The sequence below is a fragment of the Puma concolor genome, chromosome B2 (genome assembly GCF_028749965.1).
Source record: "Puma concolor isolate L17-30 chromosome B2, mPumCon1.1.hap2, whole genome shotgun sequence".
Lineage (NCBI taxonomy): Eukaryota > Metazoa > Chordata > Mammalia > Carnivora > Felidae > Puma > Puma concolor.
This window is the reverse complement of record NC_141671.1, coordinates 152,746,425-153,034,782: the sequence shown is the minus strand read 5'-3', so window position 1 is coordinate 153,034,782 and position 288,358 is coordinate 152,746,425. Positions and strand designations below refer to the sequence as shown.

Below are 288,358 nucleotides of genomic sequence, written 5' to 3'. Positions count from 1 at the left end.
GGGGCCTCCCGCCACCCCCGCCATCTTCCAGTTTGCTCAGCTGCTGTTATCCTGAGCATTTCCAGTTTGCTGCTTCTTTGGAGTTGAACTTGATCTCTATTCCCGGTTTATTTTCAAGATGTTGTTGATTTTTAATTTCAGTCCATTGTAGTCATAAACATATAAAATATAAGACCTAAATTATTTTAAATGTACTGAAACATCCTATTGACCAGAATACCTCCATTTTGGTAAGTGTTCATGTGCACCCAAACAGCTCTGTATGCCAGTGTGTTTGGTTGAGATGATCTCCATGTTTTAATTCTATCAGCTTAAAGAATTACTTGTCTTCTGTGACCTTACTGATTTTCTATGTACCTATGGCTTTGTGGTAAGGATCTAGCCTCCAACTGTGGTCGTGACTTGTCTGTATCTGTTCTGCTCAATGCAGTGGATGAACCTCTGTGATGTGGTTGATAAATGTTTAGGATTATGTCCTTTTGATTAATTAAATCACTTATGATTATGAAAGGAGCTTCTTTATCCCTACAACATCCTTTATTCTGTAATGTCCCCTCTGGTATTAATAGAGCCCTCTCATTTTTATTTGTGTTACATGATATATCTTGCCTCTTTTCCTTTCTTTTTAACCCATATGTCTTTGCTTTCAAAATGAGTATTTCACACGGCAAATATCTGAATCTTTAATCCCTTTGGTTTTAAACCTGATTTGATAATGTCAACCTTTTAATTGAAGGTGTCTGGATCATCTCATTATAACGCGATTTGATATGTCTGAGTTTTGGATCAGCACCTTGTGTGTTTTCTATTTGTCTTGTTTGCTCGTTCTCCCCCTCTCCTCTTTTATTAGCTTCTTTAGGTTTGAAAGGTTTTCTAGCATTGTGTTAGCATTTATGGGACAACTGACCTCATCACAGCCTCCCTGCAGTAAACATCGGCCTCCTGTGTTGTGTGCGAGTCCTACAAAACATAGTCTGCGTCCTGTCCTCTGGGTTTGTGCTATTGTTACCATAGTTTTTACTTCTATGTGTCTTATAACCTGTGTTATGCATTGTTAGGATTTGTACTTTAAAAAGTCAATTATTTTTTAACTATTTGATATCAAAAAAGTGTTTTATTTTTCTCACATATAACATTTTCTTTCTGCCTAAAGGACTTTGAGTGTTTCTTGCAGGACAAGAGTGTTGCTGATAGATTTCTTCAGCTTTTTTTTTAAAGTCTGAGGATGTCTTTATGCCTCCCTGTGTTTGTTGGATTTTTGTCAGACGTAGGGCATGAAGTGGATAGTTTATTTTAATTTCAATACCCTAAGCATTTTTTAGGTCTTCCAATGTGTATATTTCCCACAAAAACTCTATCATACTTATTTTTGTCCCCTGGTGTATCTGTTTTTATTTTAGGTGCTTTAATATTTTCTCCTTTTTTTAAAAAAATTTTCATTTATTTACTTTTTGGGAGAGGGAAAGAGAGAGCGGGGAAGGGCAGAAAGAGAGCGAGAGAATCCTAAGCAGGATCCACACCATCGGTGCAGAGCCTGACATGAGACTGGAATTCACAAATCATGAGATCATGACCTGAGCCAAAACCAAGAGTCAGACACTTAACTGACTGAGCCATCCACCCAGGTGCCCCAAAATATTCCATATATATATATGTCTGTATATATTTTTTAACCCACTGTATTTTTAGCTCTCAGACTGTAAATGTTTTACTGCTCGATGTTTGTCACAGCCCCGTGTGTGTCTTTCATTGGCACACCTGTGTCCCGTTCTGTCTCCTGGAGCACAGGCTGGTGATGTTACCTGTACAGGAGTATCTGGGGAATATTCTAAGAGTTTCAGGCCAAAGAGTTTCTTTTGAAATTACCCAGATCTGCCAAGGCAGCGTGAAGGTAGCGGTAGGCACACCCCACCCCGAAAGTGAATAGAGGTCGTACTGTTCCAGTGAACCTTGATTTACAAAACAGCCCACGGCCAGATTTGTCCTGTGGCCATGTTTTTCCAACCCCCATTCAGGGGACCCATGCCGCGTATTGATAATGTAACAGAAACTTTGTGTCTTTGTCCGTTAATCGTATCATCTGTATTTTTGTTGGCTCTGATTTTAAAAAAATGTTTTGGGATCATAATTTCCTAAATATGGATCATATTTTCCTACATCATTACACGACTGCTGAATTTTTAACTAGATGTCAGACATTGTAAATTTACCTTGTTGGGACTTGTATTTTTGTATAATATTAAATGTTTTTGAGGTTGGAACTGAGACACGGTGAACTTACTTAACCCAGCTTGATTTTTGTCAAGGCTTGCTTCTGAGTTTTGTTAGGTGGGACCAAGTTAGACTTGATTCTGGGTGTAATTTGGCCGCACTCCCGAAGCAATGCCCTTCCCCGTGTTTAATCGGATGCCCCACATATTTTGGCGTTTCTTGATTCTGGGCACCGGGATTGTGAGCCTCCCGCCTCCTTGGTGACTTGGAGTGATTGCTGATTGTTCTAAAGCTGGCTCCCTGGCCTCAGGGACTTCAGTTTGCTCACAAAGACCTGTTCATCATTTAGTTGCAAACCAAAAAAAAACCCCAAAACCCTTTGAAGATATCTCCAGAGCTTTATGCTCTGCAGTTGACCTCTGCTGTCCTCTGCTCCGTGTGTCCTCACTGCCCCTGTCCACTGGCGGAGGCTCAAGGTGGCGGTGCCCCCCTCCCCCCACCAAGGTGCTTCCAGAGGTAGACTCTCTGCCCTGGGGCCACGGCCAGCTTCGCTTATTCCTTCCATCTCAGAGATCCCTGCCCGGCCTAGAGGCAAATGCTATTCTTTTTGTGTTTTGTTTTGTTTTTGTTTTTTGTAATCTTAAGGCAAGAGAGCATGTCTGATCTTTGTTAGGGCAGCACAGCCAGAATCACAAGCGCGGTATTAAGTCAATTCTGAATTCACTTATATAACAACGTTAAACAAAATTCTCGGCCTAAGATTTCTGCATCACCCGCTCATGTTTTGGGTGTTTTGGCCACTGCTGTGCAAGGAAAGCTGGCTTCGGGCTGTGAGTGTCTGTCACAATATCTCAATACATATGTTATAGTACCTTGTGTTTACACATGTATGTATGCACGTGTAAATGCATGTATGCGTACGTATGTGTAAAAAGATGTACATGGTGATTGTAAGGGTAGAGTTAACCGGGGCATCTCGTCTACCATATTGCCAGGAAAAAAATTACTGTTTAACGTTTATACATTTACTCTCATGAAACCTGTTTCAGTGAGAGGGTGAGGTGTAGCTCTGAATTTGTCATCATCTCAAACCCTCCGTCTCGCCGACTGGAGATTTCGCTTTCGCTCCTTATGTGATGGGTTGCTACAGACACTTGAACCTGGTTAACTTGTATTTTTTTGCCTCAATGAGACTAAACAAAAGGAAGCTGGAAAAGGCAATGAAAGTCAATTGACGGGAGACTTTCTAAAATAAATAGAGGAACGGTCAAACAGCTGAGAGACATTTTAAATATATAGATAGATACATACACACACAGTTAGGTTCTTAATCCTGGTAACTAACATTAGAGAAAGCCTTCAGGATCAAAGTTATACCCTTAAAAGAGAAAACCTTCTTGCATGAAAATTCAGACTTGAAAGAAATAAGGAATCCAGAGTCTAAGGAAATACCTACAAGGTAGCAAGCCACCCACCATGTCCGTGTGCCCTTGGGGTGTTCACCGCTCAGCTGAGCATGGAGAAAGGGCAGTTTAGAATATTAGAATCAACCGACAATTTCTGATCCATTAAACAAATAAAAGTGAATACAAAACCACATGGCACAGTCACGTAAGCAAAAATAATACGATTGGACATTTTGAACATTTCGTGTTTGTCCAACATTAAAGCGAACCGTGGTGTCACAAGGTTTCCACGTGCAGCCGGGCTGTGAGATGATCGGCAGACCCGGGGGGAGTGGGGGTCCTGACCCCTCCGCCCTGCAGCAGACTGTCCAGCGAGGCGGCCTCCTGGAGAGACGAGTCTGATGGCAGAGGACCGGCCTGTGCCCTTGAGACAGACAACAGACTCTGCGTGTGAGGGCCAGGCAGGGGGGTGGGCAGTTCCCAGTGGGAGGGCCAGGTACAGTGGTGGCTCCTAGATTTGGCCCAGAGCTTGGCTGCAGACTCTCTCGAATCACAGAGATGGAAAAACCACAAAAAGAACGAGGTGAGGTGTTCTTGCTCTGAACAGTTAATGTAATGACAGTGGCTGGAACCGGAAATCTGGGAAAGTAAACAGAAAATGAGAACAGAGCGTGTCTTCCGCCAAAGCGCAAGAATGGGTGTTTACAATTGTGGACGCTTATGAGAAGAGATTTATTATTTTGATCTCTTAAACTAAAAAAGTGTGCAAAGAGTCCATTATACTCTTAATGCTTTTAACCAAACGTACGTAAAGTGTACGTGGGGTTGGGTAGTGAAAATGTGAGCATCGGTTCCCCAGGACGCCCTCTTGGGAATTCCCTGTGCCATTTGTAAAATCCAGGAAACCTTTGATGAAATCACTTACCATAACTTATAGGTAAGCCATTACAGAGAAGTGCACAGTGACTTCAGTATTCGCTCCTATTAGCTGTTTATGAGGTCCGGAGTTAACGCTGGTGACTAAATAGGGGACTGCCATCTCCATGGAAAACGGGCACCTGCCGTCCCCTGACAGTTCGCTGGACGGAACAGAGAGAACACAGTCTTCCTCTCTTGAGGAAAAGCCAACAGATTTGCTCTAGTTTCCAGAGGGGAATCTAACTACTAAGCAGAAAGATCAGAGATGTTTGTATGTTACTTGTCAAAATTCTCTCTCTCCTTTTTTTTAAATGCAGTTTTCAACTTTTGAAAATGGCAAATAAAATACAAAGCCGCCTTAATGCGTTAAAATGTCATGATTGAAGCCGTATTCTGTCTGTGCTTGTGTTATTTCATTACAGTTAATGTCGCAGGAAACATCATTACAAAGAGGAATAAGAAAGCCAGTCAGACTGAGAGACACAAATTAGAGAATGAGAGACAGGCGGCCATCCAAAATTTGGCAATGAAATGATTACATCAAGACATAATATTTGTCAAAGGGCTTAATAAACTTGCAGATGTTTTGTGAATGAAGTTTGCAAGGGAATCATCAAGTTAGAGATCCTGTGCATACAAAAGGATGCTAATTTCATGCATTTACGATTAATTCTAAAACAATTCTTTGATTTAGTTAAAGCTTCGACGTGTCAGTAACAACGTCTCGAGCAATTTATTTCAAGTGTCATTTCCTCCCACGTGAGTATTGCGGAGACCGTTTGCACAACTCACGTTACTTCTCAGACTTTCAAACATCTCACAATATGAGCGTGCTTTGCCCCAAAAAAGGGTGAAGATCTTACAGCCAAGTGGGCGGTGGGTTGGAAGGCAAAAGCCCGAGCTTCCATACTTGAGTAGAATTGGATCCCAGTAAATCATACTCCATAAGGGCATCTAGAATCTTGCTCAAGATTTGTGATATTGTGATTTGTAAACTGTATATATTATAACTTATATATAATATTAAAAATATAATATACAAAATATGTAATATATATTATATAGGTTTTCCTCCCTTTTCTGGTATGGAGCTCCTAAAACCCCTGGAATTGCCTAGATGAAGAGAGGAACAAAGGTGTCTTTTGTTGTGTGAACCAAGTGCCTGTTGGAAAGCCCCAAGGGTGGGGGCAGGTGGCCAGGGGAGCCACAGGTGATGAGAGGCTGGCAGCTTTCGGTCCCGCCCCTGACCTGGAGGTTGTGTTGGGTTCAATCACCAACGGGCAAGGATTTCACCAATCATCCTGGGTAGTAAAGCCTCCATAGAAACCCAGGAGTGGTGGGGTTTGGAGAGCTTCCGTGTGGGTGAACACGTGCAGATTTAGGGAGAGCACGGGGGCTCCACGCTCTGTCCCCTCTGCCCCGTACCACGCCCCGGGTATCTCTTCACCTGGCCATTCCTGAGTTGCATCCTTTTATAACGACCCGTAAGGTAGTTAGTAAAATGTTTCTCTACGTTCCATGAGCCTCTTTGGCAAATGAATCAAACCCAGAAGAGAGGTCGCAGGAACCTCCAATCTGTATGTAGCCAGTTCCTGGACGTGTGACAGGTGTCTTAAGGTGGAGGGGACAGAGTGTGTGGGACCGAGCCCCTCGCCCATGGGTAGACGGTGTCAGGACCGAGCTGGATTGTAGGACTCCTGGCAGGTGTCACAGAAAGGCTTGGTGTGCGGAGAAGCCCCTACACAGGAACTGGGAGCAGATTTATGAAGATTCCGTCTCTAATTAGACTGAAATGGACTCGGTATAACAAGAAAAGGAAATGGGGGGCAGAGTGGTCACTGCCGTCACCCACTGCTCCACGTGGCGGCCACCGCACAGACACCTGCCCCTCCCGTCCGCACGTAGATATGGCTGCTCTGGTTTATGGCCCCACCTGTCCCGTTCAGGGTTTTTAAAAAAGTTGTATTTATTGTGACAGAGAGAGATTGCACGCACAAGCACGAGTGTGGGGAGGCAGAGAGAGGGAGAGAAAATCCCAAGCAGGCTCCACGCTGCCAATGCCGAGCGCGACACGGGGCTCGAACCCACGAACCACAAACCGGGAGACCCTGACCTGAGCCAAAAGCTGAACTGACTGAGCCCCCCAGGGGCCCTTGTGTTTTTCAGTTTTAAATCAACACGACTGAGGTAGAATTTGCATACAGTGAAATGCACTCCCTTTAAGTCTGGAGTTTGCTGTGTTCGGACAAACGGATGCTTCGCCGATCACCATGAAGATAGAGAAGGAAATTCCATCGGGCCTCTGTGTCCCCCCTACTCCCCGCGGATCCACTTTCCATCAGGGGGTGAGACCTGGCCTCCGGGAGGCCGGATGAGCAGAGACATGTTGCACATGCTGTCTTCTGATTTGCTTCCAGTCATCATCAGCAGGATCTGGGAGAGTATCCATATTATCCTGGATCAGTGGGTCTTTACGGAAAATTCTGAGAAGCATTCCACTGTTCGGAGGTACCAACCCCGCCCCTCCCTTCAGCTGCCGACGGCTCCAGCTCTTACAAATTAAGCTTCCATGAACATTTGCGTACAAATCTTTGCTTAAACACTGTTTTTATTTCTGTTGGATAAGAATCTAAGGAAGCAATTACCGGATTATATTTTAGGTGTATTTTTAACTTTGCAGGGAACTGTCAAGCTGATTTCCAAGGAGGTGGCATTAACCTTCATTCCTACCAGGAGTAAGCGAGAATTCCAGTTCCTTGTAACCTCACCAACACCCAGCGCTCATCACTCTACCTGGCAGAGTCTTGTTGGTAATTGGCAGGAGGTAGCACCCCACTGTGCTTCTACATTCGCATTTTTCTCATAAGCAATGATGCTGACATTTCACGTGCTTACTTCCCATTCGTGCGTCTTGTTTGTTTGTTTGTTTTTGAGAGACAGAGCATGAGCAGGGGAGGGGCAGAGACAGAGGGAGACACAGAATCGGAAGCAGGCTCCAGGCTCTGAGCCATGAGCACAGAGCCTGACGCGGGGCTTGAACCCACCAACCTTGAGATCGTGACCTGAGCCAAAGTCAGACGCTCAACCGACTGAGCCCCCCAGGCTCCACCCCCCCTTTTTTTTTTAACTCATGCTGCATCTTTGGAAAACTCAATTGTAGCTAAAACATGTGTCAGGCCTCTGCTGTCCTGTCTAATCCCCCCGACCCACCCCCACATATTCAGACCCAAGGTTGCACAGGGGAGAGACTTCCTGCTTTCCATTGGCTGTGCCTCCTTGTCTCGCTTTGCCGAGCTGGAGCTAACAGGTGGGTAGCCCGGCCCGGTGCCTTTCTCGGCGGCCAGAGCCGGGCCTCCTCGCATCCTGGTGCCGTCCTCTCCCCTCACATGAGCCGTGTGTTCAAACCTTTCCCCTCTTTATCTTGGTCGGTTTGTCTTCTTATTCTTGGGTTGTGTGATTCCTTTACGCTTCTTGGATGTAAGTGTTTCAAATTGCTGCGGTAAAGACAGAGGAAAAGTAGTTGCCGGTGAGGGGCGAGCACCTTAACAATTGTTAAGAGGTGAAGAGAATGAGGATCACTTCGGAGCAGACAGTAGAAACGGCGAAGCAGGGCTCTTCCTCGGGTGGCGGTCATCTGAGACGGCGTGAGCGGGGAACACGGGGGCAGGACAGAGGGCATCTGGAGTCAGACAGAACCCAAGAGGAAGCACAGAGGTGTGATAGCAAGCGCTCGGGACGGGTGAGGAGGAGGAGACGGGGTTCCTGGCAGTGGCCTCTGTGCCACGGGTTTTGTGTGGACAAATAACATCTGTGCATTTCCATGAACTGCTTTCTAAGCCGGGGAGAGCGTCTTTTCGGGTCAGTGCAGGAAGTAGCATGTGCAGAACACCCAGTGCTTCTGTGCATGGCAGCCTCAACTATTCAGAATGTGCCATCAGCCCGCCCGTAGGGGCTGAGCTGACCTACCGTCCAGCCGTGACCCCCCAGCATCTCGCCGTTCCGTGGCTGGGGCTTCTTGAGACGCACGAAGACCGGCCAGTGAAGGATGTGTGGTCACACGAGCGAAAATCTTCCCGAGGCAGCTGACTGCACGCGGGAGACTGACTTGAGAAATCCCGAACTCAAAATACAGTTTTAGTCACATATTCTTAAATTTCTAAGATGCTTAGGTAACATGTTTATACACTCACCTGACTTTTGATGCATGCAAAAAAGGACAGTAAATCTATTGATGTTCTTTCACTGAAAGAATGAATAAAAGGAGAGACTTAAGATGCGCCTCCTCTAAAAATGCCCATCTTGTTGCCATTAAGCCTGTTTTCCCCGGTTTTTCTTTTGCAATGCATTTATGCTCTCGGCTCTTTCTCATTTCTTGTTCTTAATTGAACGACGATCTTGAGGCATGCTCTGTGTTTTGCACGTAAATAATTATGAAACCAGCAAAGTGAAATGGAAACTACAGTTTTCCTCACAGGAAATAATAAACCCCAAACCAAAATAAAACAAAACCCAAAATAACTAGAAAGAAACCCATTTTAGGTGTTACGTCTTAAATATTTTACTGAATCAAAACGTGAAGCATAGAAAGCCGCTGTTTAAGTAAGACAAAAGATTCGTAGCTCAATTTTAGATGCGAATTCACACACATGTCTTCGTGATTTAGGGTCGGCGGACACTGAAATGTGGGGGTGACCAGCTGTGCTCAGGTGTCTGGAGCAAATCCACGCTCGGGACTGTCGGAGCAGATTTTAAGATTACTTCCTTCTGAGATTCACTTTGTTGTATTTAAGAGGATGGTGTCGCTTCGAAAATGGCACAGCCCTTGCTTGATCCAGTCACAAAATGCTGTCGTACTGATTGGAAGGCCAGCGCCGGGCCAGCATGAAGCTCGTCTTTCAAGGGTAAGACTTTTTTGTCCTTAAAGTGCTCACGGCGCCCTTGGGGGAGAGAGCACAGGAACGTGTGTGAGGTTACACAGCAGCGAAGCCTTTGCATCTAAGTTCAAGGCGCCGCGTGATGAAGTATCGGATTACATGGACCGCGGTTCCGTGAAACAGCTGAGCCTGGAAGGCGACCTTCTTAGCATCTGAGACCAACCTGCTGAGCCAGTGGGAGGCCCCCTGGATTCCTGATGGTTGCCTGGACCATCCCACATGGCCTCTCCGGAAGCTGGTGCTTGTGAAAGGCATGGAGAGGGTAGCTATTTCCACCCAAGATGGGAAAGTTCCAGAAATGTGTAAAGCATTCATGTGTAAGCCACATCTGATTCAGAGGTTTCCAGGAAAACAGTCTATGACAGAGACACAGATATTTCCTATGGCTTCATAACCTGTATAGAACTAGCTGGAACGACACCCCAGGACTGTGAGTTCCTGATGTGCTCTACTCAATGTGGCTGAGACCATCTGATTTCTTTTCATCTGCTTTTTATTTCACAGGAAACAACAAACATTTCACTGACAAGAATGAAGAAGACAGCGTTAGGGCTGTAAAGAGCTTACCGCTCTAAGGCTCACTGCTCCATCCCAGAATTTGAAGCCGCGTTCCGAATCCATAGCGTTGGTTCCTTCCTTTGCTTTAACTGTTCTGATTTTCATTAAGTCCTGTAAGTTCTGGGCGTGGAGACATTCACTGCTGTGGCTGAGTACGTCCACGGAGCACTTATGCTGCCTAGGACGCCTGCTTCCCAGTTCATTTAGTTACAACTCAGAATCGTCCTTTTGAAAACAGTGGTAATTAGAGTCAGTTACGATGCTATATTTCATTTGTTACATCCAATGTTCTGATGCATGAGAAATGAAATACGTATGTATTATAATCCTTTCAGGCTACTCAGCTGTGCATACGTTGATAACATACTGTACCCAAATCTATAAAAAATAATTTTTCTTTGAATTTTTCAGCATAATATAAAAGCAAAATTTAAAGAATATAAAATTCCCAGAGGTTTTCCTGTAATGCACTGAGTGGTATTTTACACACACCATGTTTTCTCCTAATGGTTGTGTCTAGATGAGCAAATCACAAAACACGGCTGAGAGAGACTGGCTTCTGGGATGCCAGAGTCGGTGTCTCGGTGACCTTGCCCTCTTTCCAAAACAATAACAAATCCTGGCAAAACAAGTGAGAGAAACCATTTTGGAATTCTGGTGATTAACCAAAGCAGGAGAATGAGCAGAACATTATCTAAGAGAACCTTCCGAACCACGGTCAACCGTTGGGTCTGTTACCCCATCCCTTTCTCCCCATCTCATTGGTGTGGACGCCGAAAGCCAGAGGTCTGCAGACATGGGCAGATTTGACCAGTTTTGAAGTTCCCCTAGAAGGGGATCCCCACAACACAGGACCGTGTGTGGACTTGAGCTCCCTGGGAAGCCTTGGCTGGGCAGGAGGTGCAGAACCGAACCCCATGACGTCACCGGAACAACAGCAAGCTGCTGGCAGGATCCCAGCAGCCTGAGGCTGTGATTTCAGTTGAGGAAACCGAGAGCTTAGAAGACAGTTGAGGGAAATCCTGGAGCGCTAGATGAACAAGGGGGCTTCGACATATCCCTGGCCGTCTGAAGGCTGTGCGTGTGTCCAGGGCCTGCGCAGGAAAGGCTTGGCAAGAGAGGGCATTAGTCACTCTCCTCTAGCTGACCCTGAGGCCCTGTGCACAGAGGAAGTGAAAGCCAAAACACAAAACTCGACAATAAGAACACAAGTGACACAACTGAAAAATGGGCCGAGGACCTTAACAGACACATCAGCAAAGAAGATACACGGGTGGCAAGTTAAGATGCCCACAATATATGTCATCGGGGAAACACAAGTTAATTTATTTTTTTTAATGTTTATTTCTGAGAGAGAGGGAGAGAGGACAGAGCGTGAGTGGGGGACGGGCAGAGAGAGAAGGCAACACAGAATCTGAAGAAGGCTCCACATGGTCAGCACAGAGCCTGGTGAGGGGCTGGGACACGGGTCCGGATGTGGGGCTTGGACATGGGGCTAGAACGCGGGGCTCGAACTCATGAACCACGAGATCATGACCTAAGCCGAAGTCAGACGCCCAACCAACTGAGCCCCCAGGTGTCCCGTGGGGAAACACAAATGAAAACAACAGCGAGATACTCTGCTGCACACCGATGAGGGTGGCCAAAGTCTGGAACACTGACAGCACCACATGCCAGCGAGGACAGGAAGCAACTGAGTTCTGATTCATCCCTGGCGGGAACGCAGAATGCTGCGAACACTCTGGAAGACAGTTTGGTGGTTTCTCACAAAAGTCAACATATTCTTACCATCTGATCCAGCAATTGTCTCCTCGGTATCCACCCAAAGGACTTGGAAGCTTACGTCCACACAAAAACCTGCACACGGATGTTTACGACAACTTTCTTCATACTCGGCAAAACTTGGAAAAAAAAACAAGACGTTCTTCAGTAGGTGAAGAGATAAATAAACGGTGGGATACCTCTCAGTGCTAAAAAGAAATGAGCTCTCCAGCCAAGAAACATCAACGCGTATCACCAAGCGAAAGAAACCAGCCCGAAAAGGCGACATACTGTGTGATGCCAAGTCCATGGCACTCTGGAAAAGGCAGACAGTGGGGACCATGAAAAAAATCAGGGGTTGCCGGAAGCTGGGGGAAGGAGGGGTGCCCAGACAGAGCACAGGGGTTTTTAGGGCAGTGAGGATTCTCTGAATGATGTTGTAACAGTGGATACACATCATGACACATTTGTCTAAACCCACAGAATGTCCGCCACCAAGAGTGAGCCCCGAGGTCAAGTGTGGACTCTGGGTGACGACGACGTGTCAATGCAGGCTCGTAGATTATAAGAAATCTACCATCTGGTGAGGGAGTTGACAGTGGGGGAGGCTGTGGGGCAGAATGTATGCGAGAAATCTTTACACTTGGCTCGTAATTTTGCTGTGCTCCTAACACTGGCGTAAAATCGAAGAGTAGAAAGAAAAATTTTAAAAATTTGATACAAATTCTTCACAAACTCTTTCAAACAAATAGGAAAGGACGGACTGCTCCCAATTCTTTCTGTGAAGCCAGCATTATTATCCTGACAGTAAAACCAGAGAAAAACCTGACAAGTAAAGAAAATGGCAGATCAATTAGCCTTACAAACGTCGTTGTCATTACCCTAACAAGATACTAGCAAACTAATTCCAGAGACATAGGAAGCAGATTGTAAACCATGACCTAACTGGATTTATCTCGGGAGTCTCTCAAGATTTTTCGACATATTTTCTCAAAATTAATCAGTAGTACAGAATACTAACAAAATAAAAGAAAAGCTTCAAATGATCATTTCAATAAACATAGAAAAAGCACCTGTTAAAAGTCAGTGCTCTTGCACGATGAAAACACTCAGCAAACAAAGCATAGAAAAGGACTTTCTCAGACCAATAAAGGTTGTCTAGGAAAAGCCGACCGCTCACATCTTACTCAGAAAACAAGAAATGGAGAGGAGATTCCTTAGTATGATAAAGAGCATTTATGAAAAACCAGGGAATGGCTGAATGAAGGCTTTGCCCTACAGCCAGAAACAGGACACGAGGCTCTGCTCTCACCATCCTGTCCAACGTGGCCTGGAATTTGCAGCCCAGGCAATGAGGCAGGAAAACAAAGTAAAAGGTGTCTGGACTAGAGAGGAAGAAGTACATTTCTGTATATTTGCAGTTGAGACAATCTTATGTAGAGAAAATCCTAAGAAATTCACCAAAAGACTGTTAGAGCTAACCGATGAGTTCAGAATAGCCAAAAATCATCTTTCAAAAGAAAAACGAAGTTGGAGGACTAACATCGGCCAATTTCACAACCTACTGTGATTCTGCCAAGGTGTGTGTGCCGAGCTAAGCACAAAGATGGGTGGAATATAATTGAGAGCCCAGAAAGAAACTCTCCCATTTAAGATAAGTTGATTTTCAACTAGCGTGTCGAAAAAATTCAGTGGACACTGAATAGTCTTTTTCAACATATGGAGTTGGGACAACTGGGTCACCATATGCAGAGGAATGAAGGAGACCCTTCTGCACAATACACAACACTCAAAACAGCCCCTAGACCTAACTGAACCGAGACCCCAAACCCACAGAAAAAACATCTGAGTAAATCGTCAGGACCTCGAGTTTTGTGATGGTTTCTTAGATGCAGCATCAGAATCAGAAGCTGGGAAAGAAGAAAAAAATAGATAAATTGGGCCTTATCAAATCTTCCAAAAAGCCTCATGTCTCAAGGGACGCTATCGAGGAAGTGAAAAGACAATCCCAGTCCACAGAATAGGACAAAATATTTGCTGAAAAGATACTTGTATCCACAAGATGTCTAAGATCTTTTATAACTCAATAAATAAAAGACAAACCAACTTAAATGTGGGTAAATGATTTGAATAGAAATTTCTCCAAGGAAAGTGTAAGTGACTAGTAAGCACCCCAGAAGATGGGCTACGTCATCAGTTGTTACAGAAGTATGAGTCAAAGCCGCGGGAGCCCCCCTTGGCCCCCACGGGGGTGGCTAAAATAGAAACATCAGGCAGTAACCAGTGCGGGGGAGGACTTGGAGAATCCGCGACCCTTATACGTGGCTGATGGGAACGCAAAGTGTCACAGCCACATGGGGGAAACCGTCAAGCAGTCCTGAAAACTCAGACATAACGTTACCATATGATTCGGCAATTCCACTCGTAAGTATATATCCAGGAGAACTGAATCAAAACTTGAACACAAACGTTCACAGCAGCGATAGTGGCGGTAGCCAAAAAGTGAGAGGTACCATGGGATATGACTGATCAATAAGAAGAAGGCACTGACACGTGCCACGACATGGGTTAGCCCTGAAAGTATTATGTTAAATGAAAGAAGCCAGTCACCAAAGCCCGTATGTGGTAGGAGTATCCGGGGTAGACAAATCCGTGCATCGACTACAGCCCCGCAGAGCTGGGCGCGAGTAGAAACAGGGACGCTGCTGATGAGTGTGGGGTCTCCGGTTGGTGGATGGGAAGTGTTATACAGCCAGACTGAGGTGACAGCTTCACAAAGCCGTGGATGAACTAAAAAACACTGAACTGAATACTTGACATGGTTGACTTCCACGGTGTGCAAGATACATCTTGATGAGTTTCTAAAAACTGTGAGGAAAACATTCCATTGGTTCCTTAAGTTGTTCCAAGTGACACACATCATACTTTTATTAACACATGTTGATGTTGCAAAGAATAATGTCACGTAATCCAGCCAACCGAGAGGCATGTTGACCCAAACCGTCAACCAACTGAATGATAAGATACTTTTGTTTACCTGTAGGTAATATAATAGTTAAGGGGCAACAAGATCAGTTAACAGTTAGCTTAGGTACGACCCGTTAAAATTATTAAAGTTGTAAACTGATGAGTAAAGAAATCGTTGCCATATCTTCAAAATATCCCGTGAAAAAAGGGTGTTACAAGAAACGGTTTTATTGACTCTACCCTAACGATGAATATGCCAAGTCTACCGGTGAGACGTGGTTGATCAATCAATTCTGAAAATCGGGTTTAAAGGTGAAAAGCCTCTAGGTGCACCCGCGCTTGGACCATCATCACTGTTCACACCCGTCATCCCTCTCTGGCTTAGAGCCAACCTCACTCTCTGTTTCTCCCGGTTTTCCTACCATACCGTATACATCGTCCATCATGCCGGGAAGCCCTGTCTCCTCCCACTGACTCATTCTTCCTCTTCGTCTGTTCTAGTTCTACTGAACCTGTTTTATTTCAGATTCTTGGGTTGATAATTCGGCAGCTCATCTCCCTGCCTCGCGTCTCTCCCTCCAGAGCACCTGAGGCTCTTCAACCACAGTGATTCTGGGAAGGTGAAGGTCTCTGTGTCCTCACCTGCAGCTCACCCCACAGCAAGCGGGACAGCCGCTTGGACGCACAGCCTGGCATCAGCCCTGTCTCTCCGTGTTTCCACCCCCAGGTCTCTGAGTCACCCCACCTTTCGGAGGCTCTCTCCTTCTTTATGCGACTGGTGTACTGGGGAGAAGATCCAAAGTCTAATGCTGAGTATCGATCAGGAAATTACTAGATCACCTACAATATGAATATGATCATAGCATGGATGGACTCTCACCATGCAACCTGTTCCCGTCCTCGTTCAGGAATCTCACTTCGCGGAGCGCGTGCTTTGCCCCCAGTTGCGTGCCAACGTTTCTTTAGCGGCGCACGTGTTGTGACCGATTAGAGACTACGGCTGGCATTTGGTACCCATCCCAGTCTGCCTGGAAGATTCCTGGTTTAGGCCTGTTGCCCCCAGAGTAACATTCTTTTCTCCATTCTTGAAAGTGCCCCCTTTTGGGCGAAATACACATCCGTTGTTGCTCTGGCGAAGCCGCGGTTGGGAGGGAGAGAAGCGGGCCAGCTGTGGCCGAGGGAGTTGGAAGGAAGCTCTGGGACAAAGGACGGAATTCACAGAGCTGCTTCACCTAAGGGACTACAGCTGGGGCCCATCTGGGGCCATCTGGTTCTCTTCTCGTGTACCCTGGAGTTTCTGAATTCTTCCACAGAAAATGTTCAAGATCAAGGTCAAAAACAGCACAGAGTCTCAGGCGACTGAACATGTGGATTAAAGGATAGGAGAAGCTTTTAAGGATTTTTGGTTTATTTCTATTAACAAAGTTATTACTTCAAGGTGTGTCAACGCAGCTCAAAACTACTTAAAATGTTAAAATATTAACGTTTAAAATAACTGGAAGAAAAATGTCTTTGTTATTGTCTTTCATAAGTTTTCCAAAGCTAGCCTCTTTTATCTCATTGAAACTATTGTTTTGATGAATTAAGGTTTGTCGGAAACTCAGCTAACTTTTTATCGCAGAAAAAAGTTTTCTGCTTTTTCCGCAGAAAACCATGTGTTCGATTCCTTGTTCATTGAAGCAGAATTCTACTAATTATTTTTAGTAGTATATTTTAGTATATTCTACTAATATATTTAGTAGAAAATAATAATTATTTTCCCTAATAATCGAAATCCCAGCCCAGGACGGGTGTCAGGTAACACGTCACACCTGTCAGAATGGCTAAAGTTAACAACTCAGGAGGCAACAGATGTTGGCGATGATGCAGAGAAAGGGGAGCCCTCTTGCAGCCGCTCTGGAAAACAGTGTGGAGGGTCCTCAAAAAATTAAAAATAGAGCTACCCTACGACCCAGCAACTGCATTACCAGGTATTTATCCAAAGGATACAAAAATGCTGATTGGAAGGGGCACATGCACCCCAACGTTTACAGCAGTGCTTTCAACAATAGGCAAATTATGGAAAGAGCCCAAATGTCCATCAACCGACGGTTGGATAAAGAAGATGTGGTTTATATACACGATGGAATACTACTCGGCGATTAAAAAAGGATGAAAATTTGCCTTTTGCAACAACGTGGATAGAACTAGGGTGTATTATGCTAAGTGAAATAAGTCAGTCAGAGAAAGACAAATATATGATTTTACTCATATGTGGAATTTGAGAAACACACCAGATGAACATAGGGGAAGGGAATGAAAAATAAGATAAAAACAGAGAAGCAAGCAAATCGTAAGAGACTCTTAAATACGGAGAACAGACTGAGGGTTGCTGGAGGGGAGGTGGGTGGGGGAGGGATTCGATGGGGGATGGGCATTGAGGAGGGCACCTGTTGGGATGAGCCCCGGGTGTCATGCGTAAGTGATGAATCACCAGGTTCTACTCCTGAAACTAACATTGTATGTATGTTAGCTAAGTTGAATTTAAATAAATAAATAAATAAAAAACATTTAAAACGATCGATGAATTTTAGTTAGCACCTGTTTCAGGACAACAAATCCAAAGATAAAGTCATCAACTGTATGTTTACTGTTTTAAGCCATATTCCTAAATGGACTTAGCTAGAGCAAAGGGGTAATAAAATACTGCCTAAAAAATTAAAGGCGAAGAAGACTTTATAGAATGCTTTCCGAGCAGAGTACAAACACACACACATCCTTGGAGTCGATCTGTGTACCTCTCCATCTGTCACCTTCCGTCTCTATATTCTATGCTCAGAACGTCACCCCCGTTGAAAGAGATCTCAGCCCTTTGGACCTCAGCTCACTTGCATTCACATTAAGTCACTCCTGTCACCACTTCCCAAGGCCAGGTGAGAACTCACCTGTCGGTTGCCAAGGGCGTCCCCGGTATCCCAGGCGGATGCCTTGGACCAGCTCGTCGGTTTCCTGCCAACTTCACGTGGAGGAAAGCCACGATGTCAAGGCAAACCGAAGGGTGGTTTGTGCCAGGACGCTCCAGTGGCGGGCACACGGGTGGGGGCAGCGCCTGGGGAAACCAAGCTGGCCTGGCATCAGTAACCGTCACCGCCGCGAGCCGGGGGCCCTGGGGTTCGCTGTGCCGTTGTGTGCACTGGGGTGTGTGTTCGGGAGCTTTGATGACAATGTGTTTAGGTGACAGTGGCCCCGGGATGGGGGGGAGAGGACAGGCAGGCTGCGCCAGACCCCTGAGCCCAAACGGTGACTTAGACCCTTCGGGGAAGGCTAGCGCCGTGGGGAATTTATTTTCTTGGTTGGATGACAAATCAAGTGTGCTCTGTAACTGAGCAGGGGCAAAGCTGACCAGATCTCCCCCTTCTCTGCGGCTCGTAGGGCGGAGCACTTCGAGGGGCGGCTCTCCCGCAGTCGCCTCGGGGCTCGGAGATTTACGACCGGCGAGGTGACCACCCGCTTCCCGTCCTGCAGGTGTCTGTCCTGCGGGTTTGCTGACTTGTCAGACGCGAAACTCAACCACGGTTACGCCTTTCTCGCCACATGTATGTCTGCAGTTTTCACCTCTTCTCCAGCTTGAAACGGAACACCCCCTCACGGCATTTCAGAGTTTGCGATTTAGCCGACCCGCCCTCCCCTCCTGCCTTACTTCTTCAGCCAAGAATGCTGAGGGCTGAACGCACTGACCATCACGCATACGTGCAAATGTGTGTGGTCGTATGGAAAAGACTAGCCTCTTAAAAGAGCAATGCCTTCCAGACAGCGTACGCGAGTAACACGTCCCCAGGGTGGGTCTCATTGTGACATGATGCAGCTCCCGGCTGCAGAGCCCGGACTCTCCGGGGCCACTCAGACACGGCCACCGCCTCGTTCCGCGTGGGCCACCACGGCAGACGGAGCAGACAGGCCGCCTGACCAGCCGGCATTTAACGTCTCGCGCTCCTGGAATCTGGAATTCTGGGATCCAGGCATGGGCAGGGCTGGTCTCTCCCGAGGCCACTCTTCCGGCTGTGTGGATGCCACCTTATCCCCGTGTCCTCACGTGGCTGGCCCTCTGTGCCTATGTCCTCAGCTCCCTTTCCCCTAGACACACCAGCTTCACTGGGTTAGGGCCGCCCCAAAGATGCCATTTAACTTAATCGCCTCTGTGAAGACCTTCTCTTCAAATATGGTCCCACCGTTATTATTTTTTTTTATGTTTATTTCTTTCTGAGAGAGAGAGAGATACAGCGAGAATCTCAAGAAGGCTCTGAGCTGTCAGCACAGAGCCCGATGTGGGGCTCGAGCTCACGACCTGCGAGATCACGACCTGAGCCGAAGTCAGACGCTTAACCGACTGAGCCACCCAGATGCCCTATCGTGTTTTCTTTAAAAAAATTAAACCAATATTTATCTTACAGTTTCTGCAGTTTATACTTGGGAAGTTCCTCTATCTTGATTTAGGATTATTAATCTCCCACATGTCCATTTCTTAAAAGGTTTTCCTTTGATCTTGGTCTAGGGTTTTTTTTTTTTTTTTTGAAGAATGGCATTAAATACATATTTAATTTTATTTTCCTGCAAATAGCCGTTCTTTCTCAGCATGAGTTGTTGAGTAGTCCTTCCCCGGATGGCCCAAGTGTCATAAAATCACCCCTTGGTATGTGAAAAGCGTCCACTCTTCCGTTTATTCACGTTCCAGATTGTCACCATGGAAACTGCTGTCACTGGTTTGGAACTCAACTGAGGCGTTGACGGTCAGCACTGAGCCTCCGCCGTGTCTCCGTGGCCAGGTCAGTTTTCTGCACCATCATGTTCACGGTCGGTGCGTGTGCCCCTCAAAGTGCAGGCTGTGGTTTGCACCAGATGTTTGACCATGAAGCCCACGTTTTCTTCCCCGTGGAGACATGGATGGGGTCACTGCCCCGGAGCCAGGATCCCCTCACTGGCCATGCACATGTGGAGCACAATGTTGGACGCGGGAGATCCAGCCGTGAACAAAACAGACAGAAATCTGCGCCCCGTGGACCTTATACGAAGTAAGGAAGGAAAATGTGAGAAACGTGGGCGGGGGGGACAAGCCAAGGAGGAGCTGAGCCCAGGGCTCAGGCGAGCTGAGTGTGCGAATCCCTCCAGGGGGCATCAGGGGACATGCCAGCAGTAGTGTGAAATAACCCAGCCTCGGGGACAGTGTTTGCCCCTAGGAAATGCTACAAATCAGGGCTTTTCTCCCTTCTTCCTGAAGGCAGCCTGAGCAGGGAAGGGAGGTGAGGAGTGCGGGGCCAGGGGTCACATTTTCATTTAAAGTAAGGGGCCCCGGAGCCCGCCCGCAGGGGTGGGGCAAGAGGACCCCGTGAAGGCAGGACGCGCAAAGGCCCTGGGTGGGAGAGTGTCCGGAAGGTGTGTGAAGAGAGATGCTGTGGCTGAGGCAGAGACACGGCAGCAAGAGAAGGGGCAAACAAGGAAAACGAGGGCAGAGAATGAATCACCCATGTTGAAGGTCATCGTATGACCCCCAAGGGTCATCATATGACCTTGGCTTCCACGCGGCATGACAGCCAATGGAACCGTGACAGTTGGCACCCACGGTCGCCCCCAGTGGTCCTCAGTCCTCGTCTTCACTCCTGTTGCAGGGATCAGGGCCGGCCTGGGCCACCTGTGCTATAAGCCTAGTCAGAGGCTGTGCTTTCCGGCTGGGCCTTCTGGGTCACCGTCCCTGCAGGAGGCCAGCCCCCGGGTCAGGGGGACTCAAGCAGCCCGGCAGAGAGAGCCAGCGGGACGTGGAGTGGCCACCGTGCAGGACCAGCCTTCCAGGCACGCGGACGCGGAGCCTGGACCCCTGAGCCGACTGTCACCTCCCCCGCCACCTGCAGAAGCGTTTCCTGCACAGTCCGCGTTCTGAGCGTCGTGGAGAGCAGCTGGGCACGCGTGAGTGTGTCACGGGAGCCCGAACGGACCCGGGCAGGCCCCAGGGTGTGAATCTAACGCATTTGTTCTGACTCCTTCTGACCTTTTAAGGCAACATTTCCAGCCAACACTCATAGCTTCGTAAAGGCACAGAGGAGTGTGGGCTTGAGCAGGAGCAGGTTGACTTAGGAATCATGAAGAAATTCGAGAACAGAAAGGGGTTTGGAGTGAAGCATAACTCACACTTTTTGGTTGTTCCATGAAATAAAATAGGGCCAACTCTCTTTCTCATCGGATCAATCACAGAACACACACACGCGTGTTTCTCAGAACGGGACCCCAGGACTAAAGGGCATCTAGTCATTACGACGGGGAGTGACGGGCACCCGTGGACCGTCTCCCGACCGCAGCACTGACACAGAGCCAGACTCAACGACCCCCACCTGCTGCAGCCCTGTCCACACTAAGGACGTGGGTTTTTGAAGACGCGTATCTTGCAGTGAGGTTAACATCACCTCCAGCGTCACTTTTTAAAGATCTTTGAAGAGAAAATAATCTAGGAAGAGACCAAGAAGTGTCAGCCTCTGTGTCGACTCCAGCCATGCACGGGGACACCAGAGCCAGTGCAAGGTCAGCTGTGGCCTCCCCAGCCACCTGGCCCAGGGGCCAAGGGAGCAGCTGACCCGGGGCCGGGCTGCCCGCTTGGACCAGAGGCTCTCAGACCTGGAGACAGAGATGGGCAAAACGATGCTGGGGCCTTCTGTGCAAACACAGCTGCTCAGTTCCTGTCCCCCCGGACGAGTGCACCAGAGCGCCCGGGGGGTGGGACACAGGCTCGTCCAAGCCGAGGGCGCGGGGTCCGGTGGACCCTAGAGGCACTCACTACCCCACGGCATCGCACGGGCGCTACCTTCTCACCTCCGGACGTGGGCGTCCTCGACGTGTCCCCACCCTCCCAACAGCACCATGAGGGGCCACCAAATCCCGGGAAGCCCAGAAACCCGCTCTCCTGTGAGCGGGAAACAGAGGCTCCGGCTTTGCCTGCCTTTCACACACAGTGACAAGCATTTGAAAAACAAATACGCAAACACAGCTGGGGAGAATTTAAACCTTAACAAAATCTGGGGCTGAGTTCTGGGCGCTTTTCTGCCAATTCTTCCTGTCTGGTCTCTAGAAAGATTTACTCTCTGAGGCCACCAGTAGCAGAAAACCGTTCATGAAAATCAGAGACCAAACGCTCTGGGGTGGACGCGTCTGAGATTCATCCCTTCTTGCCCTGGGGCTAGTTATTTTAGCAAAGGTGAAGACAGGGATACTGCCTTTCGTGGCTGTCTAGAGGATTCGGTTAGATGAGACACGCAAGTCTCTGGCACATAGTAGTTGCCCAGTTAATGGAAGTTTTCCTTTCTCTCCAGAGCAATGCTTCTGTCTAGCAAATAGTGAACTGCACCAGCTCACCCGAGACTTGTTTCCAGGTCAAAGCACTGAGAGCGTAAGGTTCCCAGGACTGAGGATTCGGTTCCCTTGTTTAGGCACCCCCGGCGGCCCCCAGCCTGAGGACAGGTGTCCGTGGCAATGCGCCAGTGACTCGTGGGTTTACGGATCTGAACGGGCCTGGTGTCGTTCCATGCTGGCCCCGGGCACGACCCTACGGGTCCCCAGGGCCGCCGCAAACAGTAAGAGATTGTCCAATTACATCACCAAAAGCCTTGAGACTGACCGCAGACCATCCGAGTTTGGGAAACTGGCACGGCACCTGTTAAGCCAGAAACACCTGGGCAGTCGCAGGTTGAAACACCGTCCTTTCCGTCGCTGACAGGACGCACACGGGCACCTCTGGGAGGGAGGCTTGTGCCCAGCATAGAGTGCGGCTCGGGGCCCGTCAGCGGTTTGCTGGGAGGCTCTGGGATTAAGTATACGAAGAGGGACCGGTTTTGAAAGAGGCTTCTGGGGTTGGATACTCACGGTTCCAGCCAGACTACCAGAGGCTGGAGGTCGCCGGAAGCAAAGAATTCCCGAGGTTTCCCAGGCTCTGGCCAAAGACACCGGCTTGTCGGAGGACCACCCGGCCACCGCTGCAGCTCCAGGCTGCTGGCGAGCAGTCAGCGGGCTTCCGTCCGACTTGAGATGCCTGGACGCGGTTAACACGCATGTGGGATGCACATCATCGCATACGATGCCAACTGTTATGAGACTGACATTGTAGCAAATACTCGATATGCTGTCTTCAAATCAATGTACTATTATTAACGTGTCAGCGTAATGTACGTGTTATAAATACATTTTATAATTAGAAGGGTGTATTAGCATAATTAGTGTCACATTAACAATTACCACAACATTAACTTCACACTTTTCATAGGGCAAATCTCTTTATTTGGGACCAGCGAGCCTCTCAGCAACATCTAACTCTTGACCCTGACTATGTGGGAAACAACCACACTTTACCATTTTGACCAGTAATTCAATGATAAATAGTTTGTTGCCAGAGAAATGAAAGTCTTGGCGTATGTTTTGCTGCAAAAGACACCACTTCTGTGATCTAGCTGCCAGAACGATCCATTTAGAGCAACAGAAAACTTCCTAATACGCAACATGCATCGATTTTCCTAACATTCTTACAGTCACTTTGGAAAAACAGCTTCGAACGTACCAAACCAGTAATCACAGTAAAAGAACAATTTTGCAACTCATGTCATCAGGTTTTGGGTGTGGGTTGTAGATGTGTCAGCACCTCACTGTGTCACAAGCACGAGCACTGTGTCCTCTCCTGCTGGCCTCTCCTGCTGACCCCGCTGGCCTCCTGTCGGGTCTTCCCCGGGGGGCCAGACGGTCCGGCCTCAGTTTCCCCAGAAGCCCCCTTTCCACAGCTGCTGACAGAGGCGCTCAAGCTGCCGTAGCCGATGGCCCTGCTAGTGACCCAAGGGGCGGTGACGTCCTTGCAGAGTGAGTGGAGCCCCCTCCCCACCCCAGCCCCCGTGACATGAGCCCCGAAATGGCTGCTCACCTCCAATTAACAGAATAAACGCTTCCCCGAATGTATCCAGTTAAACACGGAATGAAAACACTCAAACTGCAGCAGCAAAGAGAGACCTGGGGCAGCCCTCGGCGGACCCCCGGGTCCCGCTGCGTCGGCCCCTTGTGGCCTAGACGCCTGGACTCGTGGGCACTGACCGTCACAACTGCTCTTCCCTGAGCCCCGAGCCCTGGTGTCCTCGTGAGGAGCCACTGGAACACTGGCCGCCCCTCCAGTCGGGACACGCAGGCTGTGGGAGCAGTGGCTTCTCCTCCCGGACCGTTGAGCAGTGCTGGGGGAGGGGAGGGCTCATCCATCATGGCCTCCCTGGCAGGGCCCGTAGGACGGCGGCCTTGGGAAGGAGGCTCCAGGGAGAAAACACAGCTGGTTTAGCGTCTGACGCATCTGAGTCCTTGAGGAGGGATGAATGAACCACCACCCCCACCCCCCGTTGGAACACTGATTACCGGAAAAGCAGAGAAAACAAAAAACGAAGGAACCGTATTTTCTTCACGGGCTAGGACCTCATGGTCCCATCTTGTCTGTTTTTAGTCATGTGCTCCGTGAAACCTGTCTCCGGAACGATCGCTCTAAAGTAACGTGCTGGATTTGGGTAACACCCGCTTAAATGTAACTCCGTCGTCGTCTTCCCAGAATTCATCTCACGTTCCGCGCTTTCCAACGGCTCCTCTGAAATACCATCAGATTCCTCGTGCATTTCCGTATCACCTGTGGCAGTTCACTTTCCAGAGGATATGGACTGGGTCTGTGTGTGTTTGCCGCATAATAAGTGCTCGGTAAGTGTTTGTTAAATTTAACTTAAATTTGATCATTCTCTCTGCAGGGAGTGCTTGCTGGGGCATGTTTATTTTCGTGCTTCCGGAAGCATTTATGACACCTGCTTTTCCCCGGGGTTTCAACCACCAACTTGTATGTGGGCACCTCTGCTAGATGTCTGAGTGGGCATTGGGGGCACAGAAGGGAGCTCCTTCAGGGCTTTGCCTCGGAAACACAGACCATCCCAGGGGATCACCAGGGTAGCGGGAAGAGACTTTGCAGTGGTGCTAGAATTAAGGAATTAAGTCTGGGAGAATTGGTACAAAGGCCTGTGAGTCATGAAATCTTGGAATTGGAGTAAGAAGGAGCAATCTACCTTTTGGGACCTTTTCTCCTGCGCCCCACCTCTCTTCTCGCAGTGTGCCTTTTCTCCGTGTGGGTTCCTGCCTCCTTCCCGCCTCCTCTCGGGAAACTGTGAGATCGAGGAGGTGACGTGCCCCACCTCTGGGTTTCTGGTGCTTCACACGGCTCCTGGTGCACAGCGACTGCTTCCTTAGAGACCTACTGGAATAGGTGAGCAGATGACGTCATTGCCAACAGTTTGGAATCGCCTTTCCCGAAAGTCCCAATTATTTTTATGAACCGCGTTTTCTCGTGAAGATCTCAAGTGTCAGGAAAAAACAAAACAAAACAAAACTCAGAATTGCCGTGTGGTTGGACTAGAAATAAAAAAGGCTCTTTCCAGCTGCATCTGTTTCCTAAATCAGAAGAGGCCACAAGTCCTCTTCTGGAAGCCTGGCACGAATACCAGACATTCTCACGATCCTCATACTGGCCGTGACCGTGACACCACCGTCCCTTCTCTGCCCGCTCAGGGGACCGCCGGTTCCTGCCAGCACCGGCCTCCTCAACCCGTCTGCGGAATCCGGCGATTGAATCCACTCAGCACAACGAAGGACGCGGAGCTGAATGTGGGCACGAAGCTCGAGTCGATTGGCTCCCTCGTCTTGTGTCATAAACGGGAAGCAAACGTCTTCAATCTCCCCTTGCACATAACTCCATAATTTGCTGACGCCTGATGTAGATAAAGAGTCAACATCGTGTTTCCTCATTAAAAAATACAGGACAAAAATAAGTGGTTTTCTATCTGGCTCCGTATATGAATCCAAGTTACTAGAAACTGACACCGTTCATAAGACGTGCTTCACTTTTTTCTCTTCTCCGAGGAGAATTGGTGTATAAACTCAAAACCTATCTTAAAATTTATCTACAAGTGAAGCTGAAGTGGAAAATTGAGTCGTTTGGTCAATTATATATTCCCAAACACTTCCAAATGACGCTTCAAGGCCAGGCGCAGTACTGTTTGTGTTGGCCTAATTATCTCAATTCGTCACGGTCCAGGAGGGTTCCCACCTCTAACCCTGGTGGCTGAATGGGCCGAATTCTTCCCTGAAACAGTGGGTCTGGACTTGAAGCCTTCGAGAAGCAGAAGGAAATGGTGTATTTGTGGCCCTTCCCAGCATGGTAGGGCTGAACCAGTGCTGTGCTCTTGGTAGGCGGTCTGTATTTTCCGGGTTTCTCGCCTCAGGGCGAAAGAGAGACTTGTGAGCCTCCCAGGCTCTGCTCACACTAATATATTGGATGGCGTTCAGATGCTTCTCCCCGATAGGAATCCACACACACCAGGGAGGGGCACACTCCGATAAATTAATCATGATACGATTATCCCCGATAATTTCTGCCTCCCGTGGCCCGCCTCCACTTACAAGCTGGACAACGAAATGTCCTTTTCTTTTTTAAATTTTTTTTTTTTTCAACGTTTATTTATTTTTGGGACAGAGAGAGACAGAGCATGAACGGGGGAGGGGCAGAGAGAGAGGGAGACACAGAATCCGAAACAGGCTCCAGGCTCCGAGCCATCAGCCCAGAGCCTGACGCGGGGCTCGAACTCACGGACCGCGAGATCGTGACCTGGCTGAAGTCGGTCGCTTAACCGACTGCGCCACCCAGGCGCCCCTCGAAATGTCCTTTTCTTGAAGCAAGGATTATTAAAGCAGCATAATGGCGAATTTGTAAAGCTGAATTCACAAGGCAGGACTTAGAAGAAAACAGGAAACCCAGGCCAGGTTTTTTCTGGACCGCAGAATAGGAAAAGGAGGAAAACCCAGAATAAATAAGAGAATTACAAGCAGACATGGGTCCCTAAGAAGCGAACGGTGCCCATCCAGCCCAGCCTCTCACGTTTGGCCACATTCTGCTGTGGAACCAGAATCCCGGCTGGATTGTAGGGTCTGGAGACAGAACCCAGACCCCCAGCCTCAATTCACGGCCAGGAGCAGAAGCAGGAACACTGCTCATAAGGACCACAGGCCGAGCTGTTCGCTGAGTAGGCAATCTCCCCACCTTGGCACCTCGTGAGTGAGGCCCGGAAATCAGGCAACAGCCCTTGGAGACCACGGGAGCTTGCGATAAACCAAGATTGCATTTCTGATGCCCTGAAATGGATGTTTAGAAATTAATTAAAGTGGGGCACCTGGGTGGCTCAGTCGGATGAGTGTCCGACTCTTGGTTTCGGCTCGGGTCATGACCTTCTGGTTCATGGGATCAAGTCCCACGTCCAACTCTGGGCTGACGGTGTGGCCCCTGCTTGGGATTCTCTCTGTCTCCCTCTCTCTTGAAATGGATGGATGAACATTTTTAAGCAATTAAATTATGAACCTAAATAAAATTAGATTTCTTTCACAACAGATCGTGTCCTCAGATTCACAACCACTAAACGTGTTCCCACCACGACCGTCATGGTCTCGTGTCCGGGACCCTCTTGTGGGCCATGGGCCACACCCATTCCTGTTTGTGATATACTCTGCTTTTTTCATAAATATATATGTATATTTTAAAGTTTCTTTATTTTGAGAGAGAGAGAGAGCAAGCGAGCAGGGGAGGGGCAGAGAGAGGGAGACAGAATTCCAAGTAGGCTCCACACTGACAGCACAGAGCCCCACACAGGGCTCGAACCCACGAACCAAGAGATCATGACTTGAGCGGAAACCAAGAGTCAGACGTTTCACCGACTGAGCCCCCCAGGCGCCCTCATCTGCTTTTTTAAACGCTGTGTGTGGATACGTGCCAATCACAATGTGCTGACTGAACCGAAGACATTTCAGATTTACAGGCCCCAGTGCCTGCCCTGCCCTGAACCCAGAAACTCAGCTTCGACCTGGGACGGAAGCCAGGGAATCCACAGAGACAAGCACGTAAGGAAACCACGGGGAGTGGCCAGCGTCCTCGGCACTGAGGACGCCAGCGTGGACTGGACAGCATCTGGTGCGAATGGTAACACATCACACAAGAGAAGTCAGTTTCGTCCACTGTATCGGGCACAAAACAAGTTTCCTTCTCAGATAATAAACTGTCTTGACCCGACATAACCTCTCCAAGCAGAATTAATTCCGTGGCTCACGCCAGGATGACGGAGGAGGATCCTCTCCCGTGAGCGGCTGCCTCGGCCACGTGCATACCAGGACCCTCCTCTGTCCGTGCGTGCAGGAGAAACAGACCTTCCGGTGCCTTCCGGAAGCACGCCGTGGCCTCCGCAGGCCACTCCTGTGTCTCACAGTTAGTATATATTTTTTTAGAAAGAGTTCCAGCCTGTCATTATTTACATACTTAAGATTGTTTGATTCCTAAACCACAGCCCAAATATTTTCTTTTAAAATCTCTGTAAGTATCAATATGTATTCCACAAAAAGTGCAGTGTGTTCCCTTCACCCTGAAAACAGTTGCGTTGAAAAATACCTTGTTTTTAGAAAAACATTTAAATCATTTCTTGAGATCCAGCCATCGGTGCGTTTAGATAGAAAATGCTTTCTGAAGAAACAGTCCTTGTTAAATTGTTTGTTAAAAAAATACGGGGCCTTGGCCAGGCAGTTAGAAATTCCTCCTGTGGTGAAGGTATATGAGCCCTTCCAAAGCCCATCTTGGGTTAAAATGATTAATTATCCCTAATAGACTCTTTTAGAACAGTGTTTATTCTGCCCTGTGCGCACAGCAGGAGCCCAGAAATCGCTTCCAAATCCCCCCGGCTTCTTCCCAGAAGAAGGACTGGCACCCAGGCCGATCCTCTCTAAGCCCGTCACCATGTCGCGTCTACGCCGGGAGCCCAGAGGGTCAACAGGCCCGAGGTCTCCCGACTTTACATCCTTGTCTCTGGGACAGACCAGGGCGGGAGGCCCCTCGGACAGCAGGCCCCGGCTGTGACCCCAGGGTGGGGGCTGGGGTCCGGGTCTGCAGGGCCCCATCCGCGGCAGGTGCCCCGCCAGAGGGAGGCCCAGGTGGGGGCCACACAGACGTTGGCTTGGCCACCGTCGTCACGGCCTCTGGGACCCTCCGATTTGGCCCCAGCTCCCGTCTGGGACGAAGCCGTCTTTCTCCGGGTAATTGAGGACCTGGAGGTTTGGGGCGGGGGGGGGCTGTTTTGTTTTCTCTCTCCTTCACGCCGTTCAGTTTTCTGCGAAAGGCCCAGAAACTAAGCTTAGAGCCAATCCGCACAGAAACTTTCATTCCGTAAGTTTACATTCCCGAGATCCTGTCATTTATTTCGGCTGAATCCACGGGCCCTGGGGGTCAGAACCCTCGCCACAATAGCGTGTCGAGCATGTGCCCATCCAGTGAGAACCCGTCCCTAACAGCAGAGGCTTCTAGAAGTCTGTCACTGTACCAGTAATTGTTAAAGATCTGGAAAGAGAAAGTTTCTTGGTACAGTATTTTATTTTTAAGAAGGAGAAATATAAATGCAGAAGGAAAGAAAAACAAGTGAAAAAACAGAGTCTGAGCTTAGCTGCCAGTTTGGATCAAAAACGCTACCAGAATTTCATAAACGTACAGTGTTTTACCAATTTTCCAAGTTACTTGATGAAGAATTTAATGCTGATCCTTGCAAAGGGTAGATGTTGGCTGAACGGAGAGCCCTGTCTCCCCAGGGCCACGGCACCAGAAGCTTTCCTGCAATCTGTGCCCCGGGTCCCCGACCCTGTGACCCCTGCTCGCTGGGAAACCCTGCCTTCCCGGGCTGCCGACCGCCTCTGCTCTTTCCAAGTGATTTACATTCCTGACGCGATTCCAAAGTCTTCAGGGCAGAAATGCACAGAAGCCGTCTACACGGCAGCCACAGTCAAAATGGATTAAAGCAGAACACGTGTGCTCAGCCAGGCATTGACATCTTTCAGAGTCTCCCGTGGGATTCCGAGGTGTGACGGGTGTGGGAGAACCAGGAAGGATTCAAGTCCGTGGCCCGTCAGCATGTCTCCGACGCATATGGATGCGTCGACACGGATGTTGCCGTGAAGAAAGAAACAGAGATCAACAATGAGTGACAGCACATCGAAAACCATGCAGTGAAAACAGTAAATGTGGCCGGCAGAGAACGAGGTCGGTGAAGTCCGTCCTCAGGAGCGAGGCGGGGGGACCCGGCTGTGCTGAGGCCCAGCGGTGAAGGCGGAACAGCATCGCCGCGTTAAAACGATCCCTGGGGACGTAGAACGTAGGGACGCAGAACGACTTTTAGGATCTGACAGCTTCTGTAGGTCAGGAGCCTGGCACGGCTGCATCAGGCCGTCCGGTTCGGGGTTTCTCACGGTCTGTAACTGGAGCGCGGGCTGGGGCTCTGGGCGCGGCGGGAGGCGTGACGGGGAAGGTCCGACGCCGAGGTCACCCGCGTGCTGGCTCGCAGGACACGCCTCTTCCAAGACTACCGGCCAGAACCAGCCATCGATCCCTCGCCTGTGGGTCCCTCCCAAGGGCAGGTCCCACAGGCGCAGCTGTTTTCACCGGAGGGGTGGGGAGATGGGCTGTAGACGGCAGGGGGGCAGCCCTGTGAGCCAGGCTCAGAGGTGAAGGTCCCCTCAGTCACCATGTTGTGTTCAGAAGCAGCAGCACACCGGGCGCGACCTGCACTCAGGGGAGGGTTCGCCCAGGGTACCACGTAAAAGCACGTACAAGCCACGGGCACCACAGGAACACGCGTGTAAGCCACGGCCACCATGTGAATGCAGATATGAGCCATGGCACCACGTATGGAGAGCCTGGCAAGGAGGTTGGGCGGGATGAACCTTTCAGACTCCCCGTTAGAGACGGTGACCGGTCAGCTCTGTGGGTTCTCATGGTGAATCCTTGCTGGTGGTCCTTTGAGTGACAACGGATACAGGATGCAGGGGAGGTGGGGGAGAACCTGACTGTGAGAACAAGATCATTAATGGAAACTTTGCTTCCCCTTTACAACCCCACGTTTTCCTATTTGTTTTGGAGGACTGTGTTTCAACACATCAACTCGTGTTTTTTTAAAAACACCTGCTCTAGGGGCGCCTGGGTGGCGCAGTCAGTTAAGCGTCCGACTTCAGCCAGGTCACGATCTCGCGGTCCGTGAGTTCGAGCCCCGCGTCGGGCTCTGGGCTGATGGCTCGGAGCCTGGAGCCTGTTTCGGATTCTGTGTCTCCCTCTCTCTCTGCCCCTCCCCCGTTCATGCTCTGTCTCTCTCTGTCCCACAAATAAATAAACGTTGAAAAAAAGAATTAAAAAAAAAAACAAAAAACACCTGCTCTAAAGGGGCACCTGGGGGGCTCAGTAGGTTGAGTGTCTGACTTCGGCTCAGGCCATGATCTTGCAGCCTATGAATTCAAGCCCCGCGTCAGACTCTGTGCTGACAGCTCGAGGCCTGGAGCCGGCTTCGGATTCTGTGTCTCCCTCTCTCTCTGCCCTTCCCCCACTCACACTCTGTCTCTCTCTCTCTCTCTCAAGAATAAATCAACTTTAAAAATTAGAAACAAAGACACCCACTGTAAAGCGGTAACCCAAAGTGTATTAAATACAGCTGATGTTTATTTAGCACTTTGCAAACTCTTCATCATTTCGCAACTGTTTATCAACTTTGCATTTTTAGAGTTCACAGAATCGCGTCAAAGAAGCATCTTTATTTTCAGGGCCATTAATACTACTCTGCAGATGTTCTGCCCAAACTCCCCTTTTTATGCTGCTTTGCCTTGTGTGGTGCAACCTTCGACACAGGAGGGGCCGCATGGAGCCACGGGGACGTCAGGACACAAGCGCCGACCTCACCTTTCGGGAGCCGCCGCGGTCACAGACCCGCCCAGCTGCTCAGATGTGCGCACCTGTCAAATGTGGTCCCTACAACAGCTTCCACACCAAACACAGCTCGTTCGAGACGAAACAAGAAACGGGACCCACGTGATGGGCGCACGTTACCACATTAGCGTCAGATAACCTGCGACATAACTGTTGAAGGCGCGTTTCTGGTCTCAGACTATCTAGTGAGCTCTGAGTTTTAAAGAAATGGAGTATCGCGGGTAAACGGTGTGACGTGGCTGAACACGAGCTCACGAGCGTCCTCAGTTTTATCGTGCTCTCCCCTTTTACAACGTGGTCCAGAGAGAGAACCACGCGCTCCTATGAATGGGACAGAGACGATCCACAGACCGAAAGCCGCGCGGAGGGTGGGGCTGCGCGTCTGTTCTGTGCGTGGTGAGCGTGGGCACGGACCAGAGTCCCGGGACCCTGCTTCTGAGGCTGGAATCCACCAGGCACTGGCTCGCGGACCTGGAGGAGTCGCCTGGTCTCTGACGTCCTCGTTGACTCATCTGCTGCTGTCATCCCTCCTTCAGAGCTTCGTTGAGGGTAAAGTGTGTTCGCGGAAGTCAAGGACACTGTGACCTAGCACAGAAGGCAGGTTCAGTCTCACAGATGGAGGCGAAAGCTGAGGCCCTCCCGTGGCCTCCAGATGCCACCGCCGTCAGCCGGCCAGCGGTCTCTCCGCTCCCACGTCCCTCCAGCCACGCCGGCCACCTCCTTGCTGTTCCTTTGGCTCCTGCCTCCGGGGCTCTGCACCTGCTGTTTCCTCCACGTGGAGAGCTCCGGCCCCACATTTCTGCCTGGTTTGCCGCCCCTGTCCTTTACATTTCGGACCAAATGTCACCTGTATGGAGAGAATGTCTTCGTGGCACCCCGGTGTCCCCACTGTGCCCTACTGCCCACGTCTTATATCTACTTTCCTCCTGAGGGACCTGGGCTGGGCTCCGTGTAAGTAATATTCTTGTGCGTGGTTTCTAGCACGCCCAGCACTGAGTCGAATGGGAATTCTGTCCAGCCTGTGTTATTCCCACAGTATATTTTCCGTAAACTTGGCCTGAGCTTTAAACCTCTGCGGGCCATTATAATAATTATCTTCATGTTCTTGCCTACAGGATCCCGACAAAGCCCAGACTTGCGTTTGGAAACCTGGGGTCCAGGGGATCCTGCATGATGGGATACCACACACGCTCCAGCTTGTGGTATCAGACCTAATGTGGGAAGCAGAGTCAGGCCATGGTGGGGGGGGGGGTTCATCCAGGTGGGGGTGTGGGGCCAGGCAGGAGGACAGAGTCAGGCCGTGGGGTGGGGGTGGGGTATTCATCCAGGTGGGGGCGTGGGGCCAGGCAGGAGGACAGAGTCAGGCCGTGGGGGGTGTTCATCCAGATGGGGTGTGGGGCCAGGCGGGAGGACAGTCAGGCCGTGGGGGGGTTCATGCGGGTGGGGGTGCGGGGCCAGGCGGGAGGACGGAGTCAGGCCGGGGGGTGGTTCATGCAGGTGGGGGTGCGGGGCCAGGCAGGAGGACAGAGTCAGGCCCTGGGGGTGGTTCATGCCGGTGAGCTGCGGGGCCAGGTGGGAGGACAGGCCCAGGCAGGTGCAGGGAGGCCTCCCTGAATGTCAGCACCTGGAGCAGGTTGGCACCGGACCCAGAATCGGCACACAAAGCAGGCGTGAGGAAAGACGGGCAGGACGGTGCACCCCTTGACGCTTCATCCCAGGCCAGGTCTCTATGTTCCCGTCTGAGCCAGGTGCCAGGGCGGGGGGTCTCATTACTTCTCTTTGTTTGTGCTCTGACAGAAATACTTCATGGGGGGAAATCACGTTTTCCTTCCTCTCAGCTGAATCATACTTGCTGAACACCCAGCTTCTCGGAGCCCTTCAAGCAGTCACGGAGGGTCCGTGGCCTTCAGGATGGGCCGGAGTGGCTGCCACGGGATCCTGTGTGACCATCACAGTACTGACTTCAGAAATCACCCCAGGCCATTATGGGCCAGTATAATCATTACCCACCCAGAAAAAGTCTTCCAGAAACCCAACTTGAGTTCAGAAATATTTCAATTAACATTGTTTATGGATCATTTTTATATTCTCCAAGATGAAGAAATAGTAATTAAATTTTTTTTAATATTTATTTATTTTTGAGACAGAGAGAGAGAGCACGAGCAGGAGAGGGGCAGAGAGAAGGAGACACGGAATCCGAAGCAGGCTCCAGGCTCTGAGCCCACAGCACAGAGCCCAACGTGGGGCTCGAACTCACGAGCCGTGAGGCCATGACCCAAGTCGAAGTCAAACGCTCAACCGACTGAGCCACCCAGGTGCCCCAAGAAACAGCAATTTTGAATATAGGACAAGATTTGTGTTGATGTAGATTTCGATTTTGGCATCGTTCTATTCGGATGCCTTAGTCTTCATGACTTGTCCTGTCGTTCCCCACGCACAGAGCAGGTGGGTCAGATTTGTGTTTGCAGACATCACATAATTTTAAATGCGGCCAGATGCCCCGTCACCCCCTGGAGAGATGGGATGCTGTGGTGCACGCCCTTTCAGCAGGCACTCAGCTCCCAGTCCGAGGTACAGCAGAGGCCGCCCACTGACACTTTCACGATCACTACGGTTTGCTCAGCCCACGTTCTGCCACCCAGTCCGCAAACTGAAGATCATACTGTGCCCATATTTACTAGATAAAGAGCTAAGTTCCTTAAAACGACACCAGAATATGCTTGTGTTGGCCAAGTGCGAGAATGAAAGATGGTGAGTGTTCTACTTCTGGAATGGCACATAAGTGGCTCCATGAGAAGCAGCCATAACTGGTGAAAATTATTTTAAAAACAACTATTTAAAGTCTCTGGAAATGTCCCCCAAAGCCCACAGCAAATGCAAAAACACTTACTTAAGGAGCCTGCAAGATCCCAGTAGAAACAGTGAGATTCCACGAGACTTCAGCCACATCTGGCTCCTGTCTGTTGGTGTGTTGGAAATGCCAAGATGGGTGAGTGTGGCCAGGAGACGGGGCCCTTCTTTGCGGCCCCCAGCCACAGGCTGCAGACCCCAGGGAGGAGCAGGCCATGTACCTCAACACACAGAAGAAGGGGCCAGAGAAGAAATAGAGGAAGAAGTCAGCTGGAAGCCTTCTAATATTTGATGAAAAATACTAAGTTAAACATCTAAGAAGCTTAGAAAGTCCAAGTAGAACAAACGCGGAGATACCTCCACCCGGGCACATGGTGGCGAGACAGCTGAACACCAAAACAAAATCAGAAAGAGAGGGATGACTCGCTCTGTGCGAGGGACGCCAAATAAGGTGAACTGACTTCTCTCCAGAAACTATGGGTCCAGAAGCCAGTCAGATGACATATTCAAAGTGCTGACAGAAGGAAAAAACGCCAACTGAAAATCTTATATCCAGCAAATTTATCTGTGAAACCGAAGGGGAAATAAAGACATTCCTTTGTGGATAAACAAAAACCGAGGATTGTTCCTAGCCGACCCACCTAACAAGTGCTTCTAATCTGAATGCAGGTACCTGTGACAGTCATTTAATACACACACATGCGCACGCGCACACGTGTGCACCAGCAAAGGGAATTATGTAAATATAAAATATAATATAAATGCCTATTTCTTCGTTCTCAGTCTCTTATCCGATTTAAATTTCAATTTTATGAAACAATATATAATAACAGCATTGTTGCTGCTACAGCATATAGGAATGTGATACATTGACGTGGGCACAAGGAGGTGGCAGAGGATAAATAAGCAAATAACAAAGTTAATGCAACCAATCCTGGAAATATATACTTGCTCTGTTCTCTCAGCTTCCGTAAGTGGTATGAAATTACACAAAGTAACAATTATAACAATGTATCATTGGGCTTATAACTTACACACGTGATATATGTGGCAATAACAGACAAGGGAGAGGAAAAGAAAATAGAGCTAGATGCGAATAACATTTTCATTTCTCATTGGCTTTAAGAGAGATCTGAAGTGGATTCTGAGAAGTTAAAATGTATGTCGTCGACTCCAGAGCGCCCACTGAGAACATAGTCAAGAAATGTAGTGAAAAACCGTTAAAGGCCTTAAAATGTTACAAGAGAAAAGTTTCCCCTAATGCGAGCAAAGTAGTAAAGGACTTGAATAACAACCACAGAAAACCAGGGACGGAAAACAGAGGGAAAATGGCAGAGATACATCCAAGTCGATCAATAATAGCATTAAACGCGATTGCACCGAACAACCCAATCCAAAGCAAGGATTGTGGGCCTGGATACGGAGAACAAGATCCGACTATACGCTGTCTACAGGAGGCACACTTTGATTTCAAAGATACAAAAAGGTTGAATTACAAGAACATAAAAAAGATAGGTCATTCAAAAGCGACCTTAACAGAGGAGGGTGGCTTACTAATAGTGGAGAAAACGACTTCAAAACCAACAAATAAAAAGCTGCTGGCGGTAAGAAGGACCCGTCGTAAAGGTACAAGTCTGTTCCACCAGTAGGTTGCGACGATAGTGGACATCCACACCCGCCGACCCGCTCAGGATGTCCGTGCTGACCTCCACCGCTGGGAAACGCTGTAGCTGACACAGCACGGGGACTTTGCAAGAGTGACTTACTTAGGGATCTGAGGACAGAGGACTCTGTGTTATCCAGGTGAGTCCAACGCAGTCACGAAGGTCTTCAGAAGTAAGAGGCAGGACATTCAGAGGCAGGGAGAGAGGGATTGGAGGCGGCATGGCATTTGTCAAGACACGGATGGAGCCAGAGCGTACTCTGATGAGCGGAATGAGTCAGTCGAGAAAGACCAATGTCACAAGGTTTCACTTGTCTGTGGGATTTAAGGCACAAAACAGATGGACACATGGCAAGTGGGGGGAAGGGGGAGACAAACCGTAAGAGACTCTTAATGACAGAGAACAAAGCGAGGGCTGACGGAGGGAGGTGGGTGACGGGTTAAACGGGTGACGGGCATCGAGGAGGGCACTGGCGAGGAACACGGGTGTCACACGTAAGCGATGAATCGTGAATTCTACTCCTGAAACCAATATTACGCTATGTTAACTAACTCGGATTTAAAGAAAAACTTGAAACAAAAAAAAAATTAAAAAAACAAGAAAAAGTCAGGTGTGAAAGTAACACGTAGAAGAATATTTTCTAAAATAAAGAAACCACATCAACCACGTTAACTTTAAGGGTCTGAATGAGTTTTGCAGTTGAGCAGTAAACAAGAAAAGGAAGGGGGCACGTGTCTGGATTTGAAGGGCACACGTGTCTGTGGGTGCCGTGAGGCAAGGAGCAAGGTGGCTTCTAGAAACTGGAAAATTCTACAAAACTGATTGTCTTCCGCAGTTGGCAGAAAACGCGGCCTTGCCTCCGACTTCACTTTAGGGCTTTTGATCTCAGTAACTGTAAGATAGTAAATTTGTGTTGTTTTAAAACACTGCGGTAATTTGTTACAGCAACACCTGAGAACGAGTACAGATCCTGAAACCAGAAGTGAGGAACCACTGTAAGAAATACTGGAAAAAGGTGAAGCTGGGAAGTGGAATTGGAAATTTCAATGGAATATCATAGAAAAAGCCTGGATTGCCTGGAGTAGGCTGTTTGTAGAAGGGTGGAAGTCAAAGGTCCTGCTGGTGAGGGAGCGGAAGTGAGAAGGGAGGTGGGAGAAGCCGTGTTGTCTCACGGTCATTAGCGCACCATGGTGGAGATATGACAGTTACGCCGTGTCTCACGAGGAAACGAGGAGCATATTTGGGAACCTGGAAGAAAGGAAGACCCTGTAGCATGGGGCAGAAATCCGAACCGAATTGTGTCCCGCGGTCCCACGGGAGGTGGGCTTGTGGGTGACAGATTTGGGTATTTGCCTGAGGATATTTCCAAGAAAGTTGCGAAAGTTGGGTACGTCCTGGTTTTCTCTTTCTGCTTATAGGAAAATGGGAAGGGGGGGGGGACACAGATTTCTGTCGTGCAGAAAGGAGTCAGGATGGAGTCAGAAAGGAGTCAGGAGGGCTCAACAGGCACAGCTGGCAACCTCAATGCTTCACTTTCAGTGTGGACAGAACCACAGGACAGAAGATGAAGGAGTGAAGAGAAACCCTGAGTCACAGCATGAACCAACTAGATCTGACTGATGTCTGCACGACACCGGACCCCCCCACAGCACACGCACGTGGTTCCGAGTGCACGTGGGACACTCTCCGTGGCAGACCATCCACTGGCCCAGACAACAGGTGTGATGTTGGGATTAACAAGATATATTGATTTGGTCTTTGTCCCCAGCTTCTGGCACAGAGCTTCTGAAGTCCTTGTGATTTCCTGAGTGATGAGAGGGACCCAGGCATATTTTCCTATATGATATTTGAGTTTTATCCCCGGCGCTTGAATAGCCCCTAAGCAAAAATTGTGAAAGCAGCATCTTTACTTATTTATAAAAGCCCCTTTCAATCACATCTGAGTTTATGTTAACAAGGTGACTTTTGGAAAAACCCTTAAAGGTGGAGCTGGTGACCAGGGGAGCAATCACATGATTACAGGGATGAAACTTTTGGTCCCACCTCCTGACGTCTGGAGAAGGAAAAGGGGCTGGATGCTGAGCTGATCACCAACGACCAATGATTTCATCAATCATGCCTGTGTGATGGACCATCCATAAAAATCCCAAAACAAGGGGCTTCTGAGAACTCACAAGTCCGTGAGCACACGGAGGGGCAGGGAGGTGGCATGCCCAGCATGAAAGGTCCATCCGTGCCCTCACCACACACCTTGCTCTGTGTACCTCCTGTTCTGGCTACTTACCTCTATTTTTAGTACAATCCTTTCTAATCACCTGGTAAATGTAAGTACATAATTCCCTGAGTTCTGTGAGCTGTTCTAGAAAATTGTCACACCCAAAGAGGGCTTGTGGACGCTCAGTTTATAGGCAGTGAATCAGACCTGGAAGTTTAGGTGTCTTAAATCAGGTCAGGTTAGGGACAGAGCCCCTAACCAGTGGGGTCTGTCAACCCCAGGCAGCTATTGTCAGAACTGAGTTAAATAGTAGGACAGCCAGTTGGTGTCCCCCCAGAACTGGGGAATTGCTTAGTGTAAGAAAACCTAATCTGGTGTCTGAAGCATTGGTATGAGTAGAGAGAAACAGAAAATTTTCCTTTTATCAAGACCTTGATAAGTTTAAAAGGAATTGCAACCATACAAAGTATGGTCTCCAACAAAAATGGAATTATACTATTAATTAAACACAAAAGAAAATTGGGAAATTCACAAATATGTGGAAATTAAATAACACACTCCTAACCAAGCCATGGATAAAATAAAAAAATCACAAAGGAAAGCTCAAAATATATCAAAATAACTGAAAATGAAGATACAACAATAATAAAACTTATCAGACTCCACACAGGCAGCACAGAAAGGGAAATTTTTAGTCTCTATTAGAAAAGAAGGGAGATCTCAAGTCAGAAACCTAGTTTTCCCCCATAAGACACTGAACAAAGTAGAGCAAACTAAACTGGAAATATGCAGAAAAGGAAAATAACGAAAATCACAAAGGGGCACCTGGGTGGCTCAGTCAGTTAAGTGTCCGAGTTCGGGTCAGGTCATGATATCATGGTTTGTGGGTTCAAGCCCTGCGTCGAGCTCTGTGCTGACAGCTCCAGAGCCTGGAGCCTGCTTCGGATTCTGTGTCTCCCCCTCTCTCTGCCCCTCCCTTGCTCATGCCACCTCTCTCTCTCTCAAAAACAAATAAACGTGTTTTTTTTTTAATTAAAAAAAAAAGAAAATCATAAAAATTAGGATGGAAATAAATTGAATAGAGATAGAAAAACAATAGAGAAAAATCAACGAAACCAAGTTTGTTCTTTGAAGAAATAGATGAAATAGACAAACCTGTACCTAGACTGACCAAAAAAACAATGACTTAAATGGCTAAAATCAGAACAAAAGAGGAAACTGATCCAGGGAGCCCATATGAATAAAAAGAGTAACAAGGGAGTATCTCTGAACATGTGACACAAGTGATACAATTTAGATGAAATGCCAAACACCTACAAAGATACAAACTGCAGAAACTTACCCAAGAAGAAATAGAAAATTGGCATAATCCTATAACAAGCAGAGAGACTAAATCAGTAACAATAATTTTAAAAATTACCCACAAGAAAAGCTCAGGTCCAGACGGCTTCACTGTTGAATTCTATCAAACATTTAAGCAAGGATTTGGGGCACCTGAGTGGCTCAGCTGATTGAACATCTGGCTCTTGATCTCAGCTCAGGTCATGATCTCATGGTTCGTGGGTTTGAGCCCCATGTCAGGCTCTGTGCTGAGAGCCTGGAGCCTGCTTGGGATTCTCTCTCTCTCTCCCTCCTTCACTTGCATGCTCTCTCTCTCTCTCTCTCTCTCAAAATAAACATTAAAAAAACACACAAAAAAACTTTCAACAGGAATTAATACCAATTCTTCACAAACTTTTTCAAAAAATTAAAGAGGAGAAACACTTCTCAACTTAAAACCAACATTATCCTGATACCAAAGCCAGACAAAGACATCACAGCAAAAGAAGACTGTGAAGACTTATGAATATAGATGCCAACACGGTGGCTGGACAACACATCAGGAAATGTATATAAAGAATTACATACGTATACATATACAATTATATACATATACCCATATCAACGGCGTAGGATTTGTTCCAGGCATGCAAACTTAGTCCAAGATCCGAAAAACAATTAATGCACTACATTATGCCAATAGAATAAGAAACAAAACCCACATGATCATTTCAATAGATGCAGAAAAAGGGTTTGATAAAATCCAATACTCTCATAACTAAAAAAAAAAAAAAAAAAGAAAAAGGAAAAGAAAACAAAACAGACTGAAAAGTCTGGGGATAGACACACCGTGGCCTCACAAGGGACACCGGGGCTAAGAGCACATGTGATCATGAACGTCCGGTGCTTCCCCCCAAGACCAGGGATGAGACACAGATGCCTGTGCCCGCCCTGTGCCAGCACAGTTCGGGGCACCATGCAGGTGTTACTATCCGTGGCTGTGCAGGCGTCGGGGAGCAGAGGACAGAGACAGTAGCTAAATACTGCGGGCCCTCTTTCTGGCGATAGAATGCTCCAAAACTGATGGTGGTGGTGATGGGTACGCAACTCTGAGAATGTTCCAGAAACTGTTACATCGTCCGCTTTATTTTTGGGACAGAGAGAGACAGAGCATGAATGGGGGAGGGGCAGAGAGAGAGGGAGACACAGAATCGGAAACAGGCTCCAGGCTCTGAGCCATCAGCCCAGAGCCTGACGCGGGGCTCGAACTCATGGACCGCGAGATCGTGACCTGGCTGAAGTCGGACGCTTAACCGACTGCGCCACCCAGGCGCCCCCATCGTCCGCTTTAAATGGGCGAACTGCGTGTGTGAATTCTATCTCAGGAAGGCTGTAAAAAGTCCCTTTGACCCTCCTGTTGGATGCTCACCGGCTGAGGTTAGCTCACCTACTAACTGTTCCTGCACACGGATGCAGTCAGGGCACCGGGGGGAGCAGAGTGGGCGGGTCTCAGGACCTCCTTTCCTCGCAGCTTTGGCCGGACGACTGAGGTCCCGTCCCACGTAGGTTACTGCGCCGGTGCTGTCCTGGTGCCGTGTCTTGCCCGTGGTGGCTGATCAATAATGCTTGTCAGACGGAGGGGAGGGCTGAAGCAGGACGGAGCGTAACATGTCCCCGCCTCCCACCCTGCCGATCCCGGCCTCGATCTCATACCGCACCACGCGGTCGCCGCCCCCCGCCCCCCCCCCGACTTGCCGTCTCTACTCACCTGCGCTGATCCACCTTGCCTGTGATTTCTTCCGTGTCCGCCATCGAGTGGTCTCTGCTCGCTGCTTTCCACGTGCCTCTCCCTGTGCCGCCGACTTTCCGTGGCTCGCTCTCAACGGCCCAACACAGTCGGACGGCTTTGCCCTCCCACCTGCACCCGAGCACCTCTGTCATTAGGGCGTTCATTCCGAGGGCCACCGGGTGGACGCTGACCCAGGCAAAGCAGCTGTGGTCAGGCAGGAAGTGCGCTGACGGATGGATCAGAAACGCCTAGGCGAGTGTCTTAGTCCCCTGGCGGTCCTGAGACCGAGCCCTTGCTGCAGCCGGCAGAAAGCGCGTTGAGACATCCGGGATGAAGTGGTGTAGACTCTGGCAGTGGCATCACACTCCACTTGGAAACACCAGCGTCCCCGTGGACTCGTGTACGTCCCCGTGGGCTCGTGTACGTCCCCGTGGGCTCATGTACGTCCCCATGGGCTCGTGTACTCCAGCAGCAAAGCAGACCCCACGTCTGGAAGAAGCTGCCTGTGAACGTTCTGAACGCGCGGATCGGCTCCTGTGCCCACTATTTCCTGCACGGTGGGGCCCCGTCACCGAGCAGACTGGACGCAGACGAGTGTCACGGCCCGGCCTCTTGGTATTCATATCTTTTTTTTTTAATTTTTTAACACTCATTTATTTTTGAGACAGAGAGAGACAGAGAATGAATGGGGGAGGGTCAGAGAGAGGGAGACACAGAATCTGAAACAGGCTCCAGGCTCCAAGCTGTCAGCACAGAGTCCGACTCGGGGCTCAAACCCACGGAACCGTGAGATCATGACCTGAGCCGAAGTTGGACGCTTAACCGACTGAGCCACCCAGGCACCCCTCTTGGTATTCATATCTTAACCAGAAACAGAAACCACTAGAAATCTTGCAAAAAGAGTCTCAGTATTTCTAATTTTCCACATTTTTCAGGCCTAAGAAGTTTAGAGATTTGGATCAGATCCAATATTTGGAATGCTTGCCTGGGCCAAACACTTTTTGATGTTCATCCAAAATTTAATATGAAAAGGACGTACAAGCTAGTATTATGATATCTGAGGTCAAATATCAATGTTTTGAAAGCATAGATATTCATATAAATCGTGTCTTTAGTAATGCTCTATATTTGATTTATAATAATACGGTTCACCCTTGCACAATGTGAGAGTTAGGGGCGCTGACACTCTGCATGGTCAAAAATCTGAGTTTAACGTTTGACTCCCCCAGAACCTAAGTCCTGTCGGTTTACTGCCGACCAGAGGCCTACGCGGTAACATAAACCATTAACATTCGTTGTGTTTACAGATATTACACCTGCACTCCAGCAGAAAAGTAATTTCAGGAGAAGAAAATGGTAGTAAGAAGGTCGTCGGGACTGGAAATCACCCTTACAGCATTCCCTGTGTTTATTGAAAACATCCACACGTAAATGGACCTGTACAGTTCAGACCCGCATTGTTTGAGGGCCAGGTGTATCCCCTCTAATTTAGATATGGTTAATCAACCTACTTGTGTTATTTTTTATTTTTTTTTACATTTGTTTATTTTTGATAGAGAGAGACAGAGCACAAGCGGGGAAGGGGCAGAGAGAGAGGGAGACACAGAATCTGAAGCACAGAGCCCGACACGGGGCTCGAACCCATGAACCGCGAGATCATGACCTGAGCCGAAGTCAGACACTCACCGACTGAGCCACCCAGGCGCCCCTCTATCTACTTGTTAAGAACTATTTTGGAGTGTCACATAATATGTATTTTGTTTTCACATTTGTTCTAACAACAGACCTGGATTTAAAAGTAATGGCCGTAAATTATGATCTGTGTTTAGAATAATGCAACTTTAAGAACCAATTAGAAGAACAGATTGTATGAAATCTTTCTTCACTGTTTTCTCTACACGTGAATACTGAATTTCAGTTTTGCCTTCTTCCCAGGGGTGTGGAGCAAAGCACTTTCCAGAATAAAACACAGGGATTTCCTGCCATCTGCTCACGAGGGATCATCAGCTCTATTCTCTTTTTTTTTTTTTTTAATTTTTTTTTTTTTCCAACGTTTATTTATTTTTGGGACAGAGAGAGACAGAGCATGAACGGGCGAGGAGCAGAGAGAGAGGGAGACACAGAATCGGAAACAGGCTCCAGGCTCTGAGCCATCAGCCCAGAGCCCGACGCGGGGCTCGAACTCACGGACCGCGAGATCGTGACCTGGCTGAAGTCGGACGCTTAACCGACTGCGCCACCCAGGCGCCCCAGCTCTATTCTCTTTGAGGGTCTTCAGGGCTCAGCGAGGTGAAGGATACAGGTGCTTCCTGCACCCCCATGTGCCGGTGAGCGCTCGAACCCAGATTCCCAGGAAGTGATATGGAGCTCGGTCTCTGTATCCAACTTCCAGGAGCCGCTGACGATGCCGAGGCCTTCACGGCACTTCAAGTAGCCAAGATTCTAGATAAAAGGGTGTTTCCAGCCTCGGGCTCGGTCCTAATTCTGCAAAAGGACATCCCCTGAGGTAGTCAGCCTGAGTCTTGCCGTCTTCAAGGAAAGGGGTTTTAGGGCTTTGTCTCATGGGAAAACACACCCACACACAGCAAAACTTGCTCAGATCACAGACCTGCTTCCCACTGTTGGCCAGGCACCTGGAGCTTTCCAGATTATCTAGTCTTTCAGGAGCTTGTGCTCCTAGAAAACTCAAAGTTACTGCCACAAAGAGTGGTTTCTAAGGTGAGTCTCTTCAAGCCGACATGACCGTGTTTCGCGATTCACTCCCCAGAGGTGGGGAAGGATAGCTCCGTGTTGGCAGGTTGACAGTGGCCGAGAAGGATGCACAGAAGCATCAGAACAATAGAGAGCCAAGAGCAGCCTCTTTGCTCGTGACGCGCAGTCTCGATGTTACAAGGTTTCCGGTGTTCTCGTGGTCCCATCTACCTTCGCCGTCTAAGCTGACAATGTTTCTAGCACATCTCTAGTTTTGAGTGCTGTTAAACCACTACTCAGGTTCTATAGATGCTCCTATTTGTCTGACCAAACTGAGCTGCCCGCGTATCGCGTATCACCACACCCAACACACTCTCGGAGCCCACATCATCGACAGACACCGCCCTGAACTGCGCAATTTGTTTCCTGCATGAAGTCAGCTGGTGATATCAGGAGCGTGATCGAAATTCTTTTCAGAATAAGATAAACGTATACACTCACAAAGTCAGAGGTCGGTAGCTTTCAGCATAAAATGCTTTTTTCTACCCACAGTTTGAAGATTTCGTCCCTTTCGGAAACCCAATGGCTGCTATAGTCTTTTAGGACATAATCTGTTTTTGACTATAGAATATCCTTCTTTTTCTTATTTTACATTAAGAATATGATGAGAAGGCAGCACACACACATTCTCTGGGCTTTTGCTACGTAAATAAAAGTGGTTATAATTATAAAAATGTGGTCAGACCAGTGCAAAGAGTGACGTGGAATCCAGTGTTACTGATAGAGCCTCTGGTTCCACCCCAGAATCCCACCCAATGAGGGGCGCCTGGGTGGCGCAGTCAGTTAAGCGACCGACTTCAGCCAGGTCACGATCTCGCGGTCCGTGAGTTCGAGCCCCGCGTCGGGCTCTGGGCTGATGGCTCAGAGCCTGGAGCCTGTTTCCGATTCTGTGTCTCCCTCTCTCTCTGCCCCTCCCCCATTCATGCTCTGTCTCTCTCTGTCCCAAAAATAAATAAACGTTGAAAAAAAAATTTTAAATAAAAAAAAAAAGAATCCCACCCAATGAAGAAACTTTAACCTGCGCAGCCCGTGCAGTGGAAGACATCAACGTTAACCTTAATGCAGCCGGGTGTCAAAAGGTCTTGGTCCCCAAGTACAGGAAGGGTGACGAAGAGGAGAAATTTTCCAAACTGAACACCCACTCTGCCACCGGGGAATCCACCCGAGCCAGCCGTCATCTGAAGCACCTCACAGGTAGGAGGTAAAGTATCTGAAGAAAGAGAAAAGAGCTTCTGGATGCAAGAAAGACCGGTGGAATCTTCTCCGAGACCGGTCCCACCAGCTCCGGCTCCAGCATTTCTGGGAGTCTGCGTGCGTGAAGCGGGTGGCCGCTGTGAGCACGAGGGATGTGTGCGTGGAGAAGGGGTCAAGGAGGCGCGGCCCACTCTGGTGACCTCGCTCCGCCGAGGGTAAGGGAAGGAGAGAACAGCTAGTCATTGCGTCCATGAGCCCCGACACGGGGCGTCCCGGCGTGAGCCTTGTTCTCCTGGTTTGGGTGGTCAATCTGATGCTCACTCGAAATTCTAGGACCTGAAACGGCCCTGGCAGCTGCTAATGACTCGGTGGCCGTGAGAAGAGCCTTGGGGAATGAGGGGCTTCCAGTCGGAAGACCCACATCCTCCGTGTCCCAGGAGCAGCGTTACCACGTTAGAAGATGCCGGAGTGGCTGGGGCTGCCTGTGCCCCGCGGTCAGCTGACCAGAGGCTGGCTTGATGTGAGAATTCTCCGAGGGCCTTCCAGGCTGTGCCTCTGCCTCTGCCTGTGGCAGGGAGTTTGTGGAATTGGACCAAATCTGGTATTTCAAAGCTTTGGTGTCCCACACGTGCACACAGTTAATTTCTAAGAGTCCCTAAAGTCCTACCATCTGTCGTCTTTTTAAAAATTTATTTCACTGTCGGGCTCCCGGGTGGCTCAGTCGGTTAAGCATCTGACTTCGGCTCAGATCATGATCTCGAGGTCCATGAATTCGAGCCCTGCATCAGGCTGTGGCTGACAGCTCAGAGCCTGGAGCCTCCTTCGGATTTTGTGTCTCCCTCTCTCTGTCCCTCCCCTGCTTGCACTCTGTCTCTCTCTCTCTCAAAAACAAATATTTAAAACAATTAAAATTTATTTCACTGTCTTTCTAGATTGTGCACAATTCAACCGCTGTCTTTGTCCTTTTAAAAAGCGTTTAGGGCCCTCTTTTCCTTTGCCTCCTGAAAGGGCTTCTTCTCTTCCTGTTTGCGTGTGGTCACTTACGCTGCTGTGACAGTCTCTACTTTGTGTTTTGTGCTTTATCCAGGCTGCACATGACACGTTCTCCCACAACCCAGCAGTGGGTGGGTTTTCCTGGGAGAACAAGACAAGAGCTCCAGCTGCCCCATTAGAAAGACCCACTCTGCAATGAGCCGAACCCAGCGTGGCCTGGCTTCTCCTCAGCCAAGCCCGCTGTCCACAGACAGAGAAAACCTGAGCCACGCGTCCTATTTGAACTGCCCTAAGAGTCCAGAAGGAGCGTGTCTGGACTTGGAAACAGCCTTTTCTGGTCCACTACTCAGCACAATTCAAATCCTGTGGTGGCTGCCGTGTCCCTGAGGCCTCAGGGACAAGCTCACTTACCCTAAGGGTCCCCCTGATGGTCTGTTTGAACTGGTTTGAACCGGACTCTTATTCTTTGTGTCTGTCCAGATAGGAAACGTACCTTAAAAAAGGGACCGATGAGTTTCGTGTGTTAGGAATTAACAAGAGCCTCCTGGCCACTGCTTCTCCAGGGGCACTTCAGGCCTCTGAACCCCGGTGAGGCTGTGGACGGCTCGGCCCAGGGTCTGCGGGTTGGTCAGAAGGCAGCCGTGCGCATCTCCTGCGAGCAGTGTTTGTATATGGAGAGGTTTATATTTAAGAGGCTATTCCGTAAATAAAAGCATTTCGAAGGGCAAAGGCAGAACGTGGTTGGTGCATTCAATCTGTCCTGCGGAGAAGTTGCGAGTAGGGTTTTGTCGTGCCCGAGCGGCCAGCGGCTGCTTTTGCTCGGAAATCGCGCGGCAAAGCTCGAGGCCGGCGTCCCTCGAACGCAGACCAGTGAACCTGCTCAGGTCGGGGGTCCTGGGTCTGGTCCAGTCTTTCGCAGGTAGACGAAGTCACGTGAACCCCATCTCGTCAGGCACCTGACAAGGAAGAACGAGGCCACAACCTCACCTCGGCGGAGACGGCAGGGAGGGAGCGCCTCAGCCAGTTTCCTCCGCGTGGGTTTGGTTTCCTCTGTTCTCTTGCACGTTAAGCTCTGGCTCCTCCCAAACTTGTTTTCTCGAATGGACTGACTTTCTGTCTGTAAAATAACAGCTTTCCAGCGTGCTGGACGAGAGGGGCTTCCGGGGAGGCGTTACTGCCTCAGCCAGGTGAGCCCAGCCCGTCGTGTCTGCCGACACGTCCGTCGGGTGTGAATGGTCTGTGCTGGGAGCCCGCGCACCTCCACCTGAGCGACCCGGCTTGCACAGGACACGCGGTCCGTGTGCTTCCGAGGCCCCCATGCTTGGCAGTCGCCGCTGCTTTGTTTGGACTGTTTCACATCTAAGAAGCCGTTCCAGACTTTGGGGGCCCCGCCCCCAGGAACGGTGGGAACAGAAGGATCCGAGTCTGATTTCCATCTTGGAAGCCACAGAATCTTCAGTAGATTCAAATCCAAAAGGAAAAAAGATGAAACAGAGCCTTTCTCCTTCAGACCGGTACATCGCGTATCCAGGTTTAGGAAAATGTGTGGAAATCCTGTGTGAAAATGTTGTGTGTGAACGTATTTTGTTTGCTTGAGGACTCCTTCCCGGGGTAGTTTCTTCAAACTAAGCATCAGGTAACATCAAATAATTTTTAGGGTGTAAACACAGAAGGCATGAAAAGCGTTCGGGAACGAAAGAAACATCTTGGTGGAGGTGAAGAGCCGTGAAACCACACAGACACCCAGGAGGACACGGCAGCCCAAGTCACGTCCCCACCACAAGCTCAGAGATACCTCTCTCCAGCCCTGACACGACCTTGGGCGCCCGTGGCTGCTGGGTACACGATGTGCCCTCAAAACTCACAACCCAAGCATCGGCCCAAGCATAGGGCCAAACGTGTGAACACATTCAGGGCAGAGCCTGCTGACACGGATGCGTGGGCAGCTGGTCATCAGAATCAGGGAGCCTTGGCCTGCTCTTTTCAGGACCTGTCTGAGATGGAGCCCAAAGCCGGGGGCACGGGGGCTCCGAGGGAGCCGCCCCGGGAGTCCCAGCACCACTGGCCTGGTCTTTCGGCGAACGAGCCGCTTAACTGTGGACGCGCTTGAATTCCCTGCAGGCCCACCCCAGGGGGAGATGGTCCCGTGTCCCTTTCGTCCCCGAGAAACCAGGACACTTCCCTCCAGCAGAGAGATATTTCCACATAAAATCGCTGGCAGAGGCCGCTGGCCTGGCGTTACTACCTCTCCTTACCGCTGCCCGTTCCCGGACGCGGCTTCCGCCCCAAGCTGACATGGTGACGCCTCGCGGGGCAGGCGAGAACTCAATCCGACCGCTGCCCCGGGTTTTGACCTTTAAGTGTCCGAGGAAAATGCACAAAAGGTTGACAAAAACCGCATGTCAATTTTTTCCTGCCGGGCTGCCCTTGGCCTAAAGGGATTTCCATGTCACCGGTGACAGGCCCTACGGACTCAACAGTTGCAGAGGCCGGAAAGGAGGACAGAATTTTCGCCTCCTCCCATTGCTAATCACTCCCCTAAAATGTGCCTCTCCCGTTGCCACATTTCTTCTGAATTCTGATGATCGAGAGCAATGACCTCTGTCTTGAAAACGTTTTCTCAGCTAACGCATCACACGAAATCGCGCGCGAACTTTGAACCACCTTAAAAGGAGGTCCGAGTAAGAAATGTGCCCCCTTGCTGTTCCTGTAACAGGGAACCTTGCCAAAGCACGCTCTTTGCGTTCAGTCTGATCTGTGTGTTTAGTTGAAGCACCGTGCTTTGCACGGCTTGTTACGCTTAGCGTCTCCCACGTGTGTCTGGCATGTAAGTCGTCTTCTAGTCAAGTCACACCCACCCAGGTCGGGGCCGTTGTCCTCCGAGACTGAGAAGTGTCCCCCACTGTTAGCTCCGGCCGGGCAGAACCTCTCCAGAGGCCTCTCCACCGCCGTGCAGACTCCCCACCCCCTCGTGCGTCCCCACCGGCACCACCGGCCCAGTGGACCTCTCCGTCCCTACACAGGCCACCACACCTGCCGTGACTCCATCGTGCAGTGAGCCAGTCGGCAAAGCGTGGTCTTGAAATCGCTGTTAACACTGTCTCCCCTCATCCATGGGCCTAACTTCCTCTAGGAGCATTTATGTTTTAATAGAGGACATTCATCTTTCTTTTTCTGATTATGAAATAAATCCATAGCCAAATTTGAACAGTGAAGTACGAAAATTTAAATTATGTTTCACCTCAGTCCCTGAGGCGCCCCTGTTCGCGCACCTGCGTGTGTCATATATACAGTGGGATAGTACGTGCATGCCTTGTGAGCAGACCACAGACCACCGTCCCTTTGCTCTGTCGGTTCAAGGTAATATTGGAAAGGGCTTCCGGCCAGGGCCCCGGGTGGGTCAGCCGGTCCTCGCCCCATCACCTGCCTCCGTCCAGTGACAGGGAGGCTGGGGTCAGGAAGAGGAACCTGCCAGAAGTGAAGCCTGGGCCCGTCCCTCCCACGGCAAGCCAGGGAGGTGGCAGGGCGAGTGGGTAAGGAACGACAGGAAAGGAGCCCATAGGGGCCTCCGGGACAAGGAAGCAGCTGACCGCCCTCCTCCGTCAGGCTGGAGAACGCCATCAGGTCACCTCGGGGCATCTGCTGGCCAGAAAGGCCAGGATGCAGTTTTGATGGACTGTCCTCCATCCCAGAAGTTTCCCCAGGGCCCTGGTTCGAAGGGCAGCTCAGCGAAGACGATTTCTGGCCTCCAGTCTGGGACTTGAAGGGCTGTGGGAGCAGGGCTGGGACCGGAGGGCAGGTGAGTGTGCAGCGGGGCCGGGAGCATCTGCCAGCACGACTGAGACCCCAGAACCGTGTCTGTACTAATCCTGGCGGTCAGTGTTCTCGTGTGTCCCGCTGCCCCCCGGGGAAAGGCTCGGGGCCCAACAGAGCAGCCTTAGAACATAAAGAAACCGCATGATCCCCAAACATCTGGATGCAATATGAGTAAAGAATAGATAGAGTTTAATTATAGGTATTTTTATAGACACAGGTCCAGGGAGTCTATGTAATTTGATTTTCCACTTTTTAAATTAATATAACGCGTTCTTGTATACTTGAAGTGTTAAGAATATAAAATACACAGTAATCTATCATGTAAATGCACTGCCATTTAGCCAGTCCCCAGGTGGTTGTTACAAAAGGCGACCATAAACCTTTTGGCCGCTCTTAGATTTGTGGGCCAAAAAATATTCACATTTTAAAGTTCCTTGAGACATAGAACCTTCCAGAAAGATACATGAATTTATATTTCTACCAGTGATGTATAACATTGCCCATGTTACCATATCCTTGTAAATTCCTGGAATACTGGAATATATACATACTTGTGTATTGTGTATGAATATAAATTTAGATAGATAGATGATAGATGGATAGATAGACAGACAGACAGAGGGTGGATAGTCACTCTTGCTTTCTTCCGACTAGTGCAAGCATGGTATATCTTTTCCTTGCGTTACTTCTATCTTATCTGAGTCTTCATATTCAGAGAGTTACCCATGGGCAGTACATATGGGGTTTTTCCTTTTTATCCAACCTTTATCATCTCTGTCTTTTACTGGGGGTGCCGAGACCACTAATTTATATTTAATGTGATTACTGGTATGGTCAGGTCTGAGTCAATTATTTTGCCATTTATTTCTTTATTTGTTCTATCTGATCTTTGCTCTCACTTCTGTCTCTTTATACCTTCTTCTGGAATGTTTCTAACATTCATTTTCATCTCCTTTTTTGACACATTAAGCACAGCCCTTTGTTTTTGTGAGTTTAGTGGTTGTTTTAGGATCTACATGTACATCTTGAACTTCCCACCGTCTACCTTAGGGGATGGCCGCTTCGGGCGTGGCGTGAGGACTTCACGGTAGCAAAGGTAAGCTTCCATTTTTCTTCCCCTTTATTTTATTTTATTGCTAACATACATTTCACTTCAACACATATTTAAAACCCCACAATGCAACTGCACTTTTGTTTCATGACCCGATCGTCTGTTTACATAATAAGGGAAACCTGACTCTTCCCCAACGTGGTCGCCAAGTCCGCTGTGCCTCCTTCCTTCGCTCGCTCACGTTTTCTACTGCCTGAAGGATGAACTTCCATGTTTCTCGTACTGCAGGCCAAGCTCTTCCCCCGGCTAATTCTTGGGCTTTTTGTAGGTATAAAAAGTCAATATTTTGCCCCCATTTTGTAAAGACATTTTGCTTGATGCAGACTTCGGGCTGGCGATAACTTCCTCAGCACCTTAAAATAGCTGCTTCCTGTGTTCCAGCTGCTTTGCTTCATCTTTAAACACTGAGACAGAATTCATCATTTTGAAGTGAGCGACTCAGTGTTTTTAGTGGCTTCATAGAGCTGTAGAGACATTGCCACTATCTAGTTCCAGCATCCTTTCATCGCCTTCCAAAAGAAGCCTGTTCGCGGTCCCTCCCCATTCACCTGGTCCTCCTCCCGGACACTCATCTACTTTCTCAGTCTATAGATTCCTCCATTCTGGACTTTTCATATAAATGGAATCATACAATATGTAGCATTTTGTGATTCCCTCTTTTACTCAGCATAACTTTTCCAAAGTGTACCCATGTTGTAGTGTGTAACTGCACTTGGCTACTTTTCATGGCTGAAAAAGTATGTATCCCATGTAGGGATATAGCATGTGTGCTTGTCCATTCATCAGGTGATGGACGTTTTGTCTACTACGACTAACACTGCCGTGCACAATCCTACACACGTTTCTGTGGAACATACTGCTTCTATGTTCTTGGGAAGGTACCTAGTAGTGGGATTGCTGAGTCATATGGTAACTCTGCCTGATTTTTGAAGACCTGGGAGTTTAAACAGAGACCCCCCCCCCCCAACTTTACATTTCCACCCGCAGCATAGGAATTCCAACTTCTCCACATCCTCTCCAAAACTTTTATTTCCTTTCTTTTCGTAATCACAACCATCTCAGTGGGCAAAGTAGCATCTCATGGTAGTTTTGATTTGCATTCCCCTTTACATTGAATCTTTTTTCATGAATGTTTGTTTTCATTGGCCCCTTTATTTTTATTGTTGAGTTGGAAGAATATATATATATGTATATATATATATTATATACACACATATATATGTATATATACATATATACAATATATATGTGTGTATATAATATATATATGCCCCAAATGCATATATATGCAAGTATGCAAATATATGCCCCAAATGCAATTGTCTCCTTAATTTCACATTGTTCTTGATGCTAGTATGTACAAATACATATTTATCTTGCATCCTAACCTTGCTGACCTCATGTATTAGGTGCACGTATAATGTGTGTGTAGCGTTTACCACATACGAGTTTACGTCATCTGCAAATACAGATAGTTTTACTTTCTGTCTTCCAATCTGGATGCCTTTTTTTTTTCTTGCCTAATTGTCCTGGCTACAATCTCTAGTACATATTGAATTGCAGTGGGAACTATCTTTGATTGTTTTTGATCTTAGAGGGAAAACACACAGTTTTCCATTATCAAGGGTGATGTAAGCTATGGGTTTGTGTAGATGCCCTTTATCAGGTTGAGAAAATTTCTTTCTAGTCAGTTTGCTGAGTGTTTTTATCATGAAAAAGTATAACATTTCATTAAGTACTTTTCTGCATGTGTTGAGATAATTATGTGATTTTATTCCTTCATTCTATTAATTTGGCATATTATATTAATTTGTTTTCATATTTTAAGCCAACCTTGAATTCCTGGGATAAATTCCACTTAGTCATGGCGTTTAACTCTTTTTGCGTAATGCTGGGTTTGGTTTTCTAGTATTTTGTTGAGGGTTTCATAAGCACAAGTTACTGGCCAATAGATTTCTTTTCTTGTGGTATCTTTGTCTCATTTGGGATTTGGGTAATGCTGATCTCATAGAATGAGACCTCTTCTATTTTTTGGTAGTTTATAAAAGATTTTGATGTTTGTTTTTCTAAATAATTTTGTAGATCTCACTGCTAGAGCCATTTAATCCTGGCTTTTCTTTGGGGGAAGTTGTGGGGTTTTCTAACTATTGAATCAATCTCTTTGCTTGTTATAGGTCTATTCAAATTTTCTATTTCTTCTTGAGTGACTGTTGATAATTTGTGTTTGCTCTCATTTTTATTATTTCCTTCTTGTTGCATGCTTTGGGCTTAGTTTGCTCTTTTTCTAGTGTTTTAAAGTGAAATTTTAGATTATTTACTTGGGATCTTTCTTTTTTAATGGAAATTGTTTAGCTTCTTGGATATGTAGGTTAGTGCTTTTAATCAAATTTGGGAGATTTTCAGCTATTACTTTTTTCAAATATTGTTTCTGATGAGAAATCTGTTGCAACCCTTACCTTCATTCTTCTGTACGTATTCATTGGCTGCTCTTATGACTTTCTCTTTTTTTCACTGATGTTGAGAAATTGGATTATGATGTGCATTTGTGGAGTTGTCTTCACTTTTTTTTGTGTTTGGGATTTATTTTGAGCTTCTTGGATCTGTGGTGTATAGTTTTTGTTACAATGGGAAAATTTTCAAACATTATTTACTTAAATATTTTTCTGTCCCAATGCATCTTCTCTTTTAGTGACTTCAGTTACGCTTATGGTCCTGCACCTGAAGTTGTCCTGCAGTTTACTTATGCTCTTTCCATTTTTATGCTTATTTTTTTCTCTCTCTATAGTTTCTTTTGGGTAGTTTCTATTTCTAAGTCTTCAAGTTCAACTTCAAGTTCACTTCGTCTCTTTTTATTTCAATGCCTAATCTGACATTAATTTGGTCTAGTGCCTTTTTCACTTCAGATGTTGTGTTTACCAATTCTTAAAGTTTCAGTCCATTTATGGCTTAAAAAAACCCTCCTCAATGAGATAAAAAGCATCTATAAAAATCCTACACTCTAACATTATTTATTATTGTTGTTCAGAAATAATTTATATACAGCAAAATGGATTCTTTGGTGTACCATTCTGTGTTTTGGCAAATGGCAAACACTCCCTGTGGTATTACCATCATCGCAATCAAGAATTTAACAGTTCCAGCACCCCCTCCAGCACCAAGTTATTCTTAACCAGTAAACTTAATGATACAAATGTGTTATTTATAAATAATAAATGTGAAGACTTATATAACATTGAAGATTTATAAATGTAACGTGCCATAGTAACTGATTAAAAGAATAAGATATATATGACTGTGTGTATCTTAACAAATTTCAACATTCATACATAATTTAAAAAATCACAGCAAACACAAAGTTGAAATATAGGAAAACAATCTTAATCCGAGGTAGAGAATCATTAGAAACCTACAGCTGTCATTACATATCTTTTGTAATTAATACACCATCCCTTATAATTATGAAATGTTGAGTGTTTCCCCTTAAGATCAGGAAGACAATGATATCCTTTCTTGTCATTTTTATTCAACATTATTCTGGAAACTTTCTATTGAAATAAGGCAGCAGAAAAAAAGCACAAAGATAAGAAGAAGAAAAAATTTGTTTATTTGAAGTAGCTGTTTTTGTAGAAAAAAATCAACAAAACAGCTACAAGAATAAAACATCCACCAAGTAGCAAGATAAAATTTTGTTTTTGTATATTACCAGTGAAACTATTGAAACGTGAAGTAAATTAATTCCATATACAACAGCATAAAATATGAATAAATAAGTATAAGTTTTATAAAACTATGCAAATTCTTTATGTGGAGAATTTAAAAATATTAGTGAAGGAAAGGAGAAGAGAACTAAATACATGGTCAGTTATGCCACGACCACAGATTTTAAGACTCAATTTTGGTAAGATCTCAAGTGACTACATATTGATCCATAGACCTAACGCAGCTTCAGTCAAATCCTACTGGAGTCTTTTACAGAAATTATCGACCTGATTCTCAGATTTATTTAGAAATTCAAAGGAGACAAAATAGGCAAGGCAAACTTCAAAAGGAAAAAGTTGAGGGACCACACCATGTGACCTCGGGACCTGCCGCACAGCTGCTACATCTGAGACAATGACCACTGCAGTAGGTCACAGGAGAAAAGAACCTTTTCAACGATTGTGTTCCACCATCTGGATAAACATGGAAAAAATTTAATTGCAACTTCTTTCTAGAACCCTACAAACATGAATTCAAGATGTCATAAAAGCTAAAACCAAGAAGTTTCTGGAAGAAAACATTGAAATACCGTTTCATCATTCAAACTGGGAAGGTGTGTTAGAGTAAACACAAAAAGCAGTACACATAAAAGGAAAAGCTGACAGATTGGTCTCCATCAAAACAAAGAAATAAACACTTCTGTGCATTAAATGACATATTTAAGAAAATGAGAAGGCAAGCCACACACTGGGAGAAATGATTCACAAGGCATATAGCTGACAAGGGTCTTGTATTTAGCACATATAATGAGCTTCCGCAAATAAATAACAAAAAGAAAAAAAACTCTATCATAATGGGCTATAGCCTTGGACGCTTCACGAAATAAGATCTAAAAATTGCTGATAAATTGCCGGGAAAACCGGCAGAAATCTTACTCTTATGTTTGGACCCAAGTGAAATCAAGATAGCCGTCCATAGAAGAACTTACATAAAGTATTTTTTATAGTAGCCCGAACCGGCAACAACACAAACTTCAGAGGAATGCGGGAGCAGTTGTGTTACGTTGACACAATGCAACATGACTCAGCAATAATAAGAACGAACTGCTTCATCAACAACCTGTCTGAACCTCTCAAACGCTGGAGTGGAAGAAAGTGAACACGAAAGAGTCCTTGCCGGCCGCTTCCACGTGCATGCACTCGACGAGCAAGAAAATCTAGTCTAAAGCGAGGGAAGACAGAGGGGTGACCAGGGAGGATGAGGGTTGACTTAAACCTGGGAACAGGGATTTTCGGGGGGCACCGGCAGGTTCTAGATCTTCCCTGGGGTGATGGTTACACAGGCATATTGGTTTCTCAAGTCGTCACAACCTTTGTGCCTCATCGTACACACACGTTATCTCCAAATGTAAACCGGGGAAAGACACCTAAGATTGGCAGGGCATTCTTGCTTACGTTGCGGAAGCGGTATCTTCAATGACCTGAGGGAAGATGTAATAGAAGAACACTAGGCAAAGAAATACGTCCTATTAGAAAAGGGAGAAACGAGTCCAAGATTTTTCAGGGTAATTTGGGAAACTTATTTTGTAGGAAAAAATAATACTACAGTGATTCATGGCTTCATTTTTAGAAATTCAGACATTACCACCAGGTTGAAACATTACAAGAAGAATGACGTTTTTGTAGAGACAAAAGTCCATTTCATGCAGGAACAGCCTGGGGTTTGGCTTTTGACTGTCTTGTTGAAATGAAGTGCGTGTCACATTTTACGAGCAAACCCTTAAGTGTAACGTTTTCCGTCACTATGTCATGTAATATTATTACCCTATATAATCATAGCAGCCACTTTATACACTCCACAATGGGGTTTATGGTGTCTGCCGTCTGATATCTGAGCCTTCCTAGTTTCTGAGTCTTTTCTACCTAAAACAAGAGTCCCACCAACTGCATGGGATAATTTAATCTTGCTGTGCATTTATTGCTAAATCGTGCCCACACTGCACAGCATTTTGTTATGACTTATTTCCATCCAGCTCTATGCTGGCTCAGCCCCTCCAGATTCTGGCACCCAACGTTAAGCCTTGGCCCAAAGGATGGGGTTTGACTTGCTGTTTTGTCCCCTCTCTGTTTTTATCTTATTTTTCCTTCCCCCACGTTCATCTGTTGTGTCTCTTCAATTCCGCATACGAGCGGAACAGCCTGTAGAGACAGGTAGGTAAGAGAGGTTTGGGTTTTGGTTTTTGTTTTTGTTTTCCCATTTCCTAGTGATGGGCCTCGATCCTTCAGTGGATGCGTTCAGTCCTCAGCCCCAACCATGACCTGACCTATCACCCGCATCCTCCCGTTTGGGTTGTCTTTGATTCTAACCCCTGACTTAACTGGGCCTCGGCTGTTTCCTTCCGGACGGTGGACAGGGGTCCCGTCATTTCCTCACTTTACTCCCACACTTGGATTACGACCAACTGAAACTTCCGCCTCTGGTTTCTCCCAGGTGTGATTTCCCCAGCTTTCTCATAAGCCCGGAAAACCGAATCCCGGAATCTGAGGCATACCTGCATGGCACCCACATCACCCAAGTCCCCACAGGTGGCCAGAGGAGACGGTAGGAGAGGGCGGAGCAGGGAGAGGGGGCTGGTCTCCCAGCCACTGTCCCAACTATTCTCAGGCTCGCGTGCGCACCGTGAGCCCAGAAAGACGAGGATTTGGGAAGACAAATGCGACTACCTCCTCCATTTCACTGTCTGCCCGTGTGTGAGTCTTGCGTTTGACTTTTAAGTATCACTCGAACTTTCTTGGAAGACGAGAGAAGAAGGAAACAAGAATGGCTGCTCTGCAAACCTTCACAACAGAAGATCCTGAAGAATTCTTCAAACTCGTGAGGTGCCGTGTGGCTAGCTGCGGTTTCGTTTGTTTGCGTATTAGACCCCACCCGGCGGCATCACTCTGCGATCATTGACACAATACTTACTTTCCCAGTAAAGGAAGATTTATTAAGATAGCTATGTGTTCCTAGGTCGCTTCAAAGGTCCAGCTATTAACAAAGAAGCTTTCAAGAAAACAATAAGACAAGGAAAAATTAGGGTTACCTAAAGGTACATTTTGGCTAATAAATGGGCCTCATTTAACCAAGGTCATTATTAGTATGTGATGCAGGAGATCTATCTCTTCATTTTATGCATCAACAACTAACATGTAATGAAACTCTGTAGTGCGGCCACGCCGTTTGAGGCTCTGTGGGGTCACAGTTGTGTGGCTCCTTGCAGTTGGTCCCCGGAGACACATCGTGTTATTATGCAAGACCTACCTGAGTTTCTATGGAGGACAAAGCCCCGGCTGCATCGCCATTGCTGTGGAGCAGAGTCCTTGCCCCTGCTCCAGAGTTTCTGGAAGATTCTGCCATGAAAATTAGAACTGCTTGCACATTCTTTCAAGTCTTGTATGTTGGATATTAAATAACATGAATGCATGCTTTTATTCGCATGTGTGTATGCCGCTGTCTCCAAAAGCTCACCCCTCAATTTCCCTTCAGAGCATTTCCCACCTGCCACAGTGGGACGCCCCAGACGCCTCCATTGTTTCCACCGAATCGGTCAGGGCTCTGCCCTCATCTCACGCGACGGTTCTGCAGGATTTGACGCAGCTGATTCAGTCCCTTTGTTTCCGGCCTCCCCGGTTCTCTCCCTCCCCCTCAGTCTCCGTCATCCCTTCTTCCTGACGTGTCCTGTGTGTCTTAGCACCCGACAACGGGGCGGTTCGGGTTCGGCCTGGACACTGCTCTCCCTGCCCTTCGTCCGCACGCGTCCACCCCGCCTGGGCTTTGGAGCCTGCCGGGGGCCGCTGTCTCCCGGCTTGTCCATGGGGACGGCACCCCCCCCCGCCGGTCCCCAGTCTTCCCTGCACCAATACACAATGCCACCATCCTCCCCATAACACCAGCCAAAGCAGAGTTTAGTTCTTTGTTCCCCTGTCTTCTCGATCACCACATGCCTCCTAATCTCTTCTCTGGGTTCTGTTGGCTCAGCTTCCAAACGACACACCACGCTTGACCCTTTCTCACACCTCTGCTGTCCCGCCAAGCCACCCTCGTCTCCGCACTGGCCCTACTGGGACACCACCTGGCGTCCCTGCTGCTGTGACCTCCCGCAGGCAGCTCCTGGACAGCAGCCGCGTGGTGTCAGGAAAGCATAAACCAGCTGACTCTTTCTCTCGTTTACTTTCTAATTTATCTTTAGTCTATTTATTTAAATCCAGCTTCGTTAACATGCATGCAATACTGGGTTCAGGAGTGGCTCCTAGTGATTCACCTCTTCCACACGACACCCAGTGCGCACCCCAGCAAGTGTCCTCCTTAATGCCCAACCCCCATCCAGCCCATCCCCACCCACCTCCACTCCAGCCACCCTCAGTCTGCTCTCTGTATTTAAGAGTCTCTTACGTTTTGTGCCCTCTCTGTATTTATCTTATTTTTCCTTCCCTTCCCTTGTGTTCATCTGTTGTGTTTCTTCACTTCCACATATGAATGCAATCATATGGTATGTTTTGCTCTGACTTGTTTCACTTAGCATAATACACTCTTAATGGGGAAAAGCTGAGGGCTTTCCCCCTGAGACCAGGAACACGACGGGGATGTCCACTCTCACCACCATTGTTCAACATAGTGTTGGGGTCCTAGCCTCAGCAATCAGACAACAGGAAGAAATAAAAGGCATACAGATTGGCAAAGAAGAAGGCAAACTTTCACTCTTCACAGACGACATCACACTCTCGTGGAAGACCCAAAAGACTCCACCCCAGTACTGCTAGAACTGGTACATAAATTCAGCAAAGTCGCAGGATGCAGAATCAAGGTACAGAAATGTGTTGCGTTTGTATACACCAATAATGAAGCAGCAGAAAGAGGAATCATGGAATCAATCCCATTTGCAATTGCCCCAAACCGTAAGATACCTGGGAAGAAACATAACCAAAGAGGTAATAGATCTATACGCTGAAACTATAGAAAGCTTGTGAAAGTTGGGGCGCCTGGGTGGCGCAGTCGGTTAAGCGTCCGACTTCCGCCAGGTCACGATCTCGCGGTCCGTGAGTTCGAGCCCCGCATCGGGCTCTGGGCTGATGGCTCAGAGCCTGGAGCCTGTTTCTGATTCTGTGTCTCCCTCTCTCTCTGCCCCTCCCCCGTTCATGCTCTGTCTCTCTCTGTCCCAAAAAAAATAAATAAACGTTAAAAAAAAAAATTAAAAAAAAAAAAAAAAAAAAGAAAGCTTGTGAAAGAAATTGAAGAAGACACCAAAAAAATGGAAAAAGATTCCATGCTCCTGGGTAGGAAGAACAAATATTGTTGAAAGGTCAATACCACCCAAAGCAACCTACATATCCAGTGCAATCCCTATCAGAATAACGCCAGCATTCTTCACAGAGCTAGAACAAACAATCTCAAAATGTGCACGGAGCCAGAAAAGACCCCAAATAACCCAAACAATCCTGAAAATGAAAATCGAAGCTGGAGGCGTCACAATTCCGGACTTCCAGCTGTATTACCGAGCTGTAATCATCAAGACAGTATGGTAGTGGCAGAAAAACAGACACATAGATCAACGGAACAGAATAGAGAACCCAGAAATGGGCCCACAAATATATGGCCAACTGATCTTAGACAAAACAGGAAATATATGCAATGTGAAAAAAGGCAGTCTCTTCAGCAAACGGTGTTGGGAAAACTGGACGGTGACATGCAGAAGAATGAACTGGATCGTTTATTTTTTTTTTAAGTTTATTTTGAGAGAGAGACAGAGGTCTAGTGGGGGAGGGACAGACAGAGGGAGACACAGAATCGGAAGCAGGCTCCAGGCTCTGAGATGTCAGCACAGAGCCCGATGCGGGGCTCGAACCCACAAACCGTGAGATCATGACCTGAGCCAAAGTCGGACACTCAACCATTCTGTTAAACACAATGAAACTAAGCAGAGCAGAAGAAGGACCAGGCTTCCAGCACGAAGGGGATAGGACATCACCATCCCCTTCGCCATAGTCGTGTCGGTGCTTGGACTGCCCCTTGCAAACGGCTGGTGGCCTCTTGTGTCAGAGCCCAACACCGGCCTAGAGTTGTCTGTAGTACAGAGTTCAGCTGCAGATCAGGACCTGTCCGGGTCCCCCAACCTCCCCCTGGGATCAGCCCAGCAGGCAGCTGATGTGCAGACAAGGGAATTTTACAAGAAGACCAGGGAGTGAATCCAGCATCCTTCACCTCAGCCCTACTGCTAAAAATGAGAAGAGCAGGAGGTTCCCAAAGGAAAGCCAGGAACAATGGCCACGTCTGGGGGCCAGGGTGCGGCCGACTGCCTAGAAGTCTCCACGGGAGCTGCCACGAGCTAGCCCAGACCTTCTTCCGCATTGTCCAGTATGGTGGCCACTTGTCACATATGGCTATTTAACTGCAGGAAACTTCAATGCAAGAGAAGATTCAGGCCCTGCATCGCACCAGACATTTCGCTCAATATGTCTCGTGGAGAACATCTCCATCACCCCCGACGGCCTGTGGACAGGCCACAGAATCAGAGGCAACGCTTTTCCAGGATGTGTGGCTAACTTCTGGCCAAGGCGGGCAGACTCAGGACTGACTGTCTGTTGGGATTTCTGGGGGGGGGGGGGGGGGGGCACTCGGGGTTTCCTGCTTCTCCCAACAGGAGTCTCTTTGAGAACCCCCAGTCCCTCTCTGGTTGAGCCCACGCTAAATGCTCGCTGTGGGGACGGCCACAGAGAGCCAAATGTGGCTGATTCCCAAGAGCTACGACCTCAGGTTTGTGTTACAAAACAGGAAACTTATTTTCTTTTAAATCTGAGTTTGATTTCCAGTTGAGTCACAATACCTCCTGTGGCAGATTTCACCTCCTCACGTCCAAGTAAAAACTGGCCAGTCATCGAAGCGTGAGTCATTTCCATTGGAACTTCACTGATTCAGAGGCTGGCTTCTGTTTTCTTCCCAGGGTGGCGTCTAAGTGCCAAAGGGGCTTGCGCGTCTCCTGTGTGTCTTCGGCGGAGGAGATGTCTGGTCTGCTGCTCTCCTAGACAACCGTTGGGGCTGCTCAGAGGACGTCATGCCGTCTGGCCTGTGGTCATCAACCTCCACTTCGGCCAAAGCTGCAGAATGTCCGTGGCGGCCCTGCCGGCCCAGACGTCGGGTCCCCTAGGTCACAGGATGCCGTGGCTGTCCAGAGACCATCTCTCTCTCCCCCACAGCCCACCCCTTTCTGAGAGCTCTGGGTCCCTGAAGCAGAATGCGATTGCTTGAGTCCAACACGCAAGGTTCTTGCAAATGAAAATTGTTCCTACGCCACCTGCACGAGCCTGTGTCGGGGCCAACACATCACATCCTGCCTCCACCTGATGCTTCCCGAGACCCGGCAGGCCAGGGACCGGCTGGGAGGACAGGCGTGGGTGGGTGGCGGGCCCAGGAAGGGGAGGGGGCCGGTGTGGGGCCGTGACAGGCCCCGTCCCGTGAGCCCGATGCTGTCTTTTTTGCCGACCTCCCTGGAAGCATATTTGTAAGATAGTTCTATTCTTACAATCACATAGAATGCTTCTGGCCTATGGAAGAACCTGTGATTTTTGTAACTCTCTTCCCCAGGAGGGGTTCTGATGGCCTCTATCCCTTCCTGGAAATTCTAACAGCTGGGTGATCTGCTCTGCTTTGCTTTGGGTACTTCCCCAATTCAGACGGAATAAATATTTCAAATGGGATTCGAGACACAAGGCAATTATGGTTTGAAGAGATTTAACAAAGAAAATTATTATGAACACCTCAACATGGGTTTCGAGTTCATACATAACTTTATTTTACGTTCTACGTATTCTCTATGATTTTACCCATAGTTCTCTCGACTGAGAATCAGGTAAGTATTGGGTGTGAGGACAAAAAAATAAAGATTCATATATATCTGTAACTACAAAGATAAAAATGTGATTTATTTCATAAAAAACCCATCAAAATCACAATCAGTGTCTATCAAGATAGATCAGGCTAGTTCTCTTGCCATATACTCTTACAGGGTTTGGAAGAGTAGGATGCTAACATATAAAAAAAATCGATCATTTGATTTAACGTGGACTCAGTCGACTTCTCAGAATTTTAAAACTTGACTAACGCAAGTAAGATGTGTGAAATGTACCTACCCAGAGTTAGAGAACCAAGCACAGAGTCACGCGTGCTGGTCCCGCACTCCCCCGTGTCCCGGGAGTGGCAGCGGGAGGGGGGCGTTGTACACGTATTGGTTCTGGGCTATGGGGAAAGAGGAAAACAAGTGACGGCAGTGATCTTTAATAAGTAACTGGCATAAATCTCACAGTTTCCAAAAGTAACATGACAATGCATAAACATGTCAAAACCAGGCTTTTCGTGTTTATTTTCAGCGGAGGGATGCGAAACACTGAGCAGGGACCACATCATCCTTTCTCCTCCATAGGAGAGAGAAGCCAAGCCACATTGAAGATCAGACTCAACAGTAATGCTCGCCCTTCTCAAAATAAAATCCTTAATTTTTCCTATTAAGTGGTAATCTTTCAGCCCTTATTCAGATGCTCTCATGAGTAAGAATTAAAAAGGAAAAAACATAACGATAAAAACACTTAAAATACCATTAAAATAGCATAATGCTCTCACTCTCCATAGCTATGAACAAATATTTTTCAGGCTGATGTAATTAGGACATTCATGAATTGCATTCTGGTGACAAAAATAGTTTTCTTTCTGTTCTCGGTCCATATTTAGCAGATCACAAATTACCTGTTCTTTCTTCTTCAGGTGAGAGTAGACGTTGGTTATAACTTGCTTCATTTCTTTTGGATTCACATGTGTTAGAAGTCAAACTATGTTGGCAAGGATGCGGAGAAACGGGAACCCTCTTTCACTGTTGGTGGGAATGCACGCTGGTGCAGCCGCTCTGGAAAACGGTGTGGAGGCTCCTCAAAAAACTAAAAAGAAAACTACCCTATGACCCAGCTATTGCACTACTATTTATCCAAGGGATGCAAAAATGCTGATTTGAGGGGGCACATGCACCCCAATGTTTATAGGAGTGCTATCAACAATAGCCTAAGTGTGGAGAGAGCCCAAATGCCCATTGACTGACAAATGGATAAAGAAGAAGAGGTTTGTATACACGCGATGGATTATTACTCAGCGATCAAAAAGAAGGAAATCCTGCCATCTGAGACAACATGGATGAAACTAGAGGGTATTAGGCTGAGTGAAATAAGTCCATCAGAGAAAGACAAGTATCATATGATTTCACTCATATGTGGGATTTGAGAAACACAGCAGATGCACACAGGGGAAGGGAAGGAAAAATAAGAGGGAGGCAAACCATAAGAGACTCTCAAATACACAGAACAGACTGAGGGTTGATGAGGGTAGAGGGGCTAAATGGGTGACAAGCATGAAGGAGGGCACTTTTCAGGATGACACTGGGTGTCCTATGTAGGAGATGAATCACTGGGTTCTACTCTTGAAGCCAAGACCACACTGTATGTTAAACTTGAATTAAAAAAAAAAAGTCAAACCACGCCTTAAATACACACACACACACACACACACACACACACACATATATACACACATATATATACACATATATATATAATAAAAATAAATACAATTAGTAAAATAAGATAAAATAAATAAAATAAAATAAAATAAAATAAATAAAATAAAATAAAATAAAATAAAATAAAATAAAATAAAATAAAAAATAAAATAAGGCATGCCTGAGCAGCTCAGCTGGTTAAGCGACTGACTCTTGATCTCAGCTCAGGTCTTGATCTCAGCGTCCCGGTTCAAGCCCCGAGCTGGGCGTGAGGCCAACTCACCGTTCTCAGATGCCAGCTGGGGTCGCGAGCAGACCTGCCCCAGACAGGCCCGCAGCTGCACCTGCAGCTCAGCGCAGCGACTCTCATACCAGCTGCTATAAATACAGACACAAATAAACTCCATTTTACCCACGCGTCAACAACAGGAGGTTCACATCCAATTTCGCTTTGAATTCCCCTGCTCATTTTATCTTTACAGGGCTTTTCTCTATTGTGAAAGGTTTGAGGAATTTGGAAACCGGAATTTCAAAGGCATAAAGGAGACGCGCTAACAAAGTGCCTCCGATGAAGAGGGATGTGCGTTTCATGCAGTCAGTGGCTCTCTTCTGCTCACGCAGGGCATTCGTACAGATTCACCTGCGGGACAGTGCTTCTAAATCACTTGGAATTTTACCACCGCTACTTGTGGTTCCTAAGACGCGAGGTTGTTTGTAGGTCGGACACCCTGTGCGACAGGAGATTGGGGTGGGGACCACTCAGACCCTGCTCGTGACATACAGATTCCAGGTCACCACCCATCAGGTATGAATTTCATCCCCAGATGCTAACAGAACTCAGTTGAAAAAGGCCATTTTCATCAAGGAAGCTGGAGAAAGAAGCAGTTGATGTTCTAATGCCTTTAACATAAGCTTCCAAGGTCCACTGGCTTTCGGGAGCACAGGAGGCAATTTCTTCAGCCGCCCCTGCTGACACTGAATCACTCACCTTACAGTGTTTCCATCTGTTGGTCACCACAGATGATGAGCCAGAGGGGATAAAAAAAGAAGCAGCCGGCTCGTTTATTTGCCTCAAAATCAAACCAAATATTTGTTTGAGGTTCCAAATATTTAGATAACTTGCCCGCTAATTTTTATTTTACTTCATGTTTTGCACATCCTTTCCCAGAGCCACAGTGCCCTCGCTCCACTTTATTTGTTGGTTTAAATGTCTTTTGCAAAGGGAAACTGTCACAGATGGACTTTTTAAAATGAGGACACTGTTGTTCATCTGTGCCGAGTGAAAACACTTTATTTTTCTCACCTTTTCAAATATTTTCCTTAAGCCTCGTTTTTAGCATTATAAGTGGGATGTGTGTATCCTTTTTTTTTTTTTTCTTAGTTTATCCCGTTGTGGCTCACTGAATTTTTGAATCTGTAAGACGTTGTCTTGCACCATATTTGGGGAGGTTTTACGAGGCCATGGTTTGGCTTCCAGCGTATGTAAATAATCCATTAATTCAAATAATTATTCTCTGAGCATCAGACCCTCTCCCCTCATCCAGGCACACCAGGGATGCGTGTGTTACATTTTGGATACGGTCCCATAGGGTCCTGTGGCTCTGCTATTGTTTCTATTGCTTTCCTCTCTGTGATGCACGTTGGATAATCGTTACTGATGTGGCTTCAAATTCAGCGACTTTCCATCATCTGTATTCCACTCGAAAGCCCATCCAGAAAACTGTCCTATTTTATCCACTTAATTTTCAGTTCCAAAGTTTCTGTTTGATTCTTTTTTTCATAATTTCATACTGAGAAGTTCACTTTCTATTCATTTCAAGAGAAACTACCCTGATCTCAAGAGCGTAGTTGTGGTGAGCAGTTGTCTCAAAGTCCTAGATAATTTCAACATGTGGGTCATCTTGGGATCAGGCTCTGTTGATTGTCTTTTCCCGTGAGTATTGGTTACCATTTCCTGGTTCTTTCCATGTCAAATAATTTTGGGTTGTATTCTCGACAATTTTTCATATTATATTATAAAATTCTGGGTCCTGTTGAAATCCTCTGGAAAATGTTAACTTTCGTGGGTTTTGTTTTAACAGGCAGTTGGACCTGTTAGGCCAAGACTGTGTCACTTTTGTAGGCAGAGTTCCAGTTTCACTGTCTGACCACCTAGCTGTGCTGCGTGGAGATGTCCCCCACACTGGCCTCTCCGGGGTTTGTCCAGGAGGTGGGCCGAGGTCTATGTCACCGTCCGGTGCTCAAAGTTCATCGCTTTCCTGCGGTGTTAGAGTCTTTCCTGCACATGCGTGGTTCAGAGGCAAACCTAGGATTCGTGTCGGTTGAGATGTGGACTTGGGATGTTCTCCGGTCAAGCTGGGTCCTCTGACATTGCTCTCAGCTCTGAAGGCCTTGGGGTGTTCCCTCGGGAGGAGGGGGCCTGTGCATGACCACTTGGTGCAGCAGAGACAAGAGAGGGACTAATAAGTAGAGGGGTTTTCCCCCCATCTTCGACCGCTGGCCCTCTTACCCGATTCATCACCTCTGGCCAGAAAGACAAGAGTCTCATGGGGATTTGGGTTCTCGCTTTGTCACTGTTAGAGGGAGCCTGGGGCTTGAGCTGTCACAAGAACGGGGCCAGGAGAGAAAACAGCCAACAAACAGAAGAAAAGGGAAAACAGGAAAATAAATGAAGATTTCCTCCTAGACTCTCAGCCTCCCGGTCTCTGGAGGACCCCGCTTCTGGTCCTCAGACAGGCAGACGGTAAAAATCTCAAGAGTTTGCTCTCAGTGTCTGCGTGTGGGCTCCCAACTAGGCGGCCTTCACGTCTGTCAAAGCTGAGACGTAAAAAAAAGAAGCGACCAGTACGGCTCCTTAAATTGTGACCTCCCTCCACAATTCGACTGCTGTCATGAACTCTCAGAGTCTCCGGGTGGTTGCTTTTTGGATTTGTTAAAAAAACAAAATTCAGCTGAGTAAAATTTGTACCTCTTGCTGTCTTTATTCGACAACTCGTGAATTAGGCGGCACCCCATCTAGCAAGCAGAGAGGAGCCCTGAAGAACAAAACACAATGAGCATCTTTTATAGGCAGAAGGAGGCAGGAATGGGACATTTGTGGCAAAGAGTGGATTGAGTCAGGCCAAGTCACCCTCCCACGGGGACAGAAGGGGTCTGTCAGGCATATGACCTCACTGGTGCTGACAAGGCAATGCCAGGGTCTGAAACTGCAGTTAGGTTGAGTGTTAGTTAAGTCTTGGTTCGCTGACGTGGGACTTAACACAAGTCACTCCAACTGGGGCCTGTTGTTCCTTTTTTAACAGTTTTAATTAGTGGGGCTTTTTTGTTGGTGTTTTGTTTTATTGATAATTGGTAGGAGAAGCAGGCTGCAGCGTGCTTGCTCCCTGGGCAACACCAGAAGTACTTTTTTCTCACAGTCTAAACTTATCATACTGTATCTATATATTGATTATGAACTACAGTTAGACTGTGGGAAGATGAAAGAAAGAGAAAGAAAGAAAGAAAGAAAGAAAGAAAGAAAGAAAGAAAGAAAGAAAAGAAGAAAGAAATGAAAGAAAGAAAGAAAGAAAGAAAGAAAGAAAGAAAGAAAAAAAGGAAGGAAGGAAGGAAGGAAGGAAGAAAGAAAGAAGTGGGTTTCTTACATCACCAGAAGAAAAGAAAGAAAGAAAGAAAGAAAGAAAGAAAAGAAAGAGAGGAAGAAAGAAAGAAAAAAAAGGAAGAAAGGAAAAGAAAGAAAGAAAAAAAGAAAGAAAGAAAGAAGAGAGAAGAGAAGGAAGGAAGGAAAGAAGGAAGGAAAGAAGGAAGAAAGGAAGGAAGGAAGGAAGGAAGGAAGGAAGGAAGAAGAAGGAAGAAAAGAAGGAAGAAAGAAGGAAGAAAGAAAGAAAGAAGAAAGAAAGAGAAGGAGGGAAGAAGGGAGGAAGGGGAAAGAAGGAGGGAGGGAAGAAAAGCTTGTGGCATTTTGGGGAGAAAAGAAGACGTGACAGGGCGTTCTCTCTCCTGCATGTGGTATAAAAAGGCACAGAGTACCGTCACCCGGATGAGGAAGTAAAACCAAGCAAAATTTGAGTTTCTTCCTCTCCCGTAAAGACGGAGATCAAAAGAAGGGCCGCCCGTGCCTATGAGCTGGGTTCCGTGGCGTGTGGTCCGCACGGGTGGCCCCGTACGGCAAGCCTGCGCCCCGGCAGAGGAGACCCGGGGACCCGGGGACCCGGGGCACAGCATCCCCCAGAATCTCCATTTGCTCCTCCGTGGGAGGCGCTGATAACCTCGAGCCTCCCGCGTGGCTGTGAGAATCCGTGAGACGCCCTGGACCCGCCACACGGGGCATAACGAGGTGCTTTCGTAACATGTACGAATAGACGGCATAAGTTACCATACGTGTGCAACCGTGAGCGTCACCGAGGACACAAAACCGCTTTGTTAAAGAGCCCTCTGCCTGGGCGGGGCCACCGAGTGGGCCCGGGGTGGCCCTGAGAGGAGTTTCCCCTTGTGACAACTCCACACTGACTTGAAGTCAATACGACAAAGGTCTGCGGAGCTTGTCACCTGAGCCACCAGCAGGGGTCCTCGGCACGTGTGCCTTGTCTCTGTCCTCGGCCAAGGACATTTGCTGTCTCTTATTTCCGTGTATGTTGGAAAGGAAGTTACCCGGGGGGTGCTTATGGAGTAGCAGGTTTCTTACGTGACCAGTCAGACTTTGCCTCCCTCTGCGCCCGCTCCGAGTGCAGGCCGCCCACCCAGGGACAGGGTAGATTTAATTTTCACCACTATCCCTCTCCCGAGGTGCTTATTGAACGTAACAGGGTCGTGTTTTCGCTCGGTCCGCCACGTCTGTTCCACATGGCCACGTCCGCATGACAGAAATGACATCGGTCCTTTCTGTGAAAGTAAATTAAAACTGTTTGTAGAACAAATTGTCAGGTTTCCTTATAATTAACCTCCGTAACAAGGTGAACTGGAGTACAGTGAAAAAGTTGAGTTTATTTGGCAAAAATCGATTCGCCTGGGGCAGCACCAAACCAGAAGGGGAGAGTGGGGTTCCACAGACAGGAGCCAGGGGACACTGTTACACAGAACGGCAGAAAACCAAGCAGGAAGTTAGGGATCGGCTGCGGCTCAAAGCCCAGCTGGCTGTTTGCGACGCGTTGTCCTTATGTGTCCGTGTGCTCACGTGGGCCGCCAGGGCGTCAGAGCCACCTCAGGCCCATGTCCTCCTTGTTTGATTATTTGAAGCCATCACTCTTTTTATTTGCCTGCCTTCTGCTTTTGCAAGGCCATGGTCTTGGTCTGTACGAGGGACGATGGCCGTGCCGTGAATGCTCTTTATATGGATGTTGCTCAGAAACTCACAGGGAAGAGTCACCTGTGAGCCCACTGCATTGACTGCTTGGCAGATAACCTTTTACCCAATAAAATGTGCCATCAGCAATGACTCTACGACTATGAAGTAAAACACGATTTTGGAATCTATCACTTAGATTAATTACCATCTTTATGAGAGGCAATGTCTCCGTGTGGTTCACTTAACTTATCACCACGGACCCCAGGTGGGTATACCTTTGCTGGTTTTGATTTTATGTGATGAGTTCTGTTTTTACAAAAGATGTGCTAAAAAAAAAAAAAAAAAAAAAAACTCCTGGCACTGATATTTACTAGCTCATTCATGTTCTTTGCATAATAGAACAAAATATCTGCCCTGCATAAACTTCTTCTCCGGGGGGAAAAAGTGCTGTTTTGTTTCCCTTGATCTTTTGCAGGTAATTTTAAAATATTCTCAATCTCAGAAGATAAAGAGTGTGAAATAAACCCAGGTGAAACACGTTCAATTCTGTTACCAGAATGCACGTTCAATCCTTCCTTTCAATGGGCTGTTCCGATTTGTTGTTAAATAATTGTTTATATTATTTTACTGATTACCATTCTGTGAGTCCTCTTGAGATTGATACGAATCTTAAATAAGGAAATAAATAAATATCCATTCCATTTAATTAATAGTGTTCTAAGCAGCCCATGTAAAGAGTATGAAACTTGAATTTGACCCCGAGTTATAGCTAATAGTGTCTACACTTTTATGAAGCGGCCACTCAAAAATCTGATAGGAAAAGCATATCATTCGATTCAGGGCAGAATAAGAGGCCAGAGGTAAGGGGCGCCTGGGTGGCTCAGTCGCTTAAGCAGCCAACTCTTGATTTTGGCTCAGGTCGTGATCTCACAGTTCGTGAGTTTGAGCCTCACATTGGGCTCTGCGCTCACAACGTGAACTTGCTTGGGATTCTCTGTCTCCCTGTCTCTCTGCCCCTCCCTGCTTCTCTCTCTGTTGCTCTCAAAATGAATAAATCAACTGAAAAAAAAAGGAAGAAGAAGAAGAAGAAGCTGGAGGTAACTATCAAGGGCCCCAAAACTGACAGAAGATGAGAAAATGACAATTCTCTTGAGATCATATAAAAATATGTTTAACATCTATTAAAATTACACTAGCATGTGAACATTTCTCAAAAGTAAAACTATTATATTTTATAACAGAAGAGAAGCATTAACTAGATGAGCATTCAAAAACATAAAATTATAGAGGCGCCTGGGTGGCTCAGTTGGTTAAATGTCCGACTCGTGACCTCAGCTCAGGTCTTGATCTCCGGGTCATGAGTCCAAGCCCCTGCACTGGGCTCCACGCTGGGCATGAAGCCTGCTTAAAAATTCTAATTCTAATTTGATTTACTAACATGGGGGTGTATTTACTGCTCAGAAAGCTTTCCAGTCCAAAGGTTGTCTTGGGAACAGAGAGCGGACTCACGGCGGTGAGTGCCTCGAGGCGGCTGGCAGGAGGGCCTCCAGAGTGGAGGACACGGGGGCTGGCGTTTTCTGGAGACCTGCCACGTGCCGATCACGTTGACACACATTTCTACAATTAATGTTCAAACCCAATCTCTGAGGCAAAACGAAACATCGAGACATTCAGTAGCAAGCCCTATTTCTTGTTAGTTCATAAAGGGACCAAGGACCAAGATTCACAACCAAGATCCCAAATTCAAATTCACTGACTTGAACGCATGCATAATACTTTCATTGTCCTGTGGCAAAGTAAGGCAAAGAAATGCTGAGTTTACTCAGTGTAAAAAAATTATTGTTGCTGCCTAGAATCTACCCTTTCTCCTTCTTGGGTTATTTTTCCCCTTCAAATGAAATAATGATGATAGTCGAGTACATTTCTTTATCATGTTTAATCAGGAAATAAACAAGAAAATGAAATGGGCACTATGTGTTGGCCTCCACATGGATCAACCGATTCCGAGTCCATGAAATCTCATCTTTAAGAAATCACTTTGGGGGCGCCTGGGTGGCGCAGTCGGTTAAGCGTCCGACTTCAGCCAGGTCACGATCTCGCGGTCCGTGAGTTCGAGCCCCGCGTCGGGCTCTGGGCTGATGGCTCGGAGCCTGGAGCCTGTTTCCGATTCTGTGTCTCGCTCTCTCTCTGCCCCTCCCCCGTTCATGCTCTGTCTCTCTCTGTCCCAAAAATAAATAAACGTTGAAAAAAAAATTTAAAAAAAAAAGAAATCACTTTGTCTACCACTCCTTGTATTCGTGATATAAGCCATTTCTCAGATCTATCTCAGTAGACAATATGCTTTTTTAGTTATCAGAATGCAAATGTCATAATTATTATTTCCACTGTATTCCATGAGTTAAAAAAGACCATACATACCTACTTTTATACGATGAGTCAGAGATTTTAAAAAATACCACCCCAAACCTACACTCTTGGAATATGAAATAATCCTCAAAAGCCTCCAGAGAAAGAGCTCAGAAACATGGCATTGGCTTAAAACCACAATCATATTTTGCAGAAAAATATTTTTAGCTACAAAAATAATTGCTACTTTCTTCTACTTTCTTGGTAGGACTATAAAAATGTCAGGCAACCAGTGAAATTCCTAGTCAGGAGATCAGGATATTAAATCCATTTTTTACCATTTTTAACAAGATAACAGATTCATTGGAAAATAGATCTTTTTCCCTAAAAGGCAATTTTGATAAGTTTTTGAATCAGAACAGTATTCGCTTGGTAATCTTGACCTTTCCCCAGATTCCTTTAAAGTGTAAGGAAATCATGGTGTTTCTTGGCAGTGAGGGAGCCCCTTCTGTTCCGTCAGTGGCAGGAGCAGTGGCGGCCTGGACCCGCATCGCAGGTGCGTGCGGTGGCCTGGGGCAGCTGGCGCCACGATTCCCGGGGAGCCCCGTAGCGGCCATGGATCTGTCTGCCACCCCAGCAGAACACCTAGTAAGGGCACAGAGAAAAATCTGGGGCGTCTCGGGTGAGAGAGAATTCTAGAATGATTTACACGAGTCCTTTTTCACTTCAGAACAGAGTCCAGGCCCGTCACCTGCGGGTCCACACGGCCCGGAAGTTGCCCCAGCGGGGGTGAGAGGCTCGGGGGCCCTGAGGGACGCAGGGAGGAGTCTGGGGGATTCTGCTCCGCTCGGGGGTTTGCTTCTGGTGGTTGTTGCTTGTCAAAAATGGACTCTCCCGCCTCTCGCAAAGCCTCTGAGGTTTCCAAGGATGCACTCATGAATCGTTTGGGTTTAAAAATGGAAAAATGAATTTAAATGTTCGTTTTTTTCCAAAACTTACTCACGTCCATTAAGCCACATCAATTTTGCTTTTGGTCTGCGGAATGTAGGTTGAACTGGAAAATCTGTGTGGTTAAGGCGCATATGATGTTATTGGGATCACAAACAAACGGCCCATCAGGAACGCCTCGGGGCCGTAAATGTTCGACAGGCTCGGCCCGGAGGTTCCCTCTCCGGTCCTCACCGCCTTCCGTTCAGAGCCCAGCCTCACCCACATGTTACGATTTCCTCCCCCCACCCCCAAGTTTGCCCGTGTGGGTCACGCAGCTAGACAGACGCCTTCTGTCTCGGGGGCATCGCTCCATCGGTTTCCTGCACACGGTGTCCCCGGCCTGCGCACAACCGCAAGCCCCGCATCCGACGGCAGGGCGGCCGGCGTGGCTGCGTCCGGGGGGGCCACGGGCCTGGGCACACACCCTGGTAGAGGGGAGGCCGCCAGGGCCCGCTGTGTGTGGACATGCTCTGCGAGGGGAGAGGGAGGCTGGCATTGGGGCCGAAGGGAGGGGAAGCAGGTGGGGGGGGAGGAGGAGGAAGAGCCCGCGGAGCCTGGAAGATGCAGGATGCGCGGCTTCTGGAAGCCACTACCTCCCCTCGAAAACTTGCACATCCCAGTCGCGACCCTTGCGAGGCCTGGCAGGGGGGTTTATTACTGGATGCAGAGCAGGGGAGGGGTCGAGCTCTGTGTGGGGACCGGCCTGACCCGGGGGGACTGGACAGAGGAGGCAGAGACCGGGAAGGAGACCGGTGGGGGGTGCTCCGGGCAATCTCTGTGAAACTGGTTGTTGGCGCTAAATTCCCTCCCGTTCTGGATGGCTGGGGAGGGGTTTGGGGATGCTGGTGACCCCGTGACGGGCAGGAGGGAACCCGAAGTCCTGGAGTCCACACAAGCCGGGCCGCGAAGAGCTCTGCCCGGCTCTCGCCGCTTGCGGTGTGACCGGCCCTCGAGGGCAGGCCCTCAGGCCACACCTCACCTTGCCCTTGGGCTCTGACGCACTGGTGGTGGGAGGGCTGGGCGCGTCCTGGGGAGTCGTGTCCCCAGAAGGCTGGAGGGCTAGCCCCCAGGGACTGTGAACGGGATCTTATCTGAAAATAGAGTCTTTGCAGTTGCGGGCCAGGTAAGATGGGGTCATATGGACCCTAATCCAACATGACCCGTGTCCGTCTAGGGAGAGGAGATTGGGACCCGGGCACCGGGCACCGGGCAGGAGCTGCTGACTGCAGCCCCCAGGGGCAGGAGGGAGCCTCCCTAGGGGCTCGGACGGAAGTCTAAACAAGTATTGCCCATTGTTTAGCATTGATTTTAAGTTGCAAAATGTAGATTTCTCTCTTCAGCTTGTACACTTGGTTGACGATCACGGGGATGTGATGTGGGCAGCTTGTCCGGTCTCCCGTTCTGACGGTCGTCGGCGGGCAGAGCGTTCACTTACCTCCTCCTTAAACCTGTAAAAGAGTCACCATGAAATCTGCCTCGTGCGACGCAACAAACGGGAAAAACGGATGCCTCCAGTTTGCGACCTTCCTTAAGCACCTCAAACCCTCCAACGTAAGAGAGGAGTCCGGGTGTCCACAGCACAGACGCGGAGGGGACCCGAGCCGGTCGTTCAGGTGGGGTGGAGACCGCCCGGGGGGATTTATTTTGGAGAGAGAGCGAGCGAGCAAGGCGGGGAGGACAGAGAGAGGGAGAGAGGGGACCCAAATCGGCTGTCTGCCGAGACACACGCGAGGAGAGCCCGGCTGGAGCTGGGGTGTGCGCCTTCCCCTCCCCGGCACCAAGTGCCGGCACCCGGGCCCCACGTCTTCTCCGGGGCGCCTTTAATGTCTTCGGGGAACAGAGATCTGTTAGCTAGCTCTTCATGCTTTTATATGCACGTGGTCTTTCGGGATAATCTCAAATGTCCCTGCGGATCTGGCTGCTCCCAGAGCCACGTCAGCGTGTCCTCGGTGGTGTAGTTCGGCCCTTCCGAGTGTGGCAGGCACTGTGACCCGAGGCCCCGCAGGGCCCCAGGAGGCGCCCGCTCCCACCGAGCTCCAGCCCCCAGTCTGCTGTGCGTGTTTTAGCCTCCCCGACATTTCTGCCTTCTCGGCACATCTTTCTGACAGTTTTCCAAGCGACGCAGTCAATGCGCATTGTCCTAGAAGCCGTGTTCATAAAGGGGCGTCGGGGGACAGCAGGCACGGGGCAGAATTCAAAATTAGCTCCTAATCTTTCAGGCAGAGTCTGAAAACATAAGGTACCTGAGAACCTGCAGGGTCTGCTGAGAGGCGGGCCGTCCAGGCTGCCCGGAGACCATGACGAAGGAGGGACAGAGCCGTGAGATTCTCTGGCCTCCCGGTCCCGTGTCACACGTGGTCGGTGCCACCGGGGACCGTCCCCGGGCCGTGACCACGATGACACGGGCTCCTGGGGGGGACCTGTACCTCCCGGGTGCTGACGGACACATGCGGCCCAGGAGGCCCCCCACCAGCCAGCAGCAGACTTGGCGGTGACCACAGGTGACCGTAAGTTTTAAGTGACATTCATAATTACAGCGTTCGGGAGCAGACAGAGCTGAGGTATAAATAACTGTGTTCAGGGGAGAGCGGTCAGCTCGTGCTGTGGTTCAGCCCATCTGTCCTCCTGGACGTGCGGCCACCGTCACCCTGCTCTCTTCCCACAGCTCCTTCCAGAGCCTCCCGGAAGAACATAATGCCCGCTTTGCTGGAGACACAGAGAGGCAGAGACAGAGAGACACAGAGGGAGGGACAGAGACAGTGGGACAGAGAAAGAGAGGTGGACAGAGAGACAGAGACGGAGAGACACAGAGAGGGACAGAGACAGAGGGACAGAGAGAGACAGAGATAGAGAAAGAGAGACAGAGACAGAGAGGAAGACAGATAGATGGATGGAGAGAGACAGAGAGACAGAAAAAGAGAGGCATGGAGATACAGAGAGGGACAGATAGAGAGACAGAGAGAGAGAGAGAGAGAGACAGAGGGAGAGACAGAGAGTCAGAGAGAGAGACAGAGACAGAGGGACAGAGAAAGAGATAGATGGACAGAGAGAGACAGAGATAATAGAGACAGAGAAACAGAGACAGAGAGGGAGACTGATGGATGGATGGAGAGAGACAGAGAGACAGAAAAAGACAGCATGGAGACACAGAGAGAGACAGATAGAGAGACAGAGGGAGAGACAGAGACAGAGGGACAGAGAAAGAGATAGATGGACAGAGAGAGACAGAAATAATAGAGACAGAGAAACAGAGACAGAGAGGGAGACTGATGGATGGAGAGAGACAGAGAGACAGAAAAAGAGAGACATGGAGACACAGAGAGAGACAGACAGAGACAGAAATACAGAGACACCCAGAGACACAGAGAGACACAGAGAGGCACACACAGAGAGGGGCAGAAGGAGGAAGTCACAGGGACGGGCTCAACCGCCATCTCGTGGACGCACGTCGGCCACCACGGGGTTCAAGCCTGTGCAGAGTGGCCACGTTTCTTGTGGAATCCCGCTGACTGTTCTGGAATGTGGCTCCTCCCCTGTCTCCGCCGGGCAGGCGAACGTGGTCCCCATCCCCTCCCACTTCATCCCTCCCTGTGAAAGGACCACCTCGTGCGCCCTTCCTCACGCTGCACCTTCCCTGCCCGCGCTGTGGCCGTCACCCCCGCAGCAGCCTGCCCCCAGGCGTCCGCGGACCCTCCTCCCCACGTGCTCCAAACCACACCGCCAGACCCCAGGGTCGGTCCCTGTGCACGTGGCCTGTTGCAGCATGGCCGCGGGCTCCCGAGCCCGACCCGCGGCCCAGCATGACTGGTCTGTGTTAAATGAGGAAATACAACCTCTGGGTGTATTTAGCGCTATCTCTGTCACCATTTACCGCTATCCTGGGAAAAGTCAGCCTTGTTCGAGAGGATACTGGGGTGGAAAGACTGTTCTCGTCCCAGGCCTTCGTCTCTCTGCGTCTCTCCGTTAGGAGCCAGCCCTCCTGACCGCCCCAAGGTCACCCCGAGCGCCACTTAGGGTCAGGGTCTGGCTTGGTGAGGAAGGAGGGGCTGGGCACGGAGTCTCCTGCTTGTGTTTCTTTCTCCGCTGAGCCCGGAAAGCCTGACTCGGGAGAGCGATGCTGTCCGGGAGGCAGACACGGTCCCAGCGCACCGCGAAGGGAGACGAGGCGGGAATCGGGCGCCACGTTCGCCACGCACGCGGCCCCTCTGCGGCCCCCCAGCCTCCCGCCAGGACCCCAGGTGCGCGGGCCTGACGACAGTCACCGGCCACAGCTGCCTTTATTGACTATAAACAAAAGGAGAAATATTAAGGGGGAGGAGAACACGGCAACCCAAATGGATGCGTTTGCTTTTTCCATTTCAATCATATCGGGTTGAGAAAGGGCAATTATGGAAAAGAGCAGGGAAATGAGCCTTTCTTGTAACTGTTCCCACGATTCGCTGAATCGCTTCCACCCCACACGCAGGAACCGGCGCTCCCCACGGAGGGACAGAAGCTGCTGGAGGCCGGGTGGTCTGGGCCCTGGCCCCGTGGCCCCCAGCATTCTGGGGGTGGCTGCATGTGTGGCTGGCCAGGACAATTTGGGGTTTATGGAGTGCGGTTTAATCCACAAAAGAAAATTCCTTTAATCAGGCAACAGGAATGCTGTGCCGTGTGCACCCAGGACCCGCTCCGACGAGCCCGGCTTGTCTGTGGGGGGCTGGGGACCCCTCCCCGAGCCCCGACTGCAGACACGGGTCCGCCGCGGCCACCGTCCCTCCGTGCGCCCGCCGCGCTGCCCAGAGGAGCCGCACCTGTGCGGGGTCCCCCGCCCCCACTCAGCCCGTCAGGGGCCACTCCGGGCGGTGCCTCCCCCCCTCCGCGGGCGCACGGATGCAAACGGGGGGTGCGTTGTCGTCCTCGCCTGGCTGGGGGCGTCGTGGGGAGGCGGGAGAGTGGGTGTCTGAACCGCATTCGCGGCGGGCGAAAGGCGCCCGGGATTCCATCCTCACAGGGAAACGTGACGGTCAAGGCCTGACCCGCAGGAAGCGCCTCGTGTGTGCGCACCCGACGCGGGTTCCTCTCTCTGCTCCCAGGAGCTTTACCGAGGTTGCCGCTGCCGAGTTTGCAATACTCAGGGTGGCTGGAAGGGGGTGGCCTGGAGGTCGGCGTTGCCGTGTCGCGGGCACAGGGCACCGGCTTTGCTTTTGTCACTGGCGAGACTGCCCTGGTGTGTCCTGAGAGGAGCCGACCTGGTGGCCTCGGGACGGAGGGCTGCCCGGGGGAGAGTGAGAGGGAACCCCTGGTTTCACGAGGTGGGGAACACACAGTCCCAGAAAACTTCATGTCATTCCTAGGATGAAAATCGCGTCTGCAAAACTCTCTGATTGCCGGAATACAGGCATTGACCCACTGTTCGGGAAGAGCGGGCCACGATGTAGTAAAACGGATGACAATGACAAAACGGAGAGAAGGGAAAGCGACGTCAGACTTCGAAATCGCCTGGTGAGCTGGGGTGCCGCCTGGGTAGATACAGGGGAGGAGGTGGGCGAGGTCCAGCCCCTCGGGCTGCTGTGCACCTTTAAAGAGATACTCGCACCTCCCAATGCGAGGGTGCAGAGGTGCTTGAACAGCTGACCGCCCGCTGCGCCCCGCACGGGACGGATTCCTCGTGCTCAAAGCTGCTTCCATGTTGTCTACCCTCAAAGACGGGGTTGGGAGAAGATACTGGAAATACGCACGAATTTGGTTAAGAGGCAGAACTGGTCATAGAGAAACACCCCAACCTCTCAGATCCTTTTCTTTCCTCCCTCTGACTTGGTGATTAAGTTTATCTGTGGGGCCGCCGGGAGAGAGGAGGGCAGGACGCAGGCTGGGCTCGCGCCCACCTCAGTGCTCACGCAGCCGCCGCAGGACGCACACGTTCCCTCCAGGGGACTGTTGTGTCCGCGCTCCGGACCAGCTCACTGGCTAGAGCAGTGCGGGTCACGGCAGGTGACTAGTAGAGGGGGCACGACGGTCCTTCCGACTCCTGCTTCCCGAGGCCCCAAGGCGCTCCCGGGCTTGGTCAATCCGTGTGGGGCGTCCCCCACCAAGAGCGTGTAAATGTGGGGCCGCTTGCTGTGGCCCTTGTTCCTTCACTGCCTGAGCTCCTGTTGACAGGGTGGAGGCTGGGCACAGGGGACGCGTTGTTTTCAGCCTGTGTGTCTGTCCCGGACCTTTGAGGGCCCGTCACACACCGAGCGGTCTGTGAGGGGGGTTGACTGGGGGAGGTTCTCAAAGGTGTGCAGGGCTGCGTGGTGGGGCCGTGTCCCCGAGGGAGACACAGCCTGGAGCCACGTCGTGGGGTGAGGCGGTACGGGACCCTCCGACCTCAGAGCGTCCTCGCTGAGCCAGGCCGAGGTCAGAGAGCAAGGGTGATCCTGGGTGGGAGCCGCTGGGGCCAGGGGGGAGAGAGCTGGAGCCTGGATGGGAGACAGAGCCCCTGGGACACCTCCTGAGCCCACCGGGCCCCGTGCTGTCCTTACTTTTCAATTTCAGCCAGAGATGAGGGGCGGGAAGTTCTGTTAGCACTTGGTGAGTGCTGTCCTTCGAGGCTTGCGGCTTCCCCCGTCTTTGCCCAACTAAAGCCGGAAAATGCTTTAGCTTTGGGCGTGTTACAGACCTGGGCTATAGCATTCGTACAGGTCACGGCCCTGGAGAATTCTTAAATATTGTTACTTCGTGTTGGTGCTAATCTAAAGCAAATTATTTTTACCAGGTATAAACACAAGACTTTTTTCTACCGTGAAAGTTTGCCGTTAGAAATATTATCACGGGAGTGAAATCCTATGATAATCTGTCTTGCTCTGACTGACTTGGTTCGCTCAGCACGGTTCCCTCCAGTTCCATCCACGTTGTTGCAGACGGCAGGATTTCATCCTGTTTTGTGGCTGAGTGATATCCCATCATATACACGCCACATCTTCTTTGTCCGTCTGTCAGTCAGTGGACCTTTGGGCTCTTTCCATACTTTGGCTATTGTCGATAGTGCTGCTATAATCGTGGAGGTGCATGTGTCCCTTCGAAACAGCACACCTGTATCCCGTGGATAAATGCCTAGCAGTGCCATTGCTGGGTCGTAGGGTAGCTCTATTTTTAGGTTTTTGAGGAACCTCCATACTGTTCTCCAGAGCGGCTGCACCAGCTTGCATTCCCACCAACAGTGCACGAGGGTTCCCGTTTCTCCGCATCCTCGCCAGCATCTAGTCTCCTGATTTGTTCATTTTAGCCACTCTGACCGGCGTGAGGTGGCATCTCCCTGTGGTTTGATCTGTATTTATTTCCCTGACGAGGAGCGACATCCAGCATCCTTCCATGTGTCGCTTGGCCATCTGGACGTCTTGTCCGTTTCCTGACTTTTGAAAGTGCTGTCTGTTGTGTTGTCACAACCCCGTCCTCCTCGTCGCTACTCGGTACCCCGTTGTTCCGGGACGGCGGGGTCAGGGGTGACGGCTGCCCACCGAGGGCCACCCAGCCACCCCCACGCGTGCGCGCCTCTTCCCCTGTGTGGTGTGCACCCCTCGGTGAGTGGATGTGTCACTGCACGTGTGTGACCGCCTCCTCCGGGTGTGCCTCCGGGATCTTCCTCGGTGCAGGTCTGCATCTGTGTCCAAATGTCCCCTTCCTACGAGGACCCACCTCTGCGAAGACCCCGCCTCCAACAAGGTCGCATTCTGAGGGTCTGGGGCTGAGGGCTCCAACTCCCCCATGTGAAGGGGGCGGGGCACAGTGCACCCAACAGCAGCAGGTTGTGCTTTCCCGACGAAGACGCTGAGCTTCAGAGTGTCCAGGTAATTCCCGCAGTTGACGCAGCGGACAAACTCGGAGATCACGCCGGTGTCGTCATCGGGACAGGACGTACTGCCTCTGGAGGCCGCGGGCTGCGTGGGTTTTCCCGTGCGCAAACACCGCCAGGCTCCGAACCCCGTTACCCGACCTGGGTGCCCGCGCTCCCCTCTCGCCCCCACCCGCGGGGGGTCAGGGCCACGGTCGCCCACGGAGGCTGGTGGAAGGTATTTAACGCTCCAAGCCAGAAGGGAATCTCTGAGCACAGGTCTCTGTGGTGCAGGGGGGGCCTTTGTGGCCACTGCGAGGAGACCCCGCGGCGGTGCCGAGAAGAGGCACCGTGTCCCCTGGGGCCACAGCCCAGGGCTGGAGCCACCTGTGCCCGCCCTCCTGAGGGTGCCCGGATGCCCACGAGCCGCAGACACCCACAGCGTCGGGAGGCGGCAACGCCACCCGTTCCCGGCGGGGAACCCGGGAGGGGAGGAGGCTGGGGAAGCCCCCACCCGCACCCCCAGGTGCCCGGCAGCCGGGCTGCTGCCAAAAGGGGGGGAGGAGGAGAAAGAGGAGAGCAGACGCCAGGATCGCTGTTTTCCTGTCTTCAGGAGCCGGTCGCACAGCAAAGAGCCAGCCGGCAAGGTGCCTCGCTGAAACCCTACTGTCCCCCCAGGGGCACAGGTCACAAGCCCGGGGTCGGACCCCCGCCACACAGTGGCTGGGTCACATTTTGCTTTTCGCTGACGTTGAACCGGCACAGGAGGATCAAGGGAGTCTGAATTTCGGGCGCGGAAGCTGGAGGAGGCCTCCCTCGCTGGGGAAGCCCTCGGGGCCGCGAGGCCAGCTGTGCGGACGAGGCGGGTGCACCTGCGGGCGTCGGGGCCCCAGCAGCTCAGGGACGCGGTCACGGCCTCTTTCCAGGAGCGCCCAGCGCCTTGGCGTCACGGGACACACGTTCTCCTCTCCCTCCTGAAGTTAACGGGCGGATGCCCCCCTCTTTGATGGGTCCCCACGGAACGGATGGACCAGGTGAGCCAGTCGCTCTGAGACGGCCAGCATGTTGTCCCGCGTTAAATCGTCCGTCAGCCTGGAATAAGGCATGTGGCTCCCAGTCACGGGACCGCAGACGCCAGCGGGCAGAGGTGAGGCGTTCTGGCCCCAAACAGGCAGGCCTGCTGATCTGCACAACGCCCAGCGCCGTGATCGCGGCACGCGGCTCACTGCCATCCTCCTCCTCGGAAGAGAAATGCGATGACCCCATTTGATCTGCTGACCAACCCCAGCCGTGACTTTTCTCGGGGGTGAAACAGCTTCCCTCACCCTGTGTGTGGGGGCAGGGGGGTTGCAGAAGCTCTGTGTCTCCACCGATCGGAGCCGGACTCGATCAGAACAGACCCCAGGCGATTGCAGGCATGTGGGCTTTCCCGTGGTGGTTACAGACAGACCTTCCCATCCCTGCTCTGGCTGCTGCTTTGGGCCAGCCGGCTGAGGGGCTTCCTCACGGCCCCCGGCACCCGCAGGTGCCGTCGCCCCTGGGACCCGGCTCGGGTGTGGTGCTGCCCGAACACCTCGGGACGTCCTGCCGGGCTCCTTTCTCCCCTGACCTGAGCCCCCGAGGGCAGGCTGCACAGAGGTCTGGTGTCTGGAAGGAATAATCAAAAACGGTTGGATATTTTCTTTTCTGAAGGTTCTCAAGGACGTTTCCTTCTCGGAGAACCACCGTATCTCCCACACCACACCTGTCGGCAGTCTCACGGTTTGTGAAACAGACGTTGGGGGGTGTGTCCCTCCAGGAAGACTCTGGGCTGGGGGTCACCATTACCATCGGCGTGAGTCAGGACGCTCTAAATCCTGTCCAGCGTGCTCTCTCCCAGGGACCGGGGGGCCAAGAACCATGTGGTTAAAACGACAGAAATTTGTTCTCGCACGGGCCTGGAGGCCAGGAGCCTGAGACCGTGGTGTCTGAAACCCAGTGTATCCCCTCCTTGCCTTTCCAGCTCCCGGAGGCTCCGGCGATCGGTTCCGTTCCTGGGCTTGTGAAGCGTCCCGTCACCTCTGCTCGGTCCGCACACAGCTTCTCCCTCTGTGCCAGTCCACGTCCAGACTTCCCGCTTGTAGGGACCACAGTGCTGTTGGACGAGGCCCACCCCAACAGCCTCACATTAACTAGAGCTCATCTGCAAAGACCCTATTTCCAAATAGGCCCCAGACGGGAGGTCTTTCAGAAGACACGGTCCCACACACAGCGATGCCCTGACCGTCTTGCCTTGGGTGACGATTTCTGGCAAGCAGGCTTACGTCTTTCCCATGGTGTCCCGTCCCTGCATCCTCAGAGGCTCCGCAAATCACAACAAAGCAAAGAGAAACACCCCAGAAGGAAGTCCATATTTTTCTATAACTTTTTACCTTACTAAACTAAAGAATCACACAAAGCAGCTAAAATGTCCGTTTTAGCAACAATTCCTAGGAGGTGCCATTGTGAGCCCAGACTTTTGCATAAGAACCTAATATTTGTGAAGTGTGACCCCATGAAATGCAAGGGTTCAAGGGAGTCTCCATCAATCAGGTAAAGGTACGTGAAACTTCGCCACGGCATTCTTTGTACTTTTATGAAAGAATAAATTATTCCCAGGGAGTCAGGGTGGCTCAGTCGGTTAAGCGTCCGACTTCGGCTCAGGTCATGATCTCGCGGTCTGTGAGTTCAAGGCCCGCGTCGGGCTCTGTGCTGACAGCTCAGAGCCTGGAGCCTGCTTCCGATTCTGTGTCTCCCTCTCTCTCTCTCTCTCTCTGCCCCTCCCCTGCTTGCACTCTGTTTCTCTCTCTCTCAAAAATAAATAAACGTTAAAAAATTTTAAAAAGAATAAATGATTCCCAGTTGAACCGGGGGGAAGGGCCCCCTGCGCGGCTTCGGAGCCCCTTGGGCCCTGGGCGCTCGCACAGGGTGCTCGTTCTGGGAGCCGTCGGGAGCAGGAACTGTGCCGACGGTTCCCCGTCTGCTGTGTCTGTCAGAAAGTAACCGGCGTTTGTTTTGAAATACGCTTCCTGCCGTTTTGTTCTCTATAAATACGATTCCTATTTGCCATGGAGAATTAGGAAAACGTAGGCGGATATACGGAAGAAATTTCAGTCACTTATATTTTTGCCACCCAGAGAGAACCGCTGTTACCATTGGGAGGCGCATTGTTTGTGCATGTGTTTATGCAACTGGGATTATCCTGCACCCACGCTTTCAGACTCTGGTTTGCTCCAGGCAGTATCACACCGGGCGCCGTGTAGACCCTCCGGGGGCTGTCCCGTGCCGAAGCGGCCTCCCCCCTCGCGGCTCTCACACCGCCATCCGTAGCCCTGACTACGCCCCGACTGCCCGACTGCCCGCCAGCCGCCGTCTGGCTACCTGCACGTGGACAGCGTGTTTCCCCAGCAAGCGCTGACCCCCCTCCCAACCCCCCTCTCCCAGGCCGCCAGGATTGCTCTGGAGGCACGGAGTGCCGTTCGGGGCGTGGACCTTACGCTGCACCCCCCGCCCCCAAGCTGCATGGACGGGGTCACAGAGGAGCCCCCCCGGCCTCCATGTCCCGATGCTGAGTCGGGATGACGGTGTCCCTGGGCTGTCCTGAGGACGCACTGGGTCAGTCTGCCGATGGGGCAGACTCGTGACGGGGCCTGGTATACAGTAAGTGGCACCTAAGTGGCACCATCACCCAGCCCCTCGGAGCAAAGGACTGACGGTCCACGATGAGATTTCCGGCAGCCCCACGGCCACACGGAGCTCAGCAGCAGAACCCCTCCGACCTCTCCACCCCCACTCGTCCTGGAGCGGCCACCACGCGCTCAGTAGGCAGAGCGAACGCGTCCCCTGCTCCTCTACTGGGCTGAGCACGTCCCCAAGCAGCCTCCTAGCGGCTTCGTCCACACGCTGTGACTGGCGAGCTCCAGCTGCAGGAACCTGAATCTGGTGGGGGCCCCTTGCTCTCCTGCCCCTGTTCCCCCCCCTTCCGAACCCCCCCTCCACAGGGGCTGGGCACCTGCTGTCCCCTCTGCTGGTGCAGCTTCCCCAATCTGCACACGGCTCGTGTCTTCCTAGAATTCAGGTGTCAGCCCGAAAGTCACCTCCTCACAGAGGCCCTTCCTGACCCCCCTGACATATCTGCCCCCCAGACCCCTTGTCCTTGGCCCCACTGTCCCCTTATTTCCCATTACAGCACTGACATTCCCAACGCTGATTCACTGGCGAGTCTGGTCCATCGTTTCCTCTGTGATGTCAACTCCTCGAGCTCGGAGATTTCCGGGGCTCCAGCGCCGAGAGGAGGGCTTGGTCCCCGGTGGGTGGGAGACGCTTGTCTGGGCGCAGGGTGGGGGGGGGCGGTTGTGGATTACTAAACAGGAAGAGCAGGAGCAAATCTGGAAGCTGGGGTTTCTAGCCGCCTCCACGTACCCACTGTCCCCAAGTGCTCTGAAGGCCGCACCCGCCGCTGTCCTGCTCTCGGCAGCTCAGGCCACTCCGTCCGTGTATTTGAACTTTGTGTGTGCTAGTCCGAAAACTCAAGTGCTGTTATTAGGGAAGAACTTTTATAATCAGAACGGACTCCTTCAATCTTGGTTTTGAGAAGCGGTTCATTCTGTTTGAAAATTTACATGATTACAAGCGTGGGCTTTATTCCATAGGCATTAAAACGCTTCGCAGACCCTCTGCTTCGGTGAGAAGCCAGAACTGCCCTGAAAGCCCGCAGCCTGGTGTCGCTTGGGGAATCTGGGCCCAGAAAGCGCGGATCTGCACAGCCCGGGAAGGAAGCGCTATCCACGCCCACAGGCGTCCAGGTGATGTGTCGTCATGATTTCCCCCAGGGACGGACGCCCCTCAGCCTTCCCACCCATTGAAACCCTTAATGACAGAAGAGTGCCAGCTCCTGTCCCCTCACCTCTGCGGGCATGACACATCCCTTCCATTAGCGTGAATAATGAACGGTTCGGGGGTCTGGAGAGAAATGGATCAATGCTTGCAAAGGTCCGTGGCCGCAACACGTCTGTGGGCACCAGGTCAGGTGCTCGTTGGGACGGCTGGTGAGCCTCTGACAGGCGGCCTATTCAGACCCGTGACTGGTGCGGGGAGGAGACGTGGGGTCAGGACGATGGCCCTTACCCATCATCCCGCGACACAGAAACACTCACACTCCGCTCCCTTCGAGCTGGTCCCACGTCACCGTAAAAAGCGCTGTGGATACAAGTACACAGCCCCGTTATTTAAAACTATGAACTGATAAATCTCAGTCACTTTGAATTTCAGACTTGTTATTAGGACTTTGTAAGAGGAAAGTAGTCTTCTGAAATTTTGGGTCCCAGACTTGGGGTCAGATGGCAGGGTCCCTTTCTTCAAGAGAAACGTGGCCCTGATGCTATTCTACCAAAATCTATTTGTCATTTGAAAATTTCTGCTTTGGCCATTATTATTTAGAAGCATCTGCAAACACCTCTAAATCAACAGCGTTGTGGGGCGCCTGAGTGGCTCAGTCGGTTAAGCATCCGACTTCGGCTCAGGTCACGATCTCGCGGTCTGTGAGTTCGAGCCCTGCGTCGGGCTCTGTGCTGACGGCTCAGAGCTTGCAGCCCATTTCAGATTCTGTGTCTCCCTCTCTCTGGGCCCCTCCCCTGTTCATGCTCTGTCTCTCTCTGTCTCCAAAATAAATAAACGTTAAATCAACAGCGTCGTAAAAAGAAACCTCACAGTGAAAAACCACGGTCCTCGATGTGACGAGTAGGACTCCACGTGGCCCCACAACTTTCCACGTGTCCGCCCTCTCCGAGCAGAGCCGCCGGGAGACACATGCCTTTGCAGCCTGCCTTCCTCACCAAATTTACTTTGGAAAAGGGATGTTATGGCGAAGATATTGGAAAAGGATTGGGGCTGATGATTTTTACGGTTGTATTTCATTCTGAGATTTGATCGCTCTGCAGTTGGTTTCTTGGGTATTCAGTACCAAGGGCCAAATGTCCACTCTGTCCCTTTGTCAGGAAGCAGCCGCGAGGGGCAGCCACACTGGCGCTCGGTCTCTGCAGCAAGGAGGGCTCAGCGGGACGGACGCGTGTGGCGGCAGGTGCCCCACGGACACGCCGGGAGGACGGCGATGGAGTGTCCAGTCGCCCAGAATAATCCTCCAGGGGTGAAATACACGTTTCCCGTCAGAGAAGCAACAGACAGGCGTGTAGTGCTTCAGATGGCCTTCGAGGTGGAAAGGCGTACTTTCCGTTAATTAAAGTGAAAGGCGTACTTTTTAATGAAATGAGCTGAGAAATGCAAGTCGCGGGGACACGAGGATTGAGAAGGCGGCCGTGGTCCCTGCGCACCGGGCTCTCCCACTGCTGGGATGCACGGTCGGCCAGAAGCTTCTCTCCCTGCCGCACGTTAGCTGCAGGAGAGGCGGGACACACACACAGCTCCCGGGACCCGCACGTTCCGTCGTGCACAAGGAGCACAAAGTTCTCGTTGTGAGGACGCGGGGTCTGAGAAGGAGGGACCCGAGCTCGGCGCGGGCAGCCGGCAGCAGCAGAGCTGAGAATCAGCACCTCTGAGGGTAATGCTGATTTATTTCCTGAATGTCAAAGGATCCCGTGGACGTGGGTCAAAGCTTGTATTCAGATCTGACCTCTGGGGCGTCTGGAATATTCAGAAGGACACTGCCGTTTTGTGCTAGCCCTCTTTTCCAAGTTTATTTTTATTCAAAATTTAAAATTATTAAAAACAATCTAATTGCTAGATTTAATGTCTCATCTGAGCAAGTTTACTCCATTTCAGAGCAACCTTTTCCAGCTTTCCCCAACGGTTTAGCCTTAAAGCACATTTGGCGCCTCTGGAGAGACATGAATTTTTCCTAGACAAGGTTTTTATGGTTTCATTTTGTAACATTTAACTACATGTTTGATGAAGAAACCACAAAACCCCATGAACCTATATGCAATAATGTCGGATGAAATCCGCTGATTTTGTTCAAGGTTCAGAATTGCCATATGACTTCAGTCAAAACCACGCAAATTAAGACAAAAAAGAAACTGGAGGCCAAATGAACGGTTTGGAGACCACACCAGCCAGTGTGTGGGGGTCGTCCCGCCGTGTCCCGCAGCCGGGGACTGACACGCCACTGTCGCCGATGCCCCTTCTGGAGAGGCGAGCATCCCTGGCTGCCGTGGGGCCCACCGCAGGGTCCCAGGCTGCATTTGGAGATTACGGAAAATTATCTTTAATAAATATTCCGAGAAGTAGGAAAACGCAGCAGCGGAATTTCCAGATGCAGCCAGGGCGCCCGCCGCACCGAAGCTGTTCTCCAGGAGGCTCGGCCCCACGCTCGGCTGGCCCAGCTCCCGAGGGCGGGAGGGCAGACGACAGGAGACACGAGCCCCCGGCCTCGTTCCCAAGATATTTGCGTGTGTGCTTTCCAAATGCAACAGTTTCATTGAAACTCTCACCTCCGATTATTAAAACCGAGTCTGCCCTTTGCTGTGTGCAAATGGAACTTGGACCACAGTCTGGTCTGCAGACACTTCAGCCAGAAAGATTTTCTGTGCACATAGCCTTCCAACACCCAGCTCTGGGCTGTTATGAAAACCGTGATCATCGGGACACACAAGAGCCCGTAAACACCTGGAAATGGCCGCACACCTTTTAGGTCTGTTATCCCAGAGTGAGACAGTGGATTTGGACTCAGATTACCCGGGTCGGTAAGCGAGTAGAAGTCTACACTCGGCAGTACTCAGGACAACGTGCTCTTGCGACAGAAGCAGGGATGTGGCCCAATCACGGAAGGAGAAGCTGAGCTAATCTTCTGTTTAGATTACGAATTTCCACCCTCCGTTCAGCTTCTCTTTCAGGCTCCCCACCCCCCTGCACCCCTGAGCCCCCAAGAAGAGTCCCAGAGATCTCGTGCTCCGGCAGGACCTAAGCTCGAGCTTTCCCCAGTGAGTGTGGGCCTGTCAGTTCCACTCTCTCTCCCTGAGCACAGAAGCGAGTTCTTGGCGCCCAGTAAGTCCTGTTCTCAGGGCTCTCTGGAGAGCCTCCTGCTGGTCCTTCCATCCCATTCCATCCCATGTCTTCAAAAAGTCCATCCGCGAGTGAGGGAGGGGGAGAAAGCAGGAGCATTTCCTTGACACTGAGTAGCAAAGAAGTCACACGGTGTGCCGTTCTCCTTAGCAGGTGGGAGAGTAGACCATCGCTTCAGCTTTCGGGGGAGCTGGGGGCCCCGTGAACTTGCATCACATGCTGGCCCGGCTTCCAGCGCACAATCAGGACATCGCTGTCAAAGTAACCGCAAAATGTAACTCGTGTGTGCACGGCAGCGACCAGAAGGCAGCCTGCAAAGCTAGTCTGCTTTGGGGGGATGAGGAGGCCGGGGCTCAGGGAGCCCCAGAAAGGCACACACAAAGAAAAGCCCCTCGCGGAGACCCAGCCCGATGGCCGTGAGTGGCGCTCTGCAGGGTAGCGGTGTCACGGGTGGGTGTGCACGGACACGTGCCGTGTGACGGGTCAGCCTCCCGCAAGGAGGCTGCTGATGGGCCCGCCTGGTGACAGGACCTGGGAAAGCAGGGCGTTTCCGCGTGACTTTCACGGGCACCACCCAGAACGCCCTTCTCCTCCCGTCACCCGTGTCTGCTCCGGGTTCTGGACCCTCTGTCGTGTGTTTTCAGGCATCCCCTCGAGCATCTGTGTGGCATTTGACAACACTGACAAGTCCTTCTGGAATAACGACTCCTGTGGTTTATGTTTGTTAATACGCTTAACTATTCCGGCACTCTTCTGGGTTCTGCCAGCTGTTTAACTGATTAAATTTGGAATATTAGATTTTAAATTTTATTTATCGACAGCCGAATGTTCACAGCAGCCTACGGAGCAGGCTCGGTTTCGGTTGAAGCTGCTGCAGTTTGCCGGCCCGCGTTCCCTGGCCAAACATTCCCCTTTGCCTCACTACACCCAGACCATTCCAGCATTGGTCCCTGAGTCAAAGCAGTGACAAACAAAAAGGAAATTTCCAGAAGAGTGCATAGCATAACGTCTTTTTATTTAAATTACTTCCTTATTTTGCTAAAATTATCATGCCACTATAAGGATTTTTTGTTTGTTTGTTTGTTTTTTTGTTTTTTTTTTGGGACAGAGAGAGACAGAGCATGAACGGGGGAGGGGCAGAGAGAGGGAGACACAGAATCGGAAACAGGCTCCAGGCTCTGAGCCATCAGCCCAGAGCCCGACGCGGGGCTCGAACTCACGGACCGCGAGATCGTGACCTGGCTGAAGTCGGATGCTTAACCGACTGCGCCACCCAGGCGCCCCTATAAGGATTTTAAATGATACAGGGACATATCCTCCCCCAAATTCATCGCCGAGAGCTAAGCAGAGAACACACATTAGTGTCCAACGTGACTTCATCCAAACCAGAAATCTGTCCTGGAAACAGGCAGGGCCTACGAAATGGCTCGTGAGTTTGTGCCGTGTCCCTTGGAGCTCCTTCCATTGTGTTCTGCAGTGATTTAAGGGCGAGCTTAGAAGAAACAACATTTCACACAGGAAGGGACAATGTCTGAATGTCTTCCCGTACCCGTCTGCTTTACTTCACCTTAAGTCGTTTTGGGGGGACCAGACAGGGGACCAGACAGGACCGCGTCCAGTGAGGAAGCAGACAACAGCCCCCTGGAGGGGGGAAGCCTTAGTGCTCAGCCGCCCTGTCAGAGGTGTAGGCCCGTTTCCACCGCAGTGGCTAAGCAGATTTTGCTTCTGAACTCTTCCCCCCGAGGGTGTGAAGGGGTTAAAGTCTATATCCTGGTTCCAGGAAGGCAGGGTAGAGGGGTTCTCTGCAGCCGGGGAAGGGCAGAGCGAGCGGACGCGCTCCGTGGCACATCTCAGCCCTCTGCCTCCTGCGCTGGGGAGATGATTCGTGCCCGTGCGAGGCCACTGGGAGCTCAGCTGCATTGTGACTAAGGATCACCGATGCCTCCAAAGGAAGCGAACAGACACCCTCGTGAGGGCGAGCACCCACACGTAAATGGCGTCACCCGCTCAGGTCTGCGCTCGGGGTGTCGCTGAAATGACAAACACAGAACTCCCATTATATTTATGAAGTTCCACGTGCACACGCAACGAAGCAGATGTAAAAGTTACGCAGATCTAATAAAAGCCCTCGACGAAACACTGCTTCGCGGCTCAGAAAAGTAAAGCAGCAGCTTCTAATAGAAACACTGTTTTCATAATAATCTGTCAGAAAATTCTCGCCTGCAGCAAACGGCGGAACACAGGAATGTAAGTTCAAAAAGCCTCATAAATCACTTTAGACATGCTCGCTTGGGCCGTGTCTGCGGAGAGTTATTCCAGATTTGGGCTCGAAGGTCCAGGAGGGGGGGGTCAGATGAGGCGAGGAGATGGCAGGGCCCCCTCGGAGGGGGACGCCCAGAGAGCGGTCCGGCCAGATCCCACCAGGGGTGGGTGGGCGGTCCCGGTGCTCAGGGCCATGGCGGGGTGCGTGCTTCCTAACAAGCCGGCTCGGTGCCACGATGAGGACAGCGTGGGTCCCCGGCCTGCCCGCCGCCCACGGAGGCGTGAGGTTCCAAGCACACGAACACCGAGAACCTTCTCAACCGTCCCGCCTGGACGTCTTCACCCTGCACGAACCGGGCAGAATGAAAGGGTGACACGAGTCATTCAAAGGGCCTGGAAGCACATTCTGGAAGGCCTAGGACCAGTTTGTTCAATTTCTCCTTGCCAGGCGTGCCACTCCGCGTCCCCAAGTAACGTCCTGCTGGGTCACAGGGGGTGAGGTCTCCACTGGCCTTGGCCACTGGCGGCCAAAGCAACTGAGAATTCGCAAAACAGCAAGACGCCACTTCAGCTCTTAGCTCGCCGCTTGCCACTGGAGTTCATCTCTGCTGAGGCCCCAGGACACGGGAGGCGAACAGACACCGTCCACCCCGTAATCGAAGGCACACAGAACGTGTCAAGAGGCCCACGGCACCGCAGAGCTGCCAGACTCCGGGCTGTTCGTCACGGAGGAGAGTCTTCCCAGAACAGTAATCTAAAAATGTCACCAGCTCCCGCGCCGTTCCCGGCACCGGGCTCTGCACGTGGCTCTGCGTGTGACACGGCAGGTCACGCTTCTCAGGCGTGACAAGGCAGCGGTGTGAAAGGCGCTCACTCCCGGGCGCTCTCTTCTGCCACGGCGGGGACAAGGCAGGGGTGTGATCCCGCCGGAACGTGAGGCACGCAAAGCAGAGCCAGATTGCTGTACTTGCCATCGTAGGGGACGCCCTTCCTCGTCAGAGCCAGGCAGCCGACATGCATGAGCACACCCACGGAGGCCGACGGAGCCACCCATCGCGTGAGCCACGTTCTCCTCGGCAGACGTCGCCACGTTGTGGTGGGTGTCCCGCTTTCCATCGGGATACACGACTCCCGCGGCAGGTTCCGCAGGGCTCTTCCCTGCCGACCGAACCCTGGTGCACTTGGCCATTTTTAAAGACAATGCTGCCTTTAAAAAAAGTTTTTTAATGTTTTTTTATTTTTGAAGGAGAGAGAGACAGAGTGTGAGTGGGGGAGGGGCAGAGAGAGAGGGAGACACAGAATCCAAAGCAGGCTCCAGGCCCCGAGCTGCCAGCACAGAGCCCGACGCGGGGCTCGAACCCACAAACCGTGAGATCATGACCTGAGCCAAAGTCGTCCGCCCACCCGACTGAGCCACCCAGGTGCCCCAATGCTGCTTTTCTTTTAAATTGCTGCATGGAACAGGGGTTCCCACATGCTCTTGTTTCTTTTACAGGCATCTTCAAACGATCGCTCACCTTCCCACCTGATTTTCTTCTCTCGGCAGCACGAGTTTTCTCACGTTTATCCTGTTGACTTCCATGGAAATTCCTTTTTTTCTTTTTTTTTTTTACTTTTTCCTTTGTCTCCCATGTTGGCTGGTTAGTGCTGTTATTTGTTTCATGTGCCCTTGCCTACTTCCTGGGAGTTCTCACTCTCCGTTGCTTCCTTGCCTGAAGTCTGTGACAGCCTCTGGTTCTCTTTCAGTTGAGCCCTAGAACCTGAACCCGTTCCCTCCGATCTTTATTCTCAGGAAGAAGAAGTAAACAAATCTCACGCCACACCCGAGCCTGCCTCTTCAAGCGAGATAAACAACATTCACACCAAAGTGTACTTTCGCAGCGAACGGCAATTGTAGCAGGAGATCTGAAGAAGGCCTGGAAAAGCCCTCGCTCCCATCTGAACCCTGGGCCACACAGCGTCCCGTGTCCAGTCCTGAGGAATGGGGGGTGACGGAACGAGGTTGCCCCTACCCTGCAAACACCTGAGCGACTCCCTGCCGTCCACGCCGCACATTACAAATGAGTGTGGACAGAAAGCCAGCATCGATCATAAACCACCAGCCGCCCGACAGCCCACTCCAAACTTCAGCCTGGGCTGGTGACTTCGGATGGACAATAAGCTCTATTTACATGTGAGAGCAGAGGCCAAAGCCTGAAAAGTAGGCACCAACCGGTACCCATGCTAATTTTCTACCTCCCCTCTTCATCAAAACCCCTTGGTCCTAACGTAATAAGGAGAGTTTTATTTTTTTAATTTTCTCTCTTTAGAAGAAGTCTCATGTAGGATTCTCTCAATGGTTAGCTATGGTTCCTGCTGACCGATGCTTACTTTGGGTAGGTGATGAATAGTTTAATCAATGCAAAATATATTTCAGAAAGAAAAACTCGTTCAAAAACCCAATAAAAGATCACAAAGCCAGGTAGAGTCAGGGTCACACCCGCTTAGGTTATCAGTGCCACACCCCTTCCAGGTCTCAGATACGTGTGCGTGCACACACACACCTACAGATGTCGGTGGTCTCTCTGGGTAGATTTCGATATTCTTGTAAGTAGAGCAGTAAACATTCACTATTTCTTAGTAGCTCACAACTTGGGGAGTTTCTGATACTTTTGCAAGTCAGTGAAGCTCGTTCATTCAGCATTGACTTAACAACAGTTAGCCACGCCTGGTGCTCCCAGTGAGTGTCTTTAGCAGTTCTGGTAAAGAAGTTTGATCATTCTCCAGGTACCTGGGGGGCTCAGTCGGTTAAGCATCCGACTTCAGCTCAGGTCATGATCTCACCGCTTATGAGTTCGAGCCCTGCATCGGGCTCTGTGCTGATGGCTCGGAGCCTACAGCCTGCTTCGGATTCTGTGTGTGTGTCTCTCTCTCTGCCCTCCCCTGCTCACACTCTGTCTCTTTCTCTCAAAAAATAATAAACATTAAAAAATTTTAAAAAAAGGAAGTATGATCATTCTCAATAAGAAATACCTTGACTTTCGAAGGCACCCTCTCCGCCTTCACTCCCCAGACTCCTCCTGTAGAAGCAAGTAAGGCTGTCATCAGCAGCAGCCAAGATTTAACACAAGAGTAAGTGACTCGACATGGATTTTAGTGAAGGCTCAGGAGCTGCTGTCTGTTTGCACAGGAAGAGAACATCCCGCGATCCAAGTAATCAATCCACCAGGCTGTTAAAAAAATATGACAGCTTTACTGCTTCTCAAAATAGGTTTTAAAAGGAGACACAAGTCACACATGGTGGACCAGACCTTGCCCTACTGTACACGAGAAGGCTGTGTGAAAACACCACCGGCAACCTGCACTGTTTTCATTGGGTCAACAGCAGCACAATTATCGTCAGGGACAGAACCAGTCAGGGAACAGTCAACACTCAGGTTCCAACAAATCGTGCAGGGATCAGACCTGGGCATTCGTGGGTCTTCTTGGGCCACGGGTTCGTCTTCTTCACCGAACCAATGATAAGCCCCTTGATGAGTCACTGTAAACAAGTAATTACATCGAGTAACGGAATTAATCGGCAGTGTAAACCAGCTACGTTATTGAGGTTTATTAATTCCTACAAATATTCCTTCAGAAATCTCTTTTATGCTTGGAAACTTATTTATGGAATTGTATCTTTAAAACAGAGAATCTACAACACACAGTGTTTACCAGTAAGTGAAACATACTATTTTCAGGAAGACCAACTATGCTCAATTCCCCATAATCTGATGGCGCAAATCAGCTACGCATCCTCTAAGGAAACTCGCCAAGATCAAGAAATGAATTTAGAACAGGAGCTGAGACTTCGGGCAAATGGGTCTGCCGAGCTCCAAAATTATGCCTTTGGAATTTGAAGGAAAAGGATTCATTTTTGGTTGCCAGAGAAACGGTGAAAAAGAGAAAGATCATTTTCATGTCCCAAAATAAAACGAAGCGTGTTTTGACTGGGAATTTAGGAGCCTATTGATTCACAGAGCATAGAAAACCTATGGAAAGATGCTGTTAACATAAAATAGAGAAGGAATGTATAAAACCATGGAGCAGAGCTGGGAAAATTTACGTTTCAGGTTCCATTAAGATCAATCAGGTCTCATCGGCAACTTGAATGATTCCCTCTGCCTTTTTGAGGGAATAGTATGTTTCCAGATCACCTCCGGACCAAACACGCCCCTGCTCCCTGATGGACTGAGCCCGGTCTGCTCCGAGTGTGAGGACAGAAGCCACAGGAAGCCTCTGGTAGGACTTGTCTTGTCCAGCCAGGAAAATCTCAGACGCAGAGCAGATCGTCCCCTAGCTACCCGCGACCCTCTGCTTGCTGGTCAAGGGGAAAGCTGTCCCTGGCGGCACTGACTCTCTTCCTTCTTCGAGAAGCTGCCTGGACTACGTTTCCCTGTGCGAGTCGCCGTGTTGAGTGGCTTCCCAACCCCGAAGCCTGTGCCTTTTGTAGCCAGGTCGCACCTGGTACCCCAGCATCTCAGGCCGTTGTGGTTGACACTCCTCTCGATGCCACCTGCCTCTTCCTCGTCCTGTGCTCACGTCTGGGGTACCCGGCGCCTCGCTTCCTTCTTGTGGCTGCTGCAGTCTGCCCTTCCTGTGCCTCGACGTTCAGTGGCCTTTCGCTGAAAACAGACTGCCTGGGCTGCGCCCCCTTTAGTCCGACATCCGTCCTGGGGAATGTGCCCTTGGCGAGAGTGGACAGATATACACATGTAGAGACACTTACGCCGTGTGGAAACAAATCACCCCGTCCTCCTTCTCACCACACGTATCGATAGAATACACCCACAGTGGAAAAAAGTGTGTCGTTTGAGCCAAAACATGAAGCAGACATTTTCATTCAGTCACACGAGTTGAAGTACGAGTTATAACTGAAGGTGTATATTCAAAACACACCAAGTGTGAGCGCAGGGTTAAAACAAACTGATCTTCCCGGCCCAAGCCTGTGGCGGGTTAGGCACCATGGGCGGGGGGGCCACACGGTCTCTGGAAGGACCCGTCCAGGTCAGGCGTGCACCACACACCGGTCCTCCGATGGTGCGCCACGATGCTCACCTGACCCGACCCTGGACACAAGCTTGGATGCGGGTCCAATTTGCCGCACAGCAGAACTCTATCACAGTGTTCGCTGATTTAAAGGAAACGACTTGTTCCTTTGAAACAGAGCTTCAAAGCATCTTAATATTGGAGAACTGAAATGGCAGATATTAGCCCTTCACACGTGGGTCACGTGCTCACACGACCCTGCCGAGAAAAGGTGCCTCCGGAACATTCCAGAATAATGACCACAGGACAGGGCAGGACCCCATGAGCCTCTAGGAAGTTTGTAGGTTGGTTGGACCACTGATTTTGTTGTTGCTGTGGCTGTTGTTTGGGGAAGCTGAGCAGGAAGTGGAGAACGTTAATTAAGCACCGACTGCATGCATAATTTCAGGCAAAGGCCCCAACAACGCTATGGAGCAGGGGTTTGTATCCCCATTTTAGCAAGGGTGCTGAGCAGTGGAAGAGAAGCAGTGGACGTAGCCACCACAGGTGGGCCGGGCTTGGGGTCGGGGGAGGTGAGCCCTCCATCATCCCACTCTGCCCCTGCCTCACCTTGCCACCTGCTGACTGCTGACCGGGCTCGTGGACGAGAAGTATTTTGGAATACTGTAGGAAGTGCTGAGGGAAAGCAGGGAGTTGGAATCCTCCAGAACATGTGAACAGTAGGTCTGTTTTCCATCGATTCTAGCACATTGATGAGCCAGACGTGCGGTGCAGCCACGCCAGGACGTTTCAACACTGAGAACTGGTTCCTGGAGCACCTGGGAGCTCAGTCAGTTGAGTGTCCCACTTCAGCTCAGGGCGTGATCTCGTGGTTTGTGAGCTCGAGCCCCGCGTCGGGCTCTGTGTTGATGGCTCGGAGCCTGGGGCCTGCTTCGATTCTGTGTCTCCTCTCTCTCTGCCCCTGCCCCACTGGTGCTCTCTCTCTCTCTCTCTGTCTCTCTCTCTCTCAAAAATAAATAAACATTGGCGCACCTGGGTGGCGCAGTCGGTTAAGCGTCCGACTTCAGCCAGGTCACGACCTCGCGGTCCGTGAGTTCGAGCCCCGCGTCAGGCTCTGGGCGGATGGCTCAGAGCCTGGAGCCTGTTTCCGATTCTGTGTCTCCCTCTCTCTCTGCCCCTCCCCCGTTCATGCTCTGTCTCTCTCTGTCCCAAAAATAAATAAAAATAAATAAATAAATAAATAAACATTAAAAAAATTTTGATATGAATTTTTAAAATACTGAATTTTTTTTAATAGTAACGAAAAAGAATAAGCAGGACCCTGCCCCCTCTGCGTGCGTCCCGGCCATCTCCCGCACCAGCTCCTGGTGTCGTCTTCGGGACCGGACGCTGCCACTCTGACTCCGTGCCTTCCCCGAGCTCCCCCGGGGGAGCCGGCCGCCAGGCCAGGGCGAGGCCCAGCCCGTGCTGCTCTCCAGGCCTTCGGGCTCCAGCATGAGGTTCCCATTTGGAGCCGAGAAGCAGCCGTGTTCTCGTGCTAGCTCCAGGTGAAAGCCGTCTCCTGAAAGCCAAGGGCTCCAGCGCGAGGTGGCGTCCTCAGGGCCTCCGGCAGCCAAGAGCCACACAGAAGGTGCATTCATCCGAGCTCTGACAGGATGTCCAAGGAGGCCGTCTGCTCCCAGCAGCTTGTGCTGCCTGGACCGCGCTGTCACCCAGGGCCTCCGGAGTCAGACAAATAAACACTGAGCGAAAGTCAAGTGCTTTCAAATTCTTGGGAAGTCGTCAAGCCCTCATCAGGTCTAACATGCCCCAGGCTGCCTCCGTGGAAACACTGGACCAGCGCTCTCCTAGCGGGCACACCCCAACCGCCGTGGAAAATCACACCTAGCAGGTATAGGAATGACCCTACACCCTCCAACGTTAAGGGGTGGCCGGGACTTAGAATGAATTGGCCATCAACTCAATATTTTGCGCCTTTGTTGCTCTTATGAGCTAACTACCTTTGGGGAACAGAAGAGAAGTGTAGGCTTCTTCAAGACATTTGCTTTGTTTTGTTCGTATCGGCCCATCTACTGAGTAAGCACAGGGTCAACCGTGATCCGATCCGGCCACTCTGGTCCCTCTTCTGGAGGGTGAGGGAGACCCTGAAGCGCTAGAGAAACGCCCCGAGAGCCCCTCCAGCGAGCACACTGGGGGGCTTGCCGAGACCCCGTGACCTGCACCCATGTGGCACGAGATGGCTCAGTCACCCAGGTTGGTGGTCCCTCCTCTTTGTGAGCTCGTCTCCAAGGTCCTAGAACTCTCTTTCTTTCTGAAACCTCACCGACCACACTCTAGAGAGACCCCACGCCAGCGTTCACCTGAGAGAGAAGAAAGCATCTCACACGCGATCTTCGCACAGGCACGCGAGTCTGTAATTACGGCATTTGGGGCACAGAGTACATGCGGGAGGCATATTCGTATTTTTCGGAGTGACACCAGATCAGTAGTGTGTCTTGTTGGAGATAAAGCCGTTAGTGGGGGAAATGAGGTGGACGACTTTCTCCGTACTTTCTCTTCCTCCGCAGAATTTTCTGTGGATGGAATTCAGGCAGCTACACAGCGTCAGTGAAAACATGTACGGAAGAACAATGCAGTTCAACGTATTAGTAAGTGTATTAGTAAGTGGAATTGGATTAGTAAGTGGAATTAGTAAGTGGAATCGCCATGGTAGCTCTTGATACGCAGGTAATGAAGTCCATTTTAAATTTTATCCCAAATGCTGCCAATATCACCGCTGGTAATCGGTCTTTTTAGTTCCCTTTTACTCTGCAACATTAAACTCCGTGTCTTTCCCCTTTCCCCGTATGCGTGTGCACGCGTGTGTATGGCCTGTGAGGGATGCCGTCAGGTGGAGGAGAGGGCCTGGGACGGGGACCGCAGGACCACAGAGGGAATCGGAAATGCCAGAGCCCCTCGCTCCGGAGGTAAGAATTCAGCCAGCTGATGCCGCCGAGCGGAGCCGGGCACACACGGAACCCGGAAATGCGATCTGGAGGGAAAGAAGACATTCCCTTGGCCATCAGTTCAGAGCCCTGGTCTCTGGGATGACACCTGCCACAGGCTCCTCGCAGGACAATGGGGGTCTTCCGGGAAGGTTCTTGTCGACAGGTAAGTTCCTAGCAAGACGTGCAAATCCAACGTGCTGACGTAGAGCACATTTCAGCCGTGATTCTCATTAACTGTGTCCACGTTTGACACAGACGAGCACCCAGAAGGATGAGATCTCCGGGACTTATGCCCCTGATCGTTTGAACGGTCAGCATAGAAGAAATTTAGGAAGTCTGCTAACTGCATCTAACTAGCACTATTTCATTCATACTCAATCCATCAATAACTTCCCCTTCTGTTCATTATTTCAAAGTTTCTAGACGTCTGCTCGCTAATTCTATGAATTTACGTGGGGCACAGAAGGTCTCAAGAAATGAAGAAAAAGCAAAATAAAGAAGGAAATGCTTGCATACATTAAAGGCCTTTTGAGACCTGTGAGCTAATGACTAATAAATGAGTTAATAAGTGTTACTGTCTATTCAATCACTTACGTTTTGAAGTAATTTTAAAATACATATCTTTAAAATAAAATTAGGGGCGCCTGGGTGGCTCAGTCGGTTAAGCATCCGACTTCGACTCAGGTCATGATCTCGCGGTCCATGAGTTCGAGCCCCGCATCAGGCTCTGTGGGGACAGCTCAGAGCCTGGAGCCTGTTTCTGATTCTGTGTCTCCCTCTCTCTCTGACCCTCCCCCATTCATGCTGTCTCTCCCTGTCTCAAAAATAAATAAACGTTAAAAAATAAATAAATAATTAAATTAAATTAAATTAAATTAAATTAAAAAATAAAATATCTTCGGGCGCCTGGGTGGCTCAGTCGGTTAAGCATCTGACTCCAGCTCAGGTCACGATCCCACAGTTCGTGGGTTCGAGCCTCATGTCGGGCTCTGTGCTGACAGCTCAGAGCCTGGAGCCCGCTTCGGATTCTGTGTCTCCCTCTCTCTCTGCCCGTCCCCTGCTCGAGTTCTGTTTCTCTCTCTCTCAAAAATAAACATTTAAAAATATGTAATATTAATTATTATTTAATGGTGCAGATAGTTGACATTTTTTCCTTCTCTCCTGCCTTCATGAAAGAGTTTAAAAGAACATTTCTAAACCCAGAGGAGAAAAAGAGTCCATGTTACTTTCAAATCACTATCTACCTTTTTTTTCTTCTGGTTGCAAAGGTGTGTTCATTCTTCTAAAAATTAAAAAAAAAAAAAAAATCCCCTTTTCTCCCCTCAAATCGACTTCTGGGTTCCAGAAATTGTTTTTATTAAAAAAACCGAAGCAAACCCCAACCCTGCATTCCCCGGGGTGAAGTGATAAATGCATCCCGTGGAGGGAAGGCCACGAGCCGTGTGCCCCACGGACAGACGGGGAGGTTACAGGGGCTCTAGGCCCCGGGCTGTGACTTTCAGAGAACCCGCCGGACACACATCTGTTATGCAGTAATTTTAAAGCGTGAACAAATATACTCCAGGACACGGCCTCAGTCACCATGGACCTCACTCCCCCACCGGCCGGGCCCCTCCTCTGAGCCGGGGGTCCAGCGAGGCCAGAGAGCTGGGAGGGGGCTCCGGAAGGGCTGAGGCTGGTGGGACCCCCTGGAACTGTGGCAGAACGTGCGCGGGGCCGTGGCTTGGATGGTGGTCTGACTGGTGTCGGTTGATGGGCACATTCGACCGTGGGGGAGCCACCTGGTTTTAGAAGCATGTTAGGTGGGTGGCATTGGTGGAATGTTTGAAGCGAAAGTTGGCATAAGCCCGTCACGTGCTCGGAAGCTAGAAGACGCTCCGCTGTGTCAGTCGTGGGCTAAAGAGAGTACACCCAGCATCACACGGGACTTGCCCCGAGGGGTCGAGGAAACACCAGTTCTCACGTTGGCGCGAGGCGGGCACGGGGTCCCTCCAGGGCGACCAGTGGCCTTCGGGGCCCGTACCGGACAAGAGGGCAGTTGGAAGGGGATGATCCGAACGTCAGACGGCGGCATGGACCGTCCGCCCTACTCCCCACAGTGTCTCGTTCTCGGTCTGGAGCCAGACACGGGATGGGCAGGACCCAAGTGAGCCAGCGGCCAGATCTGGGTGCTCGCTGCTCCCGACCTTCGGCCTGTGGGCGGGGCCTGGGGCGGGGCTTGTGGGCGGGGCCTGGGGCTGGGGGCGGAGCCTCCCCTCCCGCCTGGCGTGCTTTGCTGGGCTTGGCGGTTCCCCTGTGTCGCCTCCGTCCGCATCGGTCCACCTCGGTCACTGGAAATAGCTTGCGGCCCGTTTTCCTGGCCGCGTTGTTCCCCCAGCTTCACCTTGAGCTTCTGCTGCTCTTAAATCTGTGTTCTATTCGCGCCCTTTTGTGACTTGTTCATCCCGATGCCGCTATTCTGTGTTGTAAGCGGAGGAGCAGTTTTATACCGGGTGGCCACCGACTGGGGAAAAACACATCCCTGCCTTTGACAGGAGGAAGCCCCATCAACAGGCCCTCGATCTCGGTGAGCGGCGCTGGCTTGTCGGGAACGGTGAAGAACCTGCCACGTTGTTTTTTGGCCACGGGCACCTCTGTTTGCTGCTTCTGAGAACCTTCAGGTGACTTCTTTTTTTTCTTCAAAAAAAACCATTTTTTTGAATGTTTACTGATTTCTGAGACAGAGAGAGAGAGACAGAGCACGAGTGGGGGAAGGGCAGAGAGAGAGACACACACAGCATCCGAAGCAGGCCCCAGGCCCCGAGCTGTCAGCACAGAGCCGGATGCGGGGCCCAAACTCACAAACGGGGAGCTCGTGACCTGAGCTGATGTCAGACACCCAACTGGCTGAGCCACCCAGGCGCCCCTCAGGTGACTTTTCTAACCGGAGATGCGGAAAGTCGCGTTAAAGCAGTGACTATGCACCAGCCGCGTTTTCATGGCCTGAGTTAGGTCGCGTCGGCTCAGGGACACGCGGGAGGAGCTCCCCAAACACGGCTTTATTTGCACGGCCTGAACGCAGCTGAGGAAGAATTCACTATTTTTCTGCCTAAATGTCATCACCAAGCTTTAAATAGGTTGGATTCAGTGAGTCCTTGAACACATTTGGTTAATCAGTGTCTCCCTGCCCCTTGGTCTTTAAATGCAAGTGGGTTTTAAAGGAAATTATGACTCATATGTTTCTAATTCTCTTATTCTTGCTGAAACTTATCTAACGTTGCTTTGTAATAGTTATCTGATGTCTGAAAGTTTTTGAACTTTTAACTGTTTTCCCAAAGTCAGGACCTTATGTTCAGAAAAACAATTAGCTCCAAACCCTACATTTTTCAACTCTGAACTCATGAGGTTTGCAATGACTTTTCTACGTGAGCAAATGTTATTCTCTACAAATAGCTGAGGATTAAATCATCGAATTCCCGTTTTCCATGTGGCACCGTCGGTGGGGAACCAGGAGACCGGCCTTCAGCTTCGCATGGGGGCTGTGCATCCGCGTGAGTGGCGCCCCCTCTGGCTGGGGACGGTGACGGGCAAGGTCCAGGCGCTGGGACGGGGGTCGGGGGGGGCCCTGCCCTCTACAGGATTCGGTCCCCACAGATGTCCACGTTGTGTTTGAGGAGAGGCACTGTTTCTCCCAAAGTGAGAGGCGGGGGTAGAGACAAGGGAGGGGGCTCCCCTCCCTGTCCTCCCTGGGAGGGGTCCTCTGTCCTCCTTGGGGGGGGGGGCAGGTCACCCTTCTCCTCCCAAGTGCAAGGGAGAGAAACGCACAGAAATTGAAAGTACTTGAAAGGCTTCCTTCTCAGTCACCCTGAAATTAGAACTCCCTCAGGTTAACTGGGCTCAGAAGCGGAAATTAATGTAGTAAGTCACTCGGATGAAGGTGCCTCACACAGACAAAAGTGCTTGTTCTCTTCCTCTTTATCTCTTTCACAAAAAGGAGATTCTTACTCCAAATAAAGAACCTGGTGAGTTTATGTCTCTGATCTCCACAGGCAGGGAGGGGCGGTCCCGTTAGAGGTCCGCGTTGCTCTCCACTGCAAATTGTGTCCTTGTTGAGGCACACATTGGAGCCGCCGGGGAGCTCCAGAAGCATCTGCGGACACGGGGCACCCAGGGGACACCAGGCTGCTGTCCCCACATTAACCTGGACGCCCCGAGGCAGAGGATGTTAAGAAAGAAGATGGAGGGTTGAGTCCCGGAGGCCCCAACTTTCAACTCCAAGACCTTGGACAGATAGATCAAACTCACAAGCCGTGTGTGTCCCCATTTGAAAACCGCAAATAATACTTAGCCTGCTTCCCCATTGAATTTGGTAACAGTGTCTGGAAAAGGAAGTAATGGACCCCAGCGCTCCGCATGTGCCAAGCCATGGGTTATTTTTGTTGTCTGCACGTGGCCTTCCCGCCTCTTCCCTGCCCTCGCCCACCTGTCCGCCAGGCGTCCCGCCGGCCTGGAGGTGGGAGTTTGTCTCAGGTCACCTGGGGTCCCCTCGTGCCCCGATCAGAGCTGTCGGTGAAGCAGACGGCACGGTGTCTGTGCTCGACAGACGCTCCTCTGGTGATCTCTGCACAGTCACTGTGCTGGCTCTTGCCCTGAAAGAATGTGGAACAGCCGCGGGGTGGCCCCTGAGTCGGCGCAGCTGTGGCCCGAGACCCTGTGGGCGAGAGGTCCCCTGCCCGCAGCCGTGGCCGAGCCAGCTGCCACTCACCCTGCCGGGTCCACAGAGCGGGCGCTTCCCCGGAGGCTTCCCTCGACTCCGCGACGGAGGACAGCTGGGTGCCCCTCCCCTAGCAAGACACGGGACGCACTCTGCACCTCACTGGGAAGCTGTGACCACACAGGACCCGGGTCAGGGAGGTCGCCCCGAAGTTTCCAGCCAGACAGCATCCCGGCCCAGCCACGGTCTCTGAGAAGTAACCCAAACTTCAATAAAACAGTGGAATTTGGTTGAACTTCCAAGTGACCATTAAAATTCTTCTAACGTGACCAGCACAGGGAGGCCGGGTCTCACTTGGCACGGGAGGGACCAGGGCAGAGGCAGCAGGGAGGTTTCTCCTCATGCAACACGACACCTGTTGTGGGCTGCATCCAGTCGCTGGTGTTCATAAAGTATTTGTGAGGGTTTGCTTCCCTTCTCCCAAGGCCCCACCCCAGACACAGCTTTGGGACACCATTCCCTGCTTTTATTTTTTTATTATTTTTTAATATGAAGTGTATTGTCATATTGGTTTGCACACAACACCCAGTGCTCATCCCAACAGGTGCCCTTCTCCCTGCCCATCACCCACCCTCCCCCCCATCAACCCTCAGTTTATTCTCAGTTTTTAAGAGTCTCTCGTGGTTTGCCTCCCTCCCTCTCAAACTTTTTTTTTTTTCTTTCCCTCCCCCATGGTCTTCTGTTAAGTGACTCAGGATCCACATAAGAGTGAAAACATATGGTATCTGTCTTTCTCTGTATGACTTATTCCACTTAGCGTCACACTCTCCAGTTCCATCCACGTTGCTACAAAGGGCCATATTTCATTCTCTCTCATTGCCACGTAGTATTCCATTGTGTATATAAACCACAATTTCTTTATCCATTCATCAGTTGATGGTCATTTATGCTCTTTCCATAATTTAGCTATTGTTGAGAGTGTTGCTACAAACATTGGGGTACAAGTGCCCCTATGCATCAGCACTCCTGGATCCCTTGGGTAAATTCCTAGCAGTGCTATTGCTGGGCCATAGGGTAGATCTATTTTTAATTTTTTGAGGAACCTCCACAATGTTTTCCAGGAGAAGAAGAGAAATAAGAAAGATCAGAGCAGAAATAAACAATATGGAATCTAAAAAAATTGTAGAGCAGATCAATGAAACCAAGAGTTGGTTTTTTGAAAAAATAAACACAGTTGATAAACCTCTAGCCCAGGCTTCTCAAAAAAAAAAAAAAAAAGGGAGATGGCCCAAATAGATAAAATCGTGAATGAACATGGCATTATTACAACCAATCCCTCAGAAATACAAGCAATTATCAGGGAATGCTATGAAAAATCATATGCCAACAAACTGGACAACCTGGAAGAAATGGACAAATTCCCAAGCACCCACACACTTCCAAAACTCAAACAGGAAGAAATGGAAAACTTGAACAGACCCCTAACCAGCGAAGAAATTGAATCAGTTATCAAAAATCTCCCAACACATAAGAGTCCAGGACCAGATGGCTTCCCAGGGGAATTCTACCAGACATTTAAAGCAGAGACAATACCTATCCTTCTCAACTGTTCCAAAAAATAGAAAGGGAAGGAAACGTTCCAGACTCGTTCTATGAAGCCGGCATTACTTTGATTCCCAAACCAGAGACCCAGCAAAAACAAGAGAACTACAGGCCAATATGCATGATGAATATGGATGCAAAAATTCTCAACAAGATACGAGCAAATCGAACTTAACAGCATATAAAAAGAATTATTCACCATGATCAAGTGGGGTTCATTCCTGGACTGCAGGGCAGGTTCAATATTCATTTCCTGCTTTTAAAGAACCTCTGCAGAGGCACTGACTGAATGATGGGAAGGTCGGAGCGAGTGGGTGAGGGGCCTCTGTGTCACTGGCCCTCGTGAGCACTCGCTAAGCTGTCCTGTGCTGGGGGCGCGACGGCACACCGGGCGGTAGGTCTGTCTGTGTTTTGGAACCACACGATGGTCCCAACTAAAACAATCATCTGGAACATGCTGGCCATGGGTCTGCGTGTTTCCACCCGTGAAGCTCCCATGGCGGTCCTGGGACGCATTCGGGACAGACGGGGCACATCAGGGTCATGAGCCTTATCTTCCTGAGCTTCTGTGTTCTGCTGGAAGGACACGGTTGGGGCACCATTCCTCCCGTGTGGACACCGTGCCCACAGCGGCCGTGTGTGATTCTGCGACCTGTTAAACTGCTGTTGCCCTCAGAGCAATTCCTCTAGGGCGCTGGGGGGCTCAGTCATTAACCAGCCAGCTTCAGCTCACGTCATGATCTCACGGCTCCTGAGTTCGAGCCCCACATCGGGCTCGGTGCTGACAGCATGGAGGCTGCTTGGGATTCTCTCTCTCTCCTCTCTCTGCTCCTCCCCTGCTTGCACTCTCTCTCTCCTCTCTCAAAATAAATAAACGAAAAAAAAAAGGGAATTTCTTTTAGCAGCCTTAAACGGAGTCTGGAGGAAGAACCCCCCACTGCCGCCCGCCCAGTTCAGACCCGTTTCCTTTAGGAGCACGTTCCCTTCCTATTTTGCTCCTGTACGTCTTTGCTTCACGGTTGCCGAGACGCCCACCCCCGACCCCAGTGTGGACGACGAGCTTGTCAGAGCCAGAGAAGGCAGTGGAGTGAAAATGCTGGAAGTAATCAGCCCGGAGTGGTCCAGACACTCACCCCTGGGCTCTGAGTGTCCTGTGCATCGGCCGACAGGCACCGACCCCACATTTCGGTGGAGAAGGCCGCAGGCACTCTCCAGCTCCGAGGGCCGCACCTGATTATTCTGAGCCATTTCGGGTCTGACAGGTCAGCAGATGGCCGGCTTGAGTGGCACAACCAGGACCGGGTGCCCGGAGCCCCCAGGACACGGGGAGCCCGTCTCAAGACCACATCCATGCGGCGTTCGGGGACACGGCCACGCGCCAGCCCCTTCCGGCAGCCCCTGCCAGAGCTCCCGTGCCACAGCCTCCAGGACGACTCCCGTATCAGAGGCCCAAAACATTGTGCAAGTGTCAAAGCCTGAAAATGGTCTTCTTCAGACCCCTGGGCGTATGGGTTTCGAGAATGGACCTGCAGGCTGTGGGCAGTGCCACTCGGGCATGCCACGAGGCATCTCTGGGGCTCGGTTCCCTCATGGGATCCACACAAATTCGTTGTCTTCTGCAGCTCTGTGATCCCCGTGGTCCAATCACAAGCACTGATAACCAGCATGGTGGGTGTGTTTAACTGGGAGAAGCTGAATGAGTTAAATATAGAAAACAAGACAATTCCAGTCTTTCTGCTTCTTTATGGAGGCTTTACGTATGATGTCAGTGATGTTGATGGGACCTTTATCTATTTTTTAGATAAAGTTGCATCTGAATCAGTAGACTGTGATAAGTGGATGGTCCTCCGTAAGGTGGATGGGCCTCATCCAATCAGGTGACGGCTGTAGGAGACAAGCCTGAGCTGCCTGGAGGAGGAGGGAAGTGTGCCAGCCTCTCAGCGTCCCCCGGGTCTGCACCTGTATGATGTAAACATACCCCCTCTGGGTTCTGTGTCCCCGGGTGTCCCTCTGACTAACACAACGAGCAGGAACCGGGTGAAAGCCTTCCCTAAAGGGACGATTGCTGGGGCTGTCGCCCCGGAGGTGGCCTTGCCATCATGCTGACTGCCGCCCGCAGGTCTGGGAGGTGCTGGTGTCCGAGCCCATTCGGCTCAGCTGCCTGGGGACAGGGCCGTGCCCATAACTAGACAGCCCCCGCTCTGTTCATCTCTGCTGCCCGCTCTGAGCGTCCTGATGTGTCCTGATGCCACAGCAGAGGCCCTAAGTGACGCTGCTGGAGGGATCAACGCAGGCGGCACATCCCGGCCGCCCTCATCCGACGCCCTCATCCGAAGGAGGAATGAGGACACAGGTGCATGTGGTCGGCCCAAGGAGCGGCCCCAGTGACCCAGTGACAACATGGGGAACATAGCACAGGCAAGGGAGGGAGGCCTCGGAGAATCCTGTGAAACGCTTCTCAGAATCGGCCCACTTCGTGTTGAGGAAACTGGGTGTGTGTTCACCCCACCCCCGTCCTTCATGGCTTTGGGGTCACCCCGGCCCCCAAGCCCTGCTTCTAGTCGGGGACCCTCCCCTGGCAGAGCGCAGAGGCCCGCGCTTGCCGTGTGGAGCTGTGTGTGTCTGCCGGAACCAGACCAGCTCGGCGGCCTCAGCGGGGGGCCGGGGGGGAGTCCCGGGCCCCTGGCATCCTTCCTCGGCCGCTGCCCCGCGGCTCCGTGACAGCCCGTCCCCACCGCTGTGTCGACAGAGACTCCCTTCTTTGAAACCCGGAATAACGTCACACGGAAACATAGGAGCCCCAGGCAGCAGCACAGGGACGGGACCAGAGTTTTGGGGCCAGACACGGACTTTCCCTGCCGTGTACGTGAAGGTCAAGTGGCGGGAGACCCTGGCCAGTGGGCAGCCGTTCTGCACCCTTGAAGGGGCGTGAGGCCCAGGAGCACCAGCCGACAGCGTCCGGGGAGGACACCCATCCCCCTCCTACACACACGCGGACCCTCCGGGTCGTCCTGTCCCCTCAGTTCTCAACACACGCTTGCGATGGATACGTAATCATGACACAGGGCGCTCAGGCACGCACATCGCAAGCCCGGCTTAAAGATGTGGCCGACCCAGGACATTCCATATGGGCGATGCCAGCACAACAGAAGAATGACAAAATTGTAATAAACCCTTCCCGTCGCTGACTCCTTTCATCTTCGTAAAAGAAGCTAATTGTAATCTTGACTCTGGCCGTCTGATGGAGTCCCACGGCCTGAGTGTAGTGTCCTAGAAGGAAGCCGGTGGAAATCTGCAAGTTTTAGCTTAGCTCCGCTTACCGTCAGCCTGGCTGGTGCTGCCCGATGCTTTTACAGTCCTGTGCGGTCCCTCCCGCTGCAATGTTTTGACAAGAATCTCAAGGCGGTAGGGAGGCCACTGTTATTTCACCTCTCGGTCTTCAGCAGGACATGAGGCTTCAGGAGAGCATTTAAACATAAAAACAGACGCAGGAAAAATCCGCATTAACGCTCATGTGATAATTCAGGCCGTATGCCTCACGTTGTACACGCATGATTGATGTTAACCGAAAACAAAGTTACACTGAAAACAATTACAGCTGTCAATGAACACTCGCTCCACATTTGCATGTTTTAGAGAATTCCAGGGCCGAGAAATATGGAACCCATTGTCTTTTAACCATGTTCTCTTGTGGTCCGTAACACCGGGCAGCCTTTGGTACAACCGTCCGGAGTATCGCGCTTTGGAGTGCCTTGTGCCATCAGCCGCGCTCACTGGTTGTGTCTAGTTAGAGATCGGACTGAAACCCACCAAAATGAGGCTGAGGGAGCCTTCTTAGAGCAGTAAGAATGGGAGAGGCTGAGCCTGATCACTGTGTCCAGAGGAAGCGCAGGAACACAGTTAGACATCCACAGTGACGTGGCCTCCTGACGGCCTTCCCGTTTTGTCAGGGACAGACGGAGCCACGGAATTCAGCCGGGCAGTGCTGGACGTCACCATGCTAAATGCGGGGCTACACGCAGCCCACTAAGCTGAGAGCTTCTCCAATGGTGGAGCTCGAGCTGTGCTTGGAGGCTGAGTGGCCGTGGGGCCCGGGCACCGAGGGCACCAGAGAGGGCGTGCACAGGGGCCTCGTGGCTCGTGGATGCACTGTGGGGAGAGGCGCTGCTGTGTCCTCGCATACTGGGAGGACGTTCTCCCTGGGAAACACGTTACCAGTCTCTGCTTCTCCATCCAAACTTCTTCCACGTGGTGGGGCCTCGCGCGTGTAAACACTTGAGGGAGACAGAAACAGGCCGACCGGTAGTATTCCTCAAGTTCAGGACGAGAGTGAAGACGGAGAAGTACCAGGAGCTCGGCAGGAAGCACGTGTCGTGTTATTACAAAATGTGAACGACTGACCCGTTCAAACGTGGCCCAGAGGCTGGAACCGCCGGCAGGGACCCGTCGGGTTCCAGCGCCCTGACAAGGAGCCGGACGGATGAGGCGATGCTGAGTTAGCGACCCATGCAGCGAAGTTCCTTTCTTTCAGAATAGCTTCCTACGGAAACACTAGCTTAACTGTTCCTACTGTCGTCATAAGACGCGTGCTTGAGCGGAACAGAATCAGATGAGTCACCCGGGCCGTCATGCTCCTGGAGCGCGGGGAGCGTGGGCAGGGGACACGGCCGGGGGACCTTCGCCAGCCTGCTCGGGCCGCGGCTGGACCGCTTGCGAGGCGCGGGGTCCCCCGAGACGCAGCGGTGCGCGTCCTCAGCGGGTGGCAGGGTGAGGCGAGGCGCCCGGAGACGGGGAGCGTCCCGCAGGGATGTGCAGGGACGGCTCCTGCGAACTGCAGAGAGGAGGCAGTGCGGCCGGGCGCCCCGGGGCCCCTGGGCAGGAAGGTCCTCAGAGAAGTCAGGCGTGAGGATGTGTTCACACATGACCCCTGCATCTGCGGGAAGTCAAACACCAGAGGGCAGGAGGGGGGACCGAACAGCTGAAAGGTGACAACTCTCGAAAGAGAAACAGAATTGGTGAGAATTCTTTGCCTCTTTTCCCAGTGACTTCCCCTACCTCTCCGCGTTTCCCCAGACTTCTCCCCTGCTCCCCTCCCCCTGCCGGCTGCCTCCTCCTCATCTTTGCGCCTTTTCCTTCCCTGCCTGATTTCTTACTCGGAAGCTGAGATTTTCACGGATGCAGGCCGGGCGCCACCGCCCGGGGTCCGTCCCTCTCCGTGCAGGGCCAGGAGCTGTGAGCCCGGGGGCCTGGGAAGCGGGCTGGCACGTCTCCTCCGCACGGCCTTGCAGCTAGCGTGGCCTCGGGCCCGCGGCGGGGTGCTGGGGAGCCAGTTACCCCTGCCCTGCGCACAGCTAGGAGAGGGTCCCCAGAGACGGGCTCTTCCCCGATGGCAAGGCTTTCCCCCCGACGCGGCTGCTGCCACGTACACGTCACGGACTTTTCCGCCGGACAGACCGGATCGGAATTCAAGTTCTGCCCCTCGGCCAAGCGTGTGAGCCACGGAAGCACACACGGTTTGTGCTCGGCGATCTCGTGCTTGTGACACACGTCCGTGTAAGCGTTTCAGCGAGCGATCTGAGAGTATCTGAACAACGGTCAGGGCCGGCGGGCGTCAACATTCACAGCTGTTATTCGTTTCGTAGTTATGAGGTGCCGTTTATCTTTCCAAGCGCTGTCTGGGGCCATCGAGGCCCCCCCGGGGGCTGGGGGACACTGATCTAGGCGCAGTTTACAGACGCAGAAAGTTCAGACTCTTAGAGCAAACGGGCTCCAGAAAGGGACGGGGCTTCTCGGGAGCCAAAGGTGCCTGTGGGGTTGGTGTCGGCAGAGACAACGTGATTCGGGAAAAACCATTTACACGGATCACGTCTTGCTCACGGAGGCTCTGAGCCTCGGTGCTGAGAGTTTCTAGCGGAGCAAGGCCGTCACGGGGGGGCCTCCAGCTGCCAGAAGCGCTCAGTCAAGTCCGCCAATGGCACCTCTGTGATACAAGTGACTTCTGCAGAAACTTCTGCTTTTAAGAAATACTTATTTGTATTTTTTAGCTACTACACAATCAAAAATCTCAGCACCACCCACCCCACACACAATGGAACACTTGCCATTTCCTTCACCGTCAATGTGTTTGCTAAATAAATAAGTAAACAAACAAGATGTACTCGGTCAGCCAAACCTTCAAAGGGTCTATTGTTAGAGGAAATAAAATGTTTAAAAATGTTATGGAATTAAGTTTTGTTTAAAGTCTTAATATTTAAATTTACAAAGAGAACTTCATGTCTGTTGTGGTTCAGATTTCCTCATTCTGCTGAAACCTGCTGTTAATTTGGAAATGTATATTGGTTTCTCCTTTAAATTTTCATTAAATGTTACCTAGCCCACATGTGCATCACATGGGAACTAGGAGCTGGGCTTTAATATAAATGGCATGTCCATACACAGGCAAGTTAGAGTCAGACGCACAAGTGGAGGGGAGGGTAAGTTTCCAGGAATGCCTGAGGGGCTCCCTCCACACATTCAACCCCACGTTGTCTGTGCTCGAGCCTCTTTACTTGCCTGTCCCCTCTCCAGCATTCCCGCCTGTCCCTACTGTCCATCGGTACCACCAAGTGCGTCACCTCCTCCTTCAGCTGTAGTCACTTGTCTATAGTGTTTACCCAAGGTCTCACCCGACCCTCCCAAGTTTACTTCTAACTCCTCACTTCCTAATGAGCTTACTCCAAATGGTCCATATGGAGAAGTTATGGACTGAACTCTGTCCCCTCAAAATCCATAAGTGGAAGCCCTAAGTGCTTAATGCAAGTGACAGAGGACGCCAGGCGCAGAGGAGAAAGGAAACTGAGAGTCACCAGTGTCAGTGGAGGGAAGGGACCTTGCATGCACAGAGGGCATCATCCATTAAAGGAAAAGGAAGAGGCACGTCCTCTCCACTGAACCACGGGAACGGGGGGGAGGGGGGATGGACCGGGTCCCACATATTTGTGTGATGGGGATAGGGGGGACTCTGCCTGCAGTCCTGAGGTGACAGGGTGAGAAGCTGAAGGGGTGCAGGGTGGATGTGGGGAGCCAGGGGAGGAGCAGGGACAGTGAGGGAGTGGCGGGGGATGTGGAGAAGGATGTGGCATCATCTTGGAGTGAATGGGAGACAGAGTCGAGACAGAGCAGCCCAGGATTTTCAAACGGTGACAGGAGTCGGCATAATTTTGTATTTTCCCTGCAGCAATGGTCCACTGCGTGGGCATGAAAGCAGAGGTCCTGTCACTAGGTTGACTCAGTGCTGGAGTTTTCCCCACGAAGGTCCCAGAGAATGCGGTCAAAGAGTTGAGGACTTTTGCAAAAGGGTAATTCTAAGGACAAGCCATGGACGGTCACCCGTGCAGGGCGGGAAGTTAAGGTAGCAAGTGGCTGATGACTGGAATGGATCCGGGGGAGTAGGTTCCGGGGACTGAAGGGGCATTTCCAGGAAATGTGGGCATCGGGTGCATGCATCTAGGCGGGAGCACTGTCCGGATGGAGTCTCCACGGTGTCTCAGGGAGGACGGGTACCGTGGGGGAGGGAGGGCTCACTGCAGAAACAACCAGGGATCTGGCGTTGGGTGGAGATCAAAACTGTGAGCCAGGCGCTAAATAGTCAAGGGAAGTGCGCGGGAGCCCAGGATGACATGGGCACCATGCTGTGGGAGACAGCGTGGGACCAGCCAGGAGACCCTCAGGAGTGTCCCTGCAAGGAGGAAGGCCTGGGGTGCCGGAGGCTGCACGAAGTCGGGAAAACCTTGACCTTCCCGCTGGGACCTGGTTATCGGCAATCCCATGAGACAGACGTTAATGTTCTCATGTTCCAGGGGGGCCCTGAAGGCCGGACTAAAGATCCTGCCCAGGGTCACGGACTAATAGAGCATCCGGCAGGGTCACACTTGCCCTCCCCAAATCACCGTCGCCCTGCAGGAAAGACCGCACACATCTTCCACTACCTTCTCTCTGAAAATGGCATCGATGGTTCATTAGCACTCCGCGAATGTGAACGGAGCCCTGGGCTGTGCACGTGCTGTGCTAGAACGGGACTAGGAGAGCACCCGGTGTCCTCAGTACCGCCTCGGGAATGCTGGCGGGGAGCCCTTGGATTGGCACTGGAAGAGATGCCCAGAGGTCGTATGATTGGTGCCCACCTCCCGGTCAGCCCCTGTGAGTCTGTCTCAGAAGAGAAAACCTGCTTTAATTGATTGAATGCGTGCAGTTTATAATCAAATAAGAATACTTTGGGCTCGCTGCCAGAGCATATCAATCTATGGGGCTTTTCAGCACCCTAAAGGTAGCCATCTGGCACGGTTAAACGCTCCTCCTTTCCAAGTTTTATTTACATGAATGGTTTTGCTTTTAACACTCAATGTGCATTTCATCAGCAAGATGGGACACAGCCCTGTGCCCCATTCTCCGAAGAAGCAGGCTCTGCAAAACATAGGCGTGTTTAGCATTTAATGGCAAGATAAGTTCTCCCCCAGTTTTTTCAAGCATTTGAAAGACCAAAGAGCATGAAAAATAGCGTGCGGGCTGCAAATTCATCAGATGACATTTCTGTGTCACAGTAAACGTACAAAAAAATAGAAAAATCAGAAGAAAAAGTTTCTGATAACTAAGAGACATACCCGAAGAGAGTGGAAATAAACTTGTTGAGAAGGAAATACGTGGATTTAATCACAGAGGAGGTACTGATTTGATGTGAGTGCTAAAATACAGACAATTCTTCGGGAAAGCGAAGTTTTTCTTAATTGGTGAGTAAACCGTGAGCGAATTTCATGACACGAGTGGTGTTTGCTGCAAATATGATCTACGGTTTTGGACGTATGTCCTTTAGAGACATACTTGGCATGTGGATTCTCAGAATTCAAGGAAGAAATCACGGACGGGTGGATTTATGCCATAACTTACATGTAAGGAATTCTCAGCGGCCCCCATGGGTGTCTAGTGAATGACAGTGAGCCTCACCAACACGTTGCAAGCACTCGGGAAAACAAACACAGAAACAGCAAGTTCTGGAAATGAGAAAAGGGTGAGATTGCTCAAATTTGGCCAAAGAATAATTATAGTGACTGACACTGTGGAGAGCCGATGTGAGGCCAGAATGGCATTACCGGACGGGAGTCTGGGACAGTGTGACAGCGCGGTGTGGGCTGACCCACGAGTGGGGGCTGTGACTGCAGCAGGAAGCTCCCACGCCCCTCCCACTGGACTTCAACATCAGCTGGTCGCTTCCTGGGCAGCGTTTTCAATCCTGTTTTTATTTTCCTTTCTCAGGAACACGTCTTGAGACTTGTAATTAATGACAGGCTATCATTTATTTCTTTTTTAAAAAACTTATTTATTTTGAGAGACAGGGAGAGAGAGAGCACATGCACACACGTGAGTGCGGGGAGGGGGGACAGAGAGCGAGGGAGAGAGAGAATCCCAAGCAGGCTCTGTGCTGTCAGCGCAGAGCCAGATGTGGGGCTTGAACCCAGGAACCCTGGGATCGTGACCTGAGCCAAAGTCAAGAGACGGATGCTCAGCCAACCGAGCCACCCGGGTGCTCCAAGGATGCAACTCATTTCTAAATATTTCATTCAATAGACATTTTTTCCAGGCAAATATAGTTGGAAAACTCTAGAGAGCCAGGGATGCAGTAGAGGACGTGATCTCACATTTATTCCCTACAGTGTTCATGGAGCAAAGGGACCGTCTTCGTCCGCCCAGACAGCAATTTTTGAGCGCGTGTCCATGTGACTTCCCCGTGCCTCGGGGAAGGGGATGTCTGAGTGACAGGCTCTGCCTCGAGGACCTGGCAGAAGGGAAGTTCAGGAAGGGCTCCCTCACCGGGCTGCGGCGTTTCTGGTATGTGAGCGGGGGCCCCAGAAGGAACCGCCTTCCAGCGCCGGTCTGAATGTCAGAACCGGAACGTTCTGCGTCTACTTCGTTCCTCTTTCCCAGCCGGAGAAGGAGCTTCCCGTGAGGCGCAGAGGGTGCAGAGTCCGGCGTCAGAGCGTCCGGAAGCTGCCGGCTGCGGAGACCGCTTAGGTCAAGGTCGGAGGGAAGTCAGTCCGCTGTTGAGATGCCACCCCGGCTCACACCGGCCCGGCCCCAGGGACAGCGGGACTAACGGGTCAGAAAGGCCGTTTCCTTTTAAATTCTCGCTCGAGTGTAATGGACACGCAGTGGCACATTAGTTCCAGGTGTACAAAACAGGGGCTCCCGAATTCTGTACATTCCTCAGCGCTCGTCACCCTATGTGTCCCCCGTGTCCCTGAGCTATTTCTTTCGACATCAGAAATAAATGGACGGCCAGACCCAATCCCAACCCCATCTTAAAACACATTGAAATTATTTATTTTATCTCGCTTTTAGAGATATGTGTCTTTTATCATAACAGGAGCCAGTTAATAAAATTACTAACCAAATTAGAAAGACCATTTTCGTTGATGAAAAAGTAACAGACTCGCCCTGTTTTAAGCCATAAAACTCAGTCCTTCTGTTCTAATGCTCAGAGAATCATGAATATGAACCTCGAAACTAAAGCATTCGGAGTCTCACCCCGAGGCACCCTTACAAGATCTCAGAAGCAATAAAAAGGCATGTCTCTTAACTACCGTAGCCACAGTTAATTGAAAAGGCCATGTAAGCACAGGTTGGTAGGGAATATAAAAAATTCCATTTTTTTCAGCAAAGAAACAACACATCGACTCAGCATAATTTCAACTGGAAGGTAAGGAAACAAAATATTTGTTCTGAAGGTAAAAAAATTAATAACAAGATGTATAAAACCCCGCTGCTGGGAAACACCCACGAATGGAATTAAGTTGTCCACCTGACCAGTAGTTAACCTCCAGGCTTCCAGAGAAAGTGGGCACGAAAGAAGGTATTTGCGTCACATAACGTATATAAGCCGGGACGAAAATCGTTGCGAGTGTTCCAGGAACTGTCGGAGGGCGGCTGTGGCAAACACCTGCCAGCCGCCTGCCAGGAACGCCTTCCCCTCGGCCTTGCCGGCCCATCTCCCGTTTTGTCCCTGGCGGCAAATGTGGTGATAAAATCCGAAGCTAGGGACGCAAGGGAGGGACACCGGGGGCAAGAAGCCCGCTGGATGGGCTCCGGGAAGCCGCGAGGCAGCTGACGTGCCACACTCAGCGGCCACAGGCCTGCTGCCGGCGCCCTCCACCCTCTGCCCTCCGCCGTGTCCGCTGGCACACAGGGAGATGCTGGGGCCTCCAGGAAAGCCTCGCTCCCAGACCCCAAGGGGTCTGGCTGCGTCGGCCAGGCCTGCCTGCGGCCTGCCTGCTCGTACAGCAGGAAAACGGCCCTTACATCACCGCGACCTGGCTTCCTAGCCTCCGTTTCTTACCAATGAAGTCAATTCCCAACGAGAAGATTCCCACGTTTCCACCTCTAGGGAGTTTCCTTCTGTAGGAACCACCTGCCATCTGTACCCTGGTGTGTGCTATTGGGCTTTGGATCCGGGCCTCCCCGTTGGGCTTCGGATCCGGGCCTCCCCGTTGGGCTTCGGATCCGGGCCTCCCCCTTGGGCTTCGGATCCGGGCCTCCCCGTTGGACTTCGGATCCGGGCCTCCCCGTTGGGCTTCGGACCCGGGCCTCCCCGTTGGGCTTCGGACCCGGGCCTCCCCCTTGGGCTTCGGACCCGGGCCTCCCCCTTGGGCTTCGGACCCGGGCCTCCCCCTTGGGCTTCGGACCCGGGCCTCCCCGTTGGGCTTCGGATCCGGGCCTCCCCGTTGGGCTTCGGATCCGGGCCTCCCCGTTGGGCTTCGGATCCGGGCCTCCCCCTTGGGCTTCGGATCCGGGCCTCCCTGTCCTTGATGCTTCTTTCAGGGGGACGCTCAGAACCACTTGATGCAAACCAGCCTGACCCGTAAGTTTGAGTTCAAGATGCTTTCGATTGATGCCCATTTTAGACCAAACAGGTCACACCGTCAATAACCGGGGAAGCCTTCAGCTCTGTGTGGTTGTTCGACAGCATGGTCTGAGCTCTCGCCACGTCCGACGTCGCACCCCGACACGCATCCCCTGTGCACACGTTCTGCTACGCCTCTGAACACCGAGCGTTGCCCATGGGAGATTCAGGGCACACGTGTGTGCTAGAGTGCAGACCAGGTGCTGGGCTCCCTTTCCCCAGTAGGGACCCACCCCCACACGCTGCCGTGACCTCTCGCTGGGAGCCGTACCTTTCCCCGCCCCGCGACTTGTTCCGACCCCGCGATGGTCTCCGGCAGCAGACACGGGCCGACGGGTCACAAACTAAGGCTGGAACGGGTTTGCGCCGCCAGGCCCGCTCCGTCTCACGCACAGCCTTGCGTGGTCCCCACGCCGAGGGGATGGGGTAGACCTGCAACCCACTGTGAGAGGCCCAGAGGCAGGTCGGGCCCGGCCCAGACTAGACTGCCCTGCCCCGGCCAGCGCAAGAGTATGAAAAAGGACGCACAAGGGCTGTTTTAAGCCACGGCGTTCCGGGGCTGCTTGGTCCCAGCATTTTAGTAAAAGATGGCGAATGTCACTTTTTAAGTGAGGAAATACCAACAATGGCTAAGTAGCTAGTCAAAAATGCTTTTGATAGTTTTGGTCTATGTAGTGTTTCAGAAGAAAACCGCCATCGCCACCATCACCACAAGGCCCTGACCTTAGAGCCACGTGCATTCTCACTTTCTGGGGGAGCTCCGCGGTTTGCACGAGGTCTCCGCTTGGTGGTTCGTGATTCTATCAGTCATTTCACTGATTCAAAAAAAGCTTTCACCTCGATAACTGAAAAAAAGTTCCAGGTGGGACACTCATGGGCATGATTTCCGAGTTGGTCAGCACACTTCTGAAAAGTCTCGAACTCGGGAGTTTTTGACAAGGATGCAGGAGACCGTTTTCAAACACGAGCAGGGTTGGGGAGGGAGGCAACTGTCACTAAAAACAGCTGCCCGAGGTATGTAAAGGAAGGAGAGCTCTGTCTTAGATTTGGAGTCTCCGTGCCTGGCGACGAGAACCATCCGCTTCAGGCCACGCACACCAGCTCACTCCCTTCCGGACCCACCTCGACTCTCCTCTCGCTGCTGGCCTTTATTCGAGCTTTTCCAGCTCCCGTGATGGCCTCAGCCCCTCCTCCCCGCTCCAGAAGCCCGCCCAGGCCCCACCCCATCTACCCCAGCTTCCGGATGGCTGGCTGTGCTTCTCCTAGCTCCATTTCTGCACAATTGACTTGCCACTATTAGTTTTCATACTTTTCTGAGTAGAGAAAAAAGTGTGCAAGACGGGATCTACCAGAAGGGAGGAGAGGACTGTGGGAGAAGCATGACTGCGTCAGAAGCCCCTGCAATGGTCCCAGTGAAATACGAGGGCCTGGCCTGGGATGGAACAGGGGACTGGAGAGAAAAGGAGAGTTGTGGGACTTGACCGATCGCTTCGATCAACGTCAGATCCTTCCTTGTTCCCTGCCCTGGCCGCGCGGCATGCGGGGTCCTCAGCGCTCAGTCAGTACTGAGTGCGAGTGACTGCCTCACACGACAGGGTCAAACCCCACATCCTTTGTGCCAGGCCCTGCGCCCTTCACACAAGCCACACCCGGAGGCACGCAAGGCCACCGGCCCCAGCTTACGGAGGAGACAGAAAGTTGGAGTCATGCGTCCCGAGTCACACAGCCAGAGGGGCAGGGCCGGGGTCGCTCACTAGGGCCAAGAACCGTTGCCTCTGCCTCTTGACTGCAGGCAGCTCTGGGACTAAGCAGTGCTAAAGGGCTGTGCTTTGCTGGTAAGAAGACACCACAAGCAGAGTTCTGAAAGCATATTTTATTTGAATCTACGAAAAATGATTAAATCCAAAGTTCAGAAATATAAGATTATCCAATAAATTTAGGATCCTAACTGTTTCTTAAACAACGTGACAGACACCGAAGCTGGTTTTGTGGCTCCAAAGTTTCGGTTTTTACTTTCGTACAGTTTAAATAAGTAAGAAGCCTCATAAAATATCTTCATGCACATGCACAGAGATCGTCTTACAGGACGTGCGTCGGGGGGACTTGGGGCCACGAAGATTATTTTTCCAACCGAAAGCTGGAGCCGAAACAGGATCACAACCCGGCTCCCACAGCTGTCGGCCCGTCCTCCAAACGGCTCGGTCGAGCCAGCGGACGCATGCGGTGTCGGGGCCCAGCTCTGGGTGCCCACGGTCGCACCGCAGGCCGGCCCCGCTGCTCACAGCGTGGGCATTCAGCTCCTGACCTGCTCTCACAAGGGCCACTCGGGTGGATCCCCTATGGGCACGTCCTTGTGCCCTTGAGGCCACAGAGAAGGACGAGGCGGGAGCAGGGGACCGGCCAAGACCAGCATCCCGGCTACGGCGGACGCCGGCTGAGCCGTCTCTATGGAGGGTGCTCCCGAATCGTTCAGGTGACCGGTCACCTCCCAGGACGCCCAGAGCCGGCCAGGGCATGGTGGGCAGCGGCCACGTGTCAGGACAGAAGCGGGGCACTCAGCGCTGGCCGGGGCGCGGGACTAAACCCGCCTCTCTGGACGCCAGGCCTCTCCCGGCTGCCTCGGGACGGCAGGGGTGATCCTTAGTATTTTACCGCGTGGTTACTCTGAGCCCAAGGCAACGCGCAAACCGAAGCTCGAGAAGGAAAAGCAGCCCCCAAAGCCAGGCTGGAAGCAGCCTTTCCTACGGGCACTGCCCAGACTCAGCGCATCGCCGCGGTGCCCGCTTGGCTCATCGGGAGGACGCCATCTCCGGAGGGCACAACAAAACATACCAACACAAAGTCCCAAGAAGCAAATAAACCCATGCGCTCGTTAAGGGCATGATGAGGACAGGACGGCAGAGGACTGCAAACTTCTGCGGAAGCTGCCGACACAGATTCGAAGACGCCGCAGGCACAGCGGACCTCAGAGGACGCCAGCGTGGCCTGTGGGGGGCGGCTGCCCAGGGCGGGGAGGGGTGGGGGGAGGGCAGGGGGTCGGGGCCGCGGCTCACAGCTCTACTACGTCAGCATGTGCAGGATAAAGAAATTAAGCCTAAAGCCACTCAAAATACATCTCTACCAAGTGCAGATTTCCAAGGCCAAAAGAGGGCACATACATTGTATGTGATTAGTTTTCTGAAGCCAGCCCTTCCATTTCACAGATTAAAGCCGTCTGTTTAAATATCTCATTTCTACAAAGTGAATTTACATTTAAAGTACAAAGTGCAAATACTATGTGTTTTTGGGTTTTTTTTTAATTGCTTTTTGGTGAGGGAGTCTCCCACGTGTCCAGGAACCGCCTTGGATGTGTGAGCCGCTACCCTTGCTTTCTTGGCTGAAAAAAAAAAGACAGAAATGGAGACATTGTTAGGAAGTTTCCATCCCTCGTCTGTGAGGAGTAAAGCCTGCCTCCTAGGGCTGGCGTTAATCTACCTGTCAGCAACAGGGGAAAAGCAGTATTTGTTTTGTTTTTTTTTTTTAGGGGTTAGGCTCAGTTTATTTATTTACTTTTAGTTTAGTTTAGTTTAGTCTTCTTCCTAGAACTAATCGTTATTTATTAATAATAGGTTTTGGTATTCTGTTTATTCATTTTTAGTTTAGTTTAGTTTAGTTTTCTTCCTAGTGCTGATCGTTATTTATTAATAACAGGTTTTGGTATTCTGTTTTATTGTATCGCACTGCATTGTATTTTTAAATGCGTGCAACAGGAACCACTGTTGGTTCCATCACTTTGGGCATAAGGATTAACAAAGACACGATGCCAACGTTAACTTCCGACCCTCCTCTCCCTTTCAGTGATCAGGACTATCAGGAGAAACATACTGGCCGAGAAAAATTAGCATTTGCTTTAAGTATTTTAAGTAGATTCAATATATTCAATGTTCTGCAGCCTCCCGTCATTTGATTTGTTATACAAGATAACTATTTTTAGTTTCTTATTTAACGTTTATTTATTTTTTGAGAAAGAGAGAGCATGCACGCTTTGAGAAAGAGAGCGTGCACGCGCGAGTGGCAGAGGGGGCAGAGAGAGGGAGGAGACACAGACTCGGAAGCAGGCTCCAGGCTCCGAGCTGTCAGCACAGAGCCCGACGCGGGGCTCGAACTCACGAACCGTGAGATCATGACCCGAGCCGAAGTCAGACGCTTAACCTACTGAGCCACCCGGGCGCCCCAATACTTTTAAGAATCTAATTCATGCTTCAAATTTGATAAAGGCATCACTGATTTTTGAAATTTCCTTTTCATCCTTTCCATGTACTAACTTACCTCTCGAGAAGAAATGCAACTTGAAAAGTCTGTCTCCTAAACTACTGCCATTCTGCACCCCGACTGCCAGTTAAAAGCCATTTGGAACGAAAAGGAGAAGCGAGATACAGTCTTCGAGATTTGTTTTCCCAAGTGTATCGATTCCTACCAGTGTAAATCGATCCATGCTCCTGTTTGGTTATCTAAAATAATCCACGTAAACACTTAGGAGGCGTCCAGGCTGCCTCTCCTCCCCTGATAAACACACTAGTAGGTGGTCAGAACAAAGAAGAGTGTCTCTCCCGCGTCTGAGCTAATGGGAAGTTTTGTTTTAATTAGTTGTGGGTGAAGATAAACCATCAGTATTTTCACAGTTACGGGAACGCGTCACAACTGTCGGAGCAGACGAGGCTGGCCCACGTCCACGTCGGCATGGGGGCACTGCTCTGATCGTGTCTGAATCCTGCCGGGAAATGCAGAAGAGATCAGGAAAGACGCCTCGCTCTTGGATAACTACGGGCCCCTGAATCCTCCTAGCTCCCCTTTGTTTAACGCTTCTTGTCTGCGGTTACTCGGACGGTGAAAGATCTTGGCGCTCAGAAATATTTTATTCCTCAAAGAAAGATCTACGGCCCTCCATTATTTCATCATGTGCAAGCCACAGCTGGTTTATGCAAGGGACTTAATCCCAGAATCACGGTTTACAGTAACAGCCCTTGTAACCAGGGCATGGAAGTCAGTATAGCCATCCCGACACCATAGAAACAGCAGGAGCGGCTGTTCCAGCTTCTTTTTCTGGGAAATAGCTGAAGAGGGAGGCTCGCGTCTTGAACCAAGTTTACCGCGCGCGTGGCCATCGTCACCGCTGGGTAATGACAACACCCCCCGGGCGTTTCCGCTGGGGTGACTGCTTTCCGACCAGCCCGGCTCTAAAGCGGAGGTGACTTGTGGTAGGATTTAAAAAGTTAAAGCCGTAAACATTCGCTAAACAAAGGAAACCGTATCACACGTCTTTCCTAACAAAATGGTTTTCAATTACATCTAGGGTGTGCCTTCGACGGCTCCGCTTAAAACCCACACCAGATGCAGGACATGACTTGGGAAACGTCCGCCGACGTCCAACCGGTGATTTTATGAACGGGCCAGCGGTCCTAAGGAGGGAGGCTTTTTGTCGTGGCTTTGAGGGAGGGAGAAACGTATCCACTCACGTTTGCCCTCTGGAAAATGTTCTAGACTTTGATGGGTGTGGCTTGGGATGCTGGGGAGAGTCCACACAATTACCTACTTTACCCGCACGTGTGAAGATAACAGGATTCGGAAACACAGGAACACGTGTCTAAACACACACGGGGGGAGGCTGAAAATCCCTTTTGGAGCAGAAGAGTTGTCTCATCAAGATCCCCAGATGAAAAGAAAATGTTCACCTGAATGCCCAGAGGGTCTCCTGTCCCTGTGATCTCCTTAACAAATTGTTAAGATATAAGTTGCAAATCCCAGACAATTATTTTTTTTTAAATTTCCACAAAACAGTAGGACTCCATTTTTTTCTAAAAATAACAAAATGAAATTTCAAAGAGTAAAAAAAAAAAAAAAAAATTAAGACAATTCTTTAAGTTGATGATTTAACGAGTTGGTGATTCTGATGGAATTTTGCAAGGTTCTTTTGGCCACACTGGGGTATGTATATGAAACGTGGCTTCTCCTGTTTTGGGAAGGTACTTCACTTTCCAAATCTTCAGAACCCCGAGTTTTCATTGCCTATAATTAAACAAGTTATTAACGCTAAAATAGAGAGAACGATACTTACCTGTCTATTAGAAGTGCTTTCAGCATTAACTCTGGGGGCTAACAAAGAAAGAAAAAAAAAAGACACTATTAAAAACCAAATACTCTTCATTCAGTGAAAATTTCAATATCACTCTTCAGGAAGGGAACAAATCACTTTAGGACAGTGTCGTCAACTGACACACTTTTCACATGAGAAAATACGTCTAGAGGGAGACAGCACAGATTACAAGCAGTGGCTTCGAAAAGTGACGACGTACAATTTTCTAACAATACACGCTCCAGTCCACCTGGAGAAGAAGGTTTCATTTTACCAAAACTTCCAAAGCAACATCTACTAACCCGAGACCTTTCTGACCCGTGTTTCTTAAACTCTCCCCGGGGAAAGGAGGCCCCAGGCAGGGTGCAACACGGTTCCCTGACACGTTTTGGTTTTATATTTAACTCATAAGAAACTAGCATATTTGGCTCAAAACAATTTTTCCAAATCCTCGAGGGAAATGGAAGGTGGAGGGAGACACATATAAGACGCACAGTGTTTGTCCTGTGGCCTCGCCACGTGGCCCGTGGTGGGAGAGCAGGCGGGAGGCTCAGACCCGGCCCCCAAGGTCACGTCCCCCATCCTGCGGGCACTCCTGGGTCCAGTTCCCGGGCACCTGCCTTCCTCCCCTGCTTCCAAGATGGCCCTCCACCTTCCTGGGTTCCCTCCTCTCTCCCTCCCCTGCCCCTGGACAGCACAGCGCTGTCCCCAGCAACAGGGAGCACGGCAGCCCTACCTCACTAAACCCAGGGGACTACACAGAGAGGGGACTGGTGCCCCGGTGCCCAACGGGCACAGCGTTCAGGAACCACTGGCAACCAGTTTACGTCACTGGTGACAAGTGATGCGGAGGGCTCCAGGTGACCCAGCGGACAGCGGTTTGTGGTCAGGCAGTATGCCTAGAAGGGACGCGGCTAGCACGGCAATTTGGTGGAAAGAGCTAATTTGGTCAAAAATGAATATTTCTTCATTGCTGAGTGTGCAACGGCCATTTTGGAGACTCATGAGGGAATGAGGCAACGTTTTGTGAATGTTTTTCCTGAAACCTTCAGGAAGATTTCCTTTCTTGTTTTTATCGTTTATCGACAGTTTCAGTTATTTTTTTTTTTTTTCTGTTTTCTTTTGGTAATAGTGAAAATCTAGATCACAGCTTCCGCTAATAGGTTTCAGTTAAATAATTCAAAGGTAAACTGTTGTGTAATTTCCTAAACTAAGTGTGATCAGGAAGGAGATGTGTCACGAGCCCATCCTGTAGTGAAACGTCACAGCTGGCACGCGTGTGCGTGTGCACACATACAGACATTCCGGGGGAATGTACGGGTCTCATTACGTCTGAGGGAAAAAGCCACGTTATCTGTTTTTTATTTAATTTCTGATATTTGTTAGGATAAGACATGCATTGTCCAGTTGTGAGCAGAGATGAAGGAAGCAAAAGATAGCGGTAACAGTTGGCCTATTCAGAACGTCCAATCTAACCCTCTCCCGAATGTGCAGGTTTTTCTGGCTTTTCAAAACCTACTGCAAATCACACGTGGCAGGAAGAAGGAGCTGATAATAAAGCTGAAAATGAAAATCACAGTAGGAAAAAAGAGAAATTCTTCAAGGAAGATAAGGGTTGTAGAATCAGATATGAATCTAAATCCCCAATGCTCACTTTTGACCAAACGGCCACTTGGACCACATTTTAGCTTATTTCGAGGGGATTCATCAGCCCTCTTCTTGGTGGCTAACACGGCCCTCAACTCAGGACATTGGCTCACCTGCAGCCACCTGAGGAACGGAACACTCCAGCTTCCACGGTGACAGGGCTTTCTATTAAGGATGAGGCTGTCAAATGCCCCGCCCCTGATCACCCCAGGGCAGGTCCTGACAGCTAGCCCCCCACCTGTCACCCCAGGGCAGGTCCTGACAGCTAGCCCCCCACCTGTCACCCCAGGGCACGTCCTGACAGCTAGCCCCCCACCCTGTCACCCCAGGGCAGGTCCTGACAACTAGCCCCCCACCCTGTCACCCCAGGGCACTCCTGACAGCTAGCCCCCCACCTGTCACCCCAGGGCAGGTCCTGACAGCCGGCCCCCCACCCGGTCACCCCAGGGCAGGTCTTGACAGCTAGCCCCCCACCCTGTCACCCCAGGGCATTCCTGACAGCTAGCCCCCCACCTGTCACCCCAGGGTACGTCCTGACAGCTAGCCCCCCACCCTGTCACCCCAGGGGAGGTCCTGGACAACCTGGGGCAGTCCTGACACCCCAGAGCCCCCTGCAATCACTCAAACCAGTCTGTCCTGAACCTGCTGACCTGCCTCACGTGCCCCTCCCCATGGAAACCTCAGGGAAGTTGTCCACGTCTCCCCCGTTCCCTTTGCCCTGACTGACCGTGGTCCCCGTGTGGCCCTGCGTGTCGTGCTGTGCCCCCTTCTCTTGGGACCGCGTGTCACAGACTGTCTTCCCCATGGCAGCGGTCTCCTGCCCTGTTGGCCCTAATATACCTCAAATCCTCTATCAATATACTATGTTTTGAAACCACAGGATATTTAATCGATTAAGGCACTCAAACCCAACTCCAAAGGCCAGCACTAGCGTTCACAGGGAGGTGGGATTTTGAGACAATTGCTGGTCATCACCAACCAGGCGTAAGACCCCGGAGCGCCAGCTTCCTCAGCGCCCTGACCCCTCCAGGTGAGAGTCTCTGGGGAGGACGACGACGGCGGTCCCTCCTCGGAGCAAAGCAAGGGCCTGACCCCTCCAGGTGAGGGTCTCTGGAGGGGAGGACGACGGCGATCCCTCCTCGGAGCAAAGCAAGGGCCAGTGTTTGCAGGAAGACCACCTTCCCATCCTGTCTCTTCCACAGACGGCAGCCTTGGCTGAACCACTCGGTGGAATCCTCTAGAAGCCGCGGTTTCTCACGGGTTTGCCCAGACGAGGCTGTTCTCTGGGACGCGCACAGGTACCGTTCCTGCCAGGCCGCCCTCCTCTGGCCGAGTCAGGCTGAGACTGCTGGACGCTCAGATGCCCCAGGGCCCTGAGGCACGACGGCAGCACTCCAGAGCTCCATCCCGACACCCCGAGGGCTGCGCTCAACATCACTCCCACCGAGGCGCCCGCCGAGCTCCTCAGCCGGAGCCCGGTGCCGTGTCCCCGGTCCGCCGGCCACGCTTTGCACGCGCCGCCATTCCTGTGGCTCCCCCGGCTGGGTGCTTTTGCTCCTTTCCTGTCAACTGGAACTTCCGAGGCTCAGCTTCTCTGTCCGCCCCTTAGTTGACGGCAGACCCTCGGCCATTTGCTGAGTGAATGAATGCACGAATGAAGGGCGTCACCCCCAGAGAAAGCAGCTCCAGAAGGCGACGGGGACAACATCACCATGAGGTCGCGGCCCCCCGGCTGGCCGCAGGTGATGCTTTCACCTTCCCGGCGCAGGAGCTCACGCCGCTTCGGAAGCCGGGCAAAGAGCGCAGAGACGCGGGGCCTGGCGGGGATCACCTGGAGCCAGACTGCACCGGGTCACGGCCGGACACGAAGCGCGCACGCCCGAGGCCCAGCGCCTCCGCAGACGGCCGGTCACGCGGTGCACCGGGCCGCGCGGGTCAGGGAGCGCGCGGGCTTCTCCGCAGGAAGGCAGAGTTGTGCGGGCGGGAGGGTCGCCGCCTGACCGGAGGAGACCCCGCTCCGCCTCAGAGCCTGGGCGCCCTCACTGCGCTCATTCCCCCCCTTCACGGGGGTGCCCGGAATCTGTGGCCCGCACGGTGCGCCTCAACGGGCGTGCCGCCACCGGACCCTCAGCTCCAGACCCGCGGCACGTATCAGGCCACCAGACAGATGCCGAGGGGAGGGCTCCCTGCGAACAGTGGGCCGGTCTGTGCGATCCGGAAACGGGCGACGCGGAAGATCCTAGAAAGAGCAGGCTGCACACGCGGCTGACCCCGCACTTAGGTCACTCGTGGCAGCCACAGGACCTGGACACGGGTTCCAAAGGGAGGCGGCACCACGCCCATCCGGCCACGGCACACAGGTCACGGGGTGGGTGCCCTGGTCTCTCCCCGCGGGAGCGCCACGGAGCGGAGGCCGACGGCGCCATGGTGCCACAGCTGCGGGGTCGGGTGGCCCCTGCTGCCCACCGGCTCCCGTGACGACCCCCGAAGGCCTCCGAGGGGCCCCGGCTCTGGCATTTCTGGCTAGAACCGCACGGGGTCCCTAGTTTCCGGGGGCCCTCGGGGAACCGAAGTCGAAGACAAGGTGAGGGACGCGGCGAGGGCGGCTGTCCCGGTCCAGGAAGTCACAAGCAGCGGCGGAGAAGCACCAGAAAGGACCCCGAGGCCGCAAACAAAGGAGCGGGGGTGGGGGCTGTGCTGGTGCAAAGGCCCGGAGGCGGAGTTTTGGTTTTCACACCAGTGCCGTCCGGAGGTTGCGGGCCGGCCTGCGGTGGGCCAGGGGGCCCGACAGAAAGTGCAGCCCGGGCAGGGGCGGCCGTGAGGGTCTAACGCTCGGTGCTGGGGCCGCTGCGCAGGGAGGACGGGGCGGAAGCCGGTGCCGGCTGCGGAGCCCCGGGAGACCCCCGACTCCGGCTCCGGTGACGGTGACAGTCGGGACACTGTGGCCTGCACGCCACCAGTCGGCACAGCCGGGAGAAGAACAGCGCCTGAGCTGGTTGTGACGGGTCATGAGTCCTGTGGGCTCTCGTGCAGCTGGCTCGGGGCCACTGCTGGCCTGGCACGGGTCGCGACCGGGGTGGCGGGGTCACTGTCCCGCTCGCATGGAGGCCTCACTCCTCCCACTGTGCCCTCAGACACGCGGGACACAAACACACGGACCCGGCCTGGAGCCTGGTAGCTGAGTAGTGTTGGGGGACCCTCGTGACAAGGGCTAAGCACACAGGGACAATAAGACAGGAGGGAACCCTGCTTCTGGAAACCCGCACGTGGCCAGCTGCTCGGGGCTCCGTGTTCCACAGCCGGGCTGCAGACACAGGACGGCCGAGCCCAGCACGACGAACTCAACGCTCGTGAGAGAGAGAGAGAGAGAGAGAGAGAGAGAGAGAGAGGGAGGGAGAGAATAAGTGGGGGAGGGGCAGAGAACGAGGGAGACACAGAATCCAAAGCAGCTCCGGGCTCCGAGCTGTCGGCACAGAGCCCGACGTGGGGCTCAAACTCACAGACTGTGGGATCATGACCTGAGCCGAAGTCGGACGCTCAACCGACCGAGCCACCCGGGCGCCCCTCTCTTTCTTGTTTCCACATAAATCCAAGTTAGTTAATATAGAGCGTGATAATGGTTTCAGGGGCAGAACCCAGTGGTTCATCGCTTACGCACGACACCCAGCGCGCATCCCAGCAAGTGCCCTCCTTCATGCCTGTCACCCATCTAGCCCATCCCCCCAGCCACCTCCCCTCCAGCAACCCTCAGTCTGCTCTCTGTTTTTAAGAGCCTCTTATGGTTTGCCTCCCTCTCTGTTTTTATTGTATTTTCCTTCCTTTCCCTTATGTTCGTCTGTTGTGTTTTTCTAAATTCCACACAGGAGTGAAATCATATGCTATCTGTCTTTCTTTGACTGACTGACTTCACTCAGCATGATATTCTCTAGCTCTATCCAACTTGGTTTCCTGCTCAGAGGTGTTACTGAAATTGGTGACCCTCCCTGGCACCCACACTGTACAAATGAGGCCATTAAGTCCCACTTGCCCGTGCAGCCAGCAGGCAGGAGGTCCGTGCATCCTGCCCGCCGAGGGTGCTGGGATCTACCCACCGCGGGGAATCCTCTTTCTCCACAACAGCTGGTTGGTCAGGCCAGCCTCCGACGAAAACATACACTGGACTGGCAAAACAGCTAAAATAACGTTTCCAGCCATCACAATACTGGGTCTGCATAACAGGAACTACCGAACTGCTTACAAGCCGGCCTGAACGTCCGGTGGGAGTCGAGATGCGGTCCCCGGATTTGCACCTCAAACACAGGACGACGGGACAGGTTTGGAAAGCCGGCCACCGCGGTCGGAACAATAAAACACTGGTCTTCACACAACACCCAGCTCCTCCCCTTCCAACCGGCTTCCCTCAGACGCTTGTGGACGATTTGCTGTCATTTCTACGGACAAATGAGCTACACGTAAGAGGCACACGGTGCTTTTCTTTCACCCTCAGACCAAAGGACAATCTACCCTCGTAAGCAGTTGCGGGAGCGGGCGTCGGGACCCGATGCGTGGCAAAGCACAGAACAACGAGAAAGGCTCTTACTGGGGCGCTTCCTGGCACTGGCTTTACCTTCTTCTTTCGTCACCCCCAGGCAGCCCATCAGCTCCGGCACCGAGATGGACTTGTCATTATTCACGTCGCAGTACTCGACAAACTTCTTCACGCACTTTTTGGGTTTTGACTTTTTCCGAAGGAACCTCTTGAAGGGCTTGATCTCCTTTTTGCCAATGTCCCCACTGGAGTTCTTATCAAGTAGTTTGAAATACCAGTGGACCACTCTCTCCTCTAGCGTGTGGCTGGGGTCAGGTTCGGAAAGCCTGCAAGAACACACAAGGGCGTCAGGAGCCGCGGCCACACCGCCGTCACCGCCCTGCCCCTGCCCGTCTACGGAAGGCACGCTGTGCACACCAGCCCCCCCAGAGGGGCGCCCTGCCCATCACTCCCACGGTGCCGGCGCCTAAGCCAGCAAAGATTCAACGTTCCATATAACGAGGTTTAAAAACAATTTAGAGAACGGGCTTTAAAAAATATTTCAAGTTGGTTTCAAAACGGCAAACGACACAATGAATTTATGCGTGTGAATTACACACTTGGTGTCGGCCAAGCGTTTGAAGACAGAAGCCCCGGGTCCCAGGTTTGGGGCTCCGTGGGGTTGGCGGGTCAGCTCGCACATCCATGGCCCTACAGACACTGGGACCCCGAGGCTCCCGACTCCTTTAAGTGTGACGCACAGGCATACATAGCACTTTATACCACAGGGACACTGCCGGATGCAAATAAAAATACATCTTGAAGTGGTAACCAGACATTTACCCTTGGATTTCAAGAAAAGTTTGGTATTTTAAGATCTAGGAGAGGAGATACTCAGGAGGGAGGCCAGCACTCTAAGGAAGTCACCACGGGAAGATTCTCCCTCAGAAAAAGCTCTTCGAAAAAAGAAATAAATTACTGCTAATTCCCAGGGGGACGCAGGGCTTGCCATGCAACGTCCAGGCAGCGCTGGGAGGTCCCCTGGCGCCTGCGGTTAGTTGTGGGGAGCACACGGCGTCAGGACGCTCCCAGGAGGGCTCGGGGAGCACGGCCCGGAGCCCCGGAACCCCGACCCCCTGCACGGCACCAGACCACCCGCGTCCAGTTTCGCAAGTCACCGTGAGCAGTGTCAGTGTGAAAAGTGCCACCGAATTGGACACTTGAGATGGTAAATCTTACGTATTTGGGTTTTTCTACAACAGACACACAGTATTTTGAAAACGTGAAACCAAACATCTTAATTCAAACTATGAAAATCGACTCGATGGCTCTGAAATGCAACTCCAAGGCATTAAGCCGTCGGAACTGGGGCCCCGCTTTCCGTTCCTCTCCCGCCTCCCACCCGCCACGGCCTGGTGCAGCCACTGGAAATCCCAGGTTCTGAGCTCGACCCTACTGTGACATGTGAGCTCCGTGAGCCCCACAGGATCCCCCCTCCATCCCCGTGAGCCCTGTGGGGTCCCCCCTCTGTCACCATGAGCCCCGCAGGTCTCCTCTCTGTCCCCGTGGGCCCCGCAGGGTCCCCCTTCCGTCACCATGAGCCCCACAGGGTCCCCTTTCTGTCCCTGTGAGCCCCGCAGGGTCCCCTCTCCATCACCATGAGCCCCACAGGGTCCCCTCTCTGTCCCCGTGAGCCCCGCAGGGTCCCCTCTCCATCACCATGAGCCCCGCAGTTCCCCTCTCTGGCCCCGTGGGCCCAGCAGGGTCCCCCCCCATCACTATGAGCCCCACAGGGTCCCCTCTCCATCCCCATGGGCCCCGCAGGGTCCCCCCTCCATGACCATGAGCCCCGCAGGGTCCCCTCGCTGTCCCCGTGGGCCCTGCAGGGTCCCCACTCCGTGACCATGAGCCCCACAGGGTCCCCTCTCTGTCCCCATGGGCGCCGCTGGGTCCCCTCTCCATCCCCATGGGCCCTGCAGGGTCCCCTCTCTGTCCCCATGGGCCCCACAGGGTGCCCCCTCCGTCACCATGAGCCCCGCAGGGTCCCCTCTCTGTCCCCATGGGCCCCGCAGGGTCCCCTCTCCGTGACTATGAGCCCCACAGGGTCCCCACTCCGTGACCATCAGCCCCGCAGGGTCCCCCCTCCATCACCATAAGCCCCGCAGGGTCCCCTCTCTGTCCCCATGGGCCCTGCAGGGTCCCCTCTCCATCACCATGAGCCCCGCAGGGTCCCCTCTCCATCACCATGAGCCCTGCAGGGTCCCCTCTCTGTCCTCGTGAGTCCCGCAGGGTCCCCTCTCCGTCACCATGAGCCCCACAGGGTCCCCTGTCTATCCCCGTGGGCCCCACAGGGTCCCCACTCCGTGACCATGAGCCCCGCAGGGTCCTCCTATGCTGACCATGCCTCCGATGCCTCACGGCTGCACCAGCTTCTAGCCGGCGATCACCAAGGCTCCTCGGACCCTCACTGACCCTCTTCGGACCCTGCCACGTACCTGCCGGAGGAGGGGTCGGACACGGCGTGCACCATGTCCGTGGACAGCGCGTCCAGAATGCTCGTCAGAAACTCATTCTTTTTGGCACCCGGACAACCTAAAAAAACAAAGTCAGCATCTTTTTTTTTTGCTCGTATTTCACAGAACCCACAGAATAGAAGAGATCTTTCCCTGTGATGAAAAGAAATGTTTATGTCTTGGAAATCAGTATGTCGGGGTACCTTAGTATCAGTGAGCTCATGTGAACACATGGCAACACATATATTGACGTGGGGTCCTGATTTTCGTGAATGATGGCATCTGACACTTACCAAGTCGCCCACGGGACTCAGAGATCGTAGGCACTGATATCCACAGCGGCAGTCCCGGGAGGCACCCCTACTGGCCAACACTACGTACGAATTCCTGGTGCCTGCAGGCATCGGGAAACGTGCGAGGTCCCTGCTGGAGACGGACGTGGCCGGATGCCTGTCCCGGTGGGCCTGGGGGACCCCACAGGCGCAGAGTGGCTGGCTTACGGGCAGCTCGGCTTCCCTCAATCTATTAACCCGCAAGGCACCGCCTAGCGGCAGCCCCCTTCTCCACCCTCACACCACTTGCAGCTCCCCGGCCCCCGCACCTGCCGCACTCCACCCCATCCTGTTCCGGGACAAGGACAAGAGCCGGGCCAGGTGCGTCCTTTCCGGGCTCTGGAGAGGTCAGAAGACTCGGCCTGGGTCGGACGGTGGTTCAGTGAGACGGCCGGTGAGTCATTCAAAGACCAACATGTTATGCGGTTAAACACACTCTGGTTTTCCTTTTGACACTTGAGTTGTGGTTATTATTATGCAAGTATGTGTTGGCTGCCTACAGCAGGCATCCATTCAGGCCTGTCTGCGCTTCGTTAAGTACACGTATCAGAGAAAAGATGTGAGTCCTCATGGGGGGGAGGGGGGGAGGTTAACAGTGAAAAACAGCGGTGTTATTCCCCTTTGATAGAACCAAAAAACTAGATCCTACTCCATAGGGAAAACACACACCATTGAGAGAATGTTCCTTCTCAAGAAAACATCATGATCTGCTTAGCGCTTCCCTCCGGGGGCTGCCGGTGAGTTGCACGTGGTTCGGAAACCCAGGGAGCCTCCAGCAGCCCCCACGCTCCAGCTGGGAGGACAGGGGCCTCGATGGGGGTGGTTAGGAAGAGAGAGAGACAGAGCATGAGTAGAGGAGGAACAGAGAGAGAGGGAGACACAGAATCCGAAGCGGGCTCCAGGCCCTGAGCTGTCAGCACAGAGCCCGAGACGGGGCTCGAACCCATAAACCGTGAGGTCACGACCTGAGCCGAAGTCGGACGCTCAACCGACCCAGCCATCCAGGCGCCCCTTTGTAAACTTCATTTTAAAAAAATTTTTTTTTTTTTTCAACGTTTATTTATTTTTGGGACAGAGAGAGACAGAGCATGAACGGGGGAGGGGCAGAGAGAGAGAGAGACACAGAATCGGAAACAGGCTCCAGGCTCTGAGCCATCAGCCCAGAGCCTGACGCGGGGCTCGAACTCACGGACCGCGAGATCGTGACCTGGTTGAAGTCGGTCGCTTAACCGACTGCGCCACCCAGGCGCCCCTGTAAACTTCATTTTAAATAAAGAAAATAAGAAATGCATTCATCTCACAAAGACAAAGCCACCAGACCTGCAAAACTGTCCTCAAGCACACTGGGTCCCACGCCGTGCACACGTGCTCTGGGTGAGGCTAGCTGGACCTCTCACACACACACACACACACACACACACACACACGGTCTGCCTGCAGATAGGAGGTCCTGCTCACGCTGCTGCCCTTCCTCCACAGACACTGTTGAGGCCCCGGGAAGGCGCTGGGCCTGGTGGCCACAATCACCTACACGGAGCGAGCGTCCCGAGTCCCCGCCTCAGCCGACAGGACCACAGAGTCCTGATTTACCCCAGACTCTGGGAGCACGCGGCCACCACTCCGAGGGTAACAGCTAATGAGACAGGAATGGGGGTGCCACTCCCCATCAGTGGGGAAGTGGGTTTCACCGCGACGAGGGCTCGGGGAGCACGGTCCCACGATCCCCGCGAGTCGGGGCACGGGCAGGACCGCAGGTCACTTAGACTGAGGGGTGGAGGTGGGGAGGCCCCGGAGAAAGCAGCCGGCCTGGGTTTGTGGTATCTGCGCGGCGTCTATCGCGGTGTTCGGGGGCTGCTTCTGAGAGGACTCCCCCCGGGAGCAGAGCGGAGACCCCCCCCCCCCGTCCTAGTCACCCTGGGATGAGGGTTGCCACTGGGTGATGGGGACTGCTGCTCAAAGCCAGTTCTGAGACAAAGCAAATGAAAACGCAAAATGAGGGGCGCCTGGGTGGCGCAGTCGGTTAAGCGTCCGACTTCAGCCAGGTCACGATCTCGCGGTCCGTGAGTTCGAGCCCCGCGTCGGGCTCTGGGCTGATGGCTCAGAGCCTGGAGCCTGTTTCCGATTCTGTGTCTCCCTCTCTCTCTGCCCCTCCCCCGTTCATGCTCTCTCTCTGTCCCAAAAATAAATAAATAAATAAATAAATAATAAAAAAATAAGTTTAAAAAAAAGAAAACGCAAAATGAGAAGAAATCAGAAAAAATTCAGAACCCACCGAGCAGATTTTCCTTGCGTGGAAGTGACAGAGGTACAGAATGGAAATGTCACCATGAAGTGGACCAGATCTTGGAAATACACGAAAGCAGCAACGGGCCTGACACAGAAGCAAGGCGCCCCCAGACCTCGGGGGCTTCTGCTGGGAAGACGGGTGGTCTTCTCCGGGGACAGGGCGCCGTGACCCGGACAGACACGCACACTCCTCGGGGACAGAGCCACTGGTCGGAAGCAGACAGGCCAGGGTGGCAGTGAGGGCCGAGACCTTCTCAGGGGCCTGCAGACTGCTTGTGGGGCCAGGGCGGCGGGGAGCCCTGGGGGGCCACGTGCTGACAGGACGGCCACTCCTGGCCGGGCCCTTGCTCCTTGGCTCGCCTCCTGCTCACCCTGCACGGTGGCCCCTGGGGCGGCTAGACGGCTGCCCTAGACCTTGTGTTGTTTAAACCACAGCCTGCAGGCTCCGCGACGTGACACAAAGTCACACGGGGACAGCTGTCCGCACGAGTGAGCTCTCCCGCGGAGCGCAGGGGCGGCCCCGCAGGGAGCAGTCAGGGCGAGCGTCCTGCTGTCCGCAGGCACACAGCTAACAGCCACTTAGAGAAACATCGCAGGGAGAGGAAACCAGACTGCCCTTTTCAAAGCTGGAACAGAATGACTACAGCAATTTGTTTATGAGTCTGCAGCCAAACAAAGCCTACAGCTTAGCCTGACGATGCTGTGGATCCTGTGTCTATCTGCAGAATCCAAGTAAAGCCCTTGGGGCTCAGTGCGATTTCCGTGAAGACACTTGAGCACTAATCCTGCTTTGGGGCCACAGGGCCGTGCCCCGGGCTCCAGTGCAGCCGCGGACGGGCCCAGCCAGCCGCCCCGTCTGCCGCACGCACTGGGGGTCTCGGAGCCTGGTTTACACGGGGACACGTGAAAAACCATTTCATTTGCTGACTCTTAAGGTGAACGCATTCTTCGCTTTCCATGAAATGTCCTTCTTTTAAAAAATAGGAGCTTTTCATATAGATAGTGCTGCTATAAGCATGGGGGTGCGTGTGTCCCTTTGAAACAGCACACGTGTATCCCTTGGATACGTGCCTAGTCGTGCCATGGCTGGGTCGCAGGGTAGCTCTATTTTTAGTTTTTTGAGGAACCTCCACGCTGTTTTCCAGAGCGGCTGCACCCGTGTGCATTCCCAGCAACGGTGCACGAGGGTTCCCGTTTCTCCACATCCTCGTCAGCACCTGCTGTTTCCTGAGTTGTTCGTGTTAGCCATTCTGACAAGCACCCCCAAGTTTATAGCAGCACTATCGACAATAGCCAAAGTATGGAAAGAGCCCAAAGGTCCATGGATGGATGAACGGATAAAGAAAATGTGGTGTGTGTGTATATATACATATATACGCACACACACACACACACACATACATATATACATATATACGTACACACACACACACACACACACACACACACACAACGGAGTATTACTCTGCAATCAAAATAATGAAATCTTACCATTTGCAACTACGTGGATGGAACTGGAGGGTATTCTGCTAAGTGAAATTAGTCAGAGAAAGACAAAAATCATTTGACTTCACTCAAATCAGGACTTTAAGACACAGAACAGACGAACACAAGGGAAGGGAAGCAAAAATAATATAAAAACAGGGAGGGGGACAAAACAGAAGAGACTCATAAATATGGAGAACAAACTGAGGGTTGCTGGAGGGGTTGTGGGAGGGGGGGTGGGCTACATGGAGGAGGGGCACTAAGGACTCTACTCCTGGAATCATTGTTGCACTAGATGCTAACTAATTTGGATGTACATTTAAAAAAATAAAATTTGGGGCGCCTGGGTGGCTCAGTCGGTTAAGCGTCCGACTTCGGCTCAGGTCATGTTCTTGCAGTGGGTGTATTCAAGCCCCGCGTCGGGCTCTGTGCTGACAGCTCAGAGCCTGGAGCCTATTTTAGATTCTGTGTCTCCCTCTCTCTCTGCCCCTTCTCTGCTCATGCTCTATCTCTCTCTGTCTCAAAAATAAATAAAAACATTAAAATAAATAAAAAATAAAATAAATAAAAAATAAAAACAAGAAATAAAGTTGCTTTGATATTGTTTAAAACACAGACTCTGGCAAAGCAAAGAAGGAAACATCGCACACGCTGATGCTCGTACAGAGCAGAGACGCTCGGAAAACTGTGGCCCTGGGCTGCTGTGAGGGAAGGAGGGCAGCAAGACAGGGGAGGACCCCCCAAGGCTTGCGGGGCCCCAGGGGCCACTGGAAGAAGCTTGGACTTTACCTGCAGGGAAACCAGCCTTCGGGGGGTTTATAGGATGACACAATCCGACTTATGGTCTTCAAGTGTCCCATGTGCACTGTGGGGGCCCAGGGCGCCGGGCTTTGCCTGTGGTCCAGGGAGGAGCTCAGGGGGCATCAGGGAGGACGCGGTACTCTGGGGGGCCTGGCCTGGGTTAAATGAGCCTCAGTCTACACAGCAAGTATGCAGAGAACGTCCTTTGCAGGACACGGGCTTAGGTTCAGTCCTGAAAGCCCATCCGTCCTACAGAAGGACTCAAGGCTCTGTCCTGCGGCCACAGCAGGAAGTGAGGGTACAACCCGGCCCTGGGTCTGAGCACTGTGCCGAGACAAGGCATGAGGCACAAGTCGCCTGCCACCGAGAAGCACCTCCTCATTAAGACTTTTGCAAGGCCCAGGCCTACTCACCATTGTTCAGTCCACACTGGAGGCCACGAGCAAGGGCCTACCCGCAAACACAGCCTTCGGGGGAGAGCACGAAGCTTTCCAATCTTTTAAATTTTTCTAATTTATAATTTTTTTTACACTTACTTATTTTTTGAGAGATAGAGAGAGACAGAGAACAAGTTGGAGAGGGGCAGAGAGAGCGGGAGACATGGAATCAAAAGCAGGCTCTGGGCTCTGAGCTGTCAGCACAGAGCCCAGTGTGGGGCTTGAGCTCACGAATTGCGAGATCATGACCTAAGCTGAAGTCGGATGATCAACCGACTGAGCCACGTAGGTGCCCCAAGTTTATTTAAATTTAAAGACAGAGAGAGAGAGAGAGAGAGAGAGACAGAGACAGAGAGACAGAGTGTGAGTAGGGGAGGAGCAGAGAGAGAGGGAGACACGGAATCCGAAACAGGCTCCAGGCTCCGGGCTGTCAGCACAGAGCCCGACGCGGGGCTCGAACTCACAAACCATGAGATTGTGACCTGAGCCGAAGTCGGATGCTTAACAGACTGGCCACCCAGCCACCCACGAAGCTTTCCAATCTTAAGATGAAAACAAAATCTTGACTCTTATGTACTGACTCTAGTTTTTCTATCTTCTCTGTACTTATTTTATATATTTATTTTCATATTTCCGTATTCCCAACATTTTCTCATTATTCTAAACAAAGAGTTTCACAGGCTGGCGACTGTGCTCTGATTAGTTACCATGACGTGTGCTGGAAATCGGCACTGGGCCAGCGCCTGTGGGACTCGAGGATCAGAGTCTCTGAGCCCAAGCAGGGCAGAGGCAGAGAGAGAAGGAGACAGAGGATCCGAAGAAGGTTCCCGGCTCTGAGCTGTCAGCACAGAGCCCGACACGGGGCTCGAACCCACGAACCGTGAGATCGTGACCTGAGCCGAAGTCAGAGGCTTAGCCCACTGAGCCCCGCAGCGCCCCTAGAGAAAACTTTCTTAAACCACTAGCTCATTTATTTCTACTTCCAATAGTTTGCTCCTTGTTATTGCCTCTTTCATATCCTGTGTGAGGAAGTGAAGAAAGAACACAAGCCTTAAGCACGAGACAGACCGCCCGTATGTGTAAAAACTGTGAGCCTGTGCAAGTCCATCCTTGACTGTCACAAAAACTAAGCTTCCAATCTATGAAGTGCTTGTAAATCGCATTTTATAGCACCAATGACCTTGATGTGATTGCAAAGAGCCATCACTAAACTCCTCACCGGAAAAGAGCGGGGAAGTGTTTCCTGGCACCGTAAGGTTGGGTGAAGACAACTTCTGTCACCTTCTTCATCGCTAACCAGCACATGGCAGCCGTGTGGAGCGGGTGCCATGAGGGGTGCCGGTACAGGCAGGAGGGGGGCCACCGCGGGGCAGGCTCGCGGCAGGTGCAACCACCCGACTCGGCCCTTCTCGCGGCTTCCTGGCGCGGGACGCAGTCCTGTGAGATAGCAGCAGCAGCAGGGTCAGGGGCTTCCTGACTCGGAAACGAGCAACACAGATGTGCCCAGGTGGCAGCCTTCGCCCTCTGTCCCGAGCCCTTCTGACATGTTGGGAGCGCGTAATCCCTGCATCCCGCTCCGCTTGAAACACCCACGCTGCTCTCCCGACCTTGAGCTACTGTCTGGAACGGCCTGGAGTTTGGAAGCCTCTCCAAAACACGGCCACTGAATCTGTGCTTGGCCAAGAACAGCTAACCCGGACAGCAGGACACACGGCCGATGGAGGTCCCCCCGTCCCGTTGTCCCCATCGTGCACACGGACACAAATACCTGCTTTGTGCCTTGCAGGATCGGGCACGGGGGCCGTGCTTCCTGCACGTTACGTCTCCCAGCGAGACACTCTACGTCGCTGAAAATTCGTCCTGCCCTTTAAGTTCTGCATCACCGGACCACGGACCACAGAGGGAGCCTTGTAAAACTCCAGAGGTCTCTGACCAGCCCCGTGGCACCTGAGGGACGCGGCTCTCACCACTGACATAGAGGGGGCTCAGCGAGCTGTTGCTGAGGGCCGGAGGGGCAGCCCCCACTCTCCAGGGGCCAGGCTGTGTGCTCTGCGGCCGCAGGCATTCACCCTGCACTTGGTGGCATCGGGCCTTCACCGCAAGTCACTGAAGCAGGGCCCGTGCTGCCAGGGGACGTCCGAGACGCGGGAAGCCACGGCTCCCCGCAGTCAAATATCGCAGAGCCCGTTCTGTAAAACCACAATAAAGTCATGCTGAAATCATGCTCGTAAACCGACTAAAAGCCACACGCATTCTTTAAAGAGGCGAGGGAAACCAGAAGTGAGGCCGACCGCGTGCCTGGAACTCAAGCAGAGGCTCCAGACGGCCCAGCCCCGGCCGGCCCGGCTCTGACACGCTGTGCAGGACACTCTCCAAAGCACCCGGGGCGCCCACACCCCTGCCCGGCGCTGCCCCAGAAGCCGAGCCCTCGGGGAAGTGGCCGCAGCGGCCAGAGCGTCGACGCTGGGTCAGCAGCTGCCCTCTCTTCCAGAACGGGGTGTCCCCCGACAGACAGCCGAGGGGTGGGCAAGGGTGGGAGTGCGCCGAGACCCCTGCCCGCCCCTAGGTCCCCGGCACCCTCGGGAGAACGTCCTCGTAGCCGCGGCCGTCGGCGAGCCAATGTCGTCACAGTGCGCTCGGGCCGCGGGTCTCCACTCCGTGCGCGGAGCCTGGGGCTGAGCCGACTTACAGACACGGCGTCAGCCCGTCCCACGAGAACCACGGCCACCTTCCCCCTGCGCCAATGAGCACGGTGCACCACACTGCTGGGCGGGGGCAGCGCCGGGCTCCTGAGTCCCGGGCCCGACCTCAGAGCCCACGGCTGCGACCGCGGAAAAGGCTCCCCCACGGGGACGACACGACGGGGCCTCTGCTCTGGGGACGGGCTCCACGCCTCGGCCGTTGCCGCTTCCCCGCACGGTCCCCGCCCTCCCTGCGCCTCCCGCACGGAGCCCGGCTTCCCGCTCACCTCCACGGTGAGTGCCGTGCACCGTGTCCCGTGTTGTGACAGCCTCGGCACTTTCTCCCGTCCGGCTGATTCTGCAATTACTGTTGAATGGATCCCATCCGGTTGTTCACTTTCATTAACGGAGGTCAAGTCCATGCAGACGAGGGCCACGTGTCTACGTTCTCGCAGCCCAGTCTACACCTCAGAGCGGCTGTGCGCTGGCCACTCAGCCGGGGACCTCCTTCTCTGGCTTCACTTTCCTGCCATTTCTGAGATGTAGGCTTTGTCCCCAGGAACGAAGACGTGGGGGGACCAAACCCTCTGACGCATGTCTAACGTGGTTTCTGAAGTTTTCAAGTGTCAACAGATTCCGTACACATTCTCTCCTCCATGTCCACGTGATGGACAGAACACAGCAAGGGCCCCAAAGTCCATTTCCCATGTCACCTTCTCCCTCTTATTCCCCCAGGAGAGCCGACACACAAGGAAAAACTATCCAAAGGAGACAAATGGCATCACTGTGATTTATGTTCTCTGAAGAGCCCCGACGGGATCAGCCTGGTTGCTCACGAGAATGCTCAGAAGACCGTGCAAACGCCTCACGGTTCGGAGCGGCCTCCGTTCCAAGGGGAAGGTGGCACTCAATGCTTGCCCCCCCCCCCCCCAGGATTCACCTGGAGCCACTTTTTCTCACTTTGAGCAAAGACAAGATGACCTCTCCTCAGGTGACAGAGGTCAGCGACTTGCAGCTTTGGGGTCAAGGTGTTAAGTCAAAGGACTAGGGTCAAGGTCAAGTGAGTTCTGCAGGGGCCATGAGACCTGCCTTCAGCTCTCTCATTTTCAAAAACACCCTTGCGATGGCACGAACGGAGAAGGACACTCATGCTGAGTGAAACTTGGAAATAGCACGAAAGTGCAGATGGGTTGTAATAGGCTACATGGGAGACTTTTAAAAATCATGACTCAAAATTATCATGGGGTCCGGACACTGAGCCAACCCCAAGTAAGGTGGAAGGCTCGCGGTGTGTCTGTGCAGGTACAGGCTGGACGGCACCGTATACAGCCAGGGATCACGGACTCTAAACGCTGAGCTAAAGACCCATGGCCACCCAATCTTATCCACCAGCTGGCATGGAAAAGCCTTCAGTCTGGCAGGGCACGGAGGAAGGGGACAAGACACGAGATGTCACTTCTATACTTGGCTTTTGGTTTTGTACTTAAGTTTTTTTTTTTTCTTTTTAGAAAGAGAGTGAGAGTGTGTGCACGAGCTGGGGAGGGACAGAGAGAGAGGGAGAGAATCCCATGCAGGCTCCACACCGTCAGCACAGAGCCCGATGTGGGGCTCCGTCCCATGACTCTGGGATCATAACCTGAGCCAAAACCGAGAGTCAGACGCTCAACCGACTGAGCCACCCAGGCGCTCCTGGTTTTGGACTTTTAAAAACAGTATTTCACAAATAAATTGACAAGGAGAGAAAAGTTACTGATGTCTGGCACTTACACTGTGAAAAATCTGTTCCGGTTTGTATGGCTAAAAGTTGGCAGAAACTGACCTAATTAAGGAGCTGCTGGCTGTCGGAATGAACTATCAATACGGGATATTACTTCTCGTATGCCTGAGTTAAGTCATTAACTATTAACCAACTCACCCAACCGTTAACCAGCTAGGTGTCACAAAGCCTCCCGTCATTTCAAGAACTCCTATGAAGGTGTCTGAAGATTCTGGAGGGTCTGTTTTAGTTCATATTTAGGAAGTGTCAAGTCTGGAGATGCTAAGAGGGGCACGGTGTTCGTGAATGATTTTTATGATTCACATTGATCTCCTAAGACTGTGTTTGCGAGCCAAGGTCTATTTTGGTAGCTGGAGAGAGGCTCTGTCCTTCTCCTGGTCTGCAGTCCCACCGGCCCTGCCAGCAGTTATGAGCCTGGCTCACGAGGCTGTGGCTCCAGCACAGGATTTCTGGTAAATGGCAGAATCTTTGAAGAAAAGATTACACACACGCTTCTCTCTTGGAGCCACAATCAATGACTGTAACTGGAAATCCTATCTTCCTTAGAAAACAGCATAACAGTACGATGGGATAGGAAAACAAAAGCAAAGAAACCACATCACTTTCTGTCTTCCTTGAATATAAGTTCTTCCCAAACACATGCCTTAGGTGTATTAATTGTGAACCCGTAATTTATACTTGTTCCTGGCTGCTCCCGGAGCTCACCCCCACCCCTGAGCAGGGTCCATTCTCTGCCTATTCAGTCCTGCCCCTTTTTAGTAAAGTAGCTCAGGGGCGCCTGGGTGGCTCAGTAGGTTAAGCATCCAACTCCTGATCTTGGCTCAGGTCAAGATCTCATGAAAGATCTCCTGGGATCCAGCCCCGCGTCGGGCTCTGTGCTGACAGCGCGGAGCCTCCTTAGGATTCTCTCTCCCTCTGTCTCCACCTCTCTCTCAAAATAAATAAATGAACTTTAAAAGAAAGTAGCTCAAAGCTCACCTTCTTCAGGAACACTTACTGCTTAGTTCAGCAAGCATGAACTGCCTTCTCCTCTGTATTCCCAATGCCTGTAGCAGCCATATGCCCACTGGGACTGCTCCGACTGGGACCATGCCCACCGAGACCACGCCCGCCGGGACCATGCCCACCAAGACGACGCCCGCCGGGACCACGCCCACTGGAAACCAGACCCTTCGTGCAGCTCATCCCCGGGGCTTCACGAGTGGGTTTTGCTGTGACAGCTCTGTGTTGAGTTTAGGAAATCAAGCCATGTGTGTTTGGATTCTTTCTACTGTACAACCTGTGACAAGGCGGGGCTCTTGAAGGAAACACCCAAGCTGGAGACGAGAAAGACGCTCCCCCAACAAGTCGTTTATCCATATGCCTGATCCGGAGGTCCTGAGCAGTGAGGTTTCAGGGCAGACCAACCACAGGCGTGGCCTGGTCTCACATGCTTCCCAAAAGTTGACCACACCAAGTCACCTGCCACTTTCAAGCGAATGACTGAGCTTTGACGAGCCGCGTGGGTTAGCTTCATGACCACTGGAAACACCTACACTTCAGCAGGGCTTTAAAAACGGTCATATGGACGAGGTGAGCCCAGCATCCTCCTATGGAAAGAGCCTAAATGTCCCCCAACCGATGAATGGATAAAAAAATTGTGGCTTATGTACACAATGGAATACTACGTGGCAATGAGAGAGAATGAAATCTGGCCTTTTGTAGCCATGTGGATGCAACCGGAGAGTGTTATGCTAAGTGAAATAAGTCATACAGAGAAAGACAGATACCATATGTTTTCACTCTTACGTGGATCCTGAGAAACTTAACAGAAGACCATGGGGGAGGGGAAGGGGAAAAAAAAAGTTAGAGAGGGAGGGAGCCAAACCATAAGAGACTCTTAAAAACTGAGAATAAACTGAGGGTTGATGGGGGGTGGGAGGGAGGGGAGGGTGGGTGATGGGAATTGAGGAAGGCACCTCTTAGGAGGAGCACTGGGTGTTGTATGGGAACCAATCTGACAATAAATTTCGTATTAAAAAGAAAACGACCATATGGAGCCATGGAACAATGACAGGCATTACACGTGGCACGTTAAATACACGGAAACGGCTCCTCCCTGCACCCACCAGCCTGTCCAGCTGCCCACCGAGCAGAGCGTCTGTTTAATAAAAGGTCTGAGCAATCATTTCCACCTCCTGAAGACTCTCGGGGTCCCCAGGGCTGCCGCACAGACAGCGACATGCCCTGCAGGGTCCCTCTTGCAGAAACTCGGGCTGAATGACTTGTGTATCGTAAACCCAGATGGATCGGAATTTCCCAGATGACAAACAGCGATTTAGTTAACGCCTGGGAAATGTGCACTCAGGGAGCCCGTTGACACGTGTGACAACCCCGGGCCCAGAACCCAGAGCCTTCTGGTGAGCAGAGGCCCTGAGAGCCCTGTGTCAGAAGGGACCCGAGGGCTTCTCCAGGCCCCCGTTCCCCCTTGGTTTTTACACGGGAGAATGAAGAGCAGACAGAGGGAGCATGTCAGAGAACAGGGTGCACCCCCCCTGACATCCGGGGCATGCAGCACCAGGCACGTAGGACGGGGACACCTGCTCTCAGCAGGTGCAGACACCGCCGCCCCCTCCCGAGGCTGAGGGCAGTGCCCTCGTGACCCGCACACACCTCGCTGATGGGCCTGCTTCCCACCCGCATCCCAGCCGCCCCGGGTCGGGAAGCTGGCGCTGCCCCTCCGAGCGGTCTCTGCGGGACGGGACGAGTGCCCTGGATGAATGCCCTCCCCACCGGGCACTCCGCATGTGCACGAGGGCGGCTCCAGGGAGCCGCGTGCAGAGCTCGGAAGGCAGTTACGAAGGGCAGGACGAGGCCAGGGTGACCCCGCTGAGGACCCGACCTGTGGCTTGGGGAGCTGACCACGAACCCTCTGGAAACCCTACCAACTTCACAAGCACAGGCGAGGGGGTGAGGACTGACGGACGGGAATGCGGGACAGCATCATTCATTACTGGACCGCACCTCTAGTGTCACGTTTTCAGACGGAGGCCGTTTCTCCAAATCACACGCTCTGCTCCTTTCTTTAAATTTTTTTTTTTCAACGTTTATTTATTTTTGGGACAGAGAGAGACAGAGCATGAACAGGCGAGGGGCAGAGAGAGAGGGAGACACAGAATCGGAAACAGGCTCCAGGCTCTGAGCCATCAGCCCAGAGCCCGACGTGGGGCTCGAACTCACGGACCGCGAGATCGTGACCTGGCTGAAGTCGGACGCTTAACCGACTGCGCCACCCAGGCGCCCCTCTGCTCCTTTCTTAATACTGAAAGCAGCTTCCTGTTTATTATCTCCTACAGATTTTCCGGAGGCTGGGGCCGTAGGCGGCCACATGGAGAAACAAATCGTTTCATTTTGGAATGAAATGCTTTCACTCGAAGTTTCAATGCATATTTTTTGCCGGGTTATGTTAACTTAAGGCAGAAATATCGCCCACAATCCAATATTTTTATTTGAGAGGTAGCCACAGATGGCTAATGGTTCTCCCCGGAGGGTAACTGGATTTTATCGCTCTGTTTCCAAGAACTGTTGCAGGCGCTTTGTTTCCTCAATATGATGGTGACAGAGCTTGAACGGGCCGTGTGCACACTCACCTCATGGCCACGCGGGACGCCCCTCGGGTGGCAGTTAATCACAGCCACACGTCCACCACGGTGGCGCCCGCTGGACACCCACGGCTGCCCTCCCCTCGGGCCAGGACCACGGCCCGAGAGCCAGAGCCTCCCACGAGGCCTCACGGTGACACAGCAACCCATCGGCCTGGGAAATCCTCACCTGACTCCTTGCTTAGATGTGACGCCACTGCACAACGAGCAGAATCGCCCGATCCTACGCTTTGCATTAAGAAACACGTTTCCCTCATCAACATTATGCCCACGATTGTAGTAACACCAAGCACGTTGGGTGAAAGCTGTCTTTCTTAGGACTCCAGGGCCATGTCAGTCTGCACCCTTTGCATCTCTCCTCTTGTAAAATGTAATAAAATCAGGAGATGAAGGCTACAGATTTTACAGGACAGCACAGATGAGAAGTGGTTTGGGAGCTGTGTGTTTACGTAAGCACGGATTTACTACCGAACTCCCCAGGATGCCACAGCTTGCCAGACTACACGCACCGCATCGCGGTAAGATTCAAGTGTAAATGAATGAGAAAGAAGTCAACACAGAGACCAAGAGTCATGGTAAAGAAGGATGGCAGAAAGTAGACTTAGGCCGATACAAGAAGGCACACTTGGGTGGATGGAGCCACGCGTTTGAAGGAAGGTCCCCCCGAAAGGAAACACAGCATAAACCAGACCATAGGGAGATACAAGGCCACTTGCTGAGTCTGAAACGAGAGAAATGCTTCCTGTGCCTCACGTAAGGGCCCCGTGGTGACGACAGCCGGATACTCGCCGAAGTCCTGACGAAGAACACGGCTTCCAAGGACTACTTTCACGAGGCACGCCCGCTGCGGGCTGCAGCAGGGCCAGAAGCTGAGAAGCTCTTCTCACGGCACGGACAATCACCTCACCACTCGCCCGAAGTCCCCGCGCGAGAAGATCAAAATAGTGTGGATTTCTTCCGTGCACATTGTCTGTTTTCTCAGGGTCTGAGAAACTGAGCTCCTCCAGATGCTGGGGGCCTGGATTCCATCTCCTCTCCGAAGTTGGTTAAATGAGGAACTGTTTGCTTTGAGAATCACATCAGTTAGGAGTCTGGCCATAACACACGCTGGCTAGAGGAACGTTCTTTACCTACAGAAGTCGCAAGTCAAGATTCTCCTCACAAAGCAGTCTGGGGCCACTTAAGACCACGGACCTCGGTGATCAAGGTCCCGAGTTTCCGGAGCCAGATTCCCAGCCTGAAAGAGGCTGGGAGCTGGCATAGCCACTACTGTGAGTCCCAGTACAGGTGCTGATTCTGGGGACCCCCTCAGACAGGTAGGTCGTGAAACATGTTTAGGTAACACGATGAGTGTGGTTGTCACCTAAGTTTGCTGACTATACACAAGCAAGTGGTAATGCTTACTTTCAGAATGACTAACCTACAGCCCTTCTTTGTGGGCGGTAATTAGAGAGTAGGGACCATTGCCTTTTATGGCCCCGAACGGTGCAGACTGCAGTAGAATGCCGTAGCCAGCAAAGACGGAACCCAAGTGGCCACAGGCACGTTTGTGGAAATGTTATGGCCAAGTCCTATTAACTGTGTCTATTCTCATTCTTTAATAGAATGTACATAAAAATGCAGCTGTGTCCCAGACGTCCCTGAACCACATCGGGTAATCCGAGCCGTGCCTGCAGAAACCTCTCACACATGGCCAATTATTTCTAAAGAGGGGAAAAGCAGCAGCTACGTAAGAGCTCAGAGGTTCTGAGTCCTTCGCTGGAGCCCGAGCCGCAGTGGCCTCACACCCAGGGCGCACACGGCAAGCCCAGCACCAAGCCCCTGAGCACAGCCGGTTGCCGACGTGGCCGGGCCGCGGCGGGGCCGGGCGGGCTGTGCCAGGCGGACGACGGCTGGCCTCCCCGATGCTGGAGGGGAGTCTTCCCTCTGGAACTTGGACTTCTTCTCCTAACCAGCGTCAGGGACACAGCTCTTTAATGCGACACATACACACACCTCATCTCTGGTAGGCCCGTCGGAGCGATTTCTCCAATTACCAAAGTCACAGCCTCGATTTTTAGCGTTCTCAGCGAGGCAGCTCTTGTCTTAACAACGCCTGCAGGACATGAAAGCCAGATCATGTCTTCACTCCAGCGCCCAAGAAGGTGTGTGACAAGCTGTTAAAAGTGTAAACAAAGAATTCACTTCCTCCTGCAAGGGCTCCTTGCCTTCCGTGCTGACAAAACCCAGGGCTCGTGTGTCTGCGCTCTCTGGGCCCACAAGCTGGCTCCCCTGATGGATTGACGAGGAGCCCCAGGCACCCTGCCCCTCGGAGACGGAGACGCCAGGGGAGCCTGGCGGGCGGGCCACACCCATCTGCCTCAGGGCCAGGGGCCACGGGGGACGCAGATCTCAGCCCACCTTTGCTGTGTCCACCCTCTCACACTCACAAAGGAAAAGGAAGCCTTCCGGGAGGTGGTACATGAAACCAGGTGGCAAACTTACGGCCAGCCAGTCGCTTCCTGTGTTTGACCCTGCGCTCCGCGTCGTCATTCGGCAAAGAAGAAAGAACGTGAAAATTACAGCCACAGAAGCCAATGCCATCGTGTAAGGAAACTAAGAGCCTGATAACACGGACAAAAGCCGGACTTTCAGTCCAAGAGGCACCCCACACTGGCTGTGGGACCTCGTGCAGGCCACACAACCGCTCTGGACCTTAAGGTCCTCACCTCAGAGCAGTGCCCGGACGGGCTGCTGTCCAGGCCAACGTCCTCTCTAGCATCCTAATCTCCGTTGGCTGGAAACCTGAACAGGCAGAAGGGAAGCTGGGTCTCTGGGCCCATCACTTGCCACGACCAGCCTTCCAAGAATGTGTGCGTCACGAGCCAGAGCTAGGGAGGGATCCCAGCTCTCTTGGGGATGCTTAGCATCCTCAGTGGCTGCGAGGCCCGGGGTATCTCGCTACCCCTAGAAGCAAACCCTACGCAAGGGTCCCGGGGAAGAGAGGTGGGAGAACACGCAGAGACACCTGTGTTAACTTTGGTAAGCGGAGCCTCATTCCAACGGGGCACAGGTGGTGTTGGCCGTGGTGGCGGTGACAGCAGTCGGGGGGGCGATGGTGGCGTGTGTGTGTTCCACGGCACGGAGCGATAATTACATTATCATTTATTTTGGTTCCTTTAGTCATAAGCCACAGAAGGCGTTCAACAGGACCCACCTTACAACCAGTGTCATGTTATAAAGAATTCTGTTCCAGTAAAATCCCCCTGAGCGTGCGTGCCCGTGTGTGCAGGCATGCACACGTGGATCCCTGATGGCTTCCGCACGAGCCCAGAGAGGCAGCTCGCTGCACCACCGTGGTGAGGCCTGAACTATACCGACTTGGGACGTTTCAGGTCAACATACGCATCCACAGCGCAAAGCGACCTGTCCTCATGGACGGCTCTAAAGACTGGCCGAGCAGACACACGCAAAGCTTCCGCACTCACACCTTCCGCGTCCCCAGTCAACGCTCACCAGCACGAACGCCAGAGTGGTTCTTGGTGCTATCGTGCTTTTTAGTCTTGGGCACCTCTGACTCACCATCCACAGCCCTGTCAGTGATGCCTTTTAATAAAAAATTCATTGGACAAAACCCGTCCAGGAGACCGTCCAAATTCCTTAATGGGACCTGATTTGAATCCTGCCAAACCTCAGGCTTGTTTTCTCCTTTTAGAGGATCACATGGCAACCTCAGTTTGCTTCACAAATGCAGCTTCTCTGGCTTCACGTATTTAAGGAATTTCTATAGGAATGCCTCAGACGGCACCACCAGCAGATAATGAAAGGGATCACTGGATCCATAGTCCTTTATGTAAAACTTGAGCAAAGTCACTGACCAGACACAGGAGCTATGAAAATTAAACCCTTGTCTGTCGAGAGGGCTCCTGAAAAGATCACTCTTCCCCGTGTTCATGAGGCCGGCTGTCGGGACGGTCATTCTTGCACTCACCCTGAGCGGTTCCTGCTTTCTGGAACTGTCCTGTGCTCAGAGGTGAGGGAAGCACTCTCACGAGTCCTGGCATAACAGCCCTCCCTGACTTCTCTCTCTTTCTTTTTAAATTTACTTATTTTGACAGAGAGAGGGAAAGAGAGCACACATGAGCAGGGGAGGGGCAGACAGAGAGAGAGAGAGAGAGAGAGAGAATCCCAAGCAGGCTCCATGCTGTCAGTGAAGAGCCCAACAAGGGGCTCGATCCCATGAACTGTGAGATCAGACCTGAGCCGAAATCAAGAGTCAGTCACTTAACTGACTGAGCCACCCAGTACCCCTCAGCTGCTCCTTTGTGAAGGAAACTCTGTGTAGACGTGTTGACATCAGAAACAATGCCATAAAGTAGAAAGGACTTTGAATTAATGGTGGGAAAAGAAGGGCTGTTCGACTCTTTGTTGGCTCCCTTGACACAAGGCAATCGCTTCACTTCCGTTGAGTTTAGATGTCAAAGGGCCAATCAGAAATCATGCAGAAGTAGACTCTAGGACTGGTGCATTCTGGGAAGATAGTATGTGCCAGAAGAGTTGGTTCATCTCACAACAAAGAGTGATGTCAACAAATGACACGCTGTGACAAGAAGAAAAAGGGAGGGTCACAAGGAATTGAGACGTGCATAGGTGTCCATTTGTCTTTCTGACACCTGCTGGATTCCTTCCTTTGCTTCAAAAATAATTTCTTCATTACAGAAATTACAAAGACATGACTCCTAGTCCTTTGCATTTGAATAGACAAATTCACCCCATATAAATAAAAAGTGGTGTGTAAAGTGTTAAATAAACTATTGACTTCGACTGGACTTTTCAGAGCATATTAAATGATGCTACCAAAAGTGCTATTTCATAGCAGATGATGCATGTTTCTCAGGAGATTAAAAAAAAATCAGACATCTAGGACTTCTTGAATTTAAGGACTCTACATCGATTGGTCAGATCCCAAGAAGTCGGACTCTGAACACACAGATGCCTCAGATTCCCCTCTGGAAACAGGACATTACGCACTTCCAATAAGGTACCTGATTTAATAAGCAAAAGCACAGAGAAAAGATGGAATGAGAGCACAAAGCTCTAAAGTAGTCTGCAGGAAATCACTCGCGAAAAATCTATCCCAGGCACGTCCGAAAGTTACCTGAAAACCAAGGAACGGCCCACTTATCCTTTTCTGTCAGAGGCAGAAACCACTGACTTTTCTGAAAAACTGTTCTTGATCTGACAAGTCAGGAGAGAGCGAAGAATAAAATTAAATCATCCTGTCAGGTAGAATATTCTAGAAGTTTCCATGGCCTGCTGTTCTTCATTATACAGCAGGTTCTGAACATTTCCTCCCCTCATTGGCCATCTGGGAGCGTCCCAGCAGCCTGACAAGGAGCTTATGAATCTGGGCGCTGCGCTCTCGCTTTGTCCACTGAAATTCCTAAAGAATTAAGTTATCGGGAAGAACCGAAGTCCATTTCTACTGTCAGCTGTGCCGTTTCCATGAGTCGGGCCTGCGTGCTCAAAGTAAAGCCCAGTGCTCTGGCCAATGTCCAGCTGTGATCATTGCATTTTGCCTGTGTGCACTCCCATGGGAATTTCGGGGGGAGCAGTGACGTTTCACCGCGACTCCCCAGCACCACGCGGCGGCCGGGGAGTCCTCACTCCAGCAGCGCCACCTGGGGCGTGGGAGAAATGCTCCTGACACTGGCACAAACCCTGGAGAAGAGCTTTTCTAAAACGTTTATTGGCTTTTGAGAGAGGGCACGTGTGAGCGGGGGAGGGGCAGAGAGAGAGGGAGAGGGTCCGAATCGGGCTCTCCGCGCAGAACCCGGTTCGGGGCTCGGACTCACGAACCGTGAGATTATGACCTGAGCCGAAGCTGGACGCTTAACCGAAGGAGTCACCCAGGCGCCCCTGGAGAAGAGCTTTTAATGATACCGTGACATTTTCAGACATAAAGGTGGGATTTCATCCTGCGTCAACCTCCACTTCCTTAGCCTTTCTAACTTTTTATCGCGTTGCTCTCTTGTTAAAGAGCATCCTTGCTGGGGTCATAAACTGCAACCTTCGCTCCCGCCCCGGAGGACAGAAGCGGGTCTTAAGTGCCTGGCCGTCCCCCAGCCTCCGGCACCAGGCCATCGGCACGAGAGCCACGCAGATATTGGCTCACAAACTGGCCCAGAAAGTACTTCTCAGGGGTAACGAGAGGGCACAACAGTTTCAGCGTTCTGACCCATTCTGGGTTCAGAAACAAGAGGGCCAGGAGGGGAAGTGAGACAGTAGAGAAAGAGTCAGGAAAGGGCTGGGAGCAAGGGCGGGAGGTCCCAGCAGCCCTCGACCCCGGGCCCGCCTGCAGCCCCTCGGGACACGAGGCCGGCAGGTTCAGAGGTCGGGGCGTCTCGGAGGGGGCGCCGGGGCCGGTGCCGGGGGCTGGCATTTACCACAGAAGGCCTAGGGACACAGAACACGCAGGACTGCAATAAAGAGCCCTCCCTCTGCGGCAGATGCCAAGTTCCACAAGGGAAGAAGCGTGAGTCCAGACGCTGGCCGGGAGGCGCACGGACCCCTCAGACCCTTCGCTCCGGGGCGCCACGCCCGTGCCGTTTACTGCGGCAAATTGTTTAAATGAGTCTGCATTACAGCAGCACTTCCATTGGACTCTGGCAGAATGTCACCAAACCCGGCTCAGCTCTGAGGGAAGCCGAAGTTAAGGAAAGCGAGTTGCAGGCCAGTTAAAAGCAAATTTGTTATTTTCGAGCATACGCCATACTTGGAAGGTGTTCCGAGCGGTTATTTTGGACAAAACTGCTTATCACGGAATAACAGTTGTTTAATGACGACTTTAACTTACTGAATGGTGTTTGAGAACAGTCTGTCCTCTTGAGTTCTCTAAACTGTCTCTGAAGCATCGCTTTACCCCCCCAGTCGGTCTGGCACGTGCTTCTTCACGGTCAGTGCGGCTCTAACCCCCACTCCCTCTCTCCCCCGCAGAACCGTGACTTCCAAAGCAACGGAGGCCAAGCCAAGGAGGAGCTAGCACACTAACGCCACGGACAACACTCCCTACTGTCCCAGAGTCTGTTTAATCGGCCCTTTCGATGAAAACCGAGACTTCGCGAATGACTCCGGGTGCCTGACACCCGAGCTGCCCGTGTTGGCCTGAGCCGTGCCCTGAGAGCTCCTGCGGCCTCAGGCGAGGTGCTCAAACACCGGGTTCTCCGCTGTTTCCGCCAATGCCTGGATATTGACGAAGATACTTACCGTGCTGTTACACCGGGAAACAAGAGACCGGCTTAGAAGCTGTGAATTTTAGAAATTAAAAACTTCAAAAAAAAAAAAAAAAAGGAAGCGACCTTTTTAACCATGGGTCACCGTGATTCCAGTTCAGGAACCCTGTTTACCAGCGTCGGTTTTGGGGGGGGGGGGGGCTGTGGGTCATGTGACGCTTCGGGGTTCCTACTGCCTTCTCGGCCACACACGACCCTCGTGTGCCCGCGGTGACAGCCCCACGTCCGGGGTGCGGGGCGCAGACTGTCCCCAGTCCCTTCCGCTGCCCGGTGCGCGTGCCCCGGCCCCAGCCTGCGTTCCCGCGTCCACGTCCCACTGGCTCGTCCACTGCTACCACTCGCGGCCCGGCTCCGGCTCCTCGTGACCGGATGCCAGATGAACCGACGTGTTCCCACACATCACACCCGGCTAACCCGAAAACTGTGGGGCCTCGTATTCAAAACGCACAAGGAAGCCCACGATGGTGCCGGCAGATGGCACCCCCAGGAAGCCGGCCCTGCTGCTGATAAAATCCCTGCCCAGATACTTATGTCCGAGGCAGACAGGGTAGTGAAACCTGTCCGCTCTCTTGGACAAGAAATAGACGGGGGGTTAACGGTACCCAGATCTCAGATCATCGTATCTCTGCTGGACCGCATTCACCGGGCAGCCAGGACGGGGTGGCTGCATCACTTGTAGACTTTGAGACACAGGCGCCTTCTTTTCTGGAGCCAACGACTGAATCCTGGGGTACAGGGTTCTCGGGAAGATGAGGTGTTGGCTTCGATGGGCCTCACCTCCGCGACACGCATGCGGCTTTGAATCCGTCTGGAAGCAGGGGACCCTACACCCAGTGGCAACACAGGGCGGGCCTGTGCTTTCCTAGACCCCGCAGCTGCAGGTGCCGACGAGGGAGGGGGCCACCTGGGGACCTGGCCAGGGAAGAGCTGAGATCAGCTGGTGACAGGTGACAGGATCCGAGGCTGAAATTGGGGAGGTGTCCAAGTAGCTGTGAGGCTCCGGGCAAGAGTGAACATCGCTTCTAACCAATTAGTCACAAATATCCATCTGAGAGGATATGAAAGAAATGGGCTCTCCACTTTCCTGCATTTTTAGTAGCTCTTTTTTAAAATGTTTTATTTATTTTTGAGAGAGACAGAGGGTGAGCTGGGGAGGGGCAGAGAGAGAGGGAGACACAGAATCCGAAGCAGGCTCCGGGCTCCAAGCTGCCAGCATGGAGTCCGACGCGGGGCTCGAACTCACGAACCGTGAGATCATGACTTGAGCGGAAGTCGGACGCTTAACCGACCAAGCCACCCAGGCGCGCCTGCATTTTTAAACTACATTTTCATCCAAATATTATCGCAAACTAGATTTCTCAACTCTCTTTCAGGCACAAGAAGCTCCTCTTTATATTCGGTGACTCAGGCAAGGAACCGCCTTAACACTCTTTCTCAGTGGGTTCAGTACCGAAGCATTAATACTCGGAAACAGCATCCGACTTTCTTGTAAGTAACTGAAAGTTTCCAGTCGACCTTTAGGATTCCTTCCTCTGCGTGTTAAGACCAAAAAACAAAACAAAACAAAAAAAACCTTTGCTTCTTTAACTTGGCCTTAATTTGTTCTTATTTTACTGTGAATGAGTAATTCCCACAATTTTCCAGCAAACCTCCTCCAGTTTATCTTCATTCTCTTAAAAATGGAGAAAAATATCAACTGAACTAAATACATATTCTAATAAAAGTCTCACCAGGAACGAGGCGCCTGGTGGCTCAGTTGGGGGAGCATCTGACTTTGGCTCAGGTCATGATCTCGCGGCTCGTGAGTTCAGGCCCCGCGTCGGGCTCTGTGCTGATGGCTCAGACCCTGGGGCCTGCTTCGGATTCTGTGTCTCCCTCTCTCTCTGCTCCTCACCCACTTGTATTCTGTCTCTGTCTCTCTCAAAAATAAACATTAAAAAAATAAAAAATACAAAATAAAAAATCTCACCAGGAACCCCGCCAAGTGCAGCACAGTTACGACTTTTCAGTCCTGGCTCCGTGTATGTCTTCTGCACCTCCAGGACCCCACCAGCTTGTCTCCTAGGAAACGGGGTGCAGGCACCCCACTTTCTCAAGTTTGCCACACGCCGCCTCGCCTTTAGGAAAGGCCTACCTTAGAAGCCGTGTTCACTGACCAAAGGCGGTCTGAAGACGGTGGGATGAAAACAAGGCGAAAAGTGCCCATAGCCCCGCGTCGGTCCGCAGCGAGCCGGCACACGGGCGGCGGGCACCGGGCACCCCCTCTCCCGGAACCACATCAGCATCGCCACCTCCAGCCCCCAGAGCCCAGGACCGTGTCTGGGCGCATCGGGGCATCGTCTCCATGTATGTTGTGCGTCTGTTAGCAAGCTGTGTCCCGAGGTCCCAGAAAGCCCTGAGGCAGGTAGGTTTTGGGCTCTGGGAATGCTCAAGAACTCTTCTGTATAAATTTACAGTAATGGCCTCTTCACTTTCCCCATTTCGACTTACGGAAGGTTTCACCAGAACGCTCTGCTCTCGCGGAGCACGGGTCCTGCGCTGGATACAAGTCCCACTCACTGTGTGTTCCTTGTGTCCTGCGGGGCTCCCGGGGCCTTGCGTTGAGTCCCTGAAACCCCTCCCCGAGGAGGAGCTGGCGTCTCAGGGTGTCCCTGCAGACGCCGTGTCTTGACTATCAGACGTTCTCAACCAGGGGACCCCAATGCCCTTGGCCCCCCTTGTCCTGGGATTGCTGTCCCCCCAAGTCTTTAGGACGGGAAATACATGTGTGATTTTAACTGGGTTTTTACTCCGCATCTTTCCCCAGTAAACCTGGACTTAATGGCCCATCTCTCTGTCACGCATCCTACAAAATGCAATTTGCGTCTAAAGTCTCGGTAATCTTACTCACTTGCAAGTTTAAGTTGGTATTTAAACCGTCAAGATCATTAGTCAAAACTTAAAATAAAGTAGCTCAGGTCTTTCTCCCAAGCACTGCTACTCAGTCTCCTGTCACATCCAGAAACCCAGACCCAAACCCCGACCCCGAGTTCACAAGCACCCACGGTTACCGTGATGCCATCAGAGAGCTCGGCACAGGACGCACTGTGTCCTCAAAATCCTCTCCCCACTCAGCGCACCTGCTCTCACCTCCACCCCCTCTACCCTGGCCCCCGTTAGCAGGCAGCTGGCGGGAAGCCTCTCGGCGCCGCGGCTGACCGGGGACAGCACCGGGAAGACTGAGCCGCCGAGGGCACAGAGCACGCGTGTCGCGGCCCTGAGCTGGCTGCGTCTGCAGGGACACGGGGCCGCCCATCTCAAATGAAACGCTTTGTTCCGAGCCCAGGTGCAGTTTAGCAGACTCGTGGCTATGAATTGGGTACGTGATCTGACACGAAAGTCAGAGATGTTGACGTTTCCAATGGGTGAGATATTGACATCTGGTATTCTCTTCGAAAGGGCCTTGAAGGCCACACACAGAGCCCCCTTTGGAAGAAAGGTAAATTCTGGAGTTTTCCAGGTGCTGCATTTAGGGTCCAGTGACCCTTTTGTTCAGTGGGAGTTCAACTGCCACACGGCGCCGTGTTCGCGTCGGACCCCATGGTTCCGTGCTCGCCACGGAAGGTCACCAACGCTACCGTCTTACGACCTACCCCTGTGCTGTGCCCAGTGACTTACCGCTTTTGCAACTGTTTCCACCCTCTTAATCCCGTCGTCTGCTTCGCCCATCCCCCCACCCACGTCTGCTCCGGCCAGCACCAGATTGTTCTCTGTGCTCAAGAGGCTGGGTTTTTGTTTGTCTCTTCTTTTCTTTGTTTCACGTCTTAAATTCCACATATGAGTGAAATCATATGGCAATTGTTGTTCTCTGTCTGACTTACTTCACTTAACATCATAAATATATAAAGAACTTCTATGAATCAACACCAGAAAAACAAATAATCTGATTAAAAACAGGCAAAGAACCTGAACAGACATTTTTCCAAAGAAGGCAAACGGCCGACAGACGCATGAAAAGAATCTCGAGTGCTGGTGAGGACGAGGAGAAAAGGGACCCGCGTGCACTGTTGGTGGGAACGCAGACTGGCGCAGCCCCGTGGGAAACAGTACAGAGGCTCCTCAGAGAGGTACAAACAGGGCCACCGTGCGACCCGGCAGCCGCACCAGTAGGTGTTTACCCAAAGAAAATGAAAACACTGAATCGCTAATTTGAAAAGATGTGCCCTTAGGGTTATTACCACATTATTTACAACAGGCAAGACGTGGAAGCAGCCCACGTGTCCGTCCAGACAGGAGCGGAGAGGATGTGGTGTGTGCGCATGCACACACACACGGACACACACATACACACACATATACACACGTAGACACTCAGACACATGTACACACACATACACACACATACACACATATACATACACACACATATACACTCACACATATATACACATACACACATATACACTCAGACACACATACACATACATACACACATATACACACATATACACACACACGGACACACATACACACATATGCATACATACACATATACACTTGCACATATATATACATACACACACATACACACACGTAGATACTCAGACACATGTACACATACATAGACACATACACACACATATACACACATACACATATACACTCACACACACACATACACACATGTATACACTCAGACACACACACGTACACATACATACACACATGTACACACATATATGCACACACAGACACACATACACATACACACATATACATACACACACATATACACTCACACATATATATATACACACACGTATATATTCAGACACACGTACACACACATATACACACGTAGACACTCAGACACATGTACACACACATACACACATATACATACACACATATACACTCACACATATATATACATACACACACATGCACACACGTATACACTCAGACACACATACACATACATACACACATATACACAATATAGACACACATACACACATATACACACACACATATACACTCACACATATATATATATACACACACATACACACGTATACACTCAGACACACGTACACACGTACACATACACACACATACACACATACACATACATACACGTAGACACTCAGACACACGTACACATATATACACACACATACACACATATACACTCACACATATATATACATACACATACACACACATATACACTCAGACACACGTACACATACATACACACATATGCACACATATATACACACACGGACACACATACACACATATACATACATACACATATACACTCACACATATATATATACATACATACACATACACACACGTATATACTCAGACACACGGACACACACATACACACACATATACACACATATATACTCAGACACATGTACATATACATACACACACACAGATACACACACATATACACTCATATATATACATACACACATACACACACGTATACACTCAGACACACACATATACACACATATATACATATATACATGCATACACATACATACACACATACACACATAACTACACAAAAATACACACATATGCATACACACACATATACACAGAGATACACACAGATACACAGATACAAATATACACATATATACACATACATATATGCACGCACATACATATATGAACATACACACTGTACATATGTACACACATACATACACATAATTACACACATATATGCACACACACATACACAAATACACATATACAAATATATACAAACAGACACACATGCACAAACGTATACATACATGAACACACATAATTACATACATATATACATATGCACACATATGCAAACATATACACATACCCACATACACATGTGAACACACATACACGTGCACACACATGTATACACAAATGCACACACACACACACACACACACACATACTTGCTATTCTCAGGACAAAGTAAGGATCATTTTATCTTACCTTAGAAAGTCATAATTAATTTTGCAAAAAATTAGAGCACTGTGAGCATAGTACTTGAGAGATGCAGGGGTGCTTTTAGGGTTCCTAGCTGGGTCAAAGATCCCAGTGCACCTGCAGTCACCAGGGACTCAAGGGCTTTTTGTCTCCGTAGACTTGAAAAGACTGTGTGTTGTGGTTCTACCCCCTTCTCGGGTCTCTGGGGACAGGGGCCCCCGGCTGCCGGCGGCTGCCGCATCTTGTCCCTGCAGTAAGCGTGTGCGCCACGTCGGCGGGGGGGGAGGGGGGTGGCGCAGGGCCGTGGGGTGGGTCTGTCAGTCTCGTCACGATGCCGCAGGCTCTGCCCAGAACGGAGGAGGAGGAGGAGACAGGCCTTCCTCCCCTCAGCCGGCGGCAAGCCCTCGGGGGGGGGGGGGGGGTCTGGCAGGAGCAGCGAGCTCCATCCACCAGGCCATCCTCCCCCCACGTCAGGAGCCCAGGCGTCTAGGACTCGCACTGCACACCTCACAGTCTGCAAACCGCTTGCTACATCAAAGTCCACAATGTCACTCGGCCCGGAACAGCCAACAGGCTTACAGGAGGAGAAACACGGCCTCGTGTCCTTAATTTACAAACCCTGTGCCACGTATGAGCACCTCCTCTGTGCTGGGCGCTGTGCCAGCCGGCGGGCCCCGGGAGGCTCAGTCCCCGCCCCCCGGAAGACATGAGGGCATGCGCCATCTGCAAACAGCCCGCGTGAACACATGTGGTGGCCGTGTCCCGCAGACAGGTGTCCGGGACAGGCGCCCTAAGGAGCCGCATAGACGGCACAGAGCTGCCCCCGGGGAAAGGCTCCGTGCCAGCAGCCCCGGGAGCAGAGCTCTGCAGGGGACGCGGCGGGTGGAGGTCACCGGGTGGATGCGTAAAGAGATGTGACAGACAGATGCCAGGACTGGAGGAACTCAGACCAATTCGTAGATGGAAAAGAGGCGGTTCAATGCCCTTGTTTAAACTGCCGCCACCCTCGGCGTTTACCCCCCGCAGGGTGCTATGACACGTTTGCTATGAGTTTGTAAGGAAACTCATGGAATAAAAGAGCCCCAGTAATGACCCAGTCCTCAACAGGGGACCCGTTAGCGGGATCTTGACCTCCCTCCACACGGTAAAGCGCCAGCCTCCAAAGATGAAATCATCACTGAGCGGCAGCTCATGAGAGCCGGGCACGTGCTCACCGCCCCGCGAACCGTGGGAATAATTACCTGAGAGTCAACAAACCCTCTAAAAACGTGGACCGTGAGTGAGAAAATCACAGCGTGTCTTAGAAAATAAAGGGCCCTTACTGGCCGGGGCTTAGAAAGCCCGTTAAAACGAAAACCGTACCTTTTAAGAAGAAAATGCAACAGCCTCGGTGTGGCTTGAAGCGCCTGCCCACGGGCCTGCCACTGTGCTGTTCTGGAAACGTTTCTCCTCTCGACAAGAATAGCCTCTAACCTGGAGTCATTTCAAGACCTACTTGTTTTTCCCTAATAAGGAAAACTGTCTCCAAAAAATCAAAATGATTAAGTGGTCATGAGCAGTACTAAGCAGAATGTTACACGGTTTGCATACAGTGGCCTGTGTGTCTGGAGGCTGGTTTTTATTTAAGTATGAGCAGGGGGTGGGGGGGGATCTCTGCGTGACAGCCTGATAACCCAGCGGAGGGGACAGGCTGTCCAGCTGCGAGGACGCCTCCTCGCAACGTGTTCCCTGACACTCCCGAAGGTGCTGTGACGGCCGCACCAGCCAGTGACACATCTGCGTGCTTCTCAACTGGACCCTCAGCTGCTTCCACGAGACAAACGACCGTTTCCGTCTTGAATCACGAACCCGGTCGAAACCACACACGCTCTAGTTAGAGGTAGTGCAGTTCCGTATTATCAAATAAGGAAAAGGTAAGCGTCTTGGACCTCAGAGCCAAAGTCAAACAATCTGCTTGACGTTTATGAGACAGCATTGAGACCAGCTGAACACAGCGAGGGCTCTCCGTGCACCGAGCGCCTGCTAGATTCACTGTTTCCTGTGAGGAACAGTCTTGTCCACCACGGAGGGCAAGAGATCGCACCCGACGACGGAGGGAGAGAAGGCCCTCCGGTCCGAGAACATGAGGGCGCGTGCGATTGGGCAATTCACTGAGCTCCTTGTAAGGGTAAGACATCATGTATGCACAAGGCGCTTAACTGGGAATCTGTGTGGGTGTTTGCAGCTGCACCTCTATGCCCTCCCCCTCCCAAGACGCGGGAGCCTGATCCCAGACACAAAGCAGGCAGACCACTCCCAGAGACAGACACCGTGCGATAAAAAACCGTGTCTCCCACAGGCTACTTGGACCTGTGTCAAAAGACACTGGTGGGAGCTGGGGGACAGCCCCCCACACGGACGTCTCAGGAGAAGCGAGGGCGACGGGCAGAGCTGTTCTCACGGAGGAAGCTGCTCCTCTACCCCCTCTGTCTTAGGAACTTTGGTTCCCAGTGTTGGCTGGGTAACAGACGCGTCTCGGTGATGCGCCATTGTTTTCTCTCTTTATTCATAAACAGGAAAACATCTTTACGTGTCAGAGTTTAAAGCCCTCTTCCCTGATACTAGGACAGACAACGCAAGAACCGCATCTTCTAAGCGGAATTTTTACGGACTTTGTGTAAGGCCAACATCAAACATGTGCTCTGAGCTAAAGGACATTCGAGAAGGATTTTCACGGTCTCTGAGGCATTGGTGAAACACAATCTGGAGATACTTAGAAGAAGAAAAGAAGACCCCAATGAAATAAAACAGAACTGGCTTTGAAGCACCACACGATGTCAGAGCTTCGTCTCTGAACTCCTTGATCTCATGACATGCGCCCGGCCGCCAAGACCCCGCCGGCTGGCACGCGGCCCTCTCCCCTAATCCCACGCAAACTCCGGGGGAGACGCGGCCCCCACGAAAGGCTTCAGGTGTACCTGTCGAAGGAATCATTTTTGCTGTATCACCGACACTTACGTGCTCTTTGCTGAAAGACACCGCCTTTTCATGAATGTATTTTCAATAATGATAACGTTTAACTCACCTCCTCTGTTTAATTCGAACCGGTTCTTTGCGACTAAACATACTTGATACAGAGATCGAGCTCATGTTTTACTAAAACCTAAACTTCAGCTCCTTGAACAGTTGATTCCATTCTAAAGGAATGTCAGAACATGGCATTTGACTTAATACTGTCTTTTAGGTAAAACAAAGGATCCTTTTGGTTTAGAAGTTCTGATTTTAGAGACGCCGTTCGCTTTTCGGAAAGGCCGGGTCTGAGGCTCGGCACTTCCGGCCTTGCCGGCCACAGGTGCTGACGCGGGCAGGTGCCCGTGTGACCGTGTGAGCCCGTGTGAGCCCCGCCCCGCAGGTGCCCACTTGGGACAGAGCAGGAGAGATTCCTTCTCGTCCTGAAGTTTCGAGAAAGCTCAGGTGCTGGGGGAGGTGTGCCCACCACGCCTCTGTGGCGCTTACCTTGCAGCGGACGGTCCTTGTACAAGTCCCTTGTTCGGGTCGGGTGAGCCCGGGCCGTGTTGTCACAGTTTGGCTGCTCGTACCTGTGAGGGAACGGAAGGGAAAGCGGGTTCAGACTCAGAAGGCGGTGCTCTCCTCTGTTTCCCAGGCAGCTGTGCGACGGCCCCCGTCCTTGGACCGCAGCGCGCCTGTCGTGTCCACTTCTCAGGGCTGAGGACTTTCCGTGACCTCTGTGACAGGTTACTAAAGTTCAGTTTTCACAGTCGGGAGGAAGGAGCACATTGCACAAGACGACACCTCTCCGTCCGGTTTCTGGGACAAATCTTACACGGCGGCTGCCGAACACCAACCCCGTCTCTTCCAGGATTTGTTACGGTTCAGAGGGGGAGGGGCCGGGGGCAGGTGAGGGCAGTGGCTGTGGCCCCAGGAGAGAATGCAAACTCTCGGAAAGAACCTCCGAATTTTTTATTTTTATCTGAGAGACCAACTAAATCTTAATCCAATTTATGAAGCTACTACAGGTTGTCCCTGTGTTAAGAAAGGAAGGAAAAAGGAAGGAAAGAAGAGAAGGAAAGGGAAGGAAGGAAGGGAGGGAGGAAGGAAGGAAGGGAAGGAGGGAGGGAGGGAGGAAGGAAGGACAAAGAAAACACTACGTCCGGCCCCCATCAAGTGGACAGAAAAGCACGGAGAACGGACAGGTGGGTGGGGGCCGCGTGGAGCAGGCGCTGTGGCTGCCGCTGACGCCCCCCCTCAGGAGAGCAGGTGCAGGGGGGCTCTAGCACTGACTGACGGGCCCCCGGCACCTCTGCTGAGGGCTCTGATGCCAGGCCGGCAGCCGGCACTGGCCCCCCGAGGGCCTCCCGACGGCTCCTCCGGAACGTGTGTGGGAGCACCGGCAGTGGAGACCCAGGCCGCGGGGAGGACGGCCCCCGTGCAGCGGGGCCGCTACCTGCGGGACCTGCCTCCCTGAGCACCCATGCGGTCGGCCGGGTCTGGAAAGGGTCTTGGACAGTGTGAGCCGGGGGAGGGGACGTAGGTGGAATGTTCCGGACTGAACCCTGCTGACTTTCAGGGAAGTGATCGAGGTTCCACCGTCCATTCTGCCGTGGTCTCCTTCCTCGCTCCGGGAGGAAGGGGCGGGGCACCACGTTTCCTTCTTACAGGTCACTTCAGGTTCCTCTTTCTCTTCGCTGTTTTGTTTTCCCGCCACAGGGAACAAGAGAAACTCAAGCGTCTCCCCGGTGCCCAGTCCGGGGCGGGGGGACGACCCGCTGCGGCCGGAAGCGAGCGCCAGGGGGAACCCGAGCCCCCCGCCCCCCACCCCGAAAAGTCTCTTTGATGCCAGAGAAGTTAACACTCACTCACACAAACGAAACAGACTTTTCAAAACGTTGATTTTGAACCTGAAGCGTCCCCCACGCACTCAGGCGCACAGTTAAGCTGTCACGTTCACACTCGCCTGGAACGCAGTGGGGTTCGGCGTCGACGGCAGCGGGCCCACAGTCACGAGACCCTGAGCACAGGCGAGGGGACCCGCCTCAAGCAGGGTGGCCCCCACACTGGAACCGCAGCGGGCACAGGGGAGCCAAAATGCACCCAGAGAGGGCGAGCGGAAGAAGCCAGCGGTCGGAGGGACTGCTGCTAAGCTCCCTTTCTCACGGGTGACGTTTGCAGAACTCGCGGTCTCTATCGCAGGCTCCGGTCCGTGTCCACGGGCTGGAACAGGTTGGAACTGGTGCCCGTGTGAGAACTGACACCATCACAGCTGACGGCCGTGGGAGGAGCCGAGCAAGTGCCCCCGCTGCTGACGGAACAGGTGGGAGCTGGGGACGGAACTCCCGGTGGACAGTCAAGTGCCCAGCCGCTGAGGGCACGTCCTGTTTGCGGGAGTATCAGGGGGTGCCCCTCGGGGACAGCCACGGGCCGCTGTGTGGGGTCAGAGGCTAACCCATGACGTGGACTCTGTGCGGAGCCTCCGCGTGGCAGTCCCCCGCTCCGAGCCTTTGTTTGAAGCGGCCTGGAAGCTGGCCACGTTCGTCCTTCCAGCTTGGTTCCAGGTTTCACTGGAGAGCTCTTAAGAATCCTACACGTGTGGATTCAAAAATGTATACTTACATGACAGCATTCTGCCTCTTTTAAGAGGATGGTGACACGCCGTAACTCGCGGAAATGGCGATCTCAAGGAACAGAATTAACGCCTTTGAAGTCTCCAGTAAAAACAAATCTCAAACTCAGTGTTTACGCCCCTCACATTCTTTTCAATAGCGTTTCGCTCACTTGTGCGAAGTAAAAACGAGCATCTCTCGACTGTCTGCTTGCCCGTCAGATACCAGGCTCTCCGCTGGGGAGAAGGGTGATTTCGCGTGCGCTTGGCCAGTGACAGAGTCTGGCTCTGGGGTTGGGAATGGGGGGGCTGCCCTACTGCGAGGTAAGGACAGCCTGAAGTCTGGGGCCCCTGGGTGGCTCAGTCAGGTAAGCGTCCGACGTTGGCTCAGGTCACGATCCTACGCTTCGTGAGTTTGAGCCCCGCGTCAGGCTCTGTGCTGACGGCCCGGAGCCCGGAGCCTGCTTCGGATTCTGTGTCTCCCTCTCTCTCTGCCCCTCCCCTGCTTGCACTCTGTCTCCCCAAAATAAATAAATATTAAAAAAAAAAAAAAAAAAAAAGAACAGCCTGAAGTCTAATGGCAGATGGGTGAATGCTTCATCGGCCCTCAGGAAAGTGAAAGAGAGCTGGCTCTGCTCTGGGAGCTAACGTAGAAGCTGGCCACCAGCCCGATCCACGCTTAGTGGGATAATCGGATGGCCCACTCGGCTCTCCCCACTATGAAGCAGGGGCCGGCTGGAACCCGCCCCTCTCCTCCCAGATCCCACTGGACCACGCAGGGCGTGGGCTCACGCGGGTGCCTGGGCCCCGGCCCACAGGGAATCACCACCACTCTATAGCCAAGATGCCAGTTCTGACACCGAAAGGCAGGAGAACCAAGAGGCACGTCGGCGCGTGGCCCAACCCGTTTCCGCCCCGATGATCATCCGAACCAGACATTCTGTGCTGGACGGAAGCCACTCTCCACGCTGGCGGGCAAACACGTACTTCTACTGTCCCCGGCCCCAACATCCGGGAGTTTTCATTACCTTGCCTGGTGAGACGAGGAAAAGGAGCTACCTGGCTTATAACGACGGCGCACTTTATTTCTATGCCTTCTCTCTGTCTTGGAGCTTGATTTTTTATTTTTTATTTTTTTAATTTTTTTTTCCAACGTTTTTTATTTATTTTTGGGACAGAGAGAGACAGAGCATGAACGGGGAAGGGGCAGAGAGAGAGGGAGACACAGAATCGGAAACAGGCTCCAGGCTCCGAGCCATCAGCCCAGAGCCCGACGCGGGGCTCGAACTCACGCGAGATCACGCGAGATATCGCGAGATCGTGACCTGGCTGAAGTCGGACGCTCAACCGACTGCGCCACCCAGGCGCCCCTCTGTCTTGGAGCTTTAAATTACTCTTCCTGTCGGCAAATATAGAGGATAACTGAGGGGAAAAACGTGCACCATCTACACAAATATACAGCGAAACTACAAAGTATCTCTCTGGAACTGCTTGTTTCAGAAAATCGTAAGAAAATAGCATCGATGCGACAGGAAGAGGACTTTCTGCAGGCTTCCTGCCCAGTCACAGTACAGCCAGTCGTAGATGTGGGTGAGGCTGGCCTGCAGCTTATCAGATATCCCTTAAGGTGGATAATTTTGATTTCCCAACATCCATGCCTCTCTAGAGATCAGTCTAAACCAGGTCCATTTTTCAGGCCAGTCATGGGTTTGCCCGTGGTCGTGCGATCCAGTTCTGGCCAACAATCCATGAATTAAATTTGCTAGGTAACGTTTAGGGAAGGTTGTTTGGACTCCCGGTAAAGAAACGGGCTGTGTATCCTCTGAGCACTGTGGTGTCTGGATGAGATGCCCGGATGCCTGCAGCCATCTTATGACCATGAGAAGAGTCCATTCAAGGGTAAAGACAACACAGCGAGGATGTCAAAGTAAAGACCTGGGAGATCCTGTGTCATCAGTGACATCACCAAATCATAGCGTCAACTGAAATGCAGCTTTCTTCATCTCGGTGATTCTCACCTGAGGTAAACGTAGCCCCTCACTGTTTATGTCCACGGATGGAGGATAGATGGATGGACAGATGCACGGATGTACGGGTGGGTGGAGGGATGAGACAGAAATGCGGGCATCCAAAGGGTCTTCCTCACTGGGTTTAATTTAATGCTGTTTCTTGAAAGTCAAAGTTCTAAGAGGGAGGTACTCCCTTCTGGAGGCAAATTCTGAGAAAATGAGAACTTGATGCTGTTCTCCCTGAAGTTTTTGAAGCCACGATAAAGTCTGGGCAGAAAGAAATCAGGACAGACAGGAGGGAAGAGGGGTTCCTACATTGCTTGTCCGATTATGATAAAAATGCATACCAGGTCCCCTAGGGATGACACCGTAAACCCTGGTCCGGTCATCTCAGAGCCAATACGAGCAGTTCTGGTTTTGACAGCATAAGGATTTCCGTTGGCCAGTGTGAACAAAGCCTCTCCCGGCGAGCCTGGCCCCCGTTTCTGGAGGTGTGGCCAAGGGGCCATCAGGGCAGCAGCACAAGCCCTGGCCTGGGGAGCAAAGGCCCCAACCTAAATGCACAGTGAACAAGCCTGAGTTCTAAAGGCAGAAACACTGCTTCCTGAGAAAGGTTTTTAGGGAACAGTCCCTACACACACGGGCACGGGAACCAAGACAAAGCACTCACGCCAACACCCTAAACAGATTTACGTTCTTCTCAAGCCGTGCAGGGCACACTTGTGTGGACGCTCTCCTGCGGCAGCCGTGTAGTCGCCGAACCCCACTCGCCGGCCTGCAGGCCTGGTCGGGGGTCTGCTCTGGGCGGGCACAGAAGGCGTGTGGCCAGAACGGGTGACTCGCTGGCCACCAAGAACCGGCTTGAATGCTACTGTGCTCTTCCAATTTGACCCCTGCTTGTCCCGGACGGGGACCAGGTGTGGGCGCACTGCACGTCGACCAGACGTTTGCGAGCTGGTCGCCTGTCCTTCGGCCGCCTTCCTCCCCTAAATGTCTCATGGTCACCCTTCAAAGACTGGGGGAAATCATTCTGGAAGCGTCAAAACGCTCATGCCTAGGTGCTAGATATGAAACCAGAGGCCGAATTGGATGGCTTTTGAAATATTTTTGTACATTGGTGAATTATCTTATCAATCTACGAAAATTCAAACTCAATTCACGTAACAAAGGACTGCAAACACATCTTCACTCGTGTCTATCCCAGTTCCACGAGCAGTTCGTGCGCTTCAGGCGCGATGACGAAACAGCCTGGCTCAAACTCACACACAATACGAGGCAGTAAATGTTTCTGCATCTCAGACCCTTGAACAGCTCTTGCTGAGCTCGCCTTTAGCACACTGTCTTGATTTTATGCTAAAGAAAGCCATTTGGGGGGCGCCTGGGTGGTGCAGTCGGTTAAGCGTCCGACTTCAGCTCAGGTCACGATCTCGCAGTCCGTGAGTTCGAGCCCCGCGTCAGGCTCTGGGCTGATGGCTCAGAGCCTGGAGCCTGTTTCCGATTCTGTGTCTCCCTCTCTCTCTGCCCCTCCCCCGTTCATGCTCTGTCTCTCTCTGTCCCAAAAATAAATAAACGTTGAAAAAAAAAATTAAAAAAAAAAAAAAAAAGAAAGCCATTTGGAAAAAACAAACAGAAAAAAGAAAGCCATTTGGGGCGATCGGTTCTTTCAGCTTAGAAAACGCGGGGCTCCCCGTGCCACAGGCAGAGCAGGGGAAGCCGCCGTGGACAAAAGGCGCATTCTGCCGCCCACCCTGCTGGATACCGAGCCCGCTTCCCCGACTGCAGCCGGCCGGAATCGGGGCCCGGAAGCCTCAGGCGTCACCGCTCCCCGCTGCGTGCTGGCAGCTCCCGGGGGCCGTCGGAGGGGCAGCGTGCTCCAGGTGCCGACGGCCGGAGCCATTCGTGTCCGCGGCGGCCCCACGGCGCTGTCCGGGCAGCAAAGCGAGGTCTGGGGCCGGGCACCCGTGACGGCGGCACCCACGGCAGGCGCGCCTTCCCTGGCCTCCCGCCCGCGCCTCCCGGCCCGCGGGCGCAGCGCTACCTGGTGGACGTGCCGGGGATGGGGCGTCCGGTGTCCACGAGGACGCACCAGCAGTAGCCGGTGGACGGGTGGCACTGCACCGGCTTGTAGAGCCCGCCGTGGGCGCACTCCGGAATCACCACGTTGTCGTTCTTGGGCTGCCTGGCCTCTTCCAGGGCCGACTGCTGCTCCTGGTCGCAGGAGGACACTGGGGACAAAGGACAGAGGCGTGAGTGCAGTGGGTCCCTCGCGGGGCCCACGGGTGTGACCAGAAGGCTGCAGGAAGCCGGGGAGGCAGGGGCAGAGGCTGGCCAGTCAGAGGGGGGCCGGGTCAGCAGGGCTCAGGGAGGCACGGTGGGCCCAGGTGACCGGCAGCCACCTGTTAAAGGAGGGGCGGCTCCGGGTGCACGACAATCCGGACGGCAGCATCGGCCTGTGGTCCCGCACCCAGGTTTCAGTCCAGGTTGTAAAAACTGAGGCCGTTTGTCAGTATTTGCAAACTTACTTTTTTTTTTTTTTTTTGCAAATCAGTGCTGGACCTATAATTATCAATTAGTTTCTATTTCTTTCAATTTTGTCACCAACTTTTATTTAAAGGACGTGAAAGGACACAAGCCCAGCTTATGTCCGAGCACGGAGGAACCCAGTCTCGGCAGACGGCGGGCCTGGGGCCACACGGCTGCGACAGCCACAGGGCGTGTCCACGGCACACGATGGCACCGGTGACTGTGGAAAATGCTTGCTGTTAACGGTGACAGAGGCACAATCTCACGGCATCCACCACTCATGTAACAAGCAGCTGCTCGTAGGGTTTTCCAAGGGCTAGGCCTGCCCTAATTCATTTCATGGGCTTTCTCAGGCAGCCATTTGGCAGATGAGAAAACAGAGGCACGGATAAGCCACTTGGGGAAGGCCACGCGGCTAGGAAGGGGCGGACCCAGAGCTCAGATCCAGACCCGTCAAACTCAGAAGCACAAGGTCTGACCGGTTTGTCAGCCTGCACCCCTCCGACCTCCGGGCCGATGCGGCTCTCGCGCCCCCTGTGTGACACTGACTTCAATATGCCACCTGGGGGCACCAGGGGGGCTCGGTACGTAAAGCGTTCGACTCTGGATTTCGGCTCATGATCTCACAGTTCTTGAGTTTGAGCCCCACATTGGGCTCTGGGCTGCCAGTATGGAGCCTGCTTGGGATTCCCTCTCTCTCCCTCTCTCTCTCTGCCCCTCCCCTGCTCATGCACACTCTCTCTCTCTCTCTCTCAAAATAATTAAATATTTATAAATAAATAAATAATCCATCTGGAAAACAGTATGGAGGTTCCTCAAAAAAGTTAAAAACAGAACCACCCTACAGTCCAGCAACCGCACCACTAGGTATTTATGCAAAGAATACCAAAACACGAGTTCAAAGGGATACATGCCCTTGGATGTTTATAGCAGCGTTACCGACAATCGTCGAAGGATGGAAAGAGCCCGAGGTGTCGATCGATGGATGAACGGATAAGGAATAATGGAATACTACCTGGCCATAAAAAAGAATGGAATCTTTCCGTTCCATTTGTAACAACGTGGATGGAGTTAGAATGTATTATGCTCCATAAGATACGTCAGTCAGAGAAAGACAAATATCAGGTGATTTCCCTCACATGTAGAATTTAAGACACAAAGAGAATGAACACGGGGTGAGAGAGAGACAGGAGAACCAAGAACCAGACTCTCAACTACGGAGAACATACTGACGGCCACCAGAGGGAGGTGGGCAGCAGGAGCGACCTGGGTGCTGAATCACTATATCGCACACCAGGGGTTAACTAACCCGAACTTAAATGAAGATGCGGAGGACAAACAGCTCTGCAAGCAAGCCGACTGCACGGGGCTATCCACACTCCAGCAAGCCCACAAGGTGAGTGCGGTCTACTCCATAATCCTCAGAGGGTAAGGAACTCGAGCCCAACAAAGTAAAACCTGGGGAGCACTTTATCCTTCGCTGTAGAGTCACACACGGTTTGAAATACAATCTAGAAATAGTCAGCACATTCCAAACACTCCTGTTCTGGATAATTCCGGCCTAAACACAAAAGGGTAAAAATTAACACCGGCAAATTAAATCTCCCTCCTCCCCCATTTTAAAGAATTCTAAATGTGTGCGCTTGTCTGCACTTTGTCTTCGCAGTGGGCTTTCTCCGGAAGGGCCTCTGACCACTCAGCCGAGGCCCCTCGAGCAGACATGCGGAGACCCGGCCACTCACCCCCTGACCCCAGGAGGCTCGAGGTCAAGGTCGATCACAGAAGTGTCGGAGGTGGGACCGGTCAGGCTCTCACTCACGGAATCACTGCAGAGAACAGAGCCCTGTGTCCCCGGTCACATACGTGGCTAACGGTAGGGCGGCTCCGGGCCCCCCAGGGCTGTGGGCCCTCTCCCCCTGAGCTGCCCTGAGGGACCCCAGGCCCACAGCCCCGGGAGCACACCTGTCCTCCGCCTGAGCTTCTCTGTGGAATCGAGCAATGGCATTCTTTTGCCTTCGCATTTCTCCAAAGGAAGGAAACGGAGAGAACAATGCCTTGAGTGGATATAAAATCTTTATAGCACTTTCCTGCTTATGAAGCGATTTTCCATAAACCACGCTTTAGTCTGTTCGGAACCAGCTGACTGCAGTTCACAGGGACTTTGCGACTGTCGACGTAACATCGAGCAGGTGGGACCGCCGAGAAGCTGAGAAGAACGTGCCGTGGGGGACCAGCACCCAACTCAGGGGGCCCCACGAGGATGAAAGAGGTTAGATGCACGAGCAGAGCATGGATGGCCTGGCACCTAACAGGCCCTCGAGGACCTGCTTTTTTTTTTTTAATTTTTTTTAACGTTTATTTATTTTTGAGAGAGAGACAGAGCATGAATGGGGGAGGGTCAGAGAGAGGGAGACACAGAATCTGAAGTAGGCTCCAGACTCTGAGCTGTCAGCACAGAGCCTGACGCGGGACTCAAACTCACGGACCGCGAGATCATGACCTGAGCCGAAGTCGGCCGCTTAACCAACTGAGCCACCCAGGCGCCCCTAGGAACCACTCTTTAGATGATAAGCGGTTCTGGTATCGACAGTGATAGAAGGACCCAGGTTGCAGCTCCTCTGGCCACTCCATTTACAACGCGAGGACCCTCATGTGTGGAATTTCGTGACTTGTCCCTTACCGACTGTATCGCCAAATGCTAGACTTGTTAAAAACCATACGAATTTCCGTGTACCCCCTCGAAAAAAACATTAACATGTTGTGTTTCAGACCCTCCTCTGTGTTCCCACTAGAAAGTGCTTTCCCTGCCGTGGCCTCCTGGGCTGGACACAGACTCCTGAAACCGGATGAGCACGACTGCGGCTTCATCAATCAGCGTATCTGTCCAGGTGGACATTTTGTAGGATAATCAGAGAGGCCATAGATCATTCCAATGTCACAGTAGATGCCAAAATCATGGTCATGAGCAAGAGGGAGAAGGAAAACCTTGGTCTCTGGGTGCACAGCACACTTCCTGTTCCCAACAGCCAGTGCTCTGGTCCCGGTACAGAAACCCTGGGACCCAGAAGGTCCTAGCGGCAAGCGCTCCGGGCCAAGTACAGAAGCGGCCCGATCCGCCCCGAGTCCAGGGTGCAGACTCCTGCCCCGGGCACAGCCGTGCCTACTTGGGTGCCGTGTCCCTGGCACGTGAACACAGAGGCCGGTAGAAGGTCTCCGCGGGACTGTCCAGACCACAGGAACCCACTCCCGGACCCTGGGGAACACTTGGCTGTGCAACTCCCACTCTTCGAGGCCTCCAAGTATTTCCAATAAATCCCCTGTGGCTCCAGTTACCCAGAATCAGAGTTTTTTGGCTGTAAATTAAGTCCTTTAAGCAACAATGTTCTGATCCTAAAATAGCCCAACATTAGGATCGGGCATTTGGTTTTCATTTCAACAATAACACTCCAACGATCGGGGTACCCGACGCACCTAGCTGAAGATCCCATCAGGCACTGTTCCAGGTGCCGGCGAGGCGACCCACGCGGTGCGGGTGATTTCTAAAGATGTAATTCATCTCTAATCCACAACAACAACTCACGGCCACTGCATCTCTTAGAACGCCACCACGCAGTTCTGTAAAATTTCAATCTGTTCCCTGTGAGTTCTGTCCTCTTCTGCATATGCTAGAGTTCGCCCAGCAAATACACAGCTCCATAAATAAAATCCATGCGTGCTCACACGGTCATCATAAGGAAGCTTTCGCTCCAACCACAACTTGGAAACTGACAAGAAGAAAAGGGCAGTGATTGGCACTTGTGGCCCGTGAGTCACTTGAGACCATGAGAAGTCACCAGGGAAAGAGCAGCAGAGCCACACCTTCTCAGAGGAAACCCTCAGAGCAGTTAGCCCGTGACTCCAAGGGCTCACACACTTGGGAGAAGAGCTGATTCCCAGCACGCAGCCCTGGAAAACACACTGCTCACTGTGAGCGTCCACTTGGTTCCTTTTCAGAAGTTTTATTAGTGAACAGAATTTATGGTGTGATTATTTGGGCACAAAATACTTCTCAAGCTCCATCCAAGGACATTCTGTATCTATAGAAATGGTTCTGGGAAATTCTCGAAATGTCCCTTTGGAGTATTTTATTTCATATTTGAAGGTTCATCACAAGCAAAGTAAGATTAAGTCAACAATCTCTTATAATTTGCCAAGAACGTTGTAAAATGTAGAAGATATTAAGCTGAGTCAGAAGAAATTTCGTGTTTGTTGCATAAACATCCTGGTCAGTTAGAAATGTTACATTAAGCAATTTTATTTGGTAAATCTGGCTCCATGTGGGGAATTCAAGCTTGTTGGAGAAATGCAGTTCTGTGTTCCATTGCTAAGGGCCATGATGAAGGAAGAAGGCCTTTAGACAAACCGATGACAACCCCTGGGAACAGAGGCTAAACAGAAACTCGATTTCTGCTTTGGAAAGTGGCTCTCCCTCCCTAAGGCAGCACCAGCCCCAGGGGACCTGACCTCGGCTCACGCTGGGGCCACAGGGAGATGACACAGACACCCTTTGTTCATAAAGGGCATGAAGCACTTATAAGTGGAGATAAACACGGAACAAAGCTTATTTTACCACAAATCCAGAAACTTTCAAACATTGGGACACAGAAGCAGGGCTTTAAAAGGGCCCCACAGAAATAGGTTTCAAGGAAGGCCCGGAAACACGTGGAGGGAGGCCCCATAAAGCATTAGGAAAGGAGGTGCCCAGGGAGGGGCGCCTGGGTGGCACAGTGGGTTAAGCATCCAACGTCAGCTCGACTTCGGCTCAGGTTCATGAGTTGGAGCCCTGTGTCGGGCTCTGTGCCGAGGATCCTGTCAGCACAGAGCCTGCTTGGAATTCTCTCTCTCTCTCTGCCTCTCCACTGCTCTCTCTCTCTTCCTCTCAAAATGAATAAAGTTAAGAAAGAAAGAAAGAAAGAAAGAAAGAAAGAAAGAAAGAAAGAAAGAAAGAAAGAAAAGGAATAGAAAACTCCCAGTGCAGCTGTGGGGGCGATGGGACAGGATGGGATGGCTGTTCTGAGCCAGGATGATGTCATTAGGGAAAAGGTCAGGTTCAGGAGTAGGAGTCAGGCCCCCAGCTTTCCTCGGCCCCTCAACCTCTTGTCTGACCAACTTTAGCAAAAATCTAATCCTCATTTAAGCCCATCCTGCCTCCCAGGAGGCCTGTGTGACCGAACGGCACAACACCTACAAAGTGATAGGTTCTACACAAACTTGGGAAAAGGTCAGGTTCAGGAGTAGGAGTCAGGCCCCCAGCTTTCCTCGGCCCCTCAACCTCTTGTCTGACCAACTTTAGCAAAAATCTAATCCTCATTTAAGCCCATCCTGCCTCCCAGGAGGCCTGTGTGACCGAACGGCACAACACCTACAAAGTGATAGGTTCTACACAAACTTGGGAGTATTATTAATGTTGAGCACAAGGTTTACAGAACCCACCGGGCACAGAGACACAAAGATAAGAGGTCCTATAAAGAACTAGACTCGCAGCCCCAAAGAAAATTTAGATACTTTCAATACCATCCACGTAGAGTTTTTCAATCACATATTCAAGCATCAGAATGGGGAAATCCTAGATTTTTCTGTAACTAGTAGTTTCATTAATGCCCACGTTCACCTTACATTAGCCTACTAATTACCTAACCCTCCAAGTAGTGATACATAAAGAAGCCTCAGGTGACTGATAGGAATTGAAAGAGAGAGTGCTATTTCTGCCACGCGTCCATCCAGCACTTTCTGTGTCTGGCCACAGAGACGCCTCTCGACCCTCCAACCTGGCGTATACAACCCGTCATGCCGGCAAAGCTCAACATCCTCCACAAACAAGCAGCCTTCCGTTCAGTTTGTCGAGTCTGTTCTCATCCAGGCCACTGGCTCTCGGTACTCTAGATGGCTCTCCTCTCGCCATGGCTTCGTGGCACGCCATGCTGATACCGTGAGCCACTTGACCCAACATAACTGTGGTGACTGCACCGCTCTCTCTTCCACAATCTGTTCCATCTACGCTTGTGCGGTTCCACGCAGGTGCATTTGTGCCCGACTCCACGTGCTTGCCAATGTGTGTGGCTCAGACACGTGGCCTCCTGGGCCACGCACCCCGTGCTGAGCAGATTCTTCAGAGGTAATTAGCACTTCGGAGGTAATCTGCCTCAGTCCTTTTTCATGAAAATATTAAAGTAGAAACATGAGTGCAATGCCAACTTGTCTCTGTAAATTTTCATTTCTACAGTCGTATAACCACTCTGTGTTTTTAGAAAACTACCTCTGCAAATTTGGTTGGATTAAAAAAAATTAGTTAGCTTTTAAAATTATTTTATCTCCCAAACCATCAATAGATTTCAGTGACTTATAATGTGTCTGAAAGTGTGTTCAAATAATCTGACGACCAGAGGGAAGTCAGATTATAACAAATGGCTGCAGGACATTTTTGAACTTAAAGAAAAAAAAAAAGCACTTAATTAATGATCTCATCAAGTATGCCCCACTTGATTTTAGTATGATGATGCCCCAAATGCATTTAAAGAAATTACATCCATTCCAAAAAACAGACAGACAAGAGACCTTTGGGTTCGGCCATATTTCATGGGTATGCAGGCTGCAGCAGTAAGTTTTGGCTAGCTCACCTTCCAAGAGTTTCACGTTAATATTTAGGGTTTCGCTGCTTACTTTTCGACAGGCACAGAATCCTGGGAAGCTTTCTAAAAAGCAAAATATTTGAAGCTGTTGCCCATTGGGTGCCCACCACCACAGATGCAGAATTGTAACACCAACAGGTCAACAGGCGGTTCCAGTCCTCTTCTTGATTCTGAGTTTCCTCTGTTCTGCCCTTAGCTGTCAGCACAGTTTGCAAGGACGCCACTCCAGGTCCCCAATTCTCCACAACAGGGTTTCCGTTGTTTGTGTCGTGGGGGCGAGTGATGCCCAGATGGTGGGGCGTTGGATGGTTATGGTTGTTCTTTGTAAAGGACCCTGTGTCCCTTTATCCACATGATAATCTGCTCTTGGAACATTCTGTTTTCCCAGACACACCTCATATTAAAGAATCACATAAATTTGCTATTCAACAGCAGCCAACGCCATAAGGGTTCTTCAGAAACGATTTGCAGGTATTGAAAGTGTGCCCATACATTACCCTAATGGCTCTTGCTTATTGTATTTGCATTAATTCGTATTCAGTTTATACTGACAGATTCTATTTTCCATTTACTCTCATTTAGTTCTATAAAGGAAGAGACAATGAGGAAAATTTAATTTTCAAAGTCAGCATCGTTACTGAAATCTCTGGCAATCCTCCCCAAAATATGGCAGGTTGCATGATGTGAAGTAGAGAAGACTGAATAAGATATAAAGAAACACAGAGTCAAGACTGCTTCGTCTGACCTGGCCCATGGCTTTAGGGAAGTCATGTAAATGATGGAATCGCTTGCCACGTAGTATCACACCAGTCTAACTGCCTCCTGAGATGGTCAGAGGAGCTAATGGAATAATATATGAGTGTATGTAGAAAGAAGGATAAGGCGTCTTTCAAAATTGAGGGACTATTTAAAATACTAGAGGGGCGCCTGGGTGGCTCAGTCGGTTGAGCGTCCGACTTCGGCTCAGGTCATGATCTCGCGGTCTGTGAGTTCGAGCCCTGCGTCGGGCTCTGTGCTGACAGCTCGGAGCCTGGAGCCTGCTGCGGATTCTGTGTCTCCCTCTCTTTCCCTCCCCCACTCATGCTCTATCTCTCTCTCTCTCTGCCAAAAATAAATAACATAAAAAAAAATTTTTAAATAAAATAAAATAAAATACTAGAAATAATACTCAGTAACTCCTTTAGATGTCTTAATGACATTATACCTAAATGCAAACGTTTTCAGTTACAGTAAAACTATCCATTTTTATGCAAAGAAAACTTAGGTGTTATTCTTCTTAAGGTGAATTACTTCATTCACTAAATGGCAAAACGCCCAGAAAACTGGTATTAGAAGAAAGCTTTATCTGATAAAAAGTATATATATTTTATTTTCTTAATTTTTTAAAGTTTACTTACTGATTTTGAGAGACAGAGAGAGTGAGCAGGGGAGGAGCAGAGAGAGAGGGAGCAAGAGAATGCCAAGCAGGCTCTGCCCTGTCAGCACAGAGCCTGATGCAGGGCTTGAACTCACGAACCGGGAGATCATGGCCTGAGCTGAAACCAAAAGTTGGACACTTAACCAACTGAGCCACCGGAAAAGCATATGTTTTAAAAATGCACAGCTAACATCAGATTTAATGATAAAAGACTTAATGCATTCACTCTAAGATTGGAAATTGTGTCAACACTCCTACTTGTGATTATACTGGGTGTCCTGGGCAACGTATTAAAGATAAGAAATAGAAACACAGAAAGATTGGGGGGGAATGTAGTAGAACTTTCTCTAATCACACATGACAGAATTATGTACGTAAAAAGAATCTAAAACATCTACCAAGAAAAAACTGCTAGAATTAATAAGTGAATATAGCAAACCCTCAAGATACAATGTCAATATGCAAAAATCACCTGTCTATGTAGTAGCAAGGAATAACTAGAAAATACCATTTTTAAAAGGCATTTCCAATAACATCAAAAACATGAAATAAGTTTATGAAAAGATGTGCAAGACATTGAAAAAGCACTGCTGAGGGAAATGAAAGGAAACAATACAAGTGGAGAGAGATGTACCATGTTCATGGACCAGAAGACTCAGTGATGTTATAATGTTCATTCTTCCCAGACTGTCTGTGGTTTCAACATAATGCCCAACAAATCCCTAAGATGCTCTCTTGTGGAAATTGGCATTTTCATTCTAAAATGTATTTGGAAAATCAAAAGACCGGAAATATCCAAAGCACTCTTTTGAAAGAACAAAGTTGGAGGACTAACATTGCTGCATTTTAAAGGTCATTATAAAGCTGCCTCTCCAGACGGTATGTGACTGGAATCAAGATAGCTAAATAGATAATGGGAAAAAATAAAGACTTCATAAACAGACCCCAGAATACATGTTCAATTGATATTTAACAAGGCACCAAAGCAATTCAAAGAGGGAAAGTCTTTTCAACAAATGATTCTAGAACGACAGGCTATCTACGCTCCAATAAAAAAAAAAAAAAAAACAAAAAAAAAAAACAAAAAAAACCCACAAAGTCTAAAGTACACCACACACAACAATTTATTTGAAAAGACTTCAAAATCTCAACATAAAAGCTAAACACTATAAAGCATCTAAAGAAAATACGTGAGCCTGTGTTTGTGACACTGGGTTAGACACTTTTTAGGTCCAATATAGAAAGCCTTAAGTACAGAAGAAATATGTAGTAAATTAGACTCTACTAAAACTGAAAACATATACTCACCAAAACACACCAAGAAAAAAGTAAAAGGCCAGGCCACGGACTGTGAGAAAATGTCCCTAAGGCATACATCCGACAAAGATTCAGGCTATTATAAAGGACTCCTACAGATTAATAAAGAAAGATGAAGAATTAAATTGGGCAAATATTTGAATAGATACTTCAAAGATATGTGACTGAACAATAAACACTTGAAAAATGGTCTAGGACTATGTGTCACTAGACTGGCTCAAAGTAAAAATCCAAAGCCAAGGGCTGGGACTCTCACACAAATGCAAATGATAGGAACGCTTTGGAAATCTACTCTTGGGTAAATACCCAAGAGTAATGGATAAAACATCCATAAAATAACATATAAGAACATATATGGAACCTTATTTGTAAGAACCCTAACCTGGAAGCAATTAAAATATCCATTAAGTGGAAAAAATAAATAAATAAATAAATAAATAAATAAATAAATAAATAACAAATAAATAAATAAAAAATAAAATATCCATTAAGTGGAAAGGGCACAAATTGTGGAGTATGCATACAATATGCAGTTATGCATACAAAGTATAGAGAATAAATGGGTAATATAGATAATCAATAAGGATGAATCTCAAAACTATTATAATGAGCAAAACAGAAACAAGGGGGCATACAGTGCATTATTCCATTTATATGAAATTCTGGCCCAGGTAAGAGTAACACAGAACCATGGGATAATGGAAATCAGAACAGTAGTTGCCTCTAGGAAGGCGCTGACCCAGAAGGGCCTGAGGGAGCTCACCCGGTGATGGAGACCTTCTCTGTCTTGAAGGATGTGACTTCCATGGGCATTCCTGCTTGCCAGAGCTAAGCTCATCTCACTGAGCACCATGGTCTGTGTATCTCACCATATAAAAATATCCTCAATAAACAGACTGATACCTAAATGAATCTTCAAAAGTTTTCAAAATAAGAATAAAATAGGGGGCGCCCGGTGGCTCAGTCGGTTGGGCGTCCGACTTCAGCTCAGGTCATGATCTCACGGTTCGTGGGTTCGAGTCCCGCGTCGGGCTCTTTGCTGACAGCTCGGAGCCTGGAGGCTGCTTCGGATTGTGTGTCTTCCTCTCTCTCTGCCCCTCCCCTGCTCACGCTGTCTCTCTCTGTCTCTCAAAAATAAATAAATGTAGGGGCGCCTGGGTGGCTCAGTCAGTTGAGCGTCCGACTTCGGCTCAGGTCATGACCTCACGGTCTGTGGGTTTGAACCCTACGTCGGGCTCTGTGCTGACAGCTCAGAGCCTGGAGCCTGCTTCGGATTCGGTGTCTAGCTCTCTCTTTGCCCCTCCCCTGCTCATGCTCTCTCTCTCTCTCTCTCTCTCTCTCTCTCTCTCTCTGTCAAGAATAAACAAACATTAAAAAAAATTTTTTTAAATAAATAAATAAATAAATGTAAAAAGAATTGTTTTAAATAAAAAAAGAATAAAATAGGAACTCTAAGAGACGAGAAAATATTGGTCACAGTTTTATTGGCAACACATTGTTTTTTTAGTGTGTCTTATGAAAGGTGGTACCTCAATTCAATGATGTGCAAACCACGTGTGAAAGCCCACAGTCAGTCCCCAGCAAGTGGCACTTAACGAAAGCTTCGTCTCCTCCTCCTTTTTTCCAAGAGGACTTGGTGTGCACGCTGTCTACGAAACAAAGAACTCTGACCATGAAATGCGGCATAAAGAAAGGACAGAAGCACCTACAGGCCGAGTGACTCTACACGTGCAGCAGTAGCTTTGTCCATAATAGCTCTTGGGCCTCCAAGGACTGACTTAACCGGCTGAAGAAAGTTTCCCTTAAAAGCTGTGCCATAAGACCCGCAGAAAGTCTGTTTGGCCCCGTGTCCAACGGGTCCTGATTAATCTGTAAGAGCCTCCAAGTTATAAGCGGTTTTCCCGTCTGATCGGATGTATCACATGAACAACCCCTGCGTCCACCCCTCCTCTTTGCTTCCTGGTACCGTCCTCACTGTCCTGCTTCAGGGTCCTCTGCTGGCCTGAAATCTCACTACTATTGGCTGGCCCGACTCCCAAGATCTCGTGGGCCTGCCACACGGCTCTGACGTGCGTGGACTAGAGTTTGTTTACTCCTGATGGCCTCTGCCAAGTCCCAGTTACCACTGCAACCGCAGCCCGGAAGGCTCGAAATGCCTGTCTCCTCAGCCGATTCCCACCCTCGTCCCCGACTGTGCCTCACATCCTCCAGGGCCTCCCACTTAGGAGAATTACACACTAACTTCGGGACTCCACAGATGACCTTGCTGGCCCGTCCTTGCTCCCTCCCCGTCGCCAGCACTTCCACACGGGCAGGGCGTCACGTTGGGTCCAAACACGTGAGCTCCCTGGCTCAGAGGACGTCTGCAGGCATCAGACAAGCTGGGGCTGGACAGGTGCACGGAACCGCTTCCCTCACCCCTACTCTTGCTCTGAGAAGAACATTCTCCTTTTCTCACTCGCACGAGGAGGAGGAGACACGTGGGGCAGAGCCCAGCCAAGATCAGCAGGTGCGTGAGAAACAAACACTGATCGCTGATTCCCACGAACATTCTGGGGTTATTTCTTGCGAAGCAGTAGCTCTCTGACACGACAGTCATTCCAGCGTAAGCTTCCAAAACCAGTGTCTTCTACTTTTTTTTTTTTTGCCTCTCCTTACAGTATTTTCAAAAGTCACCCCCCAAATACTCCTAATTAAGATACCAAATATCTTACTTCTCCAAGCATTTGGTCACATTCCCTCATTAGCTTATGACCCCTGCTTTTAACGTGCATACAATTAACCACAGGTTCACTGAACAGACCTGTGCTCAGCAAACATGGTGTGTGGGGCACTGGGCCACACACAAGGATGCATATGGCTATAGAGGGAGGGTCCCCAACAAAAGGTGGATATTCAGGGCAGCAGGGGCCAGACTGAGGGACCCTTGAGCCAGGTTCAGGGGTTCCCACAGCACGGGAAGCCTTGTAAGATTTTCAAGACTGCTACGATCGTATCTGTACTTTAGGAACCCTGGTGGCAGGCTTCTAGAGGACCGACTTGAGGCTATCTTACATTACCTTACCTACTAGGGTACCCAGGCCTTAAAATATGAGACGCATAGGAGATTAAGTGACAGACACTGCAAGCATGAGGAAGCCCGGATAAAAGTACATAGATAATTCAGCGCAAATGCAAGCAACGACTAAGTGCCCAATTAGAGGTGTAGACCGCTGTCCCTTGGAAGGCCAAAGATCTCCCAATTTACCTCCTGAAGCACTCAGCTGTAGGTGCACACCGACCCGGTCCACGCACTGAATCAACAGTGAGCCTAGCACCTTTGTTCTGCTGTTTTTTTATTTTATTTTATTTTATTTTTTTAATTTTTTTTTCAACGTTTTTTATTTATTTTTGGGACAGAGCATGAACGGGGGAGGGGCAGAGAGAGAGGGAGACACAGAATCGGAAACAGGCTCCAGGCTCTGAGCCATCAGCCCAGAGCCCAATGCGGGGCTCGAACCCACGGACTGTGAGATCGTGACCTGGCTGAAGTCGGACGCTTAACCGACTGCGCCACCCAGGCGCCCCTTTGTTCTGCTGTTTTAAAGGGCATGTAAACCACGGGGGCTCACCAAATGTAAGCTACTTTCCGTCATACTGGCCACACCACCACTCTGTGTGATCACCTACCATCTAACCTGTGGACATTGAGTTTCACTGCTACCTGAAGGGAGGTCAGTAAAGTATCTCAAGGTTTAAAAAGGACACCTCACACACACAAGTATTTCAGAGATAAAATAATGAACAGTTTGCTGGGGCACCTGGGTGGCTCAGTCGGTTGAGCGTCCGACTTCGGCTCAGGTCGTGATCTCGCAATTTGTGAGTTGGAGCCCCGCGCCGGGCTCTGTGCCGACAGCTCAGAGCCTGGAGCCTGCTTCGGGTTCTGCGTCTCCTTCTCTCTCTGCCCCTCCCCCCCTTGTGCTCTGTCTCTATCAAAAATGAATAAAATATTTAAAAATTAAAAAAAAAAAACAATAAGTTTGTTCGGTAGAATCCCACTTATAAAACCATATGAATTTTGCAGATGAGCAGAGACTGGAGATTGACTACAGGTTTTTCATGTATTCATTTACTTGGTTGCATGTTAATTCTGTGAAGGGGGATTACCGTCATCGTTTTACAAATTCAGTGACGGAATCAGAGAAGGTAAATTATTTTCCCAATCTGGGTAATGAGCGACAGAGACAGCCGGGAACCAAAGTGCCGGGCGGGGGTGAGCACTTCTGACAAGTTGCCAGATAATGCTAAAGCAGGCATATATTTTCATCTGTCGCACATGTCGACAGAGAGGTTTCCATGTGTTCTTAGCATCGATTCCCTGATTTGTACTCATATTGTCTTCATCAGTCATGGAATGCCTGTGGCTTTCTTTTTAATTACACAACAGATGATCAAAGAAGGCAAAAAAGAAAAAAAAAGAAAAGAAAGAGAAATGCACCCTTACGGTTTGATTTTCTAGAAATGGTGGACTGGGCAGAGGGCAACCTTGAAACTCATAATATAAATGGAATACAATTACCCGCGTGTCCACGTTCAGGAGGCCACCAATCGGGGTTCTCAGTGCTAAGGCTTTGCCCACAAGCAGCACGTATGTGTCACCGGCCACGCAACTTGATTCCAAAGGAAGGTTTTTAAGGTTAACTTTTTAATCCAGAGTCATTGCCTTAATATTTACAGGCATCACAGGCACGGAGCTCGGCTTCCGCATATTGTCCTGCGATCCCGGTAAGCACAGAACGAGGGACATGTATTCCCACCGTGAGTTTTTTCCAGTAAAGAAATGGAGACTCCGGAAAGGCCTACGGCTTACGCGAGACGGCAAAGCTAGGGAAAGCGGAGTGGGAACCCACACCCACGCGGTGGCGCAAAACCCACACTCCAGCCACGGTGCCCCCGCCCCTCGCCGCCCTCTCGAGAGACACACAATATGGGAAACCACAGCCAAACTCGAGTCTCGAAAAAACAGATCTGGACGCGATTCATGGATCCAGTTTCTTTGCAAAGAAAATAGTGACCACGGGTGTCCATTCTGATGATTTTTTCCCATATTTATTTCCCATAGCAACAGACCCAGACTTGAGTAACTGGAGACCTAGAAGTCGTTCCCGTTCTGAAACATGAGCAAAGCCCCCGGGAGAGGAGGAGAACACAGCCAAGACAAGGAAAAGCCACCTCAGGGGGATCTTGGGGCCCCGTGATGCCAAATGATCCCCAATCACACCCCTTCCCATCTGTGCCCCAGTGTTTCCGGAGGGTTCATCCACGTGAAAGTCAACCTCACCCAAGCTTTCTATCAGTCACAATTACACCAACATCACTCCACAGTGACCCCTTACCCACTTCTCTGTTTTTCTTCCATCCTGAGCCGAACTCTCTGAGGTGCTCCCCAGATCCTGTCCCTGTTCTCCAGCACCGCCCCCCGGGGTTTCTGCACCAGGAGCCACCACAGGGCCACACTGTCCCTCCCACATTCATGGGACGGAACTCCACAGCCATCACCAAGCAGCCCTGCCCAGCACCCACCCTCCCAGCCACTGCTAACGAACCCCTTGAAGCCTTCCTCAACGGTGAGTACGGCACCCCTCGCCCGCTGTCTCCTGAACAACGTCTGTTATGCAGAGTACGACACTGATTTTCTTAAAAGGGAGGCAATAAAAGTAGTCAGATTTTATATTTGCATTCCTTATACACAGAATTAGAATATTTTCCATTTTCCAGAAAAGTCCCCCATCAAGACGGGTGGTTTTATCTAACACAGCTGATTACAAACAAAACTGATCCCGCCATCTTATTTAAAACACACTGGGTCCACTCAAGCCAATGTCCAGAGTTGGCCAACTTTCTTCAAACTAGTTTTCTTTGCATTTCGGTAAGGGAAAGAAGAGATGAGAAAAGGAAAAGCCAGAAGCGGCATTTTGACACAAACGACAGATGTTTGAGAACCACGTCCCTGTGCCACACGATGCAACCTGGCGTACCAGACGTGTCCCGTGTGGGAACAGTGCAGACCCTCTAACTGTGCATTCTTGAGCTGACTTTCCAGTCTGTCCCTCAACTGCAAAACGAGAACAGCAGCCCGTACCTCACCATTGTGACAGAGAGATAAAACCTGATAGACACAAATCCTGTCACACAGAGTGTCCTATGCTCACCTATCCCTTTCTCTAACGGGTGCAGAAGAAAGCACATGAGGCCACAGAACTAGGTCAGCAGAACTGCATTTTCCTGCAGGTCGACGAGATTGCTACTTAATGGTGTTTCACCCTTAGATCCAGGGAGAAGTGGTATTCCGACGCCTGAAAATCATGCCCCCAAACACCACTATCTACGGCCAGTTCACTGTAACAGGTGTTTTTGCCGAGACTAACATATAAAATGACGTTAGAAGCAGCTCTTTCAGGAACAGCGATATGGTGTCACCAGCAATAACTCAATCCTAGTAGAATTCTTCTCCCTTCTTCGAAAACACCACGTGGAGCCTTTTTTGTTCTTGGGGAAACTGTCACCTGAAGGCAACCCCGTGGGTGTTTGTCCGGAGCCTGGCTGATCGGGGAGGGTGTGCGCTGTGCCTGCAAGGAGATTATTCAGAGACGAACAACCTATATACAATTAGAGCAGACAGGACCCGAAAACCGTTTAGGTCTTCCGAGGGGTTCTACAGGATTTAAAGAAAATAAAGTCACATTTCTACAGCCCTTTTCATCATAGAAGCACCTCCCATTCATGTATTTTATTCAATTCTAATTGCTGAGGACTGCAGAGGGGTCAACAAACACTGGGCACTATCCTAACCACTTCGGGGGAGCTCATGAATAGTCATGGATACTCACAGATGGTGATGGATACTCATAGAAAGTTATGGATCCTCATAGATGGTCATGGAAACTCATAGATCGTCATGAATACTCATAGATACGGACACTCACGGATACTCACGGACAGTCATGGATACACACAGATACTCATGGATACTCACAGACGGTGATGGGTACTCATAGAAAGTTATGGATACTCATAGATCGTCATGGTTACTCATAGATGGTCATGGAAACTCATAGATGGTCATGAATACTCATAGATACGGACACTCACGGATACTCACGGACAGTCATGGATACACACAGATACTCATGGATACTCACAGATGGTGATGGATACTCATAGAAAGTTATGGATACTCATAGACGGTCATGGAAACTCATAGATGGTCATGAATACTCATAGATACAGATACTCACAGATACTCACAAATGGTGATGGATAGCTTAGAAGCTGCTCTCATTCCATTTTACAGGTGAGGACATGAGACACAGAGTGACTCCACCCCTTGCCCCGGCTCCCTCAGCTCTGCACAGGCACCCAGACCAGGCCGTCCCACCCAGAGCGCCGCCACCAGAAGCACCCGGTAGTTTCCATCCGTCGTAAGCACCCGGACGGCGAGCACTGTATCACCCACGGGTCCCTCGGGTGGGCACGGGTGCAGGGAAGCTCAGCGGCTTCCCGAGACTGCGCAACAATAATGGTTTCAGAAGCAGGACACAAGCCAGGTTGTTAAATCCCTAGTCAAGGCTGCTTCCACTCCTCTCGGGAGCCAGTGGGGTCCACTGTGGTCTCCCAGCAGCTGGTCTCCCAGCCCCGGGCTCAGCTCAGGGGACAGGCAGTGATACACGAAGCACCTCTGTACCGTCCCGTCCACGGCCTCGTCCAGCCCTCCGTCTGGGGCCCTGTCTGCTGGGACGTGCCTGACCCTAGCCTAGACCTGAGCGCCAGTCATGCCGTGACAATGTAGGCGATGGCTTCCGGGTCACTGAGGGCCCTGCCAGGGCCAGATGCGGGACAGCGACGCCTTCCGCTCACCAGAAAGTGCTGGCAGCCAGCCTCAGGGCGGCCGGGACACATTTACAACGTGTTCTCTTAGACTGGCCCCCCTGAGAAATTCTGACATTCTCCAAAGATTTCTAATCCCTGGACCCAAAACAGCCATCATGACCAAAAACAGAACCAGTATCTGTAACCAGGGCAAGAGAGGAAAAAACCAAATGTCATGAAGTGAGTGCCTGCAGGCTCTGCGGGGACGGACGCTGAAGTGTTCAGACAGAAGAGGACATCGTACCTGAACTCGGGCCCCAAGATATTATTGTTTTAAACATGGACAGATTTCAATGGGTAAATGGCCGTTTCAGAACAAGTATCTCCAAGGATACGGTGGCTTGAATCCCCTGTCGAGGGCTGTTTTTCTAGGAAAACCTTCAGGAAGGGCCCTTCACGCTCCGCACACAAAGCGTATACCCATACTTGCTTTCGGAGAAGAAATCTAAAGGCCCTGCCTGTAGATGTTTGGGGTTGAGGAGCCAAGTGGTCTCCCTGGGGATGTAGGCTGTGTGTGTGCGGGTCCCGGGCTCACGAGGCCTCTGTCCCACATTCTCAGGGGATCCCCCCAAGACTCCCCACCAGCAAGGGATTCCCATCGTCTGAATTCCCACTGAGCTACTCCACTTTTTTCTCAACCATCGCGATGGCCGTGCAGGCTTCTCTGCCTGCTCGTGCTATGTCTACATCGTGTCCCTACTCCAGAGCAGCGGTTCTCAAAGTGGGGCTCCAGGACCGCCAGGACAGCCAAGGAGGTCAGAACCGCTTGCATAAAATATTACCGTGTCCTCTGCCTTCTGATTCTCACGAGTGACGTGTGATGATGCCAGACGGAATGTGCCCCGTGGGTTAAACACTTTTCAGCTTGAATACTGCCCGTAAATGTTCACAGATATAACCCGTCCTAAGAAGAGCTGTTTGGGTCCTCAATAAGCTTTAAGAGTAAAAAGGATTTTATACCAAAAAGCTTGGGAACTGCTGAATTAGACCACACACTTCGGTTATTTGAGCAGGGCCTCGGGCCGGGCGTGCGTTTCTGGACTCTCCCGATAACGGCGGATGCGTGCGATGTGCAGTCGGCCCTGTTCCACCCGCCAGTCTGGGTCCTCACCGCGGCTGTGTGCGAGCCACCATCATCGCCCCACTGGACCGTCTGACAGCTTCAGCCTCACGTACACACAGGCCAAGCCACCGCGCCCGCGGCTCCCGCACCTGCTGTGGGCAGGGGTGAATGTGGGGGCTGTGCGGGGCACGGATGCTCCGCCCGCAGGGGTGGATGAGCGGCTGTACGCGGCACGGAGAGCTGAAGTCAGTAAAGTCCAAGTGGTCAGTGCGGCCCCAAGACAGGCCCACGACGTGGCCAAGGGGGCAGGGACCCAGGACGGCAGCGGTCCCGACGGGAGAGGCCGCTTACGGGGGCGGGGCTGCATCGGTGAGCCGTGTCCCCAAACCGGCACCAGGCAGGGGGGCGGCCCGGCACCCGGAAGGCTTCCCTCAGCCGGGGGATGGCCCGCGTTCAGACGAGTTTATGTTTCAGTGTTTACAGCCGTTTCGAACGGTTCTGCTGTGTTTTGCTTTCCTCCCCCCGCTTGGCTCTGCTCCCTTCACAGACACTCAGCCTCTGACGGGCTTCTCCATCCTCCTCCTGCATCCCGCCCTCCTGTCGCCGTCAGGGGCGTCCCCGCGCAGAGGCGCCTCTGGCCAAGGGACGCTCTGAGCGTGTGCACCCCGCCGGGCGTGAACAGGCGTGCAGGCCTTAGAACCGGGGAGGGAAAGACTTTCCTGAAGGCGAATCGGACACACATCTGCGGCTCGTTTCGCGACCTGACGCCCACTGTAATTTTCACAGAGCCACTGTTTGAAGGCGTGGGGCCGTGGACCACCCCCTCCCGCCCTGGTGACAACCAAGCGTGGCCGGGCTGGCCCCTGGGGGACCGCGGCCAGGCCCGCGCCCCGGCCACCTCCGCTCACCTCCTCCAGAGGCCCCGTCCCCCGAGGCCGGACGACGGCGCGCTGGCCGCCCTCCCTCCCTGCCGAGGGGAGAGAACCCAAAAACACGTTTTGGCAGAAGTGTTCAAACAGAACCGAGTCTAAATATTTAACATTTTGCAGATCACAGTGCGCACAGGAAACGGCGGGTCTGGCACGGAGTCACCTAATAAGGCAGCGTCTGCTGTAGTTCATGCAAAGGGCGGCGGCCGGCCTGCCGACCGCCTTTGCACACGCATCACACTCGGGGCGCCTGGTGTGATTTGCAATGCGGAGCCCTCCCGGCATCTCCGGCGACAGACCACGGAGCGTGGCTTCTTGGAGGCCGGGGAGGCCAGGACCCCGGATACGGCAGTCAGAGGCTGAATCTGCCCCTGGTCACCCGGCACCGAGCCATCGGGCCACCACACGGGCTACTTCCCTGAACGGGGTGCACGGTCCGAGACCCTCAGGAGCAAACCTGAGCTCTGGACACTCAGCTGGAACTTTCCAGAAAACAGGCCTCCCCTTCCTCCACCTGTGCCCGGGGCTGCACCTCGGTGGCTTGCTCCCTCCTGGGCGTTTCCACTTTAGTCTTGCAGTTTGAGGGGATCTGGGGGCCCAGGACACATGTCACCTCCTCATGACGCAGTCCTGCGGGCTCCTGTCTCGTGCCCCTCCTCGCACCCAGACCGTCCTGCCGAGACGCAGGCCTGCAGGTCCCTTACCCACCCCACCATGAGCCAGGTGACCCCCCAGCACTGCCGCCCCGGCCCGGGCCGGCCCTCACCTGCACCGTGCGCGGGAGCCCTGGTCACCCCAAACTAGGTTTTCCAGCTGCACGAAGAGCCTGCCTGTGAGAAGGGCCACAGCGACCCCCATAACACCTGTTTCCTTGCGGGCACCCCTTCCTCGCCTTGGAGGATGAGGGAACCATCGCCCCACAGTCAGCCCATGCAGCGGGTTCGAGGCCCACAGCCACCCTCCCCCTGCCTGCAGCAAAGGCCCCCGGCACGGCCAGCGAGACGCCCCATCCCTCTGGCCCGTGACTGGGTCAGGGCTGGGCGACTGGTCCCACACAGTCTGCTGAACACGGCATCTGGGACTTTTATTTTTTAAAACTCCACCGGCCTGTGCGGAGCCGCCAGTGCCCGCAGGTGGAGGAGGGCTAACCTGGTAACGGACCTGGTAACGGACGGGAGGGGGGCAAGGTCGCGAAAACGTGGGCTGGGTCCTGAAGCCCCCCGAGCTGCAAACCGGGACCACGGCCAACAGTCAGACATTCCAATTGTGCCACAGGCACTGGCTGCTGAAGCCGTGGGGACGAGAGCCACACTCCTTGCTGTCTCCCCAGCCCGGCCAGGCCATCTGCGGTCCCAGGGCCGGCGGCCCGGGCGTCCCCTGGGAGCCCGTCAGACACGCAGGTCCCCCCGCTCGGCGAACCGGAACCCGAGCTCCGACGTGACTCCGGGTGCCGTTCACGCACGGCCTCGCTCAGGCAGCTCGCCCAGATCCCCGGAACCCCCGAGCGACAGCCACAGGCCGACATGCTGAGTGAAGGGACAAACGTCCACAGGCTGGGCTGACGGGCATCCGGGGCTTGGAAGACACACGTCTCCGTCAGCCAGAGGATCCAGGATCCCCAGGAAGCCTATCCCAAGGACATAATCACAAAAGTGCAGAAAACTAAGAAATTTGTTCCTTAAAGAATTGTTAATAGTGGCAAAATGCTAACATTCCTACAAGAATCTGCTCTCAAGAAATTGATTCCATAAACTATGCCCCACCACACGTGGTACAATCAAAAGAATACCAAAGAAAGCATTTCACAGATATTACTGTGGAAAACAATCATCCGGAGAACTTTATTTTTTTAATATTTATTTATTTGGTGTGGGGGGGGGGGACACAAGCAGGGCAAGGACAGAGACAGAGGGAGAGAGAGACTCCCACGCAGGCTCGGTGCTGTCAGCGCAGAGCCCAACGTGGGCTCAAACTCACGAGCCGTGAGATCACGACCTGAGCCGAAACCAAGAATCAGATGCTTAACTGACTGAACCCCCCGGGCGCCCCTCATCTGGACAACTGCACAAGGCTTCAAATCCCGGGGCCCACCAGATGCAGATCCGGTGACACAGCAGACCAGCCCAGGGACCTGCATTTTTCCAGTCACCTGGGATGGGCTGTGGGCCGTGCCGTAAGAAATACCGTGGCAGGACGGTGTCTGGAGACACTGAAAATGCTCCCTGCCATCTGCGAAGCACAGAAGGAGGTCATATGTGCAAGGCACATGCACATTCGGATGCTGTCCTCTCCACTTACCTCCGGACTGTGAGTCCACTAGTTACTTTGTTTTATTTTCCTTGTTTGCGAATATTTCCTACAATAAATATTTGAAAACTTTGGACGGGGCGCCCGCGTGGCTCAGTAGGTTGAGCGTCCCACTTCAGCTCAGGTCGTGATCTCGCGGTTCGTGAGTTTGAGCCCCACGTCAGGCTCTGTGCTGACAGCTGGGAGCCTGGAGCCTGCTTCTGATTCTGGGTCTCCTTCTCTCCCTCCCCTCCCCTGCTCATGCTTTGTCTCTCTGTCTCTCTCAAAAATAGACGAACATTAAAAAAAATTTTTTTTAAAGAATAAAACGTTTCTAACTGCTAGTGTAAACCCAGGCCCGCGTGCTCCCGGGCAGAGCTCCCTTGCAGGTGGATGAAGGGCAGCCGTGTGGGTCTAACAAAAAACATGAGGGTTCTGCTTCCTGCCCCTGAATACCCGCACCCCCTCCCCGGGCACCTCAGTGGCGGATGAATGTCCCTCAAGCAAGATGCTCCTGGGGAAGACGAAGCCGTGAAGAGGAAAGGAAGAAAAAAGATCCCAAAAACTCCCTGCCGAAAATAAGTAAATAAAGCAGAAATAAACACAAGGAAGCATTGGGGTGCCTGGGTGGCTCAGTCGGTTAAGCGTCCGACTTCAGCTCAGGTCATGATCTCGCGGTCCGTGAGTTCGAGCCCTGAGTCGGGCTCTGTGCTGACAGCTCAGAGCCTGGAGCCTGCTTTGGATTCTGTGTCTCCCTCTCTCTGACCCTCCCCTGTTCATGCTCTGTCTCTCAAAAATAAACAAGCATTGGGGTGCCTGGGTGGCTCAGTCGGTTAAGCGTCCGACTTCAGCCAGGTCACAATCTTGCGGTCCGGGAGTTCGAGCCCCGCGTCGGGCTCTGGGCTGACAGCTCAGAGCCTGGAGCCTGTTTCGGATTCTGTGTCTCCCTCTCTCTGACCCTCCCCGGTTCATGCTCTGTCTCTCTCTGTCTCAAAAATTAGTAAACGTTAAAAAAAAATTTTTTTTTTAAATGCAAGGAAGCATTAAAAATGTTCCTACCAGAAATAGCAGTGTTAAATTTTCCAACTATGACAGTGTTTAAAACAGTAACGAAAATTATGTTATCTTCAATTGTCTCCTCTCCTCAAATTTTCCTTCCAAATTCCTTCTCGAGTCACGTGGAGCCTTTCTCCCAGGTTTGCAGATGCCCTCCCTACCCCCTACCCCCATCCTGACAGGGACAAGGCCCCCTGTAGGAGCTGCCCCCCCTCGCCCCTCGGACCTCCTCCTGCAGGCTGCCTGCTCTCCCTGCAATGGAGCAGAAGCGGAGCCCCGGACCACGGAGGACGCTGGAGGGACGGCTGTGAGTCGTGGGGAGCGGGGAGCGCCCTGGGACCCACTCGGACTCCTAGGTCAAGTTCCTCGGGTTGCTCAGAAGCAAACGTGGCCAGGAGGGCACATCTCCGCGGCACCTTCCTGTTCAACACGCGTCCGCAATCTCACCTCTGCTCCCCACTAACCCCATTCCCAGCCAGCTACTCGGCCCGTCACCGGGTTTGGAACATTTTTAAGTCTCAGCACTGTTCCGGAGCCCAGGAGTAGATGCCCACACATACACCTGAGGGACGTGTGAAAGAGAAGCTGAGACACACAAAGGAATAAGGACAGTTTTTCCAACAAAAGTTCTGGAACAGCTGGACGTCCACGTGCAAAAAACAAATCTAGACACAGACCTTTACCGTTCACGAAATAACTCAAAACACATCGCAGACCTGAATGTAAACTGTAAAAATGTAACATCTCTGGAGAGAACGCAGAGAAAGTCTAGGGGCCCTTGGGTTTGGTGCAGACTCTTTGGACAAGACACCAGAGGTGTGAGCCAGGGAGGAGACGGCTGATGACTGCGGGTTGTATCAACACTGAAATCGTGTGCTCCGTGAGCGACACCGTCCCCAGAAGGACAGGACGCAGAGAAAGTGCCTGCGAAACACATATCCCATAAAAGACTGTGTCTAAAATAAGCAAAGAAAACAACTTGATGAAAAAATGGGCGAAAGACCTGAACAGACACCCCACGGGAGGAGTCACCCAGTGGAATGAGCACGTGGAAAGAATTTATTCAAAGCAATTTACTGACCCGCTCCCACCGTCTATGCAGCCTCACTGTAACCCGCGGTGATTGCGAAAGGCAAAGCAACGGCTTTAGACACAATATTTCAGGAATCATGAGAACACATCATGATTGAAAAATGCTGAAAATTTAGAAAAAATCTTGAGCTAATAAAAACTCTCTTCCCAGGGCGCCTGGGTGGCTCAGTCGGTTGAGCGTCCGACTTCGGCTCAGGTCATGATCTCGTGGTCCCTGAGTTCGAGCCCCACGTCGGGCTCTGTGCTGACAGCTCGGAGCCCGGAGCCTGCTTCGGATCCTGTGTCTCTCTGTCTCTCTGCCCCTCCCCTGCTCACACGCTGTCTCTCTCTCAAAAATAAATAAAGATTTAAAAAAATTTTTTTTAACTGTCTTCCCAACCAGACATTTTAGAGATTTTTTTTCTTTTCTTTTTTTTTTTTTTTTTTTTAAAGTTTTAAAAACTGACTTCTAAAATGAAGAAAATACCCCCCTTTCTCTTGTGGCAAAGTCACACAAAACATGAAAACAAACTTATTTCCAAGTTTCCAGACAAGAGAGAAAACATGCCAGCTAGCCAGGACGAGTCTTGGACCTTCCTTCCCGAGTCAAGTTCACACAGTTGTGAGCAGCACGAATGCGGGCTGGAGAGTGCTCCCTCTGTGTGCTCTTCATCCAGTCCTCCCGGTGAAGGAACACTCTGACCCCTCCTACTTGCGGGAGTCCCCCCCAGGCCTTCTCCCCACTGTCTCCCCCACACGTGTCCAGCAGGTATGCCTTCCAGAGGACCACGTGTGTCACACCACGCCCCGCACGAGTGCACGGGAATTCTGTACGCCATCAACAACCTCACACGTCAAGGGCAGGCTTGGGGACACAGGAAGCATTGGGGAAAAGTCCCCACAGGCAGAAGCGGCAAAAACATTTTGGTAGCTTAATAAAACAGGTGAATTTTTTCTTAGTTGACGTGAACCGTACCTGGCTCATTTTCACAAACGTGGGGGACGGGGGAATTACCAACCGAAAACAGCTATTGTATACAAGATACCTGCGGCAGCAAAAGCAATAGCTAAATTTGTGTGAAAGTTTCAATCGCCTTCATCCAAAATTTGATGCGCTGCAATCAAGGTGCATCGTGGGTCACAATGAAACTTGTATCAAAGGTGCGTGAGAAATTACCAGAATGACTTTCCTTACTGCCTACAAAACCATTCCTGTGGGAAAGGAACTTTTTAATAGGCAACTTAAGACTCGAGGGTGACCACAGAAAGAGTAGAGGAGGAGGGTGTGTGGTCGAAGACGCCCACCGACAGGAAGACCTTCCCACGGTGAATGTCACCTCCAGGTGAAGCCTTTTTACCAACAGGTTTTGCTTTTAGTGCAATACCTCCAAATTCAAGACACATTAAAATAATTCTGTTCTGTACGTTACGGCCTGAATTGTGCCCCCCCCCCAATTCATATGTGAGAGCCCCGACTGCTCCCCAATGTAACTGCTTTTAGAGACAGGGTTTTGAATATAATCACCTTTTAAGGAGTTGGGCTGAGGTTGGAGGTCAGGAGGGTGGCCCTGCTCTGACCTGACCGGCGTCCTTACCGGAAGAGGAGGGGACGCCGGAGAGGTGCACCTGCAGGGGAGGAGGCAGGAGCAGACTCGGGGAAAGGGCAGCATCCGCAAGCCCAGGAGAGCCTCCCATGGGGCCCACTGCTGCACCCGTGTCCTGGCCTCCCAGCCGCCAGGACCGTGAGGGATAAGTTCCCGTTGTTCGAGCCGCCTGGTCCGTGGCGTTTTGTGAGGACAGGCCTAGCAGGCGAGCACCCTATGTTAACATTTGATTGCTGAAGAGAGTCGGAGGAAACGTTCTCTGTTCAGGTGAGCTAAACAAAGGCTGAGCGCCGGGAATATTCACCCATGGGCAGATTGACAGGGAAAACGTGGAATGCCAGGTTAGATGTGAATTTACGGTAAGTCCATACCACGCAAAATTTGTATTTTTTTCTCTTATCCCATTTCCTCTTAATCCTCCCCCATCCAGAGTTCTTATTGATGTAACTTTTAACTGGATACACTTGCTTTAAAAAAGAAGCTCAAGGTGAAGAGAGGAAATTATCCAGAGGAATTAACCTCAAGGTTCAGATTGATCTCACGGAAGAGGAAGGCGTGAAGGGCAGGCATGTCGGGGGTCAGCGTGAGACCTGCTGCTGGGGGCGACTGTGTGCACCCCCCCCCACGGAGGATGTACCTCGCTCTCCTCTGACTGTGCACCCCCCGCCCCCGCCACGGAGGGTGAACCTCACTCTCCTCCCTGGAAGGGGCTCCAGCCTTACAGTTCCTCACATGTAAGACCAAAGCACAACCAATAGAACGAAAATAGATAAAGTGGGTTTCATCGAACATAAAAGCCCTGGTGATTCCCAGGGCACCATCAGGAACGTGAGCAGACGAGTCACGGAACGGGATAAAATATTTGCCAGCCACGTATCTGATAAGGAACTTGCATCTAGAACACCCAAAGAAGTCTAAGAACTCAATGATAAAATGGCAAGTAACCAGTATCACAACGTCCACAGGATTGAACACACGTTTCTCCCAACAAGACACGCACGTGACCTCGTGAGAGTGCGCGCGACCGGTCATTAAGTCAAACCGCAACAGTGCAAGGCCCCACGCGCATAGGGTGGCTGCAGTTTTTTTAAAAGATGGAAAGTAACGAGCGTTGGAAAGGATGGGAGGAGAAATTAGACACCCGATGCCGGTGAGGACCCAATGCACGCACTTTGGCGGTTCTCAAAGACTCTAAACAGAGTCACCATACGGCCTGGCGATCCTGCCGTCAGGTAGACACTCAGGAAAGAGAAAAGGACGTGTACACAACATCTCTACACAAATGTTCACAGAACCATGGAAACGAGACAACGTCCGTCAGCTGAGGAACGGACACATAAAACGTGGAGCAGGATTCCGGCACCAACGGGGATGAAACGCCAACATCCGCCAGAGCGTGGCCGGTCCTCGTGACCATGGCGCTGAGTGAGAGAAGCCAGTCACGAAAGAGCAAACACAGGAGGCTCCACCCGTGTGAAGGGCCCGGAATGACGAAGTCCACAGGGACAGAGGTAGACTGGCGGCCATCTGGGGCTGGGGGTGGCCGTGGGGAACTGCCAATGGATACGGGGCTTGGGGTTTCGTGGGAAGGATGAAAATGTTCTAGAATTAGAAGCACTGTGATGCTGCACAACACAGGGACGACACTGAAAACTTCTGAGTTGCACCCTTCACACATGGGAGTTTTACCAGACCTCACACAGCTGCTTAAAGAAAGCTGGCGGTGTGGAGCGTGGAGGCGTGTGGATGAATGAGGAGGCAGCAGGAGGGCGGCGGGAGGCCACGGACGGGCCTCGGGCCGTATGAGGTGACGGGGGCACCACGTGAGAGGCCTGAACAGAGGAGGGGCTCGTGTTTTTAAAGGTCAGCATTGGGGCGCCTGGGTGGCGCAGTCGGTTAAGCGTCCGACTTCAGCCAGGTCACGATCTCGCGGTCCGTGAGTTCGAGCCCCGCGTCGGGCTCTGGGCTGATGGCTCGGAGCCTGGAGCCTGTTTCCGATTCTGTGTCTCCCTCTCTCTCTGCCCCTCCCCCGTTCATGCTCTGTCTCTCTCTCTCCCAAAAATAAATAAACGTTGAAAAAAAAAATTAAAAAAAAAAAAAATAAAGGTCAGCATTGAGAAAGCTGCATGTGGACAAGACTCCAGCCGACAGGTGCGCGAAGATGCACAGAGACCCGGGGTCCGCTGCGGTGACCCAGGTGCCATGAGCACACGATTCAGGGAGAGGGGCAGCCACCAACGCGGCACACACAGTTCAAGTGCAGGACGCTCAGGCTGGCCTGCGGAACTGAACACAAGGGGTCGGGGAAACTGCGTCAAGGACGACTCGTGTTGTTCGACCTTACCCCGAGATTCAGATGCCTTTGTGAAATTTAGTGTTTTGTTTTGCATAAATGTGTAAGAAATAAAAGTCAAATGTCCAAAACCTTGTTGATAATAGTTAACATGTTTGTTGTGGTACTTAAATTTTAATGTTAAACAAGTCACCAGATATTAAAGAGCAAACTTATGTTGGGTCGCCTGGGTGGCTCGGTCAGTTGAGCGTCCGACTTCGGCTCAGGTCATGATCTCGCGGTCCGTGAGTTCGAGCCCCGCGTCAGGCTCTGTGCTGACAGCTCAGAGCCTGGAGCCTGTTTCGGATTCTGTGTCTCCCTCTCTCTGACCCTCCCCCGTTCATGCTTTGTCTCTCTCAAAAATAAATAAACGTTGAAAAAAAATTTTTTTAAAGATTTAAAAAAAATAAGTGTGGGAAACAAATAGTTGAAAGTTCTTCCTTGAAAAAAAATCTTATCATTGAAACCAAAGTATCAATTTCTGACATCCCAATCCAAATGGAAGTGTAGAAGCATCGAAAATTCTCTCAAAACTCACTGCTGAGATTGGTGTTTTAAAAGATGGTAATGGGGCGCCTGGGTGGCTCAGTCAGTTAAGCGTCCGACTTCGGCTCAGGTCATGATCTTGTGGTTCACGAGTTCGAGCCCCATTTTGGACTCTGTGCTGACAGCTCGGAGCCTGCAGCCTGCGTCGGATTCTGTGTCTCCCTCTCTCTCTGGCCCTCCCCTGCTTGCTCACTGTCTCTCTCTCTCTCTCCCTCAAAAATAAACATTTTAAAAGAGAGCAAACTTATCTTGATGAGCACTGAGTAGCATATGGAATTGCTGAATCGCTATACTGCCCACCTGAAACTAACACAACGCTGTATGTTGATTATACGGTCATTAAAATTAAACACTTAATGAAAAATGCTCAAGCCCTCAAAAGAAAAATCACCCGAGAAGCTGCTCAGAACGCAGCTTTGGAAATCTCCCACCCGACACTCCAGTATTCCACTCCGGGAAGGACAAACGAGACACAAGTGTGCTAAGGATTCTAGGTCAGATGACACAGGACACACACAGGCACTGCCCCAGGAGGACAGAGGACCGATGAAGAAGGGGGGTGAGCAGCACGCTGGCCTCGCCAAGGGGTACGCCCTGGGCTGGGGAGACGGGGCACGAGTGCACAGAAATTTTTAGCGGAAGCGAACCATTACGCACGTATATGATACAAATACAGCCTCGCACATATCCCCACACAGCCATGTGTATATACATACGTCTGTATGTATGACCACGTGAACTCTCAGAAACGATCAGCACCACCTAATCCAGGACCAGGACCTAATCCATGTGGTGAGGTTATAATCGTATTTCCTTTTCTCCCAAAGACTACATCCCGGGCTCTGCGAGCACCTGCCACGGCAAAGCTCGGTGGAGAGTCGCGGCGGGCCGCGAGTCTACAGGCCCAACTCCTTCTCGGGCAGGAGGCCCTGGGACTCAGGTCCCTGCGGTAGGACCCCAGGGAAGGTGGTGGCCGCGGCCCAGGCTGGGGCTTCAGCAGGGAGCGCTAGCCACCTCCGTAGGCTCCTCCTCTCCCGAAACTGCCCTCACGGAATCGAGGCCTAGAGGACAAAAGGTACCAGGGTCCCGGCGAGACCGCCCGGAAAACCAGTGCTCACCGGGGCTGGTCACCAGAGCAAAAGGCAGACTTCTGACGAGCAGGGGTGTTACTGCCAACACCCCGCCTGGTAAATCCAGGGGTGTCACTGGCGGCACAAGGCCAAGTAAATGGAAGCGTCAGGCCGGTCGCCTGGACCTGCCGTTTCGGTGAACTCTGGGACTTCCCGCACGTGTAAAAAGGGAAAACAAGATCCTCTCATGGGCCTCAAGTGAGGACGGCCTGGAAGTAATTCCCCTGCTCAGAGCTAAGGCTGTTGTCCGGGACGAGTCAGGCAGGTCCCAAATGACACACACTTTACGTCTTCAGTTACTGGAGTACCTCGAGAAGATACTCGTATGACCTTGAAGCCTTACTGGTTGGCCCACAGAACCTTAACAGGACTTAAATATTCTGTGTTTTGATGCCAATAGTTATTTAACATAGAACTTAAACGACATCTTTTTAAATGACTTCCTGGTCTGCTTTTTCATCCAAGATACAATTGCCTGATGTATTCTGGCGTTAGCCACCAGTGGGATTTTCTGGCAAAAAAACACGGGGAAATACTTCCAGACCAGGATTTATCTGGGACACAAATGTAGGACGCAGACATATTAAAGAAAAAAGATAACGGATATAAAGAGGAGCAAAGGTAAGGAAAAAGGTTGCATCCGTGGAAAGCACAAAAGTGTTTCTCAGAGAAAAGTAAATACTTAACACGTTGGCTTGTATACAGATGCTTGCTCACATACATACGCACACGTCGCGTCATTCTTGGGGAGGGACCCAAATGCTTTCGCAAATGGACTGAGGTTTTTTTAACCTTGCCACAAGTCACTGGCCAGGGCCAAAAGTCACGCATCAATCCAGTGTTTGTGGGGGTATTTCCTCAGTGTTACGGACTCTGGCCCGTTTGGAGGGAAGCTGTGCCAGTGGGAACAGTCTGGGCTGGCAAGACCCTATACCGCTCCCCCAACACTGCTGCCCACAGCGAGTGAGCGAGAGCCGCGGGCAGCACAAGATGCACTGCTCTCCCTGGGGGTGAAGGCAGGAAGTCTAACCTCCGTCAACCGTGGGTCATCTCCAAGACCGTTGCTCACGAGCTGAATCGGTTCTGATTTAGTCTTTTTTTTTAAAACTTTTTTTTTTCAACGTTTTTTATTTATTTTTGGGACAGAGAGAGACAGAGCATGAACGGGGGAAGGGCAGAGAGAGAGGGAGACACAGAATCGGAAACAGGCTCCAGGCTCCGAGCCATCAGCCCAGAGCCTGACGCGGGGCTCGAACTCACGGAGCGCGAGATCGTGACCTGGCTGAAGTCGGACGCTCAACCGACTGCGCCACCCAGGCGCCCCTGATTTAGTCTTTAATGTAACTGACGGGAAGACCATGGAAACAACCACAGTGGGGTCTGTCCTGTCAGGTTTCTATTCCTAAGTGTGAAAAGCAAGGAGAGACACCTCATTCAAAGTCAGGCTGCAAACCACATGGGCATTCGCTGCAACCAGCAATCCTTTGCTGGGGCACCCGTCATTTGTCACTGGTCCCATCCTTACGGTTCCCAGCACCTGAACTCTCAGCGTGGGTCTCTAGAACTCCACACGGAACGAACACGCACGCACACGCTCAGGATGCTCGAGGACCGTCCTCTTGTTATTTGCAAAGTCTAAGACTGACCTTCGACCCCAACAATTGATACGAAGCCCGTCCTGCTGAGTGGAGGACACGGACGGCCCCAACGGGCCACGGGGCTTTCACACCCGTGGCCTCACTCGTGCCAGGGAGTTACAGCGCCGCCACTTTGAAGGTGACATGCAGGAAGGAAGATGAGCTGGTGAGGGTCCCGCAGAGCGAACCCCAAACCGGCCCCAGTGACACAGAGGCCGCGGAGGTCCTCAGCAGCAGCTGAGATCCTGCTGAAGAAAGGCCGCGGCTAACTCTCGGCCCCTCAGGGAAGGGACGGTCACAGCCGAAACTGCCCTGTTGGCCGTGTCCCCACACACACCGCGTGGGCGCACGGCATCCCAAAGCACCTTCACGGCACACGGTGCCTCTCTCTCTGGTCACCTCCCCTGGTCCAGTGCGTCCCTTCCCACGGAAACGGTGGGGGGGGGGGCATGACTTTGCTTTCGGGTTCCAGAGTGGGGAGGCTGCCACTTGCCCTGTCCTCAAGCCTGTGGCCTGACCCACACTTAGGCCAGTGCTCCTTCCCATCACGTCACTTCTGCGGCCAGACCCTCCCCGGGGTCCAAGCCCACAGAGGCGCGAAATGCCAGCACCCGTTCAGAGCCCACAGCAGAGGCACAGCGGCCGGGCCTCCTGGTCCACCGTCCAGAGAATCGGGCCAGACACATCTCACGGTGCGCCCACTGGCCGTGGAACTGGCCACATCCGTCTGACCCACAAAGCAGTGGTAGGAAATCCGGAGCTGAAAATCTTGGCTGAATCTAAGACTCTGCCACTTAGAGATTTTGAAAACATACTTCCCTGTGAGTTAAGAATTAGACTATATTATCCACTGAAATACACAGCACTCTGCCTGACACATCACGAGCTTTCTACAAATCGTAGCTACGGTCCTATTTAATATGAGACCTCATCAATTCAACGGCGAGTTAGACGCACGTCTTCACATGCCGAGGGCCCCAAGTCCGGACGTACACCCGGCTGGTGTGTGTTTGCAACCGGCTGGGACGTAATGAGCTTGCTTCTGTTACCTGTGTTCTGTGCTTAAACTGAAATGCTGCATCCCGATTATTCAACCCCACCTTGGACACAGAAATCGAAGAACTGAACGTGACTGAAATGAAAACTCCCCTTTACAATGAGGAAAACTGAATAAATCCAGGTATGCACACTCTTAGGTAGGTTAATTAATATATTTTAAATAATACAATCTCACAGTCCACGTTTAAAAGAAGTTATTGGATTTGGTTTAACGCGCCAATCTCTTCAAATGACTGCAACTTTATCACTTAAGATATCTCCTTGGTATCTTGATGTTTGAAAACTGGAATAAAAAGTAAAACTAATACTTTAAAGCTTAGGGACGAAGAAAGAAAAAATAACGGTATTACTTTTCCCCGGGAGGGAATGCAATTTACCATGATTTAAAGCAGAATCAAAAGATAATTATCTTTTGGCACTAATTTTAATATGTGCAATAAAACAAAAATTATCAGCTCTGAAGAAAGCAGAAGAATGTTTCCACTGCGGGGGTCCCATAAAACCAAGGCGCATCCTGGCATCGGGGACGTCTCCTGGATATAAAACAGAGCTGTCTGGGAGAGTTCGGGGAGGAAGGAACATTTTTCTCCCAAGCGGGAGGGGATGTCAGAGATGACAAAACAGGCCCCGTGTGCCCTCAGCTCACACACACAACTGGAAAATCCCGACCGTGGAAAGGTCGGTGGAACCCGAGGCCTCCAGGGTGGGCCTCGTGGCCCCATTGGGGCTCTCCCCTGGGGTCTCCGAAGGGCCAGCACTGCGGCCCGACCTTGGCTGTCGGAAGGGCCACAGGCAGAGAGAACGACACAGAGCGCCTGCAGCTTGGGATGGGAGACGACCATCCGGCTGGGCCACTGGGGGAGGCTGCCTGCTGCCCCCAGGGCTGCTGCCCGGGCCACACAGACAGGCCCGGCGGGGACGGCGCCCTGGGTCAGCTTGTGGCCTCAACACACAGAAAGGTATTGAGCCCTCACCTTGCCCCAGAGCAGGGCAGCGGGCGTGCCCCTGATGCCGGACCCACACCCTCCGACAGAGGCCCCGAGCGTGACCCACCATGGCCCGAGCCCCACTCGGCCCCACTGGGTGTGGCATGTCACACTGGGGACACGTCATCGGGGTCCATGGGGGAGAAGGACTTGACCGAAACACGAGGCCCCGAGGAGGCGGTGGCCGGGTTCCCAGGTCCTCCCCGACCCAGAGAGCAGACGGGTCACCTGCCCGGCCGTGCAGAGCTCGCCCGCCACCCCCCACGCCCAGGCCCGCACCTGGCACCCCGGCTCCCCCATCCTGCTGAGACGAGCCGACCGAACTTCCGGGGGGAACCCGCTTCCCTCAAGGTCGGCCGATTTAAATGTGCATCTACAAGGCACCTCCTCAGAAACACACGGGCGTTTGGAGCGGCCGCCACCAGGGCCACAGCGCTAGCCGGGCTCCTGCAGACCGCGGGGGACACGGGCCGTCCAGGACTCTGCCCCACCAGAAAGCGACCCCGGCCGGACGGGCTCACCTGCGTTCTCTGCAGACGCTGCCCCACCCCGGGGGCTGGGGGGCTGGGGGCCGGGAGTCGTGCGCGGTGCGAGGCAAACACAGGCCCAGCCCCAGGCGTCGTGAGGCCCCCAGTGAAGCCTGAGAAGCCGGCCCTGCACCTTCCAGAAGCGGAGAGCTGGGGCCTGAGGGTCTGGGGAGCCTCGTCAGGACCCGCTGCACCCAGAGAAGCCCCTACGACCCCTTTCACACGAGGAGTCCACGGGCCCCCGGCCCCCACGCGCGGCCTCACGCACACTCACGGCCCCGGCCCACGGCTGGGCTGTGAAGGCCAGCGCTGTCCTCGTCGTATTCCGCGCGCACGGGGGCTGACACGTCGGGGCCACCAGGGGACCCCAGATGGGTCTGGAGACGCTGGGTTCGCCCCGGGGCTGAACAAGGTTTATCTCTACCCTCGACGAGACCTCACTCCGAGCAGGGAGAGACACGCCAAGAAACACACGTACCTCTGAAGAAAGAGGCGCATCCTGGAGAGGAGGAGCGGGTACCGAGAGCGAGCGGTCAGGGGCTGGCGGACGCAGGGGTCTCTGCACACGAGGAACAGGGTCTGGGGGACGACCCATCACGTGAAGCAGAGGCATAGGCAAGACGTAGCAGGGCTGCTCTGGGCCATCTGGGGACAAGGGGTCAGGGACAAGAGTCTCCTGGAGGACATGGGAGCAGCAAGGGGACAGAGCTGCAAGACGGTGTATGTGTCCGTGCGGGCGTGCGTGCCCACGGCTTTGTGTGTGACGTTTGCGTGTCCACAGGAGCCTCGGCGACTTGCCAGCGGTATGAGAACCCCCCATGACTCTGTGGGGCCCAAGGGCACCTACGGGGGCAGACGGCTGTCTTCACTCCGTGAGAAGCCCGGCGTGAGGAGCATGACTGGGGCCGGTCAGGTGCCATTTCGGTGCCCGCCGTCGAGAGCCTGGGATGTGTCATCTGAGCCTGTGACATGGACACAGGACACGCCCGGCCCCACCGGCCTGTTGCGAGGACCGAGTGGACGTGAGGGACTTCGCAGGCAGCCGCGTGCAGGGACCAGGCTCCCCTGCCACTGTCATTACCGCTTACAGGGGGGAAGAAGCCTCGGGAGGTGGTCAGCAGATAATTGCTTGCTGTCCCCAAACTTCCCGTTCATCATGCTTCCCAGCAGAGCCCTCTCGTGGGCATGGTGACTCCACTTGCGTGTCAAAAGTGGATCGTTCTGGGGCGCCTGGATGGTGCAGTCAGTTGAGTGTCTGAGTCTTGATTTCAGCTCAGGTCATGGTTCTAGGATCGAGCCCCACGTCATTCTCTGTGCTGACAGCTGGAGCCTGCTTGGGATCCTCTCTCTCCCTCTCTCTCTGCCCTTCCCCTACTCTCTCTCTCTCTCTCTCTCTCTCAAAATAAATAAACATTAAACAAAAAAGGAGGTCACTCAGATGTCATGGAGCCTAATATGACATCGAGCAGACAGTCATGACAGTTACTGACAGTCATGACAGTAACATGACAGTTACTGACAGTAACATGACAGTCAATCAGTTACTGATTGTTAACTTAACCAGTCGTTTCCTGAGCTAATAAAGAGATAAAGAGAAACCTTTGATGGCAGGCCATTTCTTCACAGCACGGAATTTTTACTTACTTTGGTAAAAATACTTCCAGAAAAAGATCTGAGGGAAACACGCGAAATTAACATCGACGTGAAAGTCAGAAAAGTCTCTGCAAGTTCAAAGGTGGGGCAGAGTCACCCCCACCCCAGACCACGTCTGTGTTTGGGGGACGCCCTGCACGTGCACACGCTATTACGGGAGCCAGAGTACGAGGCTGCTGGCGGTGTGTAGGCCGCGTCACCTTGGCTGCCGTGCCACGATGCCATTTCGGGAATGACTAGGTCCGTGCATCTGCTCATAAACCGAGAAAGTACCAAACTGTGGTCAAAAGTTATGAGGATCCCAGCCTGTGCCCCACCAGGTACAGGAGTCATAAGGTGTCAGTTATGGGGGCCGCGAGGAGGGCTGGCGCAGCGAGGGCGACCCTCGGCCGGGGCACGGGACACACAAGCGTCCCAGAGCGGGTGAGTGGGGGGTGGTGGTAGCACCCAGGGCGGGCAGCACCGCGTGTTCCCAGAGGAACGCGGACTGAGGGGGACCCGGAGCAGAGGCGCGGTGAGGACCAGGACTGACCAACAACACCACACACCCTCGCGGCCCGGTCCAGGGTCAGTATCCACCGGGGCCACCCCAACCCTGTGGGGCTCACCCTCTCAACGAGGCTCGCGGATTGCTAGAACATTCCGAGTGAGGACGGTTATGTCCATGCAACTTGGCTTCTTACCGAACAGAACATCTGACAAACATTCACATACACCTGTGCTGCCCTGGAGCGAACGACTTGGTCCCTCCTGACGTCCGTTTCTTCCACCGTTCACTTAAATGGGGTGAGTCAGGTGGCCTCCGTGGCTTTGTTTTTAGTTTTAAGGTTCCATAATCCCAGTAACTCTTATCCATTATGGGGCACCCAGGTGGCCCGGTCAGTTAAGCGTCTGACTCTTGATTTCGGCTCAGGTCGCGATGTCACGGTTCACGGATCCGAGCCCCAAGTCGGGCTCTGTGCTGACAGCATGGAGCCTGCTTGGGATTCTCTCTCTCCTTCTCTCTCTGCCCCTCCCCTGCTTGCTCCTCCTCTCAAAATCAGTAAGTAAACTGAAAAAAGAAACTCCTATCTAATACGCAAAGCATTTCCGAAAACGTGGCTTCTTCGTGAAACTTACCCATTAAGTTGAAGCAATCACAGAAATGGCACTAAGTCACCCCCCTGAGCTGCGGTGATGAACAGGTTTCTTCATTTCCCTGAGATTCAGTATTTCGTTTTCCCTTTTCCCTTAATTTATAAAATGAGGGGGCTGGGCTACACGACACTTAGGCTCCCTTCCAGCCATAAAACTGAATGGTCCTCCTCATCTAAGTCTATCCGTTTTCCCCTCTGTTCCCTGAACTCCTTCTCTGTGCTAACTAGTGGCCCACAGCTCAAAGAATACTGACTTCCTGTTTTGTGAAACGAAAGCATTCTTCGAGAAATTCGTGTTCGGAAACCATCTCCTACTTCTTTTACATTCTATAGACTAATTTTGTATAATTCAAAGACAGTAAGTTACAAAACCTCTTACCTGGTAAAATTTGGTGATCGACTTTGATATCCTACTAGATAGAAATAAAACAGTAAGTAAAATGATTCGAGAAAGTAGATGACGCTCAATTTTATATTGAGAGGGAAACTGAGTAATGCTTTTTTATTTTTATGTTTTTTACATTTATATATTTTTGAGAGACAGAGACAGAGCGTGAGCAGGGGAGGGGCAGAGACAGAGGGAGACACAGAATCTGAAACAGGCTCCAGGCCCTGAGCTGTCAGCGCAGAGCCCGACATGGGGCTTGAACTCACTAGCTGTGAGATCGTGACCTGACCCGAAGTCGGACGCTCAACCGACTGAGCCACCCAGACGCCCCCTGAGTAATGCTTTCTTAACTAAAATACAGTTCTAGATTTTACTCACTAATGTGTAATGACTCACATGACAAGAGTGATGCTCCTCCTGCTGGATGAACCACCAGGAGACCGTGTCATTTATATTTATATTGCATTTCAATTAATAAAACTTCAGCCGTCAAACTGCACCTAAATTAATTGTTTTCTGGTTATTTATCTATTTGGGTTTTTTGTTGTTGTTGTTTACTTCCTGTAGTTTGTTTTAGGAAAATAAGTAATGATACCGTCAGAATACCAATGAACATACGAGGGGCAAAACTCTTTACGGATTTAATAAATACTCATGGAGTACCCAGCATGTGTACATTTTCAGACTAGGGTGCTGTATTTTCCTTTGCAGGAATGGTCCCTTCTAATGACTCCTACCACTGAATGCCCCAAAGTGTACTGACCACAACACAGGGAACACACTCATTAGCACGGCAATCGTATTCTACGTACCCAACAGCACGAGTAATATTATGTTACCTCAGCACAAACTCATGAAAAAAAAAAAATAGAGGGAATTTTAACAAATAAAGAAACATCTGAGCAAAAGAGAAATCCGTGCCCAGTCTGGCCTCTTACAGGAAAAGACACAAGAGTTAAAGACAAACAGCTAATTTTCTAAAAATCTGGGAATAACACACAAATCACCACTTGTGCTTTGTTAGCTAAATGTGCCTACTTCTATCGGAGAAGGTCATTAGTAAAAGTATCTGCTAAAAATAAAAGCTAGGGGCGCCTGGGTGGCTCAGTCGGTGAAGCGTCTGACTTCGGCTCAGGTCATGATCTGGCGGTTCACGGGTTCGAGCCCCGCGTCGGACTCTGTGCTGACGGCTGGGAGCCTGGAGCTGCTTCGGATTCTGTGTCTCCCTCTCTCTCTGCCCCTCCCCTGCTCACTCTCTCTCTCTCTCTCTCTCTCAAGAATAAATAAATAAATAAAACAAACATTAAAAATTTTTTTAAATAAAAGCTAAATGCAAGTGAAGCTCGTCTTACATTCGCGATCTCAACAGCAGCGGCTGTCTGCAAACCCCACGGCCGTCTGCCGTTTCCTTGTTACACGTAATTAAATACTATTCTTAATACTGCGAAATACCGATTTGATCTGACTTTCTTCAGACCCTCAGAAAGAACATGCATCCAGACAACTGACAAGAAACAAACAGAATCCAGTAATTTCATGCCCCACGTCCATAAATCAACTGAACGTCGTCTTTTTGTGTCCTGCCCATTTAGGCTGATTTAAATCAAATTACAGCATGGGGTAACTTATGTAAACTGGCATTTCCTGAAACATCATTTTCAGTCCCACGACACGGTGGAAGCCTGCACGGTTACTGTTGGTTAATTATAATCGACGGGTCACTTAAGGCCTGAAACTCTGGTAACGGCCCGTGAGGAGCGAGACACAAAAATGTGCTTCTCCCATGAGCTTGTGTACTTACTGTCAAAACCTGAAACCTCTGACAATTCAGACTGCTTTTATAGAAAAATGCACACGTCCAGGGACATCGTTCAGAATAATTTGATACGTGTTCCTCAGGGAAAGCGTGGGCACAGCCACACCGCCCTTGCATGGGAAGCTTCCAAGATCCAGCGGTCAACCCGAAACATGCCGTGTTTGGTCCAGTTCCCACGCACTCATCGTGTGCTTCCGAAGAAAATCTAATGAGCTAACCTCTGGAAATACAGTGACAAGATTGAACAAAACTAACTCCCCCATTTCGGAAGTTCCTAAGAGAAGTACGCATCTTTATACACAAGGTAGAACGTTTCCCAATAGTTTCTGAGGCAATAATTTTCAAATTTGGTAAACATGCTTTAGATTTCCCTGCCATTTGTGCACGCGTATCTGATGGTCAAACCTTTGGATTCTTCCCTTTCTCACCTCAGCCCCAGGGAAGCCGCAGCCAGGAGGGAGGAGGGCCCCGCCCCGGGCAGTAACACGTGGGGCTGGGGACAGCGATGGGAACATCAGGCACAGAAGCCACACAAGAACGCATCAGACCGACTCCACCCCTAACCCTCCTCTGGAGCCTTCACGGCTCATCCCGCTTGTTGCCTCTCAGGCTGTAAATCGGTGACCGTTCCTGTCACAGAGAGCGTGTCTTGGGGCCTCCAGGGGGCGGGAACGTACCAAGACGCAGGGCCTCCCCTCAAGAGTCCTTCCAGAAGGGGTGGGTAAGGACGGAGGTCGCGGGAGAGATTCAAAGTACTCTTAGTATCCTGAACTTAAAGAAATCTGAGGGGTTTGTTTTGGTTTTGTCGTAAATGGACATTAAAACGCACTCGGGGGGCGCCTGGGTGGCGCAGTCGGTTAAGCGTCCGACTTCAGCCAGGTCACGATCTCCCGGTCCGTGAGTTCGAGCCCCGCGTCGGGCTCTGGGCTGATGGCTCGGAGCCTGGAGCCTGTTTCTGATTCTGTGTCTCCCTCTCTCTCTGCCCCTCCCCCATTCATGCTCTGTCTCTCTCTGTCCCAAAAAAATAAATAAACGTTAAAAAAAAAAAAAAATTAAAAAAAAAAAAAAAAAACACGCACTCGGAAAAAAAAAACACTTCCAAGCACAGGCCACAGAGCTGTGATCTCAGGCTGCCTTTGTGAACGTTTACGATTTTTTCACTGGAGGCTGATCACAGAATATTCGCGTTATTACTGAGTCTGTGGACCCTCAGCAGGTGAATACTTTAAACCCAGAAGGATGGGGCGCCTGGGTGGCGCAGTCGGTTAAGCGTCCGACTTCAACCAGGTCACGATCTCGTGGTCCGGGAGTTCGAGCCCCGCGTCGGGCTCTGGGCTGATGGCTGATGGCTCGGAGCCTGGAGCCTGTTTCCGATTCTGTGTCTCCCTCTCTCTCTCTGCCCCTCCCCCGTTCATGCTCTGTCTCTGTCCCAAAAATAAACGTTGGAAAAAAAAAATTAAAAAAAAAAAAATAAAAATAAACCCAGAAGGACACTTTCAGTAAGTATTTTTTTTTTAAAAAAAAGCAACATCTGAAAAGGCCCGAGGAAGCACACACGCAACCAACTAAGCACGAACGAAGATTACAGACAGAATCTGACTTCGCGAAACCTGTAAACGCCACTAACCAGATGCCAGGCAACCCACCTCCTCCCCACAAATGTCAGAACAGTCGGCTTTAACATGTAAAAGTCGGTCAAACACTCCTTTGTAGCAAATGCAATCTACCCAGCTTTCAGGATTTGGAACTAAACTAGCCAAGGGTTTGGTCATCTCTGAAATTTGGTCAAAAACAAATACTTGTTATCAATTATTGCTATATTTATACCAGAAGCTATAGTTTGTTTGGCATATGCAGAGAAACCGTTTAAAGAACTTAGGAAATTTAATAAAACCACCAAAATCTGAACTACATTTTGGTGGTCAGGTCACAAGAATTATTTGCATGACTCACTGGAAACTGAGGGAAAAGATGGGCTCCACACACTGAACTTCCAGAAAGAGAAACCACTTCCTACGCCTATGAAATCCCTCCTCACAAAGCAACGTCGGGCCCCCTTTTACCTGAATTCTTATTGGTTTTGTTCTGCCGACTTTTAACTTGCTCAGTCCAAAGCGTGGGGTAACGGGACGCGATATCTAATAAAACAAAACAAAACGATGATTATTTTTAATCATCATGAAAACACAGTCGCTCAATTAAAGACCTCAGTGGGGAGCCTAAAAGCTGCAAAGTCAGTGGGCTAAATAAATGCATATTCCACACTTTTAAAGATACTGTTAAACTGATTACATATTCGAGACAAAAGGAAAGAATAATATACGTTTATAACATGTTAGTATATGGTTTTTTTTTCTCTCTTCTTCCAAAAGCAGAAGTAAAATTTCTGTGGATCCAGAGTGGCTCCGCTTGAGAGGAGTGGGGTTCAGGGAAAAGCCCCGATGTATGGAAACATGTCCCCGCGCCCTAAAGATTCACAGTAACACACGAGGTTTCGCTCAGGAAAGATTCATCACAGACTACGCTATGCAAAATGCAACTGTGCGTAAAACACTTCAGGAACACTTCGTTTTCAGCAGTACTGTGTCACAAGCCACCGAGTATTCGCCGAGCGGGTCAGTCACACCGCGGGCCCGAGAACACACGGGAGAGGCTGCCTCGGTCCCGGCCGCCCTTGGCCACGATCAGCCCGGAACCTCAGACGAGTTCTCATCTGCGAAACGGCATCTGAGGACTCGGTGGGCTAACGACACCGTGTAGCCCGTGCCGTGAAGACATTACCGCTGTCGCTGTTACCTGCGCACCCTCACTCCTTTTGGCCTGACACTTTGTGACACTTTGGCAAGTCCCTCAGACGATCTGTTAAAGGCTAAGAATGGGAAAATCTGTCTTTGTCGTGGCTACAAAATTCAAAACACCTTAGAAACATCCTCACGCTCGTGACCTTACACAGCTTGCCTCCCGTGCCGCATCGTGGCCAGCACGAGATGCGAAAGACACAAAGTCTGAGCAGGAAACAAGGCATGTGCTAGCGTATGCTTCTGAAATATACATTTTATATTATCCAAATTATAAAATTTCAACTCCTCGATTTTGATTGGGGGAAAAAAAGAGAGACTTTTGCATTGTGCTGCATGTGTGCCACGGCCACATCCACAAGCCATGCCCCGAAGCCACCGGGAAAGACAGCAGGTGTCATAAACTTGGAAGCGGCCAAATCCAGTCCACTCTGAGAGGACTCCCGGCAGGTAACCAGCCTGCATGTCCCAGGCCCGTCTGTGGCTGCCCCAGCACGTCCGCGGTCCTACCCCATAGGACCCTGTTTCGGGCTGGGCTCACCTCCCCCAGCAGGACCCTGTTTTAGGCCGGGCTCACCTTCTTCGTCTCCTTGAGGCTGAGTCTCCAGCGCTGGGGCCGAGGCATCATCTGAATTCAGAACGGAAAAGATTTGCAAGGAGACTACAATTATGAGAGTAAGTTCAGTAAGTGTGTATACGGGATGGAAGCTGAGGGCTCGCATGCACCCCACACACCAGCCAAACCACCACCCCCACCCCCACCCCCGCCCCGGGGCACACAGGGACACGGGGCCCGGCAGGAGCCCGCCCGAGACGGCACAGGGCGCCTGGGCGAGCAGCCACCTGATGGCTGGTGCAGGCTGCAAACCGGGCCCCAGGGGGAAGTGCTGGGATTCTCGTCCCTCGGAACCAGAGTGGCTCAGGGCCCGTGAGGGAGAGACAATGACCTAAGCAAGGGGCCACGGCAGTGGGAATGGGGGCTCACGTCAACAAAATCGGTGGGTTGGGGTGACCGGAGACAGAAGAGAGCTGGGGGGTGGACTGGGGTGGCTGGGGGAGCCCAATATCCCTGCTCTGCCCCCCCACCCCGTTTTGCCAGGGCAGGTATCTAAGGATCAGGCCCTGACTTGCTGCCCTGTGCACCCCTGCACTACCAGCCCCTCTGTCACCCCTGCAGGAGCTGGGGAGCAAGAGTCAACATCACAGAGCAGGACACGGGTGTGGGTGACGGAGCTGCTCTGACGCCATTTCTCTAGAGGCTGAGGCTGCAGTGGATGATCTTTAATTAGCAGAAAGACCGTGGTTCCCTGGAACGGCGTCAGGTTCTAGAGAGTTCCGAGCCATGGCGGGATGGCATGGAGAATGAGCTACGGGAAGTCTGCCCCCGGTAAGCGGGGCCCCCATCAGGGACACAATCACAAGTCACTTTGTGGGGCTGTTTCTCGCTCGAGCTTGCTCATGTGAGCTCGTTATATAATAATTTGAGGATTAAAATACAATAAACAGTGCGGGAGATAAGGGCCAGCCACGAGGCTTATCTGTGATTCATGACTTTCCCAGATGTCTGGGGAATAAAAATGAAGTTTCTCATAAGTTCTTTTTGGGGGCAAACCAAAAGGCTTTTTCACAAAACTTCAACACTGAACAATCTTTTGAAAAAAGGCTTGCTCTCTGTCAGAACGCTGACAAAATGTAATGTCGCCTGTTCGAGAAACTCAAGTTCTAACACTGGAACAGCAACTGTGAACCGTTGAAGATCGTGTAATCCCTTCCAGAAACTACGATGAAACGGGGAGCATATCTACAGCAACCACACACGTTATGAGTGCTGTACATTTTCACCGAGGCCTGGACACATCACCTCTGTGGGGCCACCGGCCCATTCCCCAAATCACTGGCAGCCTGAAAACTCACGGCGAGCCACTCACGGCTACCCAGTGACCACCCGTAGGCCTTCCCTCACCCCCCACCAACGCCAGGGGCCCTTCCTGTCAGCGTGACCCTGCTCACATCACTGGCCATGCTCTGGTCCTTTGTAGACTTCTGTCCCAACATAACAAACACGTGGGCACCTACTGAACTCGGCCTTGAGAAATTGAAACAAAACCACGGGCAGCTGTGTGCTTTTTATTTTTCCCACTAGAGTCTGTAACGTCTCGTTTTTATCCACAAGCCAGTTCTGTCGCCTAATCTCAGGTATTTTCTCTTGTCGTGTGCATGTCCAGAGATCAAGAGGCTTCAGTAGAAGGAATGTATTCCTGCCCTACATGAACTTCTGTGCCCACGTACCAATTCCCTAGGGATTTTTGTTTCACTTTTACAGGGCATTCAACATGCGTTGCAAGGAACAGGTTTAGGAAACACCTTCTGGAATAGCACTTCCTTTCCTTTCCTCCTCCCCTGAGCACCGGATTGATTTTCGCGATCATAAATACTTCCCCTTCCTGTTCTCTGAAAAATACTGATACGCCCACCTCAGGATCTTACAGACTCAAATCCCAGCCATTCATCTAACATCCTAGGCGACTTTATCCCCTTTTCCAAACGTAAACTCTCGCTCCAGCCAGCGTTCTATGCCTGCCCATCACGTCTCTCCCCTATTTCCCTCAGCTACGAGGTTCTTCTGTTCTATGTTATGCCTGTCCCCTCTCCCACCCCCTCTGTGGCCACCAGCACCTCCCCTTTCATGAGACCACTCGTGTGCCAATCGGTGCCTGTCCCAAGCGTGCACCCGAGGTGCCCCCAGCTCTATCATCCCGCCAGGGCAGCCACGGTGCCCACCGTAGTCTCAGGACACACTGAAGGCAACGTACTTGACTGAAACTCAGCTCTATCCGGCTTTATGCCCCTTTCTTTATCACCGGTTCCTATACTATAACCTACATCATAAAAAAAAAGAGTTGCCTACAATGTTGGTACTAAAACCTTTTCTTTTTTTCAATTTTGTCTTGAAAATGACTTCTGACTTTAAAGGTCGATGTAACACAAAGAGAAAAAAGAAGTGTCACTGGGTCTAAAGGATGATGGCTGCGGGAAGAGCGAAGGTGGGGCTCCTGCAAGGTCACGGTGGGCGCGCTGTAGTTTGCACAAGACGAACCCGGCTGCTACGGAAATGGCTCGCTGCTCTACCTGGCTCTTGTCACTACCGGTCCCCGGGGAGGTGACTGTCACAATGGGGACAAGCATTCCTCTTTCTCGTGAGGAAGAGTTGAGACCTCTTTCTCGGTGGCCCTCAGCATTACACTCCCGAATTACACGGGGAACCCAAACACCACGCATGAGCCTCTCCCCAGGCAGAGACTGCGGCACCGAGCAGCATGGACAGGTGGCCCCGACACAAGCCACGTCGGAAGGGTCCTCCCGGGGGCATATGTGGGTTACGTGCCCCGCACCTACAGGACCCTGGAGGTCCAAAGGCAGGAATAACACAGTGCATTGAGTGAATATGTAATGAACTGTGTCAGCTCTCGTATCGTTTAGTCCATATTTAAATTTTAACCCGAGGAGCTATTTTAGGGCATAGACTGAATTAGCTTTAATACACTATCATCATGAAAATTTATTTTAAGATAGTTACCTGTTTTTCCTGTGCCTTCCCGTTGGGGTAACTTTTCATTTATGGAACCTAAGGGGGGAAAGAAGGAAGAAATTATCGTTGGCTCCCAAGTGCCCATCCACAGCTGTTACACAATGCTTCCTTCCACTTCCAATGGTTCGCAGTGCTTGTCACTTTCTCATTAGACTGCACAAGCCACCCAGTACCCAGAGGTGACCACGTCATCTGCCGTCACAAGCCCTAAGCTAGTAAACCAAAGATTAGTTCCTACTTCTGTTGCTAACTAGTCGGCCACGTACCTGAGACCCGCACTCTTTAATATACAACACGTCAGTCTCTTCACTTGAAAGACGTCATCATCCCCTTCACATACATCACCACGTTGGGGCAGCAGAATGAATTAGAATTAAAAAGGAAACATTTTTAAAGCAATCAAAGTTATGCAACCGAAGATACCTGAAACCCTGGTTTTGGCTGGATTCCGTTCCATAGAAAAGAAAGTTGAGGAGCCATCTTAGATTGTAGAAGAATGCAGGAAAATTCAGAGCTGACCGAGTAATTCCCGGAGTGTTTGTGATGTCTCTGATACACCGAGAGATCCGTGAGATAGACGGGCGGCCCTGTGCTCTCTTCTCGGCAGCTTGAAACAGCACAAGCACTGACTTCCTCCCGCACCATTACAATGCCCTCCCGCAAAGGAATAAAACAAAAAACTGTGCTCAGGACGAATCTGGAGTCTACCTGCTGATGGGGTGAGGACAGTCCGTGCAGGACTCACCGAGGACTGCCAGAGTCACATGCTGGGCTCTGTACCTAGTGCGGACATCACAGACACAGAGGCGAGACCCATCGCTTGTCTTACGATCTTGAATGTGACATTGACGTACAAACCATCACTTATACTAAAGATGTAAACCGTACGGTATTTTGAGACTATTTACCCTGTCTCTTGGGCCATAACGGTAATATAGTAGGAGACGTCCAAGCAGGTCATTGTAGGAAAGGATCTCACGGGACAGGCGTCAACACAACTTCGCAGATACCGTTGGTTCCCTGGAAGCCGGACGGAAGTCAGCAGGTTTACCGCAAGGGACAATGTGCAGTCACGATAAGCACTTCTCGAGCACCGCCAACCTCGGGGAAGCCCACTGGGTCTGCCGCAAGTGCGCCCCGTCGGCCCCCAGCTCCGGAGGAGACACGCTTCTTCCTCCAGCCCTGATTCTGGGAAGTAACTGAGTCGCGTGCATTTGGAAGCTTTGCTCTCCAGGCGACAGAAAGGACCTCGTTCTCCGTACGACGTCAGAACTGCTTACGGACGACCACGCCGGGTTACCGCCCTCCCGCCATTTGGGGAAAAGGTTCATGGTTTCCAGGCTTCAAAACACAGGATTCTGCTTTTGGCGAGACTCCCCGGGATAGAAAAGGGGCCCACGGCGTGGCCTCATCCTCAAGCCTTTGGGGCCTGCCTTTCTTAGATTTCTCAAGGAGCTTAACTGTCTTTCCTCCTCAGCTTACTGTTATCATGTGTTTCTGCAATGAGTCAAAAAACGTTTTCTACTTTTGCCTGAAAATGGTAGTATTCCAGTAATATTTCCGAATATGTAGGCGTTAACATTCTGAGCTACATGTAAATATCCTCCGTGATAATCCGACGCCCCGCACGACAGGGCTTCTCCACAGCATTGAGGACAGTATTTTGTAACGCAACCATCGAGGACCATAAGCTGTGGATTCACGGTCGGCTGAGAGGCCTCGGGAAAGGTCTCCCTCCGCCCGCAGGCCTGCTTTCTCCCAGACCAACCTCTGCCAGGCTTGCTCACCAGCCCCCGCACCAGTCCACGCAAAGATAATTGCATCCCGTTCTCAGTATGTAAGAAATGATTTTAAAGCACAGCCCAGCGTCGCTGCTAGCCTGCTCCATGGTTCAAGGATTCCGCAACAGAATCTGAAGAGGTCCCAATCACCGCACCTTCCGAATGCCTCTGGACAAAAATCTCCCCAAGCTTCACCGCCTTCCCTGACATCCCGTCCCCAAGGGTGTGGAGAACGGCCAAGCACCGCTCTCCACGCAGCAACACCGCTATGCTGAGCCCTATCCATGAAGGCAGAGCCAGAAAGCAGCTCTTATCTGTCATGACAGCTCTCTCCCGAGGGCGTGGGACCCACGAAACTCTAGGACGTGGGCGCAGAAAGGGGTTTTGAAGCGGGGGGCTCGGAGAGAGCGAACAGCTTCCTAAACCACGAGCTGCTCGGCTGAACCTTCGAGGCCCGATCACTGCTCACGGTCACAAAGACTGCCCTCACATTCACGTTCCAGAGGACGCAGTTGAATTCCCTCCGTTTGTGCGATCTCAGCCCCTCTCAATGCTATTTTGCTTTTTCTCTTACTGTTCAGTTTTGTTGGGAGATCCCTGGCATACGGCACCATATCGATCCAAGGCACACATCACAAGGATGGGGCTTACCTGCACTGTGGACTGAACAGCAAGGTAAGTTTGACATCGTCGTCTCCTACAGACAAATCATTTGATGCTATTTGAAAAGAGGTGGCTCTCTCTCTCTCCTCCCTGTGCCCCCCCCCAAAATAAATAGATACACGTAAAAAGATATTTTAAAAGAGGTGGCTTTTTCTGCAATCAGGGCATGCGTCACTGGTGGAGGAAACCACAAAAACGATGCACGGAGCACGATACCTATGGCATAAGGGGAACAATGTGAGGCCCGTCATTCTGGGCGCCCGGTTCCAATGCAGCTGCCCTCGGGAGTACCGACCCGTTGCCAGAGCGGCCCTGATGGAGGGTGCCGTGTTCTGCTGAGAGCGGGTGCCCTCAGCAAACTCCTTCCCCAGCGCCAACCGCTCCTTAGAAACAGCAAAGGAGGCGGGGTCTGGGTGCACGGCTCCGGCGGAAGGGAGAGGTTCCCGAGGTCAGCCCGCGGCGGGCCAGCTCGTGTCCAGCAGGCAGGGCGCGGGGCTCCTTCAGGGCCCAGGTGAACAAGCCATGCTGATTTATCCCTCTCTGGAAACTGCACATCCAGGGACAGATTTACAACATCAGAAACAGAGAGCGAGAGAGAGAATGGGAAAAAGAGAGAGAGAAAAGGAGCAGAGGAAGGGCAGGCTCCGCTCCTCCTGTACTTTGCGGACATGCATCTCGGCTCGGACACCCGCTCACCCGTCTCTGCCGCGAGTCTGAGAATCCAGCCGATGCCGAGCTCTCTCGAAGCAGAGGCCCAGAGGCCCTGCGCCCAGAGACGGGCCCCTGCGTCCCACCAGCCCCTCCTCCGTCCGGCGAAAACCAGCGGGCTTTGCTCAGGGGTGGCCCGTCCGGACCTCGGCTCCCTCATCCGCAACATGGGCAGCATCGGGGGCCCCCCCCCCGCCCCCTCCCGGTTGAGCGAAGACGGGACACCAACAGGCGACAGGCACACGGGGAACGCTCGCTCCTGCCTGCTGGACACTGGGCGGGTGTCTCACGGGCCCGAGTTACGTAGCAGCATCCATGTGTGCGCCGTGAGCCCTGGGGGGGCTGAGTGGAGGCAGGAAAGGGTGAACAGGCCCTGGCAGAGGAGGCGGTGGGGGGTGGGGGGGGGTGAGAGGCGGGCTGGCGGTGAGTGGGGACACGGCGTGTCCAAGGGGACGCCTGGGTCCTCGAGTGCACCCCGCAGGCTCCCGGTCCCCATCACTCTGTGCACGTCCCCCAGGCAGGGACTCTCCTGTCACCTCGGCCTCCACAGAGCCTAGTGGAAGAGCAGCCTGCATGGGACCGGTGAGGGCAGATGAAACCCTGCCCGCTCCAGACCTCCTGCCCTCAGACCCGCTGACCTGGCGCTGAACGGGCGGGGGGTGAAGAGTGGGGGCAGGGAGGCCGTGTGTTAGATGCAGCGGGTGCCAAGGCCCAGAACGGAAACCCACACTGGCATCAGAGCTCAGAAACCCGCCAGCCCCACATCGCGCTTCCGTCAAAGGTCTGCCCTACAGAGGGCGCCAGGTGTAGACACGTGGCTGAGCCAAGGTGCGGGGGGGCCCGCCTGCCCCCAACTGTTAGTAAACCCGTAGAGCAGGGCCCCTGCCCGCGTTCCCACCTCGGGTCGCTGGGACACCCGACCCCATTAACGCCAGCGTCAGGGCTGAGACACTGGACGGTCCAGAGACAATATGACCTTCGCGATCGTCCCATGAGTTTGCAGAGCACTGGCAGGCAGCCCCCAGGCCCGAGTGCTGCCCTCCCTGGCAGGACCCACGTGCCGATCAGTGTGTTCCTGGCTCCCGCCCCACGGGACCTGCTTCGGGGAGCGTGGCTGCTCGTCCTCACGGTAGTGGCTGACCCGCTTTAAAACCGGCCCCACTATGACGCTTCCTGGGTGTTGGCAGATGGTGCAGGAGCCGCTTAGCGAATCCCTCATCTTTCCTGGATGTAAGACTAGATGTTATATACCCACTGCGCACAGAACGAAACAGCGGGAAGGATCGCCTGACACGAGACGGCGATGGTTTTCCATACACGACTTCAACGACCACAGACTTTTGGTACGTGCCTGAGGAACCAGGCTTTAGAGTAATTGCAGAGAGAAACGCAGAGCTTTCTGCATTTTTTTTTTTTTGCTTTTTTTTTTGTTTCCTGCATTTTTAGCCCCTGCCTCAGTTTGCCCTTCCTATGGACTTCCAGGTCCCATGGGGAGTACAGTGTTCACAATCAGGGCTCGCTTCCAACGGGCGAAGGTGACTCGCCCCCCCTGGATTTTCCCGGGTTTCCTTGCAGGTGACACCGCACCACCTGGAATACGACGCGGCCCTGAACCCCACCGGCCCCCGAGAGGGCGGCGAGCGCTAACCTAACGCAGGTTTTCGTGAGGCTGGGCCCCTGGGGAGGCCAGCAAGGGAGCCCCTCTGTCTGCAGCAGCCGCCCCCGGGCCCAGGACGGAGACGCCTGCGGGCCTCGGTCCCAGTGGACAGTGGGGGGGGGGGGGGGGGCTGTGCGGGAGCCGTGACAAGAGTGAGCCCTGTCCCCTCCAGGCTGACGGAGCCACGAGTCTTTTCTGAGCGCCTCAGATTTGGAAAGGGCCTGGTCCGCCACACTCCTCGTCCCCACAACCTTGGGCAAGGACAGGTCGAGCGGCCCCTGACCAGCCCCCACCGCCACCAGGCCATCCTTTAAGGTTGGGCCATGCCCAGCAGGTGGGGGTGGCCCTGGGGACAGTGCTGGGCAGACAGAAAGCAGAAATGAGCTGCATTTGGGGCCCTGCGCCCTGTCCCCCGGCACAACACGACCCCCTGAGCCCTGTCCCCCGGCACAACACAAACCCGATGGCCCAGGAGAGCAGCATCGGTCACCCTGGGCTACGAGGGCCCCTCTGGGCCACAGCCATGCCAGTCGGTGGTCACTGGTGGCCAGAGGGCCAGGTGACAGCTCCGAGCCTCCCCGGGACTCGCAGGGCGGCTCCCCTCATCACCCGTAACCCTGCCCCAGGGAGGTCCTGGGGCCTCCTGCCCAGACTTGGGCCCCACCCGAGAGGGTGGGGCCCAGGTCGGTCCCAGCAGCCACAGCCGAACGCTCGCCACCAGATGCTATCGTTCCCGCCTCAGACACCCCGGGGTCCGGCCACATGCTCTTTCCGTCTCAGGTGGCACAGAGCCGGTGACAGAGACAGGACCCCAGCAGGACGTTCAGGCCGCTTGGAGGAGACGCCGAGGCAGATACCGTGTCCCTTGCCCAGAGACAGCGAGAGGCGGCTGGCCGGGCGAGTGTCACCGCCAGGAGCGTGTCACCTGGAAGCTTCCTCGGAAACCAGACACCCCACCCTCTCTCCTCCGGGCCGCTCCGCGGACAGAAACTTGAGGACCGCGCTCCGCACAGGGAGGCCCGGCCCGTGCCTTCTGCAGGCCTGCTTATTACGTGCCACTGTCCTCGTCACATCCCCGTGTCTGCGTCCAGGCCCGGCCGGGCCACGGCCACCTCCCGTTGCTCGTTTGTGTTTCTGTGGCCAAGAAACGAAGCCAATCGACCCGTCTCCTCTGAGCGAGCCTGCGGCCAGGCCCACGCTCGCCCCGCGGGACGGAGTGCAGGTGGCGCTGGGGTGGCCTTCCTGGGCCTCGTCTCCTGTGCGGCGAGGCCGGTCCGGACTCCCGCGTGCAGGAGCGTCAGAGACCAGGAACGCTCTGAATGTGCCGTCTGCCGGGCTGAGCGCCGACGGTCCCGCAGCTGAGAGCTTCCTTCTCTGCGACGGCAGAGGAGGGGTATGTAAGTCTTTCTTCACACAGCCCGAGAGAATCCTTCTGGATTTATCTTCCGTTGGCGTCCATGTAATGCCTGTGATGTCTGTTTCCTGTGCTTCCGTGTATGCTTTGGAGTCTCAATTTCACGCACGTCAGCGGGTACGTCGCTGGCACAGAGCCCAGCGGCATCGTGGACGGCTTCCGGGCACGGGAGCTCGGCCGCCGCACACACAAATAAGTGCCATAAAAATAAGTTCTACTTGTTCAAAAAAATTCAAAAGAAAACACACATCCTTGTTTGTTTTTGCATAGAATGTCTCTGGAAGGACACAGCCACTGGGGGTGGGACGCAGACCTCGCGACCATCACTCTGACAGGACCTCTTGATTTCTTTCACAGTTTTAGTAAATATTAGAAAACACGACAGAACAGCCATTGAGGCACAGGTGTGGAAAAGGACACCGTAAAGTGCTAAGGTCGTGAAAGCCTCAATTACAAACTAAGCACCGTATCAAATGTACAGTCAAGTACAACAATCGAGCAGACTGTAACACAAAAATAAAAACGCGATGGGGCACCTGGGGGGCTCAGTCGGCTGAGCGTCCATCGACCCTTGATTTTGGCTCAGGTCACGATCTCACGGTTCGTGAGTTCCCGCCCCACCTTGGGCTCCGTGCTGACAGTGCGGGGCCTGCTTGGGATTCTCTCTCCCTCTCTCTCTGTCCCTCCCCCACTGTGTTCTCCCTCTCTCTTTCTCTCTCAACATAAGTACATAAACATGTTTTAAAAAATAAATTAAAAATGCAAGTATCAGATACCTGAAAGCACTCTTTTTTTCCCAAAAGGAAAATTAACAGCAAAAGCATGAAGTATTTTTCCAAGAAGGAAAAGTAACCACAATAAAATACCATCAGCACGTAGTGGAATAATTCAATACCAAGTCCAAATTCACAAGGAACGGGTGAGCAGACCCAAGGCAGGGCCCTGAGAGGCCCCCAGCGGGGACGGGCAGCAGCCAGCCAGGCCCCCGCGGCCACCGGGACTCTGCACGAGGGGCCGGGCCGCGGCCGCTGCTGCCCAGAGCCCACCGACCCACAGGTCCTCAGACTGAGTCTCAGGCAGCCTGCGGAGTCCTGTTCGGTGTAAAAACCACACCACGTGATCCTCTCCTTGAATAGTTGGCTTCGGCTGTATCCCATGACCACTTGCACCTCACCAGGGATGTAAAACAAATTTCCTCAACGCTTCAAAACCAGTCACAGGGGTCCCCGACGATTTATATTTTTCTCTGAAACACATCTTGGTGAGTGGCGTCTACACAGCAGCCCGGCAGCCCAGGGGGGCCGGCTGGTTTTCGCGCCACGGCAGGGCGAGCTCCCTCCGGGTGTACCTTCCCCTCCGTTAAAGCCGTCTGTGCATACGGTCCCTTGCCAGTGTGCACCGAAACATTCTGTTTTGCTATCATTTTTGGGGAAGAGGATTGTTAAGCCTTAAGAAAAGGCCATTTTGAGGGGGGGAAGGGGGCTCCTTCTGATCGGTGACCTTTCCAATTCACACAAAGCAGCTCTGAACTTGCATTTCTGTACTTTTCATAAAGAAACGCTTCAGAGACGTTAGCAGCCAGCTGCAGCTGTTGATTTCAATATTTGGAAACTCGGTTGTGCTGGATATTTCCTTCAAATTCCTCAGCTGCGCAGGGTCCTTAACTTAGTGCCAGGGAAATTCGTTAGTGAAAAACGAACAATTAGCTTCTATGAACGTACTGCAAATTTTCAGAAATGATTAGCACAGTCACAGAAATGTGAATTTCCTCCACTCCAGGCAGAGGCCAGAACGGCAGGCGCTGTGGACAAACGGGAGGAACGCAGCCCCGCCTACCATGTATCACGTAGACACACTGAGGGGCTCCACGGAACCCCACGTCCTCTGGCATTCGCGCCTGGGCCTTTGCAAACCCAAACGTGTAAGCTGCCCAGGTAAGTAATCGGAATGTGTGAGTGCCGTCGGCCCCAGGAAAGGACCATGAACTTACTCCTTCCCGTCCGGGGAAAAGCAAAGCCTCTGATAATTGACACGGAGGGAGAGATGACACTTGTCACAAAACCTGCCAGGAAATAATCAGGGCCGGAGAGGTGGCTTTCTGTCCCGAGCCACAAGAAGGCGCTGGAACACGGGGTGTGGCGACGTCAGGTTGAACAGGATCTCCGTCCTGCACTCGAGCTCTCTCCCCATAACCCACCCTGGTGCAAGACGGGGTGGGGCGGGCGGATCCCAGGAGGGCCTCAGTCACGGTTGCGGGATGTCTCCCCTCCACGCCCCTGTGTCCCCAACTCTGCAGCTGACTTCAAACACATACCTCAAGCTGAGCTACATACAAAGATTCTGGGGGTACTGAAATATGAAGAAATCGTGAACACAGGTTCAGCTTACAGGGTCTCAAACTGCTTTGTACTCTTGCCGGGAATAAGCTCTTGGCCACGGGGCACAGTTATGGAAGGGACGTGAGATAAAAAACCCTGAAGCTATTTCCAAATAATAGCGAATAGGCGAGCTACAAAAATCCTCCCTCGGAGAAAAGTCCTTTGTCTCTGACTCCTACCCGGCCCCCAGCAACGTTACTCTTCAAATCGTTAGAAGGAGGAAAAGAACACATCCTTACAGAATAAATACAAACCAGCGGTGTTCAGATGGAGACACGTTGACCTGGCCGCTCACCAGCACAGACGACGGGGGCCACGCTCAGCGCGTTCCCTGTCATTTCCTTCACCTCCAGAGCGTCCCCGTGCAGGGAAAGACCCTGTGCACAAAGCTGTCTGCAGACCCAGGAGTCTCGATCAACAGGCCAAGGCGAGCTATAAATCCCCAAGCCATGAGTAAGGAACACCCGCCTTCCGGCAAGCAAGGCCTGGAGTGCACCTGGATGCAGCTCAAAGACAGCTTTTTGGTCCTCAATACTTCTCAAGGCCATATGCTGCCTGCCACGGACATTCACGCTCTCCGCATGAAGGGAGAGACCTCCCACCACCCTCCAGGCCTGCCTCCAGCGCAAGATCCGCGAAGAGGAAAGCAAGAAGCAGGAACCATCCAGAATAAATGGTGGGAACAAGACCGTTCCGCTCCCTTTTTATGCCAGACTTTCCCAGAACGATCTCTCCCTCACCTGTCCACCCCTGCCGTGTGCCTGCAGCTCCTGGCCCGAGACCGCGTGTCTGCAGAGACCTCAACGCCACACGCACCTTACCTGGCAAATCCTCAACAGATAAATTAGCGATAACAACGAACGGATTCCTCGGGAGAAAGGTACGGCTGGACGTGCCCCGTGAGCCCTAAGCTACGGGTCACGCACACTACGATTTACTGAAGCAGAATCTTAGTACTGCGTCGGGGGTTCGCCAGGTTCAATAATCCAGTCATCGGGAAGGGGTGCCAACTGGGCAGAAGGGCCGGGGCCACCGCATCCCCTGAAGCCTCTGCCTCTCGCAGCCTGAGCACCGCTCACCCGGCGGCCGTGGCTGGAAACACCAAGCAGACCACCCACTAGCTGTGACAATCTGAGCGGCGTCCTCACCCCAAGGGACCATCCTTGACCAGAGCTGGTTATAGACGGCAGGTCTGCAGAAGTAACACCGAGGTGTTAATGTGGTTGGGGGGCCGCAAGTAGCCTCCTGCCCTCCGAGAACCTTCGACAGAACCTCCACGTGGCCGTGGATTTCCAACAGGGACTTACACACATTCTCAGCAAGGCGTTCAAGGCCCATGGACTTACATTATTGCACGTGGCCGAAAATGTGGGCTATGGAGGCAGAAAGACAGATTTAAGTCCTAGCTCTGTCCCTTAAAGCACGGAGGCCTTGGGCACAGTCCTCACCTGTAACATAGAAGGTAAGCCCACCTCCCACCCAGGCTGCTGTGACGCCCAACACACGGCGGGGCCCCATGAGCGGCGGCCACCAGGCCTGCCACCCCCCGCTGTCCCAGAACATCGCGGAGGGCAGACGCTGAGGCCATTCGTCCCCAAATCCTCATCCACACCTGTCCCAGCCTCCCTTCCCACCTCAGTGCGGCCGTCCTCACAGGGCTCCCGAGGCATCTAAACCCCCGCCCTTTCCCCCCGGAAAGATCCTCCGGGAGATGTGTGACCTCACGAGGAATTTAACGCACTTTAACTTTCCACACCTTTTTAAACCCGTGAAATCCTGCACTCGTGCCTGAAAGAACACAAACACACCGGCAGAGCACGACGGGCTGTTGTCAAAGACGCAGAGAAACAGCTTCCGGGCAGGAGAGAGAGTCCCCACGTCCAGCCCCCTTTCCAGTCAACACCCCTCTCTGCACCTGTAGTCGCCGTCCCGGCGGTGTGATCACCCCTTCCTCGTCTGCCTCTGCGGCTTCCCACCCGAAGAGGCTTCTCCAAGTGCCAGGGGTGAGTTTTGTCTGGTGTTGCATTTTAAATGGACCCGTGTGCCCTGTGTTTTGGTGCGTCCACTCGGGACCACGCTGCAGCCCCATGTCGGCACGAACCGAGCGAACCACGACAGGAACCACGGACATCCAGCCACTGCCCGGATTTGGTGGTTACGGCAAATGCTGCCGCGGACGTCCTGGTGCCAGTCTCTGTCCTGCCGCAGACGTGAGTGCTTTTCTCCGTAGCCGCTCTGCGTCCTGCTGCCGGCACGGGAAGGGCACGTGGGTTCTGCCCCGGTGGCTCCGGCAGCCATGGGAGGTTCTGTGGTTCCATGGCCTCGCCGGCACGTCACGGATCACTTTTTCTTTGCGGCTAACGGGGTGGTGTGTGGGGACCCGACTGTAACGTTCACGTGCGTTTCCCTGCTGCGTGAGTCTCAACCCCATCTCCCGTTCACTGGCCATTAGCTTCTCTCCTTTATAACGTGCTGCCTGCTTAAGGCTTTGGACCACTTTTGACTAGAGTCGTCCCATTTTTCTTATCCATTAACAGGAGCCTGGGTATTCTGTATTAATGGCTTAAAAATACATGTTAATGGAATATGTTTCTTTCGAAGGTCCTCCTGGGAGAAGGGAGGAGGAGGAGGATCGGGGGCAGGGGCTCTCATGTGCCGCCGAAACCTCGCCAACACGCGGATGTCTGCCTCCCTCCGCTGCGGCCTGCCTCCGTGGTTGCGCGTGTTCACGACAAACACACACACGTGCACGTTCTAAGTGACAGTCACTCTTTGTGGCTACGTTTTAAATCTCTTCTCCCAGTGTTTACATTTTTATAGCATGAACTTACAGGATAAGCCTGGTGTGAACTGCAGGGCCAAAGATAATTGTTGAACACTGAGGCTAACCCAGTTTTAGTAAACCGGGCGGGAGCCACGGCCATCGTTCACAGCCGTGGCTAAGGGACCCTAGCCATGAGGCACACCAGCTACGAGACCAGTGGAGAGAGGGGGATACACGCGGAGAGGGAGTCCCTGGCTGTGTGCAGATGAAAGCTTGGCCCTCCGTGGTGCGTGTCAGTGTCACGGCCCCGTGCAAAGCGCCGCCCTATCGCCCTGCCGTGCTGCACGACCTGGGAGGCTCTGTCAGCATCTGGGAAGAAGTTAAGCCACGCTGTGGAAGAGTCCATCATAAACTGTCCACGTGTGTGTGTGTGTGTGTGTGTCTGAGCGTGACCGGGCATCGCGCGTGCGGGCGTCGGCTCCCGCATCCGGAAGCTCCCTGGTCTGACTTTCTCAACAATCCCCACGACCTGCGGAGCTTCTGAGCACAACACCTGCTCTCCACGTTCACGTTTGTGCAGAATAAGAGTGCGGCTACGGCGGGGGGCTGACGGGCCTTTTCCGCAGCTGCCTGGAAGTTACTCAACGCACCAGCGGCAGCCGCAGGCGTGGGGCCACTGGCCTCTGGCCAGGCCCCCTGAGGTCACAGCCCCAACCCCGGGGAAGTGGAAAGGACGCTCACCTGCAGAGAGAGGGTCTGAGAGGACAGCCGGCCCCGTCCTCACCCCAACTCTGCCCTGAAACACGGGGCTTTTCCTGCGGTTCCCACACAACACACACCGGACTTCTGAGCAGACTGTTGTCCATCATCCATCCCGTGGACCAGAAAACCCACACGGGCACTGAGAAAACGGAGCACGTCCATAGAGTCAAATTATAATTACCGATGCCTGCTTGGAAAAATACGTCAGCGCCCAGTACAGTGGTTTGATTCCAAAAACAAAGGACTGTTTGGAGAATGTAAGAAATTCAGCCGATTCTGTACATAAAGACCTTCCCGATAAAGATCTTTCAGACGCAGCTTAATTTTTCAAACGGTACCACTAAAATCACAGAGAACAGGCATCCCCCGGCTTTCTCCTTTGTACGATAAGGCTCAGTGCAAGCCGGTGCCACACGCCGGAGGGGAAGTAAGTCTGTGAAAGTACGTCCCAGAGCGAGGGACACACACGGAGGCCGACCGTGTGCATTCATCCCCCCCTTACTCCACGAGTCTGCACAAGAATTATTAGGTGCAAATGTTAACTCGCTAAAAATATTTGTCAGCAACTTTTAGCTCTTGGATAACAAAATAGTTATTTGAAATAAATATATTTTAATTTCGCATCATGCACACCCCGTGGCTTTTAAGCGATGACCAGTCACTGGAAATATTAGGTTTCGTGTCGCTGTTAATTACAGACGTCATCAGGCTGCAGCGGTTATGAGTTCTGGCCTGTGCCTTGGCTGCTGGTGTAAGCGTCTGAATCATGAGCAGAATTCCTAATTAGAAGATGCCTGACCTTTAAATAAAAAAATGAGTCTAGAAGTAAATCCTGAACGCAAACATTTCAGTATTTTACACGAAAAATCAGGACTAGGCTCTGTCCTTTATTATCACCGTGGCTACGTTCTACTACACTCTAATCTAGGGACCGTGATGCAAAGGTCACGGGGCCCCTTCACAGATGCGCCGATAGGTCCTCTCGGCCAATTAATCACAACTCAAGGGGCGACTGGGTGGCTCAGTCGGTTAAGCCTCAGACTTATGGTCTCACAGTTGGAGCCCCGCGTCGGGCTCTGTGCTGACGGCTCGGAGCCTGGAGCCCGCTTCGGATTCTGTGTCTCCCTCTCTCTCTGTCCCTCCCCTGCTTGCACTCTGTCTCTCTCGAACATAAATAAACATTAAAAAAAATTCTTTTCAAGTCACAACTCAAGCTGAAAAACATTCTCAAATAAAAATGACGTGAATCATTTATATCATTTTCGGTAAAATATTAGTGGAAAACGGACCATTCTGTTAAGTTACTCTCCTGCCGGTAAGATTACCTTCGGTGCGTTAGCTCTCTTATGAGTAATAAAGCAACACAAATAAACCATCTGGGGACGGACCTGTGAAGAACGGTCCTCTTTCTCTTTGCAAACGTATACACATAAAACCAGAACTTTCCTTTTTCGTTTTTGCCAAAGAAAACACGTGGGGATTTGCACTGCTGACTGCAGCCCTTGTGGTCGTTCCTAAAAGACTAAGAACCCTGAGTCGAAGAACCTACCAACCTTCAGACCAGGGCTTCGGCTGGGAAAGCCTCTTGAAACCCTTTTCATCCTGTTTTAGGCTCTGTCGGCGACACGAGCCCAGCGCCCGCTAGCCCTCACCACCACCTACACTGCATTTCTTCCGAACCACGAGCACACAGGCGTGGAGGGTCAGGACACGGCGCGCGAGGGCACCTACCGGGGCACCGGGGCGTCTTGTGGGCCACGGCCGTGCCACTGACGGGCCTCCCGTTGGGCGTGACGCACCAGCAGTATCCCGTGTAGCTGTGACACTGCACCTGCGGGACGGCAGGACAGGGTCAGCTCACTGCCGTGCTCGAGGTGGCCCCACTAGGAGGCCACGTGCCTCTTACCTGGCTGCATCTGGACACAGCGGCAGACGGGCGGCCCCGGGACCCAGGGGTTTGTACGCGACCCAGGAGCTTCTGCCGCGCACGCTGGCTCGCCGCCTCTGAGACGAGCCCCAGCAGTCCCGAGACAGGCTCGGTGTCTCCCCACTGCGCCCAGACCGCGATGAGGAGGGAGGGATGGCGTCCATCCCGCCCCCGAGGTCTCCCCAGCATCCTGCCCACCTCCGAACCCCGGGGTCTCCCCAGCACCCCACCTACCCCCCGGGTCTCCCCAGCATCCTGCCCACCTCCCCTGCCCCCCCAGGCCTCCCCAGCATCCCTCCCACCTCCCCTGCACCCCCAGGTCTCCCCAGCATCCCTGCCCCCCACCCGGGTCTCCCCAGCATCCCACCTGCCCTCCAGATCTCCCCAGCATCCCTACCCCCCACCCAGGAATCCACAGCATCCCACCTGCCCCCCTGAGTCTCCCCAGCATCCTGCCCACCTCCTAGCCCCAGGGTCTCCCCACCACCCCACCTACCCCCCGGGTCTCCCCAGCATCCTGCCCACCTCCCCTGCACCCCCAGGTCTCCCCAGCATCCCTGCCCCCCACCCGGGAATCCACAGCATCCCACCTGCCCCCATGGGTCTCCCCAGCATCCTGCCCACCTCCGAGCCCCAAGGTCTCCCCACCACCCCACCTGCCCCCCGGGTCTCCCCAGCATCCTGCCCACCTCCCCTGCCCCCCCGGGTCTCCCCAGCATCCCTCCCACCTCCTCTGCATCCCCAGGTCTCCCCAGCATCCCTGCCCCCCACCCGGGTATCCACAGCATCCCACCTGCCCCCCCGGGTCTCCCCAGCATCCTGCCCACCTCCTAGCCCTGGGGTCTCCCCAGCACCCCACCTGCCCCCCTGGGTCTCCCCAGCATCCCTCTCACCTCCCCAGCATCCCTGCCCCCCACCCAGGTATCCACAGCATCCCACCTGCCCCCCCGGGTCTCCCCAGCATACTGCCCACCTCCTAGCCCCGGGGTCTCCCCAGCACCCCACCTGCCCCCCTGGGTCTCCCCAGCATCCCTCCCACCTCCCCAACATCCCTGCCCCCCACCCGGGTATCCACAGCATCCCACCTGCCGCCCTGGGTCTCCCCAGCATCCTGCCCACCTCCGAGCCCTGGGGTCTCCCCACCACCCCACCTGCCCCCCGGGTCTCCCCAGCATCCTGCCCACCACCCCTGCACCCCAGGTCTCCCCAGCATCCCTGTCCCCCACCCGGGTATCCACAGCATCCCACCTGCCCCCCCGGGTCTCCCCAGCATCCTGCCCACCTCCCCTGCCCCCCCGGGTCTCCCCAGCATCCCTCCCACCTCCCCTGCATCCCCAGGTCTCCCCAGCATCCCTGTCCCCCACCCGGGTATCCACAGCATCCCACCTGCCCCCCCGGGTCTCCCCAGCATCCTGCCCACCTCCCCTGCCCCCCCGGGTCTCCCCAGCATCCCTGCCCCCCACCCGGGTATCCACAGCATCCCCCTGCCCCCCTGGGTCTCCCCAGCATCCTGCCCACCTCCAAGCCCCGGGGTCTCCCCACCACCCCACCTGCCCCCCGGGTCTCCACAGCATCCCTCCCAGCCCCAGCTCCTCTCCCCCCCACCCCCACTCCTCCATCCACACAGACACACGCCAGAGAGGGCATCCCCTGCTGTCGGTGCCTCTGCCCACTTCTCCCCCACTCCAGCCCCTGCCAGGCCCCCGGAGGCCCAGTGATATAAAAGCACAGCGTTCATGTCACTATCGGACAGCAGATTGTTTGTTTCTCTGCGAAGGGCTGTGTTCGTTAGCCCCGCACTTCAGGGATTTTTGCCTTAATGGGGAACAGTGGTGTTGACAGCAAAGACTCGGCCACACGTAAGACAGAGAACTGGGTTATTTTCCAACTGACTCTGACCAACAAGGTGGGAGGAGAGTCACAAACCCGCCTTGCGCCAGGGTCACCGGCGGCCTGCGCCTTCCCGCACCTGCCCCAGGCGTGGTAAACTAGGACTGCTTCCCACGGAAGGCCCGGGGTCAGTGGGGCCCGCTCGCCTCCCGGAAGGGTTGGGCCAGGCCAGCGCCCAGGGACAGCGGCCGGCGGCACGGCCCCGACGTGGGCACTTGCGCCGGGACGGGCCTGAGTGAGTGAGCTCACCAGTACCACCGCCAGCGGTGACAGTCAGCCCCGCCAGGAACTCCCTTCCCAGCTGTGCACGGGGGCCCCCAGGGACACCCCCTCCCCCCCCCCCCCCCCGCAGCTGGGAGCAGACGCTGCGGGGACCGGACGGGGCCAAGGGCCTCACCTGGCTGTAGGTGCCGTCGTCGTTGCATTCCGGAATAAACACCTGCTGCAGCTCCTTCCGGGCCTGCTCCTGGGTGTACTTCCTCTCGGCCACGCACCTGGACACGTCTGCGGGGAGAGCACAGCACACGCACCAGTTACACAACTGGGACCCACGAGCGCGTGAGCCACCGGGCCACGTGGGGGCGCGGGGCCGCAGCGCCCCCGGCGGGAAGGTGACGGGGGCAGGTTTTCTCTGCACTCGATGAGCGAGGGAGCCGAGGCTCAGAGCAGCCGCTCTGCCCGTCCTGCTAAAAGGCAGGTGCTGCCTCCTGGGCAACGAAGAAGCTCCGGCCGTGGCCGGCTGCAGGCGGGCTCTCTGCGGGTCCAGGCCGCACGTGGGGGCCCTCGGACACCGCGCCGGCCCAGGACACCCGCCCCACCTGAAGACCGCCTCGGCGGGACCTGCACAACGGCCCTCGCGTGTGTCGCACTGTCCCGGGGTCTCAAAGCGATACCAAGGTCCTGCCCCCTCCAGCTCCAGGAGGAAAATCTGACAGCACGTCAGATGAAAAGCCGAACACCCTCAGCCCGCCCTCCGCTCTGTCCCAGACTTTCAGGTGTTGGCATTAGCGATACTGCGGCAGAGCCTGATAAAAAGCACCCAGTTCCTACTGCTCCTCAGGAAGCCGTCTCCTGAGACCCAGTAAGTCGGTGAGAAGGGAAGCAGCTAAAAACACCGAGTGCGTCTCGTCTCCTTCCGGACACAGACACCCTCAAACCAATCACGGGCACGCGGGTGTGCACGAGGGACGTGGCGGCTCGTGAGCGAGGCCGCCGTCCCCTCCGCCACCCCCCCAGCCCACACCGGCCTGCGTGCGACACGGGGGCCCGGCGGGCAGCGCCTCCCGCTGCGGGCCCCAGGCCTCCCGGCATGGGCTCCGGGGCACGAGCCCCTTGGACACCGCAGCACGGCGTGCGTGGCCAAGCACCGACGTGCGTCGCCCACGGGCCTCTCGCCCTCCGACACGCCACCACAAGTTCACGCTCCCTTCTTTGGGTCGCCGTGCGATGTAGCTCATGTGAGTTTTAGAGCTTGAAAAGACAGGCTTTCTCCGTGTTTCTAAAGTGTTTCCAGATTTATTTTTTTTAATTTTTTTTAATGTTTATTTATTTTTGAGACAGAGAGAGACAGAGAGAGACAGAGCATGAACAGGGGAGGGGCAGAGAGAAAGGGAGACACAGAATCCGAAACAGGCTCCAGGCCCTGAGCCGTCAGCACAGAGCCCGACGCGGGGCTCGAACTCACGGACCGTGAGATCATGACCTGAGCCGAAGTCGGACGCTTAACCGACTGAGCCACCCAGGCGCCCCAAGTGTTTCCAGATTTAAACAACAGGCTGTCTCGATCTGAAGGGGCCTCTGGACTCCGAGAGCCGCTTCTTCAAACGTGTGCCCTGGCCAACAGCTTTAGATGGCGACTTCTCATGGTCTGGTAGCAAATCCTGCTGGCCCTGACTGCGTGCCCTCTGGGCGCCTGCTGCGGGGCTCGGGGCCGCAGCCACGGCCCCAGCGGCATCGGCCTGCTGAATACAGACTCTGCTGCTGAACATCCCCGTCCCCGGCTTCTGCGGACCCCGGGCCGCCAGCCGCGCCGTGTGTCACGGGCATGCGTGCTGCAGAAGACCCTCTTCCCTCCAGGCCGGTGCTCGTGTGTTGATCTCCGCTTTGGCCTGGCCAGCCGGCACTCGGCAACATGTGGTTTTAATGCAGCCTGTGTTTTAGCTGAGGACAAATCACCGCTTTGCTGGACTTGTGTCCTCATGTTTTTAGCACAACCTGTGGTTTGACCGTCTAAAAGGAAAAGCGACAGGAGTTCCAGCTTGCACGGTCTCCACCAGGGTCCCGATGGAATCGCAAATCATTTCTAATACTTGAACTATCGTGGAACGTGCCAAGAGAGCATACATTTTCCAAACAACGTGTGGGCCTCGTTCCTGGCCTGGATGCACTTCCTTCAAAGACTCTGCGCTTAGCGCTGATCGGACGTCCTCAGACAGGCAGCGCTCACGTCTGACGGAGACTAAATTCCAAGTTTTCGTCTGGCACATGGCAGGCTGTGTAGTCACAGGAAAGAGGACTCTGAGGCCCGGAACGGCCGAGTCGGCATCAGATGTCCCCCGAAGTGAAGTCCGTGACCACCTACTGAACGAACGTGCCATCCGTCTCCCACCGCCGGCCTGGTGTCCCTTTCCTAGATCTTCTGAATGACGGTCTTCACGACTGAGCAGGGTCTGGACGGCACCCACCAGATCAATGCTCCTGAAATATGCAAAATGCCAGGGATTTCGCTCAAAATTAGTCACGCCTCCCTTGTGCTCTCTTCAGCGTGTTACTTCCTTCATCGTGGTCGGAACACTTCACAAGAGACCCACTTCCTCAGCAAGCGCTTCTGGGTTCCACGCGCCACAGAGCGCTACAGGTGATCCCGCATCGCTGACACTCTCCGCCGCAGCCGTAAGGTCACGTTAAACCCCTACCTTGTTAACGTGTACACGCTCGGGATAAATAGAACGCCCCCCTTTACAGAAATCCAAGTGTTCAGCCCAGCCCAGCAAGATGCGCGGCGAGGCTGGATGTTTTTCTGGCCGGTGACTCGGTCTGGAATGGCTACCGAGTGGTTTTGACTTTCAGCCTGGTGCCGTGTGCTCTCTGAGGTCCAGACGCCCTCACGGCTGTGTGCCCATGCCCGGCACAGGCTCGGCCCGGGTGAGGTTGGCCTCAGGGCAGGGGAGCCGGATGAGCAAAGGCCACCAGACAAAGGAGGCACACTCTCCCTGGGCGGTGGCCTCAAAAATGATGGCCCTATGAGACACTTTTATTTTTGCTGGCATCCAGTGAAGGCAGACGCGGGATTTCAAAGGTTGTACTATTTTATCCACCCATAATTTCAAAGGCCAGACTCCGAGGAAAATGGAGGACTCGGCACCACCACGCTCTTCGCATAAATAGAACATTCTGTGCCTCCTTAACGTCGGTGGGTGTGCGGTGATGCAAGACCAGAAGGGCGAGCAAGGCGCCCCGTCCACCGAGCCACTGCCGGTCGGCAAGGGCAGGGGTGCCCTACGTCCTCCGGCACCACTCCATGACCGCAGCGCTCTGGAGCCGGAGGGGGAAGGAACAGAGTTTCCCTTTTACATAAGTGTTATCGTTTCAAATGCAGAGAGACAGAAATAAATTATAATAGGAAAACCTCGAGTACATGCTTGGGGCTGCCAAGCCATACAGGAAAAAACCTACATGCGCTGCAAGCTGTTGCAAGAATGTATCGAAGTATTCGGAGTCTGTGCAACATTTGTACAGGAGACGACCGATCACAACCATCTGCCGGGTAACTGATAACCGCGAGCATCAGGGCATCAAACGAGACCACGGCGCAACCGTCACCACGTCTCCTTTACGGAGTCTGAGTGCCACGCTCCCGGGCCCGGCCGGTGCCGCGCTGACGCTCCCGGCTCTGCTGGTGAACCAGCGCTGCGGGAACACGCGTGTGGGTGGAGCACAGGGAAGACCGTTCTTCACGCCACATTCCAAAGAGTCTTGTGCTTCTGATCCCGGCTGGAACGTGCGAGCAATGATGCTGCTTCCCGTCGTGTCTACTTTAGTCCGCAAGGAAAGACATTTCTAACCTCAGACCTGTTAGAACGTCATAAAAGAGTGAAGGTGAACGTGACTGGCGTAGGGTTTCTGCAAGAGAGACGCACAGATGTGACGAAAGTCCTAGGACACCGCTTTCTGCAACGGCTACTTCAGGTGGCCTGCCTGTGGGAAGGAAGTACAGCTTCGACACGGCACGTAGCACGAACAAGGACCCCGCCTGAAGACTGGATGCAGGAGAGAGTCACGTGTACACACACGTGCACGCACAGAGGCACCTGCACACACACACACAGACAACTCCCTTGCTGTCAAGTTCCTTTTAGAACAATGCACGATTGATTTCTCCTCTTGTCTGGTGGCCCAGAGGTTTTTACTCACCATCTGTGCACACAGATGCACACACGCACACACATCTGTACACATACACATGCGTACATGGGTACACGTACATATATGCAGATACACAGGTGCACGTGCACACACAGATACACACACAATACACACCCACACCCACACGCAGGTACGCAGACACACAATACACACCCACATGCACACGCACACACAGATATGCACACACACAACACACCCACATGCACATGCACACACAGATATGCACACACACAACACACCCACATACCATCTGTGCATACAGATGCACACATATGTACACATACACATGCATACATGGGTACAACGTACATATATGCACAGATACACAAGTGCACATGCACACACAGATACACACACAATACACACCCACATGCACACGCAGGTATGCAGACACACAATACACACCCACATGCACACACACACAGATATGCACACACACAATACATACCCACATGCATACACACACACAGATATACACACACAATATACACCCACATGCACACGCACACACACAATACACACCCACATGCACACACAGATATAAACACACTATACACACCCACATGCACACGCACACACAGATATGCAAACACACAATACACACCCACATGCACACACACACACACAGATATGCACACACACAATACACACCCACATGCACACGCACACAGATATGCACACACACAATACACACCCACATGCACATGCACACACAGATATGCAAACACACAATATACACCCACATGCACACGCACAGATACGCAAACACACACAATACACACCCACATGCGCACACACACACAGATATACACACACAATATACACCCACATGCACACGTACAACACAATACACACCCACATGCACACGCACACACAGATATGCAAACACAATACACACCCACATGCGCACGCACACACAGATATGCAAACACACACAATACACACCCACATGCACATACACACAGATATACACACACAATATACACCCATATGCACACGTACAACACAATACACACCCACATGCACATGCACACAGACACGCACATATACACACATATGCACACACAATACACACAGCTACCTATACATGCACACAAGAACACAAGCATATGTACACATACACATATATATGCACACATGTGCATGCACAGATACACACATGCACACATACACACAGATACACACAACACACACACAAAGATATACATGCACATGTGCACACTAGACACACACACATGCATACACAGATAGTCGTGCACACATACACATTCCACACATCCCGCGTAGATTTCTTTTACAGAAATCTCTGTTTTGTTGAAGAAAATAATAGCAGGCTAAGAGCTGACTTAGCGTAGCCGAACCACACTCTGGGACCGGACGCTTGCTGTGGGTTCACAAAGCCTCCTGGTGAAGCTACAGGAAACACCCAGACGGCTCTGGCCTCCCAAAGGCGATGCCCCTGAAGTGAAAGGAGCCTGTTTCTTTACACTCCGCGTGTAAATCAAGGCTTGTTAGGGGCCTTCTCATGATTAGGAAAATGGTTGAACAGGAAGAATTCTTAGTGTTCACCTGGTCCCACCGCCCTGTTTTAGAGACGAGAAGGCTGGTGTGGACATGCGGCCCCAGCCAGCCGGTGAGAGAAACCGAGGCTGAGTCTGCAGTTCTCACACCTGAGCGGGCTTCAGAGCACTGGGAAGTGTGCAGGGCAGGCGCTGGGACCTCCCGGCACCGCCCCACCCCTCGGGGGCCCCGATGTCCGCGTTCCCAGCACCCACGTGGACAAACAGGCAGAGAGGAGAGGCCAGCGACTGTGGAGGAGTCTCGGGCTGCGGGGCGGTTACGCCACATTTTTAGCAAAACTAACGGAAAGGTAGAGGGCGTTCAGAGACGCCAACACCAAGCCCAGCGGGGGTGAGCGACGCCCCCGGGCTCCGCAGAAATCCTCGGGGACGACACGCCCCACTCACGCTGCCCTGCAGGTCGCTGCTTCCCGCTGGGTTTCCGGGACACAGGTGCCCAGCGCTTGGGTTGCCCTCCTGGGGGTCTGGCCGCTCAGAGCCCAGTGTCAGCGAGAAGTCCCTCCGTGGGCAGCCCGTGGACCGCACGTCCACAGAGGGAGGCGCTGGGGCCACCAGGGTCTGTCCCCATCGAGGCCGCGGGCTCTGCTGTGTGTCCCCCATCGTGGGAGGGTCCCCGGTGCAGCTCACCAGCTACGAGGTAACACTCCCCAAGGCGCCACCCCAGGTGGCTCTTCCCACCGCCACCAACGGGCCCGGAGGGACCACGGGTCTCCGCAGGGCTGCGGGGAAGGTTCCGAGCAGGCAGCCGTGGCGGGAGACCTCTGCGGAAGGGCCAGCAGGTTTCCCCAGACAGCACTGTGACCCGGGATTTGTCCCGGCAGGGACTGACCACGGACGGAGGCCCCACAAGCACGTGTTCTGGCTTCTACTCACAGTCGCCGCTTGTCCAAGAAAACCCTGCGGGTGTGTGTCCCTCGGGGTTCATGCAACACGATCGTCATGAAGAACAACAACCACTCATCCGTCCGTCCCCGACGTGGGCACGCACTTCTGCCTCCGCACGGACCTTGCCAAGGCCCCGCACGTCCGGCCCGCGTGCCGTGTGCTCACCGTGGCGCGGGGAGACCGTGGCCTCGCTCAGCCAGCCACGACGAGGACCACGAGACACTGGCAGCAAACAGGAACGGGGAGAGATCGGGAGCATTTTGTAAGCACGTTCCTTTTCTTAGAAACTCCTCGGGCCTGGAATCCCCGAGACGGCTGTTTCTGTCACGTTTCCGCTATGACTTTGCTTCCGGAAATCCCAAAGTCACTCCAACGCCTCCTGACGTTGGACCGTTCCTCCTCGTTTTCTGGCTTTTTCATTGGATGCCAGAAATGTTGTCGAAAAGCAAGACAGCCCCAATGGACTCAGATCAAAGGGAAAATATTAATGTGTTTGCTAAGCTCTGAAAACCCAAACTCCACATAATTTCTAAGAAAATATGAGAAAAATCCATCGGTGCCAACCACTGCATTTCTATTCAAGGGCAACACTTAGACCATGACATCAAATGCATAAAATATTTTAATCCAGCTTAATGAAACGTGGACTAAAACATTTTAATTGTTTTCAAACCAGTACATTCCAAACAGGCCAGTGGGACTGCCACCCACCCAACGTCCTCAGAATATGCGGTTGCCCATCTGCCAGACTGGCACTATTTCAACCCCAGGGACAATGTGAGAAAAACCCAGACGGCTGTTTGTAGCACGTGAAGCGGTGCAAGGGGACCTTCGGTCTCGTGCCCCCTCCTTCCCGTTCGGAGACGCGAGCTTCTGACCCGGCTGTGCTGTCGAATCTGTCGTACGCGTGCCCTGAGAGGGACGGAGGCGGTATCATGACTTCCCCAGTCCGGCAGGATTCCTGTCTCTGGCCCCTGTCCGCACCGGGGCTCCCTTTTACCTCTTCCCACTCCCCGTGAACCGTTTCCTCCCTGTTGGAGCCCTGGGCAGGGGAACGGCGTTGGTAAGCGATGGCACAGTTCGCCAGTCTGTACGAAGGAGCCCATCCCCTGGACGGGGGCCGATCGCCACCGTGAGCCGCGATCCAGGCGGAAGGCTGCTTCCGCAGGGACGGTCCCGTCGCAGCCTGGAAGCCCCTTTCCAGGGCAGCCCCCAGCGCGGCACAGGTTCCCGTCCCCTACAAGGTGAGGGCTATTCCCAAATCATGCATCATGCGTATCAGGGGTGCATGACGCCCGGTTATTTTAAACAAACGTGTGACTAATAATGTCGCTGTCAATAACCTTCATATTCACTACCCTTGCCAGCTGAAGCACCAAACAGACTTGACTTTGAAATCTACGGGCATCCGTAGATTTTTTTTATTTTTTATTTTAACCCCTTGGATTTCAGTGGAACCAGCTTTTGTGAAGTGAGTTTTATGTCTGCTCACTCCCCTTAGCACATTTTCTGTGTCACAGATTTGTGGTCTGAAATTGGTTGAGGGAAGTGAATGAGAATCCCAGCCAAGGGAATTTCCCAGAAAACTTAGGCTGGATCCAAATACAAAGAGGGGAACGATGACATTATCAAAAAGGACACACGTGTCCAAAAGTGGCCCAGCACAGATGCCACGGTGGACAGAGTGGAGCCGAGTCAAGGGCTCTGGAGAGCGACCTCGGGAGGTGTGGACTCGCAGGCCTTTGCGTCAGGTTTCCACCCAGGGAGGACAGGGGCCCGGGCCCTGGTCTAACTAACCCCTCCAGGTGCCCGCTGGTGATCGCTAAGGCAGAGACTAACCCCGGCAGCTCCCCCGTGGCCTTCCGGCAGAACAGCTGATCAGGGTCATCTACAGGAACGTGGCACGAGAAAGCAGCATTGACTCAAACTTTACCACCGCCCCCACAGCATGCTTCCGCGGGCGAGGCCAGCACAGGCGACTGCCTCTAGAAGCTTCCCTGAAGACCAAGTCGCCTGATATTTGAATCTATTCCTAAATCGCCTCTTCTTTCTCAGCACAGATAACTGACGTGTAAAACTATAATCGAGGCGTCCAAATTTTTCTCAGTTTGACGAGTTCAGAACGAGAGTACAGAAATTAGACACAGAACAGAGAGGAACAGAACTCCTCACGCGGGTGCTTTCCTTTGAGGCCACTTTTCCGTGAGACGTGGTCATGCCGTTTCTGGCCAGGCCCACTGCAAATCACTCTTTTAAGTTCCAGCACAGTAAACATGCAGTGTTATATCTCAGGTGCACAATATAGTGATTCTGCAGTTACACATACCCTCGGTGCTCATCGCGACCCACGTCCTCTTTACCCTCTTCCTGCTCTCCCCCCCCCCACCACCTCCCCTCCGGTGACTCAACTGTGTCCTCTGTAGTTCAGAGTCCGTTTCGGGCTCGTCTCTCTTTCTTTTTCCTTTGTTCATTTGTTTCCTTTCTTGCATTCCACATACGAGTCAAACCCTATGGCGTTTGTCTCTCTCTGCCTGGCTTATTTCGCTCAGTATGATACACTCTGGCTGCACCCATGTCGCTGCAAATGGCAAGATTTCATTCTTTTTGATGGCTGAGTAATATTCCACTGCACACATGCCACATTAGCTTCATCCATTCACTTATCAACGGACATCTGGGCGGCTTCCATAATCCGGCTGTTGTAGATGATGTCGCTAGAAACATTAAGGTGCACGAATGCCTTGAACTGGTGTCCTTGTATTCTCTGGGTAAATACCTAATAGTGCGACTGCTGGATCTTAGGGTAGTTCCGGAACCTCTGAGGAACCTCCATACTGTTTTCCAGGGTGGCTCCACCAGTTTGCATTCCCCCCCAGCAGTGCACGAGGGTTCCCCTTTCTCGACACCCCAATAACTACTGGTTCCTGAGTTGTCAACGTTAGCCACTCTGACAGGGGTGAGGTGGTATCTCGGTGTGGCTTGAGCTGTATTTCCCTGATCGTGAGCGACGGTGAGCATCTTTTCATGTGTCGGTTGGCCATCCGGATGTCTTCTTTGCAGAAGTGTCCGTTCGTGCCTTCTGCCCATTTTTTAACTGGATTATTTGTTCTTAGGGTGTTGAGTCGCATAAGTTGTTTACAGATTTCGGATGCTGACCCTTTATCGGATATGTCGTTTGCCAATATCTTCTCCCATTCCGTAGGCTGCCTTTTAGTTTTGCTGATTGTTTCCCTTGCCATGCAGAAGCCTTTTATTTTGATAAAGTGTCAATAGTTTATTTTTGCTTTTGTTTCCCTTGCCTCCAGAGACGTATCTAGAAAAATGAAAATCATCTGAATCCCCGCACAACTGTCCAGACACCGTCTTTCCTGGTAAAAAGCGTATGAGGGGCACCTGGGTGTCTCAGTCGGTTGGGCGTCCAACTTCAGCTCAGGTCATGATCTCACAGTTTGTGGGTTCGAGCCCCGTGTCGGGCTCTGTGCTGACAGCTCGGAGCCTGGAGCCCGCTTCGGATTCTGTGTCTCCCTCTCTCTCTGCCCCTCCCCTGCTTGTGCCCTGTCTCTTTCTGAATGCAATTCTGTTGGGGCTCAAAGCATCAGCATACTCTGCGGAGTCAAACCCTTCATTAACACAGGAAGTATTTCAGTGTTTTCTCGGAGCGTGCTAGTTAAATCTAAATCTGCTTCTTAAATCAGGATAATCAAAAATTTCACGTGTAAAATCAACACGAAAGAAATCACCATCGACCCCACAGGTGCTGTGCGATGTCCCCCTGGCTGGAAGGGGGGACAAGACAGGGCTGATGGAAGCAGGATTAACTTCGGTGAGAATAAAACACTCAGAAAGTGTTCTGTGAAACGCCGATACGCGTGTGTCGAGATGGCACCAAACAGCCTAAGAAAAGAGCACGAAACAAGGTAAAAGGTGCCTCTGCCCTTGAGTCCCCGAAATTTCCCTCCTTCCTGACACAAACCTGGAATCCCTGAGTTTTTACGCATAAAAACGTAGCGAAGATGAGAACAACCTACTCGGCCTTACGCTTAGCGGTTGATCCGCCAGCCTCTGAGCGAACGATCAGACACGGCTCACCTCTGCAGTTGCCCCGGTAAGCGATCTCCAGCTGAGGGTCCTTGCACTTGGCACGCTGGAACTCGCAGCGGGACAGGAAGGTCCGGCCGTCAGACGCGCACAGTGGCTTCTGTGAGGAACCCGCACACGCCAGCTGGCAGTCCTTGTCCTTGTCTTGATCCACTCGCAAAAACTTGGGGGAGGAAAGAAAAAGAAGCCAGACAAACGTAAAGAGGCGTTTCTGCAGAGCAGCGGGAGACGGACGTTGGCCTGAGGCCACCGCCGATCGCAACCGACGGCGGCCAGAGACATCGCGGGGGCCCGAGGACTCTGAGCCACGGGCCAGCAGGGAGGTCGACGGCCCACGGTCTCCAAGCCAGCGTCTGCGGCTGGATCCCGGAGCTCCGGACTCAATGGTGCATGACACGGTCCATCCCGCAGTGGGATGTGCGGGAAACCCGCTTCACCTCCATCGTCCACGCGACCGGGATTTTAATCTGTAAATTCACTCGCTAGTTCCCTCCCGCGTGCGCCACGTCTCATGGTCACCCTGGAAGTTAAGACCGTAAGGAGGGCACCGGAGGAGCCAGGAGGCGGTGGCGCCTCACCACCTCCCTGTCCCAGCGACCCCCTCCCGCGTACTTGCTCAGATTATGGTTTTCTGAATAAACGCCCGGGCCCTGGGGGGGCTGCTCGCTCCCGGGACACGGGGCAGGCCCAGCAGTCAGGGGTCTGCCCGCCCGGGGCCACAGGGGCTGCGAGCCTGGGACCACGCGAAGGAGCCAGTGCAGAGGGCCCGGCGGCCCCCCAGCGCCCGCGCTCGCAGGGGCTCCCCATCCCGCATCGGCTCCTGCTCACATCCCGACGCGGCATCACGGAGCCCACGGTGCCCTCCAGTGGTCCGGCTGCCCCCACGCCGGCCCTGCGCGGACGGTCCCACTGCAGGCGGCCCACCTCACGCCTGTCCAGCGTGGGACGGCTTTGTACCACGGCATAAACGGCACCTCCGGGCGCCCGTGGCCACTGGCGCATCCCCCGCCCCACGTGGGGTTTTCTCTGGTTTGTGAGCACGAGCCCCGCGCTGAAGGAAAACGCCGGGGGCAGAGCCGCGGTCGTCACTGCCTCCCGCGGGCACCGCGTACGCGTGAGCAGGTGGACGTGGCGTCGTCTGTCCCGGAAACACCTGCGGAGCCAGAGAGCGCCATGCTCAGGGCCTGTCCCCTTCAGAGTCCGCAATGGGGGACACGCGGGAATGGGTCCAGAAGCCCAGGGAGCCTCACCAGGAAGAGAAAAGCAAGCGGAAAGGCGTCGCCGCTTTCCCGGGGGTGTGCAAAACGTGCTCCTGTGCTCAAACCTGGGCGAAGCGAGCGCGGAAGAACATCTGACTGAATTCTGGCCGCAGAGTTTCTGGGCCCGGTCGTTCCGCTTTGCCCAAAACGTGTTTTAACGTTGCGGCCCCCAGAGGTGCGCCCGCCCCCGGGGGCCACCCAGCTCCTGGGAGGTGCCGACGCGTCGGCCTGCTGTCCCGGAGGGAGAGCGGCCCCCCAGAAATGTCACCCCCAGCTTCTCGGGGCTCTGTCCCTGCCTCGTCCTTCCGCAAAGACAGACCTCCTCTCACACCACACAGCTGGGCCCTGACAGTGTCGTGTGGGAGAGACAGACAGACAGACAGAGACACAGACACAGAGAGACACAGAGAGGCAGAGAGACAGAGACAAGACAGAGAGACAGAGACACAGAGAGACAGAGTCAAGACAGAGAGACAGACAGAGACAAGACAGACACAGAGACAGACACAGATAAGACAGAGAGACAGAGACAGAGACAAAGAGACAAAGAGAGAGACAGAGACAAGACAGACAGAGACAGAGACAAGACAGAGACACAGAGAGACAGAGAGACAGAGACAAGACAGAGAGAGAGAGAGAGACGGAGACAAAGATAGAGAGAGACACAGACAGAGACAAGTCAGAGAGACAGAGACAGAGACACAGAGAGACAGAGACAAGGCAGAGAGACAGAGATAGACACAGAGACAGAGAAAGAGACAGAGAGACAGAGACAAGACAGAGAAACAGACAGAAACAAGACAGACACAGAGACAGAGAGACACAGATAAGACAGAGAGACAGAGACAAAGAGACAAAGAGAGAGACACAGAGACAAGACAGAGACACAGAGACAGACACAGAGACAGACAGAAACAAGACAGAGACAGAGAGACACAGATAAGACAGAGAGAGACAGAGAGAGACAGAGACAGAGACAAAGAGACAAAGAGACACAGAGACAAGTCAGAGAGACAGAGACACAGAGAGACAGAGACAAGACAGAGAGACAGAGATAGACACAGAGACAGAGAAAGAGACAGAGAGAGACAACACAGAGAGACAGAGACACAGAGACAAGACAGAGACAAGACAGAGACAGAGACAAGACAGAGAGTCAGAGAGAGACAGAGACAAGACAGACAGAAACAAGACAGAGACAGAGAGAGAGACAGAGACAGAGACAAAGAGACAAAGATAGAGAGAGACACAGAGAGACAAGACAGAGATACAAAGAGACAGAGACAGAGAAAAGACAGAGGGACAGAGACAAGACAGAGAGAGAATCAGAGAGAGACATAAACAAAGACAAGACAGAGAAAAGACACAGAGACAGAGACAGAGAGAGACACACAAACAGAGAGACAGAGAGGGACAGAGAGAGAGAGAGAGGCAGACACAAGACAGAAAGAGAGACAGAGGCGATGTAGAAAACAAGGAGCACAGGTGAGCCTGTGAGATCTCAGGACCAGCCCCGCCACCAGGTACAATAATTAAAAAAAGCCTAGTATTCGGGCATTTGGAATTTGACCATAATTCTTGATAATTTAATGCTGCAGAACTAACAATGGAGCCATTCTTTGTCAGAAATAAGAGAACACACACTTCACGCACATGTCTCCCCCTTCCCATTTTTAACAGCAATTATGTTCCAAGGAGACAGTGCATTTACCGGGGCTGTGTTCTTCAACAAGGCCACGTAAGGGGAAATAGAACAGTCCTAGTTTAAAGAATTCACTGTTCACTTTTTTAAGTTCATCTATTTATTTAGAGAAAGAGAGAGAGAGCGGGGCGGAGCAGGGAGAGAGGGAGAGAGAATCCCGACCAAGCAGGCTCCGCAATGTCAGTGCAGAGCCCAACAGGAGGCTAGGTCTCAGGACCAGGAACCACGAGATCACGCCCTGAGCCAACATCGAGAGTCGGGTGCTCAACCCACTGAGCCACCCAGGCACCCCAAGAACTCACTCTACTAAAAGAACTTGGTTGAGGGTCTTCAAACTAGTTCAGATAAAAGGTAATTTGCCAAGTTTAGAAAGGAATCAATAGGACCTTGAGCGACACTATTTTAAGGAAAACCTCAGAGTTGCAGGGGTCCCCATGTCATTTATCTTTACAAAGCAGTGCTGTGTGCCTGACGGCAAGGACAGCGGCAGGGGTGCCCACGCCGTGTCTGTCCAGACACCGAGGGAGAGATCCTGCAAGGACGCCAGACAGGTCAGATGCAAATGGGTCAAAAACGCGGTCTATATTTTGATTAAAGCAAGGGTGTAAGCCGGAGGGGAAGTTAGAACAAGATCCAACCATTAAAGGAACGGGTTAAAGCATCCCTTAAGTCTGCATACGGATGGATCCTCCCACAGTGAGATTGATTCAAGACTTCTTTCTACTGTTTACGCTATGGCATAACATCAAGAAATACGTAGGTCTCCAGCTGTAAGATTCGCAAAAGCATCAACTTTCTAACCCGGAGGCCGCTAGGCAGTGAGTTTAGCTCCTAAGTGTGTTTGCTTCCTCTGCAGACGAGGTTGACCCTAGGGATCGGGCGGGAAAGAAGCACGGTCAGGGGGTGGGGATGCCTGCACACCGCTGGCTGGCGCATCAGAGGAAGTAATTCTGAGAGCAACTGAAGGACAGGTGTGGGAGGTCACAAACGCAAGTCCGTTCTAAGGAACAACGTCTCCGTTTTCAGCCCTGAGCCTTCCCTGCCATTAGCAAATGAGAGAATGGAAACCCACGATGCCGACGTGGAGATCTCGTAAAGTCTATGACTTGCGCTCAGGGGGGAAGGGAAGCACAGCCCACTGTAGGTGTTTCTCCCAGAGACACTGCAGTTGCGTTCACTCACCCGTTCATTCATTCATTCATTCGTTCCCTCGAAGTAATATAAGCCAATTCAGATGCAGCTTTAATTGAACTTACCTAATAATTATTCAGTCACTGCTAACTATCTCCTCTCATCTCCAGGAAGGTGGGGCTCAATGGAGGGCCTGCCCCTGTAGAATTTACAATTTAGAGGGCAGCAAACCTGGGACCACAGACAGTCACCGTGTCATCTGGGACACACATGATCACTAGGTCCTCTGGGACCACCCGTAATCACCACACCATCCAGGGCCACCCGTGATCACCAGGTCAAGAGAAAGTATCAGGTTTCTGAAGGAAGAGTCAGGAAGAAAATGAAGGGTCAGTCCTTCTCTCAGGGTCAATGCAGAGGGGTGCTGTGACAGGAGGACCCAAGATGGGGTGACAGATGTGGGATGGGGTGATACAGAGGCTGAGGCCACGTGTGTGAGCAGCAAACCCCAGGAAAACTCTCCACCCTGTGTGGGACCACCACAGACCTCTCAGGACTTGAAAGCAGCCAGGGGAAATGCAGTCCCCACAGCCTTGCTGAGACGCTGGGGCACGCAGGTTCTAGATGCTTCTTATGGTTGGGAGTGATGTGGAAACACACTGTGATGGAATCAGGAGGCCTAGAAACCGTTATCTTTCTTGTTTTTTACCACGCTGCCTTCACTGTTTGAGTGAACATAGATTTGGGGGGGGTGGGGAGAGACAGAATATGAGAGGGGTAGGGGCAGAGGGGGAAGGGAGGAAGGGAGGGAGGGAGGGAGGGAGAGAGAGAGAGAGAGAGAGAGAGAGAGAGAGAGAGATCGAGACAGAGAATCCCAAGCAGGCTCCATGTTCAGTGAATAACCCAACCCAAGGCTTCATCGCACAACCCTAGGATCATGACCTGAGCCAAAATCAAGAGTCAGACACTCAACGGACTGAGCTGCCCAGGTGCCCTGACAGAAGACTTTCTCTGTGTTTTTAGAGACTCTGTGCTGGCTTTGGTTCCCCAGACCTGTTGTTTCCTGGAGCTCTTCCAGCCCCTTCATGGACCCCACCTGCCGTACGGTGAGACTTAGGCTCCAGCCCCCGACTCGGGGCGGCCACGTGTTGTGCTGAACTGTTTGCTCTGCAAATCTCTTCCCTTTCCCCAAACGCCTCCGTTTTCTTTGTTTTCCTCGCCTGCTTCCACATCAAAAGCAATTGCAATATTCATGTATTTTTGCTTCTTTTTAGCACTTCTCGGAGGTAAGTCAAGAAGTCTCTTGGGTTATTCGTTGTTCCAGATTTATGTTTGTGTGAGATTCCATGAGAACATGGTTATTATAAAATTCTTCTTAAAAAAATATCGTGCAGATGGTGTAACCTTAATGCGAGACTTTGGGAACAACAAAAAAATCACCTTAGTCAACATCTGTCATTATTTCCAAGTACCGGATTTGACTTGTCTGCCCACGGCAGATTTGGATTCTACAAATACCCCATAAAGATTCCATGCAGCCAAACTCCCAGTCTTAGACATCACACCCTCTCCCCAAACGGTCTCACCATATCTGGATCACTTCAAAGCGTTTACAGAAGGTCCACTGGACCTTGGGCTCAATCTTCACTAGTTTAAGCTACAACCAAGTCCCAGTTCTTTATCCAGAATCCCAGGAAGCATCGAGGACCATGCCAAATGAATATGCAACGATTTACGTGTTTTTCTTGGGCTCCCGCCTTGAGAAACAGGCCAAGGCTGGGACATAGGAAACCCTGACAGTGGACATCCGATCAACGGCTCAGAGCCCCCGGGACGGGGTAAAGACGATGTATGTTCATCTGTGCGGCCTTGGCAACCCAGCCACACAGTTGGTCTACAGTTGGTGCTCAATAAATGCTTGTATTGATATACCTCTGGGAAACCCATTATGGAATTACTAGGACACACTGCAGAGGAAGGAGAAGGTATTCGAGCAAACTGAAGTAAGGGCGCAGGGATGATGGAGAGCCAAGGCCACAGACAGACACTCGAACTTCAGGAGGGGAGACTCACACTGGGCACTGTCTGTCTGCTGTGACTGCATCAGAACGAGCAAGGCTGGGTTCCACCCTGACACCTTCACGGTCTCTCCGCCACCCTCTGAGGCACACTCCTTATCTCGTGGGCACTTCCTACATCTCCGGACTGAGGCACAGAGAAGCCCAGACGTCAGATCTGCCCTGTAGTGGCTCCAAAACAAGTATTCTACCTGGAGAGCAATTCCCAGTGAGAGGTTAAAATAGTTTAAGTGCGAAGTGTGTAAACATAAAAGGGCAGTGCTATCAACAACAGTCAAACTACAGAAAGAGCCCAAGTGTCCATCGATGGATGAACGGATAAAGATGTGGTGTATACACACACACACACACACACACACACACACACACACACACAATGGAATACTACTCAGCGATGAAAAAGAATGAAGTCTAGCCATTTACAACTACGTGGATGGAACTAGAAGGTATTGTGCTAAGTGAAATAAGCCAGCCAGAGAAAGACAAGTATCCTACAATTCCACTCCTAGGTGGAATTCAGAAAACACAACAGATGAACATAGGGGGAGGGAAGGAAAAATAAACTGAGATAAAAACAGAGAGGGAGGCAAACCACAAGAGACTCTTAACTATGGAGAACAAACTGAGGGTTGACGGAGGGGAGGTGGGTGAGGGGCAGGGGAAACTGGGTGGTGGGAGGGGGCACTTGTTGGGATGAGCACTGGGTGTTGTATGTGAGTGACGAAGCACTGAATTTCACCCCTGAAGCCAACACCCCGGTACATGTTAACTAACATGAAATAAAATAAAATAAGTAAAAAATAAAATACAATAAAATAAAAACAAATACATACATACATAAAACATGAAGCTCAAAACAAGAAAAAATATCAACCTGGGAATCAGACGGGGCCCATGTCAGAGCCGGTGTCCTGACCTTAGCCGTCTGCACGCCGGGGTCCCCGCAGTTCGGCGGCACCGCAGTCAGCTGGGCAGCTGGCCGACCGAGCGGATGCCTGGCCTCCGCCCCGGCAGCGAGACCCTGCTTTGCAGGCCCGGGGCGGCGCCGGGAATCGCCCGTGTGCGGGCCCCGACCTGGCTTCTCAGCGGTGCTCCCCGGCCAGGCAGCGGGAAGCCGGCGGGCAGGTGTCCACGGTGCTGCTGTGCAACCCTGACGGCCAAGCCTCGGTGTTCGGAGACGGGCTCCGGACGATCCGGAGCCCCCAGGAACCCCGGCGTTTTGGGAGGCAGCTAACCGGGGCCACGGGCCGCGGCTGTGGTGCTCCGGGCCCCCGCTTCCCTAGGGCTATCAAATCCACTCCGTTGATAAAACGACATTTTCCGAGGCGTTCGGCCAGTTCCTTTCTCCAGGCTCCTGCTCATTTCAAAGCATTTAGAGCAAATTACACTAAAGTGCATGTTAGAGGACACCAAGTAGCCTGCAAGGCAGGGGGAGCCCATCCCAAAGCTGAGACACCAGATCACTCGTTCCCCAGCCAGACCTCCGCGGGGACCACGCGCTCCGCAGCGAACCCGCTCCCGCTGCAGACGCGGCCAGAGGGGGACGGGGGACAGGAAGAGCGGGCCCGCGGGACACAACCTGCCCACGCGGCCCCAGGAAGCCCGCCCGGGCAGGCGTGCGGGACGGGACGAGCCAGGAAGCCTCGCACACGCTTCCCGCGTTTGCGTTCTTCAAGCGCGGAGGGTGAGTACCTCGCCTTAGGGGCAGAGACCCCCGATCTCCGGATGAAGACCGAGCAGGGTCCGGTTCCCGAACTCCAGCGTCTCGAGACCCACGCGGTATCCGAAATACCGCCTACGCTCCCTGCCGCAGCGAGCCCTCCGTTTGCCCCGCGCTCGCCATCTCGCCCGTTCTGGGACGAGACGTGCGCCCCACACGGACTCGGCCCACAGGGACGCTCAGCTGCTAACAAGGTCATGGGCCTGGTTCCCGTGGGGCTCTCCGGACAGACCGCGCACAAAGCAGGTTCTCACAAGGACGTGCCACGTGAGTGAGCCGGGCACCGAGCGCTCCCGTGGCGTCGAGTGCTCCCGTGATGGCCCGCTCGGGTCCCGGGAGGCAAGAATCCTGCTCCACCCGCCACGGAGGCAGGCGTGTGCTCCCGGGGCACAAGCAGGGAGCGCTCCATGGAGGAAAAGAGCGGACAAGGACACCTTCATCTCTCCTGTACTCGTCTCCACCAACACGACTCCCACACCCCCACGTGAAAGAAACCGGTGCCAAAAAGCCAGAGCCCTTCCCCGTGACACAAAGAGCCAAATGCCCTTTGCTCGCATGCCCAAGGGGCAAGTGCAGAGGCGTCTCCTTCAGAAGAAACACTGCCAGGGCCTGGAGGTCAGGGGGAAAGCCCTCGGGAGCACCGATGAAGAGACCAAGGCTCTCAGAGGACACCACACTCAGATCTTCATGTGACCGATGAAGAGACAGAGGGTCCCAGAGGAGGTCACACCACGAGCACACACAGCAGGGTCCTTGACCCGCAGGCTCCGGGGCTGGGTCGCCTCTCTCCAGGCGTTGACCCCGGGGCTACGATATCCACCCCACACACGGACCAGTTTTCTGGAAGAAACCTCAGAAGGCAGCGTGGAGGAGGGGCTGGAGGGTCGGTGACAGAGTGGCCCTTCCGTCCGCCTCCCACCTGGGTTTTCATCCTCTGGCTTGACGGGCACTGGCTCATGTCGGGCATCATCAGAAGAGGGAGATGGCTTTTCCCCTCTCACCTTGGTTTACACATTAGAACAGATTCCTCACATTTTTTAACAGTCTTGGTTTATGTTATGAGATAGCCAAGGCATGGGATCCCTCCACAGAAATTCTCTTCACAGTCATTTGAAATGCAGCATCTGAAACCTGTAAAGCAGTTATGCCGCCATCGAAAACTATCATCATCGCTGAAATGCACCAGTACAATCTCTGAGATAGGTGGGAACGGTTCTGGAAGCCCCACACTCGCCAGCCGCGGCTGCTTCTGGAGTCCGTCACCCGACACCTCGGGCCCGGGGCGTCGGCATCCCGCTCCCCGAGGGGCGAACGCAGGAGAATCGGCTCCCTGTCCTCGTCTGCGGGCTTCCGACATCCCACAGGCAAACCGTGTTTCAGCAGATCTGGAGAGCTGGGAGGCACGAACCTGCAATTCGCCCAGAACCTTTGGATCACGCAGCCCGCGGCCCTCTGGAGCGGCACAGCCCAGTACAGAAACCGTGAGCCACGGGCAGCCATTTATATGGAGGTGAACCAAAATTAGACGGGATTTGAAATCCAGGGGCTCCCTTGCACAGCCGCTTTGAGTCCCCCAGAGCACCTGTGTGTGGAGCTGAAGGCAGGGGACAGAGCGTTTCCATCGCTGAGGACAGCTTCCCCACAGTGCCATCCAGAAGCGAGGCGTAAAGCAGAATTCGTCCCTCCCCTTGCTCCCTAAAGCCCAATTTTTAGAACAGTCGCAAAAACACAAATGAAAATCAGTTCGTGGCTCTATTGGTAAGGACGCAAATCCAGAATGCCGAGGAAAGAACCTTCTTTCGGAAAAAATTATGTTGAAATTAACACCTTTAATTACCGAGCGGAGAGAAATGCCTTAATTACAAGGGAAGGGGAAGGGAGGGGGAGGGGAGGGGGAGGAGAAGGGAAGAGGAAAGGGCAGGGGGAGGGACTGCAGGGGACCACAGTCGTTTCTGCAGGAGGTGAGGGCATTTCAGGGCCGAGGCTGGAGCTGAGGAGCAGCGAGCGAGGTGAGGGGCGGCTGGGGGCCTCACGTGGCCTGGGTGGGCGTGGGAACACTCGGGACACACACCCAGAAGTCCCCGTGGTCACTGCCGACCAGTCATCTTCCCCACGAGGCACTCGAAGCAACACGCACATCGCCCACTTTTTACAGAGAAATTAAAGGTCCCGAAGAGACACAAAGAAAACCTCGGGTGTCTCCAAGGAGGAAAATGTCAGAACTCTGGAAGCCAGCCCCACGGTGTTGACTGGGATCAGCCGCCGTGGCCCTGGGTTAACATCAGACGGTGCCAGACAGGCAAGGTCATGAATCAAACCCACCACCACAGGTCTCCCAGAGCCCACAGCCTCCAGCGGGGGGAGCCCCCGGATGTGGAGTCCCAGGGTGGGGGTCGGGGTGCTCCCCGGACGTGCAGAGTCCTGAGGGTAGGGGAGTGGGAGAGTGCTCCCCGGAAGTGCAGAGTCCCAAGGGCGGGGGTGGGGGTGCTCCCCGGACGCGCAGAGTCCCAAAGGCAGGGGTGGGGGTGCTCCCCAGACATGCAGAGTCCTGAGGGAGGGGGTGGAGGTGCTCCCTGGACATGCAGAGTCCCGAGGGTGGGGGAGGGGTGGGGGTGCTCCCTGGATGTGCAGAGTCCCGAGGGTGGGGGGTGGGGGTGCTCCCCGGACATGCAGAGTCCTGAGCGTAGGGGGGTGGGAGTACTCCCCAGATGTGCAGAGTCCCAAGGGTGGGGGTGGGAGTGCTCCCCGGACGCGCAGAGTCCTGAGGGTAGGGGGGTGGGAGTGCTCCCTGGAAGTGCAGAGTCCCAAGGGCAGGGGTGGGGGTGCTCCCCGGATGCGCAGAGTCCCAAAGGCAGGGGTGGGGGTGCTCCCCAGACATGCAGAGTCCTGAGGGAGGGGGTGGAGGTGCTCCCCGGACATGCAGAGTCCCGAGGGTGGGGGAGGGGTGGGGGTGCTCCCTGGATGTGCAGAGTCCCGAGGGTGGGGGGTGGGGGTGCTCCCCGGACATGCAGAGTCCTGAGGGTAGGGGGGTGGGAGTACTCCCCAGATGTGCAGAGTCCCAAGGGTGGGGGAGGGGTGGGGGTGCTTCCCGAACGTGCAGAGTCCTGAGGGAGGGGGTGGGGGTGTTCCCTGGACGTACAGAGTCCCAAGGGCTGGGGGATATGCAGAGTCCCAAGGGCGGGGGTGGGAGTGCTCCCCAGATGTGCAGAGTCCCGAAGGTGGAGGGTGGAGGTGCTCCCCAGACATGCAGAGTCCTGAGGGTAGGGGGGTGGGAGTGCTCCCCGAAAGTGCAGAGTCCTGACAGTGGGGGGTGGAGATGCTCCCCGGACGCGCAGAGTCCCGAGGGCGGGGGTGGGGGTGCTCCCCGGACGTGCAGAGTCCCGAGGGCGGGGGTGGGGGTGCTCCCCGGACGCGCAGAGTCCCGAGGGCGGGGGTGGGGGTGCTCCCCGGACGTGCAGAGTCCCGAGGGCGGGGGTGGGGGTGCTCCCCGGACATACAGAGTCCCAAGGGCAGGAGTGGGGGTGCTCTCTGGAGTGCAGTCCCGAGGGCGGGGGTGGGGGTGCTCCCCGGACGCGCAGAGTCCCGAGGGCGGGGGTGGGGGTGCTCTCTGGAGTGCAGTCCCGAGGGCGGGGGAGGGGTGGGGGTGTCCCCGGTGTACAGAGTCCCTAATTCTGTGCCTCACTTAGAGACCGAAATTCCTGCTGGGAGGCAAGTGCACATCCACACGGGCTCTACACATCCTTGGACACACCTGGCTGATTAGAGGCCAGGAACCAATGCCCCGAATTGGCAAGGCCAAGGGACCTCCGGCCCCCAGACAGGCCCCAGGGGGTCGGGGCCGATCAGCGGCTGTACCCTTGGTGGCCTGGCTCGGGGACTGGACTGCTCCGGCCTGCGGCTGCACCGGCTTTGGGAGAAAGCAGCACAGAACAGCAGCATAAGGAGACAGACACCCTCAGATTACGTCTGCTCCGCGTCCTGGGGCTCCCGGCCCCAGAAAATCAGTTCCACCCTAAGTCAGAGGCACTGCTAAGTTCCAACATCCTCATCAAGTTTCTCCCATCTTCTTGGCTGTGACGATGTGTCCAGGAAATATTTCTAGCGTGGGTTCATTTATTCAAAAAGATTTTCACAGGTTCCTTCTCCGTAGTAAAGCATTTCACTGAAAGTCCAGAGAAATGCTACGTGTTAAATTCGGAAAAGTAGGGGAGGGAGGAAGAGAAGACTCGTGTCCCTGAAGGTCTCCTAATGAGGGTGGAACCGGGATTGCCACGGTGCCCGCCCCACGGGTCAGCCTCCTGGCCCCAGACGCTGCATTCTGCCATCACACCGAAAATACACCCACTGGGAACGTCTCGGGGGAAAGCCACTCTCAACAGCATCTGGTAGGACTATTTAACAGACTCGCCAAGATTTGGACCAACATGCCAGGAGTCATGTCAGACCGAGCAGACAGTGAGGTTTATAATGGAAACAGAGACACAACTTCAATTTAGGACTGGTCCAATAGCGTTAGAGTGGATCCACACTCGTAACACGCCACAGTTACTGGTCCACTGTTGTTGACGCACAAAACCCACAGACGTGGCCGCTGCATGGGGTCCGGCTGCATTTTCGGAAGGGTGATTCCATTAGGAGCTCTTGTCACATAACCCCGGTCGACAAACCCAGTGAGGACAGCAGCAGCCACAAAGGCACTTCAAGACTAGAACACGGGTCCAATGAGATAGGTGTTCTTAGCTGTCATCTCACTGGGGGAAGAAAACCAGGATTTACATACTCTCATCCCCCTGTTAGCAACTTGCTTGTCTAACACTGATTTTAAGTAACCAAGGGGTAACATACCTAGAACTTCGATATCAAGACCTCAAACTAATGTAACTTTAAGTTATGATCCTATTCTAGGGCCAAATCTTTTCACAGCAGTGTCTATTCTGAAGATATCTTTATACTTGGTCATTTTCCGAAGTTTTCCTTTTGTTCTGGAAACCTGTCACCCAGAGTTGTAGACCATTCATAAAACACTAACTGTCACCACTGTGCAAAGCTACGCAGTATCTGACACAAAGTAATGGGAATTGGGTTTTTGTTTTTTTGTTTTTTTTTTAATTTTTTTCAACGTTTTTTATTTATTTTTGGGACAGAGAGAGACAGAGCATGAACGGGGGAGGGGCAGAGAGAGAGGGAGACACAGAATCGGAAACAGGCTCCAGGCTCTGAGCCATCAGCCCAGAGCCTGATGCGGGGCTCGAACTCACGGACTGCGAGATCGTGACCTGGCTGAAGTCGGACGCTTAACCGACTGCGCCACCCAGGCACCCCATGGGAATTGGGTTTTTAACAAATCCCTGCCAGCAAGGATCAGTGTTTCAGCGCGTGTCCCTCCCCGAGATCACTTCCGAGCATCTAAATACTCCATTCGCGTTGTCTTTGTTCCAACTTGTGATGTCTCCTTGGAACTACCTTCCCAACAACGTACGAACGGCTCAGGACAATGTCCCGGGTACATTTTCCCCTGGATGGTCCTGCTGGACCCCAGCAAGGCCCGGCGGCACACGGGGACATCAAGAGACGCCCCTCGCGGTGCGGTCGGCGGCCTGGAGACGCTGCTCCGCGGGGGAGCACCTCGCCCTGCCGTCTGCACATGGTGTCTCAGTGTCGCTGAGCCGTGGTCGCTGTCCTCCCAGAACCAACAGAGAAGCCTGTTTAGCTAAACCGACCTCGCTCCATAATCATTTTCAGTTAATCTCGTGGGGCAGTGGATGCCGGCATGGCCCCTCCAGTGCTGGACGGTCACTGATTTCAACCCTGAGGACGGACCTGGCCGGCGTCCGACTAATCAGATCTGATCAGCCGGGAGCCGTGAAGGGGGTGTGAGTGCAGACACTGGCTGGGCCCGGGGGGCCCTGCCTTCCGGCCTCTGGAGAGTTCTGGATCTACACGTAAGGGGAGCTGGAAGGGACGCCAGCGTGGGAAGAGATGAGAGTCTGTGAACCCAGCGGACTCCGCGCCTGTGCGCGTTCTGACTGAAGGGGGACAGCGTCCGGGCCCCGAGCGTTCTCGCGGGAAGGGCAAGCTGAAACCCGCATCTCTAATGACGGGGGGCATTTCCGCTTGAGATGGAAGGGGCCTTATTTTTGCCTCCACGAGGAATGTTCCCTTCAAACACAACCTGCGGTGTTTCACGCGCGAGTAAAAGAAAACGTTATTGTGTTTAAGTAAATTCATCCGTAACTCCAGGGGCCAATTCAACACCAGAAGGAACTAAAATACAAAGAGATTAGTTAACCAAAGGAATTTCACACACTAGGACACTCGCTTCTCGAGTGAGGACAGCGGTTCACTGAAGAAGGGCTGGGGGATATGTGCCTGGTGCTCCGGCCGTCACGGAAGGTACTGCTGATTACTTAGCGGCGTCCAGATTTGCTCCAGGAAAGACACAAGCCACCGGGCGCAGAGCGCTCTCCCCGGGTTTATAATCTTCCGCGGTGAGTTCCCACCCGGCTTCAGTATTTCTAATACGGCCAACAGGACAGTTGCTCTTGTAAAATAGCAAAGTAAAACCACAATTCTGTACACTCAAACGGCTTTTCTGCATCCGTGTCTGGTAAGACTGAAACGTCCCTGCAGCTCACGTGCGCATGTACTGTAACTCGAGCATCCAATCAATGCCTCGCTTTAAGTTTTCGTTAAGTGCTTTATCACAAGTCATGACATTTTTGATGTTCGAACACGCACGAGCTCGGCCTGACTCAGTGGGAGTCACGCAGGAGGATTTCAGGGCTCCCTGACCCCAAACGCTGGTGCCGAAAGACACACCCTTCTTGCCCTTGACTCTCATGCCGGTCTCCGTGTGCTTGGGAGACTACCTTAGCATCCGTTAATCCATTACTTCACATACACAAGTTATGCTGTGATTTTAATAAAATAAAGTCCATTTTCCATTCAGCGTTGTTGATCTCTGGCTTCTTCATTAATCTAGTTCATCCGGCGTCACATGGACCCAGATCAAGAACACCGCGCAGCTCAAATACACGATAGGGAAGGCCTGATATGAGAAATAGTTGCAGTGACCTGGCCTGACCCGCTTTGGATTCTACAAGATGATCCAGAAATATTTCCCGTCTCAGGCGTGACCCACCCAGAGTTACGCGGGGTCACCCTTCACGAGGAAAGAATGTTCCCTGCCCTCTTCGAGTGATACATGAACACACTCAGGCAGGTGCGGGAGGCTCCCCTCCACGTCCCACCCCAGCGTGAGAGGGGAATGCAAACCCCAGAGCCCCTCGGCCCTGGCTGCTGTGAGTGTGTGGCCGAGGCAAAGGGCACTGAGCAGGGGGACATGCTCTGTGAGAAGCGTGTGCCCACCCCCGGCGGCCTCCCTGACAAGCCAGCAGCTCGGCACCCGTGTGTACCCACCTGCCCCTGCTACACCTGACTTGCCCCTGGGATGGGTCTATCCCGCCTCCGGGCGGACTTCATCATTTACAAAACTGGGGCATCAGGCGATTTCTCGGGTCTCACAAGGTTTCGAAATCCGAGACCTCTTTCGGCCGACCGCTTGTCCCCGAGTCCTGCCGTGCCCTGGCCCGGACACCACTACGTCAGAAGTCTACTGGGGCGGGGCGGGGGGGGGGGGGTGGTGATGTGCTAGGAAGTGCACCGTGTGCCGGCCGCCCCCCACGGGCTGGTGTCACGACCCCCCCTCCCGGGAAAGGCAGCTCCGCGGAGGCACAGGTCCTGCCCTGGACTCCTACTCTGCCACAAAAAGTCACGACGTGGACTGGCCGGCAGAGAGCTGGAACCTGGGTTATTTTTCTTGTCAGCCACAACAGAATCTGAGCAAAGCAAACAGGGAGCCAGGTTTTCACGGGTGGGCCCAAGCACTGTCACCGATTCACCGGTGACTCACCACGGGTTTGGACGTGTAGTCGTGGCTCTGGGGCAGGAGGCCACAGGGGCGACTCCATCACTGATACTCTTTCAGACCAAGGCCGCTCCAGCCCAGACCTCCAGCCTCCACGGCCCTGCTCGCCACCTGGGCTCCCTGTCTTCGCAAGTGACAAGGGACACGCAGGAACAGAGGAGGGGACGCGAGGGTCACAGGCAAAGGGTGAAGCGTGGCTTTCAGAGCCGACTAGCTGTCGACTTTATTTTCCTGATGCGCCGTTAGATTTTTCTGCCACTTTGGTCACGCAAGCCATTCCCTTACTTGCGTCCCTCTGGTGAACACTGGGCTGGCCCCAGGGCCCCGCCGAGACAAGGGAACACACAGCGGGACTCGGGGAAGACGGAGATTTCACGGCCCAGCACGATCCACTGAGGAGGGGAAAACCGTCCTGAGTCTTGCCTTCATTCCGAGACGTTCCATGGCTCGGCACTACTCAGAACATCACAGAATTCATCTCTTACGTGCGGTGCCTCCGAATTTGACCAAGAGTCAGAGGAACCTGTAGGAAAACACCTGAATGGTATTATTGACACACAGAACCTACTAACGTTCTCCGCCTCTTGATTCCCTTTACTCCGTGGAGCAGAGACGCCTTACAAATGTAGCTTATAAATACATTTTGATATAAATGATCAACTACGCACGACGGTCTTCCAGTTCTCGCTAATATAAATCAAGCACAGGATCTTCACCTGCTGGTCAACGGTGGGATCATCCTCCGTAAACCCGAGCGGTTCAAAACCAGACGCCATTGGGCACTGGAGCCCCAGCTCTCTCTCCGAGCTCAGACAGAGGGCGAGCCGACCCCCCACGGCTACTCTCTGTCCCGCAGACGGCTCGTGGTGCTCGAAGGACAGCCGGACTGTCGCCCCAGACGAACCCCATTCACGTCAGCCTGTGGCCACACCACACACACGGACACTGGACCCCAGCGTATCATCTCCATCCCGTTCTAGAAACACCTACTTTCAGGCCACTCTCCTGCCTGCCTCATGAAGCTACCTATTCACGCTGACCTTCCGTACGGGCAGAAGTCACACAGCTTTGACGGCTCCACTAACCCTCTGCCTCCCCTCCCCAATGCCATGGCAGAGCAGCCCAACCACAGTCACCCTGTCTTTATCCGAATTCCTTGGACGGTCACGGTGCGAAGCACACAGGACGTAGAGATACTCCAGACCGTTCTCTGCTCATTCCGTGTCTTGATGCCTTTTCTCCCCACTGGACGGAAGGTCTCCAAGTCCAGGAGAGGTGGCTTAAGACTCGACGCATCCCTCCTAACGTCCAGCAACAGGCACACGGCAGGTCTAAGGCACACAGGTGACACGGCCCCACTTTGCCTCACTGGAGGCCAGGGAGAGCGTGGCTGCCGTACATCCACAGAATGAAGAATAACAAATGTCCCTCGTGCTGGGGGAGAAATGAGAGCGGTGGGGTCGGGGGAGATGTCTTTCTCGCGGAGAAGCTGAGCCAAGAGGCATGGGACAAGTCTGCGGAGCACGGGCTGCGGGAGGGGGTGAGGTGGCCGTGCTACTTCTGCTCAGAGGCCTTTTATCTCATCTCAAAACAGCAAGCGTATTCGGGGAAGGCACTTTTTTTCCTCCTTTCCCTTCCCTTTTCTTCTCCTTCTCCTTTTTTATTTTTCAATATATGAAATTTACTGTCAAATTGGTTTCCATACAACACCCAGTGCTCATCCCAAAAGGTGCCCTCAATACCCATCGCCCACCCTTCCCTCCCTCCCACCCCCCATCAACCCTCAGTTTGTTCTCAGTTTTTAAGAGTCTCTTATGCTTTGGCTCTCTCCCACTCTAACCTTTTTTTTTTTTTCCTCCCCCTCCCCCATGGGTTTCTGTTAAGTTTCTCAGGATCCACATAAGAGTGAAAACACACGGTACCTGTCTTTCTCTGTATGGCTTATTTACTTAGCATCACACTCTCCAACTGATCCCATTCACAATTGCACCAAGAAGCATAAAATACCTAGGAATAAATCTAACCAAAGATGTAAAAGATCTGTATGCTGAAAACTATAGAAAGCTTATGAAGGTAATTGAAGAAGATATAAAGAAATGGAAAGACATTCCCTGCTCATGGATTGGAAGAATAAATATTGTCAAAATGTCAATACTACCCAAAGCTATCTACACATTCAATGCAATCCCAATCAAAATTGCACCGGCATTCTTCTCGAAACTAGAACAAGCAGTCCTAAAATTCATATGGAACCACAAAAGGCCCCGAATAGCCAAAGGAATTTTGAAGAAGAAGACCAAAGCAGGAGGCATCACAATCCCAGACTTTAGCCTCTACTACAAAGCTGTCATCATCAAGACAGCATGGTATTGGCACAAAAACAGACACACAGACCAATGGAACAGAATAGAGACTCCAGAACTGGACCCACAAAAGTATGGCCAACTAATCTTTGACAAAGCAGGAAAGAACATCCAATGGAAAAAAGACAGTCTCTTCAACAACTGTTGCTGGGAGAACTGGACAGAAACATGCAGAAGGTTGAAACTAGACCACTTTCTCACACCATTCACAAAAATAAACTCAAAATGGATAAAGAACCTGAATGTGCGACAGGAAACCATCCAAACCCTAGAGGAGAAAGCAGGAAAAGACCTCTCTGACCTCAGCCGTAGCAATCTCTTACTCGACACGTCCCCAAAGGCAAGGGAATTAAAAGCAAAAATGAATTACTGGGTCCTTCTCCTTTTTTAGAGAAAGAAAGTGCACACACGAGTGGGGCAGAGGGACAGAGAAAGAGAGGGAATCCCAAGCAGGCGCCGTGCTGAGCACAGAGCCAGACATGAGGCTCAATCCCTAGGATCATGACCTGAGCTGATATCAAGAGTCAGACCCTCAAACGACTGAGCCACCCGGGTGCCCCCCGGGAAGAGCGCTTTTAGGACATCACGTCTAGAACATTCCCCACCCTCCCTTGCGTGCACACACGCACTCTCTTCCGCCAGGCCGCCATCCCTGCAGCAGACAGCAGGGCACGCGGCAAAGAGTTATAACCTCTGTTCACCACGTGTGCTTTGCTCCCTCACCTCTTTGCTGACCAGGCCCGGAGACATCCGCAAAAAAACAAGAAAGCGCTCAGTTATGTGTCCAAAACTTCCAACTGTACTTGTCAACTCTCTTGGTGGAGGAAACAAGTTATAAAAACACTTATAAATGAGAAAGAAATGATTGGAAGCCCATCTAAATATGCAGCACATGACAAAGCACCCACGACGGGCCCAAACTACACATCTGCACGTGCAGATCGAACAGGTGCACAGCGGTGATCGGGGTCCGAGGTACGAGGCCAGGACTGAGCGGGCGTGTGGTCAGTGGCCTCACGTACGGATCTGGATGTCGATCTGTGCAATTAATTCCCAGTCTGGTCCTTGAGTGGCCTGGGGTGTCCACAGGAAAGACTGCCCTGACGGGGTCTGAGCCCCCCTGCTCCGAAGTGACCCCAGGATTGGAAAAGTGCGTGGAAACAAACTGCGGGGGCCGAGCTTCTAAAGCTCACTGACCTGAACTAAGACCCAGAAATAACTAGATTCGGTTCAACCTTGGTTAAAGGTGTGAAGTCCTTTTGGGGCGCCTGGGGGGCTCAGTCGGTTAAGCGTCCGACCTCCCCCCAGGTCACGATCTCGTGGTACATGAGTTCGAGCCCCGCGTCGGGCTCTGTGCGGACAGCTCAGAGCCCGGAGCCTGCTTCAGATTCTGTGTCTCCCTCTCTTTCTGCCCCTCCCCTGCTCATGCTCTGTCTCTGTCTCAAAACTAAATAAAACATTAAAAAAAAAATTTTTTTAAGGTGTGAAGTCCTCAGCGGCACGGCACACAGAAGTCTACAATAAACATAGATTTTCAGATCAAAAACCAAGGAAAGCAGATTTGCTGATTCTGAGCTTTAAGCAGTGACTTGTTCCAAGCAGAGCCAACGGTGCCAAATGCTTCACAGACACGGAAACCGTGACTAATTCTGTAACGTGTATTAGGAGCCTTCAAAACGTTGATCACAGCAATTCCATACCGCAGTATATGTGAAGAAAAAATCAGAAAGGCACACGTTCATGCAAGTTTTGCTCGCTGCAGTATTCTTTCGAGTAGCCAAATAAACCTGAAAGACTTAAATACCCAACAAGAGAGGCCCGGATACACAAACGGCTCTAAGTGCGTGCATCAGAAATATGGTAATCCATTACAATCACACAGAGGCGTAGAAAATAGTTTCAAATGAGAATATTTAAAATGCAAGTGAAGAATGGGTCCCAATTTTATACGCACCCCACGCTCACACGCACACTAGACAAGACCGCAACACGTCAGCCCTGCAAAGTTCTATCCGTGTTTAGTCTCTGGGTAACGATAACACAGGAGATCGACGTGCTCTCTTTTCCAAATACCCGCAGTGGATCTGGGCTCCCTCTCTTTTAAAACACCATTCTTTATACACTTTATTTTTAACTCATAAAACACCTCGAACCTATGGCAAATAGGTAAGGATGTGCCTGCCCATCACCCAGCGGACGTGTGTCGATAGCAAAGTAGGAAAAAAGCGTGAGTTACTAAAAGCAACAGCAAAGAACAAACACCCCAAACGCCCGGTGAAACAGGGCAGGCTCACGTCGTGCACCCCTCGAATACGTTTCGGGTCACCATCTCAGCTAACGCGTGATTAACCACGCACGGTAAAACGTGCCAAAGACACACTGGTGTCAGCCCTGTCACCACCAGATCCGGATGGACCCCCCAAATCTGACACAGAGCCGACCCTTCCGTGTTTTTGCAGCCGCCCTTTACAGCTTGGGACGGCCGAGAACAAACGCAAGCATGTGGGTTAAAGCCCCCCTTCTCTCCCATTACGCAGGTGAGCTCCTCTGCGTCCGTGAACTCCCCGCCGCTCCGCTGAGGGGTCAAGGGACACGGAACGCACGAGAAGCCTGGCATCCGGCATCACACCACAGACACTGGCCATCACACCCGAGACCCCCAAAGCCTGGTCCCAAACACCTCCTCCTCCTGCCCTCCTGCCTGTCCTACCGGGTCTAGGGCACCCACCCCCCCGCCAGCTGGGATGCTGGGCCCCCACATCCCCACGCTAACCTTGGCCTCCCGTCCGTCACCCCCAGGACGCACCCCGCCTTCCCAGGCAGGACCTCAACGCCTCGCCTCCCAAGGCTTCCACGGGTTTTTACGGAACCGAGCTCCGCGTGCACATCTGACTCGCTCCCCCCGTGCACCAGGGAGCGGAGCGGGATGTGGGATGTGGTTTTCATCGGGTATTGCTGCGTGCACGTGCACAGCCACGAATGTCTCACAAACAAGTACACGGGCGAGCTCAATCGGCTTCCACGGGGAAGAGGAAGAAGGCACTAAAATGTGATGTTTGCACAGGATGCCAGCTGCCCTCCGCGTGCGACATCTCCAGAACCACAGAGGCCACAGGGGTTCTTCGCGCGAGGAGACCAAGGACGTGAGAAGCTGTCTAGTCCGACGTCCCCCGGGGCAGAGCCACACGGGGACCTCAGCCTTTCTGACCCCAACGTCTCCGGTCTCCACGGGTCTCTGAAACGGGACGTGATCCGACCTAAGTCCACATCGTGAGCGGCCCCTCCGTACGACGCGGTCTGATCTGAAATTACGGCCGAATCTGGCTCACGTTCTTCCTTTTCTGTTTACCAGCGTGTCTGAACCTTGAGTCCTGGGACAAGATGCTGGCTTTCCGTGCAGTTAGCAGCGCAGTGCCATCTGAAAGGGAATGAAGAAGGAGTAACATGTCCCAGCCGTGAGGCCACAGCGTGTGAACCGCTCTGCGCGCGGCCACGTCCCAGCGGTGGCAGGTGTCCAGGGCTCGGGAGGCTGAGGGGATGCTCACGGCTAACTCGGTCCTCTGCTCCAGGTTTTCTAAGTTGAACGACAGCAGTCACGACAGCCGCCACCTTCTAAGCCGCAACCCTGAACTCGCTGCTGTGCTGCACTGCGTAGGTCAGCCACACGCCCCGGACTCGTCCAGTGTGCAGCCCATGCAGCTGTGAATAGCGGTCTTGGCCGCGGAGCTGTCAAAGAGGAGGTTGGATGCGTATCCGGAGTTGGGCTACGTGGACAAGCTTGGAAATCATCCGACGGCAGGTGCTGTTTGAAGACTTGGACGTTGTGGCCTAAACACGAGACGGGGTAGGGTGTGCAGAGGGCACAGGGGTCAGGACCAAGCGCCAGACAGAGGGCAGAGAGGGCTCAGCGCACAGGACCCGTCGGCGCTGGGACAAACACTGGGAGGGGGCAGTGGCCACGGGGCCCGGGGAAACCTCAGAACGAGGAAGCCGTGGGCTCGCTAAAGTCGCCCCAGAGCCTCAGCCTCGCGCACGACTGGGGTCCAGCGGGGCGATGAGCCGTGCCCTCCCCTTGTGACACTCGGGAGGCGGCCGTCCCCCCGCAACCCACGCGTGAAGGAGGGGCTGCGGCCGCCTCCCTCCCAACGCCGGCCTTCCTGACACTGGGAGGTGCCGATGTCGTGGGAGGAAGGGGCCCACCGGCCGGCGTGCCACCGGCGCACGAGAGGACGTGCCCGTGACCCAGCACCCGGCCCCACGCGGTGTGTGTGCCGGTCACAGGGCGCAGAGAGATGCCCTTACACACGCGCTCACACCCACACCCGGACACACGCTCACGCACACCTGGAGAGGAGGGAGAAAAGGCGGCAGTGAGGGCGCGCGGACCCGCGGATGGGCACAAACACGGGCGGCGGACGCAGCAGGGGAGGCCCCCCGGGCGCCAACCAGCGGTAGCTCCCGACGTCACGCGTCCCACCCATCCCCCCACTCCCCCCCCCCCCCCCCCCCCCCGGTCATCAGGGGCCCGGTCCACCTGCCCGCGGCCGCCCTCCAGGGGGGCCGCCGCGACCTGGGTCCCTCCACCCTCCCCCGTCAGGGCCGGGGCGGCACCCGAGCGTCAGTCACCCCGGGGCGTGGGGACCAGACCGGAGACCTCACACGCCAAACTCGCGTCCGCGAGAGGACGGGGGAGTCGCGGTCCCGGGGCAACAGCCGGCACAGACTCGGCCCGTGCCCGAAGTCAGCAGCTCGCCCTTGGTGACCCGCGAAGCAGAGAGAGGACAGCGTGGGGGCCCGCAGCAGGGGCGGAGGGGGCCGGGACCAGACGGCTCTCCGGGCACACGCGTTCCCGTCCGGTCCTTTCCAGTAAGAGGTGGGGATTCTCCCGTCTGCCCTCCGGTGTTAGCTTAAAACGTGAAACACACGCAAAAAATGATCTTGTTCCCGAGAAACCAGCCTCTCTCTGCAGCGTGGCCCCATTCGCGCCTTGGAGGGGAAGGGCCTGCGTTTCCAGCCGTTCACGTGGTGGATCATATCTAAGATCTCATTCGGCAGAAGCTTTATCATACCGTCACCGGCAGATCGAGGCGCCACAGGCAACAGCAGTCTGCTGTCACGACAAAGCGGAAAGTTTCACGAAGTCCGTGTGAGAGGCGGTTGCCTGCAGCAGCCAGGCCCGGAGGCCACGGCGGCCCCTGCCACCCCCGCCACCACTCACGTGGGTGCCTTTGCGCTCCTGGAGGGAGCCCTTTAACAAATTATTTGCACAGACACGTCAGCGCTTCCATAAAACCGAACGGAGACAACAAGGTGCACATATAAGGAGCTCTTAGAACCTCACATTTGCTATTTCTTGCCCTTTTTTATGTTTTGGTAAAAATTATTCTGGAAGTGCCCCAGACGGCCGTGGAGAGAATCCAGATTTCTTGCTAATCTTCAGTGTCTTGGGATTTGCGGCCTTAGATGCATTCAGTATGACTTCATTGAAAAATAAAATGTCAGAGAGACACTTTGTGGGATCCTGGAATAGAAACATTTCTCAAAACTTTGGTGATACTTTTTCAACACAGAACAAAGCAGCGTCACGGGGGCCAAGTTTAGAAACTGGGTTTTTAAAACAACAAACCACCCGTGTGGCAAAGTGGCTTCGCGGGCGGGTCTTCTCCACGAAAAGGAAAAGGTGTCGTACAAAGGGAAGGGGGAGAACCTTGCTTCTGTCAAGTCGCGAGGGTTCCCCAGAAGACCCCACGTGAAGGGTGTCTCCAGCCCACAGACCCCGATGCGGGGCACTCAGCGTGGGTGCAGGCCCGCGTCGCCTCCACACGGCAGGTGGCTGGGTGGCCGGTGGGTACCAGCCCCCGCTCACTCTGTGAGCAGCTCTTATCGCAAGCCTAGCACGTGCTCACTCGGGCCAGCTTTGAAGAAACGGACGTCCCCAAGTCGTGTACGTATCTTCCGCGAGCACGTCGAGCTTAGAGAACGTTACTGTCTAGCATAGCCCTCCAGCCCAGAGACCAGGAAAAAGACACAGGCACGATTTCCTTGAACGGCCTGGAAATTTCCATTCAACTTTCTCGAAGGGATGAGAAAGCCTTTCCAGTGAGACTGCAGATCAGGAATCTTGGCAGCGTGCGCGATGTGGGAGACGCTCTCTGTCTTCCTAAATGTCATCTCGAGAACCAGCTACGCTGGGAGGGAGGCTGATGCCCTGCTGATTTTTACCACAAAGGCCTGTGATGTGGGTTTTGGTGCAGGGCCTGAATTTGCACGGTGCTCGGAGCGGCTAACGTTTATTGATTTCAGGACACCACGTACAAACAGAAAGATTTAGAAAATCGCTTCCGAATCCAAACCCTGACCCTGTGAATTCTAAAGCCCTCCTGCCCTCAACCAGCCAAACCTTCACATTTGTGTAAACCGGTGGGCCCGCATCTGTTTACAAAATACACTCGGTCACCCCCAGCAAGGCCCACCCATTGTGGGCCCTGCTCCACTTTCCTCACTGGGGAACGCACTGCTCGCTTAGAAATTTCCAGAAGGTTTCCAAAGGCACTACTGAAACCACATCCCCCTGATGTTGCTACAAAAGCCAGACACGACACCCTGGAAGATCCTTAGCTCGGGGTAAAGATTCCTTTAATAGTCAGTGGGGCCAGGGGGTGGGGGGGGGGGGCACAGATGTCCAGAACGCGAGCTGACAGGACCTAGCTGTCACGGCTGGTTACACCACGGCTAGTTTTCTCTGAGACCACGGGAAAGCAGGATTATCAGTAAGACTAACGCGGCACTTCAGAAACGTTTGCCGCGTGCGCAGAAGTGAGAGCTGCACTAAAGAGCTCCAGAGTCAACACCGACGCTCGGAGTCGCTGCGGGGCGGCGGGCCATCCGTGTGCTGGGGAGATGCCGGGGCAGGTCTAGGTCTCCACGGAGCGTCTCCACGAGCTGAGAGCAGGGCCTTGAAGGTCACTAACCCCAGCAGCCCACACGCACTCGCGACCACGGGCGTCTCAAAGCACAGCAGGGCTGCAGACAGGCGGACCTCACACACTCCTCATCTGCTCTAACCACGGTGGGACAGGACGGCCCGGAGGCTTCCATTCGTCGGCCTGGGCACAAGCCTGGGTCAGGGTCCCGGCCGTCGCCTCCGGCCTCCGATTTTGTTCAGTGTCGGCACTGAGCAAACGAGCATGTGCTAGCTAGCCACGGAACAGAAGCGCACATGGAGAGCTCCCTGGAGGTGCTCTGAAGCATCTATCTGTTCAAATGCATTTGTTATTTAAGCAGAAAACGTAATTGCTGCCTTCTCAGAATACACAGGAGTCTGCAACTTTTCCTATAGTTCCACCACACATACAGTAAGTCTTCTCATGTAACAGGTATTACACCAGAGCCTCCAGCGGCCACTGAGACAAACCCCAGCCGGAGCCCCCTTCCTCAGAGGGTCGGGGGGCAGCCCCGGGCCCAGGCCTGGCTCAGCTCCCGTCCCCCCACACCTCCCCAGCACCTGTGGGGAGGCCGGGCCAGGAGCAGGACCTCGTGTCCGGCCTCCCTCCCCCGCCCCAGCCTCCTTCCCACGCCGTCCTGCCTCCCGGGACATAAACACACTGCAGGTGTCCCCTGCCTCCAGCCAGGGCCTGGAGAATTCGTCCTCTGGGACAGACGCGTGTGCACACATGCTATGAAAAGTATGCTTTCTTCCGAAGACTTCTGGAAGCTGCCTCCAGCGGACGTTCCTTCCTCGCCTACGGACCCAGACTGTAGCCGGCGGACCCTCGGCCACTGCCACCCTCCCGACCCGGCACTGCCCCGCCCGCTGGAGGGCACTCGGAAGTTCTGGGCTGAGCAAAGGGCTGGGAGCCGCTCTCTCACTGCCGACAAGAGTGAAGGCTGGCCTTCTATCTGCAACCCAGAATCCAAACTGTAAAAACTAAATCTGAGGGGCACCTAGGTGGCTCAGTCGGATGAGCGTCCGGCTTCGGCTCAGGTCACGATCTTATGGTTCGTGAGGTCGAGCCCCGCATGGGGCTCTGTGCTGACGGCTCGGAGCCTGGAGCCTGCTTCCGATTCTGTGTCTCCCTCTCTCTCTCTGCCCCTCCCCTGCTCACCCTCTGTCTCTGTCTCTCTCAAAAAATGAAAAAATGTTAAAACATTTTTCTTAAGAAAGAAATAAATAATAAAAATAAAAAACTGAAGTCGAGGAAACTATAGAAAATCACAGCTGCAGGATTGACGACTGGTTTTTGCGGAGTCGAGACCATATAAACCAACATGGAAATTCATTTTTTATTAAAAAAATAACCCAGAAGGAATGTGTTGAAGATTCGGCAAGACGTAGCAGCTAAGCAAAGCAGCAGTGCCTGCCGCCCACACGGGCGGGCTGGGCTCTCCCCGCGCTGGACGGCACCCAGCTCTGATAAACACAGTCTGGCCCGGGGGGATCTATCCCAGGAATAGGTAGCCCCCACCCCAGGCAGGGCTTCGCTGGGGTCCCTGGGGCCTCACCTGGGTCGCCGGGCCCCCTGTGTGACCGCCGTGGGGGGCACACGCGTGCGGGGCTGCAGACAGTCGGAACCGGGGCAGGCTCACGGGCACTTGCGTAGACACTACCTGATTCGAATTCCCTTCCCTGGTGGCTCACACTTTCTACTCCTCTGCCCACTGGCTTTCTTAACACAATACTGTCCCAGAGTTTCCTGTTTCTGCGACAGCAGAGTAGAGCTGACTAGTACAATCCTGAGGGAAACCTGGGAACTCTGAAAATACTATTGCTTATGAGTTCAATAACAAATATGTTGAAAGTCTGTGGCACGTGATATCTCCAGGTCTGCCCATCCGCGGTTTGTGGGAACGTCATCATCAACGGGACGTAACGCGGACCTCTGAACCTCGGGTGCGCGGGTGTGGGAAGAAAACAATGGCAAAAAGGACTGAACACGCGTGGGACTGGTGGCGACTGGGACAATCCTCGTGGGAGGACTTGTCTAGCGCTTCCCCAGGGAACAGAACACGTCCAGAAACAGCTCTGGACAAGCCGCCCCTCCAGCTGGATGAACGGGTTGCCAGAAGGTCATCCTGCAAGGAGTCGCCGAGAGGCCAGCAGCCACAGCTATCGTCCGCGTGGACCCAGGGTCGTGATGCGGAACCCGACCCCAGCTCCGTCCGTTCCGGCCGGCCTCCCTCCACAGAAACCCCTTCCCTGCAGGTGCACCTGCCCCTCTGACCTTGGCAACGCCCCGGGGCCCCGCCGGCCCACACTGACGTCCCCTGTGGTCATCTGAGAATGACCATTAGGACAGCGATAATTTTCCAGGTCGGTGGGCAAGGTAGCATCTTATGATTTCCTGTTTTTCAAGTTTGGGTCGGTAGGGTGTCTTAGAGACAGAGCACCTGAGAGCTGGATGGGTGAGGGAGGGGCGGTAACGTCCCTGGTGATGCAGTGACGCAGAGCAAGCCCACGAGAGCCACCCCCACTGTCCGGCAGGGCCGGACCCCAACAGCGTCCCCAGATAAACGTAGGGACCTCCAAATAACACACCGCTTAGTGTCTCACAGATCACGACCAACATGGCCAAAAGTCATTTGAATCTTCAAAACTGTGGGGAGAAAAGTTTCTCCCATTACCTGGTCACCCACTTAGCCCTCTTCCCAGGAACGCCCCCACCATTCAGTCTCACCAGGTCACATAGCACTTAGGGTGGCGGGCAGGGGAGCGGGCATACAGCATACACTGGGAGCCCCTGAGGTCAGGTCATTTCCAAGGCCGATGCGCCCCATCTCTGGAGCCTCCTGTCTCCCTACGGCCTCTAAGCTCCCCTTCCACTCCCCCTCCCTAAACATCTCTGCAGAGGTATGGGAAAGCATGAGATGAGAGCCTCATGCGTGTCCAACACCAAGAGTTCGGGGTTCTGCAAGCAAACAGAGAGCTCAGAGGGGGCCCGAAATCCTCAGGGCAGAGGCCGCCCAGAAGGGGCGCTGGGAGAAGGAGGAGGCACCCCAGCGCAGAAGGGACCACCTGATCCACGGACACTGGGCAGTTCTAACCCAGGCGCACCGACGACTCCATTGCAAGTGTCAAATTTTCCCCAATCTGTCAAAGATTGGCACGAACTTCAGAATATGGGAACAGCCTTCATTATACTTGACGGAACGAGAACCCAAAGTTACCCACAAAGCGGGCTCAAGCAATGGACCTGCTGACCCAGAATCCTCGAAAGCTAAGCGGGGAGGGGGAGGGATGGTCGGGCGGGGGAAGGGCACAGCCCAGGCCTCTTGGCTGGTCTAGACAAGAGGCACCATCAAGGATTCCTATGAAATGAGCAACCAGGCTCACGCTCCTGCAAAGCTGACACACCATCTCCTCGCCAAGGGCCTCCATTTATCCGCATCGAAGCCCCGACCTGGAATGTCGCACATTAGATGGTAGTGTCCTGAAAAAACTTAGGACAGCACGAGCCCCACGGAGAGTCAAGGGCACTGGGGACGCCCAGCGTGCGCCTCACTTCCCGCTGGGTGCCAGACGCCAGGTTCGGTCACGAGAACCACACGTCTGCACAGATCCTACCTTGTTAGCTATGCTAGGAGAGAAGACCAGGTAACATCGCGAAGGCTTTAAACACTGCAAGTCAACCCCAGCTTCTCAGTAAATATTAAAAGAAAAGCCAGCACGATGGTCAAATGAAAAGGCCCTAGAAGAGTAAACCTTACTCAGTATGCTGTAAGAGAAGGGGTGAACCTCTAAAAGGTTACCCTGCACATTACCGTTCTAGGTTGTCTCTAAAAAACACCCCAAAAGATTGCCAAGTGATTCCTTTTAAGTTCATAGTGTGCCCAGCACCAAGGGGATGAGCTTAGACTTTCCCTCTACAACCAAATTACCACGTAAGCACGGATATCCTACAGACAGACATATGTCAGGGCTCCCAGGGTCTGCGGCCAAGGCCAAGGATCAACCACAGACCTTCCTGTGCTCTCCTGGGGCCAGATTGTTCCTCCCCCTCACGTAACAAGCATTTAAAGAGAAGAAAAGCCCCAGGGGCATTCATATTGTTTTGCACCTGTAATGTCAAAAATGGATTCTATTGTCTATTAACACATTTCCACCGAAATAAGTCCTTCACAATAATGGATGCGATTACACTGTGGAGGTTTGAGTTCTGAAATCATTTTTGGTAAAAATCAGCCTTAGATTTCACCTTAAACATCAAGGGAGCGAAGAGGGTGAGCAGACCCCCGACCCCTTCTAACTCCCAGGCCGGTGAGAGGACTCGCTCTCTCTCTCGCCTCCCCAACGCCTCGACGCTACTGAATAAAGAGATTAAACACTCTCATCGCAAAAGAGTTTTTCAAAACCAGGTGGGAAAGTCTTGAAGACGACGCAGCAAAATCAAGCAGACGTGTCCGGAGGCACCGTGTGGGTCGGCAGGGTTATCTCTCAAAATGTCTGTTATGTGGTTATGTCGTTTCTAGAACGTCTTCTACTCTCCTAGGAAGGACACCCCGTCCTGTCTCCGTAAAGAGCTGCTCACGGGGCCGGGCTTGGGGTACGTTCTTCTTTGGAGGCGGCCTCTGGCCACTTAAACGTGTGCTTAACGGTCGTGGGGGCGTGAACACTTAAGTCGGAGGCAAGGGCAGGGCCCCCGAGAAAACCTTGTTGACACATCAGTCCGGCAACGCAACCTCCACCCACCTACACTCCATGCGCATCCCGTCCGAAGGTGCCTCCCGAAGGGACCTGCAGAGCTCACACTGGCAGCCCGAGACACAGGCACCGCGAAGCCTTCGGAGGCCAACACCTCCACTTGGGGGACTCACGTGACTCGCACATGAGACCATGGGGCGTGGGGAGAAAGGTCTGGCCCGCAGCCCCACGGGGACTCTGGACGGTCCCCCCCCCACGACAGCCTGGGCCCCCAGACGGCAACAGCGCCCCCCCCCCCCCCGATGACGCAGCCACTGACGCTTAATCCATCCGGGCCCCCAGTTCCTCCCCACAAAGTGGAGTGTCAGCAGCCCCCTAGGGGCACCGCTTGTGGGGAGGGGGCGTCAGCGTCCCAGTAAGTGGTGTTTCTAGCACAGCGGTCCCAGCAAGGGGGCACTCTGCAATTCCTTTTAAATTAGTCCGCTGGTGGGGCGCCTGGGTGGCTCAGTCGGTTAAGTGGCCCACTTCGGCTCAGGTCATGATCTCGCGGTCCGCGAGTTCTAGCCCCGCGTCGGGCTCTGTGCTGACAGCTCAGAGCCTGGAGCCGGCTTCCAATTCTGTGTCTCCCCCTCTGTCGCTCTGCCCCTCCCCCATTCATGCTGTGTCTCTGTCTGTCTCTCTCTCTTTCAAAAATAAACATTAAAAAACAAAACAGGGGCGCCTGGGTGGCGCAGTCGGTTAAGCGTCCGACTTCAGCCAGGTCACGATCTCGCGGTCCGCGAGTTCTAGCCCCGCGTCGGGCTCTGTGCTGACAGCTCAGAGCCTGGAGCCCGTTTCAGATTCTGTGTCTCCCTCTCTCTCTGCCCCTCCCCTGTTCATGCTCTGTGTCTCTCTGTCTCAAAAATAAATAAACATTAAAAAAAAAAATTTTTTTAATTAAAAAAAAAAATTAGTCCACTGGTTTCCAAGGTGTACTTAATAAGTTTGCTTTTAATCATTACAAAGTGAGAGTAATAAGCCTATGCCTGACTCGCCGCCCCGGCTTTTGTGCAGCTCCTCGTGGAGCTGGCCCCAGACCAGCCTGAGGGTCCGGAAGGCTTCCCGGAGGAAGAGCCGGTGATCTGGCAAGTGAGGGAGGCAGAGCAAGCAAGCACCCCGACGCAGGACGCCCGGCAGGTGTGCAGGTGGGGCTCAGCACAGCAAGGGCATAGCAGGCCACGCTGCAAATAGCCCAGCGCAGGGTGGACACGTGGAGGGTTGCGGCCGAGCCCAAGACGCCTGGTCTCTCTTCAAAGAGCTGGACGCTAAGCCACCGCGGCGGAGGAAGCGTGTGTCAACAGGGACAGCGATCACAGGCACGGTGACGGAGGGGGACGTCCTCCCATCCCGCAGCACCAAAGACTGAGACTCCGCGGCCGGCCCCGCCCCCCCCCACCTCGTGACCAGACTGCGTCCTCCCGCCCACTGACCACAGGGGCCCAGCGAGGGGCCCTCCTGTAGGATTTCGTCCCCAGGGGTCCCTCCAGAACAAGTCCGGGAGGCCCGTGTGGCGCTAAATCCCACGCCAGAGTCTGTCTCGAGATGGGCCCCAGTGTCCATTTCTCCGGCGGGTGAACAGGGTGGGCCACGTGTCGTACCCCGAGGGCCAGCAGGGAAGGACGACGGCACACGTGAGGCGACGCGGCCGTGAAAGCACTGAGACCAAGAAGAACGGGAGCAGGATGTCACTATCAGACCAGTTAGGAAGTTCCCGAAGTGCAGGCAAGAGAGAGAGAACAAAAGCTTCTGGAGAGACCAGCGCTCTCCCTCTGCTGGGCCCACTGCCCCCGTCACCTGGGCCAGACTGATCTCCAGTGCGCTCGTCCCGGGAGACAGGCCGGGGGTCCCCGGCCCCCAGACGACAGCCGGAGCAGCGCGTGGCCAGCGCCGGGCGGGTCTGTGACCCTGGCAGTGCTCACAGAGGACGCTGGCTACGCAGGGTCCGGGAGCCCCTATCACACCCACACAGGTAACGTTAGAATCTGTGCTGCGCATTTACACGTGACGTCTCCCGGTCACTTTACAACCAGGAGCCACCCACGGGTCGGTACGGGCCGTCAGTGAGTCCTGCACAGGGGCCCCCTGTGACTGTGCCCGTCAGTCCCCTGGCCCTCCCCCAATGAGGAGTCACTCCCGGGTGAGAGGGGCAGCGGCCACACCGGGACCCACGCGCTGCCCTGAGCTTTGCTCTGATCTATACTTTGTTTCTGTTTTGTGTTTTAATTTTTGTAATGTTTATTTATTGTTGAGAGAGAAAGAGAGAGCATGAGAGGGGGAGGGCCAGAGAGAGGAGGAGTCACCGAATCCCAAGGAGGCTCCAGGCTCCGAGCTGTCAGCACAGAGCCCGACGCGCGGCTCGAACCCACAAAGCGAGAGACCATGACTGGAGCCGACGTCGGGTGCTCAACTGACTGAGCCCCCCAGGCGACCGTCCCAGTTTATACTCTGTAAAGGGTGGAATGCGTCACACACGTTTCTGTTCCATGTTTACAAGTGTCCCCCACCTGGGCCCTCACGTGAGAGTCCAGACCCGCAGGTCTGTCCAAGTTACAGGACAGAGCAGGATGGGTCCAGCCGCCCGCAACGGGTCTCCGGGAGACTGAGGACGCCAGTCATTCCACACTGTGTACCGTCCGCCACGCTGAAAAACCTGAGCGTGACCAGAAAACGGCCACCTCGCACTCATGCGTGCGCACCTGTTCCCGGTCAGACCCTTCAAACTCCTACCGCCTGACTCCCACCTAAGCTCACGTGGCTGGGGCAGAAGGAGGAAGGCTGAGCTCACAGACTTTCCTCCCACATGGGCCACTCACCTCCCTCCCCCGTCCGCCGGACTCCCCGCTGCTCCCTCCCTCTGCTCTCCGGTGACACTTCGTAGTCCCTGGTCCTGTGCTGCGCATCAAGACGCTCCTGCTAACAGTACCTGTCCCCAGAGCCCCCGGCACCCTGCTGAAACTAAAACCAGCCTGCTCTCCCAGCCTCCGTCCTGAGAGCACTGGTCAATCTAGCTCCGCGCAGAGAACCCGTAAGTAAAGGACACTGCGACCCTGCGGAGTAGACGCTTTGTCTCCACCATCGCCAAAACACGAAGCCCACACCCAAAAGTCACTGTCACCACCCAGTAGCAGCAAGAAACGTGTCCAGGAGCAGCCCTACTAGGGGGCCACGGGGGTCCCGATCCACAGAAAGAGAGCGGGCGTGGGAGGGACCCTCCACGCAGCTTGGCTTCGTTGTGCATCCAAACCTGGCCACGGGATGCAGGTTAACACCAGGGAAGGACCGTCCCTTGGGAATGCCCACCACCCAGAGTCCCATCCCCTTCACGCCCCACGCATGCCAGGGCCCTCCACCCCTCTCCCCACCCGACCACCACTGCACCTCCCACAACCCGCCCACACCCCGCCTTCCTCCATGCCCCGCCCATCCCACCTCCCCAGGCCCCACCCACCCCCACCCACCCCGCCTCCCCCACACCCCACCTCCCACACCCCGCCCATGTCCTGCCCACCCTGCCTCCCTCCACGCCCCACCCCCCCTACCTTTCACACGCCCCGCCCACCCCCCATGCCCCACCCGCCCCACCCACCCCGCCTCCCCCACACCCCACCTCCCACACCCCGCCCATGTCCTGCCCACCCTGCCTCCCTCCACGCCCCACCCACCCCCTACCTTTCACACGCCCCGCCCACCCCCATGCCCCACCCATCCCACCTCCCCCCACACCCCGCCCATGTCCCGCCCACCCTGCCTCCCTCCACGCCCCTCCCCCTCCACACCCCGCCCACCCCACCTCCGCCCACGTCCCACCTCCTCAAGCCCCACCTCCGCCCACGTCCCACCTCCTCAAGCCCCACCTCCCTCCACCCACCTGCCTCCCTCCAGCCCTATGCATACCCCCACCCCTGCCCAGGGCTCACTGGGCCCACAGACCTAGCCATCTCCCTGCTCACAAGCTGTGACCATTCACAAGTGTGTCATTCAAGAATGACGTGTGCGACAAGCTTTCAAATGGCCCCTGGCTTAGCAGCACTCACAAACCAGCCCTCACATCGTGACACCGCCACGGGAGGCCCAGGCCCACCTGCCCGCATGAACGTCTGTCCCCCGGTCCTCCGCCGGTATCCACACACTCAGGGGCCGGCCAGAGGGCACTGCCACCCTTCACAATTGGAAAGCCACGTGCGGCCCCTACAGGCACTTGGCAGGGACCCCGAGCTCATTACCCATGTGCCCCTGCGCCACCCTGGCGCCCCTACATCCCCCACGTGCCCCGGCACCACCCTGCACGGCCCCTGCACCCCTACGTGCCCTCCAGGCACCACACTCGGAATGTGCACTGGGGAGTCTAGAGCAATTGCTTCCCCAGGGTCCTCCCTCCATTTGGGTGACATCAGGATGGCCTTAGGGTTTTTTCACTCTTCCTTCACTGTGGGGTTCCTGTCTCCACAGCTTAACTACCAACCCAACGGCTGGGCCGGGACATCTGACACCAGTGATGTTGAGTCAGGCCCCAGAAGCAATGATGAAATCTGCGTCCTTCTGTCCACACTGTCCTACCTGATTGTTAGGTAACCTCCATAAAGTGAAGCAGTCTCAAATATGCTTCAGAAAGTGAATTTTAGGGAGGGAAGGAGAGAGAGCATGAACGTTTCCAAGTTGAGGCGATGAAAGAGAAGCCAGCCTCTCCGACGGGGAACCCAGTGCAGCCTCCAGGTACACCTGGGCTCGCAGGGCTGAGCCGGCCCTGCTGCCCCCCTCCTCCTGCCCCCCCCCTCCTCCTGCCCCCCTCCTCCTCCTGCACCCCCCCTCCTCCTGCACCCCCCCTCCTCCTGCACCCCCCCTCCTGCCGCCCCCCCCCTCCTGCCCCTCCTCCTCCTGCCCCCCCCTCCTGCCCCCCCCCCTCCTGCCCCCCCCCCTCCTGCCCCCCCCTCCTCCTGCCCCCCTCCTCCTCCTGCCCCCCTCCTCCTCCTGCCCCCCTCCTCCTCCTGCCCCCCCTCCTCCTGCCCCCCCCCTCCTCCTGCCCCCCTCCTCCTCCTGCCCCCCCCCTCCTGCTGCCCCCCCCATCCTGCTGCCCCCCCTCCTCCTGCCCCCCCCTCCTCCTGCCCCCCCCTCCTCCTGCCTCCCCCTCCTCCTGCCCCCCTCCTCCTCCTGCCCCCCCCTCCTCCTGCCCCCCCCTCCTCCTGCCTCCCCCTCCTCCTGCCCCCCTCCTCCTCCTGCCCCCCCCTCCTCCTGCCCCCCCCTCCTCCTGCCCCCCTCCTCCTCCTGCCCCCCCCTCCTGCTGCCCCCCCTCCTGCTGCCCCCCCTCCTCCTGCCTCCCTCCTCCTCCTGCCTCCCTCCTCCTCCTGCCCCCTCCTCCTCCTGCCTCCCTCCTCCTCGTGCCCCCCTCCTCCTGCCCCCCTCCTCCTCCTGCCTCCCTCCTCCTCCTGCCTCCCTCCTCCTCCTGCCCCCCTCCTCCTGCCTCCCTCCTCCTCCTGCCTCCCTCCTCCTCCTGCCCCCCTCCTCCTGCCTCCCCCCTCCTCCTGCCTCCCCCCTCCTCCTGCCCCCCTCGTCCTCCTGCCCCCCTCCTCCTCCTGCCTCCCTCCTCCCCCTGCCTCCCTCCTCCTGCCCCCCTCCTCCTCCTCTCATTTCCGCCTCTGCACAGAGACAGCAACTCTTGGGATGAAAGGCAGCACCGGGAAATTGTTACTGTTACAATGTTGGCCTATTTTCAAGAAAACTCCTACATGAGAATCAGACCAAAGCGGACACTCCCCCCCCCCCCCCCCAGTGGCCCGTCCAGGCTCCGGCAGCGGAGAGCTCCCGCCCTAACCCTAACCGAGAGACAGCTGAGGAGCCGGCACCAGGGACCCCCGCCCCAGCACCACAGCTGCACCCCTGCTGACACCCCTGGAGCCTCCCGGAGCTGCCCAGCCTGCCCTCTCGGGGAGCTTCCTGCTCTTCCCCACCCTCCCCGACCCCTGCAGCCCGGGGCAGGGGTGGGTGGCTCATGAGACCCTCTCCGGTGTCCAGGAGCCTGTCTTCGTAGTTTCCGCCCCCACCCCCGCCTCCCTCCCACAACATTTCTGAAAGCGGCGACCCCCTCCCGTGGCACCTGCCCCCCGCCACGCCTCCAGCCGGACACGGGTTGCGTGGCGCACAACTGTCTCGTCTGCGGGACGACGGAGCGCCCCGCGGCCGGACGGTGACCTGGGAGCAGCACCAGGCGCCCGGGGGAGGCTGCACGTCTGTCACGCGCCCCCCGGCCCTCAAGCACGTCCGACGCCGGAACCGCTGTGTCGCAACTTTATTTACACACTGCGCGGGCCCGTCCCCCGGGGCATCCTCTGCTCCAAGGGACGCGCGCCGAGAGGCCCCCCGCCACGTGCACGGGGCGCTGGGCTGCAGGCACGTGGGTCACGCACTGCACCTCGGGCACAGCTGGGGGCCGCTCCCCCACCCGCCCTGCCGCGCTCGCCCCTGGGAGCCCCCGGAGCTGGACCTCACAGCCGCAGACGCATGCAGGGCTACCCTGAGCTCTCAAAGAAACTGGGAAGCCCAGAAAGTCAAGGAGAGAGAGTTAATTTAAAAAGTTGCGATGTTTTAAAACAAAACCCGGTTAGGATTTGGCCGAGTCGAGTTCTGCGTTAGTTCATGTGTTCTCAGACATTTCAGCTCAGGGAGCCCGACGACCTACGGGCCTCTCCATCCTCCCTGTGGGGCCTCCCTGCTGATGCAAAGAGGCAGCGGAGGCCCGAGGCCAGGACGGGGTGGGGGGGGGGGCGCTGCAAGGGTGAGGCTGGCGGGCAGTGACCCCACGCACACTGCAGACGTCAAGAGACCCAAGGGCAGAGACAGAGATAGAAATGCATAAGAGACACAGAGAGACAGCTATAAAGAAAGAGACCGAGGGAGGGAGAGAGAGAGAGAGAGATGAACCCCTAACCCTGCTTTGCCAATTATTTTGTCATGTTTTGCTGAATTTGGGGTTTAGGTAAGAAGAACAAGGATGGGGGGAAAGGGCTGAGGTGCCAAGCCGCCGGGGAAGGAAGGGTGCTCAGGGAGCACTGACCCGGGGCTGGACCCGAGCTCTGGGAGGCTGCTGGCCCGCCTCCTGTCCGATCGCACCCCGGAAGCATCGGCCCGGACGTGCCCGCCCCCAGGGAGGCACTGGATTCAGAGCTGCTCAGCCCGGATTCTGTAGGACACAGGCTGCCCCACCTGAGCGTCCAGGGCCTGCTCGAGCCCGGGGCGTGGGTGCACAGCCCTATGAGGGACGCAGACCAGAGGCCAGGGCCCCTCGCGGCCCAGGCCACACTCCAGGACTCCCAGAGCCCGGGACAGACCCCCCATCCCAGCAGCAACCCGCAGGGCTACCCTGCACCACACAGGGACCCTGACAGCCTCCAGGAAGCTGGGAATAAACACCGGGCGCTGGGGAGGTCTGGAAAACCCCAGAACAGTGGGCATGGCCTCCTGACAGCCTCCAGAGCCCAGTCTGCGGGCCACCCAGCGACGGCAGAAGGCGCAGAGAGAAGAGGTCTGGACACGAAGGAAGGGGAGGGACGGAGAAATGAATGAGAATGGGGCCAACAAGGACTTTTCTAAATGTCCTTCCGATTTTGGGCCACAAAGAAATGTAAACGGCCCCCAAGCCCGTGCAGGTGAGCGGTCCACAGGAGCGTGTGCAAAGAGCCCACAGACTTGGGGAAGGGGCACGATCGTTTTCCGGAGAAGATCCATCATAGAGTAGTCTGTTTGAGAGCGTCTGTCCCTGGAGCGCGAGGACAGCAAATAACAATTTAGGACAAAGTAAGCGAAGCCACTGCTTCCGATAACAATCGGACGCGCTGAGTGAGCCCATCTCGCAGAGTCCCGGGGGCAGCAGGGGCCGCCCCCAACTGGCTGCTTAGAGCCACTGTTCTACCCCAGTAACACGGCGTGCCTGTCCCACAGCTGAGCAACAGCCCGAATTCAACAGGCTGATCCCAGACGTCCAAACACAGCTTCCAGAAACATCAGCTAAAAGTGTCCCTGTTTCTCCCTTCCCTGATTTAGCATCTCCTCAGGTTGAGTCAAATCTTTAAAACTGGGGAGTTGAATGTGGGGCCTGCACTCACACTAAGTGGCAGCGGCCCATGGGGTCTTCTCCATGTCAAGGTGGCGGGGGCTCGGCTGGCGGTCAAACCCCAAAGCCCACCCAGGAGCCCCTCCTGGAGCTGCAGCCCGGCTGCTCTCGGGCTCCCCCCTGTGGCCGATGCCGGAACGTTAGCACCTGAGCATAAAACCCAGCGGAGCGACCACACCTGTGCTCTCTGAGCCGGGTGTCAAGGTGGCCCAGGTGGCCAGAGTGCCTAGGAAGGGCTCCGGGACGCCACCTGGATTACAGCTCTGAATGCAAAGAATGATCCGTCTGCGACCACTCCCTCCAAAAGATCAATCTTCGAAGAATGAAGACCTGATTATCAGGAACACATATCTGCACATTCGGCAAAGCTACACCTTAGCAAACGTGTATGTTCAGGTCAGAGCTGTTACTCACTTTCCTTATCCTGAGGCGCTTACAAAAATCTAAAACATACACGCCCACGAAATATATATAGCGTCTTGGCAGGGCCAATATGAGGACACGCGAGATAACATCGCAGGAGCACAGGAAGCTGGCTGTCTATTTGAAGAGAGAAAGAGAGTGTGAAAACAAGTTATTATATCACACGGAACTCCCAGTCCCACGAACCAGATACAATCATCCTGACGCTTAGAAGACCACGTCCACGTCTCCGGGAGATATCCTGTGTGCAAGGAGCTAGAAGCAGAACAATTAGGAGTATCCGTAGCTGGTTGAATGACCTTATTCACAAACTGTCAGTTATCGGGGTTTTTTGGAGCAAGGTTCACAGGAACGTGTACTTGGGCGTCTGATGTAGGGCTTCGCTGATTTCTGAGGCACTGATTCTCGGGGGGCGGGGGGGGAGGAGGGGACAGACATACCCAGAGCTCCTGGGGCTTCTTCCTTGGCACAGCGAACCCACGCGGCAAATGGACGTGTGCCCGTGTCTCATCTCCCGGGACTGAATCCTAGCCTGTCCCTCGGGTGCATGGAGGCCAACCCTCTTACCGGAAGACAGAGGAGCGAGTGCTCAACAAATCTGCATAAGCCAGAGGGGACAGTCCCCATCTGAGATGATGGGATCAGGATGCAAATCTAGTTGTAACGGGAAAAACACAGAAAAGACCACTTACAACAACCCAGATGCACCCCACTACTGCCTCAGACAAGGTCGTGCTTGGCGGCTTAGTGACCGACTGCTTTTGAGATCTTGCATCTAGACTGAGGGCCATATTCCTAAAAGGATATGGGTCAGCCAGAGCCCAGAATGGAGCCCGTCCAGAAAGGAAGCCGGGAGCCTCAGGCCCGCGGATCCCCGTAGAAGGGCCGACAGCAGACTCGGGGCAGTGCTCAGCCGGCGCCCCGGGCACGTGGACAAGTTCCTTTGTCTTCAGAGCTCTCTAAACCCTGGAGAGACAGCCCAGGCCTGAGAAGCAAGGGGTCTGGCCTCCAGAAGACCCAGTGATCTTCTCTAACCACCTCCACGAATGGCCCATGCAAACCGATGACGTAAATTCTTGTGGATTTGGATACAGATGAATTTTAATTTTTTTAATGTTTTTATCTATTTTTGAGACAGAGGGAGACAGAGCACGGGCAGGGGAGGGGCAGAGAGAGAGAGAGGGAGACACAGAATCTGAAGCAGGCTCCAGGCCCCGAGCCGTCAGCACAGAGCCCGACGCGGGGCTCGAACCCACGGACCGCGAGATCGCGACCTGAGCTGAAGTCGGACGCCCAACCGACTGAGCCGCCCAGGCGCCCCCAGACGAATTGTTAAAGACTGCGTGATTCTCAGCCCATGTTAAAACCAAAGCCCTTCCAGGGGGAATCCTGCTGATGACAAATCGTATTCCGTAGTGGACGCCATTGGAGCAGGACACAAGACGTTTCTGTTCTCTCTTTTCAACGTGTAAAACTTTGCATGTGTCTGTTTCCCAAAGATGAGGGACTCTGGGCCGTGACACCCCGGCACTCGGCCAGTTCCACGGGAGACGGGGGCCTCCCCGTCCCCTCCCCCTTCCTCCCACACCTGGCCTGTGGGCAGGGCAGAGGCGAGGGGAGCCGAGCCCCGTGCAGAGCCCACACTGGACGGCGGGCCCGCGGGCCCGTTTCGGCTCCGTTTCCAGTGAAGACGCTACAGTTTAATAACGCACCTAACGTGCCTGATCTCTGGGGAAGAAAGTCTGATGGGAAAGCACAACGTCATTTTTCACTGCGCCGAAGGGGACTGCACATCACCAAAGCGTGTCAGGGACACCTGTGCCCCACACAGGTGACACACCGTCAGCATCACCGACCCCCAACCCGCCAGGAACCCCCACGCTCCCATGCGCGAGGCGGCCTCAAGCCTGCCCGCCACAGACTGGCGGGACACTCGCTTCTCTCTCCCAAAGATCTATTTTTTCCATTAATTTTACATTACATATATTTAAAATCTCGGTCACACACTCCCCAACCCCATGTGGAATGAATCAGTACACAGCTGAGAACAAACAATGCGCTAAATTCTGCTCTAAAACCTTCCTTCGAATCTGGAGCATCGTCTTCAAAATTACCAGCGTTTGTGGAATTTATTATCTTGTCATTTCCCTTTCGTAGTTCAGCGTGACTGGCTCTCCTCCACGGGGCGACTGCATGTTATGAAGCCTTGATGTCACTTTGATTTGGAATGCAAGGAAGGGTCCCTGCGGCCGGGGAGCCGTGAGGGTGGCTCTGTGACAGTTGTGTTCACCCGTAATGTTTCTCAGGGCTCTAGGAATCCTTAGGGCAGGGTCGCAGAGGGAAGCTGCCCTGTGCAGAGTCAACCAGAAACAGACCAGCTGCGTGGAGACAGGGCACGTCAACGTCCAGTCCTTCGACGAGCGAAGAAGGGGAGGACAGTGAGAAAGCCCCTGCGCTGGGGTCAGGTTCTGGGCCACAGGGGGGCCGCCGGACCCCAGCGCCCGGAGCTCCCAGGCGGCTGGAAAGTCTTGGGGAAGGGCGCCTGCCAAAGCCCAGAGGCAACTCGGGTCCTTCACGAACACCAGGTTCCCTCAGAAATTAAAATCATCAGTCGGCCCGCTCAGCGACGCACCGTCCGTCCTGCCTCGGAGCGCGTGCGAACACTTCTCGGCCACCTCCCGCCCAGACACAAAAGTGTGGCACCCTTGCAAAGAGGCAGATCTGCTCGCTGGTCAGAGGACCCTCGCCGTGGGGGCAGATGGGACGGCCAGAAAGTCTCCCCGAGGCTCCAGGTGCCCTGTGCCCTCCCCTGCCATCCTGAGGGAGGTGGGGACCCCGCCGCGAGGGCTCCCCAACGCAGTCCTCACGGGACAGGGCCTGAGACGACCTCCCTCACGGCGAGGCCTCAGCATGGCCTCCCGAGTGCCAACCCTTGCCCACGGGACAGAATGTCCTCGGCCTGGCCCGGGACACGTCCATCATCCCGTCTGTCCGTTGTGGGCTGGGCTGGGCACCGTTTCACCAACAAGCCGACGAACTTACTCTCTAAGAAGTGACCAGAATCCAACAAGTTTGTGAACATCCAGAAGGCAGCGGGGCTGACGGCCCAGGCCGCACTGAAGTGTTCTCAAGCGGTGATCAAACACGCCACACGTTATTGTGTTGACCTCAAACTCTTCATGCTTTCTGAAACTTCATTATTATCGGGAGAGACCGTGCCAGCAACCTCAACCCTTAAGCGCTGGCTTACCACCCCCCCCCCAAAGGCGTGGGGCTTGCTAACGGACGGGTCGTAACATGATGCGGGGGGACAGGATGGCAGCCGGGCCGCCCCCCCCAGCAAGCTGACCACCGGGGCAGAGCCGGGAGGAGGGGACGCACCAGCGCCGGCAAGGAGGGACTGTGGGGGACAGCAATCAGAAGGTTCTTCTGGATTTCAGGGCCAGCTACCGCAGCCACGGCCGAACGGATGGCGGGTGTCCTGGTGACAGACGCCGAGAAGGCCCGCCGTGATTCGGGCAGAAGGAGGACGAGAAAGACCACCAGGGAAAAGCGAGTAGATGAGGGAAGGCTCCTCCCGGAGGAAGGAAGCGCTCACCGTAGGGGCACTTCACCTCCTCTGCGCCAGCCCTGTCCGTCACCTGCCACAGTATGTCATACGCGGCGAAGTTTGGGCAGAATCGTGGTTTTAGTCGTCACTCTAAGACTGCCCTCCTGTCAAAAGTTCTCGTTAAATTTAGCCAGATAGTCCACAAGTTTCCATTTATTATTTCTTTTTTTTTTTTTTTTTTTAATTCTGACGATATAAATGTGTTAACGTCTTACTTGGCTCCAAGTTTTTGTGTTTTATTAGGAATCTTTGCTCTTTGATTTTCAGCCTGGGACTGCGAAACCACACAAAAATGTCTGTTAGTAATACTTTGAGAATAATTTCTTCTCAGCCCATGTGAACTTAGGATTTTATTCTCTGAATTCTTTCCTCTTGTGGGCTTTGGTTAAACACTTAACGTATCGAGCATTCTTCAGACCCCAAGCACGTACGGATGTTAATAGCGGGATCCTACCCCGTCACCAACCCCATCAAGCGGGGACACAGAGAGGGGACAATTCTAACTTTCTAATTCTAAGTCGTAATTTTTCTTCCCTAATGCCAAATCCCACCGGAGATTCATCATCCTCAGCCTTTGTCTGGTATGTGGAGAAAAGTGCAATTGTCATTCAGAAATAGAGGTGTTACCTCGCTCTGTCCCACTGTTCTGCCCATCTTAATAACAGCCTCTGTCCTAACATCCTAGGGGGCCGGGAAGGCTTCTTTTGATATAGAATTGCCTGGAAAGCTGTTCTGAGTCATTGTTACATCGATGCCCATCTACCCACCCGATCCTCGTAGGGCCTGAGGCTGCTTATGTGTTTATTTATGGTCTTGATGTTGGGGCTTCTAGGTTGGAGACTGTCGCTCGTGGTGACTTCGCTCCTCCCTCGCCGCCTCCGTGGCCGCTCTGCCGATGAATGAAACCCGGCCTTCCCGGAGCACCGTGCACTCAGAGCATGTGCAGTGGGAGAAAACACGCAGAATCCCTGCCTGTTGGGCACGTCTCATGCTGGGACGATGCACATCCCACGCACACACCCCCGCCGCCATGGCTCAGAAACGCTGCTGTCAGACCCTCTCGGGGACGTGCTAATGACGACACTTTTTAAAATGTATATATGAGCAGACACTGTCATTCCTTTCCCCCCTCTTCTCTTTCAAAGCAAAGAAATACACGTGGGGCACAAAACAGCCATCTCGACCCTGTCCTTCCACGTCCCCCAGACCAATGAGTCCGGAGCACGTCCCCTCCCCCTTCCCCAGGGGGAACGTGGGAGGGAAAAGAGTGCGGACTTATAAAGTCCCTGAAGGTGTCACTGAAATTAGAGCAGGGAAAGCCCGTCCCCCAAGGGAAGGAACATAATTCCGGGTTGAATCTGGAAACAGCTGGATCAGCTTAGTGGCAGGGGCAGCTTCCCTGACTCTCCAGCGTGGGCGCAGCAGAACCTTCGTGGGCAGGTTGTTGAGGGCACACAGGAGGAGCACCCACAAGATGCCCTTGACGGGGTGGGTGGTGCACAGAGGCGCTCGGTGCCACCACCAGTGCCTCCGGACAGGGCCCAGGAGATGGCACCCGCTGGCAACAAGACGTGGCAAGACGCCAGCCCCCTAAGCGTGGGCACTTGCTCTGCTCCACAGCGAGCCCGCTGGCCCAGCTCAAATTCCGTGGGAAGGGGGTCGCGTAACGCACCTCCTCGCCGCCCCGAAGGAAACCGGCAGGGACGGGCTGGCCGTCCGTCTGTCCAAACCCACACGACGACACTTGTGACAAAGTGAAAGAAGACGGATTGCACATGCCCACGCTGTGCCACAGTCTCAGCCCTTCACAGAAATAGCCCGAGACAAGTCAACCATTCCCACGAGAAAGGGACACAGTCTGGCCTTAGGATGCACCCACCTTTTATTTTTTTATTTATTTTTTTTTTTAGTGGCCTTTTTAATTTTTTTTTTCAACGATTATTTATTTTGGGGACAGAGAGAGACAGAGCATGAACGGGGGAGGGGCAGAGAGAGAGGGAGACACAGAATCGGAAACAGGCTCCAGGCTCCGAGCCGTCAGCCCAGAGCCCGACGCGGGGCTTGAACTCACGGACCGCGAGACCGTGACCTGGCTGAAGTCGGACGCTCAACCGACTGCACCACCCAGGCGCCCTCACCCACCTTTTAAAGGAAGGCAGACAAGTGGCCCCAATTAGGGCAGATTAATCACTTAACACCACCTGCTGATCGGCAATAATACTGGAAAGTCTCACTGAGGACCAGGAGATCATAAAAGCCATCAGAAAGGGCTTTATGGTGCCATTTCTAAAGAACAACTTTGAAGGAAAAAAAAAAAAGAGATAATGGTCAAGCAAAGCAGATTCCCTTAGCCTTGGACACAGAGCAGTGGAGGTGATCGAACCCAGGGACACTCTGACCGCACGGCGCCCAGACACAGACCAGGCGGTGTCGGGAGGAAGGCAGGCAGGTGCACGGTCCTGGGAAGCCAAGTGCGACGGGCTTCTGACCCACAGAGGTGGGGGAGTATCCCCGTCTCTAGGTGAGAAGAGAAGGTGGGAGAGACAGTACATTGTCCAGCCCTGCACAATTTACCTCAACTGAACGCGGGTAGCTGCCAGGAACAAAGCGGTGCGTCCTAACCACCCAGTGACGGGCGGGAAAACCACGAAAGGCCAGTGCCCTCACACCCGAAGGACACAGCACCACAGCCGATAGTTAAGGTCTCTCAAACTACCTCCTGTGGACCAAAGGCACGGGCGCCATCCAAAGCAAGGTGAATGGGAGAAGAGATCCCCCGCATACGAAAAGCCTTATCTTTAATCCTCACGACAAGCTAATCAGACAGCACTTTGTCCACACGACACCGATAAGCAACCTGGGGATTAAGAAACCTCAGTAACGTGTCTAGGGTCGCCACCCATCCAGAAGATGCCACTCCCGGGCTCCCGGACGGTCTCCCGGATTTAGTGAAGATCAGACGTAAATCTTGCAGAGGAACCAAAAGCTCCCCGAATACTAGGCAGTGGTGTGAAAAGAGATGGTCCCTACACCAGATCCAGGGCTCCCAACACTTCCCCGTGACCCTTCGGCCAACCTCTTGAATTCTCAGATGGTGGGGCGGGATGGGGAGGAATATGCCAAAATATTTGAGGGCTTTAAAATCTTCTTCCGCCAGGGCACTGTGTTTGCACACGTAGCTTTCAGGCAGAAGGTCTCCTGGGAGGAGAGTGCAGTCAAGGGCCATCGCCCGCCCTGGAGTCCCCAGGCAGCTTTTCCCCGCCGCCAGAAAACCCGAAGTAAATGTCACACAGAAGGGCGGCAGGGAGAGAAGAGAACTTACAGGGATGTCAACGGTTCCAACAGCTAACCGCCCTCTTCTGCTCTTCCCAGGAGGTACCAACGGACCACGGTGCCCCCCGGGGAGCGGGCACATGGGACCCCACCCTTTACACTCTCAGAAAATCGTGGCAAGGGTAGGTAAGCCGCGGCCACAGCTCTAGAAGGAAATGCCAGTGTCTTCTTTTGAGAACCGGTCTGTTTCTCTGTGGCCTTCAGCGAGCTACTGGGGGGGGGGGCCGGCGGGGAGGAGTCTGCTGTGAGGAGCTTGTGCCCTAAGCGAGTTCGGGCCACGGAGGTAGACACCGGGGTAAGCACAGGAAACAGTGTCTGATGGCCTCTCCCGGAGATAAACGTTCTGCAGGAAGGCTGAGCCTGCGAAAACCTCCTTACAGCTTCCAGGGAGCAGTTTCTAATCTACAAGTCATTTGCAAGACACAAGGCAGGGACCCAAGGACGGTTCCAGAAGAATTTTAGGTATGAACAGTGAACTAACTCAGTAACGTCTTTTCCCCCTCACACTACTCTGAGGGGGGAAAAAAGGCTCATAGGACTGCTTCAAATTTTTGCTGAAAAGCAGAACCGGCGCACAGCTCCTTTCAAACCTCCGGTATTTTCGATACAATAAACGCCTTGAGGACAAGTCCCGCCACTTAAAAGGCATCTCTCCACCAGAGGTGTTCTCTCCACCTTCGTGTTTTCTCAAGCACTTGTTCAAAAACACATTTAAGTGGAATGTTTTCGTTTCTGCAGATTGCATTAATTACGGGTTTGCAAACACTGCGGAGCCCACGAGGTCCGCCCGAGCTGGGGGCTGCAGACACCCGGCCTGGGCCGGCGGCCGGTGGCTTGGCTCGGGCCCCGCACATAGCTCCGGGCTCGGCCCCGCGCGCCGCCGGCCAAGACTGCTGCAGAGAAGTCTCGGCTAAGAAAGAAAAACACACGGCGGTCAACCGCGGTGACCCACGCGCTCGGGAGCGCGCCTGCCTGCGCGCAGCACCCGGACCCGGAGAGGGCCCGGAAGGAGGGGCCGCGGGACGCGACTTGCGCCCGCGGAGACGGGCGAAAATAGGGTTTCTTTTTAACGTCACGTGCCTCCTCCTAGTCTCCCTCAGGGAGGGTCTCTGCGGCCGGCGGGCGAAGCACGGGGGGCTCAGGAGTTGGGCCCAGGACAGCAGCTCGCCCCCCCCCCCACCCCACTCCCCGCAGAGGAGCCCCGGTGATGGAGGGGCGCGAGGCCGAGCGCGCTCCGGGGCCGGCGAGTGCGCGACCCGCCGAATGCCGGTGGGGGGTTGGGGGGCGGCCCTAGGGGCAATCCGGGGTCCGCGCGGGGCCCTGCCCACCCGCCAGCCGGAAGCGCGGGACCCCGAGGGCACCCCCCCACGCGGCGGGAAGAGCCCAGAAGCCCCACGCCGCCGCCCGGGCACCGGCCCGGGCCCCACCTGCTCGCACCCCGCCGGCGGGAGGCGGCGCCACGCTCCCGGGGGTCACCTGCTTCCCGCGCCCCGGGCGCTCGCGCGGGAAGGGGAGGCGGGGGGCCGCGTCCCCGCGGGACGACTCACCGTGAGCGCCGAGAACTTCTGCGCGGGCGCGGGCGGGAGCAGCCCGGCGAGCAGGGGCAGCCAGCAGAGCTGCGGGAGCAGCATGGTGACGCGCGCGGCACGCGGTCCTGTCCCCGCGCTGCGGGCGCCCGACTCCACCCGCCGCCCTCCGCACCCGGCGGCCCTCCGCGTCCCGTGCGGCTCCGCCGGCGGCTGTCAAATAACTCCCGAACTTCCCGGATCCTCCTCCCGCTCGCTCGCTCCGTCCCTCCCTCCCTCCCTCCCTCCTCCAGCCCCACCCCCGCGCCGCCGCCGCCGCCGCCGCCGCCGCCGCCGCGCCCCGCTCGGCTCCGCTCGGCTGCGCGCTCGGGCCGGGGGCCGCCCCGGGCGCGGGTCTGCGGGAGCGGGAGGTGGAGACGGGCCCCCGGGGCTGCGCCGCCAGTCAGTGCCGCGAGCGTGCCGGCTTCCCTGCGCGCGCACATGCGTGCACGCACATGCACACACGTGCACACACATGCACACGCGTGCACACATGCGCGCGTACACACGTG

The 288,358-nt window shown here is 52.9% G+C and overlaps 1 protein-coding gene and 2 long non-coding RNA genes across 7 annotated transcripts; 2 read left to right on the top strand and 1 right to left on the bottom strand.

Moving 5' to 3' along the window:
• The first annotated feature begins 101,551 nt into the window (after positions 1-101,551).
• On the top strand, positions 101,552-103,543 carry LOC147581381 (uncharacterized). Its single transcript, XR_015250897.1, has 2 exons — positions 101,552-101,939; positions 103,308-103,543. It is a non-coding gene; the product is annotated as an uncharacterized LOC147581381 (long non-coding RNA).
• A 15,818-nt stretch (positions 103,544-119,361) lies between these two features.
• On the bottom strand, positions 119,362-288,032 carry SMOC2 (SPARC related modular calcium binding 2). Of its 5 annotated transcripts, none has more exons than XM_086708324.1 (13): positions 287,829-288,032; positions 240,946-241,117; positions 230,364-230,470; positions 227,881-227,980; positions 214,011-214,058; positions 211,011-211,094; positions 209,699-209,773; positions 168,622-168,808; positions 162,471-162,553; positions 132,265-132,361; positions 129,842-130,116; positions 123,598-123,635; positions 119,362-120,879 (listed from the first exon to the last, which is right to left on the bottom strand). In XM_086708324.1, the coding sequence occupies exons 1-13, from the start codon at positions 287,910-287,912 to the stop codon at positions 120,862-120,864; spliced, it is 1,368 nt and encodes a 455-aa protein (XP_086564450.1). In that variant the 5' UTR covers positions 287,913-288,032; the 3' UTR covers positions 119,362-120,861. The 5 variants fall into 5 exon arrangements, with proteins under 5 accessions (XP_086564450.1, XP_086564451.1, XP_086564453.1 ...); XM_086708325.1 differs by having other exon boundaries at positions 129,869-130,116; XM_086708327.1 differs by having other exon boundaries at positions 211,011-211,061; positions 287,829-288,031.
• LOC147581380 (uncharacterized) lies at positions 196,032-196,908 on the top strand. The gene is made up of 2 exons (XR_015251736.1): positions 196,032-196,288; positions 196,532-196,908. It is a non-coding gene; the product is annotated as an uncharacterized LOC147581380 (long non-coding RNA).
• Positions 288,033-288,358: the final 326 nt, after the last annotated feature.

What these genes read in the sequence shown, in the direction of transcription:
- SMOC2 (XM_086708324.1), bottom strand. Translation starts at nt 287,912, where the DNA reads ATGCTGCTCCCGCAGCTCTGCTGGCTGCCCCTGCTCGCCGGGCTGCTC. An exon ending in TTACCGGGGCAACTGCAGAG is followed by an intron (nt 230,471 to 240,945) that starts GTGAGCCGTGTC and finishes CTCTCCCCGCAG; the next exon opens with ACGTGTCCAGGTGCGTGGCC. An exon ending in CAGTGCCAGGAAGCGCCCCA is followed by an intron (nt 123,636 to 129,841) that starts GTAAGAGCCTTT and finishes TTTCTTTGTTAG; the next exon opens with CCCCCAGAGTTAATGCTGAA.